The following is a 288,358-nucleotide window of genomic DNA, read 5'->3' on the forward strand; positions in this document are numbered from 1 at the left end:
CACAGTCCCCTGCTTCTCTGATATGAAAATGGTGGAGGTTTTATCTTAGAGGATAGTGCTGGACAATGTTACACATAATAATAGGTTTTATTATGACATTTTCATATATGTACAAAATGTATTTGGAATACATTTAACCCCTAGTATCCTTTCTTGTCTCCTCTTACTACTACTAACCCCCCTTCTTCCCAATTAGCCCCACTACTTCCATGCTTTTTGGTGTGTATATATGCATGTGTGTGTCCCAAAGAGGAGTTTCATTAGGGTTATTTACAGGAGAATGGAGAAGAGTTTGTTTAGAGGATCATGTGCTTCTTACTACTGGCTAAACCATTGAAGACAATGTCTCTTCATCCCTTATCAACTATTATGTACATGTATGTCTCCAGGGAACAGTCCAGCCCATGAATCCCTCCCCTAAAAACAAGCTGCCAAACTGTAAATGCCTCAACAAGTAAGTACGAGTTACTAACAGTTCATGCATGTTTGATAGATGAGAAAATATCTCTCTCTCTCTGGAACAAGACCTTATTACGTTGCATTGGCTGGCCTAGGCCTCACTATGAAGACTAAGCTAGCTTGTCATAGACATCCATTCACCTCTCCGTTTTCAGTGCTAGGATTAAAGTTGTGTGCCAGCATGCTAGGAGAGAAAAGGGGGGACATTTCTGCATGCTCATATTAGTGCTATTTCAAGTGTTCTGTGATTTAATTAAGCAAATAATTCAACCGCATAGAGATGACTCTGAAAGATTCTAAATGGTCTATTTATCTGTGGTTGCATGAGGACAGAGTGAGTCTGAAACTACACAGGGGTGAGGCTTAAATGGCTCAGCAGTTCACACCAATTGCTGTGCAATCATGAGGACTGGATTTCAGATCTCAGCACCCATATGACAGGTTGAATGCATCAGAAATCTCTGTAACTACAGCCCCAAGGGCTCCAACATCCTCTTCTGACCATCACATACAAAGATACACACACTTTGCACATATTAGTGCATGTATACCCACAGATACATGCACACATGCGTAAAGTAAATCTCTAAAAATACTAAGTGACTCAAAAACAATAACCATTTATTACTTCTCATGATCTTTTGGACCAATTAGGCACAGTCTAATGGATTTAAGTTCTATGCAGAATTGACTAAGGTCATCCATTTAACTAGACCATACATCCAGCTGCTTCAACAGCCGGAAACTTGCTGGGGCTGTAATATCCAAGATCATTTTACAGACATCTCTAAACATTATAACTGGTAACCTGGGGTGCCTTGGGTCTCTACGTGGCCTCTCATTTGCTGGCAATATAGATGATCTTTGTCAGAGGACAGCAGATGGGGTTGGGATGACTTCTATATATGAGCTTTTCAAATCTCAATGTGTGTCCTGCTAATATTCCATCACTTGGACAAGTCATACTGTCCAAGCTCAAGGTCAACACAGGAGGGATCAACAAAAGGACATTATTGCTTGAAAGCATGAGTCACTGGGAGCCACTTACCTAGCAGCTTATCCAGTGCACGTGGCACATGTGTGCCTATGTGTGTGTGTGCCTGTGTGTATACATGAGAACTACATTCATTCATCCATATATTCATTCATTCATTCATTCATCACTGATACAAAGTCAGGCCCAAAGGATATAACAATTAGCAGGGCAAAATCACTGGCAATAAGGATTACATTGGGGGGGGGATGTACAATAAAAGAAGATAGAGCTGTTAGTTGCCTCTCAGGAGTTGAGTGTGGGCCTCTATTGTTGAAGATGCCACACACGTAGGCCCAGTTTCTCTCTCTCTCTCTCTCTCTCTCTCTCTCTCTCTCTCTCTCTCTCTCTCTCTCTCTTTCTCTCTCTCTCTCTCTGTGTGTGTGTGTGTGTGTGTGTGTGTCTGTCTGTCTGTCTGTCTGTCTATCTTTCTCTGTCTCTTTCGGCCTATGGATCAGGTTATCTAGTTCTCAGCTACTTTGCCAGCATGAACATGCCTTCCTGCCACCATGCTCCCTACCATGGTGATAATGGACTAAGCCTCTGAAATTGTAAGCAAGCCCCCATTTAAAAGCTTTCTTTTATGAGAGTTGTCTTGGTTATGGCGTCTCATCACAGCAATAGAAACAGTGACTAAAACAGAAGCTGGTACTAGGAATGGGGCATTGCTGTGACAGGCCTGACCGTGCTGCTTATTAGCGGGATATATAAGACTGAAACTCTGGACTAGAAAAGCAGTTGGACGCTTTCAGTGCTGGCTTTAATGGGCTATCCTAGCAGGAGCAGGAAAAACAATGCTGAGGGCAATTTGAACTGTGGGACCCAGCTCAAGAAGTTTCTGAGGGGAAGAATATTAGCAAGTGGCTCTGATACTAGACTGTTCTTGTGATATTTTTGCAAAGAATGTGGCCGCTTTCTTTCCTTGTCCTACAATTTTGCCAGAAGCTAAGCTGAAGAATTTTGGATTAATGGAACTGGCTGGGACCTGAAGATTTTGGGATGACAGCATGTGCAGAATGTATAAGCCTACGGCCTATATAAGCTCGTAAAATTTTGTTTGAGGCTCATTCTCTTTTCTGCATTAGTCAGAACCAGCTACATATTCGTATTAAAGAGTTTTTCCCTTATTAATCTCTAAGTGTGAGGGAGTTATTAGCTTTACCTTCCTATTGCGGTGATAAAACACCACGACTCAAAAGCAACTTGCGGAGGAAAGGGTTTATGTGGCTTACACTTCACATCACAGTCCATCATTAAAGGAAGTCAGTGCAGGAGCCTGGAGGCAGGAGCTTATGCGGAGGCCATGGGAGGGTGTTGCTCACTGGCTAGCTCTCCATGGCTTGGTTAGCCTGCTTTCTTATAGCACAAGGACCATCAGCCCATGGGTGGTGATGTGAGATTCCCCTCTGTATGCTATGAATATGTTTTATTACCATTGGTTAATAAAGAAGCTACTTTGGCCCATGCCAGGGCAGAATATAGTTAGGCTGGAAGAGATAGAGAGCAGGTGGAGTCAAGGAGACGCCATGTAGCTGCCAAAGGAAACAGACACTGTACCCTTACCAGTAAGCCACAGCCTCATGTCAATACACAGATTATTAGAAATGGGTTAATTTAAGATGTAAGAGTTAATAAAAAGCCTGAGCTGAGGCCAAGAAGTGTTGTAATTAATATAGTTTCTGTGTGATTATTCGGGTAGGGGCAGCCGGGAAACGAACAAGCAGTCTCTGTTTACAGGGTGCTCTTATCCACAGTGAAACGTACCCTCCCACACTAATTAAGAAAATGCCCATCAGACTTGTCGACAAGTCAATATTATGGAGACATTTTCGCAAATACAGTTCCCTCTTCCCAGAAAGGCTGAGGGTTTTGACAAGCTCACAAAACACAGCCAGGATATTGTTGGTCTTACCCTGTCAACACTGTAAAATGATACACAGTTTTTAGTAGTCAGATTCTTTCGTACTGGATATTCAACCAACTCTCCCCACACACTGAGCTATATTCCTATCACTCTTTTTACTTTGTATTTTGAAACCGGGTTTCACTGAATTGACCAGGCCTGTCTTGAACTCACGCACTAGCCTAAGCAGTTATTAACCCTATGATTGTTCTTCCTTTAGCCTCCCAAGTATCTGGCACCGCAGGCCTGCACCACAGGGCCAAGCTCACCCTGAGATTACTAACATGCATATGAATAGTCTCTATACTGAAAGAGGCTAAATCTCAAGTATGTTTAAATTTCTATCTGGGGCTACATTTGGTGCCACATTACACAAGTGCTTCACAGATATGCTCGTCAACCCTATTCCATAAAATGATAGGCCTGTGCTTTTTATTATAAACATTTCAGACACTAACTCTCCATGTTATACTTCGATTATCCATATCGATCCATGCATATCATTAAAACCGAGGAGAGATTAAGAGAAGGATAGCTTTCCAAATAGATTAGGTTAAAAATGAAGTACAACTTTTTTAAAGGGCAGGATCTCACATTGTAGCCAGGCTGGCTTCTAATTCTTGGCAATCTTCCTGTTTCAGCCTCCTGAGAGGTGGGTTTCTAGATGTAAGCATTCACATCTAAGAACATGTAATGAGAAGATCACGGAGGGTTACTAGGATATTCTTCAAGGAAAAAATAGGTTTTCTGTTTATTCAAGATCTGCATAAATTAACCAAGAGTGGGAAAACCCTGGGAAGGAGTAAATGGTAACAACGGATGAGTCTCCATCAGGGGTTAACATTTGTTTCCTCCTCCACCAGTCAGAAATCATGAGTGAGGGCCCGATGGCATACACCTGTAATCCCGACACTAGGGAAGCAGAAGGAGAAGGATCTACATCATTCTCCTCAGCAATATAGAAATGTAGAGGCGGGGCTGCATTACCTGGGACTGCCGTGAAAGACAAGGAAAGGGAGAGTGGGACAAAGGAAAGGAAAAGAAAAATTATCTCAGTGTGAGCTTTAGATGACTCGGATTTCTTAAACTATTTGTGTGAAGGACTTCCGCCCTCGCCTTCACACCTGATTTCTACAGTAGAAGGAGACTCGACAACACAACTGCATGACTTTTGCTTTTCCTGCCTAGCTGTACTGCTTGCCGGTGTTTTCCGAGGCATTATTACATCAGTTAAGTCTCGGTCACTCATTCACGTCACTATCAGTGACATTTTCCCTATTTTACAAGAGAGCAAAAGAAAACCACGAGTGACTCGAGGTCACGAAGATTACATGCTGAATGGCAGAGCCACTGCTTTGCCTTAGATCTGAGGTAGTGGTGGGGAGAATGATCAAGGAGAACCAGCATATACAATCTTCTCTCCCACCCATTTTCCCTTCTAATTCTCTTCCGCTTCCAATCATTTAGGCTGTTGTGAAGGACACTACGTTTGATGTCAGAATGAAATTCCAGTCTTGGACATGCCATAGAGGCTGGCTAGTCTCGAACATGTACATTATTTGAGCTCTCTGGGACTCAGTTGCCATGGTATTACTTCCAACATTTTTATACCGTCTCACTTGACAACATAAAAATGGGATCACAGTACCGATTATTCAGTTTTATAGTTATCCAGAATTTTTGGACTGCAGCTGTAGCTTGAAGGGATGAAGAAAGGGGAAGAAAACAGAATAATTCTTCTTTTTGGTCTGTTCCTTTTTAGACAAGGTCGTACACAGCCCAGTCTGCTGTTAATTCCCTATGGAGCTAAGGATGACTTTAGATTCGTGATCATCTGTCTCTACCTACCGTGTGCTGGCATTCCATGCATGCCAGCCTGCCCAGATAAAAGAAAGGGAGAAAATAAATTGGTGAACGTTTAGAATAAATATTTAGGGTATGGTATTAAGATAGGCTGAGCTAGAGTCTCCCATTTAGGACCCTTTTCTGGTCTCTCAGAGGACATATGAGATATGAGTGGTTTTTGAAAAGTCAAACCACATTTTGGCTTTTCACTTTTGTTTTGGTGAAAGCAATGAAGTTGTGGGATATACACAGTTGTAAAGAACCACAGTAAAAAGAAGTGCAAGCTTCTTCGTGTACCTCCTGCTGCAGTTAGTCTGAAATGACTGAATTCTGATCCCTACTGTGCTGCTAAACAAATAATTTGCTGTCCTGTTGGAATCTGAGCCACAACTGTGTTAAAGGTCAGACGTGGTCAGGATTTTTTTTAATGGTTCAACATAATAAGGTCAGTGGCTTTTTTACTGACTTCTACAACTAAGGAAATCCTTACCCATATAATTTATTTAATTAATACCTATCACAGTTTTGACAGAGGTTGGTCTAGTTTCTTAACATTTGCCTATTCTGCCTGTCTTCTATTCTGCTCCAGGATATTAAAAACTAGTGACTTATCTGCAAGGTTATCTATTCTTGGCAAGTGTAGCTCCCCTATAAGCAGTCCTCATCTGGAATAGCAGGCTCTAATGTCTGAATGCAGTAGAAGAAATTGTGCTTTAATAGCAAATGTAGTAAAACTATATAAACAGACATATAAAAGTATATAAACACATACGGATGAGTGAGGTGGAATAGAACTAAGAAAATTAGTGAAAATAGATGGAATGTTACAAAATAGTGTGACATTTGGGAAAGGGATGGAAAGAGATTGGTAATAGTATCAGTTTTGGAAAAGATAGATAGCATGATTGCTTACAAAATAATGCCTGTGATCCACCTTTTTGTAAGGTATCTGGTAACCTAGCCTGGCCTTGATTTTGCTAATCAAGGCCTCAAACTCCCTTCTGATCCTCCTCCCTGTACCTTCCACTAAATCGCCTCCACAGACAATCCAAATCGCAAAGCTCACTTTAGTGATTTTATTTTCAATCGGGTTGTTAAAAAAAGATATGCCATAGTATGAAATACATAGAATGCATAGCATAGAGGTGCTTTTAGAAAATATTTAAAATTATGCATGACTCTATAGCATATAATTATTATACATAAAAATGCAAGTATAATGAGCAGCATGCAGACACCAGATCCAGGTTGTTTTGAAAACTATTTCTCACTGTGGGTCCAGACCAAAGTTTGAACGCCTCTAGAACACACGCCTCCAAAGAATTTAGGCAAGGTAAATTCAAGGTCAAGTGCAAATCCCAGTTTGCTCCCAACCAAGCTAGTCCTTGGAGGTTAATAAAGAGAGCGGAAATGGCGTGGAGAGGGGAGGGCGTACTCCAGTGGAGCCAAAGAAAAAAAGCAAGGGAGATTCAGGGCTGAAAGTGCCCGGTGCTTTTTTCTTGGTTGGTCAAATTGAAGCACTTGGAGACAACGATTTGAAATGTTTTCCTTAAATAATTAAGCAGAAATAACTTCCGCGTTTCTTGTCCCTAGTTTACAGAGGTGAAGGATTCGCGAGGCTCCTGCAGCTGATGGCACCCTGAATTGATCCCGGTAGAGGTGTTTATTATCATTAACAGGAGCTAAGCGCGCGGGGCGTGGGAAGCGTGGGAAAGAAAGGACGGGGTCGTCAGTAGGCGACTCAGATCGCGATCTCTGCACAGCCTACCGGAGAAAGAACAGGAGGTTCTGCACTTTGGGTGGCTTCTGCCGGCACTAGCCTCAGGGCCCCGTCTGCGGGGAGTGTTCTGGGGGTGCTCCCGGCCAATAGGCATCGTCCGCCTCCGCCCTCGCTCAGCCTCAGCCGGGCTCAAAGCAGACGCTTCTCCCGCCCACAACCATGTGACCCACCGCGCGGACCCCCGCCCCCGCCGTAAAGCAGATCCCGCCCCTTTGACGTCTCACAGTCCTAGACTGGCTTGCCGCCCGGTCTCCTTCTGTGGTTCCTCATTGGCCGTCCGGGAAGACAGCGCCCCCTTTGCAACCCCCCCCTCCCCAAGCCTCAGGGAATGCGGGCCGGGGCGGGGCCTGAGCCGGAGGGGCGGGGCGACGCTGCCGGGCGCGGGTAAAGGGGCTGCCTAGGAGTCGCGCGAGCCTCCAGCAGAAGCGCGCCGCTTCACCCTTGGCTATCTTCTACTCCGCCCTCCGCAGTCACCCCGGAGACCGGTCGTGTTAAACTCTCCGACCTGAAGCTGACTGACTTCCATGGCAGCCGCGAAGAAAGCAGTTTTGGGGCCATTGGTGGGAGCAGTGGACCAGGGTACCAGTTCAACACGTTTCTTGGTGAGCCGGGGTAACATCTCAACCCCTGAACTGGGACGCTAGTTGGAGGAGGAAAGGCGGGGTGTTGCTTTCTCAGTCCGAGCCTCTTGCTCTCCTGGGCCCTCGGCTGCTGGGGCGAGGAAAGGAGGCCAAAGAGGGGACCTACCATGCTGGGGTTGCCCAGTCCTGGCCGGAGGGGGATCTTGGCCTCCCAAGACCCCCGCAGCAGAGTTGAGCAGTCTCAGTTTTGATTGTGGAGCCAAGTCACATACTAATGGGGAGATTCTCTTCCCAAGGAGAGTACTCTTAGAGCATCCGCACAGAGCCACCGGGGTATGGTAGGGGACAGGTGGTCACACTGACACTGCAGCGGTCTTCCCCAGGAGCATTTGGCCTGCTAGGCGCAGGACGTCCTTGGATGGAGGGAAAGCTGTGTCACGGCTGTGGGAACCCAACAGAGCGTCCTTTGGAGCGATAGAACGAATAAAGTATTAGCGTGATGATGCATTGTCATCCTCTCCCACAGAGGAAAGACTACTGAGGGGGTGGCAGAACAAATTAGGAAATAGACAGATTGCAGTTATTTTGCTGTAATCTTTCTTGTTTCTAGAGCTTAAAATTTCACTTCTGATACTTGCCCATTACCAACAAATACTGTCTACTCTGCTTGACTGTGCGATGCGACAGGGTAATTTTCTGTTCATTCAGTAAGCATGACTAGAGTTTTACCATAAAGAGGCGCTGTTTAAGTATCACTCTGCTGATTAGTTTTGCAGTTAGGAAGGTTAGCTTTCTTTTCTTTTCGCTTCTTTTCTTTTCTCTTTTGTTTTTGGGATGGGGTCTGCCTGTGCACCCCATGATCCTGCTGCCTCAGCCTGGCTAGTGCTGGGATTCCAGGCATGGGCCACTGCTCCCTCACAACTAGGAAACTTGCTCTTGAAGTGATCTAGCACTCAGTTCAGTGAGATCATTTCAAAGTAATTTAAGTAAAAAGAGTGTTCGGAAAAGGCCATGCTTCAGTGGACATTTGACTAACCTGAAAAGTTGATGTAAATATTTAGTGATTTAGTACCCCCTTTATTTCTTTATCAAATATAATTTTTCCTCAATTATTTACTTACTTTGTGCCCTTAAGGGTTGATGTCCTTGCCTGTAGCATGGTAGACAGGCACTCTACCATAAGCTACACCCTTAGCTCTTCCTGTATATATAAAGTGTGTGTGTGTATAATATGTATGTTGTGTGTTTTGTTCAGTTGACACTGCATTGTGTTGTGATTATGAGAAGTCTTTTTTTCTAAACTGAGAAACTTTCAGTCCACTTTCAATTTTAAATCCTGCTTAGTGACTTAACCCTGATTTGAGTACCCAACCACTGTTTCACATCTGCATTTTTTAATCTTTTGATTGCATAAAGTAGGTTTCATTTTGTCTTATATTCATATAAATGTCTATATAATCCAGAATCACAAATCAGAAAGTCTGTCTGCATAACGGGATTTGATCAACATATAACCTACAAAATCATTATCATTTTCTAAGCTTATTAAGATCATTAAAACATGTAGACTGAATAACTAGGCTGATTTTTTTAAATGTATTTATTTTATGTGTGTGGGTATTCTGTCCACATGTATGTCTATGAGCCATGTATGTGCCTAGTGCCTGAGGAGGCCAGAAGAATGTCAGATCTCCTGAGATATAGACAGTTGTCAATTGCCACCTGAGTGTTGGCAATCAAATGAAGGTTCTTTGGAAGAGCAACTATCTCAGTTGCTAAGTCATCTCTCTGTGCACTGGTTATTTTGAGATAATATCATGCTGTGTAGCTCAGGCTGTTCATGAACCACATAGCATAGGGTAGTCTAAAACTCACAGTCATTCTTCCTCAGCCTCATAAGTACTACGATTACGAGCACAAGCCACCGCCATTGGCCATGTGGGTTGAATTTTAAAGCTACATTTGAGCATCGTCACACTTAGGGCCGGAGAAATGGCTCGGTAGATAAAGGTGCTCGCTGCCACTCCGCTGCCAATCCTAATGATCTGATCTTGATCTCTGGGACCTACATGGACTAAGAAACAGCTCTCACAAGTTGTCCTCTCACCTCCACGTGTATGCTGTGGCATGCACACGCACCACACAAAGAAATAGATGGAATAAGAATAATTTTAAAAGATTTGTCACACTAATGGCTGCAGAGGCCAGGTAGGTTGAAGCGGGGTTTTGGCGGCGGGTGGGGGGCGGGGCGGGGAGCCACACACTGGCAATTTGTACTAGGCCAAGGTGAGAGCTATATTGCTAACCAGGAACAAGCTCACTGATGCCAGATCTTCCATTTTTTTATTTTTCTTTATTTTTTTGTTTTGTTTTGTTTTTCGAGACAGGGTTTCTCTGTGGTTTTGGAGCCTGTCCTGGAACTAGCTCTTGTAGACCAGGCTGGTCTCGAACTCACAAGATCCGTCTTCCATTTATTTTAATAAAAGCTGATGCTTTTGAATCTTTGGCGAGACATTCCTGCTTTCTTCTTACCTTTCCAGTTCTTAAGTGGTAATAACTACTAACTCAAAGTATTGGGGGAAGCCAAACCAAGTATGATCATTGTTCCCAAGTTTGCATAGCCTTTGCCCTATATGAATGTGAGTAAACTATACAGGTTTTCTTCTTAGGAGCCTACCTGAATGAGTTTGCCTTCATGTAAGGTCTTCATATTGCTATCTATGTAGTTCAAACAGTCTTTTTCTTTATGTACTGCAGATTGTTTCTGGTCCTTCATGTCTTGTTACTTAAAGGCATCTTTTTACATTGATAGAGAAAGAGTTTATCGAGTTCATAATGCTATAATCATATAATGTTAACACCAACCACAGAAACCCTGCCGGGTAGTGGTGTCATACACTTAATCCCAGCACTTCGGAGGCAGAGGTAGTCTGATCTCTTGAGCTCAAGGCCTCTTGAGCTCAAGGCCAGTCTGTTCTACAGAGTGATTTCCAGGACAGCCAGTGCTACACAGAGAAACCCTGTCTTGAAAAATAACATAAAAACAAACAAGAGGTGGTGGTGGCGCAAGCCTTTAATCTCAGCACTTGGGAGGCAGAGGCAGGTGAATCCCAGTGAGTTCGAGGCCAGCCTGGTCTACAAGAGCTAGTTCCAGAAGAGGCTCCAAAGCTACAGAGAAACCCTGTCTTGAAAAACAAAAAATAAAAAAACAAAAACAAAAAAAAACACAAATTAAAACAAAAACAAACAAGCAAAAATTATGTTTCATACTGAATGTTGCTCATTGGTAGAGCACCTACCTAGAATATATAAGGCCCTAGCAAGATACCTGGTACTGAAAACAATATTTGACTGCAGTTATTAGGTGCTCTATTAGCACTATAATAATGTTCAATTTCAGAAGATTACTCCCTGCTGGTAAGAAGTTAATTAATAGTCAGATGTGGTATCTTATACTTTTTATTTTGTTTTAGATTTATTTTTGTGTGTGTGTGTGTGTGTGTGTATTTCACATGTATGTGTTTCCCTTTGGAAGACAATGAGACCCTTGGAGTTGGAGTCCTAGACATTTGTGAGCTACATGATACAGGAGCTTGAAACTGGAAGTTGGGTCTTCTGGAAGAACCCCAAGCCGTCTCTCCGGTCCTGGTGGTGCACACTTGTAAATGCCAGTAGGATTATTGAGCTGGGCTACCTGGTTCTAAGTCAACCTGAGCTACATAATGAGACCATGTCTTAGGAAACAAAAGTGAATAAATAATAAATGACTAAAAACAAATGTTAATCGGTAACATTATCTGTTCCGTAAGAAACAACTATGAAATAATGCTTGAAAGGCCAAGTGGGTTACTTGGAATCCTTGGGCATGGTTTAGCAAGATAGTGTTTCCTTTGGTTGTAAAAATTTCCTGGGGAATGCAGATAGAGTTGACTTGCTGAATAAGTGCTTTGGTCACAAGGTGATTCCTCGGGCTTGTTCCTATATTACTCTTCCACGTTTTAATGATGACGCAAAGATAATGGTTTGCCTTCTTAGATAAGGGTGCAGTGTGTAGGAACTGTTATAGGAAGCACAGGAAGGTAAAGAAATTTACACAATCTCATTAGTCTTGATTTAATTTGCATATTTAAGTTATTGGAGGCCAATAACCTCCTTAGCTCTCTTTTTCTCTTTTTCTATTAGCAAAATCTTTATTTCTGCTCTTTCATTCAATGTGAATCCCCCTTCCTCTGTGCCCATGTCGGTTCCTTACGGTTCTATTCGGCCTGTAAATAGCAGTTCAATAGCCATCCATCTCTTTCGTTTTCCTCAAACCCTGAACCACAGCTCTCTCTTCCACTAACAGGTTTATTTATTTATTTTTGTGGTGCCGAGGATCAAATGCAGAGCCTCATATACCAAACAAGCATTAAACCATTGAGTCCCTCACCCCAACCCTGGATGGTTCTTTCTATACTACTCTCAATGGCTCTTTTTTTTTTTGCCTGTGTTTGTAATTCTATACCTATTATATATTGAAAGAAGCCACCTTACAAGCCCTGTTCATTCTTGTATCCCTTAAAAATTTTCAATCAGCAGTGTAGAAAATAAACATGTGTTTTGCTGTCCTACCTGCAGGTATACAATAGCCTTCCCGGCGGTTATGTAGATTTTTATTTTTCTTTAATACATCAGCTGACTTTTAATTCTGGTTTTCTTTTCTTTGTCAATAATGTGTAAACTTTCTCTGTCTCACTCTCTGGTTTGAGACAAAGATCATGTCTCACTTTATAGCCTAGACTGCAGTATAGCCAAACTTGCTGTAATCCTCCTGTTTTGCCTCCGGAGTTTGGATTACAGATGGGCTGCCATACCAAGCAAACAAAACAAAACAAAAAACTCAATTCAGATTGGATTAATTTCTTTGATTTTAGTAGTAGAACTTCCGTTTTATTTACATTATTTTTCAAGTATAGGTGCTTTGCTTGCACGCATGGATATGTGTACAAATTGTGTGCATGCATTGTCCAAGGACGCCACAAGAGGTTATGAGTCCCTTGAAACCAGAGTTACACTTGGTTGTAACCCACTATCTGGGTGCTAGGACTCGAATCAGGGTCCTCTAGAAGAGCAACATGTGTTTTGAACCACTGAGCCATCTCTCACGGAAAGTCAGAGGACAACTTATGTGAGTTACTTTGCTGTTTATTTGTTATTTTTTGAAAATTTTATTTATTTTTGTTTTATGCACATCGGTATTTTGCCATGGGTGTTAGGTCCCCAGGAACTGGAATTAAAGATAGTTGTGAGTTGCCACGTGGGTACTGGGACTTGAACTCAGGTCCTCTGGAAGAACAACCAGTGCTCTTAACCACTGAGCCATCTCTCCAGCTCCCATATTAGGTTTTTTTTTGAGATAGGTTTTTCTATACAGGCCTAGCTGTCCTGGAACTCTCTCTATAGACCAGACTGGCCTCAGCTTCAGAGATTCTCCATAGTTCTGGGATTAAAGGCTTGCACCACCACCACCTGACTTGAGAACCACTTCTTTATTTCCTCCTTATAGGTCTGGAGAGTTGAAGTCAAGTCATTGGGTTTGGTAACACACACCTTTACCCAACGAGCCATTCCTTCCACCCCCATGTTTATTTCTTTATCAGATTGTCAAAGGATTAAGATGTTTTGTGCTAGAGGAAAATTCCCAGCTTGTCTGGTAGGAAAGTGAACCTGTGTTGGCACACAGGCTGCAGAGTAGGAAGTTCTTGGAAAGAGAATTAGTGTAACAGGTTTTAAGGAGGGGCAATTTCTTTGTGAGAAAAAAAGTTTCAGGCTAGGCAGTCAACTTCCTTCTCTACCTGGTAACTTATTTTTTTCCATTAAGTCAAATGTTTACAAAGAAGGTTTGGAGAATGTTGGGACTTGCAGTATGTCAAGACAGCATTGAAGACTTTCCTAGGCTCATGTCATTTGATGGGATTTAGATAGGACTCAGGGAAGCCACCTTACCTCAGCCGGTGATGAGATCTCGGCTGAGGATTTGAGGATCGGGGCCCAAGGTCACATAATAACTGGTAGAACAAGAATTCAAGTCCAAGTCTCTTTACACTCTGAGGCAGCTTATACTAACTACTGCCTGGAGACTAGAGAAGAGAAATTCAGAAAGGACCCAGCCAGTCAACTTCCAGTTTATAAGATTATAGCCATACGTGAATGTTCATCAAGAAAAATATATTCTTACAAATTGCTTTCACAATGCATGAATAAATACTGCTTTGCATAAGTACTGCGGGTTATGATCACTTGGTGAGTCAGGTTCAGTGGGCCCTGGGCAGGGCTCAGGTGTGTCATCGTGGATCATGTTGTGTAATCATTTTGTTCCAACAGCTAGTGAATATGAAGAATGACAGGAATTGTAGTTCTTTGCTTACTTTGGCAGGAAACATTGTCGTGGCCCCAGTTGTCTCCTTATACTTAGAGATTTAGAGATCTCAGAAAGCTTACGGATAGATTTCTCCTCCCTCCCTTCCTCCCTCTCCCCCTCTCTTTTTTCCTTTTTTCTTTTTCCTTCTTATTCAACACATCTGTTTTTGTTTTCTTGAGACAGTCTTACCACTGGAGCCCATGCTGGCCTGGAACTCATTGTGTAGCCTAGGCTGGCCACAAACATACGGCTTTCTTCCTGCTTCTCCTTCCTAAGTGCTGAGATTACCGGAATGAACCTCCATGCCCAGCTTTTAAGAGCTTTCGATTTTTGTACTTGAAGGCCCGAGCCATCTCTTGTTTTCTTCCCTAAAGGGACACAATAGTTATTTACTGTACATGAACAAGCACATGAATCAACATGAGCATCCGGGGACTGAGATGTGTTGACGGAATGAGAAACTTGGGAAATTTAAAACTTGGCCACTAGCTATATGTTAGATATCTGCATATGTGCTGAAATAAAAATTTTTGTGGCACCGGGGACCAAGCACTGGGCTTGTAAATGCCACATAGGACCTATACTGCAGAGCTATATGCTTTGCTTTACACATTTGTTGTTGCTGTTTCAGATGATATTCTGCATCCCAGGCTGCCCTCAGACTTGCATGTAGCCAAGAATGACGCCTGATCCACCTGTCTCCACTTCCCAGGTGACGGGATTGCAGATGTGTACTACCACAGCCAGCATACAATTGCATTACACTTTTATTACACACACGCACACACACACACACACACACACACACACACACACACAGAGAGAGAGAGAGAGAGAGAGAGAGAGAGAGAGAGAGAGAGAGAATGTGTGCACCTGCAAAAGTTCATCCCCTCGTTTCATCATGTGGGTCCTGAAGATTGAACTCAGGTGTCAGCATGGACCTTTACACCTGAGCCATCGTGTCAGCACAGTTTCACTTAAAAATACTTTTTATTTTACACTGATGGGTGTTTTGCCTGTACTGTATGTCTGTGTACCACATGTATGCCTGCTGCCCACAGAGGTCAGAAGAGGGCATCAGGGGCTGGAGAGATGACTCAGAGGTTAAGAGCACTGACTGCTCTTCTAGAGGTCCTGAGTTCAATTCCCAGCAACCACATGGTGGCTCACAGCCATCTATAATGAGATCTGGTGCCCTCTTCTGGCATGCAAGCAAACATGGAATGAATGTTGTATACATAATAGATAAATAAATCTTTTTTTTTTTTTTAAAAAGAGGGCATCAGATCCCCTGGAACTGGAGTTAGAGAAAGTTGGTGCATTGTTGGTGCTGGGACTTGAACTCTGTCCCTCTAGAAGGGCAGGTGCTCTTAACCACTAAGCCATTTCTCCAGTTCCTGTTTTTCTTTTTAAGACTTTATTTTACTTTTGTATGCATGTATCTGTATATGTGTGTCTGTGTGCGTTTATAAACACGTGTGCTGGTGCCTATAGAGGCCAGAAGAGGATGACAGATCACGTGGAGCTGGAGTTACCCCATGTGAATGCTGGAATTAGAACTCTGGTTCTCATGGCTGGAGACCAAGTGCTCTTAGTTACTGAGGCATCTCTCTAGGCCCCCATTTCATTCAAAATGTTTTAAAATTACATTTTATTTGGTGAGGGTGTGTGTGTCTTTGTGTGTGACGGTCAGAGGACAACTTGCCAGGGTTGGTTCTTTCCTTCCAGTATGTAAGTCCCAGAAATCGAACTCAGGTCCCCTGGCTTAGCAGCAAATGCCTGCCTGTACCTTATGACAGTTCTCACTGGTCCCTACAATTTCTTTTTTCTTTTTTTCTTTTTTTTTGTGACAGGCTTTCCCTGTGGTGTTGTAGCCTGTGCTGGAACTAGCTCTTATAGACCAGGCTGGTCTCAAACTCACAGAGATACATCTGCCACTGCCTCCCAAGTGCTGGGATTAAAGGCATGCACTACCACTGCCCAGCTTTTTTTTTTTAAGATTTATTTATTGTATATACAATGTTCCTCCTGCATGTACACGTACATGCCAGAAGAGGGCACCAGATCTCATTACAGATGGTTGTGAGCCACCATGTGGTTTCTGGGAACTGAACTCAGAACCTCTAGAAGAGCTGCCAGTGCTCTTAACCTCTGAGCCATCTCTCCAGTCTCTTATAATTTCATTTGTAGCAAATGATATGATGGTATATGTCTGTAATCTTGTGATACCAAGGCAAAAAGATTGCAAGTTGGAGGCTAGCTTGGGCTATGCAACCAGACTTTGTCTAAAAAAGAACTAAGGACAGGGAGAAAGAGAGAGAGAGAGAGAGAGAGAGAGAGAGAGAGAGAGAGAGAGAGAGAGAGAGAGAGAGAGAGAAAGAGAAAAGCATCCTAATTTATATGCTATTTCTGTGGCCTTAAGCCATTAAACCTTTCCTTGTCAGTTTTGCAATGTAATATATTTGTGGCTAGTATTTTTATTTTGGGTCATTCAAGTTTGTGTAAATATGTAAAATGGTTTTCTCATTCCATTTAGTATTTTATTTTGACACAGGCTGTCCTCAAACTGACCATGTAGTTGAGGATGATCTTGAGCTGCTAATCCACCTGCTCTGTTGCCGAGGCCGCTTGTTCATTTCTGGCTGCCCAGACCATGAAATAATCACACAGAAACTTTATCATTTGCAATACTGTTTGACCAGTAACTTAAGCATATTTCTGGCTCACTCTTATTTCTTAAATTAACCCATTTCTGTTAATCTGTGTATCGCTACACGGCTGTGGCTTACTAGCAAGGTTCTGTCTGGTGTCTGCGTCTGGTGGGGCTACATGGCTTCTGCTTGACTCCGCCTACTCTCTCCTCTACCTGCTTGTAACTCCTGCCTTGCCCTATTCTAAGCCACTGGTTGAAATAGCTTTATTCATTAGCCAATAAAAGCAACACATAGACAGAAAGACTTCCCACACCATTCCCCCTTTTCTGTTTAAATAAAAAGGAAGGTTTTTAACTTTAACATAGTAAAATTACATATAACAAAACAGGTATTAAGCAAGATTTATAGTTATAATATTTATATCTGCTTTATCTTTTATCATAACTAAGGAAGGAAAACTATAATTATAACTATCTCTTCTTCAACTACATGAAAGACTCCAAAAGGATATAATATTACCTAAGTAAACAGGAAGTGCATTGTAAGCAACTTCCAAAACTCTAGAATTGACAAAGACATCTCGCTGCCTGAACAGCTGCCTGAACACTGCTGTTACAGAACTGTAACATGGGTTTCCAGTCTTCAGGTTACAGGCCCAAAGTATCCAGCAGAAACAGGACACAGAAGAAAGCAACTGATGGCCTTTGCCATTACGCGGCAGAACAGATCTTCGGATTTCCTGTTTCATTTTCTTAGAGACATACGCTGGACCATAATCTGTCTTTATTTGTGCAGGTATAACCACAATGCCTCCAAACCCGAAAGTGGGCTTGTAGTTATATTGCACCACACCCGGCCTACATTCATGAATAATTTCTTATCACGTAGTAAATTTTAGAGTACCATAAAAGAGTAGGCTGGTGGAAGGGGTGTGTGGGCAGGAAAATGAATGTGCATACTTATGGCACGGCTAAATTAGTCTTCGATGACAGAGGCAAAGCTGCAGGGCACTTAGGAAAGCGAGCATGTAATCTTTCTGAGTCTTTGTAAGTCAGCGAACGTATACACCAGTATGTTTCAGCAGATTATTGTAAAACTTTTAAAATCACAATTTTGATTCTGTGGTTAACATCTCTGAAATTGAGAGGCTATTTAATTGTAGAGGTAGAATAGAGATCTGTAACTTTTTAAAAACGTTTTTGAGAGACTGAGTCTTACATAGCCCAACCCTTTGAATTTGCTGTAGCCAAGACTGGCTTTGAACTCAAGAACTTGCTGCCACCACCACCCAAGTGTTAGGATTACAAGTGTGTGCCACACTGCTCAGCTCAGATCTCGGCCCATCTAATTCTGCTTTTAGCATTTCTAGGTAATGCCGTAAGCAGAATAAAAAGATAGAAGTAGGAGTAACGAATATAGCGCTGGAAATGGCCATTGGATATATACTATATCTGCACTGCACCAAAGTCTTTTCTACATTAACTTTTAGTTTTATGTACATGAGTTCAGGCTAAGACTTACTCTATAGCTGCAGATAACCTCGAAGTTCTGATTGTCCTGGCTCTGTTGCCTGAATCTCGAGTTTACAGTTATGTACTACCATTCCTGGTTTATTCCATGTGGGGCATTGAATATGGGGCTTTATGCATTGTTAGCAAACATTCTGCCTCTCCAGCTCCATCCCTAGCCTATGCATTAACTTTATTTTCTGTGCTCTCTTTCTTTTTTTACTTAAAAAAAAATTGTGTAGGGCAGTGGTGGCGCATGTCTTTAATCCCAGCACTCAGGAGGCAGAGGCAGGCAGAACTCTGTGAGTTCGAGGCCAGCGTGGTCTATAAGAGCTAGTGCCAGGACAGGCTCCAAAGCTACAGAGAAACCCTGTCTCAAAAAAAAAGAGAGAGAGAAACAAACAAACAAAAATTATGTGTATCGATGTATGGCCTGAATGCTTGGTGCCTAAGAAGGCCAGAAGATGGCATCAGATCCCCTGGAACTGGAGTTGGAGAGGATTGTGAGCTTACTATGTAGGTGCTGGAAACCAGATTCTGTTCTTCTTCTCAAAGAGCAGCCTATGCTCTTAACCACTGAGCCATCTCTTCAGCCCCACATGCTTACTTCAATAATGGAAATAAAAATCAGGACCCAGGCAAATAAATGATTTACCACTGAATTATACCTATAGCCTCTTCAGGACAAAATCCAGAATTGAGACACGATACCTAGAGAAAATGATTTGTTTGTGGTTAGTTTGGGACAGGGCCTCATTTAGCCCAGTATGGCCTTAAACACATACATAGTCAAAAATGACCTTGAATTCCTGATCCTCCTGCCTGTAATTCCCAAATTCTGAGATTTTAGATACAAACTACCAACCGTATCTGACTATTTTATTTCATTTCATTTTTGGTGTTTATGTATTTCATTCATTTATCTTTGTTTGTTTGTTTATGGAGACAAGGTCTCACTGTTCTCAGTATATAATCCAGGCTGCTCAAATTCAATAGAATCATGGTTTAGCCTCCCAAGAACTGGGCTATAGATTTACAGGCATGATCCTCCATGCCTAGCTTTAGGTTATTTTTATTCAGACTTTTTTTTAAAAAAAAAACTGAAATATCTTAATGTTTAGCACACCTTAGGTCGGCCTAAAAGTCTCAGACTCAATGTGCTGGAATTACAATCATGTGCCACCATGACCACCTATTCTCAGATGGAAAATTCGTGAGGCTCAGAAAAAAATGAAAACCAAACAGCTGACGTGGGCAGGGTTGGAGCGTAACGTCTCCAAGCCTTGTGTGCCTCCAGGCCCTATGCTTTTTTTAAAGCCTCTGAATTATGCCAAACCTGAAGTTCTTGTCTGCTTCTCTGGCGCACGGGAAATTCTGGGAATATGTATTTCTTTAAACGGATGACCTGAAATAGGAACAGCTGGGTGCTGGGCATCCATACCCTGAACCAGAGCAACATCTTCAATGAGCATTGTTTAAACTGAAACCTGCCATCTGGCTCCATTTTTCCTGTCCTGCAACTGTTGCACTTACCCTCTTGGTCTTGTGAATGCTGTGTACACATGCCAGCCTGCCATGTGCTACGTCCTTTCTGGATGCTTCACCTTTCCCCATTGCAGCCTCAGTACTTAGATTCCAAGTCTCTCAGTACCAGCTGCTGCTGCTTTCCCGATGGAACCCTCCACATGTCATACTTATTATTGCTATAGGGACGATAAGCTTTGCCCCCTCTACTTCCCTCATAGCGATAGAGAGTATTATGTCCTCTCGCCCACCTGGACACCCCACTCACATGCAATTCCTGCCCCACGTGACGACATTTCTGCTCAACCAGATTAGAGGTTAACTCTTCTGGGATCTCTTACCACTCCCACGTGTCTGGATGAGATGTGTCTTTTTCTCTTCATAGTCCTAGCAATTCTATGTGAGAAGATTTCTCCTTATCACTACGATGGAATAGATGGTAAAAAATAATACTTGTTAGTATGACGTCAGAGTAGGAAAGGACTGTGCCTTAGGGTTACTATTGCTGTGATTAAATACCTAATCAAAGCAACTTGGGGAGCAAAGGGTTTATTCAGCTTGTCCTTCCATGTCACAGTTCATCATCAAAGGAAGTCAGGACAGGAGCTCAAGCAGGGCAGGAACCCGGAGACAGGAGCGGAGGTGCAGAGGCTTTGGAGGGGTGCTTCTTACTGGCTTGTTCCTCATGGCTTGCTCAGCCTGCTTTCTTACCCAGGACCACCAGCCCAGGGATGGCCCCAGCCACAATGGGCTAGACCCTTCCCCATCAATCACCAGTCTAGAAAATGCCCTACAGGCTCCCCACCAGCAGATGTTATGGAGGCATTTTCTCAGCTGAGGCTCCCTATCCCCTGGTTACTCTGGCTGTGTCAAGTTGACATAAGACTAGCCTGCATACACTGAAGAGCTACTGTTCCTTAACTCTTCGTCAGTATTGCCCAGTGTGGCTCTCACCTGGTAAATATGAGTGCAGTGTATTGGAGCCGTGGGTTCCGGTTGGTAATGTCTTCTGGCATTCATCTTAAAACTCTGTTGTCACTTGATTTTTTGAAGAAATTGAAGATGGAAGCTGAAGATCAGATGGGATCTGCAGATAGGATCTAATCTGCAGGCTCAACTGGAGGCTGTGCCGTTCCTTCTGAACTCCTGAAAGCTCCTAGAGAAGCAATAGCGTGGTTTGAAAACGCTGGGCCCCTATTGCCAGCGTTTCTTTTTATTCCCATACCTTACTGTGCTTTGGCCTTGTTTGTTTTTCAGAGACAGGGTCTCCCGGAGCCCAGGCTGACCTCAAACTCATTCGTTTTCTGGCCTCATCCTTTCAAGTATGACAGGTGGAATTACAGGTTTGACGATGGCTTCTGAAGTCAGTTTGGGGAAAACCCAGTACCAATCAAGCAGCCCTCCTGACAGTGGGTCATTTATGTGCAGTTAGTTACCTTCCACCATAGAATAGCATCGACCTATGTGAACAATAGTGACTGTAGACCTCCTAGCCTTATGTGACTATTGGTCATTTTTATTTTTTTCCTTATTATTTCTCTCCCTTCCTTTGGTGATCTGGTTCTCACTATGTGTTTGAGGCTATTCACAAATTTATGCCAATCACCCGACTTCAGCCCTGTGAGTGCTGGGGTCATGACCATGCTGGGCTTAAAGAGGGGTATCTTCGTCATTTCTTTCTGCATGTGTGTGATGTGTGCATTATGTGCATGGAAGTGCAGGGGAGCCCGTGCCCATGTATACACATGCAGAGGCAGGAAGAGTACATGTGCCTTGCTCTATTGCTTTCCACTTTATTCCTTTCAGACAAAGTCACTGAGATGGAAACTTGTCATTTTGACTGGGCTGACCAACCAGTGAGCTCCAGGGATATGCCAGTCTTCACCACCGATGCTGATGTTATAGGCATAAGAAATCATGCTTGGCTTTTAATATGACTACTGCTTTTCTAATTCAGGTTCTCATATTTGCACACCAAGTACTGTAACACACCTAGCCATCTCCCCAGCCATTTTCCCTACTACGTTTTAGAAAGATGATTTTACTGAGTTATTTTCTCAGTCGCCTCCAATCTGTAGGAAGGCTCACACACTTTAACCTAGACTGGCCTGGACCTTACCTTGTAGCTGAGGCTAGCTTCAAAGTTGTGGCTAGTCTTCCGGTTTTAGCCTTCCAAGTTTTGGGATTGCAGGTATACGTTACCATACCTAGCTCCTATCCCACCATTTCTGTTTGTTTGTTTGTTTGTTTGTTATTTACTTTGAAACAGGATCTTAGTAGGTAGCTCTAGCTGCCCTGGTACCTGCTATGTAGACCAGGCTGATCCCAAGCTCAAAAGAGGTCTACCTGCCTGTGCCTCCCAAGTGCTGGCCTTAAAGGTATGTATCAATCACCATGCCTGGCTATTGATTTATTCAGACAGGGTCTCACGTAGCGAAGTCTGCCCTTGAACTCTTGATTTTTCTGCTTCTACCTCCTAAGTGCTGGAATTGTAGGTTTCTAAGTCTATACCACTACATTTAGATTTAGACAGTTCTCAATATCAAACCCAAGGTTTATATCATGCTTGACAAGTATTCTACCACATGAGTTCCGTCTCCCTAGCACCTTACCTTCTCATATTACCCATCATTTCCTTTGTTTCCTCCTTTTTCATTGTTTGAGATGTTTATTTATTTCTTATGTTCTCCTGGCTGACTGAACTCATTATCTAGATCTCCAAGACCAAGCTCTCCTCAAACTTGTAGCAGCCATTTTCCTGGCATTGATTTCCAGTTTATTAGTACATATGCGAGCCACCACATCTGCCTCTGCTATTTCTTATCTGATAATTTTTCTCCAAGTAAATACTTAAAATATAGAATGTCTTTTTTCAGACCGTCACCAGTGTGCAAGGTACTATCTGTGTCCTGGGGATATATCAATAAATAAAACATGGGCAATTGAGCCTACATCCTAGGCACATACTTTAGGACTGAGTTGTAGATCATAAGATATGAAATGAAATTCGGTCAGCTTGTTTTTTTTATGATGTTGGGTTAACCTTTGATTTGTAAGATATTTATCTCCTCAGGGAACTTAAGAATTTGCTGTCTTGCTTTCTATTTATCACTTCTCCAGAAAGGCTGTTGTGCGTCACATCAATGGAAGAAAGCAGCTCACCAGAGAGTAATTTTGCTTTGTTTGCTTCTTTTTGTTTTTTTGTTTTTTTTTAAATTAGTGGACAGTTTATTGTTTCTTTTTGAGACAGGCTTTCTCTGTAGCTTTCAGGCCTTCCTGGAATTCACCCTATAGAGCAGGCTGGCCTCGAACTCACAGAGATCTGCCTGTTGCTGCCTCCAGAGTGGTGGGATTAAAGGCATGTGCTACCACCGCCTGGTTCTGTTTTTTGCTTTTCTTAGTCTGCATTGAACAGATGTTTTCTCTCCCAGGAAACTGAGGCGCGGAACTACTCTCTGAACTAATTAGAAGTGAACATTATGCTATAGTTACAGTGATTTGGAGAGTTAATTTTAGTTAAATTATGAATTCTTACTCTCAAACCATAAGAAAATTGGTACTCAAGTACAGGCACTAACTGGAAGAAACAATCTCTAAGAAAAAAGATCTTTAATTTTTTTTTAAGTGCTTATTTACTTCACTGAAATTGTGGCCAGTTGTGTAGTTTCTTTATTAGCTCTCAGCCCTGGTTTTAATGTTTTATAAAAAGGGTCTGCAATTTATGACACAGATGCCTGGTGGATGAGGCCTCCAGTTAACAATTTCTCTCCTTGCTGATAGGGCTTTGTTTTCCTGTTAAAGTGCCTGATAAAGGCACCACCGAGTCTCCCTGCGAAGGAATTCACAAGTACCAACCCTGCACGAGCATCTTTTTTCTCATTGAAGATGCATGAGGAGTGGAACCTGCTGTGACCATCAGCATTATCTCACCCTTCTTATTGTTCTTGGTTTTTCTATTCACCAAGGACATCTATGTTATTAATTATGTTAATTTCTATTTTGTACAGAGCCATTTTTGATTTATTTAGGGATAAAGAGCTGGGGTTTTTTTTTTGTTTGTTTGTTTTCTGAGACAGGGTTTTTCTGTGTAGCCCTGACCGTCCCGGAACTCGCATTGTAGACCAGGCTGGCCTCAAACTCACTGATCGGCCTGCCTCTGCCTCCTGAGTGCTAGGGTTAAAGTCATACACCACTACTGTTATTATTATATCATTATTTTTTTGGACCCAGCTTTGTTATGTAGTTCAGGCTGGTCCCAAAAGTCGTGGCAATCCTCTTGCCTCAGTCCCTAAAATGCTGAGGTTACAGGTGTATACCACCACAACTAGCAGAAATTACCTTATTAAAAAAAATATGTTTCATTTTCTCAGAAGAAATTCTTTTAAATATGTTTTAAAATTTATTCTTTGACACATTCAGTCATATGTATAACGAATTTCAGCTGTTTTCATACCCATTGCCTTCTCTTCTCTTCCTCTATTTTCTGCTGGAACCTTTCTACCAAAGAAGTTCTGTTCTTACTTGTTCCTTTTATTGTATCTGTGACCTACCGACTTTAACTAAAGTTGCTTGCCTGGGCATGGGTGCTATTGAAGTCTGTCAGGGAGGGTGGTGCCCCTCATGAGCCCCTCTCCATCTGTGATGAAACACTGCTAGATCAAATCTTGTGTAGGTTTTGTGCAGTAAGTACAACTATCATGGATTTATAAGGGTAACAACCATGTCATGTCCAAAAGACATCCTTCTGTGCCATACCTACTCATTCTCTGGCCCTTGCATTGTCTTCATCCCCTTTTCTCTGATGGTCCATGAGCCGTGGAGGGATGCTATAGATCCTCTCATCCATCATCACTTTTATTCTTGACCCTTTGACCACTAATGAATCTCTGCATTAGCCACCACCCACAGCTATGAGAAGCTTCTCAGAAGAAGACTGAGAACAGCACTAATCTGTGGGTAAAAACATGCATATATAGAAGGCAGCTTAACATGTCCAATTAGCAAAACAGTAGTAGTAGGTTCTCTGCTGAGCCTACATCCATCCCAGCCATAGATGCCTGACCATGTTTGCAATACCATCTCAGGAGAAATTCTTTCATTTCTCTTTTTAAAAAGATGTATTTATTTTTATTTTATGTGTATGGGCATTTTGTCTGCATGTATGTCTGTGCACACATGCATGCCTGATGGCCATGGAGGCCAGAAGGTGTCAAATCTTCTGGAACTGGAGTTGCAGAAGGTTGTGAGCTTCCATGTGGGTATTGAGAATGGAACCCAGGGTCCTCTGGAAGAGCAGCCAGTGCTCTTAAATACTAAACCATCTCTCCAGGCCTCATTTCCTTTTGTTTATAGTTTTTATAGACAATATGTCTCATTGTAGCTCAGGCTAACTTCAAACTCTGGATTCTTCTACCTTAGCCTCTTGAGTACTAGGTGAGATCTCAGATGTGAGTCTCCACCATTTCTGGTTATGAGAAGTTATTTCTGAAGTGGCACTGCAATTTTTGAGATAGATTTTTATTTTGTGTGTGTGTGTATGTGCATGCACACACACACACACACACACACACACACACACACACACACACACACACACACACACATATTGTTCCCTCCATGTATTCGCTTAACAAACACATACCTCAAAGTGCCCACTAGTGCACCTACATACACCCACAAAGTTGGAAATACAGGAAGTTAAGAGCCAGCTGAAATGGCTGCTGGAATTGAAATGGGTCCTCCGGGAGAACAGCAAGTACTCGTAACCACTGAGCCCATCTCTATAGCCACCCACATTCCAATGTGTTATGATTCTGTCTGAAGAATAAGCCAAACGTCATTGGTGGCCCTTCCATCTGATTCATTGTTTTCTATATGTTCCTAAGAACTTCATTGACTCATTAACTTTAAACAGATTTTATAGCAACCTACATAATTGTATTGATGTGTTTTTCAGGTTTTCAATTCAAAAACAGCTGAACTTCTTAGTCATCATCAAGTCGAAATCAAACAGGAATTCCCAAGAGAAGGGTATGTTTCTTCATTTACTATGTAATGGCATGTCACGTTGGTTGGTTTCTCTTATCGCATGCACTCTGTGGATTGGCATAGTAAACTTAGCCAGACACTGTCTTGAGAGGACCTAAGAGATTGGGATTGGTCAAGAGATGAAGTTATGATGTGATAGTTCAGAAAAAAATGTCTGAACATTGGGTGGCTTAGGAATTCAGCAATGGAAAGTAAAGTGTAAGAAATTTATGTAATACAATAAAGGTGTGTTAACTGCCAGAAATTTTGCATTGACTCTGAAGTCATTTATTACTAATAGTGATAAAATGATTATTTTTAGGGTTTTATTTTTGTTTGTTTTGTTTCCTGGCTTTTGGAACCAGGTTAGTCTCGCTTTCTAGACCAGCCTGGCCTAGAACTTAAAACAGTCATTCTGCCTTAGCCTGTCAAGTGCTGGGATTTGAAGAGTGAGCTGCACCTGGCTAGTGACCATCCTTAGAAGGATGGATTATTATTATGTGAAGAATAAGAAAAATAGAAAAATGTAAGGGCAATAGTTTTTTTTAATTCCTTTATAATGTAGAATATAGATATGCTTTGCTTTCCAATTTTTTTAATCTATCTATTTATTATGTATACAGTATTCTGCCTGCATGTATGCCTGCAGGCCAGAAGAGGGCACCAGATCTCATTACAGATGATTGTGATCCACCATGTAGTTGCTGAGAATTGAACTCAGGACCTCTGGAAGAGCAGTCAGTTCTCTTAACCTCTGAGCCATTTCTCCAGCCCTCCATTTTTTTCTGTTATGTGCTAGGCACATCTAATAGGTTAACTTATTTGTGGAAACATGTTAGGTTTGTAGTGACTTCTTGGAGACTAACACATTTATCCTTTTGTTCCAAAGATGGGTAGAACAAGACCCGAAGGAAATCCTGCAGTCCGTTTATGAGTGTATAGAGAAAACGTGTGAAAAACTTGGACAGCTCAATATTGACATTTCCAACATCAAAGGTATTTCAGTTGAGTATTCTCATCCTCTGGTCCAACTCTGCTGATCCCATTCATTAATTTATTCTTTCAGCTCACAATTGAATGCTTATGCACTGTAAGCCTTTTTTGTGAGAACTTGTGGGCGCAACAATAAACAAGATTCAGTCTCTGTTCACACAGATATTTTATTCTCATGAAAACAAAGAAAAACAAATGAAGACAATACAAGTTCATTTCAGATACTAACGAGTTCCACATGGGAAATTAAAACATGATAGGGTGTGCCTACAAGGGCTTACTTTAGATTAGGTGGCCGTGGGAGGCTTGTCTTCTCTGAGGCTTGTCTTCTCTGAGGAGGTGATTATTTTACTGACATTTCAAGGGGCATGAGGGATTAGCCATGTGATGGGAGAAACATCTTTGAAGAAAAAAAAACTGCACGTAAAGCACGTAAAGATCCCAAGGTAAGAATAAATGGAGGTAGGCTAGGGCCACCAAGAAGACCAACAAGTTCTAAGAACAGTAAAAACAAGTTGAGCGGATAGAGTGGGGAGGTAAGGGGTTTCATGGCGCTGAAACTGGAGGAATCAATGGCATCTTGTTGACCGTGTTTTGGAGCTTGAGTGTTGGTTTTAGTGTCAGAGGCAGCAGTTAGAGACAGCTCCATACCTGGTGTGTAGAAAGTGAACTGTGATGGGGAGACCACCGTGAGGCTTCTGTAGAAGAGGATGGTGGCTTGACTGACAGCGGTGGCAGAGAAGCAAGGAGGAAGGACCAATACTTCTGACTGGTTGCCTACCAGGGTAGGAGAGAGAGTAGTGTAGTGAGTAGTTGGGCAAGGGGAAGAAATGAGTCAAAGATGATGCTTCAGTTTCTGGTCATTTTTGTTTTCTTTTGTTTTGTTCTGTCAGGTTATGCATTGCTCCTAGGTAGGTGGGAATGCCTTTCGTTGAGAAGAGAAACATGAAGGGGAAGAATAGATTGGGGGAATAGTTTTTGAAATCCAAACACATTACTTATAGGATTTCTATGAAATCACTGCCTGATTTCTCCATGAATTCCTAGTTTCTGGTAGAATACCTATCCTTGCTTGGCTGTTTATTATTTTTACAGGGAGAAAAAGTTACCTAGCTACCCAAGGTTGCTGGAACATTGTATAGTGTGAAACACAATGTGGTCATTGCTGCTTCTTGTCTTTTATAGCTTGTATTGTATTCTTGAGATTTGTTTGTTTGTTTGACTTTTATTGAAACAAGCACTGAATAAGTAAACCTGTCTGGATTGGAGTTTGCTGTGATTCTCCTGCTCCTCCTTTCTAAGTAGTGGGATTACAGGCATGCACCACTTTTCCCAGTGTGTGTACGCAAACACACATTTAATTTTTTTTTTTTGGTTTTTTTTTTTTCGAGACAGGGTTTCTCTGTGGTTTTGGAGCCTATCGTGGAACTAGCTCTTGTAGACCAGGCTGGTCTCGAACTCACAGAGATCCACCTGCCTCTGCCTCCCAAGTGCTAGGATTAAAGGCGTGCGCCACCACCGCCCGGCCACACATTTAATTTTTAATTATTATTTATTTATTTACTTAGGTAGTTTGACTACCAATAGAAGGAACCATAGTCCATTTTTGGTGTTTTGATTCATATCCTCTTGGCTTCAAGACTTAGACCATGCTCCTAAGATTTTTGTCCTAAGTACATTTTTTGATCACTTTTATTGTTATTATTATTGATTTTCTGTTGGCTTTGATTTTTAGACATGGTCAGTCTATTGCAATGAAGAGATGACAGCAGCAAGTCTTATAAAGGAAAACATTAAATTGGGACTGGCTTATGGGTTCAGAGGTTTTGTCTGTAATCATTATGGCAGGAAGCTTGGCTGCATGCAGGCAGACATGGTGCTGGAGAAGGAACTGAGAGTTCTACCTCTGGATCAGCAGGCAGCAGGAAGAGAGATGCAGGGGCCTGGCTTGAACATATGAAATCTCAAAGCTTGCCTCCAGTGACACACTTCCTCTAACAAGGTTGCACCTACTTGTGCCACTTCCTATAAGTCTGTGGGAGCCATTTTCATTCAAACCAGCACATTACACTCCTTGGCTCCCATAGGCTTGCAGCCATATCAAAATGAAATATTGCATTAGTCCAACTTCAACGTCCCCTTCCATAGTCTCGTACATTATCAACACTGCTTAAAATCCAAAGTTTGAACTCTCTTCTGAGAATCATGACGGTCTCTTAACTTTAACCCACCTCTTCCAAAAAGGAGGAAAGAGAGCATAGTGAGTAAATATTGGATCAAAGCAAGACTTAAAACGAGCTGGACAAACTCCAAATTCAGCATATCCATGTTTGATGTCAGAGCGTTCTTCAGATCTCCAAATCCTTTCAACTTTCTTGACTGCAACATACTTTTTTTCTTTTGTGTTGGTTACACTCCCTGTTACCAACTCACCTTGGCAGGTGTCCCATGGCGTTAACATCTCCAACATTTTAATTGTCTCCAAGGCAGTCCAGGTTTCACCTTCACAGCTTCATACAAAGGCTTCTCTGGACTTCCATGCAGGGGCAGCTCTGCCACACGCCTGGCCTCATCAGCTTTCCTTAGTCACAGAGGGAGATTTCATAATCCCTTTCTTGTATCCTTGACTCAAAGCCAAAACCGTGTGACCAAATCTGCCCAATTCTGCTGCTCTCTGGGGTTAGAACATGGCCTGTTCATTCAAATACGTTTTCACCAACTTTCTGATTTTGGTAGTTTCATTCATTGCCTCAGTTTGGCTGTTCTGAAACTTGAGCTATAGACCAGGCTGGCCTTGAACTCAGAGATCTGCCTGCCTCTGGTTTCAGAGTGCAGGGATTAAAGGCATGTACCATCACACCTGGTCATCAGATTTTCTTAATTATTTTTCATAAATCGGAAGCTTAGATGGGTGGGGTCTTGCCCTGAGGTCACCAATCCCTTTATTCCATTTAGGATGGGGCTTTTCTTTAAACTTATCTTCTTGGGCACTGGACTTAGTTCTATTACATTTCCTGGTACTCCCTTTCTTTTTAAACTGTATATTTTGTATACAGTTTCCTTGTTCAGCTTGTTCATTTTCATTATAGATCTGCGTAGGTGTGGCCAGGCCATTAATAGTCACACAACATGGTCAATGGTAGGTTGTTTGGAAATGTCCTCTGCCAAAGCTGTCTATACCTCTTCAATTTAACCTCAGCCCGATTTTTTGCACAAAGGCAGAAAGCATCTTTACCAAAATATCACAAAATATTTTCTAGGCCATATCTTAACAGTCTTCCCTGAAACCTCTTGAGCTGAGCAAATCATCCTTAGCACCACTGTCTTCTATGTTCCTACTAGTATGGCCCATTTAACACCACTTAAAGCATTGAACTGCTTTCTTAATCCAAAGTCCCAAACGAACTTTTCCCTAAATGAAAGCACAGTCAGGCATATCACTGCAATATTCCACCCCTTGTATCAGCTTCTGTCTTTGTCCTCACAAAATAAAAACAGGGTTTTTATTGCTGTGAAGAGACATCATGAGCACAACTCCTATAAAGGAAAACATTTACTTGGGACTGGCTTACGGGTTCAAAGGTTTAGTCCATTGTCATCATGGCAACACACAGGCTGATATGATGCTAGAAGAGAAGAATTCTGCCTCTCCCTATCTCTGCCTGCCAAGTGCCAGGATTAAAGGCATGCGCCACCATGCCCCACTATTCTTACATCTAAATAGAAGTGCAGTCACCAAATTTATGTGAGCTGTATATCAAAATGATTGCTATTCTTTCTTTGGGGATATTCTAACAGTCTGAAACAATATGAATAATTAATCAGTTCTCATTAGTGCTCAGTTGTTAAAAGAGTCATTACCTCGGAGGCAAAAATAAACTTCACAGCTTAAAGAGATGTTTAATATAGAGTCCAGGATAACTTACCCTGGCATTGACATTGTTCTACCTTCTTGACATATAAGGTGGAATGTAATATGGTGGCCTTCTGAGCCCACTGGTATACAACTCTTTCTGGGTTTTATAGGGTATGTGAAGATGACACAGTTCCTCACCAAGTAATTTGTCTTGCACTTGAATAACTGGTCCATAAGACTTAAACATGTACCTATTTCTTCCTCCCCCTTCTTCCTCCTCCTCCCCCTTCTCAATATTTAGTCCTGGCTTTCTTGGGCCTCTCTATGTAGAGCAGACTGGCCTCAGACTCATAAACACCCACCTGCCTCTGCCTCCCAAGTGCTGAGGTTAAAGCAACTATCTTGTTGATCTACTGATTTGTCCAATATAAAAGTCATACCAAGTCAAAGTGATTCTTTCCTGGCAATCAACAGTCTGTAGCTAAGGATGAGGACATCCCATAATGCCTGCCATACCAGGCCAGGCATGCTGCTGATAATTTCCCCAGATAATTTACCAAATTGTTATCAGAAAGACAAGATTTGCTTTCTTATGTAGAACTATAGGTAACAAAGCTATAAAAGCTGTAAAGGGTCAGCAGTCACCTAAAGCAACTTCCCTTAACTGCAGTGGGGAACTAGGACCGAAGGACATGTAGCTGTTTACTAGCAGAGGGCTTTAAAGTACTGCTTTTATAACGCTTGGACCAGTTTTCTCCCTGGGCCACTTTGATAATAATCTCACAAAACATTTAATTTGTATTTTCTACACAATAAGTACATAAGCTTTGCCAGTGGAGAGCAATATCATTTAGTCTTGTCTGATAATCATTATCAGAGTTCATCATATCTGGTTATATATCGTTCACAAATTCGTGACTCATTCATTTTAGTTGTCTTCATCTATCAAAAAGTACGTACTTCAAAGTTGCATGTCATCATTCATGTCTAGTCTCAGCACTTGGGAGGCTTAGGCAAGAGGAGTGCTTGTGAGTTCAAGGCCAGAGTGGTCTATGAATTGAGACACATTTCTTAGACACCCTCGCCATATTTTTTTTTATTTAAGCTACAGTGAAGAATGCCTTCTAAATTAAAAAAATACTCTCTCGTTGAATAGCACGTTTAAACCTAAAGCGGGCCCGTAGCTGCTCTGCCTGTGTTAGGCAGTTACGTTTAACTTTAATGGGACTTTAGGAGACACTACATAGCCAAAATTACAATGCCAGATGTTCTCTCTAAATGATGGGCAAAAACTGTTTCAAAGACGAGGCAATAGATCTTCAGGAGTTACATTCTCAGCAGTTATTTTGGTGATAGGATAAAAGAAAACCTCTACATCTACTCCTCCACCCTAACACACAAATCTCCGTCACATCTTACACTTGTGAACCTCATGATAGACTCAGAGAGGCACCTTTTTCTACAAAATAATATTCCACTAGTTTCCATATCTCGTTTCTAATTTTCTAATATACATGTTGCATGTAAAACTACACAGTTTTTTGGTGGCCTGAGAAGCAGAAAGGGTTTGATTTTTTTTTTTTTTGAGAAAAAGACTAGCTATGTACCTGGCTTTGAATTCACAAACTCCATCCTCCTGTCTCAACTTCTTAAGTGCTGTGATTATAGGAATATACCACCATACTCACTGTGAAAAGCTTAATACGTCTTCCCACATGGTGCTTATAGTAGCAAGAAAGCTGTTTTTGTAAAGGCTTTATTAGTTTTCTCTGTGCATTATCAGTTCTTATTCCAAAATGCTTTACAATGATTAAATAAAGCATTATTTACTGATTTTAGTGCTGGGGATTCTATACAGGGCTCTACCCATGATAATCCATGAGCTATATCCCTACTCTGTTTTGATTTTTGAAAGGATTCGCATCATCCACAATATGGTCTAGACACTAATTACGAAGACTTCAAGAATTTAAGAACAAAGACTTTTTCTATCTTCTTAATTGTGGTTATAACTTTTTGTTCATCTATATGTATGTGTGGCTTTATGTTTGTCTGTCTGTCTTTGAGATAGGAGATAAGATCGGGCTAGTAGTTCAGACTGGTCTGGAGCTTGCTATGTACTGAGACTGGCTTCAAACTCACAGCCAACCTCCTATCCCAGTCTCCCAAATGTGTTGTAATTTAGTCACAAGCCACCATGCTAGGCGTTGGCTGTTAGATTTTAAAGAGTTTAATCGTGTTACTAACAGTCACTGAACAGAAAACAAACCCCTTAAAAATATTAGGTAAAGTCTAAACCCGATTGACATAAGACCAACACATTAGTTTTTATTTATATGAATGATTATATCTGTAAATACATTCCCATGAGGCCAAGAAATGTGTATTTTGTGTATGTGTATAGCATTCATATGTGTCTGAATGGTGCGTACTATAAGCCTGAATGTGGTACTCTGCAAAAGAAAGAATTAAAAAGTAATGATTTGGGCAGGTTAAGATGGCTCAGTGGTTAAAGGCTCCTGCTGTCAAGCCTTACAACCCGAGTTCAAGTTCCAGGCCCTACATGGTGGGAGGTAAGAACTGAGTCCTGCAAGTTGTTCTCTGGCCTCCATATTCAAGCCCCCTTCTTAATAAATTATATATATATTATACATATATATTATAATGTAACTTAAAAATGATTTTAGGGTAAAACAACAATGTGTTGAGTCACAGAAAAAGCTCACTGGCTTTGCCTTAGACCTGTGTGCAGTAATAAAGATAAGTGTGGCCCAAAGAGAATCCTGAAGAGCGATTTCCGTGGACTTTGGGTGTCTGCAAGGAAAGCAGTTTCACTTGGCACGGAAGAATGAAATTAAGACAGAGGAGAAAGAGGGAGTGGTTAGAGAGAAATCCTGGACCAAAGAATCGGATGGAAATAGCTCTAGATTAGATTCTCAGTATGAGTCAGAAGGAGCCAATAAAGAAAGGTTGTGTGACGGACATGTGACTAGAGGGGGTTGTGACTAAAAAGAGCAGCCAGCTGACTTACAGGGAAATCAACAATGAGGAAATGGACTCTTAGTTGGGAATTCCCTGTGGTGCCAACTTGTGAAGTTTTCATTTTAAAGCAAATATCACTTTCGCAATATTCCCCTGTAGCCACCCATTGCTGGGCTCCTGCTTTTGTGCCCTCTGAGATGCCAAGGATTTCTCTCAGCCTGCTCAGTGCAGTCTCATTGTCTGCAACAGTCACTGTACTCTGTACTCAGTGCTGATGACGGCAGCAGCTCTGAGGGACCTTTATTCAATACTTAGTTCTACCAGACATTTGCTTTAATGTGTGGGGATGTATTATTAGGTGGGGACTTTGAATTTACAAGAAATAAAACTCCGAGGAGACAAAATAAGGGGACTCTTAAGATTGGAATTTAAACAGCAGCTGTTTGGCTTTGGTGAGCCTAAGTGTTACTGAATATTTCCTTAATATTGCTTCCTCTTATTATTATGTTTTTGGGGGTTTTCGAGATAAGGGCTCTCTGTAGCTTTGGAGTCTGTCCTGACACGCACTTTGTAAACCAAGCCAGTCTCAGACTCACAGAGATCTACCTGTCTCTGTTCCCCAAGTGCTGGGACTAAAGGCATACATATGCTACCACTGCCTGGCTTAAATTTGTAAAGACAGCGTGTGGTGGGGGTGGGGGTGTGTCTATACCATGACGTGTGTGCAGGCCACAGGACAACTTGACGAAGTCTTTGTAGTTCGCCTTTCCTTTATCTTGATTCCAAGGATCAGAAACTTAAGCCATCAGACTTGTGTGGCAAGTATCTTTACCTTCTGAGCCATCTGGGCCTGGCTTGAGACAGTGCCTCATGTAGCCCTCAAATTTCCTATGTGGCCCAGACTGACTGTGGCTTCTGGTCCTCCTTTCTCACTCGTCCTCCCAAACACTGGGGTTGCGGACACGCATTCCTATTGCCATGCCTGACTGTGGCGGTTTTCCGGAAATGATGCGTGCACATATGTACCCATACAGGAAGGGAATTTTCTCGTAACCAGTAGTCAGCATATGAGTTAGTTCATTGTTGCTCCTAATCATAAATTAGTCACTGTAAATGTGAGAAGTTATTACTTCCCTTGAGACAATTTGGAACCTTTTCTTCGTAATGATATGGATCCATGTCATCGTGTGCTTCAAGTGCAGTAGGAGGATTCTGTAGAATTAAAAACTGTACATTGCATGCTCATTTTTCCCAGGGGCATTTAAGGAAAAAAAAATCAGATACCGCTACAAATATTCCAGATGGAAGGCTGAGCATGGTGGCATATGTCTTTAATCATGGCAGGCTGGAGGCGGAAGTGGCAGTGTGTAGGGGAGTTGGTCTCTGTTAATTCCAGGTCAGTCTGTCTACATAGGGACTTCCAGGCTCCATAGTGAGGCCCTGTCTCAAAAAAAATCGCAAGTTTTTAAGAAGTGTTCATTGTTCCTGTTATCCTGAAGTAATATTTAACATGTTTAATTGTCTCCTTCCTTCTGTTTCACTTTCTTGTTAAAGCCATTGGTGTGAGCAACCAGAGGGAAACCACGGTGGTCTGGGACAAGCTGACTGGAGAGCCTCTCTACAATGCCGTGGGTAAGCCATCATGCCGAGGTGCAGCACAGGGCCTTGTTCCATTCGCAAAGGTGTTAACACGCAGTCATCTGACTGGAAAACTATATGTTCATGTTTCCTGTAATCTGAGGAGGTGGGCGGCAGAGTTCTCTTAAACTTTTCCGATCATAGTTATTCAAGTGCTGAATTAGCTCTCTCCCTTGCTCTCTCCTTCAGCTGACGGTTTGTATCATATAAGAGGGTGGGTAATTCCAGAAGTGTTTGATGACCCCCCCACCACTGTGTTTCTGCCATCTAGAAGAGATCTTTCTCCCTCCTATCTTGAAAATTCAAAATTGCAAGTGTTCAAAATTATCTATCAACTATCTGTATATTTGTACTTTCTACCTAAAAATTTGAACTCTTATTAAGATAAATTATCAGAATTTTAGCTGCTTCTGTTATAGATTTAATTGTTTTTTAGGGCATATAAACCTCAAATGTCTCAGGCATCTTACCTTTGGGTGTGACATCTTAGATGTAAATGTCTGAGAAGATGCTAGTATTATCCTTAGCCCGTGACAGGTGCAGAGCACTAAACGATACTGCTCCTTCCTAAAAAGAAAGTTGCCCTCTAAATCTGTGACCATTAAAAGATTTCTGTCACAAGTAGCAAATCATGCTGGCTGTGACAGCACGTGCCTTAAATGCCAGTACTGAGGCAGGAAGATCGTCTCAAGTTCAGAGCCAACCTGGCTTACACGGTACATCCTAGGTCACCTAGGGCTGTAAAGGAAGACTCTTTCAAAAACCAAACAAAATGAAAAGAAACAAACAAAATGAGAAAAGAAAAGCTAATAATGTGTGATTATTATAATAAGTTATAAAGAAGGGAAACTGATTTTCAAAAAGAAGGAAAGGAATATGAAACAGGTGTTGGGGCCCATGAGGGTCCAACATAAATTCTCTGATTCCCTAACCCGGCTGGAACGGAGTCGCGAGGAAAAGAACCGACACAGCTTACACCGTCATCACGCAAAAGGCCAGAATCCCCGTTTATTGTCCAAACATTTTATATACCCACACCAAATTGAGCGGGAAAACACATTACGCCATCATCTAGGCAACCAGGTGCCTGGGCTCAAGTCAAGTCTGCATCTAGCAGTCAGGTAGGCCCTGAATTAGCATCTTTATAAGACACCTTCCAAATTACAAAAGGAAGGAAGCACCAAACATCTGAACTCCTAAGTCATCAGCTTCAGTCAAACATCTCTTCTCAGGTAATCCACATTTTAACAAAAGAAGCTAGGAGCAGGCATCCTGGCTTTTGTTAAGGGCAGAGAACAGCTTGTCTGCAGAGCTAAGTGATCAGCTCGGACCGGGGAAATGGCTTTTGTGCCATATCGAAATATGGGCCCACAAACAGGAAGGGGATGCAAATAAAAAACATAAACCTAAACACGTCTATGGTAAAGGACAGGACTTTTCTGTGCGGTGAAAGCAATTAACTGAAACTTGTAGTTGGTTCCTGAGAGAGTGCAGTAAAAGAGAAGAAAAACTGGCAAGCCATCTCAGGCTAGGTGCGACCCTGTGCCTTACCCTGGAGAGTTCCCAAGCAGGAAGGAGGTGACCATTTTTATTCTTTGAGAAGCCCGCTCTCTAGGCTGTTTCTCTTTTCCTTAATGCCTCTTAGCACTCACTGTGCTTAAAATCTGTATTACATCCATAACAGAACCCCAACCCTGTTTCACAGAAGACATGATAGAAAAATTTTACAAAGTAATTTGAGTTTGTGAGAACGGGAGTTAATTCGGTAATATTAAAGGAGGAAAATAGCTTTTTGCTTTATATGAGATATTAAATTTCTGAATGAAGCTATTTTCTAGACAAGTAGAAATTAGATTGTTTTGAAAGTTATTTATTTATTGTTTTGAAAGATTTGCTTGAAAGTTTTTCTTCCATGTATTTATTCCATTTATTTAGTTATTCTCAGGAGAAGGCAAACCTGCATTCTGTGGCAGGCATGTGGAGGAAAGAGGAGAACTGGCTGGAGCCAGTTTTTTACTTTCACTTTGTAGAGATCAAGGCTCAAACACAAGTTGTCTGGACTGGGACCAAGCGCTTTTTCTCCCCTGAGCTCTCTTGATGGACCTTGCTTGTTTCTAAGCCAATGTTTTATGTAGTCCTTGCTAGTCTTGAACCTACTCTGTAGCTAAGGATGACTTTGAAATCCTGACCTTCCTCCTTCCACCTCCCGAGTGTTTAGTTTACTGCCATGCACCAGCACACTTGGCGGTAAATTGCTTTCAATGCAGATTTGAAAATTTTCAGCACAGATATGTTCATCTCAACTAATTGTGGATGATTTCATTATAGGAATGAATATACAATGAAATTCAAAAGCGTGGCTAGATATCTGTGTATGTTCCATGTTCTGTGGTGACCCCTAAATATATCTCAACAAACCAAGGAGGCTTGTCATTTACCTTTGTGTCACAAGTTAAGAGTAGGAATTTGTCTAATGTGTCTAATATCCACTTATGAATGAGTACATACCATGTTTGTCTTTCTGTGTCTGGGTTAAGGAAACAAGGAGAACCCTGAAAGAGATATACATGGATCCCCTGGGATGGGGAAATAGACAAGATCTCCTGAGTGAATTGGGAGCATGGCTAGGGGAGAGGGGAGAAAAACATGAGGGATCAGAAAAGGTTGAACTGGGGGAAGGACAGAGAGGGAGAGCAAGCAAAAAGATACCTTGATTGAGTGAGGGAGCCATTATATGGTTCGTAAGAAACTTGGCACTAGGGAAATTCCCAGGAATCCTCAAGATGACACCAGCTAAGAATCTAAGCAATAGTGGAGAGGGTGCTTTAACTGCCCTTCCGCTGTAGTCAGATTGATGACTACCTTAATTGTTATAGAACCTACACCCAGTAACTGATGGAAGCCGATACAGAGATTCATAGGTAAGCACTGGGCTGAGCTCCTGGAGTCCAGTAGCAGTAATATGAACAAAGGGCTCAAGACCATGATGAGGAAACCCACTGAAACAGCTGACCCTAGCAACTGGGAGCTCAGACTCCGGACTGACTGAACTAGGCCCTCTGAATGTGGGTGATAGTTTTGAGTTGTGGACAGTTTGTGAGGCCACTGGCAGTGGAACCAGTATTTATCACTGGTGCATGAACTGGCTTTTTTTGGAGCCCATTCCCTACGGAGGGATACCTTGTTCAGCCTAGATACAGGGGAGAGGACCTTGGTCCTGCCTCAAGTGAGGTAACAGACTTTGTTGACTCCCCATAGGAGGCCTCACCCTCTCTGAGGAGTGGATGGGGAGTGGGTGGAGGAAAGTTGGGGGCAGCGGGAGGACAGACGGGAAGGAGAGGGAACTGGGATTGGTATGTAAAATAAGATTGTTTTAAAAATTTCAGAAGAGTAGGCATTTGGGAGCTAGAAGACATGGAAAGAGAACTAGAGGATAGAAATCAATCAGAAAGAAACTGCTTCACCGTTACAAGGTTAGATTCTTCCTCCAACTCCATTTCATCTAGGGAAACATCAAAGTATTATCCATCCATGTAGGTTTCAGCTGAGAGTCTCATCATGGTATTAAATATTTAGCAGCTTTATTCAAAAGGAAGATCAGATGGGATTAGTGGGAACAGAATCAGATTGCCCCATGGATTTGTGTTCAAGCTTCTTTGGCGTGTTTATATCATAACTTGATGTGTGTGCTTTTCATTTTCTTTATGTTCATTCAGGCTGCTAGAACCAAAATACCATAGACTCGGTGGCTTTTTCAGCAGATTTGTGTTTCTGCTAGTTGTGGACGTTAAAATTTCGAGACTGAGAACAAGGTGCCAGTTGATTTGGTCTTGTGAGGGCCCCTTTGCCTGTCCTGTGTTTTCATACGGAGGAGAGCAGGGCGCAGGAAAGCAAACTCTTTGCAGCCTTTTGACAAGTGCACTAATCCCCTCTCTGAGACTCTGTGGTTGACCTAGTCATTTCCCAAAGGCTTTCCATCTTAATTCCTTCAAGTTTGGGGCTTAGGAGTTCGCTATGATTGTTTTCTGTTATATTCAGTCCGAAACAGTCATGGTGGTACATTGATCCAAGTACTTGCTTGGGGCATGGAGCCAGGGAGATTAGGAGTTCAAATATATTCAGTCTACATATTGCATAAATAGTGATGTATGTCTGAGGGCAGCCTAGGCTATATGACTGTAAACAAAACAACAAAATCAGCTCCCAACAGTCTTTTTTCTTCCTTTTCTTCTTCCTCTTGTAGAGCTCCGTCACTCTAGCCAATTCTTCTCATTTTCCTGTTTTTACTCAACTGAATTGGATAAGTGACGAACAATATAATGAACGGGTGAATGAGAAGGAAAGTTTGTATATTTCTTTTTTAAAATTGCCCGAGGTGGCTCATTGGGTGCCTACTGACTTGCATTTGAGGCCTGGGATGAATGTGTGGAAGGAGAGAACCAACTTTGCAAGTGTCACATGACTTCCACACACATGCTGGGCACACGCACGCATGCGCACACACACACTGAATGGGCAATGTAATAAAAATGAAGAGAAAGTCCCTTTCATGCGGCCTTCTTTTTTCCTATAGGTGTGGTAAATAGTGAATATATTTACCTCTAGTATAGTAATGGAGAAAATAAGATAGAAGAGTCATAGGATTCAGTGGTGGCCATGGCATAGGTTTATCCAACAAATCAAATACTGATAAAGGCTATGCTTATTTGCAATAAAGCTGTGTGCTTACTAGTATCTTTTCCAATTGTAAACAGAGGTGAAAATTCAGTGGGTCCCATAGCTATATATAACCTACTGCTAGATGTCCATATATATATATATATATATATATATATATATATATATATAAATTCTGATCTATATTAGCCTTAGTAAAGTATACTCTATTGCAGTATCTAAGGAGGACTGTCATTTTGCAGCACTACTTCTCAGGCACTCAAGTCTGTCTTGGCATTTTGGCTTTTATGTACTAACAGCTAAAGCTGATTTCAGATTCTGCATGCATATGCATTTGTATACATATGCATACACATACACACACACACACACACACACACACACACGGAAGGAGATGAATAGGTTTTAATTTTGCTGCCTTTCCTACTCACTATTTTTTTTTGGCTCCATCTGTTATTGAAAATGTCATTGAATGAGGGGCATAGTCTCTTCTCCCTTGTATATGACCTTTCAACCAGCTTAATTAATGGCTTACCTACTGGCATTTCCAATTCTTACATCAATGAAGGGGAAGAAGCCAGTAACATTTCGTAAACCTCTGATGGTCGTTGCTTATGGTGTGCTGGATAGCATGGAGCCTCCCCTTCATCTTAGCACAGTACAAACAGACCAGGCCAAACCATCTCACAGGAGATGAATTTGCTCTGTGCTTAGCCAGCCAGATATAGGTGACTCCTAGGGATTTTTCCGTTTTCATTTTCTTAGATGTGTTTATTGCTTCTTGTTGTGATGGTTAGCCAAAATTGTGCAGATTTCTGATTTATTATTCGATTTCTTCTAAAGATAATGATATCTTCTGTACTGTGTATATCACTAAAAAATGGCTCATAGAGATTGAGGCAACTACATTTTTTTTAAAATATTTATTTATTTATTTATATTATTTATGTATACAATATTCTGTCTGTGTGTATGTCTGCAGGCAAGAAGAGGGCACCAGACCTCATTCCAGATGGTTGTGAGCCACCATGTGGTTGCCGGGAATTGAACTCAGGACCTTTGGAAGAGCAGGCAATGCTCTTAACCACTGAGCCATCTCTCCAGCCCGCAACTACATTTTTTTCATTCATAAAACTCTTTTATAAAGGCAAACTAAATATATTAGATGTGACTTTATTCACACCATCCAAATTATTTTGTATACTATTCATTGGATGGTCCGGAGCATTGAAATTTCTATTTACTTAGTCTAAATAAGGCCATTAATACCTTTTAGAAGGAGTTTGTATAGTAGTCTGCACTCCATAGAGTTTATTTCCCCACTATATATTATTTTATAACTTTAAGAATTAGCAGTTCCCTATTCCCAGTAGACAGTGCTGTTCCTGTCTGTGGGAAGGATTTTACTTGCAGCAACCCAATGAGAAAAGTACTTTCTTGGGGTTGTGCCTTCCCAAGATAGCTCTTTCATGGCCTGCAGTAGAAGACCACAGCAGGGACTGGAGCATGTTCTTTGAACACCCCCTGAAAATGTGCTCTCATGCATGATTGGAGTTCAGTGGTTTTTTTTTGAACTAAGATGCACGTGTGTTGCCAAGTGGGGAAGAATCTTTCTGAACAAGAAACACATACTTCCATGTCTTCATCCACACGGAAAGTGCTAGTGAACCAGACATTCCGGCCAGATTTCCTTCGTTCCCTTCTACTCCAGGTCTCTTCCATTTCTTTTTCTACATCCACACGTGTAGAAAACACATTCATGCTGAGGAACTTGCCCGAGTGATCTATCGTTTCCAAACAAGCGTGCATAGACCTTGAACCTGGCTGTCTCTAGCATGAATTGCCGTTATTTCTCCTAATGCTCCAGCTGCTCCAGTTTCTCCTGGCTCTTCAGTTCCAGTTGCCGTTGTCCCCTCTGGCTCTCCAGTTCCAGCTGCTGGTTCTTCCTCAGGTATTGGTGCTCTGGCTACTGCTCCCTTCCCGACCTTCCAACTCAGACATGTTGGGGGGAAATTGACTGCCGCTGCCAGATCTGGATCTGTCACTTCTTTTGATCTCAGAAATGACCTACACAAGGGGCTTAGTCCTCCAGCTTGGGGGTCTTCTCTTTGGCTTTTTGATCTCTTATTCTGCAAATCTAATTCTGCCATCTTAGCTTCTATAATGAGTTTTCTAATTGTTTTGTTCTTAATTCCATTAATTTTGAACATTTGTGAATTGCTTTGGTAGTATATCAACAACCACTGACATCTTTTTCTTTGCCATTTGTACTAATTCATTCCATATACTCTATGCCATATACTCTCTGGTTGGAAGAAACAAAGTAAATATCATGGCAGCGTTCTGCAATCCTGGAACAGTGCAAGGAGAAGGACTTTAGATGCCATCCACTCCAGCATCTTTATTTAATATGTAGGGGATCTGGGACAAGATGGGTTTGAAAAATTGTATAAGTCACGAAGCTTGTTGATAGCAAAGCCAAACCTAGAGCTTTGGTTTCATGATTGTACATTCAGTGTTTCGATTCTTTGAAGTGAGGATTTAACTCTCTGGATACCACTGTTGTCAAGCATAACTACAAGTCTGGTTAACTAGTCTTCGTGAAAGAGCAATAAAGTCATTGGCCCACTGAGATTCCTAGTGCTACCGTATTGTCAGCGTTTGATTTGGTTTTGAATTAATTATTTGGAGCACATAAATACTCTAAAGAACATGCCCTGTGAAAGATTATTTATTAGTATTGTGTTGGAAAATTTGGAATACTCATAGAAAAGTACTTAGGCATAGGCCTGGCCCAAGGTAGTTATGGTTAGATAAGTTTGAAGTTTTCGAGGTGGTTCTGTTATGCTTCCTAAGAAAGAACCGCCGCTGTGGAGTTCTGGTAGTGGTTTTTGGAAAGGAAGGCACTTACTTAAAGACAAATTTGTAGGTTCTCTTCACAGCTCTACTGTCCTAGAATCGTGGAGTATGGGGCCTATCCTTCAGCTCCTCAGTAAGTGTTGTGTCCATTGAGATGCAAGTCAGCAAGGAGTGCTGGTGTAGAGTCAGCGGAGAGCATTTGGCTGGCCTTTGCAAAGTTCCCTGTTCCATCTCTACCCTTTCTGGGACAGCCAGGGTGGAGGGGAGGAGAAGAGACAGAGGGAAAGAGGGAGAGCACCAGATGTAGGAGGTTTATATTATCAAAGAGGAGACCAGAAAGCTCCTCTCTTGATTCATCAAGCCCATATAGATAAAACAAGTGTTGCCCAAATCAATCTTAATCCTACCAAGTACAATGAACTCTAGTATTTGCTGTCCTGATCTACCATTTCATTTTTTGAAGAGGTAATCAAAACTCACTAAATTTTTTTTAAACTCATAGCTGATTGTAGTTCAAAAAACTGAGCATTGAGATGCGCTTGGTAATCGCAGATTTAAAACCTCTCTTCTGAATCCTTCCACTTTCCCCAGTTACTCCTGTTAATCCAATAACATCTGCTAAGGCTGCTTGTCTGTGAGGAAAGTCTATTTTTGTCAACATCACTCAGTACTATTACTATGTAAAAGGTAGCTGACTCGCCATGGCTGTTGATATTGCTAATGGTTTGTGCCCTGACATTTTTATAGAACACTCAGCTCCAACTTAGTCAAGTGAAAAAAAAAAGCAAGTCAATTTTTGCTAATGGATCTAGCCACCCAGTGGTAGCTTAGTTTAGGTGTTGATTGGTTCTGAATACAGAGGGTCACTGGTGTCCCCCTGAAGTCTATCTTTTTGGAGGTGGCTCCTGCCATGATAGACTCAGATCTCCCGTCATGAAAATAGCAGGCCCAAATCACTCAGTGCCAAACGCTGCTCAGAGAAATGACAATTGAAGGCTGAACATAAATCTCAGTTCAGTGATTTGGCCAAGGAATCCCTTGTGTAAGAACTTAGGGTTCATACCTTACCCTGGAACTTGGGATAGGGAATTTTCTTATTTAAACCGCATGGCTAAGGATTATGGAAATCTAAATCCCCAAAGGGAATTTGAGATGATGCTTCTGGGGTCAAGAGGAGTAGGTGCTGGGCACCAAATGCAGATCTTACCTATAGGCCTTCTATTTTCATGGATTTTACTATCCTCCTATTTTCTTGGTTGTCATGTGGATCATTTGCTTCCTGCTTTTTATACCGAGAAAACCCAGTATTGTATCCTGGTCTCCAGCTTAAATCTCATGGGAATTAGTACTATCAAAATGAAGCTCAGAGCTATTTAGATAACTAGAATTTATAGAAATTTATTATAGGAAAGAACTGATTTTAAATGAAGAGATCAGAAAAACACAGTTAAACAAATCAAATTAGGTACCTGTCAGCATTCAAAAGTGTAGTGTGCAAGCTTGCATTATTTCCCCTAGAGTCCTTTAAATAAACTATTGGCCTGAGTTCTTTTCAGGAAGCATCTGAGCATAGTTAGCATCCTAAAAATACTCATATACCGTGAGTAGATTAAAAACTATAAAAGTTAAATACAATAGACCCTGTCTCTCTCTCTCTTTTTTTTTTTTTTTTTGGTTTTTCGAGACAGGGTTTCTCTGTGGCTTTGGAGCCTGTCCTGGAACTAGCTCTTGTAGACCAGGCTGGTCTCGAACTCACAGAGATCCGCCTGCCTCTGCCTCCCGAGTGCTGGGATTAAAGGTGTGCGCCACCATCGCCCGGCTAGACCTTGTCTCTTAAATAAAATAGCAAAGCTGGTGTCTGATCACTTATGCAGTCTATTTTACCCTTTTTAGTGCATTCTGCCTCCCAAGCTTCTGCCCCAAAGCAAAATGAGATATTTTCCCCTTGGAGGTCAGAAAGCAGATAACAGAAATTTATAAAGAAAATGGTGGTCCATTAAAGTAGAGTTTTTCCCCGTGTAGTCCAGCAAAGAAATGGATTGTAATTAAAGAAAATCCTGTAACGATTTCAGATCTTGCATCCTTCAAAAGACTTTATTATAAAAAAGCTTCCCATCAGGTTCTCTGCTTACTTAGTACTTGTCACCGTCTCTTCTCCCAAGGTTTCTATGATATCTATTTTATCCTGAGCTGTGCATTTTGCACTGCCAACTAGCCTGCCCGGCTTTTAGGTCTTCTCTCCACTTATGTGTTTAGAAAATCCTTACTCTAAATACTTTCTTGTAGTTTTTTTTCCTGTAAAAATAATGCAAAATAAAAGCCCAAGGTTTATATTGGTCCTATAATTTGGTCTGTAATTTTGCATAAAAGCTTTCAATTCTCCTCTGTAAATATATTTTCTTCTAACAGTATGTCTATTTATTTCTAATTTTCTAATTTCTGTCCTTTAAAATCTCTAGCATTTTAATTGCTTGTGGAAACTAATCAGTCTCTTATCTGTGACAGTGATTTCACTAAGTTCTCATGCTTATGAAGTTTTTTATATGTATTGTTATATTTTGATCTATAGTGTGGCTCGACCTAAGAACCCAGTCTACCGTTGAGAACCTTAGTAAAAGAATTCCAGGAAATAATAACTTTGTCAAGGTAAGAAATCTCTTCAGAAGCGCACTGTAAGAATGTGTATTTAAAAAAAGTTCACTGATTTCATGAGACAGACTATCTCAGTCTGACAACCTGTGGTACAATGGTTATTTTATACAACTTATAGACTATTTCTTTTAGATAACTGTGGTCAAATCAGGCCTTCACCTGTCTTTCTTGTTCTCTGGGGAAATGAAGTAACAATACCCCAAGAGGACAGACTGGTAGAGATCATATTGTTCCAGTAGCTTAAATCATATTCCCCAAGGGGTGCTTCCTTTTTTTTTGTTTTTTGTTTTTCGAGACAGGGTTTCTCTGTGGCTTTGTAGCCTGTCCTGGAACTAGCTCTGTAGACCAGGCTGGTCTGGAACTCACAGAGATTCTCCTGCCTCTGCCTCCTGAGTGCTGGGATTAAAGACTTGCGCCACCATCGCCCGGCAGGGGTGCTTTCTTTAATTCAGCCATACTTTCAGAATCCATCAGCATAGTTCTCTGTTGGCCACTGAAGAAAGTTCTGAGTGCTTTTGAGTTCTTAGTAAGCTGGATTCAGTGAGAAAGGAAACATAGATAGTATTCAGGTTTGTCTTGCTCATTTATTCCTCATTTTGTTTGCTTTGCCACACTGCATAACCCTGCCTCCCAGCCTCTGCACTGAGCTTCAGAGATTGTGTAGTGCTCCCTGCTTTGCCGCTGCAGGCAATGTTCACATTCCTGTCTGACCATTTTAACACTGTCTATTAGGTTTGCAAGATCTTCTTGAGAACATTTTATGCCTCTGTGGGATGACCTTGCAAGTCAAATAATATTTCCATATGTTTTCTATTATTTCTGAGCACTGATACTCTTTGCCCCAACAACCCAAAAGAAAGCTAGAAACCTTAAATTTTTTAATTTGCTAGTGGAGTTAAAATATTTAAGAATATTATTGTTTTCCAGTTACGGTTTGTAGGTTTTTGTTTGTTTGCTTGTTTGTTTACGAGAGAGACAGAGACAGAGAACGCACATGGAGTTGAGTGAGGAAAATCTAGGAGCAGTTATGGGAAGGGAACTGTGATCAGAATAGATTGTATGAACAATTTTTTTTCTGTAAAAACATTTGAAAGCATTTTTTGAGACAGGGTCTTACTGTATAGTCCTGGCTGACTTGGAGCTCACTGTATATACCAAGCCAGCCTTAAACTTGCAGCAGTCCTCTTTTATACATTACATTTTATTTTATCTTATTTTATATGTCTGGGTGTTTTGCCTGCATGTATTAGCTGTGCACTGTACGCATGTCTGGTGCCCACCGAGACAAGAAGAGGGTATCACATTCCTTGCGACAGGACGTTCAGACAGCTATTAGCCACCATATGGATACTGGGAACCAAAGCAGGGTCCTTTGGAAGAGGCAGCCAGTGCCTTTAACTGTTAAGCCATTTCTACAGCTCCTCAGCAATCTTTTTGCATCTGTCTCTCAAATGATGAGATTATAGGTGTTATTCTTTTGGTCTCTGGTCCCTTTAAGGGACAAGCTATGCCCACCCCACCCCCAACCTCTGACCTCTCGTTGCCATCTTGAATCTCACTTACTGTCCTCTCTTGGTGTTCATGCGTGCCTCCCTGTCTCTCTGTCTCTCCTCCTCCTCCTCCTCCTCCTCCTCCTCCTCCTCCTCCTCCTCCTCCTCCTCCTCCTTTCTCTCTCTCTCTCTCTCTCTCTCTCTCTCCACCTTCTCCCTTTCCCCTCCATAACCCCCTGAATAAATATTCAACATGTTGTGTCTGTTCCATGTCTCTGTCTCCTGTCCTCCTGCTGCAACACCGCTGCAAGCGGCTCCGGAGTTTGGGCACCGGGGACCCGCTAGTGGCTCCGGACCTGCCAGGCTCACAGCCGCCCGCTTGGGTGGCTCTCTTGGGAACCCGCAAGTCTCTGCCATGGGACTGGCTGCTCCCAGAGCTCGCTGCCTGCCTACAGGTGCTCGGGACTCGTCAGCATTCTTAAAAATTCATAAAAATAGGCACCTACCAGTACAGCGCATTAACTGTGATTTGCGTTTTCTCATGAAGTATATTCATCTGATAAGAATAAGGAATAGGATTAGGAGAGAAAACTAATTGCATCATTTTTATATTACTTCAATTACATCTTTAATCCCTTTATTTGAACTTTATAAAGAAATTTAATATTTAATATGCTAACAATAATTGGACCTCACCTATTCTCAAGAAAGATCAATAAGCACACGAGTTCATTTTTACCCTTTAGCCTTTCCCCAGTCCTTTTCTTCCACTCATTGGATTTGCTGACGTAAGCCAGCTGCTTTCTTATGTACAGCAGTTCTGTATTGCTTTAATCTGGCATGTCATTGAGCTTTGCTGCATTTATTTTCCACTAAGTTTGTATTACTCTGATATTTGAATATGTCTGCCTGTCTGCGCATGTAAGTATAGATAAATATAGTATGTTATTCATTTATGTGTTTCAAAATAATCTTCTTGCTGTTGTTATTAATTTATTACTGCTAAATTCACAGTCTACCATGAAAAGAACAATCAAGTGCAGAATTTTGGTTTAGGATCTGCAGGTAGGCAGCTTACTGTGAAACGACCTTGCACGGTCACCATCTAATAGGAAGATGATGTGTCATGTCGTTGTCTCTTTACTTTGCTTACGTGGATACTCTTTGAACTGCAAATATAGCTGCTATGCTCTTTGGTCATGAACATGCTTTTCTGCACCATGGGAAAGGAAAAGTACTTTCGTTTGAAAGCCTATGGGATTGCTTTTAGAGACACTAAGTCAATTTGTATTTTGCTGAGTTGTTTTCTTTAGAGGTTTTGTTTTAAACTGTGGTGAGTACAATTTCCTGACCGAACTTTATAACTCTTTTAGTCCAAGACAGGCCTTCCGCTTAGCACTTACTTCAGTGCAGTGAAACTTCGCTGGCTCCTTGACAACGTGAGAAAGGTTCAAAAGGCTGTTGAAGAAAATAGAGCTCTTTTTGGGACCATTGATTCATGGCTCATTTGGGTATGTTTCAATGTAATGTATGCACAGAGAATGTTTTGGGGGATTTTTTTTTTTTTAACTGTCCTACCTACTATTTTTTTTTACCAACATTTGGAATCTAATTTAGCATCATTATTGAGGAACAACTACTCAAAGCAGCAGAATGTCTATCTCCATTTGAGAGGCAATTTTGTCGACTTCCCTTCTTTCTTTTCTTGTTTTATTTGAGTGACAGCAGAAGATAGTTACAAAACCATATTTCATAGCTCTTATCACTTGGGAAAGCAATTTAGGTAGCTTTTCTCTCATACCCATCATTTCATTCTATCACACCAGCCATTTCTTAGAAGAAATAACTATTTTATACAGTAAAAATGCCTCAGCTACTTTTCTCCTTCATGGTCAATGTTTTATAGCTTTCTCTTGTGAAATCATGCCAGGATATGAAAGAAAATCATAACGGAAGTTTATGTTAAAATGTTTTGTCCAGAGATGAACACAGGTCAGTAGAAATGAACAGTTTAGATATTTATATGACACATTATTTTGTTGTTTTGGCCTTTTGAGATAGCATCTCAGGATATAGACCTGACCAGCCTGAAGTTTACTGCATAGACCCTATTAGACTTGAACTTGTCCAATCCTCTGACATCTGTCTCCTGAATCCTGAGATGCAGACATGTGTCACTATATCCAGTGACTTCCCATCTATCTCTGTCTCTATGTCTGTCTGTCTATCTCTCTTTCTCTCTAACAGGATTTCACTATGTAGCCTTGGGTGACCTAGCTAGAGCTTGCTATGCAGATAATAGACATCCACCTACCTCTGCTTCCCAAGTGCTGAAATTAAATGTGTATGCTATAACACCTGGCTTGCAAAGTAGATCTTTTGATTTTTTAAAAATTATTTCATTATTTTGTGTTTATGGGTATGTTGCCTGTATTTATCTAGGTACACCATGTGTATACAGTGTCTTCTGAGACCAGAAGAGAGTGTCAGATTCCTTGGGACTAGAGTTGGTACAGTTGTGAACTCAAGTGTGGGTGCTGGTGCTTGAACCTGGGTCCCCTGGAAGAGCAGCAAATGGTCTTTTCAGAGCCGTCTTTCTAGCCCCACAATATATATCTTTAAAGTATATGTCCTTTTGTGGTTCCTATTCTCTCTCCCTTTTTATCCCTTTAGCCATTTTTGTTACTGTGTCCCAAAACAGTCAATACTGTGATTAACATCTCCAACAGTAAGCCAACTGTAAGATCGTACACTTTGTGCTGATCTTGCTTCAACTATACTCACATAATTCCAAACACATTACTCCACAAATACTATATGAGGAACTTTTTCACCATCTGGGGGAGCTTCAAGCCAGTATTGTCTTATTCTCATTTATGGACTCCGTATAGCAGGTCTTTCACAATACTTTCTGGAAGGGTTGCCTTCACCACCCTGTCCTTGCCTGGCCAGGGAAGGCATACTTTATGTTCTGTAGAGGCCAACTGTTTTTTTACAGTTGAATGAGTAGCTCTAGCAATTGCCTCGAAGCTGAATGACAGAGGATATGGGAACTAGGAGCTGCAGCAGACAGGAGGGCACATTTTGGGACTATGCCCAGTGGGATGCTGTTTGTCTCCATTTGTTCTTTTCTTACCTCTTACTGTTTCCATGTGAAGGATGTCAGCATTGCTTCTGGAGGTGTTATAGAGGACTTAAAACTCTGCTTTTAGGATGTGCACACAAAGGTGTGTAATTGAAAGAGAAAACATGCATGTAAAAGGTTTTCTGTAAACCGTTGGAGGCAACATTCCACCTCATCAAATTTTATAAGACTCTTAGTTTTCCAAAGATAGAAGATTAAAAACAATACTTTTTTTTTAAATCAAAAATTAACTAGAATTGCATTAAAGTAGCCACATGAGGTTGTCAATCCTAACTAGAGTATATTGTGAATATAAAATACACTCTGGATTCTACAGATTTAAGACAAAAGAGAAGATAAAATGTATTAATAATATTTTATTGATTATATGTTCAAATGTTATTTTAAATGTATCGACTAAATAATATGAATATAGGAATTACAGGTACAATTTATAGTTCTATTTCTTTGTGTGTTTTCAATGTTGTAAAATTACATTTGTGTGTATGTGGGGGGGGGGGGGTGTGAGTGCCTGCCATGACGTGTGTGGCGGTCAGAGGACAACTTGTGGGAGTCAGTTCTCTCCTTCTACTGTGTGGGTTCCAGGAATCAACTCAGGGCCATCAAGGTTGGCAGCATGTGCCTTTTCCTGATAAGCCATCTAGCTGGTCCAGCTACCAGGCATTTCAAAATTACATGTGTAGCTCAGATTGTATTTCTGTCGAATGCTGCAGAAACCTCAATAATTGAAATGTTTGGTTCTTCCATTTTTTTTATGTGCTCTGCTGGTAATAATTGCCCTTGATAACATATAAATACAACTGTAGATTCGTTCAGAGTTAACGTGTCCCTTTCATTCTGTCCAGAGTTTGACAGGAGGCATCAATGGGGGTGTCCACTGTACAGATGTAACAAATGCAAGCAGGACGATGCTTTTTAACATTCATTCTTTGGAATGGGATAAAGAGCTCTGCGAGTAAGTTATGTTTTGGCCTCAATGTAGGTCTCCCTATACACTTTCGTATACACTATTTACTGAGTTTCTAAATCTTCCTATACTAACAGTTATTATTATATTTCAACTACAGTACGCTAGTCTGTGTTTGTATGTGGGTTTTTGTTTTGTTGTTTTGGGAGGCATTTTTTTGGTCTAGGCTAATGAATTCATAGTGATTCCTCTGCATCAGCTTCACTGGTTCTGGGATTATAAGTATGAACCACCACCACAGGCAGCTTCTATTGTGTGGGGTTTTTTTTAATGTTTTATTTATTCTTTGTGTCTTTCGCATCATGCGTCTCGATCTCATTCATCTCTTTCATCCCTTCATATCCACCCTCTGCCCTTGCAAAGCCCCTCCAAATAAAATAAAATAAAATTTGAGAAAGAATATAAAAGAGAAAAATCTCATCATGGAAGCTGTAGTGTGGATGTTGGATGGGCCACCTCATAGCCCTGGTTCTGGACCTGGGTAGCTGCAGGGTTGATCAGCCTTACCAGCTCTCCAGGTCCTTACCACCAGGGTGAGCTCTCCAACATTGCCACTCCCCATCCCCCCCCCCAACCTTAGGTTTGCCCAGGGAGGGGCAAGAGCCACTCTCCTCAGTGCTGCTGCTAGTAAGGGGCAGGACAGCTCTCTTATGACCTTAGGGCCAACATTCCCAACTACTACAGGCAGCTAGAGGCAGTGTGTGTGTGGGGGGGGGGGGGTGCGGCTGGGATCTCTCCCTTGCCCATGGGCTGGGCCAGATCTCCCCAGCTCCCAAGGTGGATGGTTCACCTGCTCTCCTCTCTACAAGGTCAGCTTTCCTGTGCCGCCCAGTTGAGATGCGAGGCCCACTTTCCCGGGTGCTGCAGTTAGTACGGGTCAGCTGCAGCTCCCCTACTTGCCGCAGGTGGGGGGAGGGGCGCGGGCGGGCTTCCTTCCCTGTGTTTTACTTTAAGTGTCTGTGAACACACTCCCTTTCAGGGACAAAAGGGCTGTGGAGTGTGTACGTAAGCCAGAGGGTACCTGTATGAGTCAGTTTTCTCCTGCCCTTTGCGTTCCAGGAATCAAGCTCTGGTCCTTAGGTTTGGTAGTCAGTGTCTTGACCTGCTGAGTCATCGCACCAAACATAGCTATGGCGCATAGAATCAACAGGTCGAATTAGGTATCCTTTATGCATTAGCCTCTTTTAGAAAGGTTCTTTGGTTTCTGAGTATGCTTTAAAATTTGTTACGATTTGATTTTCAAGGTTAGACTGTTAAATACCCAAACACACAGCTATGTTTTCTTGACAAATATGCTTACCACTATTGACGTGTATGCTCACATGCACCTATTTTCTAATTATGTTTAAAAACGTCTCTACGTGTTTATTCCAAACAGTGTTATATACCCAAAGCTATTATTTTTCAGATTTTTTGGAATTCCAATGGAAATTCTTCCCAGTGTCCGGAGTTCTTCTGAGATCTATGGCCTAATGGTAAAAATCAATAGTAGGGGCAGGGGATTTTATTAAAAAAAGAAAGACCTTTGCCGTTTCGAATACAACAGTCAACTCTATTATGTTTTATGGTTTGGGATTTGAGACTTTCGTTGTTAATGTTCGTAGTATGTAAAAAAAGAATTTAATGTTTTTAAATGGCTTTATAACTAAAAACTTCAAGTTCTTACTACCAGTTGTTTTTATATTTATAAACTTGAGTCGGCTTTTCTTTCAGTAATACTGTTTTGTATTTTGAATATTAATATTTTTAAGTATTATCAATCAGTAACCTAACTCTCAGGAGTGGTGTGGGAATGTTTAGGCCAGTTTATCCTTCCATGTAACTGTAGTAGCTGTGCCGTCTGCCTTTGATTTAGAGCAGATACTATCCCCACCATAATGGCGTTCTTTTCCCTAGTTAATCCCTTCCAGTGGCTGGACCATTGTCATGTAGTTCATTCTTTGTCAGCTTGCAACCATCTAACAAAGAAACTGAAAGTAAAGAGTCTGTTTCTAAATCGCTTTGCTAATTAAGGCAATTTCCATAAAAGGGGCATTTCATTTCTCCCAGAGGGAGAAAAGTAAGTGTGCTTAGTGTCACTGAAAATCTGTAGCCAAGTGTCAGGAATAGAAACCTTTAAGAGGGTTTGAACTGGTATTTATTTAAGTGCACAAAATTGAACTTCATGATAAAACTTAAGAATAAGTTTAAGGAGGCTTCAAACTAGCTGTTTCATGAAAAATAGTAGGAACTCCATTCAGACAGTTAATAAAAATAGAATTGGATGCCAGGTGCTCTAGATAATGCTTGAGTAAGAATTTTAAGTGCTCTGCATCTGAGTAGGGCTTTTTAGGGAGTTGCTTACGGCAGGTGTTGCCACTGCTCAGCTATAGCGCTTTCAGAGTTCCATATTGATCGCACATTCGCTTGGGGCAGAGCAGAAGAGGCTATTTTTGAAAGAGCTTCGGAGAATGGTAGAAATAAAACATTTATTTAATTGGCCTAGTTTTCTCTTGCACTTAAAATATTATGCTTCTGTCCCCCTCTCTCCCCCTTGCTGACTATAGAAAATCTCTCATAGTCTGGTGAGTAGGCTACCCACCGGTTATGCCACCCGTTCATTTTGAAAAGATACAGTGCATTTCCATTGATTCTCAGACAAGCTCAAGTCCATTCGCTAAACAAATGTATCTAGAATTTGCATAACCTTCTAAAATATTCTAAGCTATAGTCATGTTTTATATTTTTCAAGGAAGCAGAATCTTATTTGTTTTCCCTAAGATTAAGATAAATGTTTCTAAAATTCTGGGGGAGTTTTCTGGAGATTTGGATGCTACTTACTGCAGAGTATAATCGTGATGTACTTTGGTCTTGAGCATAGTAGGGAAATTAGAAGTGTTTTTTTAATATCCTAAATATCCATCTTCTCTGATGTCTTGCCCAATGTTTCAGACCAGTTAGTTGGAAATGCACTGCCATTTTTTCTGCATGCTTCCTCAGAGGACCCTCCTGGAATCCTCCAGAAGCCTCTCCTCATAAAGAAAACAGAACGCTTTACATGCCTGAACACTCCTTAGATCGCTTTAAAGTGTGATCATTTTGAAGGGATAAACAGACTTCTTACAATAAATTATCAAGTTCAAATGTAGTCCAATCCTTATCCAGGCTCATTTTCAAAGAATATATACAATAAATAAAGCATCAGGTCTTACGTAGGGAATGTAGCTCAGCAGTAAAGGACTTACTTACTTTTTAGTAGGTGCTGGGTTTGATCCCTAGCACTAGAAACCCACCCTTGAAAACTAGCCAGTATTTTATTAACCGGAAAGCATGAAAGAAAGAAAGAAATAGTAAGAATCTAGAGGGTGTTTTCTGTTTTGATAAGGGCTTCCATATATCTCTATATATGAGGAGGGTACTAGTGTTACCTTCTTCATGTTAACAGGCAGGGAACTACAGGTCCCAGGGCCATTTGCTAACAAATGGTAGGCAAAGGAGACAGTCTGAAGGTTTTCATTTAGTGTTCTTTCTGCTATGCTCCTCTTTTTCGGGATTACATTCCTTAATTTTGCTACTTCCTTAATATCATTTGAAATTGCTCTGTCATGTTTCCCTGCTGTGGCCGTGGGAACCAGACCTGGGGCCCAGCCTAGGCTAGGTAATAGCTGTAGCACCGAGTATCTCCTCAGCCTTGTGATGTTTCTTCAAAAACTATTGTGTAAAGTTTTGGTAGCCACTTAAATCTCACTTTGCTTCTTGCAGGCCATACCGATTGAAATAAGAAACATCGTTCATAAATTAACCGTTACTTTTCTAAATTGAACTTTTTTTTGAATACATATCTTGGTTCTTCAAAGCAGTTTGAGTAGAAAGAAGAGCTGATACAACACAGGCTTTCGGAAACTATGTTCCATGCTACTTTGATAGCTATTTACAAATACGTTGGTTGTTTCATAATTGCAGCAATGATAGCAAAGCACTAATTTTGATCTGTGATCACATTGCCCAGGAGGCATTTTTAAGTTGTGTAGAGCGATTCAGCAGCCTGCTTGATGCCTAACACTGACTAACCAGGAGTAGAGCTTATGTCTTCTGACTGCTAGTCCATTGTGTTCATGTTCCGTTTCCAAGGCCGCGACTCTTCTGGTCATATCTATGACTACTTCTAGACTCTGTCTTTGTCCTGCTCATGTAGTTAAACACTTGCTCTTGTCTTGTCCGCTCACATCCTTCCGCATGTTGCTCTTCTTGTTTGTTCCTATAGTGGTTATGTTAGTAGAGCCAAACTTTTGTGACTGATCCTAACCCTTTTTAAAATTTTTATCAGAAAGCTGGGGCCTTGGAAGGTGTGCCAATATCTGGGGTAAGTATCAGTCAGTACCAAATATAATCCTGTCATGCCCCCCATCCCACCTCCACCTCTATCCTGTGTTGTGGCTTCCCCTCTCTGTCTTAATCCTTTCGCCTTTCCTTGAACTGGGGAGGGCAAGAAAGAGGAGCAACACCGGCCACTTCTTGTTCTTCTGCCACTCAGGGTAGGTCACTGAAAATCTTCTGAGGAAATTTGAAGTCTGGTGTGGAGATGCAGTGCACACCCAACACTTTGGGGGGCTAAATTTAAGTCTAGCCTCAGGTACAAAGTGAGTTAACTTTCAGTCTAGCCTTAGGCACATGGTGAGTTAACTTAAGTCTACTCTCAGCCACATGGTGAGTTGACTTTTAAGTCTAGCCTCAGGTACATGGTGAATTAACTTTAAGTCTAGCCTCAGGTACATGGTGAATTAACTTTAAGTCTAGCCTCAGGTACATGGTGAATTAACTTTAAGTGTCAGGTACATGGTGAATTAACTTTAAGTCTAGCCTCAGGTACATGGTGAATTAACTTTAAGTCTAGCCTCAGGTACATGGTGAATTAACTTTAAGTCTAGCCTCAGGTACATGGTGAATTAACTTTAAGTCTAGCCTCAGGTACATAGTGAATTAACTTTAAGTCTAGCCTCAGGTACATGGTGAATTAACTTTAAGTCTAGCCTCAGGTACATGGTGAATTAACTTTAAGTCTAGCCTCAGGTACATGGTGAATTAACTTTAAGTGTAGCCTCAGGTACATGGTGAATTAACTTTAAGTCTAGCCTCAGGTACATGGTGAATTAACTTTAAGTCTAGCCTCAGGTACATGGTGAATTAACTTTAAGTCTAGCCTCAGGTACATGGTGAATTAACTTTAAGTCTAGCCTCAGGTACATGGTGAATTAACTTTAAGTCTAGCCTCAGGTACATGGTGAATTAACTTTAAGTCTAGCCTCAGGTACATGGTGAATTAACTTTAAGTCTAGCCTCAGGTACATGGTGAATTAACTTTAAGTGTAGCCTCAGGTACATGGTGAATTAACTTTAAGTGTAGCCTCAGGTACATGGTGAATTAACTTTAAGTCTAGCCTCAGGTACATGGTGAATTAACTTTAAGTCTAGCCTCAGGTACATAGTGAATTAACTTTAAGTCTAGCCTCAGGTACATGGTGAATTAACTTTAAGTCTAGCCTCAGGTACATGGTGAATTAACTTTAAGTCTAGCCTCAGGTACATGGTGAATTAACTTTAAGTCTAGCCTCAGGTACATGGTGAATTAACTTTAAGTCTAGCCTCAGGTACATGGTGAATTAACTTTAAGTGTAGCCTCAGGTACATGGTGAATTAACTTTAAGTGTAGCCTCAGGTACATGGTGAATTAACTTTAAGTCTAGCCTCAGGTACATGGTGAATTAACTTTAAGTCTAGCCTCAGGTACATGGTGAATTAACTTTAAGTCTAGCCTCAGGTACATGGTGAATTAACTTTAAGTCTAGCCTCAGGTACATGGTGAATTAACTTTAAGTGTAGCCTCAGGCACATAGTGAGTTAGAGGCCAGTGTGCATTACATGAGATTGTGTTTCAAGGAAGGAAGGAAGAGATAGAGAGAGAGAGAGAGAGAGAGAGAGAGAGAGAGAGAGAGAGAGAGAGAGAAAGAGAAAGAGAGAGAGGGGGGGTAGGGAGGGAGGAAGGGGGGAGGAAAATAAATTTTAATTCTCCCTTATGCCTTTTATCTTGATTAATAAATGGGGGGGAATGCCAATGGGAGGAAATGTAAGGCATAGATATTTCACTCCTTGGTGGATTAAAATCCACAAAAATAAACCTATGGCTCAGTATTCTTCATTGTCCTTTATCATTTTAGTGTTTGGGGGACCAGTCTGCTGCTCTGGTGGGACAAATGTGCTTCCAGGATGGACAGGCCAAAAACACGTGAGTCTAGAAAAGCGGCTGAAAAAGCATCATCGTTTTCTTTCCTCCTCTCCCTTGGTGCTTTAAAGGAGGAAGTGAGGACATGTTTTTCAAATTCAGCCAAACTGCAATACTTCAGTGTCTTCGTATGGACATACACAGTATTTTTATAATTTGTTTTTCCCTTTCTCTCTCTACCTTGAGTCTTCTTAGCCCATGCTGGCCTAAAACTCCTGATCCTCCTGTCTTAAATTCTCAAGTACTAGATTTACAGGTATCTATCATGGCACCCAGTTTTATGCAGTTTGGGGATTAAACCCAGGACCTCCTGCACATTAGGCTAGCATTCTGCCAAGTTAACTACACCCCCAGTTCTGATTTTATCTTTCATTTTTCATTTGGTTTTAGTAGTTTTGAGATGGGCCTGACTCTCACCTCCTAAACCTCACGCTAGGTAGCTTAAGACTGCTCAGAAATTCATGGAAATCTCTCTGTCTCAGCTCCCCACATTTCAGGATTTTGTTTTGTTGTTTACCCCGAGGCCATATCTGTTGTTAATTAAATCTCTGGGGTCCCCCCCGCCCGGCAGCAAACTCCGCGGGTCACAGCAGTGCCGGGCGCCAGCTCTAGGGTCCGGCACCCGAGCAAGCGGCTACAGCTTCTCACCAGCGGGAGGGCACACACGCGGCGGGTCCCCCCACCCGGCAGCAAATTCCGGCGGGTCCCGGTGGTGGCGGCAGTGGCGGTGACGGTGGCGGCGGGTCAGACATATAAACACAGGAAATAGCTATATAAGAATTTATTAACAAGGAGAGAAAGAAATAAAGGGAAAGAGAGAGAGAGAGAGGGAGAGAGAGAGAGAGAGAAGGGGGGAGAGAGAGAGAGAGGAGAGAGAAAGAGAGAGAAGGGGGGGAGAGAGAGGGGAGAGAGAGAGACAAAAGCCCCGTGTGAGAGGAAAAGCAGAAAGAGAGCGATGTCAGGGCGGGGTCAGGAGTTAAAAGGAGTGGGCGTGGCTGGGGCAGGGACCAAAGGAACAACAATATCTATTCCTTTTTTAAAGCTAGATTGGTATCATTGTGAAGAAATGAGAAGAAGCCCTAATATAAATTATAATTTTCAGTGTATTATCCTGCTCAGTTTTCTCTACCTATAACCAATCTCAAAGAATATTTTTAGGCTATTTAATGCCATTGTCTTGCTTTCTCCCTCATCTGAAGTGGAACAGATGATGAGGAACAGAAAGGATGAAAGAAATGAAGACTCAATAATATTTTCCTCATAGAATTTTCTCTTAATTTGTTTTATTAAAAAAGTCCCTATCCCATGACATATCTTAAATGGCAGAAACAATATGTCCCAAGAGCTGAAGTAATAGTGACAATTATAACACATTTTCAGACAATGGCTCTTGTGTTATATATAATGGTTCATATACCTGAGATGTTACTCATTAACATAAATCTTATTATATAGAATCCTTTTATTCCTATTTTATGCCGGGTAACTAAGATTTAGAGAGGATAACTAATTTATGTAATGTCCTGAATCTAGTAATTCAGAGGCACAATAATTGTACCTTAATTCATTGTATTCCTTACTTGTGGCTCTAAACTACTATGCTGTACTGTGTGTTCTGTGGAGAAAATATTTCCAGAAACATAGAAGACTGGATCTCTAATCATTCTCATGAGAATTTCCTAAGTCTGTCATCAAGGGTTTTTGTTAACTGGTTTTGGATTTGTTGTTTCTTTTCTTTTCTTTTTGAAGGTTTTTGCTTGTTCTTGTTTGGTTTTGGTTTTGTTGTGTTTTTAGAGACAGGGTCTTGCTGTGTAGCCTAATTCGTCTGGAACTTGCTATGCATCTCAGTCTGCCATGAAATGTATCATCCTTCTGCCTCAGTCTCCCATGTGTTAAGATTATAGACATGTATCATTACACCTTCTCATCAGATATTTTATTGGTTGGTTGGGTTGTTTTTCAAAGTCTCTTAGAGCTCAGTCTATCCTTGGACTTGCTATGATGCCCCTGTCCTTATCTTACTAGTTCTGGGATAATAATGATGGGATTGCAGGCGCCTACTACCATGATGACTTCTTTATTTTTGACTGAGGTGATTAACTTCTTTCTCTGCAAATAATGAAATATCTAGCAGCCCTAAAATAAATGCTGTTCAGCAGGGTCAGCCTCCCTCGTGCAAATGAGTAAACTCTTTTGAATGAAAGTTTGTCGGGAAGAGGATAGATGAGAATTCCTTGTAGGCTGTGATGACCTCAGGTTATGAAGAACTCTTGAGTCAACTTAAGTGTGGAAACATTTTCTTTGAATCAGTGTTCCAGCAACCGAATCAGGAGTCATAGAAAACTAGGCTGTTTTTTTTTCCCCCTTTCCTCCTTTGCCAGGAACACTAATGCTAGTAAATCAGATGCTATCTCCATCTGTCCGTGACCTAGCACAATAGATAGTACATAGTAGGGACACAGGAAAATAGCCTTTCTCTCTTTCCCATTGTCAGGCAAGTCCATAAATTAATTACACGTAAGTAATAATGTAGTGACTGCAGGTTGGAGAAGGGAAACAGCAAATCATACAGTCTTGATCTCACATTTCTTACCCTGAGGGGAAACAACACAGATATCCAGTTATTGGTATATAAAATATCCAGTTATTGGTATATAAACTAGAGCTTTCACGACATAAGAAACTTTAGAGTCATGTTATTGGCTTTCAAAGTGAGGCCAGAACCATCATAAATGATGATGCAAGTGGGCCCAGCATCTAGGTCAGCGGTAGAGAACTTGCCTAGTGTTCACTGACCCCTGGACTTGATCCCAGTACTAGCAAATCAAACCATTATGCTGCTAGGGAGATGCTTTTGCAAAAGAGCAACCCTGGAGAGCGCAGGAGACGCTTATTGAGGATACAAATAGGAAGGTTTAGTATAGGAATGTAGCGATGCTGAGGGTAGGAAAATGGTAGAAAAGAAGACTGGATGAGCACAGTGGCTGAGTTGTATTCCAGGTAATTGGGAGATAGTCTGGGCTAAATGGTGAGCTCCGCATTAGCCTGAGTTACTCAGCATCAAAAACAAAACATGGCTGTGGGGGCGGGTGCTATTTAGAAGAACAGTGTAGTGGCATGACCATGTATTGGAGAAGTTCCCATCATGGCAGACAGAAGGAAGAAGCAGAGGACGTTGAGGACTTAGTAAAACATTCAAAGACATACATCCAGTGAAATATATCCTCTAGCTAGGCCTCGCCTCCCAAAGCATCCATAAACTTTGCAAAATCACATCACTAGCTGGGGACCAAATGTTCAAATCATGAGTAAGTTAGGGATATTTCATTCATACCATCAACAAACATGCCATAAAGCTAGTTAGGGTCAAGATTTTTCCTTTTTTTTTTTTTTGTTTTGATTTTTGTGTTTTTTTTCTCCTCGATAGCAAATGGATAACTTCTGAACATTTATGAGCTGGTATTTAGGTGTGGCTGGAGTTCTCAGTTAATGTGATGACAGTCTTGAGTCAAAGCAAGGGACAGCTAGAGGCCATGAACCCATGGTATAAACCATTATATTCTACTACTACAGACTCAGAGGATGGGAACAGAAGGAGAGACTGCAGGGGTACACAGGACATTGCGGAGAGTCAAGGGAGAAGACCCAGGAGCAGAGGGTTAGGATTAGCCAAAGTAAGGAAGAGGTCCGGTAAAAGATGTTGTGTTTGGAACATGTTTGTAGCACTGATAAGTTATGTATTGCACACACAGGGAAATGGGAAGTGAGTTAACTATAAGGTTTTTTTTTTTTAAGATTTATTTATTTATTATGTATACAGTATTCTGTCTACATGTTTGCCTGCAGGCCAGAAGGCAGCACCAGATCTCATTACAGATGGGAATTGAACTCAGGACCTCTGGAAGAAGCAGTTAAAATAGCTCTTAACTGCTCAGCTCTCTCTAGCCCCAGTATAAGTTATTTTATGTAAATGCTTTGCCTACATGTATGTCTGTGTGCCACATATGTGCTTAGCACACATAGAATCAAAAGAGCATCAGCTAACTTGGAATTGGCAATTGGTGTTACAGATTGTTGTGAACTACCATGTGGGTGCTGGGAATCGAACGAAGGTCCTCTGCAAAAGCAACAAGTGCTCTTCACTGCTGGGCAATCTCTCCAGACCCCCTGTTTGTTTTCTTTTTTTTGTTTTTCGAGACAGGGTTTCTCTGTAGCTTTGGAGCCTGTCCTGGCATTAGCTCTTGTGGACCAGGCTGGCCTAAAACTCACAAATATCTACCTGCCTCTGTCTCCCAAGTGCTGGGACCATTTGCTTTTTAAAAGCATAAAATTATCTTGTTGTTATATGCCTTTAATCTCAGCACTCTAGAGGTTGAGGCAGGCAGATCTCTGTGAGTTCCAAGGCCAGCCTAGTTTACATAGAAAGTTCCAAGATAGCCAGGGCTACACAGTCGGATAGAAAAGCATAAAATCTTTTTAGTAAACTGCAACTCTTCTTTGAGACACCCTCCTCCATATTCCTGAGTATCTTTTTATCTTTCTTGAGTGCCTTTCTTTCTACTTTTAATAAAATCTCAACATGAAAACACACAATCAGTTTCCATCTTAGTGACGGGCAGCAAAGAAGTAGAGAAAGCCATGTGCTTCGCGTGGTAAATATATTGCTCACACTTAGTGTGTTTGACAAGTGTCTGTGCAAACTTAAATATTCAGTGGTCCTATACCTCTTGAATGTGTCACCTGTTCACTGAGCAAGCCAAAAAAAATCCACTTGGGTAGAAAGAGATAGAATATTTTGAAGTAACTATTACTCTTACGGTGTATGAAGAAAATATTTTTCAGGAAAAATGCGCATGGTTTGTGCTTATTGCCCAAGAAAAATGAAGCCATCATAGTAATAGTAATAGATTCTGCCATCATCCTTCTGTCAGCTTGGAGGCTAGGCACCAACACAGTTATAACCATGGTAGCACATAGCATAGGATCCTGTAGGGCAGGAACTGGCAGTTTTGGCAGAGTCAACAGTGGTTTTAGCAGCCTTGTTATCTCTGCTCACTTTAACACTGTTTGTCAGTTATGTGGTGGTGGTGCACACCTTTAATCCCAGCACTCAGGAGACAGAGGCAGACTGTTGTCTGAGTTCGAGGCCAGCCTGGTCTATAGAGCGAGTTCCAGACCAGGACAACCAGGGCTACACAGAGATACCCTGTCTCAAAAAACAAAGCAAAAACAACAACAACAAACCAGAAAGCTATTTCTCTGTGACCCTTACTTGTATCAGTTGGTATTAGCAACTGATCTTGCATACCCAAGTCAAAACCAAGTCTTATGTCCAAGTGACTGATTTGTGGCAGAGTTCAAAGCTTATCCAAAACTTAGAGCGATAAACCACCACAAAGTCAGTTCAGTCTTCCATATCAGCAATGCTGAGTTCTGGCTTTGATTATTCCGCCACTGTTAGGATATACTATCCTGCAGAGAGAATGAGAGCAGAAAGCCTTAAATGGCTTTTCCTTGTTGGTGACTTTTGTCCTAGTTTTCAGGCTATACCTTCTGTTATTCCATGCTTATCCTTTCACCCTGCCAGAACATAGTGGTTTTTCTGAGATCATAGCTAAGCTGGCTGACTCTTTAGTGAATGGCTGCTACTCATGCTGTTTCTCCCAGTGAGGACTGGCAGTAAGTTAATTGCGACTGAGTGTAGAATTTGTTGTATTTCAGTCATATTTTACAGACACACCCTTGGCCTATGACTGACTAAATGCTAAATCCTGTACCTGCTTTTTCCCCATTGATTAATCTCAATATATTTCCTTCTAGACTAATTTGTAAAAAATACTCTTAAAAAGAATATTTAGTATGTGATGTGTGTAGCATGACTAGTAACTAAAACCCAGAGACAGATACTGGGGTTCAAGCTGAAGCTCAGAAAATCAAAGCAGCCAAGCTATTAGAGAGCTCTTACCTCAACCAAGACTCAGATAAAGGGGTGATCGTACCCTCAGAGTGACTGCAGACTGCAATGCTCCCCACCAAACCTCAGACTGCCACTTTCTCCACTGACCTCAGACTACACTGAACTCCTGTCTCCTCCCACCTTATATTCCTCTCTCCACCTAGCCAGGTCACTCCTGTCCCTACTTCCCTAGTGCTGGCATTAAAGGCGAGGGATCCCAAATGCTAGGATCACCTTTGTGTGAGCTCTGTTTCTCTTCTATTCAATCTTGTATAATCCAGGGTGGCCTTGAGTCCTGGAATTAAAGGAATGTGCCACCACTTCCTGGCCTCTAATGGCTTAGCACTGCACTCTGATCTTCAGGCAAGCTTTATTTATTAAAGCACAAATAAAATATTGCTATATTTGTTGGCTTTCAATCCTTTTTAAAAGGCTTCATAAAATGACTTTTATTGTACTAATGTCCGCTTTGAAGAGCGGTAGTACTAATATTTTGCTGTTTGCTTTTGATACAATTGTCATGCTGTTCACTTTTCCTCCGCCTATAGGTATGGAACAGGGTGCTTCTTACTGTGTAACACAGGACATAAGGTTGGTTTTTCTTCTAAGTTTATTTTGATAAAAAGTCGTCTTTACATTTATATACATAATGCTTGAATCTAATTCATTATTAGTGTGCTTTTTGGGTCTTCATCTTTTATTTGAATTTTATCATGGTTTAACTTGGTTCAATAGCAATGATGAAAATCATGAAATTGGGGGGATTCTAATAAGAGTCCTGTGATTTTTTTTTAATATTTTAGTATTCTTTTGATTGTGTTAATGGAAATTCTAGATTTAGTATCATGTCAGATTCTTAGTGAAAATCTAATTTAAAATAAGTAATAATTTTTAGCAGTCTGAGTGTATTCTTATTACTATTGACCAAGACTTAGTTTTAGTAATTATTATTTTATTGATGAAACTATTATGAATAAGCATTCTGTTATAACTTTAAATTTTTTTACACTTAAGCTGGGCATGGTGGTATATGCCTTTATAATCCCAGCACTTGGCAGGTAGATCTCTGAGTTCAAGACAAGCCGGGTCTAGTGAGTTCTAGGCTAGCCAGGACTACACAGTAAAACCGTGTCTCAAAGGAAAAAAGGTTTATACTATTCTTTACATTTTTTCCACTCTAAAATCTTTGTTTCTCTTTCCTACAGTGTGTATTTTCTGAACATGGCCTTTTGACCACTGTGGCTTATAAACTCGGCAGAGACAAGCCTGTGTATTATGCATTGGAAGTAAGTTCTTTTCATTCAGTACAGGTGATATGACATACATTCCTAGTTAAGGAAAATTGCCATGCATTCTGCGGGGAGAGATATTATGTTGAGGCCAGATCTTGTTATGTATCCCTGGCTGGCCAAGAATTCTATTGTCCTTTTAAATTGATCTTGAACTAATGAAAGTCCTTCTCCTTATGCAATTACATGAGCCACCACACCTGGAAAAATTGCCATGTTTTCTAACATCTTTTCTCATACATTTTAATATACAGGACTCAAAAGTTCCACTTTTTGGCCCCTGATTTGGTAGAAAGAACCTTGAACTAAACTAGGGGTCAAGACTTCCATGAGGCAAGATTAAACCATCTCCTCAGTTGTTGGTAGAAATTGATTTTGTCACCTTGGGGATATTATTTTTTTGTTGTACAATGTCAAATGTTCTATCCTTGAAGTTTAGTGCAGGGATTGGCTGACTCAAGCACTTATTTGAGATTAAAACTCTCTTTTTAGTCACTAAAATACCCAGTGTTCCATAGTGAATCCTTGGGCAGAGAAGGGCGGAGAGGCTGTCTTTACTTGTCTCTTCATGGTATCATGTTACATATGGGTGTGAGGAAGAGAGAGAGGTGATTTGTCCCAGTTATCCCAGGAAACATCTGTTTCAGATGCATTTGCAAATTATAATAGACTATGGAGCTCTAAATTGTAGGACATGATACAAGAGACATTAAAGGGGTTGGTAGAACTCAGTGATAAACGACTTTGCCTAACATTCTCAAGGCTCCAGTTGAATCTTAGATTCAGGCTTCAGAATCAGGAAAGGAAACAAAAAGACCAAAACATTGGTTTAAAGTCACAGAAGTAATATTTGGTCTGTAAAATCAGACACATGTCTTGTCATGTGTACTAGCAGGTGTGTACCGCCCAGCTCGGTTCCTAACTCTGTAAAACTAGCATTGGAGGGACTGCCTGATCACCTATGGGAACTCGCTTCTTAGAATACCTGATGATAATATAGTCAACGGCTTAGACTTCTAGTCATAGTTAAAATTTTTTCTCCGCTGGTAGGTCGACAGCCCCCTTCTTCGTGCCACTAGTGGTTGGGCTCAGAGACTTGAACCTGCAAAGTGTCCTCTGCCCAAACTATATCCACAGCAGTCTCGACCCCTCTTCTTTAGACAAAGGCATCTGCATGTTTTTTTTGTTTTTTTGTTTTTTTATATATATATATTTATTTATTTATGTATACAATATTCTGTCTGTATACCTGAAGGCCAGAAGAGGGCGCCAGACCTCTTTACAGATGGTTGTGAGCCACCATGTGGTTGCTGGGAATTGAACTCAGGACCTTTGGAAGAGCAGGCAATGCTCTTAACCACTGAGCCATCTCTCCAGCCCCCAGGCATCTGCATGTTAAAGCTAGCTTAACACTTCTCGGGATGAACCCCTTTCTTCTTTATTCCTCCCCATGGAGAATGCTCAGGGCAGCACTCTTCAAATAAAAGTAGATGGTTTGGGGGTTACGATAATTGTAGTAGTATTAATATGTTTTTGGTTTTTTTTTTTTTTTGCTCTTGTACGAGAGACATAATTTTAGGTATTTTTAGATCTGGAAAAGGCTTCAAGGATGGGGGTCACCTAGTCTTCTCACCCAGTGTGAAATCTTTCTCTTGTCTCCTTTTCTTTTGAAAAGATAGAATTTCAAGCTGTTGACTTTTTTTTTGAGACACGGCCTGCATATCTCAAGCAGCCTTTAATTTCCTATGTAGCTAAGGATGAATGAACTAGAACTTCTGACCCTCCTGCCTTTACTTCCTGAATGATGGGGTTATAGGCATGTGCCTCCACGCCCAGTTTCAAACATTTTCTTAGTAGCATTCCTAGCAATGGTGCTAAGTCATCTGTAGGTCTCCAATGCTAGGAGGCATCTCTCAGTTTGTCTGGGTCTTATTCACCCTGTTTAAACTGCCTCGCTGCCCTGGTATCACTTACATACTTGGTAGTTTTGAGCTCCCTGTGGTAGATGCATTCCACATCACCACTCACCATAGGGATCAAAAGGTTGTTCTTCGTGTGATATAGCATGAACTCAGCAGAGTGGCTCGTGTCCCTCGCCATAAGCATTCACCTGCTCTTCTGGCCAGAGAGTTTATTTCATTTAGTCTAATAACTTCTTTATACCACTGGCTCTTAGAACATATGCTAAAATATCCTCTCTCTCAAGCCAAGCCTGCTCCACTGTGCATTTGTACAAAACTTTGCAGTTAATCTAATCTAGGGCTTTATTTCCCTCTTATTTTCAAGACAGTTAACTGTGCAGGTCTCTTCTGCTATTGTCTAAGTTACTTTTCATTTGCCATAATATGCATATACACATGCCCATTAAACCTTCTTAAATATTTGTAGGCAGAATCCCCCCTTTTACCTTTACATTTTTGTCCATTAATAGATATTTTTAAACATTTTAAGAAAACAAAACAAACTAAAAAAAGAGGAATGATGCTAGATTGATAAAACTTAGTAAATTTATACTAATTCTTTTGTCAGTCTTTCAACACATATAATAATCCTGCCTTTAATTTGACAAATTGTTGGGAGGCTTAGAAATCAAAACTATTGAATTGTTACTTTCTGTACTCTTTAGAAACTGAAACTCTAGCTGTCTGTCTTCACCCATTTACTCCTTCCCTGTCCCTGTTTTTGCTTTTGATCCTTGAGATAGGATGTCACTGTATGGCCTGGAAAGTCCTACTGCCTAATGCAAGGCTTGCGGATAAGAGCTACCGCATCCAGATGTTTGAGTCTTCCTTCATTCTCCTGCGGATTTGACAGTAATACTGATTGGATTTTTTTTCAGTTAGTGATTTTTTTTCTTTTACATTTAAAAATAATTAACTAAGGTTTTCTAAAAACATATATATATATATATATTTGATATTTTAAATATTTCTCAACCATGATGATGATTTCAAATACCGTATCCCTAGATACTTTGCTCATCATGTTGAATTCTGTTGTCGAAAGTTTTCATTTTCTTCAACATACAGTAATTAGTAGTTTTCTTTACAGTTGAGAGCAAATCATATTTATTGACCCATTATATTCATTTCCATATCCAGTATCATTGTGTTGAGGCTTACTCTTTTTCTGTAACCCAAGCTGGTCCCTAGTATGCTTGCCTCAGCCTGTCAAATGTTGGCATGATGTATATATGCCACCGCACCCAGCCCCAGCAGCGTTTCTTTGGTTCCATCCCTTTTATGTCCCCATTCAAATTTTGATTTTGTTCTTGATCCTTTCGTAATCAGAGTGTAGGATAGTATGCCCATTCTTTTTTAGGCTTTTATTTATTTTGTCCTCATTTGGGATAAGTATAAATTTCTAGTTTTTTCATATCCCTTATGGTGCTTTTGATTGTTTGAGACATGATCTTCCTATACAGCACAGACGGGTCACAACTTCCAAATCCTCCTGCTTCTGCCTCCTGAGTGCTGGACTTATAGTCTGAACCACCACAGCTGGCCACTGGTACTAAGGAGAGCTCTGCTGCCTTATCCGCTTAAATGTAGTTCCTGCAGATTGTTTCTTTTATCTCCTTTGAGCTTTTAGCATCGCCTCTTTCTCTTCAGTGCTCTGGAGCTTTGCTGTATGTTCCTGGGTTTGGATTTATTTTTATTTATCCTGTTAGGTACTTGGGTTCCAATTTATCATCAGACCTGGAAAATTCTCAGCAATTATCCCTTCAAATATTACTCCATTACTTCCATTTTCTGGAGTTGCTAGTGGATGAATCTTTTAACCTTTCAGCCCATCCTACATGTCTCTTAACTACCCTGGTTTATATGTATTTAATCTCTTTGTTTCTCTGCGCTGCATCCCTGGTGAGTAACTCAGTATCTACCCTCTATTTCAAAATTCTGTCTTTGAAATAAACCTTAATACATAAAATCCATGTGGTTTTGCATTGTGAAATGTTAAGACACCTGAAGAAGTATGAATTAAGGCTGGAGAGATGGCTCATCAGTTAAGATGAGCTTTTTCAGAGGACCCCATTATTCCAGCACTCCAGTCACAGGAAATATGATGCCCTCTTCTGGCCTCCAAGGGCACTGCATGCAGGTCAAGCACCCATACAAGAAAAATAAAAACAGTTCTCAAAAAATCCATTAGGAGAGAAGAATATGATAAAATATATTTAAGCTTAAAATTGCTTTAAAATATAATAAAAATGAATTAAATCGCACTTTACATCTTCTCAAATTATTACAAAGGGAATATGGTGTAATCTCTTCTCAAGTCTAATAGCAGAACACCAGCAACTTCCAAGAGCCCCTTCCTGCCACGCATAGTCACACTGGTCTCCCTGTCCCCTGAGATAAAGTGCCCTAAGTTTTAGTGTCATCATTTCCTATGTTTATTTAGAGTTCTAAGACAAATCTGCCACCTCCAGCACTAGAGTTTAGTTTTATTTGATGATGATGTCTGAGACGTTAGAGGAGGTGGGGAAAGACAAAGAAGCATGAACAGGTGCATTTTGAGTCTGAGCCCTGAATTCCTTGATCTGGCTTCTCTCGCTCAGCGTTATTCTTAGGGAATTTGCCCGTGTCAATAGAGACAGCTGATTTTTCACTCTTTCTTATTGCTGCAGTTTTCATATAGACGTTGACACCTAGAGTAGACTTTCTAGGCCATGGATTGTATATATTATCTTTGCTTACACGTTGCCAGCAGTTTGTCACTGTAAGTTTGTGAGTTCTACCCCAGCAGCAGCGGAGAGACTCACTAATAGACTCATTTTAGTGTGGCTTGGAGCGTATCCCTTTCATTTCATATTTTATTTAAAGGAATTTTTGGCTTGTTTTTCAAATCTAGCTGATTTTCTTTCTTTTCTCACTTGTTTCACAATTTCTTGTTTGTTTTGAGCAAGGGCCTTACTCTGTAGTCCCAGCTGGACTCAAACTTTCCAGCCTCCTACTTGAGCCTCCCAAATCCATGGATTATAAATGTGTGCCACCATGTGTGGGTTTGCCATTGTGATTTTCTTTTCTTTTCTTTTTTTTTTGGTTCTTTTTTTTCGAGACAGGGTTTCTCTGTAGCTTTGGAGCCTGCCCTGGAACTCCCTTTGTAGACCAGGCTGGCCTCGAACTCCCAGAGATCCTCCTGCCTCTGCCTCCCAAGTGCTGGGATTAAAGGCATGTGCCACCACCACCCGGCATGTGTAGCCCAGGCTGGCCTCGAACTCGTGATCCTCCTGCCTCTGCCTCCTTCAGCAAATCCTACCAGCGTGAGCCACCACAACCGGCGCCATTGTGATTTTCAATGGAAGTCATGCCCCAATTTGCTTTTTCAAATATTTTTTAGCACTTATTTTAAGGTCTTTGTCAGACTGGAAGGAATTCTATTCCAGATATTAAGTTTTGCGGGTAAACTTTTATTATGGATTTCTTTTTTTTTTTTTGGTTTGGTTTTTTTTTGAGACAGGGTTTCTCTGTGGTTTTGGAGCCTGTCCTGGAACTAGCTCTTGTAGACCAGGCTGGTCTCGAACTCACAGAGATCTGCCTGCCTCTGCCTCCCAATCATGGATTTCTTTATGAACAAAATTTCTTATTGCCAGTATCACCTTCCATTGGGCTATAGCCTTAGCCAATAAGCTGACAAGTGCTTATTTCCACACCCCTACACAAGTAGAGCTCTACCTAAACCTCTGGCTTCAAGCATTGAGCCTGATTGAATTCCTTGTCCTACACAAACCATTTCGGACAAGTTTCCTCGAGGGGAAGCAGTTTCTGGCTGCCACTCCTATTTCTTGACACACAGAGGGAAAGAAATGAGATAGCATCATGCTTACAACTGCAGTCTTACTATACGGCACACTTCCAGTCTCATCCGCATGAGTGTTTCTTTGTATTTAAGTCAAGGTCTCCTGGTTTATCTGTCTTTATTTTTGCCTGTTATCCTCTGTGCTTAAAACAAACAACATTTTAAAAGTCTGACTGACTACGCTTATGTAAGCATCTCCATCATCTTCACTGCCAAGAGCAAGTTTTTCTGTTTCTCCCAGACTGCTGGCAGGTGATTCTAGGCTTACTATTTCTAACTCTCTGACTTCTCACTTCATCTCATGTGAAAAGGAACTGGAGAACATGATCTGTATGCTATCCTGAAACTAGAGTCCGGTATCAAGCTATTTCGATTTGTCCCGCCCTTTCTGTTTAGAAAACATTTCTCCATGGTGGAAGAAAGTAGAACAAAGTAGGGCAGTTATGTGGCTCTGTCTTCCCTCTGTCATCTGTCAGAAGGACACTATCTTCCTGTCTTCCTGAAGCCAGCCTTGCCTTTTCCTCGTTCCGCTTCTTTTTCTAAGTATTGTTTCTGAAAACAAACCTCCTTTTGGGGGCCTGTAATATATGGCCATGACCTTGTCCCGAATTACAGCCTGAGACTTCCATGTTCTGAATTTACTTATTAAGATATAGGCTTTTTGAAAACTGTGTGTGTGTGTGTGTGTGTGTGTGTGTGTGTGAGAGAGAGAGAGAGAGAGAGAGAGAGAGAGAGAGAGAGAGAGAGAGAGAGAGAGAATGCACATGGCTGTGGTGGACATGCCATAGCATGGGTATAAGGTCAGAGGACAGCTTGTCTGAGTACTTGCCCAACCCCATCATAGACTTTCAGAGGCCAGACTGTTTTCTCCATCCCTCTATCCTATAAAAGAACGTAAACAAAACTAAATCCTATGTTAAGCCCATATTTTTCTCCTTTTACACGTAAGTGTTAGAGGCTTCTTTATATTCGTTTACTAGCTTCTTTGTCTACCTCTACGTTGTGATGCTCACGTTAATATTTATTGTCTCAGAGATTTTTATCTTTCTTGTGCAAGATTGTCCATTTTAGGTGGACGCCTCTGTAGCAGCCAATTATTTGATATATCGCCATATTACCACAAGGTTGAGTGACTTAAAATAGCACAGAATTATTTCCACTCAGTTCTGGGTATTCTATCCAGTATCTCAAAAGGCTGTAGTTAGGTGTGGACTGAGGCTTTGGCTTATCTGGCATTTCATCTGCTGTCAGCCTGATAAAGGATTTTTGGCAGAGTCTAGTTCCTGCTTCTACAAAGGGCTTCAGCTTCTTCCTAGCTCCCAGCTAGAGACCACTCTCAGCTTCTAGAGGTCAGTTGTAGCTTCCGTGCCTTCTCAACTTGGCCCTCAGCTTCCTCAAAGAATAAAGGGAAAGGGGGCGTCCCAGAGAGAGGAGAGCAGTGGTCTTCCGCCACATAACCACATGCATCTTTGCATAATCCTTCACCTTTGACTAGAAGCAAGTTAGGGATTCCATTGTACCCAGGAATCACAAAAGAACATAAACATTAGGAATTACCAAAACGACATCAATTAAGAATATGAACATATGCCATTAATAAAGATTTTATGGACTTTTGTAATGTACATTCTTGGAGGGAGGAGGGTAGCTCAATTGTAAAGGTGCTTTCTTTAGAAGCATGAGGACTGGAGTTTGATCCTCAGAACCCATGTGAAAAACAATTGGGCATTGTGGTTTGTTCTTGGCAGAGACAAGTGGTTTTGTAGGGCTTGCTAGCCAGCAATGCCAGCCTAATGTAAATAATACATTCACCTTGTCCTGTTATCTCTCACTTTTTTAATACCTCCTCAATTTTCTATTGAGTCTTCCGTCAAGTGAAGCTGGTGATATTTATATGCTTACATGCACCTCTCCCAGTGCATTGAGACAGCCGTAGGGCCTGTTTGTAGGTGAGGCATTGCAAAGTCGCATCTTTGTATTTAGGATGCAATTTGTGGTAGCTTGAGAAAACGCTGTTGGTTTCTTCTGTACTCTCTTTTCCTGTGCAACTTCAAAACATTATACTCTATTTTGCCTCCTGCCTCTGAATTCAGAAGCCCGCGTGTCTTTTTTAGATTCATTTTAATGAATTCATTAAACACATGTTCATGTGTGTTTGTCTGTGGAAGTGTCAGCAGGTGCTCAAAGAGGCCAGAAGAGGGCACAGATGACTTGGGGTCCGAGTTGCAGGTGGTTGTGAGCCAGCTGATGTGAGTGCTGGAAACAACATGGGTCTGGAAGAGCAGCGAATGCTCTTAGCCGCTAACCATCTCTCCAATACCCTTACATGCTTTGCATTTCAATTTTAAGAGGTTTATCTCATTTTTATTCATTTCTTTCAAGTCTAAGCCATACTGTACATTATATCAAGATACAAACATTCTATTCTTGTTTCAGATACATATTTTAGCTACGTTTATTGTCACTTACTCACTGTACTTCTTCAATGAAACATTCCTTGACTCCTGAAAAGCAAAGCTTTATCGAGTGGCTGTGAGCACACATGCCACAGTGCAGGCGTGGGACTCATAGGACAGCCTTCTCTCTAGTATGTAGATTCTGGGAGTTGGCTCAGGCTTGGTAGTCGGTGCCTTCATCTACTGAGTCACCTTGTGGGCCCTGTGGCTTTGGACTTTTGAAAGCATTTGCTTTAACTGAGGTAATGCTCTGTAGTTGTCACCTTGCTGTTTCTTGTCACTTTTGTTTCTCAGCAGGATCTTAGGTACCCCAGGTTAGCCTCTGTGTGCCACCATACCCGGCTGCGTTCTTTTTTCCTTTATATTACGTTTGTTTATTAATGTAGCTGCATGGCATGGCATGACATGTGGGAGGTCAATTCTCACCGCTGCCATGTGAGTCACAGGGATGGAACTCTGCGTAACAGGCTTGGTGGCAAGATCCTTTACCTTATGAGCCATCTTGTACTCCAGAAAGTGGTTCCTCCACACCCATACTGTAGCAGGGGTGTGTGAACACACACATGTTAATAGTAATAATAATAATTTTATAAATTGTAGTTTAGATTTTAAACTCAGTACAAAAAAGAACTCAGTGATTTGAATATTGATGACAAGTTTAAATTTTACTTTAATGTGTTGAGTTAAATATACTTTAATTTTGATTTTATTTTTATTTACTTTACCATTTAATAATTTTGCATATAAAGCTATTGTATAAGGAAAAACTGTGTTATTCTTTGTGGTGATATATAGTGACTTCTCATAGAACCTGGTGGAGTAAATCACTATATTCTCTGATTCATTTGCATTTTGGCAACTGACAAAACAAAGGAACATTTGGTTGGTTGGTTTTATTTTGTTTATTTATTTAGCATATATTTGCATATATTAAATATAATTTTATATTTATATTTTTATATATTTCTATATTTAACACACACACACACACACACACACACACACACACACACACATATATATATATATGGGTATTTTGCCTGCATACTTTTTTACAATATCCAAGGAGGCCAGAAGAGGGCCTTGGGTCACCTGAGACTTAGGTTCAGATGGTTGTAAGCTGTCATCTGTTTTTTGGGAAGCAAACCTGGGTTCTCTGAAATAACAGCTGGTACTCAACCTCTGGACCATTTCTATAGTGTTTTTCCTTAATTTAAGGGAGGACCTCATGTTCAAGCTGACCTCTAAGTAACTAACTGGTCCAGGGTGGCCTTGAACTACTGATTATCCTCACTCCACTCCCCAAGTGCTGGAACTATGATTTCATATACATGTAATCATAGTTTATGCTACTGACAAAGATTAATGAAGCTAGTATTTATGTTTAGTAAGGACCTTGACATGTATTCTCATAGTAAGAGGCATTGTAGGTTGTTTAGATAAGTACTGTAATAGTTACCATCATTCTGTAGGTTAAAAAAATGGAGCTCAGTAAGCCTAGATAATTTATTTGAGATCACATAGCAATTAAGTACTAAAATCTCAACTCACATGTGACTAAAATTACATTTTTACCCTTATTTTTTCCTCCCAATCCCCTGGAAATTGACTGGGTCTAGGAGCGATACTAGAGATCTAACCCACTGCCTTAATCATGTGACACGTGATTGATTTCAAAGAATAATCACTTATGTCTTCGCTAGATTTTTTTCCTGTGCTATTAGATACATAAAATATACTTACATTTTTAGTGTGTCTCATTGCAGTAGTTTTGTGGATGATGTAAGGTTTTTTAATAGGTGACACTATGCATAAGTAGCGTATCATGTTATACAAAGATCAAACTGCTCAAAATATGAATGGCTACCTATTTGGATAGGTTCAAGGGTGCACTGGAAGAGTCCACTACTTCATGGTCTACGTAAAATGGTTTGTATGAGAAATCATAGTTTTTTGTATTTGTAGGGACCCCAAAATAGAATTGTTTGAATTCTTAATACTATCATACATACTAGAAAGGACAGAATGATCTTTCTAGTGGCAACATATATTCTATCTTGGATTCCTTTTCTCTTAGGGTTCTGTAGCTATAGCTGGTGCTGTAATCCGCTGGCTAAGAGACAACCTTGGAATTATTAAGTCCTCAGAGGAAATTGGTGAGTATGTTTTGTAAGAAGTTAAAATGTAAAATATGATCTCTATGAGTTCTGGGCCACCCTGGTCTACATAGCAAGTTACAGGACAGCCACAGCCACATAGCAAGACTAAATTTCAAAGGAAAACATCCAAAGAATGAATGAAAAATGTTAATATTTTATCCCTGCAATCTGTAAATACTTACTTTGCCACTACCCTGATCTATGAATTATGTAAGACCCCTTATGTAAATTTGATCTATCCAGAAAAGACTATTTTATGAAGATTGATTGCACAATGAATTGGCGTAATTTGTGGTGGGTATTAATAAAGTGGTGAGATGGGACATAAAAATGACTCATGCATGAAATTGAACACCAAAGAGTGCTGCCTGGCTTGGCAGGTAGAGCAGTGTAATTACCTTTATCTGATGAGAAGGAGCACTAACTTCTGGGTTAGAGTGAACGGTGAAACACTGGTACTTATAAATTAAGTATTAGTATGGCTGTATTCAGTCTATGGATAATTAGTTTGAACATAGCTAGTCATCTACCTGTTTAACTTTGCCTCCTGAAGGTAAGACAACCAGAAATTCATTTCTGGTTAGGCCTCAGAGGCAAAACCACCTCATCTCCTAGTCAAAGAACTTCAAAATCATGGAAATGGGGCTGGGGACAGTAGGTAAAGTGTTTGCAGTGCAAGAACAGGGGTCTAAGTTTGGTCCCCAGAATCTATATTGGAAAAAAAAACTAGCTTGCTGACTTCTATATCTAATCCCAAGGCTGGTAGCTGCAGACGTGTGGATTCTTAGGACTGGCTGTCTCAACATTCTAGCATTTGTGGCATGTTCTAGGCCAGTGAGAAGCATTGTCTTAATGAACAAGATGGACATCTCCCAAGTTCCAAGCATTGAGGTTGACCTCTGGCATCTACATGCATGCATACCCTCACTGTGTACACACATACAACAAACATACACATGGAAATGAACAAAAATACCTAAAGGAAATTAATCCAGTTTCTTGAGCTCATTTTTTGGTGGGGGCGGCCAAAGAAGGAGAAATGTTCTTATTGTTCTTATTTAGCATTCTTTTGTAATTAGTGACACTTTGTTGTAATTTTTTGTAATTAGTGACACTTTGTTGTAATTTTTTGTAATTAGTGACACTTTGTTGTAATTTTTTTGTAATTAGTGACACTTTGTTGTTGTTGTTGTTTCCCAGCCACCCAGACTCCCGAAATAATCACACAAAAACTATATTAATTAAATCACTGCTTGGCCAGTTAGCTCTAGATTCTTTTTAATAACTCTTGAATCTTAATTTAACCCATTTCTAGTAATCATATATTGCTGCGAGGCTATGGTTTACTGGGTAAAGTTCAAGCGTCTATCTCGGGTGGGGATGCATGGCTTCCCCTTCTCCTAACGTCACCTTCCTTCTCCCAGCATTCAGTTTAGTTTTCCCAACCTAGCTCTGTTCTGTTCTATCAGGCCAAGCCAGTTTATTAACCAATGGTATTCACAGCATACAGAGGGGAATCCCCCATCAACACATTACTACTAATGAACTAGAAATGAAAGATCCTGATGTAAATTTGAAAGTATATATGTTTATTTAACAAAGCAAGATACTGATTTGATTTTCTTTTTGCCTTTCTTTTTCCTTTTTAATACTAGAAAAACTTGCTAAAGAAGTAGGTACTTCTTATGGGTGCTACTTTGTTCCAGCATTTTCAGGGTTATATGCACCTTATTGGGAGCCCAGTGCAAGAGGGTAAGTATGTCTATAGTTACAAGTAATTTGCTACATATTTTAAAATGGCTAGAAAAGAGGCTATTGAATGTTCCTATTACAAAGATAAGATAAATGCATGGAGTGCTAGGCTTGCCTCATTGCACATTATATATACATGTCTCCAAACCTCTAACAACACTTCATTAATATGCACAGTTATTATGTATTAATTGAAAAGTAAATGATAATAAAAGACATGAAAGTAGAGAAAGGGGATTATTAAGAGTAAGAGAATAATGGATTGAATATGTTCAAAAAAGCACTATGTAGATATATGAAAATATAATGAATCTCATTAGGTTTAACTAATATATGCTAATAAAAATTAATGGCAATACTGAAAGAATAGGGCTAACAATATGTATTGAAAGGTCTTGGTTGTTTACTAAATTAGTAACTAATATTTTTCTACTTTTACCTGTACATTGTAGGCAAGCGCACTATCGTCTAAATGAATGTGATTTGATTTTATGTTAATATCATCTGTTCTGTTAGATCACAGCTATTGCCACCTGTGGATATAGGGTTACGGACTATAAGGACATTCTGAACTACTCAGTGAATATATTCAATTTTCTTAACTGCCTACGTTTCTGTCTATTGAGTTCACTCTTTACATTATTGGGACATAAGATCAATCAAGTGACAGAGCATTCCTTCAAGTCATTGTCTCTATACCCATAGATTAGTGCATCTCTCAGTCCTCATCAGGGAAGAGGTGGTTAATACAGAAAAGAAGCGTCAATTAAGTGCTCAGTTATAAATGGGACAGCTACACCCCCTCCCCAAAGAGGGAGGGGCCATGGAAAAAGAGACAGGGCAAAAGGACTGTAAGCCAGAAGCTGGGGAAGAAAAAAAGAATCATTGATTTATTTATATCCTTCTAGTCTGAAAATCTTTTGTGTGTATTTTAGGATCATCTGTGGACTCACTCAGTTCACCAATAAATGTCATATTGCTTTTGCTGCATTAGAAGCCGTTTGTTTCCAAACCCGAGAGGTAATGAATATAAGCCTATTTTTCTTATGCTTGATCCTTTTTATCACCCTTAAATTAAATACTCATTATATATTTATGCCTTAAATTTATTAAGTACTTAAAGTGTTCCCAATTGAAAACTGAAGCCTACATAAACAGTACTCTAAATACAGTGTGCCCTCTCTCCTCTGCCAAGTCTCATTATCTTATAAATACCCTTGTCACTACCAAATGGGCATCTTATGTTGGAGAGAAGACTAGGTAGTAGAGTAAGCAGTACATATTAGGCAAACGAAAGAACACAAATGTAGACATCAGCACAGGAGACGAAGATGCCAAATCGAATGCTTAGCTCACTGAATAGGAGGGTGGGTAAGGAAGCATGATGCCAGAAAAGGTTGGTTGCAACCAGATCGAGGAGGGTTTGGAAGAACAGAATACAGTGTCTCAGTTTCATTCTTGCTGGCTTTGAGAAATACTCCCAGGTTTGTGTGTGAGGGGTTGCCGTTTTTAGACATATTACTGTGAAGTAGTCTCATCATGCTAATTGCATTGGTTTCTTTAAGATTTTGGATGCCATGAACCGCGACTGTGGAATTCCACTCAGTCATTTGCAGGTAGATGGAGGAATGACCAGCAATAAAATTCTTATGCAGCTACAAGCAGACATTCTGTATATTCCAGTAGGTTAGTAATCCTTCACTCCTTTAAACCCCAGAAGTAATAACGTTGGGAAGAACTGATCCTTCAGGCATGTATAACTACAAAATTCTTGACATAGCTTTCTCCTCTCAGTGAAACCATCCATGCCCGAAACGACTGCTTTAGGAGCTGCCATGGCAGCTGGAGCTGCAGAGGGTGTTGGTGTTTGGAGTCTTGAACCTGAGGATTTGTCAGCTGTAACAATGGAGCGCTTTGAACCTCAGATCAATGCTGAAGGTATAGTTAAAGAATAAAACTTTAAAAAAAAAAATAATTCTAGTTCCCCTACCCATTTCCTCTCCCGGATCCATCACACCTCCTTTCCCTTCAGAAAGGGCAGGCCTCCCAAGGATATCAACCAAGCATGGCATGTCAAGTCATAAGAAAACTAGGCACATCCCTTCATATTAAGGTTGGATGAGGCAACCCAGTAGGAGGAAGAGGGTCCCAAGAGGAGGCAAAAGAGTCAGAGACAATCCCCATCCCACTATTAAGAGTCCCACAATAACATCAAGCTGCACACTGTAACATATATGCAGAGAATGTAGGTCGGACCAATGCAGGGTTCCTGATTGTTGGTAGACTCTCTATGAGACCCCGTGAGCCCTGGTTAGTTGATTTTGTGGGCTATGTTCCTCTGGTGTCTTGATCTCTCTGATTCCTACAGTCCAAAGAAGGATTGTAGGATTCCCCAAGAAGAGCTATCAGTTCTCTTCAAATTATTCCACAACATAGAAACAGAAGGAACATTGCCAAATTCATTTTATAAGGCCACAGTCATCCTGATACCCAAACCCCACACAGGTTCAGCAAAGAAAGAGATTTACAGACTAGTTTCCCTAATGAACAGTAATGCAAAAACACTCAATAAAATACTCACAAACCAAATCTAAGAACACATCAAAAAGATCATCAAGCATGATCATGTAGGCTTCATCCCAGAGATGCATGGATGGTTCAACACTAGAAAATCTGTCAGTGTATTTCATCATATAAACAATCTGAAAGAAAAAAATGATCATTTCATTAGATGCTGAAAAAGTCTTCGACATAATCCAACATCCCTTCATGATAAAAGTCTTGGAGAGGTCAGCGATACAAGGGACATACCTAAATATAATAAAGGCAATTTACAGCAAGCCCACAACCAACATCAAATTAAATGGAGAGAAACTCAAAGTGATTCCGCTAAAATCAGGAATAAGACAAGACTGTTCACTCTCTACATATCTATTCAATATAGTACTTGTAGTTCCAGCTAGTGCCATAAGACAACCAAAGGAGATCAAATGGATACAAATTGGAAAGGAAGAAGGCAAAGTATTACTATTAGGTGATGATATAATAGTATACAAAGGCAACCCCCAAAATTCTACAGGGAACTCCTAAAGCTGACAAACACCTTAACTCAAAAAATCAGTAGCCATCCTTTATACAAAATGACAAATGGGCTGAGAACGAAATCAGGGAAACAACATCCATCACAATAGCCACAAATAATAGAAAATATCTTGAGGTAACTCCAACCAAGCAAATGAAAGATCTGTATGACAAGAACTTCAACTCTTTGAAGAAAGAAATTGGAGAAGATTTCAGAAGATGGAGAGATCTTTCATGCTCATGGATTGGTAGAATTAACACAGAAAAAAATGACCATCTTACCCGAAGCAATCTATACAGACTAAAAGCAATCCCCTCTAAATTCCAACACAATTCTTTACAGACCTTGAAAGAACAATACTCAACTTCATATCAAAAAACAAAAGAGGATAGTTAAAACAGTCCTGTACTATAAAAGAACTTCTAGAGGTATCCACTATCCCTGATTTCAAGCTCTACTATAGAGCTATAGTAATAAAATCTGCATGGTCTTAGCATAAAAACAGACAGGTTAATCAATGGAATGGAATCAAAGACCCAGACATAAATCCACACACCTATTGACAAAGAGGACATAAATATACAATGGAAAAAAAACATTCAAAAACAGTGCTGGTTTAATTGGATATTAGCATGTAGAATACAAATATAATCCCAGTGCTCAGGAGACAGAGGCAGGCAGATCGTAGGCCAGCAAGGACAACATGGTCTCGGGGAAAACTAAACAAAGTGAGAAGGGAAATATACTCCGTTAACTAGTCCTATGCAGGAGGGCAGCATCATTGTTCATTTTCGTGGACTTTTTATATTTTCACTTTTAAAATTCTACCTTAAGATGCTAGGGATGGGGTAGTTATGATTTGAATCTTGTGAGCAATCAGTATTTGCTAATTCCTTCAACTGGACCAAAATCAAATCTGATTTGTCCACATCGTACTTTACCTCTCTCTCCATGTCAACCACCCCCCAAAAGAAGAAAAAGCAAATCAATAGGATTTTCCTTTTCAGATCACCCCGACTTTCTTGTGACTAGTTTGTCTTCACAGCAGATAGCCTGCCTCCCCATCTCCCTTGGCCTCCTGCTAAACTGCCTTCACACATCCTTCCTCTGGCCTCTAGGCATCTCATGAGCTCACTGCCAGTCACCACCAGGTGTGAATTACCAAGTCTGCCGTCCAGTAAAGAGTCACTGTGGTCGAACATGAGCTATTAGGACCGCTGAGTAAACCTTAAGTGTTCAACTTTGACCACCTCCACAAACTACATCTCATGCATGTTTCCTCTGATTTTAATTCTAGAAAGTGAAATCCGTTACTCCACCTGGAAGAAAGCTGTGATGAAGTCCATTGGTTGGGTTACAACTCAGTCTCCAGAAAGTGGTAAAATGTCTTTATTGGCTGTTATTGACAGTTTTTATTTTATTATTGATATTTTTTCTTAGTGTGTTAATTTATTTAAGTATCTGGATGCTTGTACTAAGCCAGGGCACTCTGAAGAAAAGGGTTATCCTATATCTAGTATATCTAGTATTCCTCACATTTGAAACAAAGATGGAAACTACAGGTTACTATGTGCACCTCACTGGAGCCTGTTGATTTCTGCCCGGCATGTCAATGAATAACCGAATTTTCCAAAAGTAAAATTATTACTTCTGGTTCCTTCCTTAATGAAAAAAAATCAACTAGACTCTTTTATTTTCCCTCTCCCTGATCACATGTACCTTTTTGGGAGGCTTTTGTTATCACCTGAAGCAACAGAGAAGTATATTCAGTCCTAGACACTTAACCAAAGTATTCAAGTTGAGTAAACCATTTTGAAGTGTGAATTCCTATGAACTCAGCAAGAGGAAGTAAACTAAATATAGCAAGTTGGAAGTTTTGTAATTGAGATGCTATTAGCACAAAATAAAGAACATTTTTATTTTTCAAATCACTTAGGCAAGAACGTATTCAGGTTTAGTAAACAGTTTAAATAGCTCTAGGCTGCCTTTGACTCAGGATTACAGTCCTTATCTAGTCAAGATATGGAGTAAAACGAATGGCATACTTTATTAGGGAAGAGTTCATAAATGAAGTATTATTTGGCTTCCCAGCTTACAGTGAGTATAGAACCAGTTTTAGCACTTGTGGCTTTTAGGAGACACTTCTAATTCACTGTGATCTGTATGTTTTAGCCCTAGATGTTCCTTATTAAAATTGTTCCCTTCTCCTCTTAATCAAATTTAATATGCTTTTGGTTTTGAGACTGGGCCTCTTTTTTTTCCTTTCTATTTTTGTTAAATATTTGTTTGTTAAGTCTCATGCATACCACAGGCTCACGCTCATCTTGCCTTTCTAAGATGATGGATTAACTCATTTTTGCTAAGACTGCAATTTTGAGACCCTTGACAGTTACATTTCAGAAACACTACTCTTTAACACCCTCCTGGTTGCTATGTCAGCCAGAACAAATGTGGACTCTGATTACTTTGCTTAGTCCCCTAAGTCAACGCTATGCAAAGCTGGGTGTATGATTTTTTGGACTAGTTGAATTTTTGTTAATGATACAACCATCCTGGCTTCCTCTTTCCTTCTCTACAGCTTGTAGACACATTTTTCTTTACTACCTGTTAAAAATATAATATTAACTTCAATATTTCCACAAAAGCAACGGATCATTTTTCATTTATGTTCCTTATTGTCAATGAATTTTCAATACTTGAAAAAATGAAAAAAGAAAACAAAATTTGATTTTTTAAAGAAATATTTTTAGGGGCTGGAGAGATGGCTCAGAGGTTAAGAGCAGTGCCTGCTCTTCCAAAGGTCCTGAGTTCAATTCCCAGCAACCACATGGTGGCTCACAACCATCTGTAATGAGGTCTGGTGCCCTCTTCTGGCCAGCAGGCATACACACAGACACAACATTGTATACATAATAAATAAATATTTTTAAAAAAAAGAAATATTTTTAGTTTAATTTTTCATTCCTTCTTTGTATGTAGTCTCATATAGCCCAAGCCGGCTCTGAACTTACTGTGTAGAAGCTTGAACCTGGGATCTTGTTGTCCCCATGTCTGTTGGGATTACAGATATATACCATTATGCCCAGCCTTAAATTTTCACATCTCTTTATTTTGTGCTGCCAGCATCAATAGTAAGCGTATTTCATTTGTCAAGTTTCAATTATTTTTCTTTTTTTTTTTAATTTATTTATTTATTAAAGATTTCTGTCTCTTCCCCGCCACCGCCTCCCATTTCCCTCCCCCTCCCCCAATTAAGTCTCCCCCCAGCCCGAAAAGCAATCAGGGTTCCCTGTCCTGTGGGAAGTCCAAGGAACCCCCACCTCCATCCAGGTCTAGTAAGTTGAGCATCCAAACTGCCTAGGCTCCCACAAAGCCAGTGCGTGCAGTAGGATCAGAAACCCATTGCCATTGTTCTTGAGTTCTCAGTAGTCCTCATTGTCCGCTATGTTCAGAGAGTCCGGTTTTATCCCAGGCTTTTCCAGACCCAGGCCAGCTGGCCTTGGTGAGTTCCCAATAGAACATCCCCATTGTCTCAGTGTGTGGGTGCACCCCTCGCGGTCCTGAGTTCCATGCTCGTGCTCTCTCTCTTTCTGCTCCTGATTTGGACCTTGAGATTTCAGTCCTGTGCTCCAATTTGGGTCTCTGTCTCTGTCTCCTTTCATCGCTTGCTGAAGGTTAATATTCAGGAGGATGCCTATATGTTTTTCTTTGGGTTCTCCTTATTTATCTTCTCTAGGATCAGATTGAACCCAGGGCATACACATTGGCGAATGCCATATCTCAGCTCTCCTTTTTTTCTTTTTATATATTTTTATTCATTCTTTAAAAAAATAACTTACAGAGTAATGGATTCCATTCTGTCTGCCATATTTTTACTTTATATCTTGAGAGAGGACTTCATTTCAGGATTTCATTCAGGAGGCCCTTGAACTCCTGCTGGAGGCCAGCCAGTCCTTCAAATCACTGATTGTCCTGACCCATATTCCAAGATTAAGTCTGCACCACCAGACCCAGCTCTTAATTTGATTTTTGTTGTAGTTATACCAATGATTCAAAATATTTTAGTTGTTTTATGAAAACATTGAAATGTGCGGTGTCTAGGAGTACCTCTAAGCTGTACAATTATCTCAGAATCATATTTAAGGTTTTGCTAAATGTATTCCTTTAAACAATATAAAATATATAATAGCAGCTTGTATTCTGTATAAACTATATGATAATAGCAGTACAGATAGAACCCTAACCTAATAAAGCTGTCTTCAATTTAACTTATGGGAAAAATATTATATCAGTAATTTACAAAAGAGGTTATCATTGCTGAAGCAACCAAATTTTTTTGTTTATAAACATGTTTGAATGAAATATAAACAATTAAAATATATTAAATATGATTATTGTATAACTAATAATATTAATAACATGATCATTTATATCGATATACTAATATTATAGATAACATTAGGACATAATTTTTAAATTTTTTAAAAATTTTCAAGACAAGGTTTCTCTTTAGCTTGAAGCCTGTCCTGTAACTTGCTCTGTAGACCAGGCTAGCCTTTAACTCACATAGATCTGCCTGTCTTTGCCTCTGCTTCTCATGTGCTGGGATTAAAGGTTTGTGACACCACTGCCAGGCTTTATTTTTAAAATTTTAGATAATAGTAATGAAACATAGACCAGGGTGACCTCAAACTCACAGAGATCTGCCTGCCTCTGTCTCCGAGTGTTGGGATTAAAGACATGCACCACCACACCCAGCAGTATCTTACTGAGTAGCCCAGAATGGACTCAGACTTATGATCCTCCTGCCTCAGCTTCCAAATGGGTGGGATTATAGGTGTGAGCCACCATGCCCAGCTCAGGATTTTGGTAGTTTTAGAGCAAGTCTGTTAAAATGACTTTGCTTTGGACTTACAACACATGAAACACTTGGAAAATAGTTCAAATTAGTTTGAATATATTGTATAGGTATAAGTACATAAAATATGAATTTATTATATATAAATATGAATACCTATGTAACATATATGTGTGGTTATCCCACTGGAGAAGAAATATCTTCATCAAATGGGTACCGCCTAAATTGAGAGGAGCTCCACAGATCTTGTTGTTGTTCTTTTCTTCTTCTTTTTGAAGCAGTGTCTCAAGTAGTACAAGTTAGCCTCAGATTCACTGTGTAGTTCATGTAGTTCATGGATGACCGTGGACTTCTGGAACGTATGCCTCCCACTCTACCACCTCATTTTTGTGGTGCTGGAAATTGAACATTTTGAGCTTTGTGTATGCTGGGCGAGTATCCTATATCCCTAGCCACAGTCCTGAGACCTTTTCATATCAGAACTCATTGTAGGGACATCAGAAAAAAATCAAGTTATTGTAAGTTACAGCTGATGGCCTTCTTTAAGAGAACCAGATATTTTCTTTTCTAAAATCAAACGAAAATATGGTCTTTACAAATATGGAAATAAAAACATTTGCTTGGCATTTGAAAACCTAACAGACAGTGACCGAATAAGCAAAATAGCTTATTGACCTCTCCTGAAACTGCAGTTTCTAAGGGAAAAGAAATACGCGATGAGAGGAAGAAAGCCCTCTTCCAAAATAGAAACAACAATCTTAAGACTACATTACATAAACTGTGCTCGGGGGAATCCCTACCTGGCAGATTGGAAAGATGCCCTGTATTATAGCTGTACTCTCATAACTCTGGGGAATTTCCTTATGTTCTGGGGGTCTGGAAGCGTAGCTTAAAAGCCCTAGGTTTAGTCTTTAACAACCCAAAATCTGCTAAATAGTTTCGATTCCTTGTGTGTAGAGGAGTGTGCGGTGCACACATGTATGTATAGGTCAGAGGACTCCTTTGTGAGGTTGATGTTTTTCCTTCCACCTTTAGAGGGGTACTGGGAATCCAGGTGTGGTTGCCAGGTTTGCACAGAAAGCACTTTCCCCCTCCCCACTGAACCATTTTGCCAACTCCTGGGCACAAGATTTTTAAATTTAAGGAGAACTTGGATCACAAACACAATCCTGTTCTCCATAGTAGAATTTCGTTACATTAGACCATTTAGCTTCAGCAGTGCTCCAGATTGACTTCATTATACACCAGTGCTCCAGATTGACTTCATTATACACCAGTGCTCCAGATTGACTTCATTATACACCAGTGCTCCAGATTGACTTCATTATACACCAGTGCTCCAGATTGACTTCATTATACACCAGTGCTCCAGATTGACTTCATTATACACCAGTGCTCCAGATTGACTTCATTATACACCAGTGCTCCAGATTGACTTCATTATACACCAGTGCTCCAGATTGACTTCATTATACACCAAAATCTATTTTGACACGAGACCAAATCAGTGTTTAAAACATAAAAGACCTCGGTGTGGGAAAGGTACTTACAGAAGTGCGGGAGTGCTCCTAAGGGCAGGATGGAGATTAGAGAGGGTGAGAGCTTAGAGTGATCAAAATGCACTTCACATATGTATATATGGGATTGTCAAAGGACGAATTCAAAATGCACTTCACATATGTATATATGGGATTGTCAAAGGACGAATTCAAAATGCACTTCACATATGTATATATGGGATTGTCAAAGGACGAATTCAGTCCAACTTATTTATAAAAAGAGTTTTGAACTCATCTAAAGTAGACTAATGAAACCTTTCTAATGCACTTGGGTGAATTGTACTGCTCAGTTACTGTAATTGGGAGAAGAATCTAGAAAGCACAAACCAACAGCCTCCCAAAAAGCTCTCTTTGGCTTTGCCAGTGGAAAGCTGATGTTGGCTATATGTGTTACATTCTTGGCTACTTGTGGCATGCTATCTGTATTGTTCATTAACTTTCATAAGCCTCGATATTGATTATATTTTTGATTTGAAGTAGTAACTCTTTGCCAGCTTTTATGAATATGCTATTTTTATAACTTGTTTTGCTCTCATGTGATTCTTAACATCAATATTGTAATTATGTGTCTCTCTTTTGGTTTGCTTGGCTGGAATCCCCTTCTACTTGGATGACCACAGGTGACCCTAGTATCTTCTGTAGTCTGCCTTTGGGCTTTTTTATAGTGAGTAGCATGGTAATGTTAATCGGAGCAAGGTACATCTCAGGTTAGTTACTCTTTCAATTAGACCACTTTTAGTAGTTAGCTTGAATGTGTTTGTTTGTAATTCAGCAGAAAGCTTTTAGTGGATTTCTTTCTTCTTATGTTAAAAAAAAAACCCAGACATCAATTAAAGGCATAATTGGTTATATCGATTCATCTTTGCGGACAGCTAGAATTAAGGCCTGTGACTTTGCTGAAACGCTTTTATCAGATGAGTTCTGTGAAGGTCTGCATGCTGTCAGCTGTAGCAGTAGGCAAAAGCAAAAAGTACGAATGTTAATTTTTAACTGAAAGGAATTTCAGAATGACTGAAGAAAGTTAAATTGTAAGGTTGGCATTAACCGTCTTGGTTTTAAAATGTGCATAACCTTTCAAGACTTCTGAAAATCTTTGCAGTATGTCTTAGTCGATCCATTCTTCCAAGAAGTTTGGTCAGAGCTTGTTAGCTGAGTTCTGTAAAACTCTAAAACTGGGAAAGATATTCAGTTACTTTTACTTTAGTTAAAAGAATACATTTTGTGAAGTCTTTTAAATTATTAGTTAAGTAAATTAGGATTGAAATAAAATGGAACTATTCTTTCCAGAATAGTTTCTACTGAATATTCATATAAAAGTAATGGTTCAGGAATGTTATGAAATGTATAGTACCACCAGTATTAATTTAAACATAATTGACATTGGAAGCTACTTGTAGCCATTCTTTTAAGTTTCCTTCAGGTTTATATTTTAAATGGAAATTACTTATTTTGAAACATGCTTCTATGTTTCAATTTGTATATTTAGAGGAAAAGCTAGATTAATTCTTGTATTCGATATGGTGATGGCTGACCTTGGTTTAAGATATAAAATTTAAGCTTCCTTCATGTGAAGGAACACATGCCTATGGAAAGCTGAGCAGCATATCTTTAAGTTGGCACCATTAGTTTAATGCCATATAGAAGCATGAATCAAAAGTTTTTATCACCACAACATTGGATTATATTTTAAGTAATGCGAAACTGAGTTATTTGCATGAGAATTTAAAGTTAGATTGTATAAGCTTTTCTGTATTCCTCATATTCAAGCATACTCAGGATAAATTTTTTCAGATCACCTATTTCTATATTAACAATACCTTATTTTTGGTATTGATGCTAATATGCTAAAGGCTCTGTCTACAAAAACATGTAACAGAAGTAGCAGATATTTCTTCTCTTTTTGCTTCTGAGGAATGTTTGCCAGAATAGTCAAAACATTGCCTGGAGAACTTTAATTTAACTTTGCAAAGATAAAGGCTGTTTGAGAAAATGTTTTATTATCCTGAGTATTTTTGCTATATGATGATGACCTAGAAAAGATGAGGAAAAGAATCATAGCTGAAACCCTTCACTGATTTTGTTGTGTTTTGTTTCTCTTTTGATACTATGATAGCATGAAAAGTCCTAAACTCTATGGAAACTAAAACTTGTAGTGTGTCTTTAAGCTAAATTATACATTAAATATCAAAAGTAGTTGACTTCTGAAACGTACATAGTCACCATCTATAAGCCTTCTTCTTTGGTGACATATACTGAGATTAGTTACCAATAGTGGTAATATTTGCTAAGGAGCTGGCCCAGTTACTTTTGTTGCTCCATAACTATTAAGCATCATATAGAAATAACGGATTTGTTATATAGAAAGTATGTAATTAGTAGCTCACATAATTGAATAGCATGTATTAACTCCTGAAATGCATATATGTCTTACTGACTATTATGGTTTTTGTCCCCCTTTAGGTATCCCATAAATAATACCACCTCATGGATTCCCAAGATGCAAGCTTTTTATATAATGAGAAAACCTGACATTTCTGTCTCATAATGTAATGACGTTATTCATAGCCTCTGATTTTTTTCATAAACCGCCTGCTGCATGATCCTCCAAGTAGACCTATGGCTTGAAATAAAGAAAATGCAGCAGAAAGGATGCTCCAGAAACATTTAGTGTTGTTGTTTAACGTTGACAGACAGTTAAGGTTGGGCCAGTTACCTTTGGGGCTGAGCCCTCCATTGTAATCCTGTGGTATTCCCTCTAAGGTCTAGGATGAGTTCATATCCTGTCCATTGGAATCGGTCATCCAGTATATTCAGACGCTAGTGAACCGGGATTTGATCCTCTTCACGGCAGACGTCTGAGGAAGGGGCTGCTATTAACTTCTTCACAACGAGTGGCTTTTTGCTTGTTTGTTTTTAACAGATCAAATGTCTTCCTTTCTACATGTTAGAAGACCACAACATCACTGAATATTTCAATGGAAACGTCTAAGGAACTATTAGATAATGATTTGCTGTTCTGATAACTTGAACATTTACTGAACAGTGTTTGCCAAAATTAAAAATTTGGGGGTGTTTTACACTGTCTCACTAATTATCATGGATTTCTGTCTGAATCTTACAGAATAGAACACTTTCTTTTTCTGGTTATTTTTTTCATCTCTCCTTTTTATATTTTTTATTCTGTACGTATATCATACATGCCTATATATTTTGTATACTGAGGGTAGCCCATTTCTAAATCAAGAGCACATTATATGCAGTAAGTTATAACAGGGCTGCTCTTAAGTGGACTACTATGTATATAAATTTGGGAGAGGGGCAAGCTGTATACATTTTTGGGCGATGATATGAATATTATTTACCAGGAGAATTTTTTCTTATAAAATACATTTGAAATTAAGTATATATTCAATTTCAATAAAATAAAATGTGCTATATTGTGATTTCAACTATATTTCTTATACTGTACCATTTAGTTATCTCAGCTAGAAGGAAAAGCAACTGTGTTGTGTAACGGTGAATACTGTTCTCAAACATGAGTGCTAGTTCAAATAAAATTTTACCTTTGAATTGATGTCTTCCATATTTGGGACCCTCTTGAGGAACTGTCATAAATTTACAAAACTAAATAGAAAGAATGTATGAATAAAGCCAATAATCTCTTTCAAATGTTAGCAAGATGTTCTTGTTTTCTGATACGATAGAGAACCATCTCTCTTTAATGCCATAACTGACAAAAATTGTCATTGCAAATGCCTCGCGGTGAAATCAGGAACTTTGCAAATATTTTGAACTATTTCTTATAACTCGCTAATTTAATTTCCTAACATCAGGTTTTAAAAACATATGTGTTTTGTAATAAAGGAATAATGTAGTAAGAAAATAATGCTGCCTAATTATTTTATCAGTTTGGAATGGAAAATATTGATATATTAATAGAAAAAGTTTTATTTGAAGTTGATGGTAGATTATATTTACTGTTCTGATTATGCTGTTCCTAATTATTGAGTCTTCTCGGTTTTGCTGATATGGCTGCCACCTAAGTGGCATAAGTCTCGAAAGGTACTGTGAAATTATTACGGCAGTGATACTTTTAGACCTGGCTTATTTCTACAAAGTCAGGTTGAGCTGATTGTAAATAATTGTGCAAATCTCTGTTCAATAATTTTAAGATAACATTGATTTTTTTACAAAATGTAAGATTTATAAGTGTTTGAAATTGTACCCATTGATAATTAATAGTAAATTTACTTCAAATAAATTCACCCCTTATTTCTTATTTGCATTGTTTATTTACAGATGAAAGTTCAGTTAACAGAGATGTTTCAGCAGACACGAAAGGCACCTTTTAGCACTTGTTCATGCACACTGAGGAGCTAAGTAAAAGCAGAAGTAGTTTCTAGAATGATGAACACCGTCATCATTCTATTAGGACAGACTAAACAGTTTCTACCTCAGCATTTCCAGAAAACACATTTTCAAGGCCAGTGGTCATTATCGGTAGACTCTCACCTGACTGAAACCTACATATCTATAGATTTTATTTTTTGCCTCAGCTTCTGTCTGCCTGGGTTAGTTGCATGGTCTGACTCCATTGTTCTCTCTTACTAATGCCAACATCTCAATATTTTGTTCTACAATTGATCCGTAAAATAAGCAATGCATTAATGCTTCTGCATTGGTATCTTTTAAACCTTTTTTTTTGAGACAGGATCTTGCTATATAGTCTTGAATGCACTGTAAATTGCTATGTATACCAAGCTGGCCTTGAATTACAGAGATCTGCCTGCCTCTCTCTTCCTACTCCTGGGATAAAAGGCATATGCCATCAGCCCAGAATATCAAGTCCTTTTAAATTTTTCCTGTGGAGTATTAAAATTAAGTAGCTTTTATTTTTTTTCTGTCTTTCTCTGTCTCTCTCCCTCCCTCTCTCTTTCTCTCTGTGTGTGTGAATGTGTGTTTGAGATGTCTTATAACATACATAATAGTCACCTGAACACACACAGATCAGTCCTCCTGCTTCAAACTCTTGAGTGCACCACCACACCAATCTCTAATCCAAATTATTAAATAGAATAAATCTTAGTAGTTTTTAACTGTTACATTATTCATCCGCAAGTAAATTTTGTATTGCAAAGTATCTAAACCACCAAAACACTCCTGGAAGAGAGGTTGGTTGAGTAAACAATAATACAGTCACAAGAAAATGTGTAGCTTTGAAAGAAAATGAGGACACTGTCTAGAAACAAATGGAAACATTTAGAATGAATGGAAAAGCTAGTTTCTGACTCCTGCTGGGTGAGTGTACCACTTTTCTTTTAAATAAGAAAGGGTAAGATGAAACAGGAAGCTTATGAACAGGTAAGGATATCATTGAAGAGAGTATTTTAGTATCTTTTGTGTTTCTTAAATCAGAAATACTTAGCACTTTACCTAAGTACATATTATTGTATATAGGTGGCTTATGTTCATTTTCAACTGAGGAAGACAGGCTATAATTATAGATTTATTTTAGTAAATACAAATGTTAACTAAATATCTGGTTATACCTTTCTAAAAATCTTAAATTTATGCTTGACTGGGAGCTGGAGAGATGGCACAGTAGTTAAAAATGTGCACTGCTCTTGCAGAGGGCCCATGTTCACGTCCCAGCATCCACAGTGACTGGCCCACACTTGCCTGCACCTCCAGCTCTAGGAGATCCTATACACTCTTACGGCATCCACAGGCATCTGCACTTCCATGTACCATCACACACAAATATGTAATTAAAAATAAAATATTTTTTTAAAAAAAATAAAAAATAAAAATAAAATATTTTTGTACATTATTGAAAAAAATTGTGTCTGTGTATTCACCTGTTAGCAAAGTCAAATCACTACAGCATATCAAATCCTAAGCATACCCATTCCTGTAAACTCATAATATATTGTATATAAAATCACATTTATTAATTAAACACGATTAACTTAAATACTCTAAGCTAGTTTTAAAATACTTCTCATACAGCACTAAACTATCACCCTTGTTTTTGTCTCTTTTTTTTCCTTTGGATTAGCATGTACATTGTTCATATTGCCCTTCTGATCCTTCCCCATATCCTCATCTAGCTTGAACTGGCCTTGCCCTGTAGTCTGATGAATATCTTAAATGTCATCATAGAACCTTCATCCAGTAGGAGGCAAAGAGAGAGAGAGAGAGATAAAAGGGAATGGGCTTTGAAACCTCAAAGTCCACCTCCAGTGACATACCTTCTCCAACAAAGCTACACTTCTAGTTCTTCCCAAACAGTCCCACCAACTGGGGACCAACAATTGAAATATAGGTGCTTATGGGGACATTTTCACTTAAACCACCACATTCTGCCCCTGGCTCCCATAGATTTGTAGCCATACCACAATGTACAGCACATTTAGTCCAACTTCAAAAGTTCACATAGTCTCCTACAGTCTCAATACAGTTTCCAAGTCCAAAGTCTCTTCTGAGATTCAAGGCAATCTCTTAATTGTAACCCCCCACATAACCAAAAAAAAGCAAATTGCATACTTCCAATATATAATGGCACAGAATGTACATTACTATTTCAAAAAGTAGAAAATAGGGGCATAGTGAGGAAATGCAGGACCGAAGTAAGCTTGAAACCCAACAGGGTTGACTACAAATCCTACAGCTCCATATCTGATAGCAAAAGGCTTAGACGGCCCTACTCTTCTAGTTTTGCTGACTGCAGCACACTTCTTTCTCTTGGGCTGGTTTCACTGTCTGCAGGTCTCCTGGGAGGTATCGCACCTTGGGTTCTCCAAAGCAATCCAGGCTTCACTTTCACAGGTTCACTCAATGGCCTCTCTTGTCCTCAAGTCAGGGAACAGCCCTGCCACACATGTGGCCTCAGCAGCACTCCTTCCTTAACAACAGAGGAAGATTCCACACCCTCTTTTACTTCTATATTATTCTTCATGACTCTAATGACAACCACAGGGACAGTGCTGACAAGTTCATCTGCTTGCTTGTGATGAAACCTGCCCCTCTCCTGGTATCACATTTTCACAAGCTTTTGATTGGCGGATGCTTTTTAGGACCAGAAAATCTCTCAGGCCGGAGACAGAGAGGAAACTCACTAGGAATGCCAAAGGTTTTGAAATTTCAAAGTCCACCCCCATTGATATACCTCCTAATTCTTCTCAAACTGTTCCACCAGCTGAGTTCCAAACATATGAGCCTATGGGGTCGTTCTCATTAAAACCACCACCGCGACCTTTCAGGACATGGGCATCCCACTTTTCTATTAAAAAGAGACAAAGACTACATGAATGTCTAGAATATATGAAGCCCTGTTTTCACCAAACAACACAAAATAGCAAATAAATTGAAACTGCAGAAAATGCAAATTCCTTTTTTCTTTAGAGAAGAAAAGATTTTTTTCTTTTTCAGTTTGCAATTGCAAGTTACATCATTTTGGGGGAGTCAAGGCAGTTAATGACATCACATCCATAGTCAAGAGCAAAGAAAGAATAAAATACATTTTTGCTTAACTGCTTATTGCTTTCTTATTTATTTATTTGCTTTCTCTACTCATACAGTGCAGGGCCCAGCCTATGAAATGTCTACAGTGGTCTGGGTCCTCATGCATGAATTAAGAAGACAAACCTTCATAGACATGCACATGGACCAGTGTAACCTAGATTGAAACTCCAGGTTAAAACACAAGTTCTTATTTGTGTTGATCTTTTGGGATACAGAAAATGATAATATAACACAGGGGAAACAAGTGGGAAAGCACACACACACATGAACTATTTTAAATCTTAGCATGCATACTATCAATACCTGTTAATGTACTAATTACAAAAGTAAAATTTCTGAACTTCAATTTAGGGGTCATTGCACATGAATTTCTTTAGAAACATTAGTCATAATAGTTAGAAAATAACACAAATGGTCTAATCATTGATGAATGGTTATGCAAAAGTTAAATGACTGTGCAAGGGAATAATCAAAAATGTTAAAACATTTAAGCCTTAAAATATTATGCAAAGTGCAAGAAGACAGACAAAACAGCCATGTGTAGTATGACAAGTCCAGAATTGGCAAATGTGTGGAGACAGAATGTAGTTTTTAATTTAAATTTCTGAGTGCTGTATTTATATCATTTCTCTCTCTCTCCCTCTTCAACTTCCCCCATACACCCCACATCCACTCATCCTCAAATTCATGACCTGGGATATCTATATATATCCTCTCTTAAAACCATTTAGTGTTAGTTGGTCATGTGTGTGTATGCTTTTAGGACTGACAGCTCGGGTTTGGTTAACTTATCAGGGCGTTCATTCCTGAAGAAAACTGATTCTTCATCTCTTGGCTGCCATTGGTTGCCTACAGCTCTTTACCTAGAAGTAGAACCTTACGCGATTTCATCTATCCACATTGTTATATTGATTAGTGTTGCCATTATGCAGATTTTGCTTAGGCAGCCATATTGTTGAGATTTCATGGATAAATTTCCCTGTCATACATAAAAGACACGATCTAGCAGTAGGTTTCCATGTCCGCTGTCTCTTGCAGTTGTCCCACCTTCTGTTCTGAGATATTCCCTGAGTTTTTGGTGTAGGAGTTGTTAGGTAGATGTGTCAACTGGGGCTGGGCACCCCAAGGACTCTTATTTTTTGTTTTAGTAGTTGTGGATTTCTGTAATAGATATCACTATCTGCTGCAAAATGAAGTTCCTCTGATGGGTGCTGAGAGCTACATTTGTCTGTGAGTGAAAAGATGTTGGTTACCTCCAAATGAACAATGTGGGTCCCAGACTTCGCAGCTGGTGCTTGTGTAGTGTCTTCTTGGTACCATGAAAACTAGTCCTCAGGAAGGAGGTTTCCAGGTCAGTTCCAACTAGATTCCTCCAGGTCCTGTGTCCAAAGTGTGTTACACCTTCAACAAATGGGCCTTACTTTCAAGCAAGGCGAGGGGAGGCAACCAAAGACGATAGCAATAGCCCATATTCCTTTGGGAGTCTCTTGGAAACCCCTGACCAACAACTGGAAGAGAGGTTTCCCAAACCCAGCACTGGGGTCCTGGGGGGAGCATCATCACCCTGTGTGCCATAATTCCATTTAACACAGACATGCACGCATGCATGCACACATACGTGCATATATACATTTTATGTATTATAGATATTATATATATATAAGTATGCTTGTAGTGTTTTCCTATAGCTTTTTCAAATGTCCCTAGTGTTATTTATCACTCTTTTCTCCTTTTCCCTCTGTATTATACTTTCCCAGTCCCCATACTCTTTCCCTTTTCTCCCCCTCATAATACCTGTGTCCTACTGTCCCCTTCTCTAGATGGAGCTCCTTCATCCCTGGCCACCTCCCTCCCTCCCCATGGTCCCTTTCTGCTTTCCTGGCTTCTGTAGTTACTGCAGGTTCTCCACTCAAATGTAAAGATTTGGAGTAATGGTCCACAGTGAGAGAGGGCCTGCAATGTTTTCCTTGCTGGGGCTGGTTACCTCACTCAATATGAAATTCATCCCAGTTAGAATGTGTAAGATCACAAAAGAGCGGACAACAAATGTTGGCAAGGGGTTTGGAAACAAGGGAGCCCTCAGTCACTGTTGGAGGGTTTAAAAACGGGCACAGCCATTCTGGAAATCAACGTGGAGCATACTCAAAAACCTAAAACTAAATCTACCATATGACCCAGCTATACCACTCCATGACATAATGCCCAAAAGACTCTCGACATCCTATTTCAGAGATATTGGGCAGCCATGTTCATCACTGTCTACTTGCAATAGCTAGGAAATGGAAACAACCTCAATGTCCTTCAAGTGATGAATGGATAATGAAAATGTGGCACATATTCATAATAGCACACTATTTATCTGTAAAGAAAAATGAAATTTGTGCGTTAATGGAAGGAACTAGAACGAAGTTGATTGATGGCCAGAACCGCAGGAGGGAAAATGGGAAGTGACTCTTAATCGGTGCAGCGTTTTTGCTCTGAGATGATGAAAGAATCCTGAAATTACATGTGATGATTGCCCAGCTTTGTGACGATACTAAAAACCAGTGACATACTTCAAAGTGTGCATTTTATAGTTTGTGTATTAAATTAATAAAATGTAATTTAAATTTTCAGAGGTCATGAATTAGTGTCCCAGATTCACCTCTGGGCTTGTTTGAAACAGAATTATCTTAAATTTGCATGTATATAAAAGAAACATAAATGCCTACTCTCTGATGGCCTGTGAGTTTTGGATCCCAGAAATAAAATTTATTATTCGCTCCTTGAAAAATGAGTGTTAATACATGTTATCCCTTTTTGATGTGCTAAGGGACTGTTTTAAGGGGAGGGAAAGTATTTGGCTTACATATCCTGATCACAGTCCATCTTTGAAGGAAGACAGGGCAGGAATTCCAGCTGGAGTTCTCTGTGTGTGTGTGTGTGTGTGTGTGTGTGTGTGTGTGTGTGTGTGTTTCTTTCTGCAAATTTTAAAATTAAAATATGATTATACCAATTTCCTTTCTTATCCAATCCCTCCCATGATCTCCTTACTCCCTCTCAAATTCACAGCCTCATTTCTTTATTATTCGGATACATATGTGTGTGTGTGTGTGTGTGTGTGTGTGTGTGTGTGTGTGTGTGTGCATAGATACATAAATGTAACTTACTGCATCCATTTAGTGTTGCTTGTATGTATACAGTTTCAGGCCTGACCACTTGGTATTGGCTAGTCAAGGGTCGTATACCTGGGGAACACTAATTCTCCCTCTTTAAACATTTATTAGTTGCCTATAGCTCTTTGTCTAGGGCTGGGTCCCGTGAGATCTCCCCCTCTGCCATGATAGCATGTCTATTGGTTTTGTCCTTATTCAGGTTTTGTGACTGTGGCATGACCAGCTCCACTAAATAAATCAAACCTTCAAACTTGAGACTCAGGGAACACTAAGGAGGAAGGGACTGAAAGATTAATAGAGACAGAGGACTTAGAAGTCTGTTATGAAATTGTGTCTCCTAGAAATGACAGGGAAGCTATGTGGATGACATCTCAACAATGTAGCTGCCTAAACAAGATCTGAATGATGTGGAAATTTTTATTCCATTTTCACTAATGTCTTTAGTGATGAAAATAAGGAAAATGTTTTTGTTAGACTTCTCATAGCATAGCCTATAATCCCCAATACTTAAGAGGCTGACATAGGAAGGAAGATCTTCAGCTTAAGACCTGCCTGGACTATAGAGGAAAAATACTTTAGTTGTTAATGATACTGCATAAAATATGATGAAACAAACTGCCTTTTCCTTCACCTTCTCCCAGGATCAGTTCAGTAGCATCTACTGATATTAACGCACGCAGCTAACTCACACTCGCTCCTCTAGTGCGCTCATGGACCCAGGTCAGGAGAGGACAACTTGATAAATGAGAAAAGAGTCTTATGAAAATATTGGTAAATTATCAAAATTAGCAGTTCCGTGTTCCCCAAGTGGAAGCTTTTAACTGTTTCTTAATTTTCCTAAAGAATTTATTTCATCTGTTCATCATCCCTCTCAATTTCAATAGAAACTCTGAGCATTTAATTTTCCACAAAATTTCCTCTGTAAATTCTACAGGACACAGCAGTTGGCTTGTTTATAAGTTATTGCTTTGATTAATTATAAACAAGTACCAAGTAAATCTAATTGATATGGAGGTGAATATTTGCCAACTCACCTTGTATATCTAATTTCTCAACTGACAGAGGAAGCTTTGGTAAAATGAGCATTTCTCTCGTTTCTTTTAAATAAATCTATGTGCTTCAGAATGAAAGTCATACTATTCCTAGGAAAAAATGGAAAATGAAAGCGGCTACGAAGGGTTGCAAGTCACCCATACTTGTAAAATAATCACTCTGGCTATCATTTTGATCCCCACCCCACCGCCAAACATTAAGGACTTACTTTGCACAGCCTGAAGGTTTATAAACTTTATTAAAACATTATTGTTTCCATATACACAGAGACAAAAATGTAGACTCAGCATGTTGTATTTATATATTTGTACATACATATATTTATATATCATAACAATAATCAAAGAAAAAGAGGTTGTCGATTAGAAAGGGGGCATGGGAGGGGCTGGAGGGGAAAGGGAAAGCGCTTTGATTCAATTTTAATTAAAATGTATTTTTAAATGCTATTTAAAAAATATCCCCTCGCTTTTTTTTAATATTTATTTATTATGTATACAATATTCTGTCTGTGTGTATGCCTGAAGGCCAGAAGAGGGCACCAGACCTCATTCCAGATGGTTGTGAGCCACCATGTGGTTGCTGGGAATTGAACTCAGGACCTTTGGAAGAGCAGGCAATGCTCTTAACCTCTGAGCCATCTCCAGCCCCCCTCGCTTATTTTTTAAGCCAATGTCTTGTGTAGGCCAGCCCAGCCCTGAGCCAGGGATGAGCTAGAACTCCTGATCCTGCTGCAGTGTGCTGGGATACTGGAATGTGCCACCAAATCTAGCCTTCGAACATGCCTTTAAAGGATGACAGAGACGTGGGTAAAATAAAAGGGCAGGGTGAGAGAAACATGATTGGCACCTTCTGTGAAAGGGGAAATTGGACTCTGAAATAGACCAGTTACCCAGTTACACCTATGCTGGTTTATTTTCCATTATGGTTTAATATTTTAGCCATCTTTGCTCACACTCATTGAGATGTTGCTTCTAGCTGCTTTGTCTAATAGAATTTAATGGAAGAGACATAAATTATGGCAAATTAATTTGTTGGTGGGGGTCTTTTCGTGACTTTCATTGTTTATACATCCATTCCATGAATTGAGTTCTCTGCACAATTTGAAGAGAAGGTTGAGACCGGAGGTGAAACAGAGTTCATGTAGGTTTCACACAGCCCAGGCATGACTGAAACTTGCAGTAAAGGTGAGAGTAACCTGAAACTCCAAATCCTCCTGCCTTCACCTCTCAACTGCTGGGATTACAGGTATGTGCCACCCAGCCTGAGTGTTACCCTTTAATTCTATATGTAAAGTGTACATCTATATGTCTGCCTGGTAAGGACACCCTCCCCAAGCAGAGTACGTATTTTTGTTGCGTATACTCATGTGACTATAAGGGAGATTCTTAATGTTTTCTATGATTTATTTATACAATGATAAACACAAATCTAAGCTATTCTGCTGCAGAACAAAACAATGAACACAAGGAGTAAGTCTGTGACAGGTACCCAATTTGTACACGCCATGTTCTTTAAAGTGCACAGAGGCTTCCTTCCTTCTCAGGAGCTCAGACCTATTACACAGCGTCGCATGGGCTAGAGCCTGCTGATTTCAGTGACTCTCACCTAATCGACTCTATTAACAATATTTGACTAGTTGCCATGCACTCATTGCTTACTATGTGGGCGTCCCTGCCAAAACAGATTGCCTTCAAAACTAGGGGGCAAAAGAGCCCTCCATACCCACCTCCAGATTCCCACCTTCGGATTCTAGGCTTGAGCCAAGGAACTGGGTAGCTTAAGTGAGGGATTTCTGTCCTTCACTTAAAGAACTAGTGATGCCACAGTGTGAAGCTGTGCTTCTTTTATCAGATCATACTAGGCAGGTCTTTGAAATTAGTGCTTACTCTGTTGTTCAAGATGGCCTGAAACTCACAGCAGTCTTCCTTCCCTGATGTGGGAGGTCTTTCTGTATGTGTGTTGCTTTTATTGGTTAATGAATAAAGAAGCTGCCTTGGTCTGTGATAGGGCTGAGTAGAGCTGGGGGGGGGGGACACTAAACTGAATGTTGGGAGAAAGAAGGCAGAGTCAGTGAGATGCCATGTAGCCCCGCCAGAGACAGATGCTGGGGACAGAGTTTACCCTGTACGCCCCAGCCACATGGCAATACACAGATTAATGGAGTTGGGTTAGTTTAGAATATAAGAGTTGTCCAGAAATATGCTTAAGCTATTGGCCAAATAATATTGCAAATAATATGATGTCTGTATGATTATGTCGGGGCTGAGCAGCCAGGAACAAAGAAGTGGCCCACGCCAACACTTCCCCACCCTCTTCTAAATGCTGGGATTACAGCACATTCAGTGAGGTTTTTTTAAATTGAGCTACATTCATGTTAGATGGGCACTCTACCTAATATGCTACATGTCAAGCTCACATCAAGCTTTAATTTCAACACAATAAAGCCAAAACTAAATTATAATGAAATAGACAGGTACTGAGCCATTTTCTATGCATATAAAAATGCCATTGCAATAAATTGAAGAATGCACCAATAGAATTCATCGTTTTTCTCCAAGTGCGTCACTTATCGTTTAAACTATTTTTTTTGTTGGCTAAAGGGCATTTAAAATAGAATCTCATGTCCTTGGTTACTTTTAGAAAACTGACTTCTTGAAAGAAATGAATTTAGCCTCTAGGAGGCACTGCTACCCGAGGTCAGGCTCTTCTGAGGACTACCAGCAGTGTGTATTGAGGAAAACTGCCTTTGGTAATCCCATTTAAAGAAAAGCACATGGGTGTCCCTGGGAGACAAACATACTACAGTGCTAGGATCTTAAAAACAAAGGTTTAGCTGATAGCTTACAGCCACTGACATTTTCATGAGTCACTGAGTTTCCTTGGGCTTTTCAACACTTTATAAAGTCAAAATTATTCATACTTTCTGTGTGTTTGTGCTTTTGTTATTGTCTGAGACAGATTTTTACCATAGAGGGCTGAACTGAAACATGATTCTCCGCACAGGCTAGCCTTGAACTTGTGATACTAGTGCCTCAGTCTTCCAAGTCCTGAGATTACAAGCATGTACCACCACACCCAAAACAATATTTCTCTTCATACCTTATAACTTAACACTTAGCAATTGCAATATCTCTTATAAATATAGATTATATACTTCCTTAAATTTATGCAATTATAAATATAGTCTTAGTCAATTGACTCTTGGAATAATATAAGACAAACTAATTTCAAGGCCAAATGGTGTCCCCATTATAGTCCCAGTACAAAATATTTTTCAACCTTTATTGTTTGGTTTGTGCGTTTCATTTTTGTACAAAATTCTAAGGCAAATTAATATCTTCTTACCACAAGTCATCAGCATTTTTATTATATCCTTAGAGCACAAGCACTGTAGCATGAACTATTTTGAACTAATTTGGAAAACAGTAAGTAATATAATTTATATATAGTTTGTATGAAAAATGCAGTTATATGAGACAAAAATTATACTTGTTTTAAAAGCCACAATATACTCAACCCAATGTCAATAATCTACAAACAATTAAATTCCTTAGATTATGAAATAATTATGTGGTGCAGGAGAATTGTCTGTATTCTATCAATCATATTTTAAATAAATGCTGATTGGACAGGCAGGAAATATAGGTAGGAAAACCAGACAGGAAGTAGAAATGATGTAATGAGAACAGGAGAATTCTGGGAAGGAGGAACTTGATTCCTCCCACTCCTGCCCAGATCACAGAAGCAGCAGAATGTGATCTGCCCCACTGAAAAAAGGTACTGAGCCACATGGCTAACATAGATCAGAAAAATGGGTTAATCAAGATGTGAGAGTCAGCCAGTGAAAGGCTAGAGCTAATGGGCCAATCAGCTTATAATTTATGGAGACCTATGTGTGAATTTCTCCATATTCCTTAGCAAATTAAAGACCCATGTGGTCCAAAAAAAGAGAGATATACAATAAAGATTCAAAGAGTAACAAAACCTCTAAATGGTTTACAATGTGTTAAAAATATATATAGGCTAAAGATTAAAGTTCTCAAAAAAGAAAAAAGGAAGGAAGGAAGGAAGGAAGGAAGGAAGAAAGAAAGAAAGAAAGAAAGAAAGAAAGAAAGAAAGAAAGAAAGAAAGAAAGAAGCCTGGGAGGCAGAGACAGACAGATCTCTGTGAGTTCAAAGATAGCCTGGTTTACAGAGGAAATTCCAGGACAAAGATATACAGAGAACCTGTCTCAAAAAGCCAAAAGTTAAAAGTAAAAATAAAAGAAATAGAGGTTAAAATAAAGCCATGTAAAGATGGAAAATACACAGAGAATCTTAATACTGTATGCTATTATGCTCTCTTTGAATTGTTTGAATGCTGAGGAAGGAGCAACAGCTGCTAAAGGATATTTACTTATAAATGCTGCAGAATTAATCCAAGACAGGTATTTTAAAAATATTTTGACTTCACAGTTGAAGTCAAAAGGTATGTTACTTTGGAGAAGAGATTTTGCTTTTGTTTCCACAGAAAATGAGAGGCTGTGGATTTATTCAGAGTTAAGAAAAATCCAGTTTGATCAAGGAAGACCACCTGAGAAGTCTCCAGTAGGAACAGATGGCCCAGATATCTGAGCTCTTCATCCAAAACAGATTCAAGACGGCTGCCTGAGATGATCAAGACTCACAGAATACTACAGTCAGGACTTGATAACTCTAAATTTTCTTTAGGTCCCCATAAGATTATCAGTGCCCCCAAACAGCCAGAAGTAGCCTGGAATACTACACCCACATTCCCAAAAAATGGACTATGAATATTTTCCTTTTTTTTTTTTAAAGAGAGGGAGGTGGTGCGGGAGAGTTGTCTGTATTCTGTCAGTCATATTTTAAATAAATGCTGATTGGACAGGCAGGAAATATAGGTAGGAAAACCAGACAGGAAGTAGAAATGACGTAATGAGAACAGGAGAATTCTGGGAAGGAGGAACTTGATTCCTCCCATTCCTACCCAGATCACAGAAGCAGCAGGATGTGATCTGCCCCACTGAAAAAGGTACTGAGTCACATGGCTAACATAGATCAGAAAAATGGGTTAATAAAGATGTGAGAGTTAGCCAGTGAGAGGCTAGATCTAATGGGCCAATCAGCTTTATAACTTATAGAGATCTATGTGTGATTTTCTTTTGGGCTAAACAGTTGTGGGGTACCGGGGAGGACAAAAACACAAATGAGCCAGGCCCGTCCATGTTACAATTATGGAAACCATAATTTTAAGACCGTAACTCCTTAGTTTTATGAGGCAGGGGGAGCATAAACTATTTTAAATTGAGTTACTTGTATTTAAAATAAGAAACTAACACCATGATAGAACACTAGTGTCTCCTATATGTGACCCTGGGTTCCATTCTTAGCATCTAAAAGAAAAGAATAGTTAAAAGAAGTTATAATCTTTTTGGTTTTAACATATTTTTAAAAAATAATAAGCAGCTATTTTGTATTTGATTAACATGAGTTCAGTATTGCTTAAGAGAAATTAAGACACGTTTCTGCTCGTTGTGCAGAGTCAGTAAGAATGTTGTATATAGAGATGCTAAAAATACCCAACTATGACAATATTGCCAAAGCCACTGTTTTAATACCAGTCTGTTTTGGGAGCTCTCTTGTAGAAAGTCATCAAAGAGATTTTTTTATCCAAACCATATGAATAAAGATGTTAGCTTGCAATAACGTGAATGGCCTTAGGGTTATCCTATTTCCTTTTCTGTTCTCGGGTTTCTAGGTTAAGGAATAATGAGCTTTATTTCTAAATATTGCTTTAGCAGAGATAATTTTAGTCCCCCTAAGGTAAGGATTGGAGAGAGGAAGATACAGTTTTTCTTACCAAGCTTTTGTAATCAGCTGACTGTGGTAGATCCAAATGAACTTGGCCATTTTAACTATATAAGCTCAAACATCTTTCTGAAATCGGAAGGAAAAAAATCGAATTCTGTCAACAAAGAACTTGTTACTATAGTAAACTATGCCTAGAGCATTTTCATGTTTCACTTAAGTGTCTTCTCAGAATAATGGGTGAGAGAAATTAAGTTAGTGTTGTTTTGATAGTAAATTTTCAACTCAGAGCCTGGCGTGATGATGCATGATTATAATCTCAGTACATGGAAGGCTGAAGGCAGAAAGGCTGACACAATTGTGAGACCGTTCTGGGCTACACAGTGAATTCCAGGCCAGGTCGTCAAAAACCTATATGAATAATTAAATTCACTGAAGGTATTTGAGACAGGTTCTCAATGCCATAGCTAGGGCTAGTCTCCAATGCATGAGCCTCCTGCAACTTCAGCTTCTTGAATGCTGTGATGGCAGATGGACAGCAAATGCAATGCCTACCTTAGCTGACGATTTTGATAAATAATCAACTTCATGGATCCGTTATCTATTACCTTGAGACAGAAGATTGCTCTCAGCTGGAGAACATATCAAGCATAGTGAGGGATGCTGAATTTGGGTGTGATCTGACTGGTGAGCTCCTCAACTCATAACAGCTGTGAGTTCCCATACAGGCTCCGCACAAGATTGGGTCTGTCATAGGGAAAGGGAAGGACCCATGAGGCTCCAGCCCTTCCTGGTTGATTTAGGCACAGAAAACTGCTTGATGGGGGAATGAGATTTTCTTCAGAGGTGTAGCACTGGTAAGATGCACCTGTAAGAAGCCCCCACCCGGTTCCCAGGTGTCCACGGGGATGTCCCCAGCTAGGACCCTGGGAAGTAGAGGAAAGGGTGCCTGAACTGCCCTTGTCCCGTAGTCAGACTGATGACTATCTTGAATATCACCATCATCCTGCAACGGATGGAGACAGAGACAGAGACCCACATCGGAGTACTGGACTGAGCTCCCAAGGTCCAGTTGAAGAACAGAAGGAGGGAGAACATGAGCAAAGAAGCCAGGCCCACGAGGGGTTGGTCCACCTGCTGAGACAGTGTGCCTGAGCTAATGGGAGCTTACCAACTCCAGCTGAACTGGGACTGAATGAGCATGGGGTCAAACTGGACCCCCTGAATGTGGCTGACAATCGAGGAAGACTGAAAAGCCAATGGCAATGGCACTCGGATTTGTCTCTACTGCATGTACTGTTTTTTTGGGATCCTAGTCTGTTTGGATGCTCACCTTCCCAGGCCTGGATGGAGGGGGGAGGGCCTTGGACTTACCACAGGGCAGAGTACCCTGCCCTCTCTTAGGACTGGAGGGGGAGGGGGGGAGGGTGAGTGGGGAGCGGGAGGGAAGTGGGAGGAGGTGGAAATTTTGAATGGTATTATTTATAAAGTAATAACAAATAATCTGCTGGGAAAAAAAAGAAGCCCCCACCCAAGCTGTTACAAAGAAGCCTGATGGAACTCCTTCAGTTACACACACACACAAATAACACGCAGAAGTAGGAGGGAGTAGTTGGAAAGAGGAAGGGGATTTATAGGAGAAGGAAGAGGACAAGAAAGACTAACGGGATGAATATTAGAGTAGATTCTGTACATTTATGGAACGTCATAATCAAACCCATATCACATATAATTAATATATGCTAAGAAAATCATTAAAAGAACTTAGTGTCTTGAAACAGCAACCATTCTATTGATCACAATTTTCTATATCATTGACCTGGCCAGGTTGCAATAGAAACATTTCAGGTGGACTCATTTGAATTACTCCTGGGCCTACAGTCAGTTGGCCGGCTGGCTAAAGGGTAATTGACTCCAGTTGCTCTCAGACATTTGCCAAGGAACTGGAGCTGTGAGCCAGCATGCCCTGATTGCTGGGTTACCTGCCAAGCATTAGGCCTCAGATATCTTCTCATGGTAATCTGGGTTCCAAGAAAGGAAGATAGAAATTGTAAGGCCTCTTGGGGTCTTGAATTGGTAAGTCCAACCAAGATTTCTACAATTTTGTGTGGTCAAAGCAGATAAGACAAATGTTTACTGAAGTAAGGGAAAGTAGACTATGATATACATAATCATGTAGCACGTGGCTGTAGTAATCTTCCACAGTAGGCAAATTACCCAGTCAAACTTCTCAGGAAAATATTTTAAAATATAGTGAAGTGTCCTAAGGTTGTACCTCATTGCTAGAGCACGTCCATAGCACGCGTAAGGCTCTGACTTAAATCTCTATCACCGCAGAAAAAAAAAAGAACCTGAGAAGATAGCAAAGTCATTAGAGGCCTCAGGGATGAATAGGCCTTATCTTACTCTTGGGGATCTATATATTAGAATGCTATAGGCAATTTACATAAGGATATACTCCTTATCTCAGCTGACTGCAGAGTAGGCTGATTTGGCTCTGATAAGGGCTATCGGGAAAGAAACAAAGAGAAGAGTCTCTGAGAAGTTGCTATCACACACCTATCCCTATTGGATCCCAGAGACTCGACCACAGTGTTCAAGGCCCAGCAAGGCCTTGAACCTGGTGAATGTCATCTGCAACGGGAGTACTTCCAGGTGCCTGCTTGAATTAACTCACAGTGACTCTTCATCCTAGGCCTTTGGCGGCTACCAGAACTATCCAAAGTTAATGATAGTAGTAGCTAACGAGCTGGATGTCAGGAAAAAGAATCTGAAGAAACAGCAGCAGGAAGAAAGCTGACCAGAGTCTCAAGAGGTGGTTCTTGTAGAGGATCCAAGCTGGATTCCTTGCACCCACCCACACGGTGACTCATAACCATCTGCAACTCCAGTTCTAGGGGATCCGTCACCCTCTTCTGACCTCCTCAGGCGCCAACATGCGTGTGGTGCAATACCTACATGCTGACGAAACACCCAAATGCATAAAATTAAATACACAAACCCAGGAAAAAGAAAGTTGATGCCATAAGACCACATCCAGGTCAGGTTGGAATGAAATTTGAGAAACTAAGAAGCCCTGAAATCATATACAACCAAGCAACACTAAACAGACTCAGCAGGTTGTTCTTATCTATGTCTACACACACGGAATAATCAAGGAAAAAGGGACCGTCAATTAGAGATGGGGTAAAGAGGGCTATTAGAAGGAGTTGAAGAAAGGAGCCATGGGAGGGGTTGGAGGAAAAAATGACAAGAGGATATATAAGTCTATTTTAAGTAAGAAAACAAGCTGGGCAGTCGAGGCACACACCTTTAATCCCAGCTGTCAGGAGGCAGAAAGAGGCAGATCTCTATGAGTTTGAGGCCAGCCTGGTCTACAGAGCAAGTACCAGGAGAGGCTCCAAAGCTACACAGAGAAATCCTGTATCAAAAAAAAAATGGTACTTAAATTTAAAAGAAAACAAAAAATTACTTATCTTTAGCTGTAAAAGGGGGTACTGTTCTAATGAATTTTGTGTGCGATCTTATTTACTTTTAGTTTTAATTTAGTTTTGTTTATTGAGATAGAGTCTCTCTCAGTAGTCTAGCCTGACTTTAAACTTCCTATGTGGCCCAGGCTGGCCTAGAACTCTCAGCCTCCTGATTGCTGGGATTCCATGTGTGGATCACCATGCCCTGAAAGAATGGCATTTTCAAATGCCACTTTAGGGCTGGTGAGACTCACGACTTGAGTCCAATCCCTGGAACCAACATTAAGGAGGAAGGAGAGAATCAGCACCGCAAACTGTTCTCCAGCCTTCATATGTATGCTTGGCAGTTTGGCTCCCCACAATACACACACTAATAACAAATAAAAATTTTAAAAATCAAATAAGATGGCACTTCATAGATGATGCCATTCCTACTACTTAAATAACGATTTTCTATCTATCTCATGTTTGAGATTCAATCGCTAGTAGATTTTGTCTGAAGGAGAGCTGGTTAGTCGTTTTCTCCCCTAGAAGTTGACCCTAGAGTCATTTTTCTGCCTTCCCATTCTCCTTAAAGGTCAAAGCAAAATGAGTGAAATTTAATGGAAATGATCCAAACCATGGGTGCAATTCTGGACACAGTTCCTGCGTATAATGATCAACCTACTACAAATTACACAGTACCGGTTTTCTTCTAATATGGCCACTGTGGTGTAAGGAGAAAATGTTGAGGTTCATTAATAGTGCTTTCTTAGTAGATTTTGGAAAAGTAGACTTTTCATATCTATTGTACATGTCAAGACTGACTTATTAAAAAAAGCTTCATAAAAGAACTAAGACCCTAGGTTTTTCCTCCTGCCTTCCTTGTAAGGATACAGCAAGACTTTTATTAGATGTGAAATGTTGCTGGCTTCCAAAGTATACAAGGCATGCTTTTGGTAAGACTACCACAGGAGTGATATCCTTGTTCATCTCAGCTTATCATGTTAAGATAGGCTGTTCTGGAAGGTATTCCATTTGCCAATGAGAAGAATATGCATTCTGTAGTCATTGAATGAAATGTTCTGTTTTAAGAATGTATCACAGTTACTGTGAATTTATGAGAAGATTGGCCATATCATACCCAGAAGGCAGCATTTCACAACATGGCCTCTCTGTCTTCTGGCCCTTAAGTCCTTTCTTCCTTCTTTTCTATGATGTTCTCTGAGCTTTTGGCAGGCAGCGAATGTAATTCAAATTGAGTCAGCTGAGCATCTGCATCTTTTAATTGAGGGAATGGGATAATCTATTTATAATAAAGATTATTATTGATAACAAAAAAGAAGAATTGCCACAGGGTAGAGAACAACATAAATTTGAAAACGAATTGCATCTCACAGGAACGCTGAAGAAAAAACACATTTTTAAAACATCAAAACAAAAAAATGGGTTGTGGAAAGATATAGCAATTACAATGTTGACCTGTCTTGCCTGGACTTGAGAGAAAATTGTTCATTGTGTCTTTCCATCATTTCCTCCTCATATAGAAAAATTTTAAAAATCCTTACCTCCTATGTTTGTGGGGATCAAACAAAGAAATACATACAAGTTTCTCAGCACAAGAGTGCTGAAGAAAAGTCCTGTCAGCAGTATTATGTTGGACACCAGATCTTTTTTTTTCCTGGTTTATATTTTTTTTATTTATTAGATTTTTAAAACATACCAATCCAATTTCCTACTCCCTCCCCTCCTCCCGTTTCCTCCACACACTCTCCCACCCCACCCCCATCCAATCCTCAGAGAGGGTAAGGCACATGGCTTTGTGGAAGCAAGGTCCTCCGTACTACACCTAGGCTGAGCAATGTATCCATCCAAAGAGAGCAGGATCCTAAAAACCAGAAGCTTCTCTAAAACAAAGGACACAGTGTAGGAGGAGCTGCTTGTTGGTTCCTGCTGCCCAGAACCGAAATAATCACGCAGAAAACTGTATTAATTAAATCATTGCTTGGCCTATTAGTTCTAGCTTCTTATTGGCAAACTCTTAATTTAACCCATTTCTAGTAATCTGTGCATTGTCATGAGGCTGTGGCTTACCAGGTAAAGTTCCAGCATCAGTGTCCACCAGGGCTACATGGCTTCTCCCTGACTCGATGTCCTTTCTTCCAGCATTCCGTTTAGATTTCCCCACCTAGCTCTGTTCCCCTATAGCTCTGCTATAGGCCCAAAGCAGTTCCTTCATTGGCCAATGATATTCACAGCATACAGGGGGGAATCCCACATCAACACAGTCAATAAGACAAAAAGGCTGCCTACTAAATGGGAGAAGAGCTTCACCAAGCCCACATCAGACAATGAATGGTCTGATCTCCAAAATATATAAAGGACTCAGGAAATTAGACATCAAAATTCTAAATAACCCAATTAAAAAATGGGGTACAGAACTAAACAGAAAATTCTCAACAGAAGAATCTCAAATGGCTGAAAGGTACTTAAGGAAATGTTCAACTTCCTTAGCCATCAGGGAAATGCAAATCAAAATGACTCTGAGATACCATCTTACACCTGTCAGAATGGCTAAGATCAAAAATACCAATGAGACCAGATCATTATCCAAAATATTTCAATAAATAGTTATTAGTATTATCTTTTTTGCTGTTTTCTTCTTTGAAACAGGATCACATGAAGCCCAGGCTGTGCTCCAATTCGCTGTATAGCCAAGAAAGACCTTAAACTCCTGATCCTCTATATCTACTCCCACATTTGGGGGTTAGAGTTGAGCACCACTTTACCCAGTAGTATTACCCTTAAGTAAGTAAGAACTATCAACAACAAGGTATTACAAAAAAAAAAAAAAGAAAAAGAAAACCGGGAGACTGGGGAGGTGGCCCAGCAGGTAATGGTGCTTGCTAAGGAAACCTGAGAGGCTGAGTTCAATTCCCAGAATCCATGAAAAAGTGGAAAGAAAGAAAGAAGCAAAGACACAAAGTTGTTCTCTGCCCTCTACACACATCGTGTTGTACACATGCCCCCCCCGAACAATCTGTCTCCCCATCTCTCTCCTTCTCTTCCCCCTCTCCCCCTCTTTCTCACACATACAAATAAATAATTTTTCCACAGGAGAATGTTATTCTTTTTCCTCCTCCCCTTTGCATTCTTTTGGTTTGAAGACCTATGTCAAAGTGAGCAATGCCTACAAAGGCCATACAAGAGGTACAGAGAGGACACAGAGAAAGGAGAAAGGGAGAGACAGAACTGTGTAAAGATAAAAAAAACTAACAGCAACCATATACCTCATTTGAAGGGGGGTTAGGAAATGCAACCTCTGTTGCAAGATTGCCATTGGCACACTACTATGCACATATCAGCTTCCTATCACTATAACAAATGCATAGGTGACTTCAGAAAGAGAAAACGACTACTTGGCTCAAATCTGGAAGTTTCAGTTCATAATTACTTGGTCTAATTGCTTTTAGTCTTTGGGCTTTTGAGGGCATACTCACTAACCGGAAGACTTCCCACTAATGTCCACCAATGGTCATTAGTGTTACGCTGGAGACCAGACCTTTAGCACTAATGATTTAGACTGGAACACCACACAAACTAGCCATGTGAAGTGTAAAGAGAGACTACATTAATTTTACATGCTTTCTAGAAGTAAAAGAAGTTAACAAAGCCTGGAAAATATTGAATGTCCTTGCAAAAGAGGACATAGAATTTCATTCCTGATGTCTTAATTTATTTCTTTCCCTTTTTGACTGTTGTTTACTTATTGATAATTTCATATATACATAGAAATATATCTTGATCATACATCTAAGATCCTCTCCCACTCCACCACAGACACCCTCCAACTTATGTACTTCATGTTCTCGCCTTTCCTATTTGTTTATAGTACATTCTATTCAATTAATGCTGCCTTCTGGAATGCTGGCTCATCTTGTTTGCTTGATCGTGTGCAGGTCTCTACAGCTGTAGTGAGTTCATGATCACAATGGCTGTGTCATGACCAGAAGACATTTCAAAGCATTCCTACCTAACATCTGGCTCTTACGTTTCTTCTACTACTTCTCCTGAAATGTTCTCTGAGTGTGTGTGTGTGTGTGTGTGTGTGTGTGTGTGTGTGTGTGTTGGGGTATTTCTTCTCTTTTTGAGACATAGTTTCAGTTCTCTCAGACTGGATTAAAACTTGTTCTGCACTCAAAGGTGACCTTGAACTCATAATCCACTGGGATCTCTTTTCCAAGTGCTGAAATTACAGACACTGGCCACCAAGCCTAGCTTACTTTTATTACTTTTGTATTTTTGAGGCAGCATCTCCCACATGTCAGGATGGCCTAGATCTCACTATGTAGTCAGGTGTGGTTTTGAAGGTATAATTTGTGTGCCTCCGCATGTGCCTTGGCATGTGCTCCCATGCCCAGATTATGTGGTATTGGATGTAGGAATATCTCATTTGTATTTTAATAAATAGTGCTTGCCTGAAGTTTAGAGAGTAAAACAACCACACTGACCTGATCGGCCTTATAGACTAGGCAGTAGTGACACACACCTTTTTTCCCAGTGTCCATGCTAGTTTGCCATGGACACTGGGTGGTAGTGGTGCAGGGCTCTAATCCTAGAGAGGAATATAAAACCTGGAGGAGACAACTCTCAGTCAGTCTCATTCTGAGGCTTCCTGGAGACAGGATCACCATTTCATACTGAGATAGAGGTAAGAGCCAGTGACTGGCTGATTTGCTTTCCTGATCTTCAGGTTGAACCCCAATATCTGTCTTTGGGTCTTGATTAATTGGGCTACAATTGGGAATGAAAGACAAGGCTTCATGTTTACTAGAGACGCACTTTGCTAACTTAGCTATAGCTCCAGTTCACTTTTTTAGTTTGTGTGTTTGCTGGTTTCGGAGACAGTAGTGTCTCTCTGTGTATTCTGGTCGGCATGGAACTGATGTCACTCCTCCTAGCTCTGCCTTTCCAGTGTCAAGTGTTAGAATTACAGTATGAACCACCGAACTGGCATATTCCTTTTAACTTTTCATTAAAAATGTTAATTTCATGTACACAATAATGAATTTCCTTAAGATATTTTTACTACATATAAATTCATTCTCTGCTACTCTTATTTACTTTCTCTACTTACCTTTTCCATCTCATTTTATCATGTCCTATCTTGTGATCATCTCTTTCTTACCCCCAAATAGTACTCTCGTCTACAAGAGATACAGAGGGGTTCTACATATGAAAAAATGGGATGTTTGGCTTTTTCGGTCTGTTCTGATTTATTTATGATGCTCTCCAGTTGCACCCATTTTCCTAGACATGGCATAATTTCCTTCCTTAAGAATGAATAAAATGCCACCAGATTTTCCCAAAAGGAGAAATACAAATGTTAAAAAAGTATTTGAAAAACTGTCCAATATCCTTAGATATCAGGGAAATTAAAACTGCTTTGAGACTCATTTAACCCTAGTGAGGACGGCTATTATCTAAAAAGCAAATGACAATAAATGCTTGCGAGGAAACAGGAACCATTATACACTGCTGATGAGAATGTAAACTGCTGTAGCCTCTGCAGACATTAATATTTCATTATGGAGATTCCTCAACTGCGCTCCCCACTTCCATGCATGGAATCATATGGTTCAGCTATACCCCTCCTGATTATACATTTAAAGGACTCTAAATCATCATTTAACAGTGATAATTTTACATCCATGTTGCAATTTAAAACAGCCAAGATAGGAAACCAACCTAGATTCCCACCAAAAGATGGATTGATATAGATGCATGTCTTAGGGTTTCTATTACTGTGAAGAAACACCATGACAACAGCAACTCTTATTAAGGAAAACATTTAATTGGTATAGTCCATTATCATCACGGTGAGAAGCATGGCAGTGTGTAGGCAGACATAGTGCTAGAGAAGGAACTGGGAGTTATACATCCTGATCTGCAGGCAACAGGGAGGGGACTGTGTCCCACATTGGACAGAGCTTGAGAATATGTAATCTCAACGCCTGCCCCCACAGCGACACGCTTCCTCCAACAAGGCCACACCTACTCCAACAAGACCATCTCCTAACAGTGTCACTCCCTATGGGCCAAGCATTCAAACACGAGTCTGTGGTGGCGTTAACCATCCAGACCACCACAATGTGTTACTTTGAATAAAACTGCCTAAGAGTTTAAATGCAATGTACTGACCTGGTGGTTCAGGAACTACCAAGACGGCTTAGTGGCAAAAGAGCTTGCCTTGCTTGTAAAGGACCCAAGTTTGGTTCCTTATGCTAGTCTATCACAGATGTTCTTTCTAGAAATGTGGTCACTTACATTCTCATTTCAATGAAGTGGTCATTATGAATACTTGCAGCTCTATTTATTTCCAAGTTTTTATTTTCTACTTCAGTCACTCTGCCATTATTATTTATTATTAATCCATGAAGCCTATGTAATTAGACTTAAGTAGGTAACCCTAAATTAGAAAATTCCTTTCCTATCAACCGAAGAAGATTAACTTCTTCTAAATGTAATTCATTTTTTATTGCTAATACTCTAGAGGGATTTCAGAGCCGCATTTCATGGCCATTGCTTTACACCTAACTGGCAAAACAGCCTGAGTACTCTTTGAAAGTGCTGGATGCTTGACAAATGTCTAGAGTTTTAAAGACAAGATCAAAAATGATCCTTTGTCTGCCAATGATTATAAAATATACTTTAGAGAAGGAAATATTGTTTTGATGCACTCGGTATAAAAGGGCATAGTATTTTATACCCTTAATATTATAGTTTAACTGAACTTATTTCTTGTCTACCTGTTCCGGCAACAGACAAGTTTAAAGGTTACAACACAAAACCAAGTGTGGTGGTGTACACACTTCACCCCAGCACTTGGGAGACTGTAGCAGATTATTCAAGAAAGGCTATGAAGGCAGCTGGAGATACATAGCGAGTTCCAGTCTAGCTGGGATACTTTGCAAAACCAAAGACTGAGGGTGAGTGTGAACACTATAAAGTCTTAAAGGGGAATAATGGAACAGGAAGGATTAAATTGGGGCGAAGGATGGGATGGTAGAGGAAGAAATACAGAGAGTGATAAATAATACTAAGGATCTTTCGAAAAAAAGTCATATGGAAACATACTACTGTAGAAGCTCATATATATATATATATATATATATATACAGGAGCAACAATACCACTACTAGACACCATAGGCTATCAAAAAGCTTAATAACAGGAATGAGTTTTAGAGCTGTAGGCCAGTGAGTTCCAAACATTATAGGCTGTTCCCAATGCTATTATATACCCTCCAGAACTTGATAGTAAAACTTACTGATGAATAAGAGGAGTTACTACATGACTCACTGTGTCACACTACAGTTTCCATGATGAGATTAAATTTTTCCTTCTTCTTTTTTTCTCTTAAAGTTTATTTTATTTTATTTTTGGGGGAAGGTTGCAAGGACAGAAGGTTGATAGGAAGGGATGAGCAAATGAATGGGATCCATTGTAAAAGACACAAAAAATAAATAAAATGAAAGTTAAAAAAAAGCAGGCCAAGGCTGAGCAAACCATGTGGAGCAATCAGATAAACAGTATCCCTACTTGACCTCTCCATTTGCTCCTGCCTCCAGGTTCCTGCCCTGACTTCCTTCAGTGATGAAAAGTGATATTGAAATGTGAGCCAAATAAACTTTTTCCTGCCCAAGTTGCTTTTGGTCATGGTGTTTTATCACAGCAATAGTAACTCTAGGACAATTTGGTATCAAGATAGTTGGGCATTGCTGTGACAGACCTGAATATGTTGTTTTTAGAAGGATTGTGGGAAGACTTGGGAATTCTGAGCTAGAAAAGTCATATTGAAAGCATCCAACAGCCCTTAGTGATGAAAGTCTTGGAGAGATCAGGAATACAAGGGGCATACCTAAACATAATAAAGGCAATATATAGCAAGCCAACAGCCAACATCAAATTAAATGGAGAGAAACTCAAAGCAATTCCACTGAAATCAGGAACAAGACAAGGTTGTTCATTCTCTCCATATCTATTCAATATAATACTTGACGTTTTAGCTAGAGTATTAAGGAAAATGAGATAAAGAGGACACAAATTGGAAAGGAAGAAGTCAAAATATTGTTATTTGCAAATAATATGATAGTATACATAAGTGACCTTAAAAGTTCTTGAAGGGTATTTTCAACAAAGTGGCTGGATACAAGATTAACTTACAAAAATCAGTAGTCCCTCCTATATACAAATGACAAATGGACTGAGAAAGAAATCAGGGAAACAAAACCCTTCATGAGAACCTCAAATGATATAACATATTTGGGGTGAAAGTGAAAGACTTGTCTAATAAATACTTAAAGACGTTGAAGAAAGAAAATGACAAAGTTATCTGAAGATGGAAAGATCTCCTATGCTCATGGAATGATAGGATTAATGTAGTAAAAATGGCCATCCTATCAAAAGCAATCTACATATTTAACACAATCCCCCTTAAAATTCCAACACAATTCTTAGTAGATTTTGAAAGGATAATTATGAACTTCATATGGAAAAACAAAACAAAACAGGATAGCTAAAAGAATCCCAAACAGTAAAAGGACTACTAGAGATCTCATCATTCCTGATTTCAAGCTGTATTACAGAGCCATAGTAATAAAAACCACATGGTATTGGCATATAGAAAGACACATTGGTCAATGAAATCAAATTGAAGACCCAGACAAATTCACACCCCTATGGACACCTGATTTTTAATAAAAAAAATCCAGAAATACATACTGGAAAAAAGAAACCATCTTTAACAAATAATTCTGGTCAAACTGGACATCTGCATGTAGAAGCATGCAAATAGATCTTTACTTTTATAGGAGACCCATTCTTCTTTTAAGGGAAACAGAGGGAAAGCAGGTGGAGAGAGAATGTAGGGGGAGTAGCTAGGAGTGGTGGAGGGAGGGGAAACAGTGGTCGGGATGAAGTGTATGATGGAAGACTCTATTAATAAAAGAGAAATACAATTAACTTTATAAAATGTAAAAATAAAAAGGAATGTTGAAAGCAGTGCTGATGATGGAGGCCTGGCTTCTGAAGTTTCAGAAGGAGAAAAAGATACTACCTGATCTTTTGTATGAAGGTTCTATAGTTCTGGTTAGCTGGAACTGAAGAATTGACTGTGATTAATGAGACCAGAACCATTAAAGTAAAACCTTTGCTTTCCTGGGAGAATAGATGCTGGTCAGCTGGGGCTGAAGAACCATCTGCGATTAACAAGAAAGCAACATCATTGAGGGGAAGTCTTATGGGTAGTGTTTCCTCAGGGGCAGCAGAGCCCAGAAGCTGTGTGCCAAAGGCAGTCAAGGTTCTACCTCCTGCTGGCAGCTGAACTTGATAGTGCCAGTCGTCCAGGTGATGACTGGTTTTGAAGGCATGAAGGGGTCATGGAGAGCATCTGAGGGTTGTTGGCATTGTGTGGCAGGGCTGGAGTCCCTGAAGAGAGCTCGGGAGAAGTGAAGGTGCATCCCAGTTGCAGCAAAGGACCCCACCATTTTTGTAGATGCTGGTACCACGGGATAACCACCAAGAACATCAGGCAGCAGTGGAGCAGAGTCAGCTGAAGTCTAGAAGACAAGCTGTGTGTGCTGCAGAGCGTTGAGTCAGAGAAGTGACCCAAGCCCTTGAAAGAGCCCAGGAGAATGACAGTTGATCCCAGACATAGACTATTGAGTTATTTACACAGTTGGAATTTAGTTTTTGCTTTGTTCGGTTTGTTCGGATTGTGGCTTTGCCCTGGTTCTTCCCTTTTGAAGTAAGAAATATTTAATTTTTTTTTACAAGAGTCCACTGTTGAATTTGTATTTGAAAATACACTTTGGACTTTCTTTAAGGAGAGTGAAATTTTGAAGTATTTGAATTAGTAACTGTAGGACATTTTTATTTATCTTTTTTCATTTTACATAACAACCCTAGGTCCACCTCCCTCCCCTTCTCCCCCCTCCCCTGCCTTCCCCTATCCCACCTCTCATCCACTCCTGGTGTGGGAAAATTGTCTGTATTCTGTCAATCATGTTTTAAATAAACGCTGATTGGCCAGGCAGGAAGTATAGGCGGGTCAACCAGACAGGAAGTAGAGGTGGGGTGATGAGAACAGGAGAATACTGGGAAGGAGGAAGCCCATTCCTCACCAGTCCTGCCCAGATCACCAAAGAAGCAAGATGTAACCTACCCTGCTGAGAAAGGTACTGAGCCATGTGGCTAACATAGATAAGAATAATGGGTTAATATAACTGATAAGCACTAATAAGAAGCCTGAGCTAATGGGCCAATCAGTTTATAATCTTATGGAGACTTCTGTGTGATTTTGGGGGGCTTACCGGCTGTGGGAACTGGGCAGGACGGAAACCCCCACAAGCAGGTCCTCATGCTACACACCCCTCAGAGGGGGTAAGGCCTCTCTTAGGGAGTCAAGGAAGTCTGGCATGTCAAGTTGAGTCATGACTGAGCCCCTCCTTGCTGTATGAAGGCTGAACAAGGTATCCCACCATAGGGAATGGGTTTCAAAAAGTCAGTTCACACACCCTGGATAAGTCCTGGTTCAATTGCCAGTCCCCCCTCACAACTGTAGAATTTTAAGTTTGAAAATATTTTATATTGTGAGCCATCATGTGGGTGCTTGCAATTAAACTCGGGTCCTTTACAAGAACAGTCAGTGTAAGTATTGTATTTTTTTTTTTGGTTGAGAAGTGTATAGCAACATTGCATGGGGTGGATTCAATCACCTGGACCTCTGTTCCCTATGAAGCTGGCACAACAAGTATGTGTTCGCATCTTTCTCACTGAAGATTACTGCAGTGATGATTCTATCTTATCAGTCACTGAGTTTGGCCTTTGTGCCCCATGCACACTAAATCATGGATTGGGTACATAGGTATGTTTTTGTAATCTAATTTGCCTTCAAAATTGTGAACATGGGACCCGTTTGGCCAACAACTCAATTAGATATAACCCAACACCAGGACTTGAAGCTTCATTTGGTGACAAAAGATATCCAATGGGGGTTCTGTCTCATCCAGTATTTGGAAGTTTCATTTAGATTGCCTTCATATTTGTATATATTTTAGGAAGAGTCTGCTGTGTTAGGCTTCCATACTACCTCTCAAATGGCCCTGAATTTCAGCTCTCTCTCCCTGCATTCCCTCCCTTGTCCTCTTCTCCCCTCCCCATCCCTGCTTGGTCCTCCCATTCCACTCCCTCACATCCATCCATAGCTATGTTTCCTAACAATCTATCTATAACCCTTGCAGTCACTTACTCTATACTTAACCTCTGTGGTTTTACAGATTGTAGCTTGATTATCAGTGACTTAACATCTAATATTCACATATAAGCAAATGCATACCGTATTTGTCTTTCTGAGTGTGTGTTACTCACTCAGAATGATTTTTTTCTAGTTCCATTCATTTGCCTGAAAATTCATGTAATTTTTAACAGCTGGGTAATGCTCCATTGCGTGAATTACCACATTTTCTTTATCCATTCTTTAATTGAGGGACAGCTATGTTGTTTCCAATTTCTGGCTATTATGAATAGAGCAGCAGTGAACATAGCTGAATAAGGTCTCTGGGAAGGAAGAATCCTTTAGGTATATACCAAAGAGTGGATCTGGAGGTAGATCAATTCCCTTTTTCCTGAAGAACCACCACACTAATTTCCATAGTGGTTGCATAAGTTTGCACATCCTCACCAGCATTGGAAGACTGTTTCCTTGCTCCACATCTTCACCAACATGAGTCATCATTTGTGTTGTTGATCTTAAGCATTCAGAGCAGTTTTGATGTGCATTTCCCTGATGATTAAGGATATTGTGATACTAAACTTTCTTTAAGTGTTTCTCAGTCATTTCAGTTTCCTCTTTTGAGAATTCTCTGTTTAGATCTTTACCCCATTTTAGATTGGCTTATTTTTTTTATATCTAGTTTTTTGTTGTGGTGTGTGTGTGTGTGTGTGTGTGTGTGTGTGTGTGTACTGGATATTAGCCCTCTATTGGATATGTAGTTGGTAAAAACTGTTTTTTATTCTGTATGTTGCTGTATTGTGAGAATGATGGTGTCTTTTACCTTACAAAAACTTTTCAGCTTCACGAGGTCCTGTTTATTAATTGCTGATTTTAGTAAAGCCCGTGTCAACAGTGTTCTATTCAGAAAGTGGTCTCATGCACCATTGTTTTCAAAACTATTCCCCCACTTTCTTTTCTACCAGGTTCAGTGTGTCTCATTTTATGTTGAGGTCTTAGATCCATTTAGAGTGGAGTTTTGTGCAGGGTGAAAAGTATGAATCTATTTGTATTCTGCTTTTCTGGCTTCTTTATCAGAAAGGCAGTAAGGAAAATTGCCTTTTATTATATAGGAAACTTTTTAGATTAAAAAATAGAAATAGGACAGATTCATTTAGGACTTGTCAGTGATTGTGATTTTGTTGTTGTTGTTGTCGTTTTGTTACCAAGCAAGCACGTAAATGATTTTTTTTTCTGTCTAGGCAATCCCTCAGTTACCATTCCTGATACTCCAAATGCAATTTAAATGGTGTTTTAGTCAGGGCTTATTTCAACACTCCAATGTCTCAAATAGGTTTTCGAAGTGGCAATTCATTTGCTCTTTTCAGAAATGCTACCTTTCCTTTGAAGCTATTAATAAGATCAGAATCCACTGGGGGAATACGATGGAAGAATAACCTGCTGAGATGCTAAGAATGGTTATTACTCATCACTAGGATCTGAGTTCATCTTGCTTTCTCTCCCAGGAACATATTTCAAAATAGGGATGATGGAAAGACATTAAATGCAAAACATCTATGGGAAAATGTATATAAAACCTAGTCCATTTCTTGGGGAAATTGTTTAAAAGTCTATAAACAGGAAATTATTTGCCAATGTCTGTTGTTTGCATTTGTCACCTCTACAGTTCCTAGGAAGGAAACATTAAAACATGCTTACGGTATGAAGAATTAATGTATAAATAAGTGTGAAGAACTTAAAGTATAATTATTCATCTTCACTGGTACATAATAATAATAGCATCTACATTTTACATATAAAAGAAAAAGGACATTAGTGAGAAAAATGACTTACCCATGACATATAACCAGCAGTGTCTAGGTCAGATAGTTTCAGTAAACATGAACATAGTATATTATTTATAGACAAAATATGCCACTTGCTATGTTTAATAGGAAATCAGTAAACACAACAGAAGCAAAGGCTTTTAAAGTGCTTGGCCACTTGGCATTGTCTTTTACGCTGTTTGAAGAAGACTGAACATCCTACAGGACATAAATGAGCCTTCACACTTGAGGCATCAAGATGTTCTAGCTTAAAAGCCACTAACCACATGAGTGAGGCCATACCAGATAATTCAGTTCAAATAGAGTATCCAGTGATTTTAGCAATTAGATTGTGCTAGCCTGGACCAGAACTGCCTACGAAAAATGATATTCTCAAGAGAAACAATGTGTGCCTACTGTTCTAAGCCATTAAATTACGCAGTCGTCTATTTGTAAAACCTATGCCATGAGCGTATGTGAAGTTTTCTTTTCTTCCTCTGAAACATTGATATCTCTTGTTAGACACCACAGAAAGGCTACAGTTCCTCTTAGTTTTCAAGCTGAAAGACGGGATATTCATGACCCTAATAATTAAGTGCAAATGAGTATGCCATATGCAAGTGTAATTTATATTCACTTACATATACTTAGTAAAAAGAGAGGAGTCGCTTTATTAATTTCTTCATGTGGGAAGAATGAAGTAAGTGATGCCATTTGTCGACAAATGGATGCAACTGGAGATAATCATGTTAAGCTAATTAAGCCAGCCTCAGAAAGAAACATAGTGTGTGTTTTCTTTCATTTGCGGTCCCTGTGTTTTATACAGTTATGTAAAACCATTCATTAATAAATAAAAGGAAAGTATAAATAAATGAACAGAGCAAGGGGGAGGATAGTAAAGAGAGGATAGAAATATTCTGGAGGATATGCTTAACATATAGTACATATCTATATGTAAATTTAAATGGTAGTCAGCCCACAGCAGTAACGGTATTGCCAAAATTATGCTTCAGAGTTAATGAGATTGCTCACCAGGTGAAGAAGCTTGTGGCCAAGCCTGGCAACCTAGGACCCAGATAATAGAAGGAAAGACCTTATACCTGAAAGAAGTTTTCCTCTGACTTCCACACGTGTATAGTCTCTCTCTCTCTCTCTCTCTCTCTCTCTCTCTCTCTCTCTCGCTCGCTCGCTCGCTCTCTCTCGCACACACACACACACACAGTAATACAAATATCCTTAAACACTACAGACATATGGTTGATCCAGGGAAACGGCAGGTACATGTCCCCGAGTGGGAAGGTTGATGGGTTTGGAGGAGATAGAAGCTATCAGACTGTGACTGAATAGATTTGATCAAATGTGACAGAGAGGAATTTTATTTCACAAGAATAAAACTATGACTTTTAGAAAAAGTGAAGAAAATGGCTGAAAAAGTAAGCCAATCATGGAAGAAAGAAGCAATGACAGATGATTGTATCCATTTAGGAAACAAACCAGATATGGCTCCATTGATAGAAAGCATGTACACAAACCTAAACCTGTTGCCAAAGCTGAGTTGTCAACAAGGATTAATTGAATAGAGGCAGAGGAAAAAACATGAGGAGCTAATAATTCGAAAAGTATATGGAAAGATAAATAACACAAATACTTTTTGACTGCTCTTTGCCAAGCAATTTTCATTGTCTAACTGCTTTACTCTATTGTTTCGTTTTCAAGACAGGATCTCATGTACCCAAAACTGGCCTGGAACTCACTATATAGCCAACAATAATCCGAAATTTGTGATACTCCTAATACCACATCCCAAGTGATAGGGTTACAGGTGGGAGCCTTAATATCCAGTTTATGTAGCACTGGGGATCTAACCCCAAGTATGGGCAAATACCACTAACTGAGCTATACTGCCAGCTCCTTTATCTTTACAGCAGCCCTAAAGGACTAACCATGTGTGGGGGAAGGGCTCTAGACAGTTAGAAAAGATGGCCAATCTCAATGAACAGTGAAGCCAGATTTTGACCTCAAGCCTGTGTGACAGGGTAATGGATTCGTGAGCAGTTTACAGGAGGAAGGGTTAAGTGTGGCTTGAAAGCTATTCTATCACAAGCATTGGACAGCATAGGTGTGATGCTCTATTACAGAAACAATAGGTTATCCGGGGCCTTGTTAGAAGGTAGGTAAACCAGTTGAAAATAATGCTATTAAACAACTGAAGATAAGATCTAAGTGAATGGATGCTTATCATTGTTTCAGAGAAGCTGTCCAATAATTTCATAAGCCATATAGAGGATATCTTTTTTTTCTGCACATGGTCAGAGAATCAGTATCTTCTACTTTGTAGGTGTGATAAGTTGGATCATAACTGTTCAACTGTGTTGCAACTATTCAACTTTGCCATTGTGGAAGGATAGCCACAATAAAGATCTCCAAATTGATGGGCAAGGTTGTATTTCAGTAAAACTCTTTATAAAAACTAAGTACAGCCATCTTGGTTCCGCATCCTCCGCAGAAAACTCCTGGCCAAGCCACAGAAACGGTCCCCGCTACAGAGCAGGAGCTACCTCAGCCTCAGGCTGAGACAGGGTCGGGAACAGATTCTGACAGCGGTGAATCAGTACCTTGAGGAACAAGACTCCACACAGACAGCCACACAAAAAGCTTAGCTGGCGGCAGCAGCTGAAATCCATGAAGAACCAGTCAGGCAAAGCAAAACAGAGCCAGAGTGAAAAGAAGGCACGGAAGGCTATGTCCAAACTGAGTCTTCGACAGGTTACAGGGGTTACTAGAGTCACTACCCGGAAATCTAAAAATGTCCTCTTCGTCATCACCAAACCAGATGTCTACAAGAGCCCGGCTTCAGACACCTACATCGTATTTGGAGAAGCCAAGATTGAAGATTTGTCTCCGCAAGCACAGTTAGAAGCTGTTGAGAAGTTCAAAGTTAAAGGTGAAACTGTTTCAATCAAGAAAATACTCATACTCCGACAGGAGAGGAGAGTGAGGAGGGAGAGGTTGATGAAGCAGGTGTGGAAGTTAAGGACATAGAATTGGTCATGTCACAGACAAATGTGTCCAGAGCAAACGCAGTGAGCCCTGAAAAACAACAGTAATGATATTGTAAAAGCTATTATGGAATTAACAATGTAACTATTTGACAGCGAGGACACTCCCCTTCCCCCCCCCCTTTTTGCTGTTTCAAAGGTGGAACTACAGCTTGGTTTAAAATTTGTACTGTTTCTATCGCTAATAAAGTTATGGCTTCTTGTTGGATGAAGTCAAAACAAAAAAAAGAACTAAATATATGGATGGATTTGATTTTCAGAAAATAGTCTTGTTGACCTCAGACTTCGGTAACTATGTAAACTAGTAGCTCTTTTTTCTCTGAGTTTTTAGTAGTACTGGCTGTTCTAAAACTCAAAGTGTAGTCCAGGCTGGCCTCTAACTCACAGAGAATCCACTTACTTCTACTGGGAATAAAGCACTTACTACCACAACCAACGTGTGAATTTTTTTCCTTTCTTTTTTTTTTATTGATAAAAGAATAAAGAAAAAAAAACAAATTTCCACCTCCTCCCAGCCTCCCCTTTCCCTCCCCCTCCTCCCACTCTTCTCCCCCTCCTCCCACTCTTCTCCCCCTCCTCCCACCCCTCTCCCCTTCCCCCCACTCCTCTCTCCCTCTCTCTCCAGTCCAAAGAGCAGTCAGGGTTCCCTGCCCTGTGGTAAGTCCTAGGTCCTCCCCCCTCCGTCCATATCTAGGAAGGTGAACATCCAAACTGGCTAGGCTCCCACCAAGCCAGCAGATTGCGTAGGATCAAAACTGCGTGCCATTGTCCTTGGCGTCTCATCAGCCCTCATTGTTCGTCATGATCAGAGAGTTCAGTTTTATCCCATGCTTTTTTTGGTAATAGTCCAGCTGGCCTTGGTGAGCTCCCAGTAGATCAGCTCCACTGTCTCAGTGGGTGGGTGCACCCCTCGTGGTCCCGACTTCTTTGCTCATGTTCTCCCTCCTTCTGCTCCTCATTGGGACCTTGGGAGCTCAGTCCAGTGCTCCAGTGTGGGTCTCTGTCTCTATCTCCATCCATCACCAGATGAAGGTTCTATGATGATATGCAAGATATTCGTCAGTATTGCACTAGGATGGGGTCATTTCAGGTTCCCTATCCTCAGCTGCCCAAGGAACTAACTGGGGACCTCAGCTTGGGCACCTGGGAGCCCCTCTAGGGTCAATTCTCCTGCCCACCCTAAAGTGGGTCCCTTAACTAAGAATTGTGGTTCCGTGATCCCCTATCCAACCTTCCTTTATCCCGATCCTCCTATTTCCCCAAGTCCCCCCTCCTTCCCTTCTACCTTTTCTCTCCCCATCTCCCCTTACCCCCTTCCCACCCCACCCCCAAGATCCCACTTTTCTCCCCGGCAATTTTGTCTACTTCCCTTATGCAAGAGGATAACGATATGTTTTTCCTTGTGTTCACCTTCTTACTTAGCTTCTTTCGGTTCGCCAATTGTAGATTCTGTGAGCCCTATTTATGGCTAGAAACCAATTATGAGTGAGTACATCCCATGTTCTTCTTTTTGGGTCTGGGATACCTCACTCAGGATAGTGTTTTCTATTTCCATCCATTTGCATGCAAAATTCGAGAAGTCCTTGTTTTTTACTGCTGAGTAATATTCGAATATGTATATATTCCATACTTTCTTCATCCATTCTTCCATTGAAGGGCATCTAGGTTGTTTCCAGGTTCTGGCTATTACAAATAATACTTCTATGAACATAGTTGAACAAATGCTTTTGACATGTGATAGAGCATCTCTTGGGTAAATTCCCAAGAGTGGTATTGCTGGGTCCAGGGGTAGGTTGATCCCGAATTTCCTGAGAAACCGAAACACTGACTTCCACAGTGGTTGCACAAGATTGCATTCCCACCAGCAATGGATGAGTGTACCCCTTCCTCCACAGCCTCTCCAGCAAAGGCTATCCTTGGTGTTTTTGACTTTAGCCATTCTGACAGGTGTAAGATGGTATCTCAAAGTTGTTTTGATTTGCATTTCCCTGATTGCTAAGGAAATTGAGCACGACCTTAAGTATCTTTTGGCCATTTGAAGTTCTTCTGTTGAGAATTCTCTGTTCAGTTCAGTGCCCCATTTTTTAATTGGGTTAATTAGCATTTTAAAGTCTAGTTTCTTGAGTTCTCTATGTATTTTGGAGATCAGACCTTTGTCTGTTGCGGGGTTGGTGAAGATCTTCTCCCAGTCAGTAGGTTGCCTTTGTGTCTTAGTGACAGTGTCCTTTGCTTTACAGAAGCTTCTCAGTTTTAGTAGGTCCCATTTATTCAATGTTGCCCTTAATGCCTGTGCTTCTGGGGTTATACCTAAGAAGCGATCACCTGTGCCCATCTGTTGTAGGGTATTTCCCACTTTCTCTTCTATCAGGTTCAGTGTTTTCGGGCTGATAATGAGGTCTTTAATCCATTTGGACTTGAGTTTTGTGCACGGTGATAGATATGGGTCTATTTTCATTCTTCTACAGGTTGACATCCAGTTGTGCCAGCACCATCTGTTGAAGATGCTTTCTTTCTTCCATTGTATACTTTTAGCTCCTTTATCGAAAATGAGGTGTTCATAGGTTTGTGGGGTAAAATCCGGGTCTTCTATACGATTCCATTGGTCGACTTCTCTGTTTTTATGCCAGTACCACCCTGTTTTCATTACTGTAGCTCTGTAATAGAGTTTGAAGTCAGGGATGGTAATGCCTCCAGAAGATCCTTTATTGTATAGGATTGTTTTGGCTATCCTGGGTTTTTTGTTTTTCCATATAAAGTTGATTATTGTCCTCTCCAGATCTGTGAAGAATTTTGATGGGATCTTGATGGGGATTGCATTGAATCTATAAATTGCCTTTGGTAGAATTGCCATTTTTACTATGTTGATCCTCCCAATCCAAGAGCAAGGGATGTCCATCCATTTTTTGGTATCCTCATCAATTTCTTTCTTCAATGCCTTAAAGTTCTTGTCAAATAGATCTTTCACTTCCTTGGTTAGATTTACCCCAAGATATTTTATGCTGTTTGTGGCTATCGTGAATGGAGAAGCTTCTCTGATTTCCTTCTCTGCTTCCATATCCTTTGTGTATAAGAGGGCGACTGATTTTTTGGAGTTGATCTTGTATCCTGCCAAATTACTAAAGCTGTTTATCAGCTGTAAAAGTTCTTTGGTGGAGTTTTGGGGGTCGCTTATGTACATTATCATATCATCTGCGAATAACGAAAGTTTAACTTCTTCCTTTCCAATTCGAATCCCCTTGATCCCATTATGTTGTCTTATTGCTATTGCTAGAACTTCCAGCACTATATTGAAGAGGTATGGCGAAAGTGGACAGCCTTGTCGTGTTCCTGAGTTAAGCGGGATGGCTTTGAGTTTCTCTCCGTTTAATTTGATGTTAGCTGTCGGCTTGCTGTATATAGCTTTTATTATATTTAGGTATGACCCTTGTATCCCTAATCTCTCCAAGACTTTTAACATAAATGGATGTTGAATTTTGTCGAATGCTTTTTCAGCATCTAATGAAATGATCATATGGTTTTTTTCTTTCAGTTTATTTATATGCTGGATTACATTGATAGATTTTCGTATGTTGAACCAGCCCTGCATCTCAGGAATGAAGCCTACTTGATCATAGTGGATAATTTTTCGGATGTGTTCTTGGATTCGGTTTGCCAGTATTTTGTTGAGGATTTTTGCATCGATATTCATGAGTGAGATCGGCCTGTAATTCTCTTTCCTGGTTGAGTCTTTGTGTGGTTTTGGTATCAGAGTAACTGTAGCTTCATAAAAGGAATTTGGTAATGACCCTTCTGTTTCTATATTGTGAAATACATTAAGGAGTATAGGTATTAGGTCTTCTTGGAAGTTCTGGTAGAATTCCGCATTGAAACCATCTGGTCCTGGGCTTTTTTTGGTAGGGAGGTTTTTGATAACCTCTTCTAATTCTTCACGACTAACAGGTCTATTTAGATTGTTCACCTGGTCCTGATTTAACTTTGGTAAATGATATTTATCTAAGAAAGTATCCATTTCCTTTACATTTTCCAGATTTGTGGCATATAGGCTTTTGTAGTAAGATCTAATGATTCTCTGAATTTCCTCTGTGTCTGTGGTTATGTCCCCCTTTTCATTTCTGATCTTATTAATTTGCAAATTCTCTCTCTGCCATTTGATTAGTTTGGATAGGGGTTTGTCAATCTTGTTGATTTTCTCCAGGAACCAGCTTTTTGTTTCATTGATTCTTTGGATTGTTCTCTGTGTTTCTATTTTATTGATTTCAGCCCTCAGTTTGATTATTTCCAGTCTCCTACTCCTCCTAGGTGAGTCTGCTTCTTTTTTTCTAGAGCTTTCAGGTGGGCTGTTAAGTCTCCAATGTGAGCTTTCTCTGTTTTCTTTAAGTGGGCACTTAGTGCTATGAACTTTCCTCTTAGGACTGCTTTCATAGTGTCCCATAAGTTTGAGTATGTTGTTTCCTTATTTTCATTGAATTCCAGGAAGACTTTAATTTCTTTCTTTATTTCTTCCTTAATCCAGGTATGGTTCAGTAGTTGGCTGTTCAGTTTCCATGACTTTGTGGGCTTTCCGGGGGTAGCCTTGTTGTTGAATTCTAACTTTAATCCATGGTGATCTGATAAGACACAGGTGGTTAGTAATACTTTTTTGTAACTGTGGATGTTTGCTTTGTTACCGACTATGTGGTCGATTTTCGAGAAGGTTCCATGAGCTGCAGAGAAGAAGGTGTATTCTTTCCTATTTGGGTGGAATGTTCTATAGATGTCTGTTAAGTCCATTTGCTTCATTACCTCCATTAATTGTCTTATTTCTCTGTTAGGTTTCTGTCTGATTGACCTGTCCATTGGTGAGAGAGGAGTGCTGAAGTCTCCTACTATTAGTGTGTGCGGTTTGATGGCTGCCTTGAATTTTAGCAATGTTTCTTTTATGTACGTGGGTGCTTTTATATTAGGGGCATAGATGTTCAGGATTGAGACTTCATCCTGATGAACTGTTCCTGTTATGAATATAAAATGCCCCTCTCCATCTCTTCTGATTGATTTAAGTTTGAAGTCAACTTTGTTAGAGATTAGTATGGCCACACCTGCTTGTTTCTTAGGTCCATTTGCTTGATAGGCCTTTTCCCAACCCTTTACTCTGAGTAGGTGCCTGTCTTTGTTGTTGAGGTCTGTTTCTTGTAAACAGCAGAATGTTGGATCCTGTTTTCTTATCCAATCTCTTAGCCTGTGCCTTTTTATAGGTGAGTTGAGACCATTGACATTAAGTGATATTAATGACCAGTGGTTGTTAACTCCGGTCATTTTTTTTAGTCATAGAGTTTGTGTGTATCCCTTCTTTGGTTTGTGTTGATGAAGGGTCTCTAGATGCCTGAGTTATTGTGGTCATTATTGGACTCCTTGGTTAGTGATTTTCCTTCTATTACTTTCTGTAAGGCTGGATTTGTGGCTGCATATTGTTTGAATTTGTTTTTATCCTGGAAAATTTTATTTTCTCCATTTATAGTGAACGAAAGCTTGGCTGGGTATAGTAATCTGGGCTTGCATCCATGGTCTCTCAGTTTCTGCAGTACATCTATCCAGGACCTTCTGGCTTTCATGGTTTCCATGGAAAAGTCAGGTGTAAGTCTGATAGGTTTACCTTTGTAAGTAATTTGGCCTTTTTCCTTTGCCGCTCTTAATATTTTTTCCTTATTCTGAATGCTTTGTGTTTTGATAATTATATGGCGAGGGGATGTTTTTTTTTGATCCAGCCTATTCGGTGTTCTGTATGCTTCTTGCACCTTCATAGGTATATCTTTCTTTAGGTTGGGAAAGTTTTCTTCTATAATTTTATTAAATATATTTTCTGGACCATTGAGCTGCACTTCTTCTCCTTCTTCTACTCCTATTATTCTTAGGTTTGGTCTTTTTATTGTGTCCCATATTTCCTGAATGTTTTGTGATGAGAGTTTGTTGGACTTGCTGTTTTCTTTGATCATAGTGTTTATTTTCTCTATGGTATCTTCAGAATCTGAGAGTCTTTCTTCTATCTCTTGTATTCTGCTTGTTATGCTTGTTTCTGTAGTCTCTATTCGTTTACCTAGATTTTCCATGTCCAGCCGGCCCTCTGTTTGTGTTTTCTTCTTTGCCTCTATTTCAGTTTTCAAGTCTTGAACTGTTTCCATTATCTGTTTGATTGTTTTTCCTTGGTTTTCTAGGGTATCATTCACTGATTTATTCAATTCTTCAAACTTTCTGTTATATTTCTCATCCATTTCTATAAGGGCGTTTTTTACATGCTGTTTAAGGGCGTCAATCACTTTCATGAAGTCAATCTTTTCTCCTTCTTGATTAAGGTGTTCATGTCCTTCCGTTGTGAGGTCGCTGGTTTCTGGTGGCTTCATGTTTCTTTTCAGTTTGTTGGGCGAATTCTTGCCTTGGCGTCTGCCCATCTCTTCTTCCAAATACTCCCTTATGGATCTTCTTTTACCAGATCTGGTCTCCTTGCCTACCCAACGCGGCCTCCCCAATGTTGGCTCTCCTGGCACCAAGGGATCAGGTCTCCGTGCCCAACCCTGGCTCGTCCCAACGCTGGTTCTCCCCAATGCTGGTTCTCCTGGGGCCGAGAGATCAGACCTCCGTGTTGGTTGGGCAGCTCGCAAACAAAGCGCCTACCCTGCTGGGTGCAGGCAGGCCACAGAAACAAAGGAACTGCAGACCGCCTGGATGCAAAAGAGGGGGGGGCGAAGTGGGGGGGGGGCTCTGGACGGAAGCTGGGTGTGCCAGGAAGAAAGAGGGAGTACCCAGGGAATAGAGGTCCTGCAGAGAGCCCAAGAAAGACAGGAGGCCAAGGGACCCCTGAGATCCCCGTCCCTGGCTGGAGACGCGGGCCAGATACTCACCCCAATGCTGGTTCTCCTGGGGTCGAGAGATCAGGCCTCCGTGCTGGTTGGGCAGCTCGCAAACAAAGCGCCTACCCTCCTTGGTGCAGGCAGGCCACAGAAACAAAGGAACTGCAGCCCGCCCGGGCGTCCCGAGGACTGGGACCCAGCTCCCAATGCCACGTGCCAAAAGAGGGCGGGGGGGGCGAAGTGGGGGGGGGCTCTCGACGGAAGCTGGGTGTGCCAGGAAGAAAGAGGCAGTACCCAGGGAATAGAGGTCCTGCAGAGAGCCCAAGAAAGACAGGAGGCCAAGGGACCCCCGAGATCCCCATCCCTGGCTGGCGCCACGGGCCAGATACTCACCCCAATGCTGGTTCTCCTCGGGCCGAGAGATCAGGCCTCCGTGCTGGTTGGGCAGCTCGCAAACAAAGCGCCTACCCTGCTGGGTGCAGGCAGGCCACAGAAACAAAGGAACTGCAGCCCGCCTGGACGCCCCGAGGACTGGGACCCAGCGCCCAATGCCACCCGCCAAAAGAGGGCGGGGGGGCCCAAGTGGGGAGGGCTCTGGACGGAAGCTGGGTGGGCCAGGAAGAAAGAGGCAGTAACCAGGGAATAGAGGTCCTGCAGAGAGCCCAAGAAAGACAGGAGGCCAAGGGACCCCCGAGATTCCCGTCCCTGGCTGGCGCCGCGGGCCAGAAACTCACCCCAACGCTGGTTCTCCTGGGGCCGAGAGATCAGGCCTTCGTGCTGGTTGGGCAGCTCACAAACAAAGCGCCTACCCTCCTTGGTGCAGGCAGGCCACAGAAACAAAGGCGTGAATTTTTTTTATTGATTTTATTGAGCTAAACATTTTTCTCTGCTCCCCCCCCCTTCCTCTCTCAACCCTCTCCCAATGTCCCCATGCTCCCAATTTACTTAGGAGATCTTGTCTTTTTCTTCTTCCCATGTAGATTAGATCCACGTATGTCTCATTATTGTCTAGGTTCTCTGGGATTGGATTTGTGGGCTGATTTTCTTTACTTTATGTTTAAAAACCACTTATGAGTAAATACATATGATAATTGTCTTCCTGGGTCTGAATTACCTCACTCATTAAGATGTTTTCTAGATCCATCCATTTGCCCGCAAATTTCAAGATGTCATTATTTTTTTCTGCTGCGTAGGACTCCATTGTGTAAATGTACCACATTTTCCTTATCCATTCTTCACTCGAAGGGCGAAGGGCGTTTAGGTTTTCTGTAAAGCAAAGGACACTGTCGTTAAGACAAAAAGGCAACCTACTGACTGGGGGAAGATCTTCACCAACCCCGCAACAGACAAAGGTCTGATCTCCAAAATTTACTGGAATATTGATGGGCCAAAATTCACCAGATGGCTCCTGATATGAGACAGAAACTCTGAATGTTCCTTTTAACAACACACTTAATGGTGTTGTTTTGTTACTGGAAGCCCACGTTTGGACCAATTTCCTAACAAATGACCAATATAGTCTGTAAGCTATAATTGTTTGTTTAATTTCCTTTAGATCAGGCATATGTATGGGTTCCCATGAATATTCTTTGACAACCTTAGGGTACTTGGGGCCAGATACTTTTTCTCATGTTATTACCAGAAAGGCAGGCAGAACTCTGGGGAAGCTATCCTGGAGGCTTTTACATATTGATAAGGCTAAATTTTGTGTTTGTACCTTTTGTCCCTGGCTTGGGTTGGTCCAGCAAATGTCTTTAGCTCTGATCTACTCCCTTGGAGGTCCCAGACACAGATGTGCCCATACCTGCGGAGGTCCTGGCTCAGGCCAGGACCCTTGGACTTTCCAGACTCACACCTGGACCCACAGAGGTCTTGGCTCAGGCCTACTTCCTTGGAGGTACCAGACTCATGCCCAAACCTGTAGAGGTCCTGGCTCAGGTCTACACCCTCAGAGGTCCCAGTCTCATGCCCGACCCGCAGAGGTCTCTGACTCTGGCCCACTCCTTTGGCAGTTGTTCCCCTGTACCTGCTCCTGTGGAGTTCACTGTCTCAGGCCTGCTCTGGCCTAGGTTGCTGGCTCAGTCCTTTTTCCATAAACGTCCCTGGTCTGGATCTGTTCCTGCTTCTGTAGAGTTTGTTGTCTTGGGCCTGCTCCAGCCTAGATTGCTGGCTCAATCTTGCTACTGTGAAGCTTGCCATCTCAGGCCCTCTCTGGCCCAGGTTGCTAGCTCAGTCCTGTGTCTGTAAATGTCCCTGGTCTGGATCTGCTCCTCCTCCTGTGGAGTTTGCTGTCTCAGGCCTGCTCTAGCCTGGGTTGCTGGATCAGTTCTGCTACTGTGGAGTTTGCTCTCTCAGGCCTCTTCTGCCCTAGGTCACTGGCTCAGTCCTGTTTTGATAAATTCTACTGGTCTAAATCTTCTCCTGCTCCTGTGGAGTTCACTGTCTCAGGCTTGCTCCAGCTTAGGTCCTGGCTCAGTCCTGCTCCTGTGGAGTTAACATGTGAATTTTTAATACTATTTCTTAATTTTCATTTTCCTATGCTCTCTTTTAAACTCATGGCCTCTTTTTCTTTGTTATTATTTATATAAATATATTCCTAAATATATAATGCAACATTCTTAGTTCATATGTAATGTTACTTGTTTGTATATATTTTCAGGGATGACCATTTAGTATTACATAAAAAAGAACTGGGCTTTTTGCCTACTTATAATTAAATAGTTTGATTTTTATTAAATATCATCTATAATATTTTGTTGGCATACACATTTGAGAAAGAAAAAAAAATCACCCTATAGTTTTTTGATATATCTTGACTTTACTCCTTAGGAATATCCACATAAATGCCATTTATGAATTAAAGTTATTGATATATGCTTACAAGATTGACTATATTGTAAACTAGTACTGATAAGCTTTAAACAATTGGACACTAAGCAGATTCACACACTAAAAAGATGTAATTGAAATAAGGAGAGTTCAAGATTTGGTTCTTTGTGATTGTGTGTGTATGTTGACTCACTGATATAAATTATATGATGATTAATTACTTTGGCTTATTTAGCTTGATGCTGTTTGAATTTGACAATAAAGTAATAGCACCAAGCTAAACATGTCTGTGGCTCCCTAAAGGCTTTTAGTCTAACAACTAAGGATACAGTTGTCTTCAGTCTGTCTTCAAATGGTAGGATGTTTAAATTAGGAAATAAAAAGGAATTTGCCATCTTCAAACTTGTCTTAGGATTTCTATGGCTATGAAGAGACTTATGAACTCTTGTGAAGGAACTCTTATGAAGGAAAACATTTAATCAGGGCTGGCTTACAGTACAGAGGTTTAGTCTATCATTGTCATGGTAGGAAGTATGGCAGTGCACAAGCAGACATGATGCTGGAGAGGTAGTGGAGAGGTATACATCTGAATAGGAAGGCAGCAGGAAGAGTTGCTGTGGAGCCGGGCGGTGGTGGCGCATGCCTTTAATCCCAGCACTCGGGAGGCAGAGGCAGGCGGATCTCTGTGAGTTCGAGACCAGCCTGGTCTACAAGAGCTAGTTCCAGGACAGGCTCCAAAACCATAGAGAAACCCTGTCTCGAAAAACCAAAAAAAAAAAAAGAGTTGCTGTGGATTATGCTCAATAATAAAGATGATTGGCTGATAGCCAAGCAGAAAGAGACTGGGCAAGACAGCCTAATGGAGAATTCTGGAAAGAGAAAGGGCAGAGTCAGAGAGTTGATGGCAAATGCAGGGAAACAAGATGAGTATGTAACGCCAAGTAAAGGTATCATGCGGCATGGCTAAACATAGATAAAAATTATCGGTTGATTTAAGTGTAAGAATTAACTAATAACAAACCTGAGCTATCACCTAAGCCTTTATAAAGAATATTAAGCCTCTTTGTTGGTTATTTGAGACCGGGTGGTTGTGAGAGTAATGTCTGATAACAGAGAGTGACACTGGGCCTGGCTTGAGCATCTGAAACCTCAAAGCCCACATCCAGTGACATATTTCTCCAACAAGGCCACAACCTATTCTGTCAAGGACATACCTACTAATAGTGGCACTCTCTCTGAGTCTGAGGAAGCCATTTTCATTCAAACCAACAAAAACCTGTATAGGAAGATAGACAAAGTAGAAGGTTATGCATGGTAATTAGCTAGTCAACCAACATAATCTGCCATAATTTAATTCACTGGTTCATAAGAAAAATAAAAAAGGTCCAGACAAAGGATTGGATTTGTAGCATTTTAGAACAAAGCTAGAATTCACCCAAATCAGAGAACCCCCATTAGCTGCAGTTTCTTCAGATGGACCATAACCTCACCTCTGAGAAGAGGATGTTGCTTGCCTAGGAACAATCAGTGGGAAATGTTTTTATTACCCCTTATTTCTCATGACTTGTTATAGATATTTAAATTATTGTATGTTGGCTTAACCTTGGTTGTATTGTATCTAACTGTTAATTCCTTTTATTTGTTTGCTATTATTATTATTACCAATATCACTATATACATCATAGTACAGGATGGCCTCAAACACAGCATGAGCTTCTGATCCTCCTAATTTCATCTCCCAAGTACTGGAATTACTAGTAACTGCCACCACATCTAGATCATTGTAATGTGGGGGATGAAATCCAGGAATTGATGTATGCTAGGTAATCAGTACCAAATGAACTACATTCTCAGGTACTTGGGTTTAAAATTTAGCAGAGTATTAATTTTGAAATTCTTACATTTATTGAGAGAGAGAGAGAGAGAGACAGACAGACAGACAGAAACAGCTGTACAGAAAAACACAGAGAAGTGTGCAAGTACCATGACACAGACATGGAGATCAGAGACAACTTGTGAAAGTTTATTCCATTTAAGCCTGGAATAGGAACTTATAAAGTTTATCTTAATGATTTTTTTAAATTTCATTGATAACTTCCCTTTTATCTTTAACTTTTTTTTAATTCAGATCTTCTCTCTATGTATTTGCTTAGTTTGACTAAGAGTTTATCAACCTTGTCTTGTTCCTCTTTTCAGAGAATCAACTTTTATTTTTATTGATTCCTTACATTTGTTTATTTGTTGGTTGGTTTGTTTTGTTGTTGTCATTGTTGTTTGATTCCATTAATTTTTCTGCTTATCTTAATTAACTTTTTCCATCTACTTATTTGATTTGGGGTGCATCTTTTTTCTCACTTTTCCAAAACCCTAAGAAGCACCGTTAGCTTGTTTCTTTGACATTACTCTGTTTTTTAAAATTATGTTTTACTAATTTTATTCTTTCATATATGTGTATATGTGTATACACTTTCATATATGTGTATAACCCATCCTGGTTACTGTAACCCTCTACACTCTTTTTGATCTAGCTCTTACCCCTCATCTTTGATTTTTTTTTAAATATAAAGACATTTACAACTATGAACTTTCCTAATAAGGCTGATTGCAATTATCCTATAGGTTTTATGTTGCATTTTCATTTTAATTGGATTTATAGAAATGATTTTTATTTTCTTCTTGATTTCTTCAAAGCCCCACTCATCAGTAGTATGTTGTTCAATCTCCAGGAGTTTCTGTATATTCTGTATGTTCTGTTGCTAATGGTTTACAGTTTTCTCCATTATGGAGAGATAGAACATAAGAATTATTTAAATGTCCTATATTTTTTAAGACTTTCTTTGTGTCCTAGTACACGATCTATTATTATTTTTCTTTTTTCTTTTAAGAACTTTATCCTTCTTTTTATCCCCCAAGCCTACATATATTTTTAAATACACTGTAAATTATTTAGAGGCCTTTTTTTGTCTGAAACTATCTTTACTGTATCTCTCTTTCTCTGACCACATGAGTCTTTAATTTTCTAAGCGATATTGTTAGGGTTAAAGCTGTGGCTTTGACGGCTGGATCCAGCCCATTCCTTAGCTTGATTTCTGAGAGTCTAGCTTCATGGCAGAGGTACTGACTGGAGCCATGTTTATTGCCACAACTCTATGGTGTTTCAAGGTCCTTGACACCACCAAAAAACATGCAGTCAGCTTTTTGTGAACACAATTTAAGTGTTTCATGGAAGGACCTCTTAAAAGAGCTGCAAGGTTTTGCAGCTAAAGCTGAGTCAGGAAGCCTATCTTTCTTTATTTCTTTTTTTTTGAATGAGTCATAAACAGCATTTATTATCTTAGTATATCATCCTGGTCTTGTTGCTTCTGCATTTATGTGGTTTTCCATTGCCCTCCCTCCCATAGTCTGGCTACACATGCATTCTTGAACTTTTAGCCCACAGCAGCAATATATATGCTTAACACCATTGATTCAGCGTCAAGATTTTGCTCCACAATCCTTTCCCTCCAGAGAGTACAATGGTGTTGAAAGAATCCGTAGTACACAGGACCTACCAGGATGACTAGCTCCAGTAAGATGATAAAGGAAAGCAGAAGCTTGTTGGTTGTCACTTTTCTGGACATTGAGCAGAGAATCTTTCAGCTTTTGCTCAAGTTTTCATTTGTGTTTATCAGTCTATTCTTGGTACCTTCCAGCTGTTCTTGTTGTTCCCCCAACTCTTCTATGATTTCTGTACCAATGTGGTCAGTTTTGTGGCATTCTGATGAGAGTGGTCAATGCTTTGGATGGCCTGTTTCAGGCTTTCTGTGCCTTGTAGAAGCAATGCTCTTTGAGACTGTAGCCAATTCAAATGCTCATTCACTGTACTTCACATCTCCACAGCCTCCAGGTGTGACTGTCAAAGGTGTGCTTCTTACCTCATGATGGAGTTTAGCAAGGTCCTTATGGTAGTTTCGAAATTTAGACATCATAGGATTACGGAAATTCAGGGGTGTGTACCATAATTCTTCTTTCATTTCTGTCAACGATTTATTTGTTTCCTGTTGCTTTTCATCAAAATCTCTGACCAGCTTCTTCTTCTTTTTGGTTCCTGTAGTCCCCAGCAGCCACTCAGGCACTCCTCGTAGGTCTTCCAGAAGGCCGTGGAAGATCTCATGCAGCTTTTTGTCATGGTTGGAGGAGGTGGTGGAGGTGGCCATGGTGCAAGCTGCACATGAGTGTCAACCTCTGAGACTCCGGGTGCAGGGCCCACTCCCTCATCAGTGATCAGCTGCTTGGTCCTGAAACCATCATCACGATCCTGAGGATCAGAGTCCCTTGCCTAGAATTTGATTTAGGGAAATCTCAAGTCCTTTTGCTTTTTCCTGTTGCTCTAAAATTCTAGCTTCTTCCTTAAAATAACACCTACAATGCAACTGCAGTCCATTTTCTAGGACTGCTGAGTTTAACTGAGGCTAGTCATGTGGCGTTGCTTTGTTACTGGAAACCCACGTTTTGACCAGTTTCCTTACAAAGGATGAATGTAGTCCATAAGCTACAATTTATTGTTTAATTTCCTTCAGATCAGTCATATGTATGGGTTCCCATGAATATTCTTAGATAACCTCTGGGTACTTGGGGTCAGATACTCTTTCGGATGTTATTACCGGAAAGGCAGGCAAAACTCTGGGGAAGCTATCCCAGAGGTTTTACGTACTGATGAGGCTAAATTTTGTCTTTGTACTTTTTGTCCCTGGTCATCAAATTCAAATCTATTTACCACTGCCTTTTGTAAAGTCTGGATCTCCTGCCCAGTGTTCTGTTCTAATGCCCTCATTGAGGATTCCAAGGTATGAAGTCCATCCAGTTTAGAGATAATGTCTCATCCTTAGACATAATATTCATAGCATGCATATTAACTTCCTGGAGAGACACTCTATCAGTCAATTTGTTATATCCCTTCGACAGTCTGATTAATAAATTCAACAGTACGAATCCTCTCAAATAATGTTTCAGCACCCACTGTATCCTTCTCCAGAGAGCTGAATTTTTCTTTTAATAAATCACTATCAGTCTGTACCATTTCTGAAAGTACCTCCATTGACTGAGTTTTGTTAGTTAAATTGTTCATATCCTTTTTCAGAGTTCTGACCTCTTTTTCGAGAATCCTGGTATCAGTCTGTAAAGACTGTACCATTTCTAAAAATGCTTCATTCTTAGCCCTATTATCAAACCATAATTTTAAGAAAAAAATATTGAGGACAAGACTAATCCCCAGAATCAAAAATAGTGATGTAGGAGAGAAATCATATAAATCTTGTAAAACCCTCTACATGGTGTAAGTAAAGAGATTACTGAAACCTTGGATGGTTAGGTTGTCTGACATATTTCCCTTTTAAATTATAAATTTATAATTTATATTCAAATTATGGATCTTACCTATGGTTGAGTTTGAGCTGGAGTAGGTGCAATAACCATTACCTGCCAGTAGGTGTCATGAGCCACCTACAAAACAAACCCAGCGTGGCTTAATGGCTCACTTAAAAGAGTCCTGTGGCTGGTCTGAATCTGATTTTGGAGTGAACTTCTGAAAGATATGCTCAGATTAAAAATAGTTATATTATAGAAATCACAGACTGTACTCCATGGTGGGCCCTGATTGGTCAGCAGCCGCACAAGCACAGGAATAACAATATAACAGAGGCACCTGGGAAAGCCTGTGTCCTGTCTGAGTTTCCGTGATGCGCTGTAGTGGGGCACAGGCACCAGGGAGGACGCACACGGACTTGAAGCTGCTCAGAGGTGTGTAATGAGAAAATAGAAAGAATGGTGGCCAATCTGGAGCAGGAAAGGTCATTGTGCGAGAATTCTATATCCAAATGAACTGCTGACTCTGCACACAGGCTGCAGCTGAAGCGGGCTGAGGGAGGACTCGCACCAAGCCAGGGACGCTCTGAGCCCGGCGGTGTGCGGTGTGCAGTCAGAGCCAAGGGTTCTAAAACCAAACGGTTGGGTGCCAGATGAAGGCAGAAGTCACAAAATAATGCCACACCAGTTCAGAATTATGAATAATAAAGGGTTATTTATTTAAGGAAAATTTACAGATCACTGTCCTAGACAACAGCCCTCTGCGTGAACAGGAAGAGAGTGTTAGCATTTGACACTTTTTCCTTTCGGAACTGTAAATCCAACTCAGGATCTTGTGCATAATATGTAAGCACCTTATGTCTAAACTCTTTAAGATTCTCTATATACGAGATAGCATGTACTATATGTCATACAAAGTAGGATCTCCTTATCACGGCTGAGTAATATTCCATTGTGTATGTATCTGTATCATAATATCTCTATATTTGTCCATTATTGGAGAGTTGATCAAAAATCTTTGCTACTGACAACAAGGATGTAGTAAACATACAACTATAGATACTTAGAATTGCTTACTATAAAATTAAAGATTCATCTTCAATATTGTCATTAAAAATTTAGTTCTTTGAGAATGTCATATGATGTGTTTTGATCATATTCATCCCCTCCCTCAGCTCCTACCAGATCCACCCCCTTCCTTACCCACCCTAACTTTGAGTCCTATTTTTGTTTGTTAAATCCACCAAGTCCAAATTGTACCAATGATATTCTCAGTTAAGTAACCTTCAACTGGAGAGTAAGTTCAATCAAGGGGGTACTTTCTCAGAGAAGATGGACTCTCCCTCTCTCTGCATCTGTAAGTTGACAATGCTTCCTCAGCTAGGGGTGGAACTTCACGCTTACCCCCCTCTCCATGCTGGAATTTCGTCTTGCTTACACTTGATCGAATCTTGTGTATGCTGTCACTGTGCGTTCTAACACTGCCTCTTGTAGCCATTCACCACTTACAGTTTCTCCGCAAACCCCCTTCCACAATGATCCCTGAGGCTTTAAAGGAAAGCAGGCAGAACAGACCTTGCATTTCAGGCTGCACGTTCTGTACTCTTATTCTATGCACCTTGGCCAGTTGTGAATCTCTGGTTAATCTGGTGTTAATCACCACCCTCTGCAAATAGAAGTTTCTCTGATGAGGGTTAAGAAATGTGTCAGACCCAATGGTTTAGCTAGTAGTTGTTATATGTCAGTTCAATACTATGTTCATTTATCACACTAGTATTTCTACATAAGCATGTGTGTGTGTTTTTGTGTGTGTATGTGTGTGTGTTTGTGTGTGTGTGTGTCTGTACTACTAGTAAAGGAGAGACCAGAAGGAGTAAGGGGTGTGTAGAAAGAGTTGGAGGGAAGGGATATGGGAGGGTTTGAGAGAGGAAAGAAAATGATGTAATTATATTTTAATAAAAAATGGTCCACCATGGCAAATTCCCTCCCTCCCCCTTCCATTGAGTTTCCTTAAAGAGCTATTTTGATTTGGCAGATATTGGTCATTATATGATCAGCTTCTGGTGTCTTATTTTGTACATAATTGACACTGAGTTTCTGAAAGCTTACTGATTATTGACATGCACTATCATCTGCACAAAGAACAAATCATTATTTATTCTAGTGTTTGTAACAAGGCTTTTTTTTTCTGTCCTAGAAAATCCAAGCCTTCAGCTCATTTTCTGAGTAGATGGACATTTCCTTTTCAGCACTAGATGGCGCCCTACGACCAAGTTCCCCTCCTATCAGCTGTCTTTGTGTTACTGTTGCAGCACTAGAGGAAGCAGCAAGTCGAGGATTAATTCCAAATCTGCAGTCGGAAGGGCTAGAAGGAGTACCTAACGTGGCTAGTCCGTCTCTGTCGGCCTACACCTCAGTCCAGGACAGGCCCAGATTCCCCATCTGTAGCCCTTGGCCTATGCTCAGGCCGCATCCTGCTGGTAACAATCCCAGGCTTCTACATAGTGCATTACCACCCTTGTCATCTGTGGCACTCCAAACGATTGTCCAAGTAATTGCTCTGGCAGGGATGCCTGCTAAAACAAGAGACCATTCTGCTACAATTACATATTTCTGCCTGGTCCACATACAGGTCACATGAACCTATGTTTGGGCTTAGCCTGTTGCTGGGACTCACTGCAGAAGACCTGTCTCTCGGCTCTAAGGCAAATTCCTGAGGTCACTGTTCTGCCTTATTTGGTAGAAGATTCTTATTCCCTGTTCTACTGCCTGATCTTGAGGAGAGGGTGGATGGTAAAAGGCCCTTGACTATGTAAGGACAATCCAGAGGATCCCAGAACCCAGTGGATGGTTTTGGATGCAGTTTCACACAGAAGGTCTGGTAATGGTTTTCCTGCCTGAGGGATGGACTTAATCCATGCTCCTCCTCCAAACAGGAGACATCTCTCAGTACATGACACAGCTTGGAGTTGGGCAAAGAGTACCGGGGATGTCTTCGCTTTCTGCCTCCTTCACTAGGCTTTTCTTTTCTTTCTTTTTTTCTTTTCTTTTCTTTTCTTTTTTTGGATTTTCGAGACAGGGTTTCTCGGTAGCTTTTTGGTTCCTGTCCTGGAACTAGCTCTTGTAGTCCAGGCTGGCCTCGAACTCCCAGAGATCCGCCTGCCTCTGCCTCCCGAGTGCTGGGATTAAAGGCGTGCACCACCACCGCCGGGCTTCACTAGGCTTTTCTTATTATAATATAAGAGAGTGGGTACTACACATTTTCTTAGCTCTGGGGATGATAGCTTGGTACTTTCAGCTGTGGACATGGGTTTTTGTATGGGAAACCAGTTGCTGGAGCAGCTTACTCTGTCTTCTGGCACCTGCTCCAAGTTAGTTTTACTCCTTTTCCAATATAGGTACATTTTATTTCACAACTGGTTTAGCTGGCACTTCCGGTGCCATGTCGAATGGCAGTGGTGAAGGCAACCATCTTGTTTTAGTGATGTTACGGAGTGCGGACAAAAGGAAAGCCCTGCACATTGTTGGTAGGAATGTAAGTAGAGTCATGGCAGATTAAAAATGTAACTACCATACCATCCTGCCATCTCACTACTAGGTATATATCCAAAGAAAATAGTTGGGAGAGTGAGGCAGAAGGATTGTGAGTCTGAAACCAGTGTGGCTACCTAGTAAGCCCCAAGCCAGCCCAGACACTTGGTTTACTCATGTGGCACTCCCCAGCCTGTGAAGATTCTTGACTCTGGACACATTATACAGTGTTTGCTCACCATACAGTAGAGCTGTATTACTATCTCATAATTTGCAGTGATATCTTCTGCTGGGTAAGTGTCTCTCAGAAGAGACACCACCTAGAGTTCTGAATTAGTTATTTGTGCCACATGTGGAGAGTTTCTTTTGTATATAGAAATAATGCAGTTGAACTCTCTGAGCTAACTCTGTGACATGGTGCTCTTGTTACGCCGTTTTCTGACAGTAGAAAATTCTCTTTGTTGTTTGTGATGATGTCTTTGTTATAAAATCTTCTTTGTAGAGTTGCCTGAATGAAATATTTTTTTTCTTTTACTCTGTGTTTGAATCAAGCATTCTTAAGAGCTCTGTAGGTTTGGGGGGGGTAGTTTTATTTACTTTTAGTAGCTTTTACATTTGATGCCTTACAATAAAAAAGTGGGGCCCATATAATTCTGTTTCAGAAACTGAGTTGTTCTTTATTGCTTTGGGTAATCAATGGAAATTTTAAAAATAATTGCTCCCTGAAAGCATACATACAAGCAACATTACACAGACTGAGTATGTATATACACATGTACACACTCACACAAATAGACATATGTATGTAACAAGAAGCAATGAGAAAAAGGCCATGAGTTTGAGAGAACAAGGAGGATAACACAGGAGAATTTCAATACAGGAAATAGAAGCGGGAAATGATGAAATTATAATCAGAAGAAAAACTTAAAGTAGTTATGAAATACAAAGCATGATGATTAACCAAAAATGTTCGTGATATTCACAATTTAGCCTATTTTTAATGTCAAAATCTGAGGGGTGGGCTTGAGTATTTTACAAATTAGGAAGAGTTCTGGTGTCGCTTTCGTTACCTAGGTTTGTGGAAAATGTTTATCCAGCCTTCATGCCCCCAGTTTTCTTAGATAGTCATGCATCTCTTACAGAAGGGGATATAGTCTAAGAAATGTTTTGAAAATTTCATTATTGTAAGTGGAATAGAGAATACAAGCCCAAAGTCTGAGGCAATCAAGAAATGCATTAAATATTATGAATGAAGACACGGAGGGAATAATACAGAATGCTACTTTCAACACATTTTTGTAAGTTGGAGAACTTGCAAAAATAATGATTCAAAGTATAGCTTAGTAAATAGTCGATCAGTATCACAGGGCTTTATTAAGTCTGAACTGTAAGTAACTCCATGCATTAAACATTTTATAGGAGCAGTCCCACAGATTTTTTTTTACATTTACTGTCACCACAAACATGTGAAAAATGTATTGTGCTATGATAATGCCTATCGCATCATAAAACAATAGCATTTTTTCAGCTATTCCATTATTTTATTAGACCACTGTCGTATATGCATTCTTTCATTGACTGAGTCCTTATTTGAGGATGGGTGTATATTTGAGTTTCTCTATTGTATGTTGCTTTGTTCCCTCTGGTACTCCTTATTAATTTCCTGTAATAGAATTGCCTACATGTCATGTGTGTAGGCCCATGCTTCTGTGTGTGTTTATGTGTGTGTGTTTATGTTGCACATGGATACCCATGGAGGACAGAGGTTGAAGTCAGGATACCTTCCTAATTGCTTTCCAGCTTAGTTTTTGAGGCAATGTCTCTCATAGTGCCTGGTTAGTCTGTTTGGCTAGTAAGTCTCCTGGTATTTGCCTGTTTCTGTCTGCTAGAGATGGGGTTACAGTTGCGTACTGCCATACAAGGCTTCTTACATAGTAGCTGGGCATCCAAACTATGGCCCCACTTTACCCACTGAGCAATCTCCCCCATCCTACAAGTTTTTTTTGTATGTTGGCTCTTCATCTCTTTATCCATTCCCTCTGGTTTCTTCCTTGGTTCGCTTCTTTTGTACTTGCATTGTAAAAGTTAGAAAAAAAAATCACTTTTATTTTGATTTGAATGTAGCCTTTCCTGATCTGGCTTTTCCTTTTTTGAGAAATACAATACTGATTCAAGTTGTTTGGAATTATGATCTTTATAGAAAGTTTTATTCTATAAACTTTTTGTTTTCCCCCGCCCCACCCCCATTTGCTAACTTCACCAGTCTCTCCAAATGCTAAGAGTGCAGTTCAGTGCAAGAGTGCTTACCTAGCATGAAAGAAGAGCTGGGGTCCACACCCGGGACTGCACGAGTGCTTACCTAGCATGAAAGAAGAGCTGGGGTCCACACCCGGGACTGCACGAGTGCTTACCTAGCATGAAAGAAGAGCTGGGGTCCACACCCGGGACTGCACGAGTGCTTACCTAGCATGAAAGAAGAGCTGGGGTCCCCCCCGGGACTGCACGAGTGGAGTGAGCTGAGCAGCTGTAGTGTCAGCATCGGGGAGTCTAAAGGAAGAGGCCGAAGTGTTCAAGACCATCTTCGGTTCCATAGTAAGTTTGAGGACAGTGTGGTCTGCACGAGACGGTCTCATCGAAGAAAAGAATATTACAAATGCCACGTGGCTCACAGTGGTTGGAACCTTTACATTCTAACAAAACTGAAAATAGTGTTACCCTTTTTCGATAGTTCTGTTTTTTGATTGCAAATTATTTGGTATCAAATATTAGAAAGCTTGGGAAATTCACTGTTTTGCTAAGCACCAAGTGGTTCTTTTTTTTCCCCGTCTCTCAATAAGCCACAAAGATAGGGAGCGTTTTTACAATTTATTAGTTAAAACAACCCTCCCTGGAATACTCAGCCAGCCACGCGTGTTTTCGACGTTTATGGTGGCAGTTTACAATTACCTGGTGCCTTATGGCCCTCAGCGAGTTGAGAACCAAGTCCCCCCCCCCCCTTCTTTTGTGAGCGCTGGTGCCAGAGGAGCCAGAAAACAAACGCTGCAATCTACTTCTTGTCCAATTTCATTGGCTCACTGCTCAGCGTTGGCTTGTTCATGAGCCCTATCTGACACAGGCAGCTAACGTCCTCAATATAGCCCCATCTGCCTCCTGCCATTTCTCATCCCCTGAAGGTACTCTTCCCTATTTCCAACCATAAAAATGTTTTTATTCTAATAGGGAGTTTGGGGAGAAAAATTGAAATCATGATCTTGAAATCCATCTTTTTTGCCGTGGATGCTCCTTTGATTTGCTGTCAGATAGAGTATAAAGCAGTGTGCTGTTTGCTCCTCTTCCCCAATATCTTGAGCATTTATTTCCTGAATCATCCACAATCCCATCAGACTACAATACTACTACTACTGATTTTTAAAAAACAAGCTGGGGGACGGCACTTAGAAATGGCTATAAATGTTAGGATGTTAGGAAGGCTTTTTTTTTTTCAGAGACAGGTTCTTGGTATGCATAGGCTGACCTTGAAATCTTGGTTCTGCCTCAGCCTCCTGAGCATGATCTTCCATTATATATATATATATATATATATATATATATATATATATATATATATATATATATATATGTAAATATATATAATTAATATGATAGAGACATGTATTAATCACACCATGCCTGCATACCAATATGGACAGCCATTTGAGTTGTGCTTTGTTGCAAGGTTTCTTGGTGTGTCGACAAGCCTGGTCACAAACTTAAGATCCTTTCCTGAGTGCTGAGATAACAAGTTGAGATACCATGGCCAACCATCAGCTCTTAAAATATTTTCATTAAATTTTTTGAGAGTTTCATAAATATATTTTAGGTTTTTTGGTTTTCTTTTACATACTGCTGTTTTTATTAGAAAACTGAGACAAGGGAATGGAAAGTTTCTGATAGTCACATAATTGAATCCTACATGGCAATTTGAAAAACTAGAGTAAGTATATCTGTATGTATAAACTTCCTGATTAAAATGTTGATGGGAAAAATGAGTTGCATAAACATCATGAAGAATATCATTCACATGTTAAAATATAGAAAACTATGCAATATCATTTATTAATTCTATAAAGTTTTTAGAAAGGAAATCCATCCAGGTCGTTCTGAACCATATCCAGTGTAAAAGACAAACCCAGGAAGCTTAGGAAGCCTAAGCTCAGGTTCTTCACCTACCCAATGTCTTTCAAATCCCTGTACTTGAAACTTAATTTTTAAATGTCATATTCTTTTTTATTAAGTGACAGTCTCACCATCTGTGTTGGCTCCAGACCCACCGGTAGTTGAGTAGTGGGTGGGGAGGAAGAGGAGCGGATTGACAAAAGAGATGGGAGGGAAGAGAGGAGAGGTGGAGATGGGAAGACAGGGAGAGGAGGGAGCACAAGAGCAACCAGGAGGGAGACAAGAACAAAGCATACATTCCATTAGTTCTTAGATTTTATGCAGGTACTCAACATCATGTGTGTTGGTGCTGAGGGGGAAGGATAGTGAAGCTGCTTTTCAGTATTGTCATCATATACACGCTTCACATTTGCCTGTATTCCTGTGGTTTCACATCCATCTCCCCACCTCTTTCCCAGCTTCATGCCGCGCTTTCTCTCTCTCTCCACACACACTCACACACACACACTCACACCATTTATGTGGTCCATATACACACGGTTGGAGGATGGTTAACTTATAGAGACCATATACTTAAAAGAAAATTTACTCTCACTCCCCCTACCATTGAGCCCCAATAACTGGTCAGCTAAGGGTGGGAGCTTATGAGTCCCTCCCCACTCCGCACTGGGATGCTGACCGCACTGATCTTGTACAGGCAGCTGCAGTTGCTGGGTTCAGGGCGGCAGTCCTGTCACATTCAGAAGACACTTTCTCCCTGCCAAGGGGATAACATTACCTGAAAACTGCCTAGAAACCAGAGAGAAATGCACAGCAAAGTTAAAAGAATATACTAACTTACAGAAGGTGGCAAGTAGCGCACTCCGTTCCCAAATCACAAGTCAGGTCTACAAATTAGGCTTCATCACACCTGTTGAAATACGTATTTGCCAAGTTTACCTACCAATGTTCAGAAGGCAGGACAAGAGACACAGTGAGATTCTGAGACTCTGAAACATGCAGAACTTTTATTCACAGGTTGGGTGTGTAGCTCAGCAAGGGAATGCCTCTTTAGCATGTTCAAGATTTGGGGTTTTAAACTCACAGTGATCATCCTGCTTCAGTCTCCCTAAATGAGGCATGATTCTCCATAACCAGTTTATTAGATATACTATCTTTGAAATATTCACCGCAAAACATTACCTGGACAATGCCACATGAACAGGGGAGTCTAGTGGAGTTTTTGTAGAGGGGAACTGCTGTTGGGAAACAAACTCTGTATAGCCCCAACACAAAAACTGACCCTACCCCCGACTATCTATCCCATAGCCTTCTGTATGGAAATTAAGCTGGTCAGAATCTTTTTCTTTTTGGTGATGTGGTGATGATGGTATGTGTGTCCAACTATTGAGCTACATACATCCCTAGGTCCTGGGCAGTAGTTGAAGACAAATCACAATATGGGTAACACACTTCTCACAAATGTTAACATGAATGAGCACCACAGAAAATTATCAGTGCAGTTAACAAATACTTGAAATAACTCTTTCAGAATAAATCATTTAAAAGACAGCCTAAAATGTTGAAGATGGAAGAAAGTATTAACACACTTCCCTGGGGGTGCGTTTCACTATTCTAGCCCAAGCTGCCTTGAATTCACAATCCTCTTGCCTTAGCCTTTTTAGGGATGGCATACCATGTTCTCCCTATACATAACCTGTAGGATTTCGTATAGCCTAACTAAATGGGAGTGTCCTTAGGAACACATTCTTAATAAATGGCTTCCAACAGGAGAGCAAGAACATGCAAATTCATTTATGTGTGTAAAAAGATATGAGCTATGTATTTCAAGTGTTCTGTTTATATTTTAATTTAGGAAAGCTTACTTTTAAGTCTGCTGCCTATTAGGGGAACTCAACATAGAATATTCAGTATTTAAGATGCCGCGAGCACAATATGCTTAACTTAAGTGTATTTACAAATACTGATACTGAAAATTTTCAAAATAATCCAAGAGTAATGACAAAGATGAATACTGCTTATATATAATTTTGGCAGGTGACCAATGAGTACGTGGGGTATCAGAGAACTGTTTATGTTTACAAATTTCTTACAACAGACATGCAGAAATTCCTAAAGGAAAGGTTATAATCCAGCTGTGGCAATTTCTCTGTAGGTGGAAAAATTCAGCAGAATTCAGGCAAATGTGTTAGGGCCTCGTGATTCTTTGACCTTTAAAAAACTAGTTATAAATGATACTTTAAAAAAGCAAACTACTCATTCTTCTGTAAATAATGTTGAATGGAATGAAGCATTTGAGTTTCTAACATTTCCCAAACTTTCTATAAAACCTATTTATCCGTGCTTTGACCAAATATTCAAGTCAGAGTTAATGGGTTCCTAATGATACTCACCACAAGCCTAATGTGACTACATGCCCTAAAATATGGGAAATGTGCCAATTAGCTCTGCAATGCAGAAACACGAGTGTTTAGAATCATAACTAGTTCACAGAAAAGATGCAGAATGTAGAGCTTGTTTTTAGTTTATTAGTTTATTTTGCAGGAATCTTTGACTTTCTGAAGATGTACTGCTTGGAGGTACGATGCATGCATAGCCTTTTAATATGTCTTTGTACAAATTTTTCTCAAAATAATGTCCTTCACAGCATACTCAGAAATCTAAGAGACATGGTATGTACAAGATTTAATTAACTTCTTGCTGCTTTAATGAAGAAAATGATCAATTCTTTTACAGTAGGGAAAGAAACATGGACAATGAATGTTGTTATACATAAGAACTCAGAACTATTATTCAGTCTCAAAGCAAACTGTTCATGGCTTTACAAACTAAAATTGACTCATTCTGTTATCTCTGAATGCTCAAGCCATGCACAATTCTACTTGAATTAAATATTTGGGGATGCAAATAATACAGAAACAAATCTGGTGAATGTAAAACATCATCAGAATTAACTTTCACAAGAGGGAAATACTGTTAATTCTTCCAAAAAAGATACAGTAGTGGTGCAACACAGACAGTGCTCGGTTCTGAGTTTTAAAGAAACATTTCAATTGTCACTTCCTTTTCTCTAGATACACAGACACACACTGCAACATGGATTCATTCAAGGTCTAACAATGGTACAATAGTAAAAGAATTCAATTTGTAATCTTAAAGGGACATCTTCACATTTCAGGATACATCACTGATATTTCTAAAAGACAGTTCTTCTATGCCTCATATTCTTTCTCTTCATACTGTCAGAAATACATAAACATTACTTTTTTTAAAAGACTATATAAAATTGAGTTGTCACAGAGAGTTGGATATAAATCCTTAGATAAGTGTGACAAACCAATGACAAAATTTAAGGAAACATTGATTTCTTTTATAATTAGAAAGTACTAAAATTGAGACCAGCTCCTTAAAAATTAAACTGCATATCACACTTCCCATTTCTTCCTGGGGAATAAACAAGTTAGCAACACTTTCTTCCACCATTATTAATCTGCTCTAAAACTACATATTTATACAACACATTTCTTTTGTTTCTTTAATATCCCTTGCCTCTGCTTTCTTCCAAACTAGATCAGTATCAATCCAAAACATTTCACAATGCTTAGAGGTTTCTGGCTCTTCTATTTTCACTTTAAACCTGAAGAACTCCAAAATTTAAGGGGGCAATATTCTTTTAACACAATGGCAAACGTACTTTCTAAAAACCCAGTTTACAAAACCAGTGAAATAATGTAAAATGTAGAGTCAGGGTTGTGTTACTAGATACATTAAACTAGTATTTTACGAAAGCGAGCCTCGTACAAGAAACAGGAGTGCAACAACTGATCCAAAGGGCATGGACACTTCAGCAGCCAGGTACCACCCCAAGTTCTACCTTACCACTATATTCCACCCACTTACGCATACCAATCTGACCAGGAGAACATTCTGGAAAAAAAAAGCACCTGGAAGGTTTAATGAATTCTTAATCAATCTGGTCATAGGTAAGGAGCAGTCCATACATACATGGAACACAGTTAAATGTTTCAAAATAACCAGTGTCGTTATTTTGTTCAGTTTTAGGTACTGAATGCAGTCTATGTGGACATATGAATCTTGCGAACAACTAAAACATGTACAAAACTTCCTTAAAGTCCTTCTGACGTCTCATACCCACCTTCTACACCAAGCAAATCAAATGCTGACTCATTTTTTTTTCTATCAGGTGAAAGAAATGATTGACTAGATATATCATCAAAAGACTGAAACCATGCATCTACTACTGTATGTTAACAGCTTAATGGCCTTGGTGTATTTTCATGCAATAGTTTAAATATCATCTACATGGTTTTAATAAAGCATCAGACTTTTCACACATGCTACTTTCATTTTCAACTAACAAGTGCCACACTAACTGTTGGTATTTCAGCATCTCACTATGAATACTTGTACATCTTTTAGGAAGAAGACCAAGTAGTATATATGTTCCCCTTAACTTGTGTGGTAACAGCAAGTGGAGTTGTCCATCACTAAGGGAGACAAGAAACCATACAACGGCAAGGGTACCTTAAAGAACAGTAGGACTGCTAGACGGGTATTGGGGATTGACAAGAGACCCATGTTACAAGCCCTTTCACCCTTTCCTAGTCCATGATTTTGAGCCTGTCTGCTTTTCCACCATTATTATTTTCACAGTTTGCCACAGTTGCATGAGAGATATTTACTAGTAATTATATAATCATGCTCTTTGTGAGACAAATGGATGTATTTTGGGGCATTCTCCACATATAAAGGCTATATGCAGTGTGTAAAATTATGGTTCTAATAGAAAACTACAATGAGTTATGCCTTTGGTTTCATTACGCTGTTGAGTGCAGCTTATTTTTCCAGGTCTGCCAGAGACTAATGCTAAATTAGTGACAGTACAAAGTGACTGTGTATACAGGAGGGGGTGGCGGACCTGGTATTTCCTCAGGTAAAATTCTTCAGGACGGAGAACTACCAACTTTATTGCTGTCTATGTTCACCAAAATGGGGAGATTCTAAAATTCAATTCTGAGCCAAGAAGGAAATTTAAGGCAGAGAACTTATTTAAATATAATATTATTTTCTCATGATACATCACGGCAAGTGGCCTTACTTAGTATCTTCTTCAGTGTATCCACATCTGCATTCTGTCTCCTAAGTAGTGCTTTAGTATTCCACGAACTATCAGAATTCAGTATGATCTAGCTGTTCAGCTTTTAAAAAAAATGGTCAAAGCCCCCTGTATATAGCATTCTTTGATAGTATCTTTTCTTTTTCTTTTCAAACCTAGAGCACCTTGTGTTTGCTAGGCTAGTGCACATCCACTTAGCTGCAGCCCCAGCCCAATCATATTTTGTGAGTAGCCTTCCCTTATGACACAAATAATGCAACTTTTATAATGTTGTCCAACTTCAATTTTTCTCTCACTGGCTGGTTAACACATGTGCAAATAAATAGCTCATAGTGATTTTTCAGCTAAATTAGACTAAGGTACAAAGTATGTTTGCGCTGTAAACATCATGTATTCATCACAAACTAGAAGTGGGGGACCCTATATACTGCAAGCATTTAGGAACCACAGCTGAGCTCAGGATTTCCAAATGGTTTTGGAATGGACTTGCATTTGGCATACATTCACCGTGCTACTGGCAAAGCATGGTTTTTTGAGAATATCATTTTCTAAAACCATACTTCATTACTTTTAAAACCAATAACCTAAGAAAAGTATACAGTAACTCACGTGGCACAAGTATGTCTTAGTTACCAGTGTCGATGCAGCTTGATGACCCATTGTTCAAGCAAATGAGATTTTACTACCTCTGATTGTACGTCCTCACAAAGGGCACGATATGTCTAATTCCTGACTACTACAAATCACATTTTGAAGTATCCTGTTTGTGTATGAATGTGTGTTTGAAATTACCCCTGAAAAAAGCAGCAATTACAAATAAAGTCATTATTTTGCAAAAAGAAAATAAAGCATATCCCGGGTGCTTTTTCCTGTCCATCTCTTCACAGGAAGCAGCAGGAAGAGGCACAGGGAGCCTTGGTTTCCAGAGAGCTGTGACCAAGTAAGTCTGCTCTGGAATTCACAGTTTGTCTGCATAAACTGTAACATGTCCTACCATAATTCAAAGTTCACCTTTAGAAAGAAAGAGCCATTCAGCAGGAACTTTAACAATTGCAATTCCACAGAAGCCCTTAATTTCTCTGTGTACATTCTTTCAGGACTGAATCCTTTCCCAGTTTCAAGTATCTCCTTCTACCTCTCACTCTCTGAGGAGTTAAGAAAGGAAAAAAGAAAGACCTCCCCAGTTTTCCTTTTTGTGAGCCCAGTAGCTACAGTGTCATTGCTCCTCCTCCCCTGTGCAACCAAGAAATGAAAAGGCTGGGCAGATGAACACCATCCCGAGGCTTCTCTTCCAGTGAAGTGCTCCAAGTTTCAGTTCTTCTCAACTCAAGTGTACCGCGGCATCTCACACTGCTCACAGCGATTCAGGGCCGGGTGGTTGAGAAAGGTACAGCTGTCACAATTCCATGGAGCCCCTTCATAATCCTCATCTCGGGGTTGCGTCCGAGGACTCTGTTTGCAGCCACTTATATGTTCTGAGGAAAGGGGATCCAAGAGAAATGGAGCTAGATCAAATTGTTTGCGCAAGCATTACCCAAACTGACCAAAACTGAAATGACAAACTACCACAGAAACAAAGGGAAGAACTTTCTACCTTACCCAATGTATACGCTAATTAGTAACCATAATACTGGAAAACTGTAACTGCACAGAAGCTGGATGATACAGGTTCCACTTTGTTCTAAACACACTCATTTTGTGATCTAAGACAAGGATATGGAGAAGCCCAGAATAGACACCCTTTCTAGTTTGTTACCCATTAATTAAGCTATGTTCCAACTGAACGAAAACACCATGAGAACCATTTGACAGCATATTCAGTAAATTTTGTATTCTCTGCGACTTTCCTGTCTGCAAGTACTGCCATAGAATAGTAAATGGCTGACAAAATAGATACTTTATCCCATGAGACACTTGGTTCCAGGAATGTACATGTGTTTTATACCAAATGCTTCATCACTAGCTAATAAAATTCCTAACACAGTTGTTCCCAGAATAGTGAAGAGAACAAGACTTAACAGCGATTTATAAAACTAAAATTCATTCTATAGACATGATTCTTTTTTTTTTTTTGGATTTTTGAGACCTGCCCTAGAACCCAGAGATAAGCCAGTCTCTGCCTTCTGAGTGCCAGAATTAAAGGTGTACACACACCACCACTACCCGGCTACATGATTCTTTTGTTCTCAGAATTGTTCCTATTTGCCAAAAAGTTATTCATATATTTTTTTTGAAAAGTATCTACACCTGGAAATATCTAATATAAACAACTTTAGATTGATTTTTCAGGATTTCATAAAAACTCGAAACTTGTATTCTTTTTAAGTCTTAATTTCTCCGGCCTTAGACTCAAAAGGGCTGTGCTTCTAGAGTTCATTTGGCAATTCTGCCTTGTTGGAAGAATCCCTATTGAGAAGGAGGGTTACTGCATAGAAAGCCACAGAGCTGATGGATTAGCCCTAGGAGTTGATGGCAAGGTAAGGAGGCTCAGAGAACCCACCCAGAGAACACTGGAAGCCATTCCTATTAAGTGGCAATACTTATTAATTAAGTGGTAATACTTAATATCCATTAATTAATTAAGTGGTAATAGTTAATATCCATTTAGAAAGGTCGGGAAATGGAGACTTGGTCAGGCTTTGGCAGTTGTTTTGGGTTAAGCCTATTTCTGACTGAAAACCAACTAGGTAACTTCCAGTTTATCAAATTACCTACTTCCAGTTTATCAAATTACCTATCTTCTATGACTCCATGAGGTCAAATAAACAGGTTTAAACCCTAAACTTTGTCCTATGAGGAGTCTCTAAGCTTTTCTCAGAAAAGTGATTTTTTGTTAGAATAAATTCACTGGGATCTTCAACATATTCCTGTGACCACAAACAGTTTTTGGGGATGTTTCAGTGCCACCTTTAGCTATGAATAAGTCACCGCCATAGAGTTGTTTATAGACAGGCTCTAAAATTCCCAATTTTACCCTTAGGACAAGTGACACTGTAATACCACAAATGTCATGTAGTGAAAAAGGCTAACAACTTAAATCCTTAGTTGTTATATTCTTTTTATACTATTCCTAAACGTAGCCTTTGAAACCAGCTTTCAAACCTATGTACATAAAGAAAAGGCCTCCTTGAACCTCGTAAAGTCAGTCTCTTTTACCTGTTCAGTGTCACGCTGACTTCACTGAAATCATGAATCACTATGAGGTAACTGACCAATACATTTGTTTTTAGTGCTAAGAAAGCATACAATTCATTTAAAATAGAAATAGTATTCTAGAATGCTTAATTTGATTTACATGAACAATCAATCACCTTTATGGCATATTTAAAAGCAGTTTGTAGGCTACCTTGTAGAAAATATTTATTAAAAAATAATTTATGCACAAGTGAGAACTAAAGAGTGATGGAGGAAGGTCATTGGCTAATAAAGAAACTGCCTTGGCCCATTTTATTGGTTACAACATAGGTGGGTGGAGTAAACAGAACAGAATGCTGGGAGGAAGAGGAAGTGAGCTCAGACTCGACAGCTCTGCTCTCTGGAACAGAGCCCATGCTCCCTTCTTCCGGGGAGACACACTCGTGATGAAGCAAGCCGCCAGGTCAGACATGCTGAATCTTTCCCGGTAAGACCAGTGCTACACAGTTTACTAGAGATGGGTAGATCAGGATATCAGAATTAGCCAGTAAGGGCTAGAGCTAATGGGCCAAGCAGTGTTTAAAAGAATACAGTTTGTGTGTTGTTATTTCGGGGCATAAGCTAGCCAGGCGACCAGGATCTGGGGCGGCAGGAACACAGCCCGCAGCTCCTATTACAACAAAAGAGGACAGCAGGGAACATGATAAAAGGACACAAATGAAAGCATTTTGTACAACATACACTAAAAACTGTATAAAGAGCTGAAGTAGGTTTTGAATTATATAATAGTCTATTTTCATAAAAATGAAAGGCCTCACAAACATTTTATTATTGCTTGTATAGTATTTATAATAAGAAGACAAATTGCTCAAAATCATTCAATTAAAATAGTACACAGAAGTCAGGCAGTGGTGGCACACACCTTTAATCCCAGCACTCGGAAGGCAGAGGCAGGGGGATCTCTGTGAGTTTGAGGCCAGCCTGGTCTACATGAGCTAGCTCCCAGAAAAGCCAGGGCTGTTACACTGAAAAACCCTGTTTCAAGAAACCAAAAAAAAAGTAAATAGAAAGTGTTTCAATGATAAATTAAAAAAGCTTCTTTTTCTGAAATATCTTTATGATAAAGGAAAAAACTCAACAAGAACTTTCATTCATTCATCTTGCTTCTTATGACGTTACCTTTTCATTTGCAAATTAAAGGTGATTTGGCATATATCTTATGGAATATGTAAGTATTCCAATACAAACATATACTACTCTTTTTAGAGACCTGCTTTCAATGGCATGAAAGCATATGAAGCTGAAGAAGCATTAGACATTTGTGTGAGAATCTTACCACATCCAGAACTTGCAACTCATCTGAAAATGATTTTGTCTTGCTTTCTATATAGTATTGCTAGAGAACTGGCCTGTCCAAAAAGGTGTCCAATGTGGCTACTGAACATGTGTAATGTGGCCAGTATAAATTGAGATGTACATATAAAGCAGGCATAAATTAATAAAAAGTATCTTTTAAAACCATTGTTAGCAAACACCAGGGATCTACTATAACATTTAATATTATGCATTTGGACTGTAATTTTCGAAGATAAAACTAAAGGCATGTTGTAGTTACGATAATTTTTATAGGTTAACATACTCCAGAGACATGGGTACAAACCATCTGCAGCTGCTGCTTGGGATTCATGGACATCTGCCTGTACTTTGGAAGTCACACTAATTCTTCGGGCTTTTCTCTCAATTGTGCAGAGGTCTGAGGAGTCTGCATAAGAAAAAGCAAAGGTACTGAGCGGGGAGGAAATAATTCTTCAGCAAGAGTAAATGGGTTCATAATGACTGCTCCTGCTTCCCATTCAGCTGAGGGGATTTTCCTTTCCTATTGCTTCACATTACCTTTCAATTGCGTCTGAGGTTAAATGCTAAATATAACACTTCTTTATGAGCTATGCAGGACACCGGTCCCAAATAATAAGTCATAATGGAAACAATGTAGTTAAAGACTCAGTGAGAGCAACTAAATGGAAACATGAAAAGCAAATTATACTTTAGTGATCCTTTGATTAAACCATTCAGTAAAAAAGTATTGAATAAAAACAAACTATGCATACAAGGCATAACTATGCCTGAGTTATATGGGAATCTGTCTCAAAAGATCAAAAAAAATGACAATGGCGATGGTGGTGGTAGTACATTCTTGTAATCCCAGCATTTAGGAGGCAAAGACCAGACTGGAATACATAGAAAATACTACTTCTTGGAAAATGGAAGCAACTCTAAGTAATACTATATAGTGACAAACATGGGCTCCCAACTCATTTCAGGGATTTCAATTTTATGTTAGAATGATCATCCTCTATGTTATGAATTTACAGGTTAGCCGGGCGGTGGTGGCGCACGCCTTTAATCCCAGCACTCGGGAGGCAGAGGCAGGCGGATCTCTGTGAGTTCGAGACCAGCCTGGTCTACAAGAGCTAGTTCCAGGACAGGCTCCAAAACCACAGAGAAACCCTGTCTCGAAACCCCCCCCCCAAAAAAAAATTACAGGTTATTAGTAAGCAACCCTTGCATTAAAAACGACAACTAGCACACTATATATTATTTGCCTTTAAGAGCAAATGAAAGACCTTGCATTTTCTAATCACTCCTGATCCCATATGCAATCCCTCAGTACTGCTTCAGAATTCTAAGAATGGTACTTATGTACTAAAAGCTGGAACTCTATTAGCAGAGTAAAATAGTAAATGTTTCCTAAGGCTGCAAAGAAAACAGTGAGCTGTGTTCAATTTGGAAAGCCCTTTTACAACATCACATGCCTTCATTTTACCGACTCACACAAACATCCTGGAAAATGCAGAGGCCAGTATCTGAGCAGTATACAGATTAGATCTGAAAGCCACTGGCTCAGGTCCTATGACACCCATGCTACTCATTATTATTATTATATTATTTTTTTGCAATGAGGGTAAAGGGAGATTTGCTGAGTTATCTGAAGACCTGTGTCACTTAACGGCAGATGCCAATCCAAAGAGGTTTCTGTTGGCCCTTTTCTTCTGTCCCCTAATTCTCTAGCACCATCATTACAGAGGTAATCTTAAAGAGTCTACTTAGAATGCCAACATATATCTAATTATTAGCAGTTTAGTGTTTTGCTTTTAATTGAATGGTACTGCAAGCCAACCTATACTAACTTTAGAAGTACCTTTAGAGAAATGATGTTGGGTGTGGCGTTGCACATCTATAAACCTAATAGCTAGCATATAGTTTATGATAAGACCATCTTCAAAAGGAAAAAGCAGTGATTCACAGAAAAAAAACTGACTCCATTTCAAAAACTGAAAAGTTTTTCATAAATCTGTGATTAAAGGCTTAAAATCATCTGGCAAATAATAGTAACATTTTATACTCTCACCACCATATCTCAACTAAATTTTTTAAATAGAAATTTATCCATAAGGGTAGAGAGGACTTTAGATCTATAGATCTGGTTCTATAAATCTACAGAGCCAGTTCCAGGATAGCCAGGGCTATACAAAGAAACCCTGTCTCAGAAAACAAACAACAACAAAAAAGACAAAATCCAACAATGAACTCTAGGATATATAGTGTTTGGATAGAATGTGGTGATAAGTCCATCAATTTGAACAAATACACTACTTTTCTGGAGAATGTAATGTTGCTAACAGGGTTGGGGTGCAATTCATGTTGAAGGTTTAGCAAACAACAAGAAAGCAGTCTTTCCTTTTCTTATCTTTTAAAAAATTGTGTTTAACATTGTTTTTTACCCCTTTTAAATGTTTGAAAGAATTCACTCACTAGCAAACTGTGGTTCTAAAATTATGTTTGTGTGGCAAATTTTTAAACAATGGATCCAGTTTTACTTAATATGTATATAATTATTAACATTTTCTATTTCACCTGTTAATTTTGAAAATTGGGCCTTTTATAGTTTATCTAAGGTTGCAGAGTTTATTGGACTGAAGATATTAATCACATTTTCTCATTACCATTTTTAATGGCTAACCCTTTTTATATTTCTAATTGTGGTATCTTGCATTTATTCTTTTTGTAGCTCAGTCTACCTTGAAGTTTACTGATTTTTTTTCTCTATTTCATTTGTTATAAAATTCCACCATCAAAAACCAACATCAAATTTCCTTCAAAGTACTTAACAATTGGGTGCCAAAGAGGTTCAGTTCTGAGGATCTTCTTAGTACACCTGACACCCTGACCGCATCCCTTACTGTTTGCTAGGACGTGCCTGTGCCATAGAGAGATTTCCTGTTTCAGCAACAGCGGCAGGAAAAAAAAAGTCGCATCATTTCAAAACGCAGCTTCCTGGGGCTTTTTTAAAAAAATTTATTTATTAAAGATTTCTGTCTCTTCCCAACCACCGCTTCCCATTCCCCACCCCCCATCCCCCAATCAATTTCCCCTCCCTCGTCAGCCCAAAGAGCAATCAGGGTTCCCTGCCCTGTTAAAGCATTTCAATGGCTTTTATGGGACTGGATGTTTGTGTTCCCATTTGGGATTGGAAAGAAAGTACTCTGAGACCATGCCTGCACTCCCCGCCTGGGCAGATGGCAGAATCGGGAGAGCATGGTGGATTTCTGCTGCCATACAGAGAGATGTTTCCAGGCTGCGCAGTGCTCTGCCTGTCAGATTTGGCTGTAACTTGGATGAAAAGAGATTCTTTGCCGCACACTCAGTCTCAGATTTAAAATGCTGAGTGTGGCTCCTACCTGGCGGCCCCAAAGATAGTAGAAAATGGTACATCCTCCATTTTGAAATTGGAGAGAGGTGGAGCCAACATCCAGAGCAGCCTGCTGCTCTACAGCTCAGAAGCGCTCTGCTCCACCATGCTGAACTGTGCTGACCTCAGGCAGGAACTATCGTAATTATCATAGTAACAGCGCAGTTAAGGTTTAGACTGGGCAGGAAATAGGCGGTACCATACTACCTCTACATGGAACAACTTAATTTTTTAAGAAGTGCTTAGCATCCAAACTGCCTAGGCTCCCACAAAGCCACAGAAAGTGCTTAGCATTTTAAGAAGTGCTCCTGGATAGTAAAGAATTACAGATTCACAATAGGACAGATTCAGATGTAAAAGACCTCTGAATGGGTCACAGTGTTGTATGATTGTATGTAAGCTTGGGAGAGAGAAGAAAAAAAATATAGAGAATAAAATTAATGCTTTAAAAAAAGGGTAAAGTCTTTAAAGAGACAGCATACAGTTAATTATAGATTAAAAGAAATAAAAATAAGCCATGTAAAAATGGAAAATTCACAGAGAGTCTAGACTATGTACAATGTGTTTTCTTTAAAATTTTTGACTGTGAAGGAGCTAAGTACAGAGAGACATTTCATTATATGGGCTACCAAGCTAAACCAGAATGGATATCATAAGGGTATGACTTCAGAATTTGGGTCTAAGGATATGATGCTTTGGAGAAGATCTTCTTTTGTTTTCACAGAGGATGAGACCCTGTGGATTGCTTTTATCCCATGGTATAATAGACCACGCTCTCCTGAAAGGTTGCTGTGAATACCCTCAAAAAATTACTTCACTCAACTGCCAACTGAGATGAACCTGGCACACAGGTTATACCATGAAAGATCTGATTAACAGCACCCCCATTCAGCATGAAGCAGTTTGGAGAGAAAAAAACTGTGTCCATATTCCCAAATATTGTTTATAAATGTTCTTTTACTTTTAAAGGGGGATATGATATAGATATGAATAATTTGCATTGGTATGGATTTTAAGGTCAATTTTGTTATACATATATGTATTTCTGATCTTGATTAAGGTATTGTGATTATGTAGTTCATTTAAAAATGTAATGTATAATTAGGAAATACAGGTTGTTAATGGATAATCATCGATAACAGTCAAGCTTGTAGTCATGTTAGTTAGATTTTCTGGATATATAGAGATATATTTCAGTTAGATAGACATTTTTCATATCTTTCAAAGACTACAGAATATGGCATTTAATGTTTTAATAATTTAGGGCTTTTCATGACAATGAGACACGTCTGCTCCTGGCAGCACCAATCTACTTCAAGAGGAAGATGGGCATTGAAGAGGCTCCTTATGGAGTTGGTTAGCCACTTGGGCAAGAAACTGCTCTTGCCTGGACTGTTACATAAACTGGACAGAAAGAACGCATAGAAAGAGGACTGCTAAACTTGCCTAAAGGTGAGATGGTCTTTCAGGGTTCCTGACTCATGAAAGAGTTTGCGAGACATTCTGCAGGACACAGAAAAAAGTGACTGAACTGACTTTGAATTTTCCTGCTTCATGGAAAAGTCTGCTGGATACTATGGGCCTGTAGGCCGAAGAGGGATGCCCCAACGGTACAGAGGAACTCTGGGTGACTGTCCAGGCAGCGAGATGTCTCTGTCATTTCTAGAGTTTGGAAGTTGCTTATTTCTTGTTTAATTAGGTAATAAATATTATATCCTTCTGGAGTCTTTGATGGAGTTGAAGAATGGTTAGTTATAGTTATAGTTTTTCTTTGTTATGGTAAAAGATAAAATAGATATAAATATTGTAACTATAATTCTTGCTTGATAACTGTTTTTTATATGTAATTTTAATATGTTAAAGCCTTTTTTTTGTTTAAACAGAAAAAGGGGAAATGATGGAGGAGGGTCTATGTGTTACTTTCATTGGTTAATAAAAAGACTGCCTTGGCCCTTTGATAGGACAGAAAATTAGGTAGGCGGGGAAGACAGAACAGAATGCTGGGAGAAAGAAGGCAGTGAGGCAGACACCATAGCTCTCCTCTCAGATATGGACGCAGGTTAAGATCTTTCCCAGTAAGCCACCACCTCGTGGTCCTACACAGATTACTAAATATGGGTTAAAGCAAGATGTGAGAATTAGCCAATAAGAGGCCGAAACTAATGGGCCAAGCAGTGTTTAAATGAATACAATTTGTGTGTTGTTATTTCAGGTATAAAGCTAGTTGTGCGGGAGCTGGGCAGGAACATAGCCCGCTGCTCCTTCTACAACTGATTTTTTTTGCTTTTCTCTATTTCATTTGTTATAAAATTCCACCATTAAAAACCAACATCAAATTTCCTTCAAAGTACTTAACAACTGGGTGCCAAAGAGGTTCAATTCTGAGGATCTTCTTAGTACACCTGACACCCTGACCTCTCCCTAGCACCACAACAACAGTTCATTGTCTTTGCACACGGAAAGCTATGTATGGCTTTGTATCTAGCTCCTTGGAGATGATACTATTCAAGAAATTAAGTTTTAAATGTGGTGGACTCCTGTATTTTTGGCTGTTTCTTCTATGACAGCCATTGAGCCATTTAATTATAGCTCATCAGCTAGGCTATCTATAAGAGATAACACTTTATAAGGTACTGATCAAGTTTAATGAGGTATATTTTGTGAACCTAAAAGGCTAAAGTAACCAATGATATATAATCCAAGGCTTTCACCTTGAGACTAAATATAATGTTGCTACTGTGACAAATTTAGTATTTGGTAGTCATCCACTAATATTCATTTTCAACCATTTTTAGAAATCACTACATTATTTCAAATGTATATCAGGTAAAATATCCACAATATGAGTAAACAATAAAGAGATAAGCTCCTAAGCCACAATCCATAAAAGAACTAGAATTTATGCACTCTACTATTCAATGTCTTCATAATCAAACGCTCTTGAATTGCTTAATGAAAAAGGATTAAAATATGAATTTTGAATATCAGTTGTATATTGAGCCTTATAAAATAATACGGCTTATAAGAATAGGGTAGAAAATGAGTGATCAATCTACATTCAGTCATTTGTTATAAGATATTGAAAATATTTAGGACTTTTTTTGTTCTTGATGAGAAAACACTCATGTCCCTATCAGTTACGCTTACCTTCTGCTTATCAAGCAGCAAAGAATTCTTATGTACAAAGTCTACTGAAAAAATTTTCAAGATCCTCACTGTTGCAGAAGAATATTTTTCAGGATATAGCTTTATTATGATAAAGAAATCATCACTATGCCTTACAACAGTTCTAACAATTTTAATGTTTTGTAAAAAATTAAAGTTTGGGGACTATTTCATTTTTGCCACATTACTGTGGATAACACCTTTTATGAGAAAGAGTCTAATGAATAGCTTGAATAGAAATTTCTTCAGAAGCATATTTAACTTCTATAATATTGATGTTATGACCCTACTCACCTTTTTTAGATGGCTTCGGTGGTACTACTGGGCCAGGTTCTATGTGGTCATAAAAATTATTCATGGCTTTTGGATCAAAGTTTCCTACAAAGAAAAGAAGAAAACCACAGGTATTTAGGAGTTGTTCTTTGGTTATTTGATCTTTTTTATAAGAAAATACATTAATGAAACACGTGGGAAGAGAGTATGTTTTCTAGTGTTTCAAATGTCATTACACAATCCTATCCTCTTTTCTTTAATGGTTGTAAAAAATAGCCAAGCACATCAGTGAAATAATGTATGTCTATATATTACCTAAAGGAGTATTTTTTATAAGGCTAGCACCCTTAAGAAGCAGAATTCTGTATATGGAACATTTGAAAAAGGTAAAGTAAAAAAAAAAAAAGAGTGGTGGACCTGTTTGGTCTAATTAAAAAAATTCAAAGAAGGTTTGACACTTATTCTCATAATTTATCATAAAGTCATCTAAAGAAGAAGCCAAATGCATGTTATATGACCCTGTGGGCTTACTAATGATGATAGCATGCAAATTTTAGAATAAACAAGCCCTGAGATTTGCTGGTTTTGCAGAGATTTTTCTCTGGAAATGTCTACTCAGTGGCTTAATTTTTCTTTTCAGTGATGTACCCTATTGGGGCTCCTTCAAGATCAGACTGCATTAGGTGCCAGTTCTGTTCTCCCCTTCACTCCCATATTCTGCCCACTATACCCCAATTCCACCTGAGCTTGGATACAAAGGGTGATGTACTGCATTGAGGCTCCTGGTTTTTTTCTCCTAGTGAAAAATGTCCTCACTACAATCAAATATTAAGCTGTTTTTCATCAAATCATGCAATGATTTATTTGCATCTACTTGAAAATGCACCTCCCCACTACCAAAAAATAATTTAGAAGAAAGTACACCATATTTGGACCCCTTAAGCATTTCTAAATCTTAAGAACAACAAAAGATACCATTTGGTCAATATATACCAAAACCAGAGCTCCTTCCGAAAACAAATGAATAAAAAACAAACAAAAAACTCAGTAGGTTCTATTAACCAAAGTTTCGTTCATTTGAATAGGCTACTTTAAGGAGAGTTTTTAAAATTCCTATAGCTCATGAAAGCCATACTGCTACTTGATATATTAACTGCTGCACATGCATTTCTTCAATCACTTAAGTTACAGCTGATGTTCTATTATGCAATTCACAGAAAGCTTACCATAAACATCTTAAGCAAATGATCTAATGTTACTGATTTTCATTTTGCTCCAATGACCACATCAGTAAAAAAAAAGGTTGATGTAATCACATAATAGTAATGGTTGATATACCCTACATATTATGCATAGTGATTTTTTTCACTGCTTAAAGCTAGTAGACTACATAGACTAACGAGGTTTTTGAGAACCAAGCTTGATAGCTCAAATTCCATGATCAGATGGCTTCATATCTTTAGTTCAACTGTTTGACACTATATTATATAATACTCTTAATGAACTGTAGAAGCTCTCTTAGCTGCCATAATTAAGAATATTAAAGTTTGGGAGATGGCCGATTCAAGCAAACAATTGTTAAGAAAAATTACATATCACCTTTGGGGTAACATAAACATAGCAGGGTTTTCTTCTACTGTTCTTATGGAAGTGTTGAGGATTACAATCCCCATGGACTGTATATGCTATGCAAACCTTCTATCACTACACCACATCCTCAATACAGCAGTATTTTAGTGCTGAACAAGGACCACTTCCTACATAAACCATGTTCATGATAACCTAAAGCCAAGTGTCCACAAAGTTCCTGTCCAAATCCTCATAGTAACTTAGATTTTGTAGACTTGCAATACAATGTGTTACAAGCATTCAACTCTGTCCTTGAAACACAAAGGGAACCATAGATACTAGGTAAACAAATGAGCAAGTTTGTTTTACTAAAACTTCTATTTATAAAAACAGGTAGTATTGCCCTAATTTGCTGAACTTTGATTTATAATTTTGTGTTTTGGGTTCTTCAGAATGCGGTTCTGATACACTAACAACACTTTCTTAGAAATGTCTGCCCTTTTCACCTGTTTTCATTCAAATCTAATTCATGGTTCCTATAATTTTATGTTTGACTCTATATAAAGGCCAAAGAAAATTTTTAAAAGAGCAGCATTTCTAAGAATTCCTGTTAGTTATTCATTATTAAAACATTTGTTTTTAACTGCAGGAATATAGCTAACTAGTAAAAGCAGTACATGTAATTAGTGGGATAGGCAGTTTATGGGAAACAAAGTCCTTCTCTAATCTGATGAGCTGGCTAACTGAAAAATAAGAGAGCTTCCACTGTAAAAGTGAATTTCTTTTAAAACCAAGAACTCAGGTATTCTACTTGGCGCTCTCTTTTCTGTCACAATATTTTGGAAGACTATGACTATCACATAATATAAACTATGTCTTAGAAATAATACCCATCAATTTATGCAATACTCATGTTAAATGACTAAAAGGATAAATGCAATGTAACGGTATAAAACAATGCAAATATATGAAGCTGCCAAAGTAACATCATTGTTTTACCGACCCTGACCCATGGAGTGGGGAGATCTCTTTAAAGGCATTCTTAGAATGGATAAAACTGTCCCTAAATCTATGAAACCAAAACTATTGCCATTTAAGCAGATTAAAATACCATACTATGATTTATGGTTTACCAAACAATCAAGTCTATACCTCTAGATTGAAGGAGGTCAACTTCTTTCAGTGTACAGTCAACATTTATCTGGAGTTGTCTGTTCATGCTTCTCAATCTTGTCATTTCATCAGGCTAGTAAGAAAGCACCCAAAATAGCAATTGTGGGAAAGTCATTATCAAGCCCAACATTTAAGAACTGTGTTTCATGTTAATTAATCTGATTGGGTATTACCAAGAATACGGCCTTGCCTAAAAGAGAGCATATCTATGTATTTTTTAGGTAAAAGGTATACTGAGGACATCAACATGGCCACATATTAACAAAAACTGTACAGTGGCCAGGTACACACTAAACTATGTTCTATCATCCAAGCTACAATTACTGTAATACTAGAGCACAGCAAATATTTGTTTATATTTTTATAGTAAGGGAAAGTGCAACAAACAACCTTTTAAATTGGCTATGTTCATGATTTTTAAGTCTTGTCTAACCTGGTAAAAATTAGTTCTTTCATATAGGTTCAGGTACGTGGTTTACAGCATTTTCTCATTCCTTCTGCTAAAAGGAGTTTTGAGGTAGGTATTGTTATATTACATGGAATTACTAATGATAAAACAGCACAGAGAGGTTAAGTTTCCCCAAATGTATAAAGCTAGTAACTGGTAGAGCAAGGACTTATACAAATCCCCCCCCCCCTCTCTCTCTCTCTCACACACACACACACACACACACACACATATGTATATATATATATGTGTGTGTGTGTGTAGAAATATTTTTTTTTCTAGATCAAGAGAAGCACTTTAACATAGAGAAATATCAGGTACCAATAAACTCCTCTGTTTCTTCTACTTTAACCTGTCCAGTCCATTCTACCCCCTAGGGTCTTTCAGTGACTAAACCATTTTTTATAAGGTTCAATTCCCACCCCACTCTTAATTTCTTTACAGTTTCTGTGCCTAGATTCTAGTGGCATGGATAGTGAAGCTTTTTCCACACAGCCCAGGTACTAGCTCAATCACTAGGGTAATTTCAATTGCATAAAGTCAAATGCTAAATTATCTACTAACGGAGAGAGAGAGATTTATTGTTAAAAATGTGTATTGTTCCAAAGACTAAACAGGTTAACAGTGCACAAAAAAGAGCAGAAAGGATACCGTATGCTTCTGGAATATTGTAAGAGTAAGCGGGCATGCATAGAAACCGGCAGGGACCAAAAGTTCAATGCAGTGATGTAAAAAGGCTTAAGAGCAATTTCTGGATATTGTCTATACATGACAGCATTTAATGACTGTTAATTTTTACATGTTTTGTACCCACTTATCTCATGACCTTATCACTATCATTATTTAGTCTCAAATATTTTGAAGAATAAATATCAAACTGCATTTTTAACTTTTAAAAAATTTCCAAGCCCTTAGAATGCTGGAGATTCAACAACAAAATTAACCTAGAAACATTTAATTTGAATTGTTCTTTTTTCATTCCATTGGGTGAAGTGTGTGATATTAAGGCACAAAATTCTTAAACTGAGTAGTACTAAAATAGTGTACAGCACACACCTGAGCATTAATAAGGATAACTTCACCCTCCTAGGAACACATAAGTAAACCCCTACTTTGTGAGTTCAGTACCTTGGGCTTATCCTTCCTATATGTTTTGCAATAGGAAGAAATGACTTTTAGCATAGTGGCCTTGAGTGCTTTGTAAACATAGCATGGAAGTATTAATAACACACATGATAATCAAAAGGCTACTATATATTTGCTTTTAACCAGAATCATTTTTATCATTCTAAGAGAGAGGAACCACTTGAATTCATTCAACTTAGGGTTTACCTATTCTTCTCATAGCTTCTGATTAAACAGGGGGAGATAAATGCTGTTTCTGAGAAGTGTCATTTATCAAAAGCACACTGTGTTTCCGTGGAGGATTCAGATTCACTATAAATTATAATAATTTCGACTTACATGTAGGCAAAAATAATGTTTGTAGTTGACATTTCCAAATAAAAAATTCTATGCTCTTCTGAAAAGGTAGTAGAAATCTTTTAAGCCAACTATTTGGAACTTTAAAATCTAGTCTCATAGACACCAATATTGAAGAACACTGATGGGTTTTGGTTCCTTGGCCTCAATTATATAATGAGGACACAAATCAGTGGAGTAATCCCAAAATTCAATTAGAATAGGATGAATCTGACTTGGGGAGGGGACAACTAGCAGCTCTCTCTATATTAAAATCTTATTTCTCTTTCAAGGTAAAATTTAAAACTCTGCCTCCTCTATGAATATTATTAGCAAAAGGTTAACATTTCTTTCTCACATGCATATCTCTTATGAGCCATTTAATAAAATGTGATAAACAGCAAGCTAAAGAAAAAGGACACCATCAGTACACTTTTGCTATCATTTGAAAAACATTATTTCACTGCTCCTCAAAATTTCTGCAACTATATATATATTGCTGCTCAGAAATGTATATCCTAGTCTCATTAACTAAGCATTTCTCTCCTATTTTTAATGTACAACTTGGTAAGAAGTTGCTTGGAAACCCGAAAAGTAACAATGTGTGCATATTAGTAAAAAGTGTCAGTTCTCTGGTATTTGTATACATGAGTGTTATGTTCCTAAAGACAATTACTTGTTGAGTACTTAATGACATCCACGTCACACACTACATACATTGTCTCCTTATGTGGACAATATTATAACATACTTATAATAATTCCCTTTAATGAGAAATCAATATAGACAGTAAGTGCCAGAGGTAATCTGATTCCCAATCCCATAATGGGTATTACTTCAAATGAGACTCAATGAACTAACTGGAAATTCTGACTAAATGATTTGTTTCTTGGTTCCTTTTTCCACCCAACTGTACCTTATTGGTATCTTAAAAGAAAATCAGTTTTATGAAATGACTCAGATTTGTGTATCTATTTCAAGCAAAAATTTTCAGCATTTTTGTTTCCAAGCTAGTTTATAAAGACACTTGCTATTTGTTGGACATTGTATAAACTGCTGAACATAACATACCTTTTCCAGCGCTATTTAAACGCCATAACATGGGTATTCTACTATAGGTATTGTAGAGATACGTGACTGACACAAGCAGCGGAATAGTCAAGTTTGCACTTGAAAATCCACTTGCTATCTTAACCTTCATGCACACAGGAACTACCCCTCGGCCAAGCCCTACTGTCCTCCAACTTACTCTTAAGTGTCGAATTTCTGTTGGTGAAGGATGGCTATACTTGATTTATTCAACTATTTTGCCCATTTCACTTTTAAGCTTTAAATTATAAACCATAAACTACTGCCCAGAGAGGATCTACTATTTTTCCTTTCTGAAAAACAGACCCATCAATAAAAAATCCAATATAAAATGTGGGTGTTTTTATTTGAAACAATAATTAAAGCCACACCAAATGGTTTTCTACTTCCAACTAAAAACAATGCTTATTTAACTGGAGCTATAATGTGCTTGGTGTTTCAAAGCAATGCTCTGACAAAAGATAACTACTCTACAGATATCTAAATGATTAAAAGGTGTCCAACTATCCTTTGCTTGCTTCTCTCAACAGATGAGTCAATGAAGATTTCATATAAAGGAAATCAGAATGATACTTGATTTCCATTAACATCACTCTTGCAGCTAGCTTTGTAAGGCTTCTATTGCTTTGTGATAACTCCCTCCCTTCTAACATTCTAAACTGAGTAATGTTGTGAATAGAAAAAGCCATTAATTTATTGTGTATGCCTCTTTCTCAAGAACCTTCTTTCTCAAAAAGCTTCTACTAGTTCCCTCTTAACAGCAGAAGAAAGTTCAAGCACCTTGACCACTGCAGTGTTAAAGGTCTCCACTCTACTCACTTTTATACAAATAACTTCTGTAAACTCATTAGAAATTTCAGGCCTAAACAAGGAAACTTGACTTACTGTGCCTTGAAAGTAAGATTGTCTCGGCTTCAAGCCATAAGTACCTTATATTCTTTTCCCGTCAAGAATAATTTTCCCTTTCCTCTCTTTCTAAATAGTGCAGGGCAAACTCTCCAAGAAAGCAGCTGTAGCCTGCCTTCCTTACTGAGGACAAAGAGCCTCACATATACATTCAAGAGCCAGATCACCCCAGGTTTAGAGATGGGAAGAAGATGAATACCCTTAGTAAGGATTTACACACATGAAGCTTTGGAAGATCATTCCAGGATGATGCATGAAAGTAGAGATGTACACCAATTATATTCACAAACCAATTAATGTGCAATTGCCTTCATTATCTATGAGCAAATACAGCAATTATCACTGAAGCCTACTTTTCACTCACAGATTAACTACTAAACATCTAACACAGTATCATATTCATAAACATATACAGAATACATGAATATCAAATGGTGAAAAGATCAACTAAATCACAGAAAAGGTGACATGACAGAGGAGATAAATTTCATAATTTTCAAAGTTATGTAACATCATTAGAACTCAAATACATTAAGCAACAAGTTAAAAATATAATAACTCTTTACTAATTTCCTTAAGAACATTACTGGTGCACAGTGAACATTTACATAGTTACACAGAATGGAACTACCCTGCCTTAAGATATTCTATCACCAATATTGTCAAAATTTCAAAATTAGTATTTAACTTATTTAAACCCACTTGAAACACTTAGAAAAATATACAGTCTATGCTTGAAAGAGTAATTTATGAAGCCTTTTGTTATCATATACTCTTGCAATAAATCTACACTCTAATTATAACTGTCAGTCTTTGAAAATAATCATGAGCAATTACAAGTGTGAAAAAGCATTTTCTGACAAGAATTACTATGTGCAAATCTCTTGCATTCATTAATTTTTGTTGTTGTTGTTGTCCTTTTTTTAAAAAATCAGGCAGGATTAGAACTTGAAAGAAAAACAAGTGATGTGGACAGAGAATGTCCGTATCTTCCTATTATATGGTGTAACAGATCACTTACCGTAGGGATTGCAGTGGTACAACTGACCCTTCTGAGCCGTCTCTGCATCAGGTCATGCTCCATACTGTTAACTTCAGACTTCAACCGCTCTAGCTCCTTTTTTTCAAGTTTCAATTGCTTTGCTAACCTCTCCATCCTTGCTCGCTGATGTAACAGCAAGGCTATAGCATTACAGATAAAGTCATTGCAGAAAATAAAGTCAAACAACAGGAGAATTTCTAAATATACTGTTAATGGACAGAAGATTCATTCATTCGATCTGGGCATCAGCATTTACTCTTAAGGTCTTAGTAACACCGTGCTATATCCATTTCTGCTTTACTTTAGCTCTAAGCTACTACCCCAAAATGGCATCATCTGTTCATACCTCTTGTTCTGTCACATTTCGTTTTCCTGAGAGCCTCTTAATCCATACTTGTGTGTATGTTAAAATGCTTAAGGACCATTGAAATGGCTAAGCAGGTAAACATACTTTTCTGCAGGCCCGAGTCTCATCTCCAGATTCCACAAAGTGGCAGGAGGGAACTGACTGAATGGCTCTCTGACCTCCACACAGCAGGTCCACATTTGTACATATGTGCATGCCTGCTCTCTCAGACACACACAGACACAAGGCTTGACACCAGGCATTCTGAATCACAATTATAATGAATTCCTCTCTTAAATATTGAAAGAATGCTAAACTCTCATATATTCTTATACAATCTTAAAGACTCTAAATAGGTTTTTTAAACTTCAATTTCCCTAGACAATATGAATTTTCTTCATTAATTCCACTGCTTATAACACTTAAAAATATTATTATGCTTGCCCTTCCAGCCCTGTTTAGAAAACTCAAATTCTTTGATTTGATAAACCAGAGTCCAAGTTGTATGTATATTTTCACAATATTCATTGTATTTGTCTATACTTTTCCCAATGAATGATATCCCCCAATAAAGTCTGATTAGTTTACAAGGTTACAATGATCATACTCGCAGTTTCTTATTTAAAAACAGCCAATAGATGACTCTGAAACAATAATTTTACTCTAGGTAGTGCTACCACTCAACATTTAATATATACTAAGCATTTAATTGAAAGTAACTAGCCAATAGTGTTTTATTTTCAATCAGATACCACATGTTGACTATAAATAGTAAATTTCACCAGTCTAAAGTTTACCTTGTGTATAGGCATAGTCATCTGATCCAGAACTAGAACTCCGCTGATATTTGTGGGTTCCCTTTTCTCCCCCGGAGCCTGGTATCACTGAAATGGGCTGAATAGGTTCTGGTGCTGCAGAGTGTTCTTCTTGGTCCACTAAATTTAAAAGGTTTTCAGTTGCTGCTCGGCCTACAGTAATTTTAAAAACTGTAGTTGGGTTTGGCATCACCCGAGGAGATGGTGATGGAGCACATGAAGGTCCAGTTGGCTGTGTATATGTAATATACACAGGATTAACACTAAATGGAGGTTTTGGTTGACTAGACATCCCTCTAGATGGGGAACTTGAAGGTGGTGTGGTAGCTGTATACAGTGAATGCTGGTTCCTTGGAGATGGTTGATTACTGATGGGTGAAGGACTCCTAGTTATTGCTGTCCCAGGTCTTTGAGAAGGTTCAACTGTAATTTCTATTTTCTTCATGGAACCTTTGGGTAAGCTAGATGCTGGGTAAGGGAGATAGGCTACTGAATGACTCCCCTGTTTCTGATAACTAGGAGGTCCTTGTTGATAGAGGTGAGGTGGAGTAGTTGAAGGACTAGGAGGCATAAACACATGAGAGCTTGGATGACCCAGCTGGGAGGGTTGTACTTGATGCTGTGGAGAGCTAAAGGGGGAAGGACACTGAGAAGGGGGTGGTGAGTGGTAAGCTGACTGAGGAATCTGCTGTTGCTTGGGAGAATACTGAGAAGGTTGATAGTTCTGCTGATGTGGATAAACAGGTAAAGGACGTTGGTTGTAATGAGGCACTGGGCCTTGTGTTGAGGACTGCCACGGAGCATTCTGAGGAGTCTGTCTTCCTGATGAACTCTGAGATGTCTGTCTAATATAAATAGAACCAGGAGATCCATAGAGATTGCTTGGAATTTGCGGAAGAATCTGTAAAGCTCTTGGTACAGTCTGTCCAGAAGGGAGGTTTTGGGACACTGTAACAGTAATTGGATTTGTACTATACCGAGGTATGTGCATGTAGGACGGAGGTGGTGGTGGTGAAGGCCCTTGCATAGCAGATGGATTCATTCCTGTTTGAATGGAAGATGGCTGCTGAGGTGGCTGTGAAGGAGGAGTAGCTGCACTTCTGTTCTGTTCATTCATAAAAAATGGATTATAGTTGGGAGTAGCAGCCACAACAGCTGGGGCTGAGTGCGGTTCCTGAACTAAACATATCAGCTGTTTACCTGCTGTATGCTGAGGATCAATATGTCCATCACTTGAGCTATGTACCAGTGTTCGACCACCATTAAGGTGAGCTCCATCTCCTGGGTGGTAGCTACTAGGAGAATGGATACCCAGGTTAATATGCAAAAGGCGATTTCTATTCATCCTATTGTCTTCTGGACTATGGTATTCCATATACAAGTATTTGCTGCTCTCCTGGGAAAGGGCTCGGCAACAGGCTTCAAGATTGTTGTTATTCTATGGGAGAAAATGGTACAAACAACATGGGCAAAATTAACAGTGGAAGTCAGTTATACAAGTACTCATTCTAAGTAGAGAGGAGTATTTTAATCATAAAAATCATTAGTCATCTGTCCTACACAAGGAATCTTAAACAATTAAAATTATAAGCATTTAGCTCACATTACTAGTACTACCACTACTACTACAGAAATGTAAAGCACCTACTAATGAACATTGTGACTCAACCCCAAGTTTTCTCATTCCAAATGCAGGACTCATTTTATACTTGTTGCAGCTCAGCAACTTAAAATGTGCTACTCTCGGGTTCATCACAATTGCTGTAACATCCATCATTAAGTTTAACCTGATAAAAATGAAAATAACCATCCTTTAGTTTTCAAAAGGCACCAGAACCACAAACGGAAAAAATAATATTCCTGAAGACTTTAAACAATAAAAATGCCACAGACTTTACTTTTCTTTTATCCAAATTTATCCCCAAATACCTTTAACCTGCATCATTAGGAAAGATTTAAGCAATATAAGTAAAATGAGCAACAAGCAAAATTCCATAGTTGGAGCCATGCCTTCATGATTTAGCCAGAATTAACGAGAATTTAACAACCATATCCAGATTACATTAATGAAATTCACTCTATCATAAAGTTTGTGCCAGCTAAACAGCAATGTAATATACTTGGGATAGCTTTTTAGTTATGCACATGTAATAACTGTCCTTTAGAAGTTCCATGTCTACTTTAAATATTTTAAAAGATATTATAAAGCAGTTTCCACTAAAATACAGAACTCTCAACTATTTTATTAGAGTAAAACACATTATTTACCATCTTTGAAATAATTAATAAATTTCTTAATGAACATGACTTTCCTGTAACTCAAACATATATGTTATTATACCTAATTTTACATTTTTATTTTACATAAAAGTGAAAGGAAATACTTCACTGAAGAGAATCAAATAAAACATTAAGTCTACCACAGGACATGCACTGCAATGATGGTATTGTTGAGATACATTTAGAGTTCAACTACAGACCCACTAACACTCCAGATGCAGAAAAAGAAAACTAGGAATTGGCATGGTGTTGTAAAAGGCAATGAACTGGTTAACTGTACAGCCACTTCTAGGTCCCTGATCTCAAGTCCCAGTGCTCTTTCTACATAGTAACTTCAAAGGAAAGCATGTGTGAGCAAAAGACATTACTAAGTTGGAGCCTTAAGAAGTTAATAAAAACACCAAACTCACAGTCAAGAAAACATTTGCAAAAATGAAATCTAGAAATTTAAAGAATTTGATTCATGGAAAAAAAACATAGGTAATTTTATTTTCCTTATAGAAAGTGCTTGAAAAGTACTACAGAAAGAGGGACTAACTGAAGTTTAGGAATACTCAAACTGCAAAATTTTCTTGTCTTGCCTGAAAATCATGGTGAGTAAGAATGAAAAACTACCTATTAAAACCTTATCTGATAAATTAAAACAAAAACCTCATCTGAAAACTTAAGTCCAAGTGGATGAAAGACCTTAACATAAATTCAGTTACACTGAAACTGATAGAAAAGAATGTGAGAAGTAGCCTTGAACACATTGGCACAGGAGACCACTTCCTGAATATAACACTAGTTGCATAGACACTGAGATCAAACATTAATAAATGGGACCTCCTGAAACTGAAAAGCTCTGTAAGACAAAGGACACTGTCAATTAGACAAAATGGCAGCTTTCAAAACAGGTGAAGATCTTCACCAACCCCACATCTGACAGGGCTGATCTCCAAAGTATATAAATAACTCAAGAAACTAGACATCAAAATACCAAATACTCCAATTAACAAACAGAGTACAGATTTAAACAGAATTCTCAACAGAAGAATCTCAAATGGCTGAGAAACACTTAAAGAACTGTTCGACATCTATCAGAAAAATGCAAATCAAAACAACTTTGAGATACCATCTTACACCTGTCAGAATGGCTAAGATCAAAAACACTGATGATAGCTTATACTGGAGAGGACATGGAGCAAGGGGAACACTCCTCCATTGCTGGTGGGAATACACTCTTGTACAGCCACTTTGGAAATCAGTATGATGGTTTCTCAGAAAATTGGGAATCAATTTACCTCAAGACCTAGCAATATCAACCTTCCTTAAGACCTAGCAATATCAATCTTGGGCATATACCCAAAGGAAGCTCAATCATACCACAAGGGCACTTGCTCAACTATGTTCATAACAGAATTATTCATAATAGCCAGAACCCGAAATAACCTAGATGCCCCTCAACCAAAGGATGGATAAAGAAAATGTGGTACATTTACACAATGGAGTATTAGTCAGCTGCGAAAACCAAAGACATCATGAAATTTGCAGGGAAATGGATGGAGCTAGAAAAAAAATCATCCTGAGTGAGGTACCCAGACCCAGAAAGACAAACATGGTATCTACTCACTCATAAAAGGATATTAGATGTAAAGCAAAGGAAAATCAGTCTACAATCCACAGCCCCAAAGAAGCTGGGTAACAAGGAGGACTCTAAGAGGGACCCATGGCTTTCCCTGCGAAGGGGAAATAGATGAGATCTCCTGGATAAAGTGGGGGCAGGGAAGGGGTACAAGGGAGGGGACAGAAAGGTAGGAATATGAAGGATCAAGCTGGCTGAGTTGGGAGTGAAACAGAGGGGGAAGAGTAATGATCAAGATAGAGGGGGTCATTTTGGAGCTAGAGAGAAACCTGGTACTAGGGAAACTCCCAGGAATCAACAAGAATGACCCCAGCTATGACTCCTAGCAATAGTAGAAAGTGTGCCTAAACTGGTTTTCTCCTGTAATCAGATTGATTACTACCCTAATTCTACCCTAATTGTCATCAGAGATCCTTCATCTAGTAACTGATTAAAGCAGATGCAGAGATCCAAGCACTGGGTTGAGCTCTAGGAGTCCAGTCAGAGAAGGAGGAATTATATGAGCAAGTTGGCAGGACGTGTCAAAATCATGATGGGAAAACACAGAGTAGACTAGCTGACTAGCTAGTGAAAGCTCATGGACCCTGGACCCACAGCTAGGCAGTGGAACAGACCTAGGCCCTCCGCATGTGGATGACAGTTGTGTAGCTTGATCTGTTTGTGGGGCCCCTAGAAGTGGGATGCGTCCCTGGCGCATGTGCTGGCTTTTTGGAACCTCTTTCCCATGCTGGGATGCCTTGCCCTGCCTTGATGCAGGGGGAGGAGCTTGATCCTGCCTCAACTGGACATGCCATGCTTTGTTGACTCCCATGGGATGCCTGCCTCTTTCTGAATGGAGGAGTGGATAGAGAGGAGGTAGATGGAAGGTGTGGGGAGGGAATGGAAAGGGAGGAGAGAGGAGAAACTGTGGTTGGTATGCAAAACAAATTTTAAAAATTAATAAAAAAAAGAAAAAATCTGGAGTGGTTGGAGAAATGGCTTAGCAGTTAAGGGCACTGGCTGCTTTTCCAGAGGAACTGGGTTCAATTCTCAGAATTCACATGGTGGCTCCCAACCATCTAACTCTTGCCCCAAGGATCCAATGCCCTCTTCTGCTCTCCTTGGGCATAGGCATGCACATGGTTCAGATACACATGCACAAAAATACTCATAAACATAAAATAAAAATAATTAAAAAATAAAAAAGCAAATCAGGAATTAAAGGGTTCAGTTGACTGCCAACAGAATGTGTCAGTGACAGATGGTGGAAAATAAAAATATATGAAAAATAAATTATCTCAAAATGTATCAAATGTCTGAGATTAGGGGAGAACATATTTGTATTTTTGTGAACATAGTATTTGGTATTTTTATAAATAACCATGAAACTTTATGCTTTACATAACATATCTGTAAGCCTGATAGTAATTTTACAAAAAGGATCCTAATTCAAACAATAAAAAGGTAAGACTGTCAACATATTCACAGGCATGCCTAAAGTAAAAATATGAGAAAAATTTAAAACCATAAATACAAACAATGGAAATGTTATCATCACAGAACTACTGTAAAAACACTACAGAGTAGACTCAATGTCATCTTCAATTTGCTAAGCATTTTAACTAAAATTGAATGAATGTGTAGAAGATTTCATAAAGTCCAATGTTGTTTAGTTGGACACACGGTCATAAATTTCTATGCAGAATTGGAGACTGAACCTAGGCTTTTACACATGTTCTACCAGTGAGTTATACTGCCAGCCTTCTTTTTCATATTTGAAAGAGGGTCTGATTAAGTCGCCCTGGCTGGCCTCTAACTTGTAATCCTTTTGCTTCATTTTCCCAAACAGCTGGGATTATAGGCCTGGGCCATTGGCTCAGTGACAGGTAAGAATATTTAAGAAGGCTATGTACGGTGAACTACATGGTTCAGTGAGTAGGAGTACTGGCTGTGGAAGCAGGAGGGCTTGAGCTGGGAATCTCAGTACCTACATAAAAAGCTGTGTGTGGCTATTTGTGTGCCTGTAACACTTGTGACAAAAGAAGCAGAAAGGAGGATCACTGAAGCATGCTGGCCATTAGCTTAGTTTGGCATGGCATCAGATTAGTTCCAGATTTATGTAGAAACTCTGACTTAATGTAATAAAGTGCAAAGTGATAGAATAGGGCAAACAATGCCCTTTTGCGGTGTCTGCACATGCACCCACATATATAAATAATCTTGAAGAACTAAGGAAATAAAGCATCATAGTTCTAAAAAGTCATCTAACTTAAGGTAACATAGTCCAGAGAGAATATAAGGCCTGTGTTTCAAAAGCTAACTACTAGGTTCATGTATGTCACTGTATAGACAAATAGTTTTTGGGTTTTGGGGGATGAGACAGTCTTGATACACAGCCTAAGCTAGCCAAAAATTCACAGCACTCCTCCTGCCTCAGCCTCCTGATCCCAGGCATGCACCATCACATGGAGCTGTAACACAGCACTTCCTAGAGCCAGTAGGTGGTTAATGTCCACACCAACACTCTGCTATCACCAAAGAAAAAGTAAGGATTTAGGACAGTGTTCATTGAGCTGAATTTTATATTTTATTCATGAAAATCCAAGTAATGCAAAGCCAAATAAATTACAAACATGTTAGAGCTAGAAGCAGTCCTAAGATAGGTCCTAAAGTAGATAAAGTAAATCCTAGAGAACAGTATCAACTAGAAGACTCAACTCTAGTTTGGTTTTGCTGTACTGGGAAGTAGCTTTTCTCAACCACAAACATAAATGGGCCTAAAGACTAAGATTCAGACCGGGAAGGTCTTAGCAAAAATAACCACCTACTACACAATAACCTTATGCCCAAAGGCCTAGACCTAGTAAAGGATTTGTAAACAACAGAAATCCCTGGGTATCTGAGGCTCTACTTGTAATTAACTTGTTATATATATATTTGTGTTTCTCACACTGCAGTAGGGAGTGTAAACATAAATACCTACTGTGTATCATGTACTTCTCCCAACTAAATAGGGCTATGTCTCAATCGAAAAACCCCGAGATACCATGAAGGATGATATAAGACAACAGAGGCAACAGTAATGCTCTTTTTCCGTTCTCTCTTCAATAAAAATAGAGTGTTACTAAGAAATGAACGATTTCAGTTTTGAGAACAAGACAAAAGGAATGTTCCCAAACAAAATAAATGGTCTTACATTTAAATTTATAATGGACTTTTAAACTTTAAAAAATGAAGGGAGTAAGTTAAAGAGTTTTAAAATAGACTTGAGGTACAAACAACTTCTATAGAAATTAACATAAGCCTGGGATTTAAAATGCAACTCTGAGGACTATGAGTAGAGTTCTGTGAGCAAGCCAAAGAAAAATATCAATTCTAAGGATTCAGGGATTAATGGAAATTCACTTAAAATTATTTATTCATTGGGAGAGGGGAGTGTGCAAGCAGAGGTCAGAGGAACTCTTGGGAACAGGTTCTTTCCTTTTATCACGTGCTTCTCAAGGATCAAGCTCATGACATCAGGCTTAGCAGCAAGTATCCTTACTCACTGCTCCATCTTGCTGGAGAATCTTCTTTTCTTTAGCTACATGCACTTATTTATTCTTCCCAATATCACAGGATTTTAACTGGGTGAGATTTTACCTCTCATGGAATATTTAGCAATTTATAAAATCATTTTCTATTGTCAAAACTATAAAGATGCTACTGTTACACCATGGGTAGAACTCAGAAAGGATAGTAAAGAGCTTACCAGTAGTCACAAGGCATTCCCCCCAACACAGAATTATTTACCCCACAATGTCAACAGTCCCACCACAACATAATGCCAACTCCAACAAGGAAACCTGGAACATTACTGTCCCATCATTGGCAGGAAATGTACCTGTAACATGCACTGAGATACCACACCCTCTGGAATTTCAGGGAAACGTTGTCGGAGATCATGGAGAACCTGAACATCAAGCTGTGGACTGCTTTGCGCCATGCCAGAGTAAATGTTGGTCAAGTCTTTCTTAGGAAATGGATATTAACAGGTCTTCCAAAAGTAATGATCATCCAACACCTCTGTCATTTTCTACTAAAAGAAATAAAAGTTTGGTTAAGTCTAATTCCATATTTTACTTTCTTCAGACACCATTAATTGATTAAAATCAAGAAAATTAAAATAATTATACCTAGGCCCAATGTTAAAAAATGAACAAATTTGATTTTATTCCTTTTGATGTAATATAAACAATCAAATTAGTGTTTAAAAAAGACAACAACCAAAACAGAGAACCCCAAATCTTCTGTTTCACTTTAATTCTGGAAAAAGAAAAGCACCAGTCAGATTAAAAGTACACAGTATATTATATTGCTATGCAACAAGACATTTTACCCTTGAGAAATTTTACTTAGTACAATCATTCCTGTTTTTCCAAGGTCTATAATATCACTTCTCTAAGGCACAGTCATTTCTCTGGCACCTGGAATAATGAAACAGAGAAATAAGAACTTGACAATAATACCACTAAGAATACTTGTATGATTTATTCTCCATGTACTCTAAAGACAAAAGATTGATTTAACTTGACATTTATGTCAATGAAATCTCATATCTAAATGAAACAGAGTGGGCAGACAAACAGAAATGCAGCGACTTTGCTTCCAATCTGTTGCTGGAGAATCATTAGACCTGGCTGCTGAGGCTTTCGCAGTTGTGACACCAATGAAACAAGCGTTAAAGATGTAGATAGTGTGAGTAGTATCCGGAGAGTCAAATGATCCCTCAATCTTCCCCAGAACTACTCAAATTAAGCATCTGATAATAAGGTAACTTCTGAAACAAATGCCTTATAAATCAAATGGTGGCATCTAAGGCCAATGAACCAATACGTTTCTTATATTTATCATTACCATTTTAAAAACTGTACAATTTCATGTATTTGCTGTGTTCAGTCACTTATCGTCAAGGAAAACTGAAAATAAACATCTGCAAAGAACATGTAGAAGCCAAAAGTTTAAGGCAGAAGGCTAGGTCACATGTATATCAATATTCTACTTTTTTAGAGATTCATTTTTATGTTTTTGAATGTTTTGCCTGCATGTATGTATGTATGTGCACCATATATGTGCCGAGTGCCTCCGAGTGCCTGCCAAAGTCAGAAGAGGACAACACACTACCAAAAAATGAGTTACAGATGATTGTTAACTACTCTGTAGGTGCTGGAAACTGGATCTAGGTCCTCTGCAAGAGCAATGAGTATTCTTCACTGCTAAGCCACCTCTCTAGCGCACATTCTCTCTCTCTCTCTCTCTCTCTCTCTCTCTCTCTCTCTCTCTCTCTCTCTCTCTCTCTCTCTCTCTGTGTGTGTGTGTGTGTGTGTGTGCATGTGCATACATGTGACCCAGTGCACGTGGAGAGGCTCTAGATGCTAACTCCAGGGAAATGGTTCTCTCCTTTCACCATTATGGGCCCTGGGGATCAAACCCTCAGGTTCTGCAGCATATACCTCTACATACTGAACCATCTAGCCACCCTCCTATCTTTATTATAAATGGGCTTCAAAAATTTGCATTTAATTACTTTAGCTAGTTTACACTTTAGTGAATAATTGGTAATAAATGGGACAGCTTTCCTACCACTGAGGGACTGCCATATTCAAAACAACTCATGACTACTTAACTGAAATTTTAACTAAGAACTTCTGAAGCATCCAAAGGCTTAAGATTTCATAGTAACAACAAAAAAATAACTTTTCAGAAATTTCCTGACCATACTTAGAAGCTTTTACAATACAAAGCCAGTCCACTTACAAGAAAGAAAAAAACAAAAGACGAGAGTAAACCAGAACTGGTTTTGAGTGCCACAACACAGGCTTCATCCATGTAGTTCAGAGAGCTCTGTCAGCACAAACTTCCCATTCAATTTATCACTATTATTAGCTATCATTTACTAACAACTATGCCCTCAAGGGTAACTATAATTAGATCCATTTTGCAAATAAGAAAATGAATTCAGAGAACACACTTATGACAAACTCATAACTCAAATCCAGGCCCTGCATTTTACACACTGTCACTGGTAGGTATGCTTAACAATTCCAGTATAAATATTCAAAGATGACTGGCTTTCTATCACTAGCTGGAAAAGAAGAGTGAACTCTCAGTGGTTTATTATCTAACTAGGAAGTTCTGGGTATGTAGGGAGGTGGAGAGCTGGAAGCAAAGGAAAGAATTCTTGTACAAATTAGTTAGCAGAGCTAGAGAAAATGCCTTCTGTTACATGATTATTCATGTACCCTTTATTTTTTATTTTATTTTTACTAACATTTTATTCATTTTCTATTGAAAATAGTTTTTTTTTCCCACACAATTTATTCTGGTCATAGTTTCCCTCCCCCTCTCCTCCCCCCCTCCTCCCCCACCAAATCTACAACACTTTTTTTCTCTTTCTCAATAGAAAACAAACAGGCAACTGAAAAAAAGGAAAATAGAGCCAATGAAAAATGACAAGAAACACATACAGATGTGTTTGTCACACACACATACACACACTTGCACATATAGCAATCCCAACACAAAATTAGAAACCATTACTATATAATCAAGAGACCTGTAAGGTTAAAAACTAACCTAGATAAAGCATTATGATAAAAAAAACCAAAACAACAGCAACAAAATGGCAAGCATACCAGTGAGTTCCTTTTGTGTTGGCCATCTATTGTACTTAAATGTGGTTTGTGTAACCAGTCAGAGCCCACTGGAGAAAATCTAATTTTCCTTTGTGAGGGGTTGTCAACTGGAGATACTTTCTTAAGGATGGAGGCCTGTGTCCCCTCTCAGTGCAGGGACCCCACCTGGCTTACTGGACTTGCCCTGTGCATGCTGCATAGTCTCTGTGAGTTCATATGTGCATCAGCCCTGCTGTGTCTAGAAGGCCTGTTTCCTTGCTGTCTTCCATCCCCACTGGCTCTTATAATCTTTCTGCCTCCAGGGTCCCAAAGGAACCCCCAAATGCCATGCTATTGCCACGGCTATTAGTTACTATCCACAAATTTATAAAAAGTAAGGCACTATTGTTGAAGTCAAAACCTACATAACTCACTGAATACTGAAAAGCTGAGCTGGTCTCTACCTAGAGCCTTCACTCCTACTGATTAATGTTCCTAGTACTAAAAGGTATTCTGCACGCTACCAGAGGAAAAAGGTAAACACCAAATCAGCTACAAAGCATTTGTTCTTCAATGGTGAACTGTCTGCATAATGCACTCGTATGATAGCGGCACAAAAGTTGTGGGAGTAAACAACCACATCTGACTGGATTTAAGGCCCACTCCATGAAATCGAGTCCATGCCTGCCACTGCCTGGGTAGCCAGGAATCTGAGACCTGGACTAAGAGAAAGCCAAATACTAAAAAAACAAAACAGCAATAAAATGACTCCTAACAATGTTCTGCTATATCATAGATCAGTGTCTTGCTCAGCCAATATCTCATGTACTCTTAATAATTCTTGATATTCAGCCTTAGATATTCCCTTACATAAGTACTGATATGGATAACTTTTTAGTATTTCATAGTAGTATAAAACACTCAAATGTGATAAAATACTTTAAAAAGTTAAGCCAACAGATAGGGTCACATGAACCAGAGGACTCTAGGGCTGAGCTCTTATTTCCTGTCACTTTGTGTGAATGTGTGTGGTGTGTGCATGTACACATGTGTATGGAGGCCTAAATCTGATGTCAGATATCTTCCTTGATTGTGTTCCCTTTACTTCCTGGCAGGATCTCTTGCTGAACCCAGAACTCACCCATTCTAGCAAGTCTAACTAGCTAGCTTGCCCCAGGAATCCCATCTCTGCCTCCCCAGTGCTGGGATTTACAAGCAACCTTAGTGTGGGTTCTAGAAATCCAAACATCACTCATCACCCTTTTGAGGCAAGTGCTTCATACACTGAGTCATCTCTCCAGCCCTCTTTTTTTTTTGCTTTAAGATAGATTACACACCTTAGACCAAGATGGTTTATGATTTACAGTGGTCTCCCTGTCTAAACCTCCCAAGTTTTGGGATTATAGGTATATACCACACATGACTGGAACTCCTAATCTACGATGGCAAGATAAAGATTATAGGCACAAAAATTATGCTTAGTAATGGCATCATAGAGAGTTCCTTTGGTTGCCTAGATATCTCCCTAAATCAGGAGTACTGGCCTGGACCCACAAGGCACAATAGGTCCTGTTATGAATAAGCTGCTGTTGCTGGGATTTCTCCCCAAAGAATTCTTCCTCCTACTCAGAGGAAGCTCTCCCAGAGCTCTGCTGAACCACAGTTCCCCATAGTCTAGAAAACGATGTGGATACCTAAGTGTTTTGTTTCTAAAGCCTTTTACACGCTCAGCAAAGATGCAGGATGGTGTCACTATGGCTCAGACTGTTCTACCTTTGCCAGAATCTTAGTTCACCTCCTAAAATGATCACATCAGAGGGTGCAAACCAATGAATGGTCTGGGAGCCAAATCCAGCCTATAGATCTGCTGCTGGGTTTGGTCTTCACAGTGTTTAAAAGTGAACTATATTTAAAATGGACAACTTCATACAAAAATGTAAACATTCAACTGTTTTTGCTAGTTTGTTTTATAAAACAGGGTCTCTCTGTGTAACAGTCTTAAGTATCTTGGAACTCTGTAGACCAGGCTGGCCTCAAACTCACAGAGATTCACTTGCTTTTGCCTCCTGAGTGCTGGGATTAAAGGTGTGTGCCACCACCACCTGGCAACATTCAACTTTTAAAAGTCAGATAATCTGGCCACTATATAACCGACTAATGCTGAAGTCTCCTCTACCACTCATTCAAAAAGAGCAAATCCACCCCCAGTTCTCCTTCCTAGAAGCCACATCTACAGATTTCTGTCCTTGTTTCACTTCTTTACATACCTTCTGAATTCGTGGTACCTGAAATGTGTTATAACGACAACTTCGGGTTAGCATGTCTAATGGTATACTATAATATTGATACAGTAATAGGAGGAGCAGTAATTCATTATATCAAGACTGTCCCAGGACAGGGGAGCTATTCAGCACAAAGGAGCTATTCAGCACACTGGCCATCCCCATTAGAAGTCTTAGTAGCAACTAATGACCACTAGAGAAAACCCTGGCTCACAATACTGACTGGTGAGGCAAGAATTTCCTAGGTTTGAAGGAAAATATGTTCTGTCGTGAAAGGACTTTCAAGATTTCTTTTAATGAATGAATCACTCACTTTTCTCTCCTTTTTGGTGAGGCAGGTTTTTAAGTAGCCCAGGCTGGTCTTGAATTCATTATGTTGCTGTGGTAAGCCTTGAACTAATGCTCCAGCCCCCATCTCCAAAATCCTGGTATCAAGAGTGTACTATTAAGTCCAGCTATGATTCATTAATTTTTCTGACAGGTGTGACCAAGTAATAACTACTCGATACAAAGTATACATACTAGCATATGTATTTTTTCATGCCACAATGGAAGATTTGATTTTAAATTTGTTAAATCTTATCTACATATCAAGCACCATGATGTCCTTTTCCTCACTTAAGTCCCTCTGAGGAGGGAGATGCTAACACTCGCCGCTTATACATGGGGAAAACTGAGGCACAGAGGTGAATACACAGTGTTAAGTCTCAAAGGATGTTAGCTGAAGTCTATGTTCCTAGCTCTTCATTTCCTGTCCTGCTATCTGGCATGATCCTGATTCCTGATGCTGTCTTTAACACTTAACGGAAAATTTAAAATAAATCTTTTTTTTGAAAACAGGAGTATTTGTACTAGGCTGAACTTTCCACATTAAATGACAACAGTAAATGTCCAATACTGGAGGATTAAACTAAAAACAAACAAAAAACAAAAACAAAACCCTTTCAAGGCCGTAGGTCTTTGAAGGACATAGTTCCAATTTCAGGACTTATTGCACACACATGTAAAAAAAGAGATAGGAACATTATCATTGTTTCTTCTAAGGATGCCCCAATCCCATTTCCCAAATAAGCATCCTATAGGATTTTCATTATAGTGAAAACAAATTTCAGATAATCACAGATTTGCGGCACATAGCCCATATTTCACTGTATTCTCAAAATAAACGAGACCAAGATAACATTTTCATTAAAATGAGCAACAAAAACATGTTAAAGTTAAATATAGCCCTAGAAACAAATAGTATATTCGTGTTAAATTTAATCTTAAAACATTCTCATGAATATGGTTTGTTATCTGTAACCTATATGTTAAAATATTTACACATATGCTTATTTTCCTGCCAGGAGAATACTCAACCTGTGGGTCATGACCCTTGGGGGGGGAGTCAAATGACTCATCAGCGTTGCCTAGAACCATTAGAAAATGCAGATATTTACATTATGGTTCATAACAGTAGCAAAATTACAGTTACAAAGTAGCAGCGAAAATCATTTTATGGTTGGGGGGAGTCACCAAAACATGGGAAACTGTATTAGGAGGTCGCAGCATGAGGAAGGTTGAAAACCACTGATCTAGAACGAATGAGCTTATCTAGAAACAAGCTAAGCTTCTAGTAGCATTCTCTAATAGAAAGAATCACAACCCAATAGAAAAACATCTGATTCGACAACTAGTTTGGGGAGCATACATGGTGAAGCTTGAAGCACCTCATAGTGCCAGGAAGTAAAGAAGCACTCAAAAAACAAACAAAAATCCCATGATGATAGAGTCATTTCAAAAATAACACAGGAGACAATTGAAAGAACTCCCAATGACCACAGCTAGAATAACTAGAACATCAAAATAAAGCACTATTAGATTATGAAACAGTATAAACTAAATACCAAGAACTCCACACTAATAAAAGGAAATGCTATAATAATTGGGGTGTGGACACATCCCCCAAGCCTAACAATTCCACAAAGTGTATGCAGATTACATATCTTCCAAGTAAATGGAACACAACTTAAAGAGAGCTTAATTGTGGTATATGTACACTGCTTTTTCTCCGAAGAGCAAAATACAGAAAAAGATGAAGAAAAAAGTTTGGCTTAACAGCAGAGAAACATGACTAACACTCTACCAGCCAGGTGAATCAAGGTCAATATTAGCAGTGATAAGCCATACTGACAGCACACACTCTGGATATGATTAGAAAAGAACATCAAATGTTACTTTATCTTTATAGCCTTCCTCTAAAATAATCCATAACCCGAGTCTAACCATTAGCAAAACATCTGAGGTATAGTCTACAAAGTACCTGATCAGTACGTTCCCCTTAAAACTGTCATGGTCTCAAAAAAAAAAAAAAAAGAATAGTCTGAAAAAGTGTCACAGAAAAGAGGAAGCCAAGGAGACATAACAACCAACCGGTATACAGTTTCCTGTATGGAAGCTTAACACAGAAAGAAAAAGTCATACCTGATTAATAACTACAGGTGATATTGATAACAACTCATTAATTGTAACAAAAGCATCATGCTAATGTATGCTGTTAATAACAGGAAAAACTGAGTACAGGGTATATGGAAACTCTGTACTATATTCTCAATTCTGCAAAATAAACCTATCCTTAAGAATTAAAGTCTATTTAAAATTGTAGAAAAAATATACCTCATATGAGTCCTGGAATAGGAGGTTTTTTATTCACATCTCCAGCTCTGAAATGACCTCCTTTTCAGTAGTCTAGGATCTGAGAAAATATAAAGATTGTTACCATTTTGCTAATTTCTCAACTTCAAAATTTCCAATGACAACTATGAGACTTCTAGTGACTTAAAGGAATGGCAGACAAGATGCTAGACTACCCTTTAGGGCATGAGGGTCTTCACCAATTATCACAAGCTGACCCATCTTTTTAGGTAAAAATCTTCTATAGTAATCAAACTTTACACTATTCCATACTAGAAGGTTGCATTTCAATTTCTATGTTAATGCAGTCCTTTTGTTCTACTCCTACCTTTTGAAATCAGGGCTATATTAACCAGTTGGAAATTAAACATGGGTGAATTTCAGTACTCACTGAAATTCCCTCGTAATATTATCCTAAAAAACAAACAAACAAACAAACAAAACCAAGAGCATAGTCTATTGCTTATTTTCTTGTGGTTTTGTGGCACCTGACTGTAATTTACCATCCTGAGTTCCGATTCTATTTAGACAAGGATTAAACCTGGTCTATGATAAAACACAGTTTTTAATTGCATAAGTAAAATATTTAATTTAAAAATGCTATTACATGTTTCTGTTTCAATAGTAACTTTCTTCACTTTTTTTGACAGCGAACATTTTTCACAATTTAGAGATTATTTGCAGTCTTGGCAAACCTAGTAATTCAAGGTTAACATCATCATGTTAGAGTAAATATTAGGTTATATCAGGGTTACCATATATACAAGTTTGTAATTAATCTCCTGAGTGTGCTTCATTTCATAAACAGAACTGAAATGCCATATCCCTTTTATAACATACTTCTAGAATTTAGTATATTATTTAAAACTTCTATATCTTGAATAAAAATGATCTTTAAATATGAAACACAAGTAACTGATCATCCAACTTACTATATCTACCATGTGCAATAACCTCTGATAGAACACAAAATCTACCCCACATCATATTACTCTATCATGAACTTCAATAAACACAGCTTTCCCCATTTTAAATGCCTATAAAAACCACCCAGTATTTGTTACCACTTTCAGAACCCCAAATAGTCTCTCTGCTAATTTTTAGTCTCTTCTATGTTTTATCAATATAAATCTTGAACAAGAGCAAGACAACCTATTTTGGCTGTAAAAGTTTATATATAGTAAATATTTGGTAGAAATATCAAAATATAGACTTTAAAATAGTTGGAAATTTAATATCCTTTGATTAAGGTATCCTAATGTCTGTTGGCTCAATTCCTAAATGACATTATTTCAAAAGAAAGACAAGACAACCTATGAGTGACATACTCTTGAGGCAGATAATCTCCAAATTTTATTGTGTTTTTCAAAAGGTAGGGTCATGACCTATTTCTATACTGGACGTATATACTAGGCAATGGCTATTCTTAAAAAAAAGAAAAATAATAGAAAAATAAAGTGAAATGCATATTGATAAATACTAAATGAAAAAATGGTTTCAAGTATGTGTGTATATATTAGATATAATTAAATGTGTTTCTTACTGTCAGAGAATTTGATAACTGACCTAGAATATGGTTAAGATCTAGGTTACTTAAAAATATTTACTGCTATCCGTTTACTATTTTTTAATAACTAGAAGATTTTTATTTGATTAAAAATCCTCTTTGGATGAGAGAAATTGGCTGAGTAATCAAAGGTGCTTGGCACCAAGCCTGACAACCCGAGTTCAAGCCCCAGGCCCCATATGGTAGAATGAGAGAACAGACTTCCACAAGCTGTCCTCTCCCCTCCACATGCATGCTGTGGTACATAAGCATGCACATACACACAATACAAGAATGGGATAAAATGTCTATATGAAAACTAGAACAGCTTACTCTATTCATCTGTGACTTTCAAATGCAGCCTACAAGTGTTCCTATAGCTGGCTCACATATACATAAGGCAGCTTCTATCTTGTAATGAGTTATTGCTCTCCTTATGCCAGAAATTCAAGTTCTGTGGAAATCTTCTAATAGGTTGAAAAAGGTAAAACCATTTTAAATCATTTATTTAATAGTTTCTAACTTAATATTCACAAATACATTGTCCATTCAACAAAATCTGGGCTTAAAAATACCAAAAGCTCAAATTAATTAATACTCAAATTAAGAAAAACACACTGATACTTAGAAACAGAGTGGGGTGACATACTATAGTAGTCAGAAAAAGAAAACCTTGCTTAAGGTAAGATAAAGAGAAGGAGAGCTGCAGAATGTTTCATGAAAGAAATGACACTGAACTATAAAGAGTGGGTTCTGTTTTATTTGAAATAAAAACAGTGTAATTATAAAGCCGGAAGGCTCTAACACACCATCTATACCAGTTGTTTTGCCCTGCAAAAGACATTTGGCAGGCTGGTGAAATAGCTCAGTAGTTAAAAGCCCTTCCCACATAAGCCTGGTACCCACAGAAGAGAACTGATTCCTGAACCTTGTTTTCTGACCTCTGTATGTGCTCCATGGCATGCACATAGTTGTTTGTGCACATCCATGTGTTCATACATACAAATAAAATACACTTAACTACAAAAGAGACAAGTGGTGGCTAGAATTACTTTTAGTTATGAGGAGTGGACTGGAATCTATCAGACAGAGGCCAGGGGTGCTCCTAACCATCTCCCATGCACAAACAACCCTCAATAACAAAGAATCACCCACATCAATATCATAATACTCAAGCTGAGAATTCCTGAGCTTCCGTCCAATATAAACTCTGGGTTTCCTCAAGATAACTGAAGGGAAGAGGGGTTGAAAAACTAGCTAAAAAAGGCAGTACAGATTAAATAGGCTTTAGAGCCTCTTGTCCAGTGTTTCATTCACAATAGATACATATATAAATTATACTAGGAAATATGTTAAAAAAGAGTAGGAACATTTTCCAAGGTACAAAAATAAGCTATGCAATAATCAAAGCTGATACCATTACACAATCTTGATTCAGATCTACAAGACTCAATGTCAGAATTATGGCTACAATACCACTAAAAATTGATGCCCTTGGTTGTTAATGATATCAGCATTACTACTGGTTCAATTTTGTTATGGAAAATGATGCGAGAATTGGGAAGACCTACATATCCATATATATCTGGTTATTGCTTCAGGTAGGTCTTATACATTCCATTAGCTCTAACCAATACAGATCTGAGTCACAGGCCAGATCAGTATCTAACACTAAATGAATTAGCCAAAAAATTTACACTTTCTATTGCTAAACAGGCAGTAGTAGCTGCTTAGGGTATGAGGCCTAAATCTAAATAAAAGAAACTACATGGGCATCTTTTCTTTTTTTTTTAATCCTTGCTCTGCAGGTTTCTTGGTTTGGTTTAGCTTTTTGATGTGGTGTTTCATCTTGTGCACTCAAAAGATACACCCAACTTAGCATCTCAAGTAGCTGGAACTAGGCATGCTAGGCACCTAGCTTAGGTGTTAGATGTATAACAGGGAAGGGAATTTATGGGTAGCTGTGTAAATATGAAACGTTAACGGCAATAAAGATCCACTGTCAACAAAGATATATAAACTTCTTACCTTCGATTTCTCAACTCTAAAAACTTCAACTGAGACACCTTATGAAGTTGGACACACTATAATCCAGAGTGAGTAAACTGAAGAAAATGCTGGCAACACTGTCATAAAAAAAGAATGACCAAAGAGGTAAGATTAGGATAGAGAAAGGCCTGAAAGGAACACAAACGAGTGACAAGCATGTATAACAAAATGAAAGGTTGTGAAAATGTAAACGGTCATCTGACTATGTGAAATTTCACTTAATGAAGCCAGTGTTTATTTGACACCGAGGAAAAAGTTCCCTTGGCTTCCTAGATAGGTTGCTCCCAATAGTCACCTCTAGTGCCTAAGGCAAAGGTCCCAAATAGCCAAGGCACAAAGCTTTGCTGAGATTCTGGCTTCAGAGAAAGATAGTAAGAAGAGTAAGCCATCAGGAGGAACCCTGCGGCTTCCCAAGATAAAGCAGTCATTAATGTTTAATGTGTTTGATTACAAAACTGTGCTGGGGCCCTTTTAAAGCCAAGGGTCTTCAAAACTGAAATGACTCCACAGTGAGCCTGATTTAGTCTCTAGTAAATTACAGGATTTGTGCATTCCCATAGCTCAAGTGAGCATCATACTCTAACTGCAAGACAGCAGCATGAAGTAGGTACAAAGTCTTTCTGTTTTTTTTTTCTGCCACTCAATTTCAATAGACTAGGACAATTCATTCAGAACTGGGAGACTAGATGCTTCTGCGTAACCGCAAAATCAGTAATCTACCATTTTGGGATGACTTCTGACAGAGAAAGAAAATTACTTTATCATATACTTTAGTGAAAAAGTACAAAGCATTAAAGATGAAAGCTGAGTATCCAGTTCCCCAACCTAGGATTTTAGCAACCCATAACCGACACAAGATTTCAAGTTAAGCAAACAGCATTAGTAAAGGAGGGTAATGTTCTTCCACAGAGGGAAAAAAACAGGTAATAATGACATAAGTAACCAAATTATACATTAGGTACTGCTAGGTATGATATTAAATGAAATCACAGCAAGTACTCTTGGCCACACCTCCAAAAGTATAAGCTGAACCTAACTGAGCAGATAGATAATTTCCAGCACATTTTAAATACAAAGGGTAAAAAAACAAACTAGGTCCCACCAGAAGGGGACTTTACAAAATCAGCGAGAGTCGATACAAATCACACACACACACACACACACACACACACACACACACACACACACACAAAGACTTAACTGGGGAAACTTTCATACAGACTAAGTGCTGCCTATGCTGCTAAGGTATTATTATTAGGTGTGCTCTATGATAATGTCACTGCAGTTATGTAAGAAAATGTGTTAAGAGGCACATTAACTTTGGAGTGCAATTGTCTTATTTGTTTTTCTTGAAAGAAAAAAAGCAGCGGGGAAAACAAATATGTTAATATGTTGTCAGCTACAGCAATTAGAAGTTTGCTGAACTTCTTATTTGTGTATGTTTGGAAATATTTATTAACCTAAAAATGACTAAGAGTCACTATATATGCTCAAGAAAAAATGTGACACTTCCTAAATACTACCTAAAAGATAATGATTTTAACTGGGTGTGATGGTCCACACTTATAATCCAAGACTTGGGAGGCTAAGGAAGAGACTATACCAAGTTCAAAGTCAGCCTGAGCCACATAAAAGACCCTGACTCATAAGAGAAGAAAAAATGTAAGAGGCAAAATGAGCATTTAATTATCTCATATAGAATATAGAAAAAAGTCAAAAACATAAAACACAAACCAGCACATTTAAATATGTATTAAAACTGCAATAGCCCACTTATCTCTCGGGAGGAATTAACAACTGTCTAATTAAACCTAAACCCCACTCAGTTGGAAGAAACTCAAGCATAGTATGGTGAACCTGGCTGCTCCTGTAGCTGGAGAGTTTGCAGGCCCCAGAGGAGAGCCTTCTACTACCATGCACTTAAGCAATATAGTTTGAACTGCCTTCTCAAATCCCTACTCCTAGATAAGCACAGCCCTCATCGATAACGCAAAGAATCTCTTTTTTCTTTTTTTTTCAGCAGGCAGAGGCTATGGCAGGGGTCCACAACTGATCAAAATGACGAGAGTATGTGATAATGGGTTAACCAGCCCATTTATAACACAACCCCTATACCTCAGGGAACGCTGATGAAGGGGCGAGGATGGAACTGTGCAGGGGACGACAGACTCTAAGAGCCTGGGGACCAGAATGACTGCTGCAAGATAAGTGTCTTTTGGAGAGGACAGGGATGTGGTGGAACCTATAAACTCTCAGTAGTATGGTTGCCTAGATAAAATCTGAAAAGACCACACCAGTTGTGTGGAGTCGGTTCTCAACAAGTTGACATACAAATATGGATAGAGGAAAATTTCATGAGTCACCACCTCTAGATGAAGTGCTAGAGGCAGTCAGCCCATGGCTGCTGAAGGAAGAAGAATGAGACATTTTCAGGACTGAGCCCCCAATTCAAAGTGCTCAGACCCAAATATGTATATTCATCCATTTGGATATGTATGCATGTGTGCATAAAACACAATAATAATTATAAAAGAGTTCATGAATTTGATGGAGGAGTTGGAGGGGCAGAGGGAAGGATATAGTATCAGGAAATTCTCAAATTAACTTGCAGTAAGCAATGAGGTACACAAGTATAAATTTCATACCCTGATTCTCTTGAGCTGGTGAAATGTGTACACTTTGTATGCTACTGAGAAAGAAGTTTATAGAAGGGAGAAATAAATTCAGTAAAGTAAGCTTGCTGAAGGAAAATAACCAAATTAGATCACATAAAACATGCAGGATTAGTTAACCAATGAAAGCAACAGATAAGATACAAGACCCACCTCCATCATTTCCCCTTTTTTTGTTTAAACAAAAAAGAAAGGCTTCAACTTTAACATAGTAAGATTACATATAACAAAAGTTATCAAGTAAGAATTACAGTTACAATATTTATATCTATTTTATCTTATATCATAACTAAGCATTGGTTAACTAATAAAGAAAACTGCTTGGCCTCTGATAGGGTAGAATTTAGATAGGCGGAGTAAACAGAACAGAATGCTGGGAGAAAGAAGCCGAGTCAGGCAGTCACCATGATTCACCCACTCCAGACAGACGCAGGTTAAGACCTTCCCTGGTAAGCCACCTCGTGGGCTACACAGATTATTAGAAATGGGTTAGATCAATATGTAAGAGCTAGCCAATAAGAGGTTATAACTAATGGGCCAAGCAGTGTTTAAAAAACAAACAAACATGCAGGATTAAAAGAAAATAGGGAACATGCAAAAGCACGGAACCAGTATATTCCAAGGGATCTGGAACAAGTAGAGTTCTTTCAATACTTTTAAACGTAAGTTATTTGTGAACAGAACATGAGAGAAAACTAATGAATGAGGATTTCCCCTACATATTCCGTGGGGGAAAAAAACAAAATGCAAAATTGTATGAGTCTGTATCCTTGTATGTTGGAGCTACAGGAAGTTAATGCCATGTGGTTGAACACACTACAAATAAATACAAGCACTTGATGTTTTCAAGGCTATCATAACATGGGAGGACAATGAGATATTTGGACACTTAGAGTGGAGGTAGCCCCACACATACAGAAGTACTGCCTACTGCTGGGACAGAGGTCTGAAGCAGGTCAGCTTTTGGCAGGTGTTAACATTCAGAAGGATAGATAGAGCCAACAGGATTTTGTCTAAGATTCCATCAAGAGTGACTGAAGGAGCAAACAAGGAAACCTTACAGAAGATGTCCAGGAAGACTTGAGTTAGGGAAGTCGGAGTTTAACAATAAAGGTGACAAATGTAAGGGAAAGCAGAGAAGCTGTTGTAGAACTTTACAAGGGACTGGGGAACCATGCGGGATGAGGGAGGAGGAGTAACACAGCAAGCTTTCTAACAGGTCACAAAGACTGGCAAATCTTGGAGCCAGTAAAATGATGTTCTAGAAATAGGGCAGTATGAGGGTCAGTGAGGATAAGATAGCAAAGAGTTATCTCGTAACTGTCTTTAATTTAGGACATGAGTCATGGGGTCTTGATATTAGGGTTTACAGGAGAAAAGCACAGAATGATAAAACTTTGAAGTCAGTGTGCATCTCAAGGCCATAGTAGTGGAAATAAAATGTGTACTAATAAAAAACAACATACAGCATTTTCCAGGTGTAGGGCCACAGACAAGTTAAGCTCTTTCTGGCAGCAGTTTCCTAACCTTTGGCTTAATACCATACCTAATTAGATACTAACCTCAAAGGCTTACTGTGGGAATTAATATACATAAAATGGAATTGGGATTGGCAATGTGCTGCATTTATTTAGTGTTGAGTGCTCATTCAGTAGCAAACCTAAGACTCCCAGAATCTCCTATCTCAAAAGCAGATGTATATTATGCCCACACACAGGTACAATAACAAGTCAAGGAAAAAGGGAAACTAGGATGGTATTTTCTCCAGGAGAGTAATAAAAACTGACTGCTATTAGGATCTCAATTTCAATAGCAATCAAAAGGAATTTCACATTCTGATAATCATTCCAGATACTATGCTTAACTAAAATGTTAATACAATAAACATCTATTGTTAGGGACAAGGAACTGCCAGGGGTAAAACTGCTGCTGAACATTCAGGAAATAATTTGGTTATATTTATACATATATAGAGTATGGTAACTTTTGAATAAAAATTACATAATTATACATATGAGTACAGCTATTTAAAACAAAGCTTATATACAACTAGGAAAATAGCATGAGGTCTTGGAAAAGAGAAAATCATTGCCGCTCATAAGTAAACTCTGCCTGTGAAGACACTATCAAAAGCCTTTTGTCTATAAGATACTGGGTTATTTGAATGATCCCTCCCACCCTAAGTAATCAAGTTAGACAACACATTTAAAAATGGCTTTTCTTAAAAGTTCAAAGACCTATCAGGAAAGTACTTTAAGACCTAGGAAAATGGGGAATTTAGAAGATAAAGTTATAAGTTCAACTTTACCTGACAGCCTAATAAGCCACATCCATGAAAGTGCTTTATGCTCTTTTCCCATCTTCAGTTTGCAACCAGCACTTTAGACATGAATGTAAATTAGAAATTAATCACTGGATATAATGTAGTCTTGAGTCATCTGACTCACTCAGCATTAGAATGCTTGCCTAGCATGCACAAGGCTTAAGTTAAATCCATAATATTACCACTATCATCAAAAGAAAAGAAACAATACCTGAAATTTGATTAGGCAGTATCTGGATTTGCTAAAGCAAATTTACAACCACACGCGCACTGTGAAATATTTTCTGAAATATTATCACCTTTGATTTCGAATGACTTCTCAAATAATTTTCAAATACAATGTCCAGAATAAATGTAAAGAAAAACCAAGCACAGGAAATGATCAATATCATAGGAATAACAACTACTATCACCACCACAACAAAACATGCCAGAACATATTTTCAGTGGCTACAGTTACTATCAATATTGGCCTACAGGTTTTAATATACGCTTCATATATTAAAAAAATAATCTCAGAAACAACACTGAAGCCATAAAAAGTAGAAAAATACGTCTTTATGCTACACCTAAAGACAAGGAGAGGTTTTAAGAAAGGAATCACTATGCAGACATCATAATGGACAAGGTAACAAGTCTATGGCATTACTATGCAATATAATCTTAGGGGATATCCACTGTATACATGGATGGAGCATGGTTGCTACAAACAATAATATGAATTAAATGACTATAGATTCTTAAAAGAAAAGCAACTGTTACTAAAAGTGCAAAAATTGAAATTAATTCATGAAATACCAATGGGTGACGGATACTACACAAGTGTGAATTAAAAGAATCAGGGAAGTGTATCAGAATAAAAGGGATGAGTAACAAAGTAAGTGGTGGTTTAGTAGCCCAGAATTCAATAAAATCCGAGACAGGACAGAATGGAGAAGCATTATGTGCATGACTGAAAAGCTTCCTAAAATGAAAGACAAACCTCATACTTAACGATTTCAATAAATTACTGGTTGAAAAACCCACAGAGGGAAAAAATAAAAAAAGCATCCTTAGGGGTAAGAGGCTGCTTTCGAAGAAACCAATCATTTGCTGAAGGCTTTATTCTTGAGGAAAAAAAACTTAAAAACTGTATCTCCAAAGAGCAGACAGTAACTACCAGCCTAGAATAACAGTCTGGATAAAATGCCCATCACGAATGAAATCTCAGGGACTGTAAATACAGTACCCATATAGCAAACTTTTTAAAAATTAAAATGATTGGATCTCAGTGGCTGTATAAAGTACCCACATATGAAATTTAAAAAAAAAAGAATGAATTTCAAGGCCAGAGAGATGGTTCAACTGGGTGAAAGTACTTATAGCACAAGCTTGACACAGCCTAAGTTTGGTTTGATTCCTGAAGCCCACAGAGAAAGGAAAGAACTAAAAGCATGCACGCGCGCGCACACACACACACACACACACACACACACACACACGTGAATGTGCGCGTGCATACACACACTTATATGCACATTCCATATATTCATACAATTTTTGTTTTTCAAGACAGAACTTCTCTGTGCAGCTTTGGCTGCCCTGGAACTCACTGTGAAGACCAGAAATTGATCTCAAACTCTCAGAGATCCACCTGCTTCTGACTCCCAAGTGCTGGGATTAAAGGCTTGTGTCACCACACCCAGCTAATTAATTAAAATACAACAAATTAAATTTATAAAAACTTTACAACAATATGGTTTCATGTTACACACAAAAAGAAGAAAAGTTTACTAGGTTAAATAGTCATATAACATCAGGCTGGCAGATTTTCAGGTATGTTTCTCAGTGGTTGAAAGAAAGAAAACTAAAGAAATTAGTAATAATACCACACAATTAACAAACTTGATCAATGGATATACATAGATTGCTGTACAGAAAAACAACAGAAAAGAGTGTATGGGGAGGAATGGTGCAGAAGATGGGGTAGGAAAGGCAATGGGGAAGATGGACAGAATAAATAGTGGCATACATTTATTAAAAAGCCACAATAAAATCCATTACTTTGTATGCTAATTTCAAAAATTAGTAAAAAGAATGTGGTTGAGATAGCTCACCTTATTGCCATACCTGCCAACCTGCGTTCAAGATCTACATAGTATAAGAAAAGCTCTCAAGTTGTCCTGACACATATACCATGGCACATGCACAGCCACCCCTGCACACACAAATACACATACTATTTTTAACAATAAAGATAGAAAAAACATATACCCAGTTTCAAGAATAAAGGGTCGAGAGAATTGTTTAAGCAGAAGTGTGTACAGTACGTAGTAAGATTATTCATTAAAGTCTATTAATTGGTGAATAAAAAACATAATATATGCATAAAATAGCAATTATTTGGCAATAAAAACAAATTAAATATTGGCACATGTTATACCATAAATGAATGTTGAGAACATTATGCTAAGTCAAAGAGGCCAGGAACAAAAGCCTACATGTAACCTAATAACATTTACTGAGAGGCCAGTAATGAAAGGCTACATATAACTTACACGAATTTTTCTGAGTAGGAATATTTTCCTGTTTTCTGAAGATGGGATCTACCTATAATAGCCTAGGCTGCCTTTGAATTAAGAATGCATTTGTTTCAACCTCCAGATCAGCTTCCCAGTGAGGTCTTAAATACAATGCAAAGGGTGTGAGAGATGGCTCAGTGGTTAAAATCACTTGCTGCTCTTGGAGAATACCCTGGTTTGATTTCTAACAGCCACGTGGCATATCGGTAACTCCAGTACCAGAGGCATCAACATCCTCTTCTTGCCTCCATTGCTGAGGAATATTTGTTTAACTATGTAAAGATGTGTTGCTGTTTTACCTTTCCTAACTATGACACCTGATTGGTCTAATAAAAAACTGAATGCCCATTAGTGAGGGAGAAGGTATAGGCGGAATTTCTGGGCAGGGAGAGTAAAGAGGAGGAATTTAGGTTCAGAAAGAAAGAAAAAGAGACTACAGGGAAATGCCAGGGGCCGGCCAGCCAGCCATGGAGGAAGCAGGACATATAGAATAGAAGAAAGGTAAAAGGCCCCGAGGCAAAAACATAGATAAATAGAACCAGGTTAAATTAAGTTAAAAGAGCTCATGGGACAAGCGTAAGCTAGTGTCCAGCATTCATAATAATTAATAATAAGTCTCAGTGTCTTTATTTGGGAGCTGGTTGGCAACCCAAAGAAAATGCCAACTACACTCCAAGGCATGGAAATGGCACATGCATATATATAATGGAAACAATCATAACACATCTTTTTAAAAAAAATTTATAAATTAAATATAATGCCAACACATATGTAGATTCAGATAAAATTGAAAATATTTTACCAAAAACAGTGGTAAGAAATGAGTCTGAAGAATACTAAAATAATTACTTATATTTTTCATTTATTCACTCTTTCTTTTCTTTCAAAAAGGATTGTGACATGTAGCCCTGGTTCACTTGGCAGTCACTACCAGAATGGCCTTGAACTGCAGCAGTCCTCCTGCCACCACTAAGTGAGGGATTCGAGGCCTGAAGTAGCAGTCTCAAGTATGTACTACTGGAGACTGAATGGGGGCTTCATGTATATTACTCAAGCACTCTACCAAAATGGCTCCCAATCCCTACCTAAACAGTTTTTAAAACTGAACCCATGACTGAAGTTTCGGATAAAGAAAACTCCATATCTAAATGGCTATAAACAAACAAACAATTTATAAAAATCCTATGGACAATTAAAAAAGTATACTCCTTAATTCATCTTATAAAACTATCAAAATCTGACAAGAAAACTTGTTAATCCAAGGCAATTTTGCTCATGAACAAAGATCTAAAATTTCCAAGTAATATAAAAATGTTTTGCTAACCTGGCTGGGTTGTAAAATTGATTTTACAACTGGTAATCAATAAATTTGATTTGAAAAACAAAATGATATGGTTATTTTTACAAGGAAGAACACCTGATAAGATCCCATCACTCGTAATATAAATGCTTCTCAATCTAAGAACAGACCAAAACTTCCTTATTATTTAAAAAAAAAGCTAGGAAAAAGGTTAAAAGAAAGTACCTTAGTTAGTGCAGAACTGTTAAATATTTTTTTTGAAAAATGAATCAAACCCTAGTAAAAGATAAGTACTAAAGGTGATGAAAGTTTAACACAATGGTTATATATAAGGTCAGTATAAAAATATAAATAAAATGAAGTCCACAAGGACTTACATATAGTAACATGAAAGTATCAAATATCTAAGAATAAAAGTTTTGGGAGAATATTATAAATACCACAGAGAAAAAAATAAATTGGGTAATGTTCTATGCTCATTAAACTGAAAACCAAGGTGTCATTTCTCCACAAAATGTTCTTTGTGGTCGACACAATCACAAGCATGGCACTAACAGACTGTGAATGCATATGCATGTTTGTCTATGTAACATGATACTAAAATTCATATAAATGTGCAAAGGGCTGAGAACAGGCAAGATGTTCTGAGGACAAGGTGGAAGAACTTGTTCTACTGATTACTGAGACTTACTATGAAGCCATCATAAACAAGGCCAATGTGGGGTCAGAACAAGGAGATACAAACAGAACAGACCATAGCAACCAAACCGTAAGACATGCGCACATTTAATACTTCTCAGGAATATGGAAATCCATGTGCTAGGACATCTTGCTATCCACACAGAGAAAAGGACAGACAATCAATTTCAGGTCATCACTGGATCTTTGTGTGAACACCAAAGCTGCAAGGCTTCCAGATGAGAGAAAATATCCTTACAATCATGGGTTAGGAAAACATGCTCTAAACTGAAATCTGTCTACTTTAAACATAAGGGAAATACTAATTACATTAAAAGTGAGAACCTTTATTTCTAAAAAGTCTCATGAAAAATGGAAGAGCATTATCATACAGTGGCAGAATGCATTTGTAACCAGCAAGGGCTCATTTTGCAGCATGTAATGAAGAACTCCTAGAAATGAGCAAGGGACAAGAGACAAGGTGTGTATGATGCTTTTGGAAGGAATTGTACTTGAGAGTTATGAAAGTATAAACCTCTAACTAGCACATTTAACAAAAATACTGATATTCTCCCTGAGATTTGCATAATAAAAAGCTTTTTTTTTATCTTTTAAAAGCATATTAAGTTGGGAGTGGGAGTGCTCACCTCTAATCCAAGTCCTGGGAAGGCAGAGAGAAGTGGATCTCTGTGAGTTCCAGGTCTGCCAGAGCTACATAGTAAGACTCTGTCTCAAAAGCAACAAAATAATTAAATGCTCCTGTTTCAAGAAACTAGGTCTCACTCCTCCTGTAGTCTTAGCACTAAGAGAAATGATCATCAATGAAAAACCTGGTTTAAGAAATCTACCTCTGCCAAGACCACCAAGACTCTCTCAAACACGGGGACTTCAACAATATCCAGTGGCAATAACTAGTGATATATTCATACAAGGGTATATCCAGTAACGAGACTACAACTGCACACAGCTTTTACATTCACTATTTTACTCCAAAGAAATCTGACAGGAAGAAGACAACCTGATTCCATTCCAATAAAGTACAAAAGTAGGCAAAATCGGTCTGTGGTGGTAAAAGTCAGGCAGGTGGTATGCTGAGGCAGGTGAGATTTCAGTTGTTTATGATCCTCGATAGGGGCTGATACACGAATGTGTGCTTGACTGATGGAAATTCACTGAGCTGTGTACTATGATGGATACTGTGTACTTTTTATTAACTATTTATTTAGTTCTTTTTTAAGTGTTGAATGAATACATTTTCTAAAATTATTTAAGGATTATGAAAGCAAAAAATCTTGAACCTGAGTGCTTCAGATCAAAGTACAATTTTTTTATTGTTTACTTATTATGTATATACTATTCTGCCTGCATGTATGCCTGCAGGTCAGAAGAGGGGTTCAGATCTTGCCTGCTACAGATGGTTGTGAGCCACCATGTGGGTGCCGGAAATTGAACTCAGGACCTCTGGAAGAGCAGCCAGTGGTCTTAAACCATTGAGCCATCTCTCCAGCCCCAAAATACAAAATTCTAATAACTATCATTTCAAGAGTAATATGGTAATAACCAAAACAACCCACACGTGTCAAAATAAGTGACTCTCAGTGTTAGCTGGAAATTATGTGACTCCAACAGGATAAACTGGCTTCTGTCTAGTTACAGTCATAGTTTGAGTTATAAAGATCTAGAACTATCTTGCAGCTTTCTGTTATAAATATTTTTTTAAAAAATTTGGAAGTTAATGGACTGATAGAGCTAGTCAAATCCCCCTATTTTATAAATAAAAAAACAAGATCCTTTAAAGTTAATTTGTCCAAGGTGATAAAAAGATGAGTAAGTATAAAACAGTTGAAATTACTAAATTACATCTACCCTTACCAATTTGCTAAGGTCTACATACTAAGAGAATTTACTCGGAGTGTCTCTCAATATACACCATATTCATTTGAAACAATTTCATCCAACCAACCCAAAATTATTTTCTTTGCCACCCATGGCTCACAGCCAGAAGTTATTTCTGTGGCAGAAAAGATAAGACTTTCTATAGTAAAGTCCATGATGTGCAGCCTACCAGATAACTTTCTGTTTACACTATGATGACTTTGACATCGAGCTTAAAGCACATATGAAAATTCAGAATAAAGGAATCTCCACATATGGCATCCTTGAAAAAAAAGTTTAAAAAAATAAATCATGGCCACAAATTAAAACCAAGGGTTTTCTAAAAGCTCATATAAACAATCAAATGTCTTACCTTACTGACATTAAATGATTACACTAATTTCTTATTAAATCATTACTTCTAAGTCGCTAAATTCTCCACTTCATCCTACTTTACAATTATGTTCACAACTAAAACTGCTTATGATTTTAAAAGAATATCTTGTCACTCTGAAGCTAAAATGATCAAACATTAACAATATTTGATCTTGTGGAAATAATTTTAAATTATAAAAGTGCATAGTTTCAACTTCATACTAACGGGATTCTTTTCATTATCAGAGGACTCTCACCTGTCATTTCAAACCATAAAGTTTTATGCCAAGATGAATCTCTGGCTTTGCTAGCCATAGAGGAAACACCTGGCCTTTGAGGACCCGCATAAAACTGAAGAATAAATCAGAAAACAGTTTTATGGCAACAGATTTTTTTTTAACTAACAAAATGGATATGCCAATGACATAAATGCAAATAATTACAAATGGGGCCAGTGAAATGCTTCAGTGGGTAAAAGTACTCCCACTCTTCTCGATGCTCTGAATTCAATCTCAGTGACTCACATATGGGAAGAAGAGAAAGAAGCCCCACGTGTTGTCCTCTGATCTCTACACAAATGCTGTGCTGTTCACGCATACCCAAAAGAAATAAATGCATGTAAAAAAATTAACCAATTTAATGACAAAATGCAACGTATTTTGAACACAAAAAGGATAGTAGTAGGGGATAAATAACAAAAATTAAACTCTGCAGTTTGGATAAAATAATACAGTCTATTTTTGATAAATATAACAGGTTTGGATGAAGAGTATATGGGAATTTTATACTTTCTCTGCAATTTCAACTTTTTATTTTTTTTTTTTACCAACCCAATCCCTGCATACATCTCCCATCAGTTTACCCAGGTGATCTCATCTGTTTCCCCTTCCCAGGGAAATCCATGTTTCCTTCCTGCTACCTGGCTTCTCTGGAGCAGGGGACTGTAGCCTGGTTATTCTTTTATCTCTGCAATTTTAAGTCTAAAGTTGTTTCAAAGCAAATATATATGACTTTGCAAAAGTTACTAAAAAAGAGAAATTTATACCTCAATTGACACAAGCAACTTTCCACATTCACTTAGGGTGAGGTGAGGCTATAAACCAGACCTTTCAAATCTTTCAATTTATTTATTTATTATTGGGGGGAGTATGCATTTCAGAGCATTCTTGGAAAGGTTAGAAACCACTTTGTAGTTGGTTCTTTCCTTCTACCTTTGCATGGGTCTAGACGGGGGATCAAACTCAGGTGATCAGGCTTACATGGCAAGAGTTTTTTCCTACCGAGCTACCTGCTAGCATGGCACCCAGCTTTACGTGGCTTGGAGTTCTGTACTTAGGTCCTCAAAATGGCAAGGCAAATGCTTCACCTAATGGGCCATCTCTCCAGTCCAGACTAGTTTTGTTTGCTTGCTTATTTATTTGGCCTGGGACTCCAAGAGAATCTCTTTTTTATTTGTGCAAAAGGGAAAGCCATACCTTTCCATGTGTGTCCTAAACCACTTAAAATACTGCCATGAGATTCCTGGCTATTAGATAAGGAAGGACAAGGGTTTATAAAGCACTGCTTTGCTACAGACAGGTGCAGAGTTCCAGTTGAGTTTATCTAGTCCTTTACAAAACCAGACACTGGCAGTAGGCTGGGGTGGCAATAAGGTGGAAATCTAAAAGCAAGCTAGCTATTTCCTAACATGATACAATCAAACCCAAAGGCCATAACAAAACAAAAATCATCCCAATTTGGATAGAAAAAGAAGTGAAAAGTCTAAAACTCTTCCTTTGTGGAAAGAAGACAAGATCCTACTTTTAGATGGGAGAAAAGAATCCTATTTAAGGTACATAGAGACAGGCAACAGACAATCAAGTATATATCAAGGTGTTCTGGACATTCTCAAACAATAAAGCTTAATAAAGATGAGTGGATAACATTTCTTACAGACCCACCTTCAAGCAAGATAAGGTTTTACATATTACACCCATTACTGATACAAACCTCGAGAGTGTTCCTTTACGTGTACTGTAGAGAGGAGATTGGAAGGCAGGCACTCTAGCAGGACAGAGCACGGTCATAAACACTTTACAACAGTCTTTTGAGAACACCAGCAGGAAAAATGGCTCTTGCCACTACTCACCCTATCCTCAACCTCCACCAGAAAAGCAAGCTTTTCCTCAAGGCATGAGGAAAAGTCTTTGCTGCTCGTGCGGAGCCTTTTCACTGCCTTTTCAGCAAGGCTACGTTCATAATCTTCTAGTACCTGATGTTCTGCCTGCATGGTTTTGCTGATACACTGCCACAGAAAAGTTAGTTTTCACAGTACTATCAATATTCAAATTCAGATACACTGAACTACTCTGAGAAGCAGAACACTATATACATTTTTTTCCTGTGGGAAAGTGGTGTATATTTCAATTTTAAAAGAAGTCTTTATAGACCTTATAGAAATTAGGCTCCCTCTCTACAGAGAAACTAGTTATTGAATCCTATTTTACTCACACATCATACAGGCTTAGTTCTTTATTCTTTCCATGATAGAAATAGGGCTACAGAAAAAATTCTTAATATTCTATGGGTTTTATGAACTATGCCCAATTGTGGGTGGATCTGGCAGTTATTATATATTTAGCCTGGGCCTCTCAATAAGCTTTGGCTTTAAGTGTTACTATCAAGGAAGTGAAGACATCTTTTACAGCTACTCCACCACAATAAAAAGGATATCATCTCAGAAGGAAGCTCAAGTATTAATGACGATGACAATGTTAGTAATAAAAACAATTCTTTTGTGCATTTACTACCGCTAGTCATGCTTTAAATATAATATATCCTCTGGCCCATTTAATCCTCACGAGGTAAATACCACATTATCCTCATTTCAAAACTGAAGAAACAGGTCAGAGATTAAGCAATTTGCCCCAAAACACAGAGCTAGTCTGTGTCAAAAGATCTAGTTGTTTCAGAATTTTGCCTGCAGAGATGATTTTTAAACTATCATACTCTGTATGTAATTAGAGAATTTGGTAAACTTAAAATGAACAGAGGGTGCAAATTGAAATTCAGTTTTCAAACAAGAATGGCCTGGAGCAACCCTTAAAGCCTTATTGTGCCTTTTATTGGGACAATTTCCTTCAAGCAAGCTAAGATTAAATACCTTTACAGAGAACAAGTATAAAATAAATTTGGCTCTGCTTTTCTCACTTTGAAGTATCTCACTGAATTGTTTGAATATCACAGCCAATAACAGTATTATCACAACAAATTAGTAAACCTTTAAAATCTTCAGGTAAAACACACTGCCCAAGTTTACCACTAAGTAAACTAGTGTATATAACAGCAAAATGGATAGTACCTTTGAAAAGTTTCAAAGCATCAGCAAAAAACCAGCATGAACAAGATATTCCTTTCACGACAAACTAGAACTCTGTTGCTCTAACACCACAATAAGATCTGCTTTAATGACAAACACTGACCTGAGATAGAACAAATATGTGTGTTATTTCAAGATGTGTACCGAAATTCAGAAAATTTTCACTGAAAATCTAAAAGACCCTATCAGGGGGCTAGAAAGATGGCTCCATGGTTAATAACACAAGCTGTTCTTCCAGGGGACCCAAGCTCAATTCCTAGAACCCACATGGCATCTAACTTTCTAGAACTCTACTCCCAGGGCAACTCATAGCCTCATCTTGTCAACTTGGGGAGCTGGTGAACAGACATACATGCTGGTAAAACACCCATATGCATAAATGAATATTTTAAAAGACACAGACTTAAAAAACTCTGATGGGTGAGAACACTGACAGTTCATTCCTAGTACCCACGTGGTGGCTCACGACTGTAGGCAACTCATACATGTGATGCAGATATATGCAGGTAAAACAATAACATACATAAAATAAAAGTTAAAAACTATCAGTTTATTTCCTGAAAGAGCCATCTCACCAACATAACTGGACTAAATCCGGACAGCCAAAAGTGGGTTACCTACTATTCTCACTAAGTAACAAAAAGCGGGTAACCTCCATAAGTTTCTGGAACTAATGTTTTATTAGTTTTTTGATATTTTCATACAACGTATTTCAGTCATATTCACTTTCCTTCCACCAACTCTTCCCAGATTCCCCATCCTTCCCAACTTCATTTTCTTTAAAAAAAAATCAGAACAAATTTGTGCTGCCCAAATATTCTTGGATGTGTGTCTTTCCACTGGTGTGGTCCGCTTACAAGGGTCCACACTGTTAGAGCAAACTAACTCTCCTTTTCAAAGCAGCTAAGTAACTTTTATGCCCACATCTCCTCACTAAGCTGAGAGGAGTCTGGGCTTGTACAAGTCTTGTGCATTCTGTCACAACTACTTTAAGTTCCTATGTACACCTGTCTCGCTGTGTTTTTCAAATCATCTATTTGAACTTCAGCCATGGGCTTCACGGGAAACCAAGACTAAGGCACTACATTTCTAAAGCAATCCAGGAAAACCTAAACATCCATAAGGTAACAAGAAGTACACAAACCACCAAGCTCTGTGGGCAATGGTTCTATAGGAAAATCCATTTAGCATTCCAACTCAGTAACAAATCAACCCACTCTGCCCTATTAAGTTCTGGAAGTAGAAGGAAATCTTCCCTCACTAAGGAAAGTCTGAGCTTCCTTAAGATCTGATCAAAGCAGAGCAGGAGAAAGGGCATGAAATAAGGACAGAAGTCAGAGCTGGGGGGTAGGGGAGAGATCAGAGATGAAGACGGCGAAACCTAGTGAAGAGGCGGACGAAGTTGAGACAACAGCTGAAAGGAAGGACTACAGAGGATGAGAGTGGGGTGGGTAATGGAGAGAATGACGGAACACTGCCCACTGGCTTCTACAAACTTAGCTTCTTGACTCTTAAGGAGAAGAGAGATGAGAAGCCATAGCAAGGGTCTTGCACTGCCTCCCTCACTTCGTCTGTTATTCTCATTCTCCTTTTTAAGACACAATCTGGTGGGCCATAGGGTCTTAAGTGCATTCCTCTTGACCTGCTAGGGCAAAAGAATTCAGACCAGAGGATGGAGTTAAAGGCTTTGAAGCCCTCTTCACTCTTCATGAACACTGCAAAAGACTCCAGCGTCAGCTGAGAGCTAAAGGAAAGACCCAGGGAGGGGCAGGAACAGCATAAGAGAGGAAGGAATATAAGCTGAGAGATTTTAAGTAGGAAGAAAAGTGAAATTTTGGAGAGTTGGATAGTAATCTACTAGAGATCTCAATTAATTAAACTATAAAAATGCTCTTAAATATTTAGGATTCAATTTGACAGTTCCAAGTATTTCATTACATCCATTTCACTTTTAGATAAACGAATATTTATGGTTAGGATATTAATATAGGGTTATGTCAAAGGTATGAAAATAAACTTCTAGAGACATACAATTTTCTGGTGTACTTTTCTGCATAGTGATCATGCAAATCATGTCAGCACTGCTTCTGTTTATTTGGTAGGCTTTATCATTTATCAATATTTTCCACTCTAATAGGCCAAATACCAGGAGTAATTCCCTTCCCAAGTAAAGTATATTTAACTCTTTCTTCAGAGTTCAACTATAATTAAAAACTTGCTCCTTCAGCCCAAAGATTATCCGTCAAGATTGTAAGGTGTTATTTAAAACAACCCCACACTCCACAGAACACATACCCAGATATGCACTGAGTAACACAGAAACCCTTTTTCCATGTCCAGGAGCCAGTGCTGCTCCACTCCTAAAACAGTTCACAGCTCAAACAAGGAAGCAGCAAACCCTCAGCATTTCTAGACTTTCCAGCCAAAGATAACCACATGGTTAACTCTGACCAAATGACCTGCTGGAGGATGAGCACCACTTAGGTGTCATCTTCCTCCCGACCCCACCCCCCAGCTTGCCTGGCTGTTCTTCCAGTTGAACTCTACCCAGATGTGGGGCCTCTCTCTTGAACAGAGATAAGAGCGAGGACGACAAGCTCAACAGCACATGAGAGATCCAACAGCAGAGACCAGCAGGAGCCAAGAGTAATGCCTCCACCGCCCCGACACCTCTGCAAAATGTCCCCGTGATTTCACCGACAGAGCAGACACGCACTGCTCTGGGATATCTAAACTCTGTCCATCACTAGGCCCATAAGAGATGCTGTTGCTTGTCTTAGTATTGACCCCGTTTTCTGCAAAACACAATCTAACTCTAAAACTTTGAAACTACATGAAAAGAAGAGAAGCAAAATTGAACCGTGTGTTACCATAAAAGTCCTGCAAAGCAGAGTGAGGCCCCTATAAATATGCTCCTATTTTACTTTAGTACTGCAATTTTAAATAGGATTCAAGATTGGAGTAAATAAAACATTTACTCTTTGAGGTATGACCTCTTAGGTATGCTGAACAGAAGGCGAGGTTACCAAAAACGTGAATTTCGGGTATAGGTTACTATTAGCTATTTGGAATCAATCTTTCTTTACTAATCAACTCAAACTGCACCTCTGTCTAGAAAATGAACACATCACAAATGAAAAAATTCCCGAGATTATCTTTTGTTAAGGACACACGGCAATCTTCAACAGAATTGAACTGTTTCTTTACAACAAAACTTTGCATTCTCAATTAATACGTGTCTGCACATAGACACATACAGACCATGTGGAAAGGGCAATCTCGAACCAGACACACATGGCTCTGAGTTCCAGCACTGCCCCGTGCTCACTGGACAACCTCAGCTGTGCAAGCTCCAGAAGAAGACTGGAGGTAGATGTCGTTATCTGATAGCAGCGACATTTTCTTAGCACAGAGCAACTCTGAGGATTACATTGAAACGCACACTACCCAGCAAGTCCAGTGACTGTATATACTCAATGGTAACTCGGTTTGCTTCCACACAAACTGTACAGGGTGGTCTGCAATTAAAGAAAAGAATGTGTCAGATAAACAGAAGAAAATTCGGCGTGATTGAACATTCACTACGCTCTGTCAAACGTAACCATGGCAATTGTATATTTAATATCTACCTTCACTAAAGTCAACTTTGCCTTGATTAGGCCAATTCTAGGCCAAAGGGGAGGGAGACATCTAGACTTGTAGAAATTCATATAACACACGGATTTAAAACTATGTATGTGGAGAATTTAAGGAGTACTTGCATTTTTCTAGTGTCCATTGCAGGGAGGGGGAATTACCATAAGAAATGATGTACTCTGTAATGGAACATGACACAGTTAAACGTCCATTAAAAATAAACCTTCTTGATCATGTTTTCTTTTTATGCATATTCTTTTATAGCCCTACAAATCATCGTAAAGCAAAAAGGAAACGTCCCCCACCCCATGCAAGCGTACAGAGCAAGCTCAGTTCACAGGTCTCCTTCCTTTCCTTTTACAAACTCACAAGTAAAGACACGGCGCAAACTGACAAATGTTAGTGAAGAACATAACTGAAGAGCCCTGCCTTGTCAGGAATTTTTCTCAAAAGAAAAACAAAAATCTTAAGTGCTAGGCTTCAGTACAGACAATGCTTTATCTTCCGACTCATCGAGAGTACGAACTTTTGGTTCTTTATTGTGCAACTTGCTTTCTCCTTTACCTTGTCTACACCTCGCCTCCACCCATCCTACTTACTGTACTTTCTAAGCAGATACACAGCACTAAACCCTAAGCCTCCAACTAGGAACAACTCGAATCTCTTGCTGGACCTCGGAGGGCCGGCTGCTTAATGTCATCGCCAAACGAAGGCGAGGTCTTTGCTTTCCTCACCACCTGCCAACAATTATTTGCAAACCTCCTGCACAACAGTCATTACTATTATTACTAACCTTGTGCACAGGTCCCAGCCCCTTCAAGAGAAGCAGCCTCAGTCCAGGCGAGCCCTAGTCCCCGGAACACCTTACTGAGGCTGGAGACCTGTACGGAGAGGTTCTCTCTGCAGATGTCCAGGCATCATTCCCCTTCACCTGAGGGCTGATGGCAATCAAGCCTCCCTCCCCCCCACCCGCAGCCACTCCCTCTCCCCTCGGCCTCGGGGCGTTTGGGGCGTCCGGGCGGGCGCAGCCACCACGACAGGCCCTGCGCGGACCTCCCGCAGCCTCGTACTTCCCCGTGTCTGTTGACAGCTGTAGGCCGAGCAGAGCCCCTGAACCCCCGCAGTCTCGCACACGCCCAATGTCGTGGGCGCGGGGTCACTAGGACGACCCCACGGCACCCCCAAAGTCTTGGCCTCGGGCAGGTGCCGGGCCTCTAGCCGCCACTCACCGAGCCCCAGTCGTCGCTCCGAGCTCCGGCGCCTGGCCTCCGCACCCTCGGCTGACTCCCGCGGGGGGTCCGGGCGGGCACCGCTTCCCCGGCCGACCCCCCTCCTGTGCGCGCCGAGCCGAGGGCAGATCCGGTGTGAGCCGCCGCTGCCGCCGCCCCCTTGCCTCTCCCTCCTCCCTCACAGCGTCCCTCCCACTGAGGCCCGCCTCGTATTTCCTGGATCCGGTCTCGGGGAGAGCTAGGCAGGAGAGCTGCGGGCTTCAGGGCTTCCGTCGGGCGCCTTCGCTCGCCAGGCACAAAGATGGCACTACTGGGGGGGGGGGGGCAGCCCTAAACGATCTCGCGAGGTTTTCCCTACAGGAACCAGAGGGCGGGGTCCCCACAGGAAAGGTGATAAATGAGCCTGGGCGAATGCTCGCCCACGTAGGAAAAGGGCCGGACGTGGAACGTTTACCGCGCCTGCGCGGAGCCGTGGGGCTGCCGCTTCCCAGAATTGCCCGCGAAGTGAGATCCGGGCTCAGAGTTCTACCTGTTTTCTCGAGGGGGGGGGGGAGGCGGAGTAACTCGGAGTGCCACCCGGTAAAAGACTCTGCACAATCCGGTACCAAAGTGAGCGCTATCCTTAAGGCTTGCCATCCCACCCAAGCTCCCAAAGTAGAAACACACAGACACTTGCTTGCCCAGCCGTGTTGGCGTGCGCCTCTAATCCCAGCCCTCGGGAGGCAGAGGCAGGAGGATCTCTGTGAGTTCGAGGCCAGCCTGGTCTACAAGAGCGAGGCTCCAAAGCTACAGAAAACCCCTGTCTCAAAACAAACAAAAGCATACAAACTCTTGCTTACAGGAATTTCCTAGCCCTTTGCTCCTCCCTAGCTCTGCTACGTTCTTTAGAAAGTCTACTACAGCGAAACCCTGGGGGGTGGGGGGAGTCTGAGTCACCCGGCGAGTGGGTGTGGTGGTACACAGCTTTAATCCCAGCACTCAGGAGGCAGAGGCTGGCAGATCTCTTGTGAGTTCGAGGCAGCCTGGTCTACACAGCAAGTTCCAGGACAGCCAGAGATACACAGAGAAACCCTGTCTCAAAAAAACAAAACAAACAACATCCTGCTTATTTCAACAGAAGCTTTAATATAAAAAGTTATTATTAGGCCGGGCAGTGGTGGTGCTTGCCTTTAATCCCAGCACTCAGGAGGCAGAAGCAAGCAGATCTATGTGAGTTTAAGGCCAGCCTAGTCTACAGTATGAGTTCCAGGACAGGCACCAAAGCTACACACAGAAACCATGTCTTGAAAAAGCAAAAAAAAAAGTCATTGTTAGGCAGCTAAAAAAGCAGTGGAGCTCAATGTTCCACACGGTTAGTATAATGGCTAATCTTAATTTTATCATAGCAAGACTTAGAGTTACCTATCTAACACATCTCTAGGCACATCTGTGAGTGGACCATTCCAGAGCCATTTAACTGGAGGGAAGAGTCACCCGGAATGTAGACAGCACCATTCCATGGATGAGGCTCCTGGACAGAATCAAAAGTAGAAAGTGACTGGTCAAAATGCAGAAACCAACTGACTGTGGGACGCCCATCCCTAAAAAACATTTACCACAACACATCCCCTACACTTGAGGGTCAAGAAACCTCAACATTCAGGAAGAAGGGGTGAATATATATTGTAAGAGCCAGAGGATGAAGGCATCTGTTGGAAGTTAGTATCTTAAAAAAAAAAGATAAGAGGTAGGGGGCTATGGAAAAGGGGTCATTCTGGGAAGAGTGTTAAGGAGGAGTGGGATATGGTGAATACGACACATCAAGATAAGATGGTGTGAAATTCTCAAAGAATTCATGAAAATACGTTAGTAGAACATTTCCAGTAGCAAGCAAGCTAAGCATTAGCATGTATCTCTCTCTGCTCCCTGTCTATGGATGTCACATGACTAACTACTGCAACTGAAACTGCTCTTGACAGCAAGCCTTCCTGCCAGTGGCGGACTGTGCCCTGCCGCTGTGAGCTGCAGCAAACCCTTCCTACTTTAAGTTGCTTTCGTCAAGGTATGTTGTCACAATACCCAGAAAACAACAGAAAATGGGCAGGACGTGCTTATGATGTGTAGGGCGAATGGGAAGAAAGGGAAACGGGGATTGCCCAGTTTAGGCATTTAGAAGAAGGCTTGCAGAAGCGAAACTCAAACTTTTGAGGAGAAGGTAGCGTTCTGTGGTGATGCAGCCTCTGAGGAAAACACTGGATTTGCATGTGCCAGGAACTGCAAACCAGCCCCAACTGCTGTAGTGGAAAAGAAGTAGCACTCTCCTGTCCTGAGATCTTCCGAGGGCTCTCAGGCTGATGAGAGCAAGCTGCGGACTATAGCTGAACTTGACCCATACCTTCCAGCATCCAGATCCACTGTTTTGAAATCTATATCAAGATTTCTATCAAATAGCGCACATAGTCAAGATGGCCTTGCTAAATACATTTGTACACAACCTGCCTCAAGATTTGCATTTCATGACAACTTAAAATCTCTGAGTAAGAAATAAATGTTCACAGTGGTTTGGTACTAAGACTTTTTCTTTTCCCGTAGCAAAGGTGTCCTAATACAGCAGCTCGGCTCCCATGTAAACTGAGGGGAGCCTCCCTTGGTCTTCTTGCTTACCCATGCCTAGAGTGTTCTCAAAAGTAGCTCCATTACAGTTACAGATTAGTCACCAGGAATGTGAAAACTACTACTTAATCATATTGCTACTTCTATCTGCAAGAGACAAGGGCAATAAACTCTACCAAGTAATCCTGTACCAAGCTAAAACTTCTAAGATGTCAGAAAAGGGATGTGGAGGGCAGGGAGAAGTAGCTGTCAACTACCTAAAGTAATCAACCCAGAACTTGATTTAAAGTTGTCTTGGAACTAGAGATGACTCCGTGTTTGAGAGCTTCTGCTGCTTCTTGCGGGGCACCCAAGTTTAAGTCCCAGCATCTGCATCAGGCACTACAGGATCACCTATGACTCTACGTTCATGAGATCTCATATCCTCTTCTGGTTTCATGGACACCCCCCCACACACACACATAACATAACATATATTTAGACACACACACACACACACACACACACACACACACACACCAATGGAAAGAAATCTTTAAAGTGGTATCGTACCCACTTTCCCAGTGGGATCTTGCCACCAATAAGAAGCTTGAAATTAAGAAAACAGGGAAACCCGTTCTTTCTGTCCGTTGTGTTTCTGTTTCATTCCCTACCTCATCTCCAGTCTCGCTCATTTTAGCTGGTTCTCCAGAAGCAAAGAAAGGAGAATGGAGTGGGCCAAGTTATCACTTCACTGATATTGTCTTAAGATGGTTTTGTCTTCTGGACACCGAAGATGCTTAAAACTTGTCCTTTCTCTCCGATTTCTTTGTTTTTCTTTCTGCATAGCCTTTCACTAGGAAGCTTCATTGGCACATCCCAAGACACAGTGGTGTTGTCGTACTCTGCCGGGCCTCTCTTACCAGCTCTTAGTCTCCTCCACTTTTCACTGCTGCTCTGCGTCCTCTCCTAATTGGCAGTGCTTTGTGTGTAGCTGGAATGTAAATGCTGATGCTCTTACTGACGTGCATAGTTCTTCGGGATCCTGTCACCACTCGGTTCTTAGCTATGAACTGACTCCGTCTTCTAATTCTGTCTCTGTCCCCATTTCCTATAGAATATCCACAGCTTCCTACTGCCAGGAACCCCTTAGCCATTAATTGGTCCTAAAGCAGGACACAAGCAAAAGTCTCAAGATTTTTATTTTTTCCTTCTGAAACACTCATAGGATCCATAAAAAAAAACCTGATCTATTCTTGCTATGCTGAACAACAAACAGGTTGCCCTGTTGTTCCGTTAAGATCCCTACCTTCATGATTCTCATGACGCAAGCAGCTGTGTCTATATTGATTCAGGCCTCCAAATTCCAAAGACATGTGGCAAGGTCCCCAGAAAGCTCATCAGGTATGACCTACAGATATCTATAGTTCAGTAATGAAGCAGCTGGTGGGTGATACATCTTGAAGACAGTTCTAATTCAGCTCAGAGGCCACTTGGTGTGGCCTTCCCGTCCCCACAAAGAAAAAAATCTGTAACAGTCCTTCAAATGTGATAGTTAACAAATATTTCCCTCCTAGCCTTCTCTTATTTAGGCTGGAGGAAGTGGATGAGTGATAGTCACACAACCGGTTTTGCAACCTCTCCCTGAAGACTGTGAAAAAGAGCCTAGAATCCCTCTTTAAAATAGGAAAGAATTTATGATGTATTTTCTTTGCCTGTATCTAACACATCTTATTTTTAGGTATCCGTTGCCACACCTGTTGTATTGAGAACCTATTCTCATGTGACAAACCACTTCAAAACATAATACTTTAAAAGAATCATTTCAGTCACTGATGATGCAGTGGGCACCAACTTGGACTGGATTCAGCTTAGCATTTATCTTTCTGGTCTCAGTTAGGATTTCACGTGGTGACAAGAATGAAGCCTGTTCATTAGACCACCAATATTTGGTGTCCCTGACAACTCAGTGGGATATGATATAAAAACTAAAACATATAGCGAGCCGTGGCTCTCATTGTCGCGGGCAACTCTGTAGTCTAACAAATCCATTCATTTTAGACAATAGTATGTAGCACATCATGTCAATGGTGCCTGTATCATAAACGTTGAACTGTTATGATGGTGGAGAAACTGTGGATATGGAAGGACAGCTCTTATTGACATTATGAATCAGTTCTGGAAAGAATGAATTGCTGTCCAATAGACAGACACACCCTGTGGAAAGGATCCAAAGTAATTATTCTGCCAAACTGGATGGCTTGTCTCCCTGAGACTGGCGCTATGTTGTAGACTCAGTATTGGTGTCTGATGCTAGCAAGCACCTAACTGAGCCTTGGTGAGAGTGAGCCCTTCTAGGGCCCACAGAATGACTACATCTCACTTGAAAGATCCCTTGGCCAGTTAGTCTTTGGCCGTCTTATATAAGCCTAAAAAGAACTTTGTCACGATGCTTGTCCTTCTGAGGCTGTTTGGTGTTAGCAAATTTGAATTTGTGAGGCCAGTTGTTAATAGGTCTCTTCTGAGATTTCAGGATTCACGGGATATAGCAATCTTCTGTAAGGGGAAAAGCCCCATGGAAAGTTGAGCTTGGGTGTATATCCCTTTCTTCTGACAGAAGACCAAATCTTCTTTCTAGTTAGTTTTTGTTTTGTTTTGTTTGTTTGTTTTTTGAGACAGGGTTTCTCTGTAGTTTTGGAGCCCGTCCTGGAACTAGCTCTTGTAGACCAGGCTGGCCTCAAACTCACAGCAATCCGCCTGCCTCTGCCTCCCGAGTGCTAGGATTAAAGGCATGCGCCACCACCGTTTTGCCTTTAGTTAGTTTTTTTTTTTAAGTTCTCAGAGTCTCATTCAGAGAGCTCTCTTTATGTCAAAATATCCTGTTTTATTATGTTAATTTTATATTAAACAGTTTGATTGATGGACCTTTACTCTATAATTTTGTAATGTTCAAAAGAGAAACGAGTTCCCCATAAGACAAAGTTTTGCACATATTCTGTGAACTACGTTGCTTCCCGCCTAACCTTCACTTAGCACCTCCTAGCCAAAATAATTGTAGTACAGCCCTGCAACAACAGGATTGGCAGGCAGATACAGGAGGACAATGAGACCAAGGCCAGCCTGTGTTACATAGCCAGAATTTACCTCAATAAAACAAAAACAACTCCCTAAAAATAAACAAAAGGAGGGGGGGAGGGAGAGAGAGAATCACCATGTCTTCTCAGCTTGATAGGAAAATTAAATGAAGCCTATTCTAAGATTTTCTAAATTTCAACTGACTGTAATCATGAAAGCAGCTCTGCTCAAGACACTAAAAGAAGGACTATGTTATTAGTAAATAAATAAATAAAAAGTATAGTTAAAGAAGAAACAGCAAGTTTGTATCACCCCACCCTTTTCATATGTGGGTCCATAGTAGGATACAAACATTATATCACATCTCATTCTTTGACTTTGGAGTGATATACCTGCTGGTAGATAATGGGTTTAACATTCCTCTAGATAGATGACATCACTTATATTTACAATGACTCTTTTTGGAATGAGCCAAACAGTGGAGATTGGGTTTCAGGCCCCTGCTCAGCAATTCCAGTTACAAAACCTGACAACACCTTTCACAGCCCTCTCTTCCCATGCCGCATCCATCACTCCTAGCTGTGTGTGTTCCTAGTCAGTGGAGAAAGATCAATCCCCCACTGATTTCTTGCTTCCAAAGCCATCATATCAGAAGTGGGAATCCATCTCTGAGAAAAGTTTGACTGAAGTTCAACATTTTTTCCTTGTTTAAGTTGGTTTAACTTCTTTTTCTTGTATAAAGTCAAAGTTTAACTTGTGTTAGGAACAAAGTGATTTGAGGGGCAGTTCTCTTCAACACAACAAAGTAATTCCTGATTTCTTTTTCTTAACACACATTTCAGATTGAACACGTCTCAATTTTTCTTAAATACATTCATTGTGGTGCTGTTTCTCTCCTTAATGTTTTCTAGACTAATCTTCATTCATGGCCCAACAACTACACTGTTGGAATTTCTAAGAAGAAAACTTCACAAATTTCTTAAGACAGTTTTTACTTTAACAGGACAGCAAGGAAGACTTGCTATTAAGTCAGTGGATAAATAATAGGATTAGGACAAAAAGTACTGGTTTGGGCAAGGCACGAAAAAGCTAGTGATTAGGTAGGTGAAATAGAAAGAGTTCCCTTGGAGTAACACACTACATCTGTATCTAACAGTAAATGACATGAGCAGTGTGTACTGTAGTGCTCTTCCGGGATCTCAGCCTCCAGGGTCCTTAACAACTGGTTCCTGAAAGTTTACATCTTTGTCTCTCACTAAGAAATGCTTTTGCCCTAAGGAACTTCCTCACAATGGTTATGCACTGTCACAGTGGGTGGCCTATGGCCAATGACTGACTGGCTGATGTGGAAATAAAAAAAAAAATCCAGAAACCTTTGCCTTAATGTGCTATAGCTCTGAGGTACTGTTCATCTTCAAGCTCCAAATAGTAGAGGCCATAGTACTTGGTTGCAATCACATCATGGTTTAGTGTTTTCCATTGTAAAATCATGTCTTGCCTACCATGTTACAGGTACATTTCCCAAGAGACTGGCTCATTAACCTCTGCATTCTTATATTTCAAAATCCACTGCCAGAGAATGCAATCTAAAGCATACTTAGAGTGGACACTATGATCCCAATATCCCTGCCAAACTCACATGGAGCGTTATCATTTTAACAGTATTAAGAGACTGGCTCTTTAAGATGTTTTATTTTGTACTATGCACTAGCCTTCCTATCGGTTTCCCCAGATTTGTATTTGTTTAACAGTTTCCCCAAAGTAGCATTACAGAAGACTGCTACCACCTATAAGTGTATGTGCGTCTGTGATGAAGGTTCTTCCAACTTTGTCCTGGTCAAATGGAGCCTCATAATGCTTTAGGCTACTGCAAGGGGCTTAGGGGTGAGCACATAACCTAGACACAGATGCAGTGAGACCACTGTTGAGACATATAAGGACTTGCTCTCATTTTTTTTCTAAAAGGTGTAATATTTATTTGGAACTGACTGTGATCATTTCAGCACCACAATGGGAGCATTGTCTAAAGAATAGTACCAACCCAAAGCAAGTAAATTGAAAAGGTGGGGATCAAAGGACTGACAGACCAAATAGGTTGGAAGATAACATTTGAACTCCTATGTGACGGAACACCTCAACTCAATCAACCTTGTCTCCCTAGCACTCAGGTACACGAACTGATACAGTTTTCTTTTATGGACCAATGGACAAACTTCTACCACTTGTAAACAATAGAGTCTAAACTTATATACCACTAATTTATAAATACAAAATGAATGATTTGAACATTGAAGACCGTGAATTTGGAGAAGGCATTATATTCAAAAATTAAGAAGAAATCCAATTTGTGCCTAGAGCTTAGGGCTCGCCATATAATAAATACTCAAGATGTAGGAGCTCAAAAAGCCTCTATCAAGTTAATTGGAACTCTACAAAAAGAAATAAAATTGGCAAACCTAAGAGGACTCTGTGAATTTGGCCACAGGTAAGATTTGAATCTCTTCCCACAAATATCACTTAAGTCAATGACTTAAGTATCAGTATTATTTTCAAAATATGGTAACTGAAAGCTCTCTCTGTGTCTCTCTCTCTGTGTGGATGTGTGTGGATGTGCACGCATATGCAAGCGCATGCTCGCCTGTGTGAACATAGAGGCCAGTTGTTGGCATTTGGTATTTATTGTCCCCTATCATACTTCACTTTGAGACAGGCCTCACTTACTGACGGTAAAGCTTAAACGTTTGGCCAGACTGGCTGGCCAGTGAGTGCTGGGATCTGACTATCTGATCCCTCCCGACACGTTCAAAGGTTAAAGGTACACACTATGCCTGGGCCTAACTTGTACATGTGTGATGGGGATCTAAAATTACAAAGGAAGCACATTACCCATGGAACCATCTCCCCAGCCTCATATTCTTTATTTTGGGCAAGACTATAGCTAGAGTCTTTTATATGTATAAAACTGGTTTGTTTTATTCTTTCTTTTCCAGATGGTCTTTAGGTCTTTGTGAAGCACAGTTTCCTTTTCATAGTAAATATGTAACAGTACAAAGAGGCATTTGACAGATGAAAATTGAGGTTAAGAGAATTGCCCAAGGTAATAGGTAACTGGTCCAGCATAGAAGGAAATTTGGCTCTTTCTTTCCCCAATGTAATGAGCTCTCTGCCAGGAATACCAGAAACAGCAAGAATCATTTACTCATAGCCTTAGGGATTCATTCATTGTTCAACAAATATTCATAGAGTCAGGCTCTGAGGATACAGAGACAAATAGGACCAAATCCCTGGCTTCAAGGTATTTCCAGTCTATTATAGGAAAATGTCACATAAACAAATAAGCACAAAGAATGTTGAAAATGAAGCTATAGTTCGAGCATTTGGTGTTGTAGAAGCTGAGTCTAGAGGATGTGTTTGAGAGAGTGGGTATTAGAAAAAATTATAAGATGGAGAGAGTTCTTAGAGGACTTTTCTCCAAAGAAAGTCACATGTAAACTTGTGATAAAAATGAATGATGAGCCGGGCGGTGGTGGCGCACGCCTTAATCCCAGCTCTTTGGAGGCAGAAGCAGGTGTATCTCTGTGAGTTTGAAGTTGAAGCCAGCCAGATTGATACAGGAGTTCCAGGACAGCCACAGACAAAGAAACCCTGCCTCAAACCTCCCCCCACCCCAAAAGAGGCAAGAGAATAAAGAGTTTGAGGCCAGGTAGGCCACATAGTGAGACCATATCTCAAAAGAAGATTAAAAGGGAAAAAAAGTGATTGCAAATGGTATTATACATGAAATAGCAAACATGAAATAAAAGCATAAAAATAGACCATCCCATGGGTTGGAATTCTGAGTTGAAAAAAAAATAAAGTGAGCTGAGTATTTCTACTTCTTGGTATACCAGATGAGTGGAGTTGCCAGTTACACGCCTGCTGCAGTAAAGTTCCCATGACTTTCCTACATGAGTGCTCTAACTCTTACAGAGGAGTGCTCTACCTCCTACAGCAAGTGCGCTACCTCTTACTCTAAGTGCTCTACCTCCTACTGCGAGTGTTCTACCTCCTCCTGCAAGTGCGCTACCTCCTACTGCAAGTACGCTACCTCCTACTGCAAGTGTTCTACCTCCTACTGCAAGTGCGCTACCTCCTTCTGCAAGTGCGCTACCTCCTACTGAAAGTGCGCTACCTCCTACTGCGAGTTCTCTACCTCCTACTCCGAGTGCTCTACCTGCTACTGCAAGTGCTCTACGTGCTACTGCAAGTGGTCTACTTCCTCCTGCAAGTGCACTACCTCCTACTGCAAGTGCGCTACCTGTTACTCCGAGTGCTCTACCTCCTACTGCAAGTGCTCTACCTCCTTCTGCAAGTGCTCTACCTCCTACTGCAAGTGCGCTACCTCCTACTGCAAGTGCGCTACCTCCTACTGCAAGTGCTCTACCTCCTACTGCGAGTGCTCTACCTCCTACTGCGAGTGCTCTACCTCCTACTGCAAGTGTGCTACCTCCTACTGCGAGTGCTCTACCTCCTACTCCGAGTGCACTACCTCCTACTGAAAGTGCGCTACCTCCTACTGCAAGTGCGCTACCTCGTACTTTAAGTTTGCTACCTCCTTCTGCAAGAGCTCTACCTCCTCCTGCAAGTGCTCTACCTCCTACTGCAAGTGCTCTACCTCCTACTGCAAGTGTGCTACCTCCTACTGCAAGTGCTCTACCTCCTCCTGCAAGTGCTCTACCTCATACTGCAAGTGCGCTACCTCCTACTGCAAGTGTGCTACCTCTTACTCCGAGTGATCTACCCCCTACTGCAAGTGTTCTACCTCCTACTGCTAGTGCTCTACCTCCTACTGCAAGCGTGCTACCACCTACTGCAAGTGTTCTACCTCCTACTGCAAGTGTTCTACCTCATGCTGCCATTGCTCTACCTCCTACAGCAACTGCTCTACCTCCTACTGCGAGTGCTCTACCTCCTACTGCAAGCGCTCTAATCCTCCTGCAAGTGTGCTACCTCCTACTGCATGTGCGCTACCTCCTACTGCAAGTGTTCTACCTCCTACTGCAAGTGTTTTACCTCCTCCTGCGAGTGCTCTACCTCCTACTGCAAGTGCACTACCTCCTACTGCGAGTGCGCTACCTCCTACTGCAAGAGCTCTACCTCCTAGTGCAAGAGTTCTACCTCCTACTGCAAGTGCGCTACCTCCTACTGTGAGTTCCCTACCTCCTACTGCAAGTGCTCTACCTCCTCCTGCAAGTGTGCTACCTCCTACTGCGAGTGCTCTACCTCCTACTGCAAGTGCTCTACCTCCTACTGCAAGTGTGCTACCTCCTACTGCAAGTGCGCAACCTCCTACTGCAAGTGCTCTACCTCCTACTGCGAGTGCTCTACCTCCTACTGCGAGTGCTCTACCTCCTACTGCAAGTGCTCTACCTCCTACTCCGAGTGCTCTACCGCCTACTGCAAGTGTGCTACCTCCTTCTGCAAGTGCTCTACCCCCTACTGCAAGTGTGCTACCTCCTCCTGCAAGTGCTCTACCTCCTACTGCAAGTGTTCTACCTCCTCCTGCTAGTGCACTACCTCCTACTGCAAGTGCGCTACCTCCTCCTGCAAGTGCGCTAGCTCCTACTGCAAGTGCACTACCTCCTACTGCAAGTGCGCTACCTCCTACTGCAAGTGTGCTACCTCCTACTGCAAGTGCTCTACCTCCTACTGCAAGTGCTCTACCTCCTACTGCGAGTTCTCTACCTCCTACTGCAAGTGCGCTACCTCCTACTGTGAGTTCCCTACCTCCTACTGCAAGTGCTCTACCTCCTCCTGCAAGTGTGCTACCTCCTACTGCGAGTGCTCTACCTCCTACTGCAAGTGCGCTACCTCCTACTGCAAGTGTTCTACCTCCTACTGCAAGTGCTCTACATCCTACTCCGAGTGCTCTACCTCCTACTGCAAGTGCTCTACCTGCTACTGCAAGTGGCCTACTTCCTCCTGCAAGTGCACTACCTCCTACTGCAAGTGCGCTACCTGTTACTCCGAGTGCTCTACCTCCTACTGCAAGTGTGCTACCTCCTCCTGCAAGTACACTACCTCCTACTGCAAGTGCTCTACCTCCTACTGCAAGTGTGCTACCTCCTACAGCAAGTGCTCTACCTCCTTCTGCAAGTGCTCTACCTCCTACTGCGAGTGCTCTACCTCCTACTGCGAGTGCTCTACCTACTACTGCAAGTGCTCTACCTCCTACTGCAAGTGTGCTACCTCCTACTGCAAGTGTGATACCTCTTACTCCGAGTGCTCTACCCCCTACTGCAAGTGTTCTACCTCCTCCTGCTAGTGCACTACCTCCTACTGCGAGTGCTCTACCTCCTACAGCAAGTGTGCTACCTCCTACTGCAAGCGCTCTAATCTTCCTGCAAGTGCTCTACCTCCTACTGCGAGTGTTCTACCTCCTCCTGCAAGTGTGCTACCACCTCCTGCAAGTGTGCTACCTCCTACTGCAAGTGTTCTACCTCCTACTGCAAGTGTTCTACCTCCTCCTGCGAGTGGTCTACCTCCTACTGCAAGTGTTCTACCTCCTCCTGCAAGTGTTCTACCTCCTACTGCGAGTGCTCGACCTCCTACTGCAAGTGTTCTACCTCCTACTGCAAGTGTTCTACCTCCTACTGCGAGTGCTCTACCTCCTCCTGCAAGTGCTCTACCTCCTACTGCAAGTGCGCTACCTCCTACTGCAAGTGCGCTACCTCCTCCTGCAAGTGCGCTACCTCCTACTGCGAGTGTTCTACCTCCTACTGCAAGTGCGCTACCTCCTACTGCAAGTGCGCTACCTCCTATTGCAAGTGTTCTACCTCCTACTGCAAGTGTGCTACCTCCTTCTGTAAGTGCTCTACCTCCTATTGCAAGTGCTCTACCTCCTACTGCGAGTGCGCCACCTCCTCCTGTGAGTGTTCTACCTCCTCCTGCGAGTGTTCTACCTCCTACTGCAAGTGCGCCACCTCCTCCTGTGAGTGTTCTACCTCATACTGCGAGTGTTCTACCTCCTACTGCAAGTGTGCTACCTCCTACTCCAAGTGTTCTACCTCCTACTGCAAGTGATCCACCTCCTACTGCAAGTGCTCTACCTCCTACTGCGTGTTCTACCTCCTACTGCGAGTGCTCTACCTCCTACTGCAAGTGTTCTACCTCCTACTGCAAATGCTCTACCTCCTACTGCGAGTGTTCTACCTCCTACTGCAAGTGCTCTACCTGCTACTGCAAGTGGTCTACCTCCTCCTGCAAGTGCACTACCTCCTACTGCAAGTGTGCTACCTCTTACTGCAAGTGCTCTACCTCCTCCTGCGAGTGCTCTACCTCCTACTCCGAGTGCCCTACCTTCTACTGCAAGTGCGCTACCTCCTACTGCAAGTGCGCTACCTCTTACTCCGAGTGCTCTACCTCCTACTGCAAGTGCACTACCTCCTACTGCAAGTGCGCTACCTCTTACTCCGAGTGCTCTACCTCCTACTGCAAGTGTGCTACCTCCTACTGCAAGTGCGCTACCTCTTACTCCGAGTGCTCTACCTCCTACTGCTAGTGTGCTACCTCCTACTGCAAGTGCGCTACCTCTTACTCCGAGTGCTCTACCTCCTACTGCGAGTGCTCTACCTCCTACTCCAAGGGCTCTACCTCCTACTGCAAGTGCGCTACCTCCTACTGCAAGTGTGCTACCTCTTACTCCGAGTGCTCTACCTCCTACTGCAAGTGTGCTACCTCCTACTGCAAGTGCTCTACCGCCTACTGCAAGTGTGCTACCTCCTTCTGTAAGTGCGCTACCTCCTACTGCAAGTGCTCTACCTCCTACTGCAAGTGTGCTACCTCCTTCTGTAAGTGCGCTACCTCCTACTGCAAGTGCTCTACCTCCTACTGCAAGTGCTCTACCTCCTACTCCGAGTGCTCTACCTCCTCCTGCACATGCTGTACCTGCTACTGCAAGTGGTCTACCTCCTCCTGCAAGTGCACTACCTCCTAGTGCAAGTGCTCTACCTCCTACTCCGAGTGCTCTACCTCTTACTGCAAGTGCGCTACCTCCTACTGCAAGTGTGCTACCTCTTACTCCGAGTGCTCTACCTCCTACTGCAAGTGTGCTACCTCCTTCTGCAAGTGCTCTACCCCCTACTGCAAGTGTTCTACCTCCTCCTGCTAGTGCACTACCTCCTACTGCAAGTGGTCTACCTCCTACTGCAAGTGCACTACCTCCTACTGCAAGTGCGCTACCTCCTACTGCAAGTGCTCTACCTCCTACTGCAAGTGCGCTACCTCCTACTGCAAGTGTGCTACCTCTTACTCCGAGTGCTCTAACTCCTACTGCAAGTGTTCTACCTCCTATGCGAGTGCTCTACCTTCTACAGCAACTGCTCTACCTCCTACTGCGAGTGCTCTACCTCCTACTGCAAGTGTGCTACCTCCTCCTGAAAGTGTGCTACCTCCTACTGCAAGTGTTCTACCTCGTACTGCAAGTGTTCTACCTCCTAGTGCAAGTGCTCTACGTCCTACTGTGAGTTCCCTACCTCCTACTGCAAGTGCTCTACCTCCTACTGCAAGTGCTCTACCTCCTACTGCAAGTGTTCTACCTCCTACTGCAAGTGTGCTACCTCCTCCTGAAAGTGTGCTACCTCCTACTGCAAGTGTTCTACCTCGTACTGCAAGTGTTCTACCTCCTAGTGCAAGTGCTCTACGTCCTACTGTGAGTTCCCTACCTCCTACTGCAAGTGCTCTACCTCCTACTGCAAGTGCGCTACCTCCTACTGCAAGTGTTCTACCTCCTACTGCAAGTGTGCTACCTCCTACTGCAAGTGCTCTACCTCCTCCTGCAAGTGCTCTACCTCCTACTGCAAGTGCTCTACCTCCTACTGCAAGTGTGCTACCTCCTACTGCAAGTGTTCTACCTCCTACTGCAAGTGTGCTACCTCCTACTGCAAGTGTGCTACCTCTTACTCAGAGTGCTCTACCTCCTACTGCAAGTGTGCTACCTCCTTCTGCAAGTGCTCTACCCCCTACTGCAAGTGTTCTACCACCTCCTGCTAGTGCACTACCTCCTACTGCAAGTGTGCTACCTCCTCCTGCAAGTGCACTACCTCCTACAGCAACTGCTCTACCTCCTACTGCGAGTGCTCTACCTCCTACTGCAAGTGCGCTACCTCCTACTGCAAGTGCGCTACCTCCTATTGCAAGTGTTCTACCTCCTACTGCAAGTGTGCTACCTCCTTCTGTAAGTGCTCTACCTCCTATTGCAAGTGCTCTACCTCCTACTGCGAGTGCGCCACCTCCTCCTGTGAGTGTTCTACCTCCTCCTGCGAGTGTTCTACCTCCTACTGCAAGTGTGCCACCTCCTCCTGTGAGTGTTCTACCTCATACTGCGAGTGTTCTACCTCCTACTGCAAGTGTGCTACCTCCTACTCCAAGTGTTCTACCTCCTACTGCAAGTGATCCACCTCCTACTGCAAGTGCTCTACCTCCTACTGCGTGTTCTACCTCCTACTGCGAGTGCTCTACCTCCTACTGCAAGTGTTCTACCTCCTACTGCAAATGCTCTACCTCCTACTGCGAGTGTTCTACCTCCTACTGCAAGTGCTCTACCTGCTACTGCAAGTGGTCTACCTCCTCCTGCAAGTGCACTACCTCCTACTGCAAGTGTGCTACCTCTTACTGCAAGTGCTCTACCTCCTCCTGCGAGTGCTCTACCTCCTACTCCGAGTGCCCTACCTTCTACTGCAAGTGCGCTACCTCCTACTGCAAGTGCGCTACCTCTTACTCCGAGTGCTCTACCTCCTACTGCAAGTGCACTACCTCCTACTGCAAGTGCGCTACCTCTTACTCCGAGTGCTCTACCTCCTACTGCAAGTGTGCTACCTCCTACTGCAAGTGCGCTACCTCTTACTCCGAGTGCTCTACCTCCTACTGCTAGTGTGCTACCTCCTACTGCAAGTGCGCTACCTCTTACTCCGAGTGCTCTACCTCCTACTGCGAGTGCTCTACCTCCTACTCCGAGGGCTCTACCTCCTACTGCAAGTGCGCTACCTCCTACTGCAAGTGTGCTACCTCTTACTCCGAGTGCTCTACCTCCTACTGCAAGTGTGCTACCTCCTACTGCAAGTGCTCTACCTCCTACTGCAAGTGTGCTACCTCCTTCTGTAAGTGCGCTACCTCCTACTGCAAGTGCTCTACCTCCTACTGCAAGTGTGCTACCTCCTTCTGTAAGTGCGCTACCTCCTACTGCAAGTGCTCTACCTCCTACTGCAAGTGCTCTACCTCCTACTCCGAGTGCTCTACCTCCTCCTGCACATGCTGTACCTGCTACTGCAAGTGGTCTACCTCCTCCTGCAAGTGCACTACCTCCTAGTGCAAGTGCTCTACCTCCTACTCCGAGTGCTCTACCTCTTACTGCAAGTGCGCTACCTCCTACTGCAAGTGTGCTACCTCTTACTCCGAGTGCTCTACCTCCTACTGCAAGTGTGCTACCTCCTTCTGCAAGTGCTCTACCCCCTACTGCAAGTGTTCTACCTCCTCCTGCTAGTGCACTACCTCCTACTGCAAGTGGTCTACCTCCTACTGCAAGTGCACTACCTCCTACTGCAAGTGCGCTACCTCCTACTGCAAGTGTTCTACCTCCAACTGCGAGTGCTCTACCTCCTCCTGCAAGTGTGCTACCTCCTACTGCAAGTGTTCTACTTCCTACAGCAAGTGCGCTACCTCCTACTGCAAGTGCTCTACCTCCTACTGCAAGTGCGCTACCTCCTACTGCAAGTGTGCTACCTCTTACTCCGAGTGCTCTAACTCCTACTGCAAGTGTTCTACCTCCTATGCGAGTGCTCTACCTTCTACAGCAACTGCTCTACCTCCTACTGCGAGTGCTCTACCTCCTACTGCAAGTGTGCTACCTCCTCCTGAAAGTGTGCTACCTCCTACTGCAAGTGTTCTACCTCGTACTGCAAGTGTTCTACCTCCTAGTGCAAGTGCTCTACGTCCTACTGTGAGTTCCCTACCTCCTACTGCAAGTGCTCTACCTCCTACTGCAAGTGCTCTACCTCCTACTGCAAGTGTTCTACCTCCTACTGCAAGTGTGCTACCTCCTCCTGAAAGTGTGCTACCTCCTACTGCAAGTGTTCTACCTCGTACTGCAAGTGTTCTACCTCCTAGTGCAAGTGTTCTACGTCCTACTGTGAGTTCCCTACCTCCTACTGCAAGTGCTCTACCTCCTACTGCAAGTGCGCTACCTCCTACTGCAAGTGTTCTACCTCCTACTGCAAGTGTGCTACCTCCTACTGCAAGTGCTCTACCTCCTCCTGCAAGTGCTCTACCTCCTACTGCAAGTGCTCTACCTCCTACTGCAAGTGTGCTACCTCCTACTGCAAGTGTTCTACCTCCTACTGCAAGTGTGCTACCTCCTACTGCAAGTGTGCTACCTCTTACTCCGAGTGCTCTACCTCCTACTGCAAGTGTGCTACCTCCTTCTGCAAGTGCTCTACCCCCTACTGCAAGTGTTCTACCTCCTCCTGCTAGTGCACTACCTCCTACTGCAAGTGTGCTACCTCCTCCTGCAAGTGCACTACCTCCTACAGCAACTGCTCTACCTCCTACTGCGAGTGCTCTACCTCCTACTGCAAGTGCGCTACCTCTTACTCAGAGTGCTCTACCTCCTACTGCAAGTGCGCTACCTCCTACTGCAAGCGATATAATCTTCCTGCAAGTGCTCTACCTCCTACTGCGAGTGTTCTACCTCCTCCTGCAAGTGTGCTACCACCTCCTGCAAGTGTGCTACCTCCTACTGCAAGTGTTCTACCTCCTACTGCAAGTGTTCTACCTCCTCCTGCGAGTGGTCTACCTCCTACTGCAAGTGTTCTACCTCCTCCTGCAAGTGCTCTACCTCCTACTGCAAGTGCGCTACCTCCTACTGCAAGTGCGCTACCTCCTCCTGCAAGTGCGCTACCTCCTCCTGCAAGTGCTCTACCTCCTACTGCAAGTGCGCTACCTCCTACTGCAAGTGTGCTACCTCCTACTGCAAGTGCGCTACCTCTTACTCCGAGTGCTCTACCTCCTACTGCAAGTGCTCTACATCCTACTCAGAGTGCTCTACCTCCTACTGCATGTGTGCTACCTCCTACTGCAAGCGCTCTAATCTTCCTGCAAGTGCTCTACCTCCTACTGCGAGTGTTCTACCTCCTACTGCAAGTGTGCTACCTCCTACTCCAAGTGTTCTACCTCCTACTGCAAGTGATCCACTTCCTACTGCAAGTGCTCTACCTCCTACTGCGTGTTCTACCTCCTACTGCGAGTGCTCTACCTCCTACTGCAAGTGTGCTACCTCCAACTGCAAGTGTTCTACCTCCTACTGCAAATGCTCTACCTCATACTGCGAGTGTTCTACCTCCTACTGCGAGTGCTCTACCTCCTACTGCAAGAGCTCTACCTCCTACTGCAAGTGTTCTACCTCCTCCTGCAAGTGCTTTACCTCCTACTGAAAATGCTCTACCTTCTACTGCAAGTGCTCTACCTCCTACTCCAAGTGCTCTACCTCCTCCTGCACGTGCTGTACCTGCTACTGCAAGTGGTCTACCTCCTCCTGCAAGTGCACTACCTCCTAGTGCAAGTGCTCTACCTCCTACTCCGAGTGCTCTACCTCCTACTGCAAGTGCGCTACCTCTTACTCCGAGTGCTCTACCTCCTACTGCAAGTGTGCTACCTCCTTCTGCAAGTGCTCTACCCCCTACTGCAAGTGTTCTACCTCCTCCTGCTAGTGCACTTCCTACTGCAAGTGCGCTACCTCCTACTGCAAGTGCACTACCTCCTACAGCAAGTGCGCTACCTCCTACTGCAAGTGTTCTACCTCCTACTGCAAGTGTTCTACCTCCTACTGCGAGTGCTCTACCTCCTCCTGCAAGTGTGCTACCTCCTACTGCAAGTGTTCTACTTCCTACAGCAAGTGCGCTACCTCCTACTGCAAGTGCTCTACCTCCTACTGCAAGTGCGCTACCTCCTACTGCAAGTGTGCTACCTCTTACTCCGAGTGCTCTAACTCCTACTGCAAGTGTTCTACCTCCTATGCGAGTGCTCTACCTTCTACAGCAACTGCTCTACCTCCTACTGCAAGTGCGCTACCTCCTACTGCAAGCGCTCTAATCTTCCTGCAAGTGCTCTACCTCCTACTGCGAGTGTTCTACCTCCTCCTGCAAGTGCTCTACCTCCTACTGCAAGTGCTCTACCTCCTACTGCAAGTGTGCTACCTCCTACTGCAAGTGTTCTACCTCCTACTGCAAGTGTGCTACCTCCTACTGCAAGTGTGCTACCTCTTACTCAGAGTGCTCTACCTCCTACTGCAAGTGTGCTACCTCCTTCTGCAAGTGCTCTACCCCCTACTGCAAGTGTTCTACCACCTCCTGCTAGTGCACTACCTCCTACTGCAAGTGTGCTACCTCCTCCTGCAAGTGCACTACCTCCTACAGCAACTGCTCTACCTCCTACTGCGAGTGCTCTACCTCCTACTGCAAGTGCGCTACCTCCTACTGCAAGTGCGCTACCTCCTATTGCAAGTGTTCTACCTCCTACTGCAAGTGTGCTACCTCCTTCTGTAAGTGCTCTACCTCCTATTGCAAGTGCTCTACCTCCTACTGCGAGTGCGCCACCTCCTCCTGTGAGTGTTCTACCTCCTCCTGCGAGTGTTCTACCTCCTACTGCAAGTGCGCCACCTCCTCCTGTGAGTGTTCTACCTCATACTGCCAGTGTTCTACCTCCTACTGCAAGTGTGCTACCTCCTACTCCAAGTGTTCTACCTCCTACTGCAAGTGATCCACCTCCTACTGCAAGTGCTCTACCTCCTACTGCGTGTTCTACCTCCTACTGCGAGTGCTCTACCTCCTACTGCAAGTGTTCTACCTCCTACTGCAAATGCTCTACCTCCTACTGCGAGTGTTCTACCTCCTACTGCAAGTGCTCTACCTGCTACTGCAAGTGGTCTACCTCCTCCTGCAAGTGCACTACCTCCTACTGCAAGTGTGCTACCTCTTACTGCAAGTGCTCTACCTCCTCCTGCGAGTGCTCTACCTCCTACTCCGAGTGCCCTACCTTCTACTGCAAGTGCGCTACCTCCTACTGCAAGTGCGCTACCTCTTACTCCGAGTGCTCTACCTCCTACTGCAAGTGCACTACCTCCTACTGCAAGTGCGCTACCTCTTACTCCGAGTGCTCTACCTCCTACTGCAAGTGTGCTACCTCCTACTGCAAGTGCGCTACCTCTTACTCCGAGTGCTCTACCTCCTACTGCTAGTGTGCTACCTCCTACTGCAAGTGCGCTACCTCTTACTCCGAGTGCTCTACCTCCTACTGCGAGTGCTCTACCTCCTACTCCGAGGGCTCTACCTCCTACTGCAAGTGCGCTAGCTCCTACTGCAAGTGTGCTACCTCTTACTCCGAGTGCTCTACCTCCTACTGCAAGTGTGCTACCTCCTACTGCAAGTGCTCTACCTCCTACTGCAAGTGTGCTACCTCCTTCTGTAAGTGCGCTACCTCCTACTGCAAGTGCTCTACCTCCTACTGCAAGTGTGCTACCTCCTTCTGTAAGTGCGCTACCTCCTACTGCAAGTGCTCTACCTCCTACTGCAAGTGCTCTACCTCCTACTCCGAGTGCTCTACCTCCTCCTGCACATCCTGTACCTGCTACTGCAAGTGGTCTACCTCCTCCTGCAAGTGCACTACCTCCTAGTGCAAGTGCTCTACCTCCTACTCCGAGTGCTCTACCTCTTACTGCAAGTGCGCTACCTCCTACTGCAAGTGTGCTACCTCTTACTCCGAGTGCTCTACCTCCTACTGCAAGTGTGCTACCTTCTTCTGCAAGTGCTCTACCCCCTACTGCAAGTGTTCTACCTCCTCCTGCTAGTGCACTACCTCCTACTGCAAGTGGTCTACCTCCTACTGCAAGTGCACTACCTCCTACTGCAAGTGCGCTACCTCCTACTGCAAGTGTTCTACCTCCAACTGCGAGTGCTCTACCTCCTCCTGCAAGTGTGCTACCTCCTACTGCAAGTGTTCTACTTCCTACAGCAAGTGCGCTACCTCCTACTGCAAGTGCTCTACCTCCTACTGCAAGTGCGCTACCTCCTACTGCAAGTGTGCTACCTCTTACTCCGAGTGCTCTAACTCCTACTGCAAGTGTTCTACCTCCTATGCGAGTGCTCTACCTTCTACAGCAACTGCTCTACCTCCTACTGCGAGTGCTCTACCTCCTACTGCAAGTGTGCTACCTCCTCCTGAAAGTGTGCTACCTCCTACTGCAAGTGTTCTACCTCGTACTGCAAGTGTTCTACCTCCTAGTGCAAGTGCTCTACGTCCTACTGTGAGTTCCCTACCTCCTACTGCAAGTGCTCTACCTCCTACTGCAAGTGCTCTACCTCCTACTGCAAGTGTTCTACCTCCTACTGCAAGTGTGCTACCTCCTCCTGAAAGTGTGCTACCTCCTACTGCAAGTGTTCTACCTCGTACTGCAAGTGTTCTACCTCCTAGTGCAAGTGCTCTACGTCCTACTGTGAGTTCCCTACCTCCTACTGCAAGTGCTCTACCTCCTACTGCAAGTGCGCTACCTCCTACTGCAAGTGTTCTACCTCCTACTGCAAGTGTGCTACCTCCTACTGCAAGTGCTCTACCTCCTCCTGCAAGTGCTCTACCTCCTACTGCAAGTGCTCTACCTCCTACTGCAAGTGTGCTACCTCCTACTGCAAGTGTTCTACCTCCTACTGCAAGTGTGCTACCTCCTACTGCAAGTGTGCTACCTCTTACTCAGAGTGCTCTACCTCCTACTGCAAGTGTGCTACCTCCTTCTGCAAGTGCTCTACCCCCTACTGCAAGTGTTCTACCTCCTCCTGCTAGTGCACTACCTCCTACTGCAAGTGTGCTACCTCCTCCTGCAAGTGCACTACCTCCTACAGCAACTGCTCTACCTCCTACTGCGAGTGCTCTACCTCCTACTGCAAGTGCGCTACCTCTTACTCAGAGTGCTCTACCTCCTACTGCAAGTGCGCTACCTCCTACTGCAAGCGCTCTAATCTTCCTGCAAGTGCTCTACCTCCTACTGCGAGTGTTCTACCTCCTCCTGCAAGTGTGCTACCACCTCCTGCAAGTGTGCTACCTCCTACTGCAAGTGTTCTACCTCCTACTGCAAGTGTTCTACCTCCTCCTGCGAGTGGTCTACCTCCTACTGCAAGTGTTCTACCTCCTCCTGCAAGTGCTCTACCTCCTACTGCAAGTGCGCTACCTCCTACTGCAAGTGCGCTACCTCCTCCTGCAAGTGCGCTACCTCCTCCTGCAAGTGCTCTACCTCCTACTGCAAGTGCGCTACCTCCTACTGCAAGTGTGCTACCTCCTACTGCAAGTGCGCTACCTCTTACTCCGAGTGCTCTACCTCCTACTGCAAGTGCTGTACATCCTACTCAGAGTGCTCTACCTCCTACTGCATGTGTGCTACCTCCTACTGCAAGCGCTCTAATCTTCCTGCAAGTGCTCTACCTCCTACTGCGAGTGTTCTACCTCCTACTGCAAGTGTGCTACCTCCTACTCCAAGTGTTCTACCTCCTACTGCAAGTGATCCACTTCCTACTGCAAGTGCTCTACCTCCTACTGCGTGTTCTACCTCCTACTGCGAGTGCTCTACCTCCTACTGCAAGTGTGCTACCTCCAACTGCAAGTGTTCTACCTCCTACTGCAAATGCTCTACCTCATACTGCGAGTGTTCTACCTCCTACTGCGAGTGCTCTACCTCCTACTGCAAGAGCTCTACCTCCTACTGCAAGTGTTCTACCTCCTCCTGCAAGTGCTTTACCTCCTACTGAAAATGCTCTACCTTCTACTGCAAGTGCTCTACCTCCTACTCCAAGTGCTCTACCTCCTCCTGCACGTGCTGTACCTGCTACTGCAAGTGGTCTACCTCCTCCTGCAAGTGCACTACCTCCTAGTGCAAGTGCTCTACCTCCTACTCCGAGTGCTCTACCTCCTACTGCAAGTGCGCTACCTCTTACTCCGAGTGCTCTACCTCCTACTGCAAGTGTGCTACCTCCTTCTGCAAGTGCTCTACCCCCTACTGCAAGTGTTCTACCTCCTCCTGCTAGTGCACTTCCTACTGCAAGTGCGCTACCTCCTACTGCAAGTGCACTACCTCCTACAGCAAGTGCGCTACCTCCTACTGCAAGTGTTCTACCTCCTACTGCAAGTGTTCTACCTCCTACTGCGAGTGCTCTACCTCCTCCTGCAAGTGTGCTACCTCCTACTGCAAGTGTTCTACTTCCTACAGCAAGTGCGCTACCTCCTACTGCAAGTGCTCTACCTCCTACTGCAAGTGCGCTACCTCCTACTGCAAGTGTGCTACCTCTTACTCCGAGTGCTCTAACTCCTACTGCAAGTGTTCTACCTCCTATGCGAGTGCTCTACCTTCTACAGCAACTGCTCTACCTCCTACTGCAAGTGCGCTACCTCCTACTGCAAGCGCTCTAATCTTCCTGCAAGTGCTCTACCTCCTACTGCGAGTGTTCTACCTCCTCCTGCAAGTGTGCTACCTCCTACTGCAAGTGTTCTACCTCCTACTGCAAGTGTTCTACCTCCTCCTGCGTGTGGTGTACCTCCTACTGCAAGTGTTCTACCTCCTACTGCAAGTGTTCTACCTCCTAGTGCAAGTGCTCTACGTCCTACTGTGAGTTCCCTACCTCCTACTGCAAGTGCTCTACCTCCTCCTGCAAGTGTGCTACCTCCTACTGCACGTGCGCTACCTCCTCCTGCAAGTGCGCTACCTCCTACTGCGAGTGTTCTACCTCCTACTGCAAGTGCGCTACCTCCTACTGCAAGTGCTCTACCTCCTCCTGCAAGTGTGCTACCTCCTACTGCAAGTGCGCTACCTCCTCCTGCAAGTGCGCTACCTCCTACTGCGAGTGTTCTACCTCCTACTGCTAGTGTGCTACCTCCTACTGCAAGTGCGCTACCTCCTATTGCAAGTGTTCTACCTCCTACTGCAAGTGTGCTACCTCCTTCTGTAAGTGCTCTACCTCCTATTGCAAGTGCTCTACCTCCTACTGCGAGTACGCTACCTCCTCCTGTTAGTGTTCTACCTCCTACTGCAAGTGTGCTACCTCCTACTGCAAGTGTTCTACCTCCTACTGCAAGTGATCCACCTCCTACTGCAAGTGCTCTACCTCCTACTGCGAGTGTTCTACCTCCTACTGCGAGTGTTCTACCTCCTACTGCAAGTGCTCTACCTCCTACTCCGAGTGCTCTACCTCCTCCTGCACGTGCTGTACCTGCTACTGCAAGTGGTCTACCTCCTCCTGCAAGTGCACTACCTCCTAGGGCAAGTGCTCTACCTCCTACTCCGAGTGCTCTACCTCCTACTGCAAGTGCGCTACCTCCTACTGCAAGTGCGCTACCTCTTACTCAGAGTGCTCTACCTCCTACTGCAAGTGTGCTACCTCCTTCTGCAAGTGCTCTACCCCCTACTGCAAGTGTTCTACCTCCTCCTGCTAGTGCACTGCCTCCTACTGCAAGTGGTCTACCTCCTACTGCAAGTGCTCTACCTCCTCCTGCTAGTGCACTACCTCCTACTGCAAGTGCGCTACCTCCTACTGCAAGTGCACTACCTCCTACTGCAAGTGCGCTACCTCCTACTGCAAGTGTTCTACCTCCTACTGCAAGTGTTCTACCTCCTACTGCGAGTGCTCTACCTCCTCCTGCAAGTGTGCTACCTCCTACTGCAAGTGTTCTACTTCCTACAGCAAGTGCGCTACCTCCTACTGCAAGTGCTCTACCTCCTACTGCAAGTGCGCTACCTCCTACTGCAAGTGTGCTACCTCTTACTCCGAGTGCTCTAACTCCTACTGCAAGTGTTCTACCTCCTACTGCGAGTGCTCTACCTCCTACTGCAAGTGCGCTACCTCCTACTTCAAGCACTCTAATCTTCCTGCAAGTGCTCTACCTCCTACTGCGAGTGTTCTACCTCCTCCTGCAAGTGTGCTACCTCCTCCTGAAAGTGTGCTACCTCCTACTGCAAGTATTCTACCTCCTACTGCAAGTGTGCTACCTCTTACTCCGAGTGCTCTACCTCCTACTGCAAGTGCGCTACCTCCTACTGCAAGTGCTCTACCTCCTACTGCAAGTGCGCTACCTCTTACTGCAAGTGCTCTACCTCCTACTGCGAGTGCTCTACCTCCTACTGCAAGTGTGCTTCCTCCTACTGCAAGTGCGCTACCTCCTACTTCAAGTGTTCTACCTCCTACTGCAAGTGTTCTACCTCCTCCTGCGAGTGGTCTACCTCCTACTGCAAGTGTTCTACCTCCTCCTGCTATTGCTCTACCTCCTCCTTCAAGTGCGCTACCTCCTACTGCGAGTGTTCTACCTCCTACTCCAAGTGCGCTACCTCCTACTGCAAGTGCGCTACCTCCTATTACAAGTGTTCTACCTCCTACTGCGAGTGCTCTACCTCCTACTGCAAGTGCTCTACCTCCTACTGCAAGTGTGCTACCTCCTACTGCGAGTGTTCTACCTCCTACTGCAAGTGCTCTACCTCCTACTGCGAGTGCTCTACCTCCTACTCCGAGTACGCTACCTCCTACTGCAAGTGTGCTACCTCTTACTCCGAGTGCTCTTCCTCCTACTGCAAGTGTGCTACCTCCTACTGCAAGTGCTCTACCTCCTACTGCAAGTGCGCTACCTCCTTCTGCAAGTGCTCTACCCCCTACTGCAAGTGTTCTACCTCTTCCTGCTAGTGCACTACCTCCTACTGCAAGTGTGCTACCTCCTACTGCAAGTGTGCTACCTCCTCCTGCAAGTGCACTACCTCCTACTGCAAGTGTGCTACCTCCTACTGCAAGTGTTCTACCTCCTATTGCAAGTGTGCTACCTCCTACTGCAAGTGTTCTACCTTCTCCTGCGAGTGTGCTACCTCATGCTGCCATTGCTCTACCTCCTACAGCAACTGCTCTACCTCCTACTGCGAGTGCTCTACCTCCTACTGCAAGCGCTCTAATCCTCCTGCAAGTGTGCAACCTCCTACTGCATTTGCGCTACCTCCTACTGCAAGTGTTCTACCTCCTACTGCAAGTGTTTTACCTCCTCCTGCGAGTGCTCTACCTCCTACTGCAAGTGCTTTACCTCCTACTGCGAGTGCACTACCTCCTACTGCAAGAGCTCTACCTCCTAGTGCAAGAGTTCTACCTCCTACTGCAAGTGCGCTACCTCCTACTGCAAGTGTTCTACCTCCTAGTGCAAGTGCTCTACATCCTACTCCGAGTGCTCTACCTCCTACTGCAAGTGGTCTACCTGCTACTGCAAGTGGTCTACTTCCTCCTGCAAGTGCACTACCTCCTACTGCAAGTGCGCTACCTGTTACTCCGAGTGCTCTACCTCCTACTGCAAGTGTGCTACCTCCTACTGCAAGTGCTCTATCTCCTTCTGCAAGTGCTCTACCTCCTACTGCAAGGGGTCTACCTCCTCCTGCAAGTGCACTACCTCCTACTGCAAGTGCTCTACCTCCTACTGCAAGTGTGCTACCTCCTACTGCAAGTGCTCTATCTCCTTCTGCAAGTGCTCTACCTCCTACTGTAAGGGGTCTACCTCCTCCTGCAAGTGCACTACCTCCTCCTGCAAGTGCACTACCTCCTACTGCAAGTGCTCTACCTCCTTCTGCAAGTGCTCTACCTCCTACTGCGAGTGCTCTACCTCCTACTGCAAGTGCTCTACCTCCTACTCCGAGTGCTCTACCTCCTACTGCAAGTGTGCTACCTCCTTCTGCAAGTGCTCTACCCCCTACTGCAAGTGTTCTACCTCCTCCTGCTAGTGCTCTACCTCCTACTGCGAGTGCTCTACCTCCTACTGCAAGTGTTCTACCTCCTACTGCAAGTGCGCTACCTCCTCCTGCAAGTGCACTACCTCCTAACGCGAGTTCTCTACCTCCTACTGCAAGTGCACTACCTCCTCCTGCAAGTGCGCTACCTCCTACTGCAAGTGCGCTACCTCCTACTGCAAGTGTGCTACCTCCTACTGCAAGTGCGCTACCTCTTACTCCGAGTGCTCTACCTCCTACTGCAAGTGCTCTACATCCTACTCAGAGTGCTCTACCTCCTACTGCAAGTGTGCTACCTCCTACTGCAAGCGCTCTAATCTTCCTGCAAGTGCTCTACCTCCTACTGCGAGTGTTCTACCTCCTCCTGCAAGTGTGCTACCACCTCCTGCAAGTGTGCTACCTCCTACTGCAAGTGTTCTACCTCCTACTGCAAGTGTTCTACCTCCTCCTGCGAGTGGTCTACCTCCTACTGCAAGTGTTCTACCTCCTCCTGCAAGTGCTCTACCTCCTACTGCAAGTGCGCTACCTCCTACTGCAAGTGCGCTACCTCCTCCTGCAAGTGCGCTACCTCCTACTGCGAGTGTTCTACCTCCTACTGCAAGTGCGCTACCTCCTACTGCAAGTGCGCTACCTCCTATTGCAAGTGTTCTACCTCCTACTGCAAGTGTGCTACCTCCTTCTGTAAGTGCTCTACCTCCTATTGCAAGTGCTCTACCTCCTACTGCGAGTGCGCCACCTTCTCCTGTGAGTGTTCTACCTCCTACTGCGAGTGTTCTACCTCCTACTGCAAGTGTTCTACCTCCTACTGCAAGTGCGCTACCTCCTCCTGCAAGTGCTCTACCTCCTACTGCAAGTGCTCTACCTCCTACTCCGAGGGCTCTACCTCCTACTGCAAGTGCGCTACCTCCTACTGCAAGTGTGCTACCTCTTACTCCGAGTGCTCTACCTCCTACTGCAAGTGTGCTACCTTCTACTGCAAGTGCTCTACCTCCTACTGCAAGTGTGCTACCTCCTACTGCAAGTGCTCTACCTCCTTCTGTAAGTGCGCTACCTCCTACTGCGAGTGTTCTACCTCCTACTGCAAGTGCGCTACCTCCTACTGCAAGTGCGCTACCTACTACTGCGAGTGCGATACCTCCTCCTGTGAGTGTTCTACCTCCTACTGCGAGTGCTCTACCTCCTACTGCAAGTGCTCTACCTCCTACTGCAAGTGATCCACCTCCTACTGCAAGTGCTCTACCTCCAACTGCGAGTGTTCTACCTCCTACTGCGAGTGCGCTACATCCTACTGCGAGTGTTCTACCTCCTCCTGCAAGTGTGCTACCTCCTACTGCAAGTGTGCTACCTCCTACTGCAAGTGTTCTACCTCCTACTGCAAGTGTTCTACCTCCTCCTGCGAGTGTTCTACCTCCTACTGCAAGTGTTCTACCTCCTACTGCAAGTGTTCTACCTCCTACTGCAAGTGCTCTACCTCCTCCTGCAAGTGCTCTACCTCCTCCTGCAAGTGCGCTACCTCCTACTGCAAGTGATCTACCTCCTACTCCAAGTGCGCTACCTCCTACTGCAAGTGCGCTACCTCCTATTACAAGTGTTCTACCTCCTACTGCGAGTGCTCTACCTCCTACTGCAAGTGTGCTACCTCCTACTGCGAGTGTTCTACCTCCTACTGCAAATGCTCTACCTCATACTGCAAGTGCTCTACCTCCTACTCCGAGTGCTCTACCTCCTCCTGCAAGTGCGCTACCTCTTACTGCAAGTGCTCTACCTCCTACTGCCAGTGCTCTACCTCCTACTGCAAGTGCGCTACCTCCTACTACAAGTGCGCTACCTCCTACTGCGAGTGCTCTACCTCCTACTCCGAGTGCCCTACCTCCTACTGCAAGTGCGCTACCTCCTACTGCAAGTGCGCTACCTCTTACTCCGAGTGCTCTACCTCCTACTGCAAGTGCAGTACCTCCTACTGCAAGTGCGCTACCTCTTACTCCGAGTGCTCTACCTCCTACTGCAAGTGTGCTACCTCCTACTGCAAGTGCGCTACCTCTTACTCCGAGTGCTCTACCTCCTACTGCAAGTGTGCTAACTCCTACTACAAGTGCGCTACCTCCTACTGCGAGTGCTCTACCTCCTACTCCGAGTGCCCTACCTCCTACTGCAAGTGCGCTACCTCCTACTGCAAGTGCGCTACCTCTTACTCCGAGTGCTCTACCTCCTACTGCAAGTGCAGTACCTCCTACTGCAAGTGCGCTACCTCTTACTCCGAGTGCTCTACCTCCTACTGCAAGTGTGCTAACTCCTACTGCAAGTGCGCTACCTCTTACTCCGAGTGCTCTACCTCCTACTGCAAGTGTGCTACCTCCTACTGCAAGTGCGCTACCTCTTACTCCGAGTGCTCTACCTCCTACTGCAAGTGTGCTACCTCCTACTGCAAGTGCGCTACCTCTTACTCCGAGTGCTCTACCTCCTACTGCAAGTGTGCTACCTCCTACTGCAAGTGCTCTACCTCCTACTGCGAGTGCTCTACCTCCTACTCCGAGTGCCCTACCTCCTACTGCAAGTGCGCTACCTCCTACTGCAAGTGTGCTACCTCTTACTCCGAGTGCTCTTCCTCCTACTGCAAGTGTGCTACCTCCTACTGCAAGTGCTCTACCTCCTACTGCAAGTGCGCTACCTCCTTCTGCAAGTGCTCTACCCCCTACTGCAAGTGTTCTACCTCTTCCTGCTAGTGCACTACCTCCTACTGCAAGTGTGCTACCTCCTCCTGCAAGTGCACTACCTCCTACTGCAAGTGTGCTACCTCCTACTGCAAGTGTTCTACCTCCTATTGCAAGTGTGCTACCTCCTACTGCAAGTGTTCTACCTTCTGCTGCGAGTGTTCTACCTCCTACTGCGAGTGCTCTACGTCCTACTGCAAGTGTTCTACCTCCTACTGCAAGTGTGCTACCTCCTACTGCAAGTGTGCTACCTCCCCCTCAAGTGCACTACCTCCTACTGCAAGTGTGCTACCTCCTCCTGCAAGTGCACTACCTCCTACTGCAAGTGTGCTACCTCCTACTGCAAGTGTTCTACCTCCTATTGCAAGTTTGCTACCTCATACTGCAAGTGTTCTACCTTCTCCTGCGAGTGTTCTACCTCCTACTGCGAGTGCTCTACCTCCTACTGCGAGTGTTCTACCTCCTACTGCAAGAGCTCTACCTCCTACTGCAAATGCTCTACCTCATACTGCAAGTGCTCTACCTCCTACTGCAAGTGCTCTACCTCCTACTCCGAGTGCTCTACCTCCTACTCCGAGTGCTCTACCTCCTCCTGCAAGTACTCTACCTGCTACTGCAAGTGGTCTACCTCCTCCTGCAAGTGCACTACCTCCTACTGCAAGTGCGCTACCTCTTACTGCAAGTGCTCTACCTCCTACTGCGAGTGCTCTACCTCATACTGCAAGTGCTCTACCTCCTACTGCAAATGCTCTACCTCATACTGCAAGTGCTCTACCTCCTACTGCAAGTGCTCTACCTCCTACTGCAAGTGTGCTACCTCCTTCTGCAAGTGTTCTACCTCCTACTGCGAGTGTTCTACCTCCTACTGCGAGTGCTCTACCTCCTACTGCAAGTGTTCTACCTCCTACTGCAAGTGATCCACCTCCTACTGCAAGTGTTCTACCTCCTACTGCGAGTGTTCTACCTCCTACTGCAAGAGCTCTACCTCCTACTGCAAATGTTCTACCTCATACTGCAAGTGCTCTACCTCCTACTGCAAGTCCTCTACCTCCTACTGCAAATGCTCTACCTCCTACTGCAAGTGCTCTACCTCCTACTCCGAGTGCTCTACCTCCTCCTGCAAGTGCTCTACCTCCTACTGCTAGTGGTCTACCTCCTCCTGCAAGTGCACTACCTCCTACTGCAAGTGTGCTACCTCTTACTGCAAGTGCTCTACCTCCTACTGCGAGTGTTCTACCTCCTACTGCGAGTGCCCTACCTCCTACTGCGAGTGTTCTACCTCCTACTGCAAGAGCTCTACCTCCTACTGCAAATGCTCTACCTCATACTGCAAGTGCTCTACCTCCTACTGCAAGTGCTCTACCTCCTACTGCAAGTGCTCTACCTCCTACTGCAAGTGTGCTACCTCCTACTGCAAGTGTGCTACCTCCTACTGCAAATGCTCTACCTCATACTGCAAGTGCTCTACCTCCTACTGCAAGTGCTCTACCTCCTACTGCAAGTGTGCTACCTCCTACTGCAAATGCTCTACCTCATACTGCAAGTGCTCTACCTCCTACTGCAAATGCTCTACCTCCTACTGCAAGTGCTCTACCTCCTACTGCGAGTGCTCTACCTCCTCCTGCAAGTGCTCTACCTCCTACTGCAAGTGTGCTACCTCCTACTGCAAGTGCTCTACCTCCTACTGCAAGTGCGCTACCTCTTACTGCGAGTGCTCTACCTCCTACTGCAAGTGCTCTACCTCCTACTGCGAGTGCTCTACCTCCTTCTGCAAGTGTTCTACCTCCTACTGCAAGTGCGCTACCTCCTCCTGCAAGTGCACTACCTCCTACTGCGAGTTCTCTACCTCCTACTGCAAGTGCACTACCTCCTCCTGCAAGTGCGCTACCTCCTACTGCAAGTGCGCTACCTCCTACTGCAAGTGTGCTACCTCCTACTGCAAGTGCGCTACCTCTTACTCCGAGTGCTCTACCTCCTACTGCAAGTGCTCTACATCCTACTCAGAGTGCTCTACCTCCTACTGCAAGTGTGCTACCTCCTACTGCAAGCGCTCTAATCTTCCTGCAAGTGCTCTACCTCCTACTGCGAGTGTTCTACCTCCTCCTGCAAGTGTGCTACCACCTCCTGCAAGTGTGCTACCTCCTACTGCAAGTGTTCTACCTCCTCCTGCGAGTGGTCTACCTCCTACTGCAAGTGCTCTACCTCCTTCTGCGAGTGCTCTACCTCCTACTCCGAGTGCTCTACCTCCTACTGCAAGTGTGCTACCTCCTACTGCAAGTGCGCTACCTCCTCCTGCAAGTGCTCTACCTCCTACTGCGAGTGCTCTACCTCCTACTGCAAGTGCGCTACCTCCTTCTGCAAGTGCGCTACCTCTTACTCCGAGTTCTCTACCTCCTCCTGCAAGTGCTCTACCTCCTACTGCGAGTGCTCTACCTCCTACTGCAAGTGCGCTACCTCCTACTGCGAGTGCTCTACCTCCTACTGCAAGTGCGCTACCTCCTACTGCAAGTGCACTACCTCCTACTGCAAGTGCTCTACCTCCTCCTGCAAGTGCTCTACCTCCTCCTGCAAGTGCTCTACCTCCTACTGCGAGTGCTCTACCTCCTACTGCAAGTGCGCTACCTCCTACTGCGAGTGCTCTACCTCCTACTGCAAGTGCGCTACCTCCTACTGCAAGTGCACTACCTCCTACTGCAAGTGCTCTACCTCCTACTGCGAGTGCTCCACCTCCTACTGCCTGTGCTCTATCTCCTACTGTGAGTTCTCTACCCTCTGAAACCATTAGTCACAATGACCACTTCACTCCTTAAATTTAAAGTTTATCATTATCCCAGTTTAATCAAGGAAAAATATAAAGTATTCAAAATAACACCCCCTTTTAGCACATTCACAGATCCTTTATTGATTACTAGATCTTGTGCTCCTGATCTGAAACTGATGATGATACAAGAGCTATTCTGAAAATTTCATTTTACAGTCACTGGACTCATTATATGCCCAGAACGATGAGAAAGAACAGTTAAGAGATAACCCGTCACATGTATGACAGTGGGTCTCTCTGAGGGTAGAAAACACCTGACTTATGATGGACGGTCAACTTACAGTGTTTTGATGCAACGATGCTTGAATGCAATATTTGTTCAGGAGAAAGTGTACTTTATGTTTTGAATTTTGATTTTTTTCCTGTACTAGAAACATGTTGTTATATTCTCTAGTAATGCGGAACAGCAGGAATGCACAGAAAGTCCCAGGCAGCACAATATCATGAAGGGTGGGAATGGCTGACACTATAGGGTCCTGTGATGGAAGAGATTAGGTAGAGTTAAATATATTTTGCCCTAATGTTTTCCACTTGAAATTAGATTTGTTGGCATGTGACTCCATCCTGTATCGGAAGGATAGCTACATTCATTAGGCAGGGTCTAATCTTGGGGCAACTGATAAACAGCATGGTTCTTTTGAACTAGGATGGGCTAAGTAGTAGCTTCACACTGGATCAGGAATCAGAAATTTAAACTTAGTCCTAAATCTTTGACGATCTCAGTGACCTTGGCCATATCTCTCAGCTGTTCCTATTAATTGGGCGTACGTCTTGATCTAATTCCCTTAGATAACTTCTGGGCATCTCATGGGCCAGCATACTCATTCTATGGTGCATAGCCATGTGATCCTTTGGAAGTTTAGTTTCTTTGGGGGTGTTGTGCATAATAATCTGAATTTAATCTTGATTATTTTAAAATATTTCAAATACACTATCTGTCTTAAATAAGCCAGGATTTTAGTGGGAAACAATAATAAAAATACTTAGATTGAGATTCTACTAAGTTTATGAATGTTTTCATTCTGTGACTTCTTTTGCATACCCCCATTAAGAATTATAGAACACTAAAAGAAAAGAGGCAGTAAATATAACTTATTAGAAATTGTATCAAAGCAATTACTATAGCATATGCCTATAATTCCATAATTTGAGAAACTAAGGCAGGAAGACCTCAAGGTTTATGTCGACCTGGGCTACACAACAAAAACCTTGTTTCAAATAATCAGACAAACAGGGACAGAGAGTATCTTTCTTTTTCCTGTTTTACACTGTAAAGTGACAGCTAAAGAAAATTAAAGAATTGAAGTAACCTTCAATTCTACAAGAAGAGCTTGAACAAACACAGTTTATAACACTCAGCATACTGAGTTCTGGTATATACCTGTAAGCTTGGGAGGCAGAAGCAGGGGCAATGGCAAGAGAATTTGTGCAAATTTGATGCTAGCCTGATCTACATGCAATTTCCAGGTCAGTCAGGGACACATAATGAGTACCCATTTCAAAACAAATAAAAACTGCACAATTAGTTAGAAAATTGTGAATGAAACATTGGTTTATAGTAAAATAATGTTGATAATTATTTAAGATGTTAAATCAAATTGTCTATAATTATACCATTGTAGCACATCTACTTCCCTTCTTTCCTAATTTCGTCAATCAAAAAATAAATAAGGGGACTCCTTGACCGTGGGGCCTTATGCAAAAAGCCAGGCATATAGCAGTGAACTTACATATGTTTTTGTGTAACTTTTTGATATCCCATTGAGTAGAATTTATCATACTAAGCAGATATTGGAAATGAAGCTTAAGTTTAGGTGGATATATATGCAGCTCAAAATTCAGTGGTTATGGAAGAGGCAAGCATAAACTTGGAAAGAGCTATGGGCCTCTACTATTCAGCTGTTACAGCCATGCTAAGAGCTATATGTATCCTTCTTCCTATACCTTTAACACACCAAGTCGCCAAGGGACTTTAAAGTACAATCTCTTGTTACTGCATACTTCTCAATATAGGACCTCTGAGTAAGGTAGGATTCCCTATATGCCGTTCAGATGTGTTTCTTAGTGAGACTAAAATTTATTTTTTTAAGAGCACAGACACGCATTCCTGTGTCCCAGCCATACCATAGTGTTGGAGTAGGAATAAGATAAAAAGAACAAAACCATGATGGTTAAAAGAAAGTCGTAGACTGATTCAGAAGTCATTGACTTCTAATAACTATTAAGGCCTAATTGGCTTGGAAGCACAAAAGCCGCTTGTTTGGTGTTGTATTAAATTCTAGTTATACATCTCTCCTGACAGCCCTTTGCTTTGTTTTCTGCCCTCCAGATAGTTCATTACCATTGATTCCTAAGGTCACATCTGCACTGGGCTTTTATTGGTGATTACTCAGCTTTGACAAGTTATTTCCTGCTGAGCATTTATAGGGGCCTAATGCTATTTTGGGGGGCTCTAATCATCACAAAAATTTGCAGGCCAAGCTTTTGGTTTCTTTGCCTTTTGGATCCATTCTAACATAATAGAATTCTGGTCTATTTGCGACTTGTCAGTTACACATAGAAGTAATCCCAGCCCAAGAACTCTTCCAGGCAAATTCTTTTGCTATGTCACCATCTCTGCGTTACTTATTTTCTTTTCTTCAACTTAATTGCTACTTCCTGAAGGTCCTCCTTAATGGGTCTGGCTGAGAAGTTAAACTCTCTAACATGACCTTTTCTAACCTTTCCTCTCATTTACTGGTGAAGAAGGAGAGTGGCTGGAGGAGCACCATTACCACTTGCTAAGGCCTTCCCCCCCCCCTTTTTAAATCCTTTACAAATTGATTCACCGTGGAGGCAGAGCAAGTAGTAGCAAGCAGTTGGCTTTTGCAATTACATGGGCTCTGACATTGTGGGTCACAGGCAAAGGATGTACTCCTGATGGAGCTATATTCTCTTTCATTTTGGTTTGTCTGGCTAGTGGTGACCAGATTCCATCCCTCTATAGGATGTTGCCAGAACAACCAAGATGCAGCATATATTCCCCCAATATTTTTAATCAATTTTACCGGACCCAGTGCTGTGGCTTCCAGTATTTGTGAGCTTTCTTTCAAGATATTGCTGACGTTTTGATGTTATGCAGAGTGAAAATGCCTAATTCCTTGGGAAAAGGATAAAATGAATATTGGAGGAAAGCTAGCAGTCTCTGCCACAAATCATCTGATTCTTTATTCTACTCCAACCAGTGAGTCAGCAACTTGTAGAAGGCATGGGGCCAATGAAATGGAAACTGGCTCTCTCAGATTGCCATATTGTACGGTATGAAAGAACTCACTGTAAAAAGGAAATCTAGACAGCCTCCTCCACATGAAAAAATTGTAGCTAAATGTTTGCTAGTTTTGCATGACTCATACGGATGCCTAAAGATTATATTGTAACTAGCAATGGAACTGAATTTACGGGTCCTGCCCAAAAACAAATGAAGAGCTTGATTTTGAAAGTCAAGCAAAACATATGCTTACTTTAAAACACACAACAATGATCAAACCAATTACACCATTATAACTTGTCAGGATGCTTGTCAGGTTCCTGAAGTTACTTCTGAAATCATTTTTATCTTGTCTTAGATATATTTAATGGATATTTGGAGTTTATAATTTTCCAAATTCTGCATGATGTTTCTTCTATTATTACATTAGAAGAAAATCCTTTAAAGGACATAAAAAAATTCATGATTGTTACAGATATTATCTTCCCTCTTCTCAGCTTGCTCCTCTGCCTTATTTTATGTAATTTCCTTGATGTTCATTTCTTCTAAAAATTTCCTTGATGTTCATTTCTTCTAATAAGTATACTCCAGATTAATTTAATTCAAGTGCTAAAGATACCTTCACTAGTCTGCACTGTCAAAATCCAAACTAAGTAGCATTTTGCATTTAAGAAGGGAAACAGTAACCATTCAAAGCCAAAGCCCTGTAACAAAAGCAACAGACATTAAGGCATATATATTATTATAGTTATTTAATACTGCTATGAAATATAGGAAGAGGCTGTTCATTTTGCTCCTTGTCCATGCCTGGCACCTAGAACACATATGGTAGAGACTTAATAGATAGTAATTGAATTACTGAAATTTATAGTCTTTGGAACTCTTTGATTGTTTTTTTTTTGTTTGTTTTTTGCTTTGTTTTGTCACTGTTGTTTAATTGGTTGCTGAATTTCCTTTTTTTGCAACAAATTCTCACTGTGTATCTGTCCCTAGCTGACCTCAAAAGCTCACCCTTGCTCTTTGGGATTATAACCATGAGCCATTATGCCTGGGTTTTCTTTTTAATAATCCTTAAATGCACTAAGAAACATTCAGGAAAAGAAATTAAAAGAATGTTAGTTCTTTTCAAGGTTAGCAAGAAGACATAATAGGATTATATAATTTGGACTTTAAACTCATGAAAGCCCCTAAAATAGATTAAAAGACACTTAACCCCACTTAAGGTCTCTAAGTAGTCACACTAAGGAAAAGAGTCAGAGCATAAATTGTGAGAACATAGTTCTCATGGAATAGGATGTCTCTGATAGAAGATAGTCAAGTAGACACTGATCCAAATTGACTGGAAAAAGCACCAAAATTAGCATTTTTAAGTGTTCTTTACATACAGTGTCTTTTAGTTCCACAAAAAGGTTGATAAGTGATTCTATTTGTTCTAATTTCATTCCGTTCCTGTGATAAACTACTCTGACCAAAAGGAACCGGGGAGGAAAGTGTTTACTTGGCTCATACTTTCAAGTCACAATCCATCATTGAGGGACATCAGGGCAGGAACTTAAGCAGAAGCTTAAATCAGATGCCATGGAGGAATGCTGCTTGCTGGTTTACTTTCTGACTTATGAGTACTTAGCTATCTGTTTTTAGACAGCTTGAGACCACCTGTTAGAGGAATGTTTCTGGCCACCGTGGGTTGCAGCCTCCTATGTGAATCAATAAAAAAAAAAAACACAATTCTTTGCAGACATGGCTACAGATGAAACTGATTTAAGCAATTCCTCAATTGTGACTTCCTCTCAAGTTGACAATCAGGAATAACCATGATGTTGTTGTTACTTTCATTTTACAAATGTAGAAATTGAGATTTAGAGATGTAACTTGTTCAAAGTCATTAGCTGTTGGTTTGTAAAGGCTAGACTTGAGAGAATTTAGCAATAAGGACATGTTTAGTTTTTAGAAAGGCATATTCTATGGATAGTGCTTACTGTAAGAAAGGATTTGGTTTTGATCACAAGTACTACTAAAAAGAAAAAAAAAGTTGTATTTAGGCTTTGTTACATTGCCCTTAGTATTATCGGTACCATAGTCCAGAATTCTCCCTCAGCAGGATATAGTGTTACATATTTCTGAGAAAGCTTTTTGGTAAGAGTAAGTGCGTTTGCACCAAATATTTGTTTATATGTTGAAGACACAACCTCTAGTTTGATGGTACTTGGTGATGGGATCATGAAATCCAGGGCATAATGGTGACAGTGTTAGGAGGAAGAGGAAGACCAGAGGAAAGAGGAAGAGAAGCTAGAAGAGAAAGTGGAGGAGAGCAGGGAGAGCAGAATGAAGAGAAGAAGGGGAGGAGGTGAAGAGGAGATCGTTTTTTTCCATCCACACACTGAGTAAAGCCCATGTGATAACATGATGAAAGGGTGCCTATCTAGAAGTCGTGGAGAAAGTCCTGACAAGGAACTAAAGTGCCTGGCACGTTGATCTTCACTTTCTAACTGCACAACTGTGAAAAAACAGACTTCTATTATGAAATCTCTTGATATATGGAATTTTTTTTTCCAGACAGGGTTTCTCTGTGGCTTTCGAGCCTGTCCTGGAACTCGCTCTTGTAGACAAGGCTGGCCTCAAACTCACAGAGATCCGCCTGCCTCTGCCTCCTGAGTGCTGGGATTAAAGGCGTGCGCCACCACTGCTGGGCCAATATATGAAATTTTCATAATAGTATAAACTGATAAAGATGTACTCTAAACTGTTTTGCCCTCCTCAAAGTGGGCATCTCAACCCAACAAATGTGGATTATGTCACTAGTGGATGGTAAGCAATGAAGACTGATGGTTTCAATGGCTTTCTCTGTGTGTCCGTTCTCCTAAGCCTGAACCCGGTTTCTGCTCAAGTCTCTAGCAGGAAGTTACTTGGGTATAGAACCTTATATTCTAGTTGAGAGGGCATGAAGAAATAAAGGGATATGGTCTATTTTTCACTGCCAGTTAGAGAAAGAGGTCAATAGTCAGAATCTGAGCAAGAAGTGGATACAGACAAAGAAGAATCCCTATGTCATACACAGGGTCAATAACTTTCTAGCCTGTCATGGAAGATTACTAGTGCTATTGATTTGAGATGTCTTTTCTGATATTGCATTGTAACTTATTTTCTCCAAGGCGTGGCTTTAGGTGCATCCCATAAATTTTAATTTGCCATATTTTCACTTTAGAGTTCAAAATACTTTCCAATTTATCCTTTGACATCTTTGATCTATGTATGTATTACTTGCAAGTTATGCAATTTGGTGACTTTTCAGAGATATTTTTTCTCATTGTTTTCTAATTCATTTCCATTTTTCGCATAGAACATGGGCATAACTTGTACTTTTTGGGATATATTGAGACTTGCTGATGACCCATAATATGTTCAACCCTGATAAATTTTCTATGTATTATCTTATGATTTATATGTATTCTGTTCTTAGCTAATAACAATGTTTGATGAATATTAATTAGATCATGTTAGTAGTATTCAAATTTCCTATAAAGTGTATTTAAATAGCTAATCATACAGTAGAATTATCCATCTTACCTTTCAATTCTATTAGGTTTTATTTTTCTTTCATATAATTTGAAATTCTTTTTTTTAATTTATTTATTTATTAAAGATTTCTGTCTCTTCCCAGCCACCGCCTCCCATTTCCCTCCCCCTCCCCCAATAAAGTCCCCCCCCCCCAGCCCGAGAAGCAATCAGGGTTCCCTGTCCTGTGGGAAGTCCAAGGAACCCCCACCTCCATCCAGGTCTAATAAGTTGAGCATCCAAACTGCCTAGGCTCCCACAAAGCCAGTGCGTGCAGTAGGATCAGAAACCCATTGCCATTGTTCTTGAGTTCTCAGTATTCCTCATTGTCCGCTATGTTCAGAGAGTCCGGTTTTATCCCAGGATTTTCCAGACCCAGGCCAGCTGGCCTTGGTGAGTTCCCAATAGAACATCCCCATTGTCTCAGTGTGTGGGTGCACCCCTCGCGGAATTTGAAATTCTTTTAAGTTAATAAACTTTTAGGATAATTTTACACTTCATGAATTGACTTTTATCACTGTGACATGACCCTCTTTGTCCCTGCTATTCATCTTTGTTCTGAAATATACTTTTTATTAGTAGTGTCCTACTTAGCATTATCTGTCAACGTGTCACAGCCTAGGGTCACCTGAGAAGGATCACAATTCAGGGATTGCTTAGATCAGGTTGCCTTATGGGCATGTCTGTGGTAGATTTTTTTTTGATAATTAGTTGATGAAGGAGGGCCAATCCCACTGTGGGCAGCACCACTCTCTGGACATATGGTCCTTGGTATATAAGAAAATTAACTAAGCATGAGCCTGCCACAAGCCCAGCCATTAAGCAGCATTCCTCCATCGTTTCTGCTTTAAGTTGTGTGTGTGTGTGTGTGTGTGTGTGTGCGTGTGTGTGTGTCCTTTCCTTCCCTAAGTTGCTTTAATAATGATATTTGACATTAACAACAAAATGAAATTAGCACAAGTAATTGCTCCAGCCTCATTTTGGCTAGTAGCCGTGTAGTCTGTGCTTCTTTATTCGTTTCCATGTAAAAGCTATAGAATAACACATTTCCTTTCTTATATATAATCTTGAAAGTAAATTTAAATTCAAGATAGTTTCTTTTGGTAAAAACTTCAGTCTTTTTTTCCAATGTGGTAATCTTCTCATATTTCATTAGCTCAAAGTTTTGAAGGTTATTGAGTTTGTCTACATGGCTTCTGTGTATGAACATGGATATGCATGCAATTTATAAATAAAGATACGTTCAAGGCATGAATCAACAAAGCTTTTTATTGATGGGCAAACATAATCAATTATAGATGCCGTGGTTTTAGGAAAATATGAGTAGGTGGCTTCTCTTTCTTTCAACAAACAGAATACAGGGTGAGACAGGACCCAAACACCAAACAAATTCAAGTGAGTACCATCTCTTGTGTCATATATATGAGTCATATTCATGTTCCACGAAATTATGCTGAACTATGGTTTTGTAAAAAAGATCCATTTAGAGAAAAGAAAAATTCAGTCACATGTAAAAGAAGTTATATGGGTTCTATTCCCCAATAGATACATAATCAAGCAAACTGCACCAATACACACCATTGTGCACAAGTCCAGAAAGATTGGGTAGTGGAGGGTGCTGTACATAATGAGCAAAGTGCTAGAAGATAGTGGACAAGATAGAAAAGATTTGGGAAACAATAAAGAAATCTTTTTCCATCTGTGACTGAATACTAAGTTATGTATGCTCGGTATTTGGCTGAGTAACGCATCTAACAGGTCTGAAGGCCAAAGTTTCGAGTATGACCTCTGAAAGGGGTATTTTTAGAAAACAAAATGCTGATAATGGTCAACATGCACAAAAAGAAACTGCGGAGTGCTAAGTCCTAAATGGGAAATCTATATCTCACCGAACAATGTTCAAAGAAGGGGTGGAAAGATTTTAAGAGTCAGAGGTGGTAGATGACTTCAAGAAAGACTTTTCCAGACACAGATTCCCATACAAATGCACAGTGAATATAACGGCATGCACAAAACCTGTGCAAACTCAAGCCAGACAAAATTGTAACATGGTGGAAGTTGTGAGGTCCTACTCTTAGATGAGCAGCTATTGACACTTCAGAGATGTTGGGAGAGGGACAGTCAGTTTTCTTCAAGAGTGTGATCCCTGGTAAATCCACCACTCTCTAGGGCAGGCCCCACACCCAGGAGTATATGGGCAACGCAAATAGAACTCCATGGGCTTAAGAAAAGGGAAGCAATCTAAAGTTGAGTAGGTAGGGAGGTGGGAGAGGATCTGGAGGGTAGTGAATATGATCAAAATACAATGTATAAAATTCTCAATGAATTAAATGGAATACTATTTTTTTTAAAAGTAAACACAAAGTACCTATCCAGAGGGTTTCCTTGGTGATAGGTGTATTTTGCTAAGGGATATTAATAATAATAGTTGTAAAGATTATGTGTCTATATGAACTAAAGATTACCTTATTCGGTATCAAATTCCTGAATTTATTTTGCAAAATTTCCAAAGCAATTTGAAGCCTGCTATTTGCCAAGGTGTGGACTGAAGGTGAGATTTTTCCTCATCCCTTGTAGGGAAACACTTTTGAATTCATTTCCTTGACATGAGATTGCTTTCCCCAAAGCAATTTTGGAGGGAACATTAAGTGCTATAGAACTGGAATTGGAAAGCGGAGGCCCACAAAGTGCTTTTAATCAGAGCTGTGTAGGAGCACATTTAATCATTGTGGAATAGTAGACTTTAAAGAAATAACACTTTAAGAGACATTAGCTAAAGTTAATTTAAACCGAGTCCTCTTTCTCCTTCTTATCTTTGGCTTTCCAGTTTGGAAATATTTGGGCATTAAACATAATATTTCTGGTTTTGGAAATTATTCTGCAGCCCACTGCTACTACCCTGCCCCAGGAATCATCTTTATGTTGTACTATAAGTGGAAATTCACATGATTTTGGTTTTGTCCTTGCAAGTTATGCTTGTCTCTGACAATTCCCTTTTCATTTGAGGAAAGCCAGAATGGTGCTATGTATTTTCTGTCATATTCTCCCTGGTATCAAATGTCACAGCTGAGTTTCATGAAGGTTTATTTGTATTATAACAGCATTTTCTTTAGCGCTCAAGGGAACTCAATCTCTAAAATCACTTGTCTATAAGAACTTCAGGGAGAATAACTTGACATTTTTAAAAGTAAACTTTCCAACTCAACATCTCCCTCTGGATCTAGCTTCAGACGATGGCTGTTATGTGTGTAAGTGTGTGTGTGTGTGTGTGTGTGTGTGTACGTGCACATGACTCAAGCTTTTATGTTAAAGTGGATTCTGACTCTTCAAAGTAATACACTAAGCCTCTAATTTCCCAGAGCAGGCTTTTGCTGCTTGTGATGAGTAAATTGCAAATAGTTGCTAATATTGAGATCACAGTGTAGAGTCTCCCTTTTTTTTTTCCTTCCCCATTTCGGGTTAATCAGTTGTTTTGCATACCTTCCCAGAGGAGAGTTATAGTTTTGTTTTTTTTGAAACAACGAAGGTGACCGACTAGGTAACTAGGTAACTGCTTTACTCCACCTTTTTGTTCTTATCATAAAATACCACAGACTGAACAGTTCACAACGAAAAAAGCTTGGTTTTCGCAGTTCTGGGGTTTGAACAATCAGATATCTTAGTTGGGCATTTGGTGAGGGTCTTTTTGCTATGTTACAGCATTGGAGATTGTATCACGTGGGGAAAGATACTGGGTAAGTTCAAGTCTCTGTTCCTCTTCTTATAAGACCCCTCATCTTGTGATGGGGACCCAACTTCCATGACTTCTAACCCTAGTTGCCTGCCAAAGGCCCACCTCCATATACTGTCAATATTTAAAACTGGCGATTCAGTTTCTAGCACAAGATTTCTGAGGAGCATACTCAAACCACAGTACTAATGTTCTATTTTGCTTAGTCTTTTAAGTGTGGGAATAGTTCCTAACACAGAGAACTCTCAGTGATAAAATCAGGAAATTCCCTGGCAAGGACATGTTGATCACCTTAGGCAGAACTCATACGTGATACCTCTCATCCTGGATTTTTTCCCTAAATTCTGAGTTCACTGAAAACAAGTCTCATTAAAGGCAAACAGATAGAAGGATGCTATGGTTATGTGTATTTGCTTGAGTATAACACACGTACAGAAATTCACAAATCCTACATTTACAGCTCTATTAACTTTCTCCACCCGATCACATACATATAAGACATATCCATAGCAAGAAAGAGAATGTTTCCTGAATCTCAGACGCTTACTTGCATGTGTCGTCCTCTTGAGTAACCCTTATCCTGACTTAGAATACTTCAGAATAGTTTGGCAATTAATACTCGTATTTCTGGTTTCTTTAATTTAACACCATGTTTATAAGATTCATCTGTGTTGTTGGTGGCATTTAGTTTGTTCATTCGTGTTGCTGTATAATATCCCATTGTATAACTATTCCACAATTTATTTATCTGGTCTATTTTTGATGGACATTTGGATTGTTTCCATTTTGAGGCTATTGTGAACTGTGTTACTGAATATGCATATTCTATGAATAATTTTTGATGATAAGGAGAGAGGGGGTGGGTATTTGGCAGAGTCTAAAGGACACAGAAATATTCAAGGGAGTCAGCACAAAGTATATACAGAAAGAATAAACCCCAGTTATGAATACATTCACCTCTGAATTCTGTGACCCAAGCAGAAGATGAAAGCAGAGAATTGTTGCATGTCAACGATAATTCATATTTTTAGAACAGACCAATCAGCCATGAATAACTGAAGGAGAAGGGTTACACACAGTTACTCAAACAGTGAGGTTAAGGGCACAGACTTCCAGATTGCCAAATCTTCCCAGGCTCTACTTTAGTAGCAACTACAAGTTCAAGGTTTTTCACCAGCCCACCCTTGGGCTTCATAATTCACTAATTAAAAAATGTCACAGAATTCAGTGAAAGAGACCATACTCAGCCTCCTTTGTTATAAGAAATGGACATAGTATAATCAACCAAATAAGGCAGTGAGAATGTTTAAAATACTTTCAGATGTAAAGTTCCCATAGTTGTCAGCACACATTGATGTCAAATAATTATCACAAAGTATTGCCAATAGTATCACGTGCTGATTGCCAACTTGAGACTATTTTCTGAACTTTGGTGACCAAAATTTCTATTGGGGTTTTTATTACATAAGTATGAGTTGATAAAGTTGAATGAAATCTCTAGCCCCCACACTGCATCAGACTGTCGGTCATTTCTGTTTGTTCATCTCCCAAAGACAGACAATCTAATGTGACATACCACATCCTGAACTTACCTCCTTAGCATAGATTATCAGGTACAGCCTATATGGACCATCATGGATAACAAAAACACTCACATTCCTCCAGAAATCCCAAGCATTTACTTTATCTCTAGGATCAGGACAAAAGCCGTCTATTCTTTAGGGAAAGACATATTCTTAACTACATAGGGCCCTTCCCCCCACAAGGTGCCTGAATTTTCATATAACAGTAAGAAGGGAGTTATTGCAGTAATGTTTGAAATTATCTCTTAAGTGGTAATGGATACTCAAAACAAAATCAAAATTGATTTGTAAAACACAATGTTTCAATATATAAAGCAGCAGGAAAATATTTTGCAGTACTAATCAGTGTTTTTATTAGCAGTAACTCCTTTTTACTTCACACCTTTTTATTACTAAAATGAATAGAAATACACCTGAGAATTATTTTGTGCCTCTGAAGCCTTTTGCAGAGAAGTTGTTTATGAGAGAAAATGTTTTCTTTTTTTTGTGGGAATTTGGATATAAAAACCAAGGCCCTAAAGGTTTCATCCTAGACAGAGAGAGGTCTAGAAGAAGACCAGACCGACCAGTGCTGACTGAAGCTATGCAGTGTCACCAGGACTAGTAATGAAAAGAGTCAAAAGGGAAAGTGAAATACAGAAATGTGTTGCTGAGGCATATTTTTATTCCCCAAACACACTCTCTACCCCTGCACAGACAAAGAGAACGAAAGGGCAGAGGCACAGTTAGAAGTGTTTATATAGTAGAGGCTCCCGGTATCATATCTTGTGACCTTTACGCTTCATCATTTCAGTGTGTTCCCTCTACTGACCTATACCTCCATCTGTGAATCTTAAGGTCCTGACACCTCCCCACCACCAGCAATACTTCTGCATGACACAGAGCTCATAAGTACCAGGAATCAAATCTGAGAGCAGCCTTGTAGGAAATTTTATTATAATTATACTCCCCATTAGAAATTACATTGCTTTACTAAAACCCTGTAACCTTACACCTTTTGTGGAATAATTCTGAAATACATAATTCATGCCTTTCCTACAGAACTGCCCCATGGTGATAAGCCCCAAGGATTCATGTAATAGATGGGTGAATAATGTATCTTTTCTGATTTACTGAAGAGTGGACAGGATGGTAAAGAGAGAGTTTGTAGAGCTTCAGTTAATGACAATTAAACTTGCATCACACCCTCCAAACAAATCTGTTATATAAGCGGTTTGTGGATCTATTTGTCACCCTAGTACTTGCATCGTAATGTCAAGGTCTGCTTTTAGGATGCCTAAAGCGAGGGATAACTGTTTTTAAAGGGTTTAATTTGTGTGTGTGTTCATGCCACTTGTGCATGGGTATGTCTGGAGGCCAGAAGTGGGTATCAGGTTATTTGGAGCTAGTATTACATGTGTTTGCCGGGCAACTAATGCAGGTACTGGGAACTGAACTTGAGTCCTCTGAAGGAGCCACAGTTGTTCTTAACTGCTGAATCCTCTCTAGGCAAAAGGTACAACTCTTCCCAATATTTCTCTTACCCCAGTCAGAACGGCTGCAATCACAAAAACAAATGGCAGTAAGTGCTAGTGTGAATTTGGGGCAAGAGGAACTTTTATCCACTACTGGTGGGAATGGAAACTGGTACTAATATGATAAAAAATAGCGTGGACATTCTTTAAAAAGCTAGAAATAGATCTAGCACATAATCTAATAATACCATTCTTGGGATAGTCCCAAAGTACTCTATCCTGCTACAAAGATACATGCTTCTCCATGTTCAATGCTGACCTATTCACAATAGCCAGAAATTGGAAAGAGCCTAAATGTAACTTCAGTTGATGAATGGATAATGAAAGCATGGTTCAAATACACAATTGAATATTATTCCATTGTAAAGAAAAAATGAAATGATCAAATGTGCTGGTAAATGAATGAAGCTGTAAATAATCATTATAAGGTGACCAGACCCAGAAAGACAAATGCTCCTTATTCTCTCTCATATGTGTATGCTATCTTGGACTCTTTAGATATGTTTGTTTAAGTGTGTTTATCCATAGAAGAAAGGAAACTAGTAGGTGGCCATGGGAAAAAGGTTAAAGTGTGTGGGGAGGGGTAGAAAACATGGAGTACAAAGAAGAGAGTGGGAGAACATAGCGAAATCGGGAGCATGGGTAGGGATCAATAACACTACAGTCCTCTGAACACACCATATGGACACTTACTACTGTAGCAATTTCCTGAGACATTTATTTAAGAATTTATATAAAATCATTTAAATAAAAAGCCTTTAAAAGAAGTTACTCTATATGGGGGCCATATCTCCCATAGACACTATAAGTAACCAATTAAAAGTCTAGTGCCAAACAAAGGCTACCCGTTTTGAATAGTTGGTCAGTGGGGTCCCTTGGACCTCCCCAATACTACAGGTAATTTTCTTTATTCTTGATTACCCTCCAGAATTCTAAGGCAAGACTCTGTTACTAAAGGTACAAATCTGAGTCATAGAACCTGAAAAAAATCAAGCTGGTATTGATCTGGAAGCTTCATCACTATTGGCTGGTTTTCATAGTACTGGAAGGGTCTATGAATGATATTGGACAAGAAAAGTAATCTACAGTCTTAACCAACTGAGAACTCTGCAAACTACAACAACTGGTCTGGCAAGATACACCCACAGATGTAATAATGGCATGAGTGTTATGGGAGTAACCAACTTACTACTGATTGGATTTAAAGCCTGCTCCACAAGGCAGAGCTCCTGAGTGTTACTGTTAACTAGTACAAAAACCTGTGAATAGCTAGACCACAGGAGAGGTCCTAATACCATTATTCTGCTTGATGGACATAATAATTAACTACCCTCTAAATTCTCTTTTTGTGTGTGTATGTGTGTGTGGTTTTTTTGAGACAGGGTATCTCTGTGTAACAGTCCTGGCTGTCCTGGAACTAACTTTGCAGACCAGGCTAATCTTGAACTCACAGAGATCTGCCTGCCTCCTGAGTGCTGGAACTAATGGCACGTGCCACCATGCTCAACTAAAGTTTTCTTTTTCTTTTTTTTGTGTGTGAAAAACCAAATGCTTTAATGAAGCTATGAAGAACAGCAGTTCAATTATTTCATTGGATACATTAATCTCAATTATAATATACAGTGCTGTGGACCGTACAGAAAGAATTGCTGCGCCCCACAGCAGGGGCAGCTAAAGTTTTCTTTATTCACACAGGTAGGCACATTACTCAACCCTCATCAAAGAAACTTCTTTTTGTAGCAGATGGTGATTTGTAGGGAATAAGAGACTACAAAATGCTCAGTCTTATTTGGGACATTTATATCAAGTCGTGTCTCCTCAAAGGTGAAGAATTATAGCCAAAGAGGTGGTGAAATGACTGTAAGAGCCAGAAGTCATGAACAGCTACAAGTGCAGTGAAACTGCCATCTAGATATGATAAGACAGTTGCACAAATGAGCTCACAGTGGCTGAGACTGCACCTATAAGACCTGCCCTGGGTCACTCTGGACAAAATACCAGCACAGCTAGATGAGGGGCTCATGAAAATTCCATAGCTGCGGAGATGTTGACAACCGATGACTGCTGGCTGTTGGCGAGCCAGTTTCCTTCAGGGACATGGTCCCTGAAAGGCTACTCATGCAGATGGTCCTACTTCCATGAACTCATAAGGAGCACTTAGTAGACTCAGTGGGTTTGACAAATCAACACATGAAATTGTTCAAAATTGTTCAAAATTTGGCTAGAAATAAGCCAAGCCAAGGCTGGGCATTTATAAGAAAGAATAAGTCTCCATGTGTGATTTTTCTGGGAACTGAATGTCAGGCCCTCTAAAAGAGCCAAAAGAGTAAAAATAGTAAAACCACCCATAGCGAATTAGTGCATCTCTCACTTGGCATCAAGGAAACACCCCTACTCCCCGCCGCCAGCAGCAGAGAATCCCAACTGCTCAAAGTGCAGAGAACAAATGACCATGGAGTTGCAGTCCTCAAATGGGATATCTATAACACAATTTCTACATTCCAGTTTGAGGAAACATCTAAGAAGAGGAAACAAAGCCTGTGAGAGCAAGAGGACAGGGGAAGAAGACTGCTCTGAGAGTGTCTACGGATATGAAAGTGATGTTGTACCCATGAACTCCAAACAATATGGCTGCCTGACCAAGGTCTGTGCAAGAGTACATCCATCAGTCAACATTCCAGCATGGACGGGGGAAAAGCTCATAGGGCCACAAACCCAAGTTAAGGAGCTACTTGGCAGCTGCTGAAGGAGAGAGACTCTGTTTCTACTGCAACGAACTCTGTGATAGATCACCCATACCCCCGTGGTCAGCTTTATAATTTTGTGCATACGGGCAACACTGATGTGGGATTCTCCTCTGTATACTGTGAATACCGTTGGTGAATAAAGAAACTGCTTTGGCCTGTTGATAGGGCAGAACTTAGGTAGGCAGGAAAACTAAGCTGAATGATGGAAGGGAGAAGGCCGAGTCAGGAGAAGCCATGTAGCCTCACCAGAGACAGACATCAGAACTTTACCTGGTAAGCCACAGCCTCATGGTGATACACAGATTAATGGAGATGGGCTAAATTAAAATGTAAGAGTTAGCCAATAAGAAGCTGGAGCTAATGGGTCAAGCAGATTCAAATAATATGGCTTCTGTGTGATTATTTCGGGGCTGAACAGTCAGGAAACTAAGAAGCAGCCTCCTTACAACGCAACACCAACTACATGAAGTAGGATATATATGTATAGCATATATGTAACACATACACATACACACACACACACACACACACACACACACACACACACACATATATATATGAAGAGGACATGGGTTTGATATGGGGTCATGGGAAGAGTTGGAGTCAGAGGTGGAAGTGGTGAATATGATCAAAATGCTTCATACTCATGTATGAAATTCCCACAAAATAAAAATTCAATAATCTAGAAAATGAGGTTTAAACTTTAAGCAGAAGTGTATTTATATTACTCACAGAATGTACTTTAAATAAGCTTATAGTGTAAGAAACAAAATTTACTAATGTCCAAAGAGCAGTGAAACTGTTATATTTTTACTTGACAGTACAATTAACATATGAATGCAGAGTTTGAGCACTTAGTTAGTAGTTGATGGTACAGTTGCATACTGGCTACCCCTTTAGATAATTAAATAATGCTTGAATGATCTTGTCATCATCACAGCAAAGCCCCCTCATTCCTGTGTTTTAGATAATGAATATTAAACTTGGACAAGATGCCTTACTATGCCATACATTAGATTTCCAACAATTATCAGAATTTTCTAATATTCTGTAAATTTGGGACAAAGGTTATTCTTTGACATCATCATCATCATCATCATCGCTTCAACAAATGGAGACAAAGTACAAATAATGCTTTGACTGGTAGGAGATGGAGCTAAATACAACAGACATCCATGACTAGTCCTAGAGACCTGAGGATATTGGGGTGGGAGCCAAAAAAATGGACTGCATTCTGGTTATTGTACTTAGGGGATGGGACATCTAGAAGGATAACCAGGTGAAAAAAAACGGTAGAAAATCTAAGCAGGAGTCAAAAGGAGAAAAAAACCCAGAGATAAATCCAGGAACATGTTTCAGCCAAAGGCTCACACAAATCTGGACTTCAAATGAAACAATGGTGTAAAAAGGAAGAGTGAATCCCCGCCTGAATTTTATAATTTTCAGGGGTTATCACAGTCTTTGTGTTATTCAGCTTTGTCAATAGTGTAGAATGGAATATCCTTGAATATTGAAACTGTCCTGGGAAATTAATAGCAGGAAGGAAGACATAATTTATATCAGCCTCTGTTTACTATTTAAAAACCACAGGTACTTAAGAGAGCAGTAGTGATGATGCTTGTTATCTTGTGTTCTCTCAGTGCAGGTTAGAGGTGAGGCAGTTTACTTTAAAAAAAAAAAGAACCGTTTCTGACTTAAAGAAGGTATTCATTCACATCACTGATGAAAATTAGACAGACAGCTGCTGTTTTTGCCTGCTGTGGAAAACATGACAACAATACCACTTGCACCTTCCTTCCAGAAATAGCTTACTTACCATCTACAGTTAATAGTTTGCTGATAACCCCCGACTGCAATGCCCATAGGATCTTCCTCAGCTCATAACTGTGAAGCCCTTTTCTTTCAAGGCAATTTCTGCCTAATGTGTGTTAGGCAATAGCCAGTCTTTGCCCATTGGGTTACCTGAAGTTGTGAGATCTATATTGTAGTCTGAAGGGGTTCTCTTCCAAATTTTGCTTTTTCCCTTCCTCTTCTCTTCTCTTCTCTTCTCTTCTCTTCTCTTCTCTTCTCTTCTCTTCTCTTCTCTTCTCTTCTCTTCTCTTCTCTTCTCTTCTCTCCTTTCCTCTTCTCTTCTCCCCTTCCCTCCCCTCCTATCTCTTCCACTCCTTTCCTATCCCTTCCCCTCCCCTCCTTTCCCCTCCTCTTCTCTCCTCTTCTCAGATCCATCAGGTATGCATCACTATTTAAAGGCCTTCTCTATTAAGTCTTCCTCCTTCTCCTTTCTCCCAGGCGCTAAACCCTTCAACTTTTGCACTATCTATTCTGTCTCAGCATTTACTTCCCTGGACAGCTAAGCTAATATAATAATAATAATAATGGTCTGGGGAATCCAGAGGAAAGAAGAACTGGGATTATGTTAATCACTACCTAGCTGGCAATGAGGACCCCATTCTGGGTTGTAGACCATGAGTCCATGGTCTAATGATCTAGTATCATTGCTAAAACTTCCACTGGTGGTGCTTCAGTGGAGAGTTCTGATGGAGGGGATATTCTGACTGGAGCAGGGAGTCCGAAGGCTCTGGTAGAATAACCACAGTGCACAGAAGAACAATGGACTTGCTTGGCTGCACTATGTTTCCAAGGCACTCTAGAGAGATAATGAAAACTAGGAATAGTCAATGAACAATTGAAAAGGAAATGTGAAGGCCAGAGGCCACTTCAGCAGTTTACAAAAAGGCACTTATCTTCTTCAGTGGGAGGACAGAAAACCCAGAACAAAAGTCAGGATACAATTGTCATAGTCACTGTCCTTCAAAGATGTTCAAAGGCTCAGTTGAGTCACTGTGCTCTACCAAGGCCAGAGTTCTGGGAAAATCTTGGATGCTAGGAGATGAGACTGGGGCATGTGATGCTGAAGACCGGTTTTCTGAGCTCCTGTGCACAGAATCATTAGAGGTTGCCTGCTCCCCACCATTCAGAGCTTGTGTAGGACTTTGCACAACTGCTATGTCAATAGAAAGAATTTATGCTAATGTCACTCAGATGAGGATATTCTGGATCTAATGGGGGAGGGGCAAATCCCGAGGGAACTGTGAAACCTACTAACCCTACACTTACAAGAGCCATGGGGTTAACAGTAAACCGACTTTTCAGGGTGATTGATCAATGAGGTTAATAAGGAGACTGATTGGAGACTGATAAGGAGAACTTATTGGCTTCACATCACTGTGCTGGGATACCTTGGCAAAAACATCGGGGGGATGGAGCAAACTAACTGCCTGATGCTTCCTAAATGTGCAAATAAGGGGGTAGCCCAAGATGAACTAAGCATAGATAACCAAATAGCTATAATAAATGATAAAGTAAGGCGTGAGGAATGTGGGGAAAAATGTACCGACAGCGACAGCAATGCATTTTTTATGTAAGGCCGAAGTTATCTCCAGTGCATTTTGTCCCATGGAAAAGGCCCAGAAGGCACATTATTCACCTAGGCTGTCATAAAAGCACCGTTAAGATGACCATCAGCATTCCTAAGGCATTTTGTTGTGGTTCTGGATGCATGTTGGCCTGAGTTGCACTGGGGAGGCTGCTACAAAGCTTGGTTTGTTCATAGCAGCAGGGATGATTGTAGTGGCATTTCAATTGTGTCTTAATAAAAGACTGCCTGAAGATCTGGTAGTAAAACAGTCCCACTGGTCAGCCTTACAGACCAGATTATGGTAACCCACACCTTTAATTCTTGTAGTCACACTGACACACACCTTTAATCCCAGTATCTACACTAGTTGCCATAGAAATCGGGTGGTGCATGCCTTTAATCCCAATGGTGCACGCCTTTAATCCCAGACAGAGAGGAATATAAGACCAGGGGTGGGAGTGGAGGGAGAGCTATCAGACACAGTCTCATTCTGAGATTCCTGGTAGCAGGATCGCCATTTTCAGACTGAGGTCGAAGTAAGAGCCAGTGGCTGGCTGGTTTGCTTTTCATATCTTCAGGTCGAACTCCAGTTTCTGACCCTGAGCTTTTATTAATCGTGCTTCAGATGATGGGACTCAAAACTGGACAGGTGGTAGTGCTTAATCAGCAGACGCCATAGGAGTGCAATTATCATTATGACTAGAAATCATTGGCGAGGCTGCCAGTGAGTCTTAGTTAACCAGCAGCAAATTGCGATGATGGTGGAAAGCTACAGCCCTCTCTGGGCAAAACCAATGGGTATCCAACCAGGATACTGCTTAATCAAAGGGAGACAGAAGTGTAGACGTAGAGAACTTAGTTGAAAGTACAGACTCATTGCACATTCCAAACTCCAAGCCACATTTTGGAACTAGAACCCATTGACTGGTCTCCGTATCCCTAGGCCCTAGGAGGATGCATCCTGAAATACTATGGTAAGCACAGTATCAAAAGGGGTAGATAAGTGATGGCTAAACTGGCAAAAGGATAGAGCAAAAACATTGTGAGGACTATTAGATAAATACCTGAGTTGTCAATGAATTCCAGGACTTTGGACTATTATCACTGTTTCAGTGTAGATGTATGAGGGACAAAATTGAGTTAACATGTTTCTGTTGGTTTTATGGACCCATCTTATCTGAAATGAGACAGAAAGAGAGGTGGCTAGTAGGAATCTCATATGTCAGTAAAGCAATTAAGGATTCAGAGTTTAGGGCACGACAACACATCCACCGTAAAGCAAAATATAATTATAATATAATTCTCCTAAAGGATGGAAGCCACAACACTTATGACCTCCTTAAGTCTTTCTTTGAAGCAATTCTTTCCATATTTAGAAATACTGTTCTGGGAAGTTATTGGGTGGTACAAATGCAACCAGGTTTAAATGGGTATAGGTCCAGGCTACAGTGCAGTCTTACTGATGCAGAAGACTTAGACTTAGGGTGTCAACAATGTATGAAATTTATGCTAACTCCCAGTGGAAGGATTACAATTGGCCTCCATCATTCTGCAGTAGGCTACTAGACACTGATTAAGATGCAATGGTTGATCATAGACCACAAAGTCACTAGGAAGTGCTAATAGGGATGAGAGCCTGTCAGACTCATAAAGTTATGATTTTACGGGGACTCAGCAACAATATATGAAAAGATGGAAATTATACATCCAGAATCAAGCTCAAATAGGCCCAGAGAGTATGAGTAAGCTACCTGAGCAAAGAAATCAGACACCAAATTATCTACTACAGTTGTACCAGGACACTTTCCTCAGCTCGTATCTATGGCTTTATGTGTTTCCTGTTCAATGAACCACCTAAAGGAAGAGAAAAATATTTGAGTGTATCTTAAATATGGTCCAGCTGAATATATAACCGCAAGCAGAAAGAGGGCAGTGGTTACTCATCACCATGCTTGAAGTGTTATCAGAGAACGAGATGGAGCAACATCTCAGTAGCCAGTGCTTATGGAGAATACCTGCTCTGAACTTTGTATAAAGGGAAAAGAGCACCATATGAGAATATATAGAGGCTTACATGGTGGAGAACAAGCTGGATGGCTGTTCAAGAAGCTAGAAAAAAAACCAAAATGGAATATTTGAGATCAAGGAAATCTTGGGTAGTGACATAAGGATGAACCTATAAAAATGGGCACAGAGGAGATAGATGGTTCAGCAGTTCACCTTGGTTTGATTTCCACTCTCCACATGTTGGCAAACTACCATCTGGAACTTCAGTTTAAGGGGTGTATGATGTTTTTTTTTTTTCGGCCTACATGGACACTGTATCCATGTGATGCACAGACATACATTAAGGCAAAAGAACCACAAACATAAGCAATAGATAGAAATCTCAAAAAAAGTTTTAAATGGATGCAAAAATTGAAAACTTTTATATCATGGGTTGCTGTTCACTGGGGACATATATCATGGAAAAGACACTGAGCAACCAAAGAGACAGATGTCAGGCAATTGAGCACATAAAACTATCTATTGGGGGCTTCTCAATCATTTGTATCAACCAAAAAAGACTTGGGCTATTTTGAGTTGAGCTTCCGTTATTAACAAGCAACAGTCTTGTTTAGCTTGTATAGAGAACATGAATTAGTTATTTCCCTTAAAAGATACCAGTGAGGCAGTGAGACCAGGATTTATCCCTACTGCTTGTTCTGACTTTTTGGAGCCCATTTCTCTGGAGAGATATCTTGCTTAACCTAGACATAGTGTGGAGGGCCTTGGTCCTGCATGAAAGCAATGTTCTAGACTTTGTTGACTTCCCATGGGAAGCCTTACCCTCTCTGAGGAGTGGAGGGGAGGGTGGGATGGGGATGGGGGGAAGGTAGAGGGAGCAGGTGGGGCAGAGGGAGTGGGAAATGGATTTGGCATGTAAAATGAGAAAAGATAGTCTTTTAAAATAAATTAAAATGCCAGTGATTCCTGCATTGAATATAGAATCTTCACATGTTACTGATTAAAAGGAGATTTGCATGTTTGACCACTAACCTGTAAGGCTACACTTTGATATTCAGTCTAACTTACAGAATAATTGGCTTTACCATGGGGTGGAGATAAAGGTTAATTAAGAGGTTTTTAAAAACAGTTCTGAGCCCTTGAAGTCTATTACATAAAATTATCTGACTATAGAGCTCAGGCTGGGCCTGAATGTTTGATATTCCTGCCTCAGTTTCCTTAGTGGTGGTATTACAGAGTGCCCATTACGTTCAGCCGAATATGCTGAGTCTTAATGAATGATTTGGAGTGTTGGCAAAGATGGCTAATATTGTTGCTGCAATATTTATTTGCCCCACAATTTCTCCTTTGTCATATAACTCATTATTTTTGTCCAAGTCTATGAGTAATCAGATAAAGCTGCTTTCCCTAGACACCCTGGTAACTAAGTGGGGTAAGGTAATGTGAAATTGTCAGCTTTACTGGACTGACAGATGCCTAGGAGAAAGTATCCCTATGGCTGTTTCTGCCTTCCATAAGATGACTAAGGGGGTAAGATTTGCCCTGGATCTGAGTGGCATCATTCAATATACTGGGGGCTCATCTAGAATAAAGGATAGAAGGAGAAGCCTGCTGGTCCATGCATGTTCCTCTCTGCTTCCTGTGTGCCATGAAGTAATCTTGGCCTCACCATGACCTTCTGTCCTATTTCTGGGCCTTTCCTAACCTGGAAACAAAGGAACTAGTTGATTATGGAAGGTGTGAAGTGAAAAACGACTTTCTTCTTTTAGACTTGTTTCTTTTTGGTATGTGTCATACTGATGAGGAAAAGTCTGACTTATACAGATGACTAGTAACTGCCATATGCACTCTGGGCTTCTATTTCAATAGGAAGCTATAGAGTTTTAGGCAAATGAAGGCAAATGATTTATACTTTTAGATTGAGGTTCCTTGACTATTAAGAAACAGCATTAGATGTGATTCTGGTACACTATGATGTGATAGAAAAAAACGAATAGGACTTGAGTTTCTATCAGTTAGATCACGGTGTGTGTGTGTGTGTGTGTGTGTGTGTGTGTGTGTACATGTGTAAAGCATGTACACACACATAATCATTTTCTCATTTCTCTTTCCCAAGAGAGCCTACAGATTTTACTGGGGCATGTTGATGCCTGAAAGAAACATTGCATTTCTCAGGTTCCTTTGTCTAAGATGCCTAAAATGTTGGATGTTTTCGCTATGTTCCAGTCAGTTCATCTTAGATGTGTAATTACACAATGGTGAGAAAAGCATCGTCTGTTCTTTTTTATTAAATGAAAAGCAAAATGAAGATTGACGCTCAAGCAACTGTCGTAGGGCACAATGTGGCAGCTATATTTTAAGGATGGGCAAAGAAAAAGCCAGGCAGGTCCCAGTTCCCTGATCATAATTGTGCCTCTCTATCAATGCAAGATTGTTTAAAATTCTATTCCTGTTCAAGGAAAATAAACAGAATTAGGTTAAGCTAAGGTTTGCAGTTTCTGTCACTTATAGTCAATACTTATCATGCTACAAGATCATATTACAAAGCAATGGTGGAATTTTAGTACTATCGATCTTAAGATCTATTTCTGAAGATAATTACATAACTGAACTGTCTATTGGTATTGCTGCCAGTTGAAGTCAATAAAACACATAATGGTCCTTCTATTCCATACTGGGAACGAAAGTGAGAGATGATTTTAGGTTTCCTAAAAGAGCGTTCAAACAGTCAAGATAAAAGGCAAGGGAAATCGGGTGACAAACAGTCCTGCATTACATTACTTAAAATCACAGGCTTTTTTATAACCCGAATCAAGTCTTATAACACTGCCTGAGTGGGAGCAGAGAAAGCATGAATACTAAGGGGTTAGTACTGCAATCACAGACTTGTTGTTCATATCTGCTTATCAATATTTAAGAAGCAGTCAAATTAACACTGCAATTTGACTTTCCCTAGACAGCAAAGAGTCAGAAATCTGAACATTCTTATGAATAAAATTTGTCAAGTGGAAAAAGACACTGAATTTATATTTTGTATCCATAAACCTAGCGACTGCAGGTGGGACTGGATAAGGACCTAACCCATTAAATAATTGCATAATAATTGGAAGGAGCCCAAGTTAGGAGTGCTGATTAAGATCACCTAATAAAATTGCAAGGAAGAAAGGAGGTTTTCTGGCTGTCAAATCATATCTGAACAGATTTTATCTTATTGACCAAATTCAAAGTACAGATTTATAACATCCTCTAATGTACACTCATTTGTACTGACAGGGGCCTTACTTTCGGCAGTTGTATACTATCACAAGGGTATATATTGCTTATATGTTATTTTTATTAAATATTTTATGTTCATATTCTAGTGATGATCCCATACACACACACATGTGTGTGTGTGTGTCTGGCATAAATAATAATTAGGCAGCACTAATTAGAGTCAGTGGATTACAAAAAAAAGAAGACATGAAGTTAGGAGGAAGATATTTTAGGGTGGATGGGAGGAGGGAATGGGGGCGTGGGTAAGTTCAAGAAAGATTGTATACATGTATGAAATTTTCAAAGAATAGGCATATGTAAAATATTCTAAATTAATTATTTTATTAGGCATGTCCTAGGCATTGAGACATTGTTAATGAGGTCTAACTTTTTAAAAAAAAATGTTTTTATTGAGCTATATTTTTTTCCATTCCCTTCCATTCTACCCTCTCCTATGATCCCCATGCTCCCAATTTACTCAGGAGATCTTCCCTTTTTCTACTTCCCATACATTAGATCCATGTATGTCTCTCTTAGGGTATTCTTTGTTGTCTAGGTTCTCTGGGATTGTGAATTGTAGGCTGGTCTTTCTTTGCTTTATGTCTGAAAGCATAGTGAGTGAGTACATATTATATTTGTCTTTCTGGGTCTGGGTTACCTCACTCTATGATGTTTTCTAGATGCATCCATTTGCCTGCAAATGTCAAGATGTCATTATTTTTTCTGCTATGTAGTATTGAGGGCTAACTTTAATAAGCACCTCTGAGAGGACCTCTTCTCCATCTCTTTCTACACGGCACCTCATTAGTATCATCAAACTTGCGCTTTGTTTTGTTGCATCCCAACAGTACTCACCAAGCCAGAATGCGGAAGGGTGAAGCCCATACTGTACAAAACCTGAAACATGAGTTTAACTGCCAATAATCTATTGCAAGAAAGCTCTTTTCTCCAGGCATTTTGGCAATTTTAAGGAACACTGTGGAAATGTATTGAAGTAGACACATACTACAGACACAGACCTTGTAGTAATTCAGCTGGGATTAACCTGGTAGCCTCTTCTCTGAGACTAACTGCTATAGTATTTGGAGGTGTTATGCAATCTGCCACGGGAGAAAAGCAATCAGTAGTCCTACCTAGCTGTAAAACCTATGAGCCACAGCACTGAGCAGCCTAGCAAGATATCCCCCAGGGTGCAATAGTGGAACTTAGAGCTGAAGGTTAGCAACAGCTCTCTCATTGGATTTAAGGCCCACTCAATTCATGCCTGGTGCTGGCAACTTGTCCGACTCCCACTGGCTGGTGAGGTCATGAACCTTAGATGAGAATCTACTACTTCCACTTCCCTAAATAAGCATAATTTTTAGCTGCCTTATGAATGCTTGTCCTTATTCCCATATATAAGTGGAACCCTTTCTGATTATCAAGGAAACTTCTTTTTGCAACAGACAGATACTATTACAGAAATCCACAGCTGGCCAAATGCAGAGAACAGCAGATGTGGGGGTGCCCAACTCCAATTAATACAATGCAATCTCTATATCTAAGGCTTGGAGAATGTCATGAAAGAGGGGCCAGAAAGATAGCAAAAGCCTGAGGACCAGGGCATTTTCTGTAAGATAGCACCTTTTATAGATGTCTGGGAAGTTGTACTCTTGTAATCTCAACCACATGGCCACCTTAACCATAACACCAGTTGGCATACCAATATAGATAAGGGAAATCCAAGAAGGCCTAGTTGCAACGTTATAGGCAATTAATGGTTGTGGGGAAAGGAGCAATCAATCTTTTCCAGTGATAAGCTCCTTGGTAGTTTTCCAATCTAAAATGGTCAGTCCTAAACAGATATACATATGAATAATACTAATTATACTTAGCAGGATATCTAGATCTAGATCAGTAATAAAGATGAAGAGATAATGGATTTGAGAGGAAGCAGATGAGACACAGGGAAAGTTAGAGGGGTAGACATTATGCTGGAGCGAATGTGGGGTAAGGGGAATGCTCCTCTATTACTGGTGGGAGTGCAAACTTTTACAGCCACTTTGGAAATCAGTATGGTGATTTCTCAGAAAATTAGGAAACAACCTACCTCAAGACCCAGCAATACTGCTGTTGGGTATATATCCAAAGGATGCTCAATCATACCATAAGGACATGTGTTCAATAATGTTTATAGCAGCATTATTTGTAATAGCCAGAAACTGGAAATAACCTAGATGCCCATCAACCAAAGAATGGATAATGAAAATGTGGTACATTTACACAATGGAGTAGTAAGTACACAGTGGTAAAAAAAAACAACAATGGCATCTTGAAATTTGTGTGAAAATGGATGGATCTAGAAAACATCATACTGAGAGAGGAAATCCAGACCCAGAAAGACAAATATCATATGCACTCACTCATAAGTGTCTTTTAGACATAAAACAAAGAAAAACCAGCCTACAATTTACAATCCCAGAGAACCTAGACAACAAAGAGGACCCTAAGAGAGACATACATAAATCTACATAGGAAGGAGAAAAAGACAAGATCTCCTGAGTAAACTGGGCACGTGGGGATCACAGGAGAGGGTAGAAGGGGGAAGAGGAAGGGAGGGGAGCAGAGAAAAATATATAGCTCATTAAAAACAAAAAAGAAATTATGTAACTACAGTACCCATCTAGTAAATGCTTAAAATTGAAACAAAAACAATGTTTTTATTTATTTTGAAGAGGGAGAGAGAAAGAGAGAGAAAACGAATGGGCATGAAATTGGGAAGGTAGGAAAGTGAGGAGGATCTAGGAGGAGAAATATGATTAAAATATATTTTAAGAAGAAAGTCAATTTAAAAAGTGTTCAGGAATACTAGTCTCAACTTTTCACCATTCTAACTAGACTCATTGGACTCCAGGACTGCACTAGTTGGAGCAAGAGGAAACCTCTTAGTTTCTACAGGGTTAAAATATCTATAACAAGATGTATGTCACTAATATTAAGGCTATATATACTAATTTTTGAAAAAAATATTATTATAGCAATATATGTTTTGTAACTGCTATGTGTCTGTGATTATTGAGAAAAAGGTACTCTTGTACACTGTTAATGAGCTTATAAATGAGTGTAGCCCTCACAAAGATAGTATGAAAGGTTCCCCCCAATAAATAGGTCAATCAGGCAGTCCAGCCATACTAATTCTGGATACATATCCAAAGGAAATGAGATCAACACACCTAAGAGATAGCGCACACACATATTTATTGTAACACTATTTACAGCAGCAAAAAGAATGGAATCAGCCTAGGCTCCTGCCATTGGATGGATGGGTTATTAATCCACAATAGAGCTCTATGCAGTCACAAAGGAGAAGGAAATCACACTATAGGAAAATGTATGGAAATGGTGGATATTATGGGAACCAAAATCAGCCAGATACAGTAAAACAAGCACCCTATGTTCTTTCTTGTATATGGGAGTTTAAAAGTGTTTACCTGACAGCTTTACCATAGTTAGTAAAGAGTGAGAAAGGTATAGGTATGGAGATCAGCGACTTGACTTGCTCAGTGCATGCTGATCAGATATTTGCTCATATACTTATGTAAATATCACATGGAACTCAGCAATATATAAAATAAGAAAATGTTGATAAGAGTATGTAAATGTCACATCCAGTTTTTTCAAAATTGGATTATATAAGCATAAAATCACTTACAATATAAAATTGTGCATTTACAAATGCTTAGGGATGTCTTGATATGTAACCACAAATGAGAAAAGATTATTGGCCGGGCGATGGTGGCGCACGCCTTTAATCCCAGCACTCGGGAGGCAGAGGCAGGCGGATCTCTGTGAGTTCGAGACCAGCCTGGTCTACAGAGCTAGTTCCAGGACAGGCTCCAAAGCCACAGAGAAACCCTGTCTCGAAAAACAAAAAACAAAACAAAACAAAAAAAAAAAAAGAGAAAAGATTATGAAAAGATTCCCTGACACAGAATTCCTGTATTCCTTCCTGGGCACCTTATTTCTGATTTCAAGTTGACTGTTATACATTTTCCTCTCTGCTTCAGTTCTAGATCAATGACCATTTGGGCTGTCCATGACCTGAATATATTAAAAGTTTGATCAATGTTTTTGGAGGGAGTCATCTAATAATTAATTACACGAGACATGAGAAAAAATGTAGCCTAAAACTAGTTTTGATGCCTAAAAGAAAAATCAACTGTTATTTTGGCTAATGAAAACTTTCTGCAAAGGGGAATCATGGCCTCCAGAAATAAGGTATTTTGATGAAGAATATCAGGGGCACACAACCTTATTAATGTGACTTTAAGGAGCATCAATTATGGACTGCATTGTTTCTCCACCCCTCCAAAAATACTTTGAGGAAATACAAAGTTCAAACTATGAAGGTATAATCCATTATGAAACTTTTAGTTGACATGCAACCGTATATTGTAAAAGAACTTTCAAAATTTTAAGGAACACACTTTTCCATTTCACCTCTTTTTAGAATTCCCAAGGTGAAGAAGAATATGGGTTTTATCTCTAAGCACCGAAAGGGATGAGAACGCCTGATAGTTACAAAGCATTGCTCCTGTGCCACGCCAGATGACTCCACCGGAGTCAGGAAAAACTCGAATTTCAAGAACAAGGAGTTAGAGATTAGTGACTGTCTCCAGCAGTCCTGTGGCCTAATTTACATTCCATGGTGCGCATCTGGAATGGGAAGGGTTGGTAGAAACATCAGATAGGACTGGGAGTACACAGCGGTAGATAGAATTGTGCCACACAGCTCAAAATGGGACAACAGAATGATGTCCCAGCAGGGCAGCCTCTTGTTCACCAAACAGAGGGCTCCAGCTGATTTAACTGTCCAATTAGCTTCAGCTTACGTGAGTTTCACACAGGCCCATGCATTCGCCTCATGTTAGGAAAATGGGGCGAGTGCTCCTAAACCTCCAAAAGCCTCAAAGAGTGCTAGTGGAATTGAGCATGCTTGCGGTCAGAATGTAGGAGTCTAAGAGTTGTTTTCTAGGGACCAAGGGTCATGCTGGGATTATACTCAGTGACTAAAGCCAGATAAGAAGTTAAATTCCAATAAATTCTGAGCAAAGATGTGGCCTCTGTGTCTAGAAACTCTCTGAACCCTGACCTGCAATAAACCACCCAACAAGAAACCAGCTCATTTTTGAGGGGGAGATTATGGCATGGGAATTACTCCAGGGAGTGAGTTTCCAATTAAATATGGCTGTTACCTAGGGGCATACAGCTGAATACCTTGTGACCCCCTCCCCAGGGTGATCTTGATAGGTAGATTAAGCATAAACAAAAAGAAACCTATATGTTTTATGGTTACTTAAAAGATAAATTATTTGTATGTATATCATTTTAGGGCTGATCACTTGGTACTAAACAGACTATAGTTGCTACATTTACATAATTAGGCATATGTAAAAAGTTCAAGAAAAAGAGACCATGAATTTTCTAAGGAAGTGCAGGGTAGAGTGGGTGGTGATGGCACATGGGAAGGATTAGAGGGAAGAGGGACACCACATAATTATATTCTAATTAAAAATTAATACCAAAAGATAAATTGTTTTAAGCAAAGTATATTTAAAACATGCTACTATGAGAATTAGAAAATCTCACATGTCTGAGTTTCTGAATTTCCAATGAAATACTTTTACCACAGATTTGAAAGTTGTATTTGTATACATTCAAATTTGGGGACTGTGACTATTTGCTATCTTTGTATTGACATAGATGAATTGCACAATTCCTATCTCTGGGCAAAGGCCTTTTGCTCCTGGAGGGACTTAAGGCAGGAGATAAAGCCTGAGATGAGGAAAGAGAGAGATGGGACGAGAGAGATAGGGAGGCAGATGGGAGAGAGATCCCAAGGGAATCTCTGAACCAGCACTACCTCTAGCACTAATACCATCAAAGACAATAGTTTTTCTTTTCTTTTTCCCCCTTTTTTGTTTTGATAGAGGGTGTCACACGACACAAAGTGGTTCCAAACTATTTATCTAGGTAAAGATGGTTTTGGAGACCCACTTGCTTCTACCTCCCAAGTGCTGAGGTGACAGGCAAGTGCTACTGCACCTGGCTTTCTTTCTTTTTTTTTTAATTTAGTTGAATTGTTCTACTTCCTGTTACATGAAACTAAAATTCTGAACAATGACAACGACAACAAGAACAACAAAACCCTAGCAACAACATGCCTACGTCATATGGCCAGCACCATAACAGTTTATATTGTGTTAAAATAGATGCCCTGACATTGGAAAGAACTAGCCATCTGAAGGTACCTTCCTATTTGGGATAAATTCTCTATTTTTTTCATTTTTTTAGAGACAGGGTTTCTCTGTGTAGCTTTGTTGGCTGTCCTGGAACTAGCTCTTGTAGGCCATGCTGGCCTCAGATTCACAGAGATCTGCCTGCCTCTCTCTCCCGCATGCTGGGATTAAAGGCAGGTGTGCTACCACACCTGGAAAATGCCCTATTTTTTTTGTTGTATTGGTAGAAGCAATGTGGAACATAATGAAGGAGAGATTCATTTCTTGTTATCCGGAAAGGAAACAAAGGGCATATAAAAACACAGCCAATGAATAGTTCCTTGAATCTTTTTTTTTTTTTTCGAGACAGGGTCTCTATGTAGCTTTTTGGTTCCTATCCTGGAACTAGCTCTTGTAGATCAGGCTGGCCTTGAACTCACAGAAATCCGCCTGCCTCTGCCTCCCTAGTGCTGGGATTAAAGGCGTGCGCCACCACCACCGGGCAGTGCCTTGAATCTTGAAGTCATAATAGCAAAATATAGAGTTTAGAAAACATTCGTCGCCGCAGTGCTTGTAAGAGCTAGCAGTAGTGGTACTGAGGGAAGTACCCACATGCTGCGCCAGAGCCTCTCTCAAATCCTTCCTTCTCTCTGAGTGTGGTTGGAACCTCTCACTGGCTCCTCATCAATTAATTATGGCAAACACGATGAGATAGTTATTCCCTTGCTTTTGTTATATTAAACCGTTTCAAGGACCCAGAAAAGTGGCTTTTCCTCTTTTCCTGAAGAAGTATGTGGCTGTCTTCTGAGAACCCACGCGGGAAGAAACCAGGCAAACCCTAGGAAGTGAGAGCTGTTCCTAAGCAATAGTTGGGCAGAAAGCAAGGGCTTCAGTCTTCCAATCACAAGATACTGAATCCAGCAACAAGGATATGAGTTTGAAAAAGGGCACAGTGAGTCGGATAAGACCACAGCCTTGAGTGATTTTCTTTTTTTCTTTTTTTTTCTTTTTTTATAAATTTATTTATTTATTAAAGATTTCTGTCTCTTCCCTGCCACGGCCTCCCATTTCCCTCCCCCAATTAAGTCCCCCCCCCAGCCCGAAAAGCAATCAGGGTTCCCTGTCCTGTGGGAGGTCCAAGGAACCCCCACCTCCATCCAGGTCTAGTAAGTTGAGCATCCAAACTGCCTAGGCTCCCACAAAGCCAGTGCATGCATTAGGATCAGAAACCCATTGCCATTGTTCTTGAGTTCTCAGTAGTCCTCATTGTCCGCTATGTTCAGAGAGTCCGGTTTTATCCCAGGCTTTTCCAGACCCAGGCCAGCTGGCCTTGGTGAGTTCCCAGTAGAACATCCCCATTGTCTCAGTGTGTGGGTGCACCCCTTGCGGTCCTGAGTTCCTTGCTCATGCTCTCTCTCCTTCTGGTCCTGATTTGGACCTTGAGATTTCAGTCCGGTGCTCCAATGTGGGTCTCTGTCTCTGTCTCCTTTCATCGCCTGCTGAAGGTTAATATTCAGGAGGATGCCTATATGTTTTTCTTTGGGTTCTCCTTATTTAGCTTCTCTAGTATCACTAATTATAGGCTCAATGTCCTTGGTTTATGGCTAGAAACCAAATATGAGTGAGTACATCCCATGTTGCTCTTTTTGGGTCTGGCTTACCTCACTCAGGATAGTGTTTTCTATTTCCATCCATTTGCATGCAAAATTCAAGAAGTCCTTGTTTTTTATTGCTGAGTAGTACTCTAATATGTATATATTCCATACTTTCTTCATCCATTCTTCCGTTGAAGGGCATCTAGGTTGTTTCCAGGTTCTGGCTATTACAAACAATGCTGCTATGAACATAGTTGAGCATATACTTTTGTTGTATGATAGGGCCTCTCTTGGGTATATTCCCAAGAGTGGTATTGCTGGATTCAGGGGTAGGTTGATCCCGAATTTCCTGAAAAACCGAAACACTGCTTTCCAAAGTGGTTGCACAAGTTTGCATTCCCACCAGCAATGGATGAGTGTACCCCTTTCTCCACAACCTCTCCAACAAAGGCTATCATTGGTGTTTTTTATTTTAGCCATTCTGACAGGTGTAAGATGGTATCTTAAAGTTGTCTTGATTTGCATTTCCCTGATCGCTAAGGAGGTTGAGCATGACCTTAAGTGTCTTTTGGCCATTTGAAGTTCTTCTGTTGAGAATTCTCTGTTCAGCTCAATGCCCCATTTTATAATTGGGTTGGTTAGCCTTTTACGGTCTAGTTTCCTGAGATCTTTATATATTTTGGAGATCAGACCTTTGTCAGTTGCGGGGTTGGTGAAGATCTTCTCCCAGTTAGTGGGTTGCCTTTGTGTCTTAGCGACAGTGTCCTTTGCTTTACAGAAGCTTCTCAGTCTCAGGAGGTCCCATTTATTCAATGAGGTCCTTAATGTCTGTGAAGCTGGGGTTATACGTAAGAAGTGGTCTCCTGTGCCTATGTGTTGTAGAGTACTTCCCACTTTCTCTTCTATCCGGTTCAGTGTGTTCGGACTGATATTGAGGTCTTTAATCCATTTGGACTTGAGTTTTGTGCATGGTGATAGATATGGATCTATTTTCATTCTTCTACAGGTTGACATCCAGTTTTGCCAGCACAATTTGTTGAAGATGCTCTCTTTTTTCCATTGTATACTTTTAGCTCCTTTATCGAAAATCAGGTGTTCATAGGTTTGAGGGTTAATGTCAGGGTCTTCTATTCGATTCCATTGGTCGACTTCTCTGTTTTTATGCCAATACCAAGCTGTTTTCAATACTGTAGCTCTGTAGTAGAGTTTGAAGTCAGGGATGGTAATGCCTCCAGACAATCCTTTGTTGTTTAAGATTGTTTTGGCTATCCTGGGTTTTTTGTTCTTCCAAATAAAGTTGATTATTGTCTTCTCCAGATCTGTGAAGAATTTTGATGGGATTTTGATGGGGATTGCATTGAATCTATAGATTGCTTTTGGTAGAATTGCCATTTTTACTATGTTGATCCTCCCAATCCAGGAGCAAGGAAGATCTTTCCATTTTCTGGTGTCCTCTTCAATTTCTTTCTTCAAAGACTTAAAGTTCTTGTCAAATAGATCTTTCACGTCCTTGGTCAGAGTTACCCCAAGATATTTTATGCTATTTGTGGCTATCGTGAAAGGTGATGCTTCTCTAATTTCCCTCTCTGTTTCTTTATCCTTAGTGTATAGGAAGGCCACTGAGTTTTTGGAGTTGATCTTGTATCCTGCCACATTACTAAAGGTGTTTATCAGCTGTAGGAGTTCTTTGGTAGAGTTTTTGGGGTCGCTTATGTATACTATCATATCATCTGCAAATAACGAGAGCTTAACTTCTTCTTTTCCGATACGAATCCCCTTGATCCCTTTATGTTGTCTTATTGCTATTGCTAGAACTTCAAGCACTATATTGAAGAGGTATGGAGAGAGTGGACATCCTTGTCGTGTTCCTGATTTTAGTGGGATGGCTTTGAGTTTTTCTCCATTTAATTTAATGTTAGCCGACGGCTTGCTGTAAATAGCTTTTATTATATTTAGGTATGACCCTTGTATCCCTAATCTCTCCAAGACTTTTATCATAAAGGGGTATTGAATTTTGTCAAATGCTTTTTCAGCATCTAATGAAATGATCATATGGTTTTTTTCTTTCAGTTTATTTATAAGCTGGATTACATTGATAGATTTGCGTATGTTGAACCAGCCCTGCATCTCTGGGATGAAGCCTACTTGATCATAATGGATAATTTTTCTAATGTGTTCTTGGATTCGGTTTGCCAGTATTTTATTGAGAATTTTTGCATCGATATTCATGAGTGAGATAGGCCTGTAATTCTCTTTCTTGGTTGGGTCTTTGTGTGGTTTTGGTATCAGGGTAACTGTAGCTTCATAAAAGGAATTTGGCAATGACTCTTCTGTTTCTATATTGTGAAATACATTAAGGAGTATAGGTATTAGCTCTTCTTGGAAGTTCTGATAGAATTCTGCATCGAAACCATCTGGTCCTGGGCTTTTTTGGAAGGTAGATTTTTGATAACGGTTTCTAGTTCTTCATGACTAACAGGTCTATTTAGATTGTTCACCTGGTTTTGGTTTAGCTTTGGTATGTGACACTTATCTAAAAAAATGTCCATCTCTTTTGCATTTTCTAGTTTTGTGGCATACAGGCTTTTGTAGTAAGATCTAATGAGTCTCTGAATTTCCTCTGTGTCTGTGGTTATGTCCCCCTTTTCATTTCTGATCTTATTTATTTGCGTGTTCTCTCTCTGTCGTTTAATTAGTTTGGATAGGGGTTTGTCAATCTTGTTGATTTTCTCCAAGAACCAACTTTTTGTTTCATTGATTCTTTGGACTGTTTTCTGCGTTTCTATTTTGTTGATTCTGCCCTCAGTTTGATTATTTCCAGTCTTCTACTTCTCCTGGGCATGTCTGCTTCTTTTTTTTCTAAAGTTTTCAGGTGTGCTGTTAAGTCTCCGATGTATGCTTTCTCTGTTTTCTTTAAGTGGGTACTTAGTGCTATGAACTTTTCTCTTAGCACTGCTTTCATAGTGTCCCATAGGTTTGAGTATGTTGTCCCTTTATTTTCATTAAATTCAAGGAAGACTTTAATTTCTTTCTTGATTTCTTCCTTGACCCAGGTGTGGTTCAGTAGTTGACTGTTCAGTTTCCATGAGTTTGTCGGCTTTCTAGAGGTAGGATTGTTGTTGAATTCTAACTTTAATCCGTGGTGATCTGATAAGACACAGGTGGACACTGATATTTTTTTGTATCTGTGGAAGTTTCCTCTGTTTCCGAGTATGTGGTCAATTTTCGAGAAGGTTCCATGGGCTGCAGAGAAGAAGGTATATTCTTTCCTATTTGGGTGGAATGTTCTATAGATGTCTGTTAAGTCCATTTGCTTCATTACCTCCAGTAGTTCTCTTACTTCTCTATTAGGTTTCTGTCTGATTGACCTGTCCATTGCTGAGAGAGGTGTATTGAAGTCTCCTACTACTAGTGTGTGTGGTTTGATGTCTGCCTTGAGTTTTAGTAATATTTCTTTTACATACGTGGGTGCTTTTATATTAGGGGCGTAAATATTCAAGATTGAGACGTCATCCTGACAAATTGTTCCTGTTATGAGTATGAAGTGTCCCTCTCGATCTCTTCTGATTGATTTTAGTTTGAAGTCAGTTTTGTTAGAAATTAATATGGCCACACCTGCTTTTTTCTTAGGACCATTTGCTTGAAAGACCTTTTCCCAACCCTTTACTCTGAGTAGATGGCCTGTCTTTGTGGTTGAGATGAGTTTCTTGCAAACAGCAGAATGTTGGATCCTGTTTTCGTATCCAATCTCTTAGCCTGTGCTGTTTTATAGGTGAATTGAGACCATTAATATTAAGTGATATTAATGACCAGTGGTTGTTTACGCCGGATATTCTTATTGTTTTTGGAAGTAGAATTTGTGTGTCTCCCTTCTTTGAGTTGTGCTAGCGAAGAGTCGCTAGATGCCCGAGTTATTGTAGGCAGTGTTGGCAATGTTGGATTCCTTGGGTTGCGGTTTTCCTTCTATTACTTTCTGTAGGGCTGGGTTCGTGGCTACGTATTGCTTAAATTTGTTCTTATCCTGGAATGTCTTGATTTCTCCATTTATAGTGAATGAAAGCTTGGCTGGGTATAGTAGTCTGGGCTTGCATCCATGGTCTCTTAGCTTCTGCAGTACTTCTATCCAGGACCTTCTGGCTTTCATTGTTTCCATAGAGAAATCAGGTGTAAGTCTGATCGGTTTACCTTTATAAGTTACTTGGCCTTTTTCCTTTGCAGCTCTTAGTATTCTTTCTTTAACCTGTATATTTTGTGTTTTGATTATTATATGGCGAGGGGATGTTTTCCTTTGATCCAGTCTGTTTGGTGTTCTGTATGCTTCTTGAATATTCAAAGGAATATCTTTCTTTATGTTGGGAAAGTTTTCTTCCATAATTTTGTTCAAAATATTTTCTGGGCCTTTGAGCTGTGACTCTTCTCCTTCTTCTATTCCTATTATTCTTAGATTTGGTCTTTTTATTGTGTCCCATAATTCCTGAATGTTTTGTGATGAGAATTTGTTGGTTTTGCAGTTTTCTTTGATCAGAGCGTTTATTTTCTCTATGGTGTCCTCAGAATCTGAGATTCTTTCTTCTATTTCTTGTATTCTATTGATTATGCTTGTTTCTGTAGGCTCTGCTTGTTGACCTAGATTTTCCATATCCAGCTGGTCCTCAGTTTGTGTTTTCTTCCTTGCTTCCATTTCAGTTTTCAATTCTTGAACTGTTTCCATTACCTGTTTGATCGTTCTTTCTTGGTTTCCCAGGGTATTATGTACGTATTTACTCATTTCTTCAAATTTTTGGTTATACTTCTCATCCATTTCTATAAGGGCATTTTTCACATGTTGTTTAAGGGATTCCACTGCTTTCATGAAGTCAATTTTTTCCACTTCTTCTGTGTTAGGGTGTTGGAGACTTTCTGTTGCAAGATCATTGGGTTCTGGTGTTGTCATGTTGTTTTTCAGATTATTGGGTGAATTCTTTCCTTGGCGCCTACCCATCTCCTCCTATCGATGCTATCTAAGGGGGCTGTTAAAACTAGATCAGGTTTCCCTGCTGGCCAGGGGCTCCTCTTACAAAATGCCCTTGCTCTGTTTCCTGGTTCCTGCCGGGGGGGGGGGGGGGGGGCAAGATCCCTCTCACCCCTCAGAAGGGTCTTCAGGAATAGGACCCGGCTCCTCCTTTGCCAGGGACCTCCCCAACCGAAGGCCTACCTCTTTGGTTTAATTGTAGTGGGGCGATCTGTTCTTGGTGTTGTGCGTGGTCCCTGCTGCCTGCTTCTGCTGCTGGGAGGGTTCCCGCCGCCAGCAGCTTGTGTCCTCTGCTGCTGCTCCAGTCCCAGCCGGTACCAGGCTGTCCCAGTCGGTCCCCGCCGGCTGTGCTGGGCATCCTCCGGCCGCCTTCCGCCGCCCGGTGATCCGGCCGCCTTCCGCCGCCCGGTCGAGTGATTTTATTTTTACGCAGAAATCCAGAATATTATTCAGATTTCCCTCAAATTGATGGATCCTTGGCTCAAATGACCCTCTACTTCAGCCTCTGAGTTGCTGGCGCTGCAGAAGTGCAATGTGGTGCCCAGTGGAGACACCAGGCACATAGACACAGATTCAAGGCCACGGACCCACCTCAAGGAAAATCATTTAGAACAATGGTCTCTTCCTTTCATGCAGTACATCTAGTCTTCAAAGCACACGAGCTAAGAAAAAGATAGCTTTCATGGTGGCAGGAAATCCGAGCTTTTCCTCTTTGGGTGATAGCTGAATTTTTATTCGCAGTTCTAGTAAAATAAGTAATTTCTAATTTGTTCTCAACAAGTTTTTTTTTTTCAGCTCTTTTTCAAATAATGCTTTTTTACTCTCCCATTAGAATTTCAACTCTTGGCAGGCCCCATCAGTCAGCCAGTCAGTAGGGAAGAGATCTGCCTGCAGGCTGGACCACAGCTGCTATTACCCACTAGATTCTGCTCCCTGAAAACCCACTCCACCATCCCAACCCTCCCCCCCCCATCCTCCTTTTCATGGCCAGCCCTTCCCCGCAACTCCATAGGCACAGGCACAGCCCACAGCAGTTGGAAGAGCAGGTGAGCAACTGGCCTCCCAGGTGAGTGGCCCCAACCTCCACACCCTAAGCCCGAGGGCACATCTTGTGCTCCCCCCCCTCCCCCGCCATCTTGGCACCAGAGAGGCAGCTGGGTCCTGCTCCCTACTCTGGTGGAATTCCAGTGCTCTGGGAAAGTGCTCACCTGACGTTTAACTACTAAGAGACTTGCCGCAGGCACCACCATTGCCGCCATCCACTGGGTTCTGTTCTCCCAAGACCAACTCCATTGCCAACACCACCCACCTCATCCTTCTCCCTGCGGCTAACCCTTGTCAGAAACTCCAGCAAACCCCAAAGACACAGGGACAGCCCACATCAGTCAGAAGAACAGGACGAGCTATGCTTGATCTAGGCACCTGAACCCCTACAAACTTCAACTGAGACAACCCTACTGGACCTAAAGACCTACCAGAACCCTTGGCCATCCAGGCCAAAAGATAATGGAATCAGATAATAAGAAAACAAAACAACCATCCAACAAAGACAAACCCAATAATCACCACCCAGACCTATAATCATCCCGAATCCAGATACGTAAACATGAAAGGCAATGTGAAACCCCCAGAACCCAGTGATCCCATGACAGCAAGATCTGGACATTCAGCCAAAGTCTGGCTTTGGCTGGTGATCAGCACAGGTGAACGTCAAGCTCTGTGTTGCATTTCTAGTATAATAACTTTTTGAAAAACAGGAAAAGCTCTCTCACCTGCATAGGTAGCAAGGGATGGCGGGAAGGGTGTCTTTCCCTCATTCACATCAAGGCAGCTGAGGGAATGATCTGCTCTGTGGATCTCATGCCCTCAGGCCTAGCTCACCTGTGTCCCTGACAAACAGGGTCAGCTCTAGTGTGCTGACCAGATGGGAAGCAAAAACTGTTTTTTTTTTTGTGCACTGCAGCGAGGGGCAGGGGTCGCTCTTCCACTCTTGTGGTCCTCTCTCACCTGCCACAGGCGGTAATGGGTGAGTGGGCTTGGGTGGTAGCTGGGTTGCTCAGCTTCTTAGCTTTCCCTTATCATTACTATGAGGGTGGGTGAGCTCTCCAGCACTGCCTTGATTAGCTCACCCAAAGCAGACTCCAGCAAGGAGCTGGGCCATTTCCCCTGCCCTCATGCCTTCAGATCCAGGGCCCTCTCACTCCTACCACAGGGGCCAGCTCTACTGTTTTCCCCAGCAAGCTGCAGAGAAATATTACTGTAGGGGAACATAAATGGGTGGTGGGGTCAGCTCTCCTGTTCTCCTGCCCTCAGTGCTGGCTCAATTGTACCACACACTACAAGTGTTGATTCTACTGTTCTGCCCAGGCAGGGTGCAGGACCAGCTGTCCTGTGTGCAGCACCTGGAGTAGGGCAGGGCTGGTTCTCTCACTATCATGATGATAAGGGAAAACTAGCGATCTGACCAACCGAGCTACCACCCAGGTCCAATAGCAGGGCTATGAGTTGGCCCACTCCAACATCTAGCAAATCTATGAACGGTTGGAATCTGTGAAAAGGACTAACCTACAGATCCAAAACAGCAGGATCTCCATGACACAGCAAAACAGGAGGAGCCCCAGGGAAATTCCATTACTGGTGGAATAGCAGAAACCAGATGCTTTGAGTCAGACCAACGACTGGAGGCAATGAACATTTGCAAGATGAATGGGTTAAAGGGTAAACTGTGTGACTTAACTGGCCACACTACAGCTTTCAGAACAAAATGATTCTTTCTTCTTCTTCTTCTTCTTCTTCTTCTTCTTCTTCTTCTTCTTCTTCTTCTTCTTCCTCGTGTGTGTGTGTGTGTGTGTGTGTGTGTGTGTGTGTGTGTGTAGGGGGATTATTTGTTTTTGTCTTTTAAATTTGGTATTGATTTGTGAGGTACAGGTTATAAAGGCAGAGGGCAAATGCAAAGAGATGGGGAGATAAGTGGGATCGGAATGCATGATGTAAAATCCACAAAGAATCAATAAAAGTAAGAAGAAGAAGACGAAAAGAAACAGGAGTAATGATAGACCCTTGCTCCAACAGACATGAAACATGACATAAAGCTAAAGTAATTAAAAATACCTTGGCATTGGTGTGAGGCAGAAGATATTGTTACGAAAGCTGGTAATTCATTGGGTGAAAAATGGAGTCCTTTTGGTCTGGGTAGATGGTTGAATCAGTAACACATTTGCTGCCTAGGCATGAGAACCTGAGTTTGGACCTCTGACATCTTCACAAAAATCTGGCATCTATAGCCTGAGCTCTGACAAGGTAGAGACAGGAGGACCCTGGGAGTTTGTTGGCTAGCCAGTCTAGCTGAGTCAATAAGCCCCCGGTTCAGGGAAAGAACCTGTTTGAAAAAATAAAATGGAATTTACAAAAACACAAAAACCTATGAACACCTCTTTTCGATAAAGGAGCTAAAAGTATACATTGGAAGAAAGAAAGCATCTTCAACAAATGGTGCTGGCACAACTGGATGTCAACCTGTAGAAGAATGAAAATAGACCCATATCTATCACCGTGCACAAAACTCAAGTCCAAATGGATTAAAGACCTCAATATCAGCCCGAAAACACTGAATCTGATAGAAGAGAAAGTGGGCAATACCCTACAACAGATGGGCACAGGCGATCGCTTCTTAGGTATAACCCCAGAAGCACAGACATTAAGGGCAACATTGAATAAATGGGACCTCCTGAGACTGAGAAGCTTCTGTAAAGCAAAGGACACTGTCACTAAGACACAAAGGCAACCTACTGACTGGGAGAAGATCTTCACCAACCCCGCAACAGACAAAGGTCTGATCTCCAAAATATATAGAGAACTCAAGAAACTAGACTTTAAAATGCTAATTAACCCAATTAAAAAATGGGGCGCTGAACTGAACAGAGAATTTTCAACAGAAGAAGTTCAAATGGCTAAAAGACACTTAAGGTCATGCTCAACCTCCTTAGCGATCAGGGAAATGCAAATCAAAACAACTTTGAGATATCATCTTACACCTGTAAGATTGGCTAAAGTCAAAAACACCAAGGATAGCCTTTGTTGGAGAGGCTGTGGAGGAAGGGGTACCCTCCTCCATTGCTGGTGGGAATGCAATCTTGTGCAACCACTATGGAAGTCAGTGTTTCGGTTTCTCAGGAAATTCGGGATCAACCTACCCCTGGACCCAGCAATACCACTCTTGGGAATTTACCCAAGAGATGTTCTATCACATGTCAAAATCATTTGTTCAACTATGTTCATAGCAGTATTATTTGCAATAGCCAGAACCTGGAAACAACCTAGATGCCCTTCAATGGAAGAATGGATGAAGAAAGTATGGAATATATACACACTAGAGTACTACGCTGCGGTAAAAAACAATGACTTCTCGAATTTTGCATGCAAATGAATGGAAATAGAAAACACTATCCTGAGTGAGGTATCCCAGACCCAAAAAGATGAACATGGGATGTACTCACTCATAATCGGTTTCTAGCCATAAATAGGGCTCACGGAGTCTACAATAGGCGAATCTAAAGAAGCTAAGTAAGAAGGTGAACCCAAGGAAAAACATAAAGTTATCCTCTTGGATAAGGGAAGTAGACAAAATTGCCGGGGAGAAAAGTGGGATCTTGGGGGTGGGGTGGGAAGGGGGTTAGGGGAGATGGGGAGAGAAAAGGTAGAAGGGAAGGAGGGGGGACTTGGGGAAACAGGAGGATCGGTATAAAGGAAGGTTGGATAGGGGAGCACGGAACCACAATTCTTAGTTAAGGGACCCACTTTAGGGTGGGCAGGAGACTTGACTCTAGAGGGGCTCCCAGGTGCCCAAGCTGAGGTCCCCAGTTAGTTCCCTGGGCAGCTGAGGATAGGGAACCTGAAATGACCCTACCCTAGAGCAATACTGACGAATATATTGCATATCATCCTAGAACTCGCATCTGGCGATGGATGGAGATAGAGACAGAGACCCACACTGGAGCACTGGACTGAGCTCCCAAGGTCCCAATGAGGAGCAGAAAGAGTGAGAACATGAGCAAAGATGTCGGGACCACGAGGAGTGCACCCACCCACTGAGACAGTGGAGATGATCTACTGGGAGCTCACCAAGGCCAGCTGGACTGTTACCAGAAAAAGCATGGGATAAAACTGGACTCTCTGAACATGGCGAACAATGAGGGCTGATGAGACGCCAAGGACATTGGCACGCGGTTTTGATCCTACGCAATGTGCTGGCTTGGTGGGAGCCTAGCCAGTCTGGATGTTCACCTTCCTAGATATGGATGGAGGGGGGAGGACCTAGGACTTACCACAGGGCAGGGAACCCTGACAGCTCTTTGGACTGGAAAGGGAGGGGGAGAGGAGTGGGGGGAAGGGGAGAGGGGTGGGAGGAGGGGGAGAAGAGTGGGAGGAGGGGGAGAAGAGTGGGAGGAGGGGGAGGGAAATGGGAGGCTGGTGGGAGGAGGTGGAAATTTGTTTTTATTTCTTTTCTTTATCCTCCTTTTATCAATAAAAAAAAAAAACAAAAATCAAAACAAACAAGCAAGCAAAAGACCATTAAGACAAAAAGCCCAAACAACAACACAACAACAACAAAATACACACACACACACACACACACACACACACACACACACACACCATGCCCTACACATAAACACTGAGTTTGTTTTCTGTTCACCAACTACTCCTGTGCTTGACCTTCTGTTTTTTGTTTTGATCTATCCATCTATCTATCTATCTTAGAGAGAGAGACAGGCAGTCAGATAGAGATAGGTAGGTAGAGAAAGAGCACATAAAGTTGGGTTGGTAGGGAGGAGGAGGAGATGGAAAAGATCTAGGAGGGGCTGAGGGAGGGGAAAAATATGATCAAAATATATTGCATGAAAATATTATATATTGTATGTCGACCTCTAATCTGTACATGCACACACATACACACAGCTCTTTTGCACATTAAACAAAATAATTTCTAGATGAGTTCAATATTAAAAATGACTTACTGGAAACACACATATAGCTCACAATTTCAAAATGAGGAAAATTATTGCATACATTTAAATATTTGCAAAATTAATATTTCTATATGTTAAAACATACAAACCAAAATAATGGTGTCAGGCTTAGAGAATTTTTAATGAATATATATGAAATGAAGAAAAAATAATCAACATTTGTATTTTGTATATATTTATACTTACATGTAATATCTAGTCTCAAAAGACAAAAAACAATTCAATAGAAGTTGAAAATAGAAAAACAACAATTTGCTGAAGAAAAGAAAATGTTCAATATAAATATGAAGTATTACCTGTTTACAATAAGGAAAATTTATAAAACTGTATTTTCACTACTTGGAGTAATAAAACAAAATACTGTTCGTAGTATCTAGTATTAACCAGCTTGGTAGAAATGGGCACTGAGATAGTCCTTGTGATAGCAGCTCTGGGGAGTAAATTAGACAGGATTTTCAACCAAGTAAGAGTAAGCTCACACCTAGAAATAGGAATGGTCTCATGTTTACAAATTATCTATAACTGCATTTGTTATGGAATTTTAAATTATGTTTAACAATGTTTTTCAGTAAGGTATTAGAAATAACTTATGTAGGCATGGATAGGAGAAAGGTCAAGTAAAATGTGATACCTTTAACATATATATGAAAAACGTGGCAAATCTATATGTCCTGATACAAAAAGCTTTCTAAGACATACACAGTATTTGAGGGGAAATTTGCAGCAGCTACATATAAATTTTTTTCTCCTTTGTGGAAAACAAAAATACATAAATGTCTTCATGTAGGTAAGATATAATTTAAATAATGCAGTTTTCTGCAATATGTTTGGAAAGCAGACAAAAACTTCATACTGTGAACATTTGCCCAACTTTTCTGATGTTTTCCCCTTTGTCTGTTGGTTTCTGGTTGTGCTGGAGATCAACGCCGTGGCCCTGACTTTACTGAGACAGGGTGTGGATGAGTAGAGCTGGGAGCGGGCCTGGGGTCTTGCATGTGCTAGGCGGGTGCTCTGTGACTGAGGTACATTGTCAACCTTGATTCTGTAAATGTTAGTAGTAATATATGTTCATAAGTTACGGGCATGATTTTAAAAGTAATAATTAAAAATTTCTTGATTGATAAAATAATGATGAAACTTTGTATGTTAATCTAAGAAATTACTTGGAAAAAATGAAAACCCAATATGATCGTGGCTTCATGCATAATGCTTTTATGTCAGTTTTTCTTTTGGTCATGTATTTTTTTAATTATTTATTTGTGTTTTATGTACATTAGTGTTTTGCCTGCATAGATGACTATGTGAGCGTGTCAGGTCCCCTGGAAGAGGTGTTTTACACAGTTGTGAGCTGCCATGTGGGTGCTGGAAATTGAACCCAGATCCTCTGGAGGAGCAGCCAGTGCTCTTAACTGCTGAGCCATCTCTCCAGCCCCGGTCACATATTTTTAACATAAGAGAAAATTTTGAAAAAGCATTTCAAATATTCAATGGTAAGTAATATGCTAGTCTCTAGTGGGTGATGCTTTTTATATTTTCATATCAAGCAGAAAGAAATATATATTAGGTTTGGAAGTTCAGAAGCCTATATTCAGACCCTACTCATTATTTAGTGTCTTTTGATGGGGACTCACTATGTAGCTCAAAATATCCTTTAACTTTTGAGCTTCCGCCTCTGCAGGTTTTATGACACCTGGCTTTGTATCTTCCTGACTGTATCTAATTCTTCTTCAATGCAGGGAAATTGCCACCTGCAAGCTCAGTTTACTCATCTGTAAGATGGAATGATACTTTCGCTATTGTGTGGTAACCAAACATTAACTAAGTTTTTGAACATTGAAGATGCTCAGTAAGTAATAAGCATAGTTTCTCAATGTGTCTCAGAAAGGAGCACTTTTCATAGACTTTGCTATTTATTTATTTTCCTTACACAAACTTGTATTTTAAATTTTGATTAATTATAGTTAATTCTTAATTTTGATAAATGTTTGAAGGCTTGCAAACCTTTCACAGACTATACTATATACTTTCTTCTTATATAATTGAGTGAAT

At 40.7% G+C, this 288,358-nt stretch overlaps 2 protein-coding genes and 2 pseudogenes across 11 annotated transcripts; 2 read left to right on the forward strand and 2 right to left on the reverse strand.

Annotated features, from left to right (window-relative positions):
• The first annotated feature begins 7,382 nt into the window (after nt 1–7,382).
• Gk (glycerol kinase) lies at nt 7,383–90,424 on the forward strand. Of its 6 annotated transcripts, XM_075957039.1 has the most exons (22): nt 7,413–7,622; nt 25,644–25,717; nt 26,604–26,710; nt 35,100–35,177; nt 41,728–41,811; nt 45,289–45,365; nt 48,235–48,372; nt 50,852–50,961; nt 52,382–52,448; nt 53,520–53,537; nt 55,280–55,315; nt 57,168–57,235; nt 63,737–63,779; nt 64,394–64,474; nt 74,813–74,891; nt 76,550–76,646; nt 77,582–77,666; nt 78,212–78,332; nt 78,441–78,584; nt 81,026–81,106; nt 86,766–86,852; nt 88,606–90,424. In XM_075957039.1, exons 1-22 carry the CDS (start codon nt 7,545–7,547, stop codon nt 88,614–88,616), a joined length of 1,764 nt encoding a protein of 587 aa, XP_075813154.1. In that variant the 5' UTR covers nt 7,413–7,544; the 3' UTR covers nt 88,617–90,424. The 6 variants fall into 6 exon arrangements, with proteins under 6 accessions (XP_075813155.1, XP_075813158.1, XP_075813154.1 ...); XM_075957040.1 differs by lacking the exon at nt 53,520–53,537 and having other exon boundaries at nt 7,383–7,622; XM_075957041.1 differs by lacking the exon at nt 41,728–41,811.
• A 1,058-nt stretch (nt 90,425–91,482) lies between these two features.
• Nucleotides 91,483–123,395, forward strand: LOC142841610 (nascent polypeptide-associated complex subunit alpha pseudogene; annotated as a pseudogene).
• Nucleotides 123,396–136,368: 12,973 nt separating this feature from the next.
• Nucleotides 136,369–137,136, reverse strand: LOC142841611 (vesicle transport through interaction with t-SNAREs homolog 1B pseudogene; annotated as a pseudogene).
• An 11,227-nt stretch (nt 137,137–148,363) lies between these two features.
• Nucleotides 148,364–210,650, reverse strand: Tab3 (TGF-beta activated kinase 1 (MAP3K7) binding protein 3). 5 transcript variants are annotated; one of them, XM_075957285.1, is made up of 10 exons: nt 210,372–210,650; nt 190,344–190,441; nt 186,752–186,830; nt 179,045–179,236; nt 171,261–172,716; nt 170,097–170,257; nt 165,151–165,244; nt 162,451–162,534; nt 155,902–156,003; nt 148,364–152,581 (listed from the first exon to the last, which is right to left on the reverse strand). In XM_075957285.1, the coding sequence occupies exons 4-10, from the start codon at nt 179,144–179,146 to the stop codon at nt 152,433–152,435; spliced, it is 2,148 nt and encodes a 715-aa protein (XP_075813400.1). In that variant the 5' UTR covers nt 179,147–179,236; nt 186,752–186,830; nt 190,344–190,441; nt 210,372–210,650; the 3' UTR covers nt 148,364–152,432. The 5 variants fall into 5 exon arrangements, with proteins under 5 accessions (XP_075813400.1, XP_075813399.1, XP_075813402.1 ...); XM_075957284.1 differs by having other exon boundaries at nt 179,045–179,239; XM_075957287.1 differs by lacking the exon at nt 190,344–190,441 and having other exon boundaries at nt 179,045–179,239.
• Nucleotides 210,651–288,358: the final 77,708 nt, after the last annotated feature.

Source organism: Microtus pennsylvanicus, chromosome X, assembly GCF_037038515.1.
Source record: "Microtus pennsylvanicus isolate mMicPen1 chromosome X, mMicPen1.hap1, whole genome shotgun sequence".
In the NCBI taxonomy this organism is placed as follows: domain Eukaryota; kingdom Metazoa; phylum Chordata; class Mammalia; order Rodentia; family Cricetidae; genus Microtus; species Microtus pennsylvanicus.

Bases quoted from the DNA above. Each gene is read 5' to 3' on its own strand.
- Tab3 (XM_075957288.1), bottom strand. From the start codon at position 179,146: ATGGCGCAAAGCAGTCCACAGCTTGATGTTCAGGTTCTCCATGATCTC. The intron at 165,245-170,096 runs GTAAGTGATCTG...CTTTCTTACTAG, and splicing joins GTACCACTGCAATCCCTACG to CCTGATGAAATGACAAGATT. The intron at 156,004-162,450 runs GTGAGTAGGGTC...TTTCTTATGCAG, and splicing joins ACCGAAGCCATCTAAAAAAG to ACTCCTCAGACCTCTGCACA.
- Gk (XM_075957039.1), top strand. From the start codon at position 7,545: ATGGCAGCCGCGAAGAAAGCAGTTTTGGGGCCATTGGTGGGAGCAGTG. The intron at 25,718-26,603 runs GTATGTTTCTTC...TTTGTTCCAAAG, and splicing joins CAGGAATTCCCAAGAGAAGG to ATGGGTAGAACAAGACCCGA. The intron at 26,711-35,099 runs GTATTTCAGTTG...TTCTTGTTAAAG, and splicing joins TGACATTTCCAACATCAAAG to CCATTGGTGTGAGCAACCAG.